Below are 288,358 nucleotides of genomic sequence, written 5' to 3' on the forward strand. Positions count from 1 at the left end.
GGGGTGCGCAGAGGAGGAGGGAAAGGAACAAGAGACTGTTTGTAAAGGTACCAGAGAGATAGACGGATACAGACTGTACACAGGCAGGCAGCTGCATCTAATCCCCAAAGAGAAAGTGAAAGAGCAGGGAAAAAAAAGGGAGCATCACAAGGAGGGAAAATGGAGTCGGGGAGGTTAAAGGAGAGCGACGGCCCACTTCACTGGCAACTCTTCTCTTATGATCTGCCATCCACTGGCTCATGTTCTGGGCATCGGTTCCCAGAATTTGAGTCCAGCCCGCCAACCTGCTTTTTGTTCTGCATTTGCCCCTTTCACACTCAGTCTTGCCTGCAGCTAATGGATTTGTTCTGTATAAGAGTTCAAACCTCTGCTTACAGATGCTGTAAGGTGTATAATTCAGCTTCAAAAGCACTTCAAAAGTTTATTTACTGGTCAGTGTAAACACGCGTTAATGTCCATTTTCAATCATTTTTCTGTTCTAATACAGGATTAGGAAAGCTGTAAACTAGGGCGGGTTCACACCAACCATGGTAGTCTGGTTGAACCCAACCCTGGAATGTTTAACCCCCTGGTGCGGTTTGTATTGGTTGTTGGAAACGCTGAACTCGCACTCTTGCACGGACCAAACAACCACTTTCTGGTACGTCTTGAAGGGTTGTCTCGGTGGGGCGGTTAATTTCTGGTGTGAACACTAGAGTTGGACAATGTCTTCCAAACTGGCCTATACCATTTGTGAAACGACAGGAAAAAATTGACTCCCATGATTTTTATAGATGTGTTTATCTTTTAATAAAAACCTAACAGGGCTACAACATGACAACGGACATAGAAAATGAGACCAGAAGACCAGAAGAAGACAATGAGTAAGCAAGGGGAGACAGGACTATGTAGTCACTGCAGCAATGTGCATGTATCAACTGACTGTCAAAGAGAAGAGAGGTACCAGAGTATCAATAATGAGTATCGAAAGCATTTTATAACACGAGTACATACATTATATGAGTTTGGACGGACATGAATGTAAAGTGTAACATGACTAATTGGCAAAGATGACTATCATCCGCAAACATTTAGGTTTCATTTTTAGGGCATACGAGCGGGAGATCGATAACATATAAATTATATATTGTCCAATAAACTATGACATCTTTTTTTTCAAAAATAAATGTTTTATGTTATGTCATTTGGATGAACATATCTGAAGTCTTTTCACACATCCTCTGGCAGAGTGAAATGGATCCCTGGGGGTCCCCAGACATCTATTTGAGAAGCACTGCTGAGAAAAGACCCTCCTCTCTATTTCTGTCTTGCCCCACCTTTCAGCCATTTGTGTCATCTGATAAATGCAGTGTGACAAAGATGGATTCTTTTCTTAGTTCTTAGTGAAAAACTGACCGTTTTGGATTTAAATGGTTTTCACAGGACAGTGGTGATATGAAAGATGTCTGGCAAACCAAGACCTTTTCACATTCTGAGTGGGACCATATTTATTTTCTACGTTACAAACACTGCAGCAGTGTTAACTTATCTTTTCTGTGTATGTCTGTGGTCACACAACCCAGAAAGTAGTGAGTTCTTAGAGTTTAGTATCAATAATCAGACATTATTCCTGAAATAAACTCATTTAAAATAAATCTCTTTCATCAACCTTTCCGCATTTAATGCTTATTAATTTATTTCAGGGTGACCTATGATCTACTATTCATCACAAACACAATAAATATACAATTTAAAGGTTTCTACTTTCAAAATGTAAACATTTGAGATATGACAGACAATGTTATGTAATGTCAATTAAAGATAAACAGTTATTTTTTTTCTGATCTTTTCAGTCAAGAAGGCGAGATGGTTTTAACACGGAGACAATCACAACATTGGTACCTTGCATTAAGAACTTAGTTTATTTTTTCACACAAACACACACACCTCTCATGCACGGCTTAGTAAGTTTCCAGTTTGTTTCTAGAAATTGTAACATAATTGTCTTAATTATCTTAGAGGGTCAATCAGGCACTGGATTAGATTGTTAGATTGCATGCACACTTTGAGAACCCCTGCAAAAGACAGTGAAAGCAGACATTTTAAATAAAGTTTCAAATGTAAGTGTGTGTGCTGAGTGGTTGTCATTGCTTTTAGAATCCATAGTAAGATTGTGTTACAAAGGCATATGCAACACAGAAACGCACTGAGATGTGGAGTTTAATGTCAAGTTTGTTTATTTGAAGGGGGGGGTTCACAGCCCGGCTCAGAAGCCATGACAAAACAAAAGAGACACAGACTGAAGGCAAGTAACAATTAATTTATTTAAACAAAGTAACTGATAAACACAAAAATAACCCGAGGAAAAGGTGTGGTGCGGGTGTCAGTACAGTCAGCAGTGAAAGTGAGTGAGTGCAGGAGTGTGAAATGTAGTGAGGTGAAGAGGTGAGCAAACAAAAGAACCATGAACGGGCAAGGAGGAAGAGAGAGGGGAAGAAATGTCAGCCAAGAAGCGGGGTTTATATAGTTCGAGTGCACCGGGCTCAGGTACAGTCGCTCTGCTCCTCAGGTACGTTCGGCATGAGGGAAGAAAACATAATGACCTTCTTTAAAGTGTGTGGATGTGCACTTGAGATCAACACGAACCTTAGAGTTCAGATAACTCACAAAAGTTCATAAATAAATACAGCAGCAGCAACATTTTATTATTCTGAAAAGGTAAATAAATGATGCTTGGTCAATTCTGGTGGTGTGGATGGTGCATGACAGACCACTTCTTAATTATTTTACAAACATTTTACCACCATTGTTCTTCGCTTAAGTAAATCCTCGGGCCTTTCTCCCTGCTTTCCATCTGTCCCTGCCAGTGGGTAAAACATCGATAATTGTCATATTCAGAGTTTTTCTTTTCCTTAACAAAATTAAAAGCTCACACAGTCATTGGCGTGTCATTGCCTGCAGGGTCTTGGAACCCATTTTCTAATTTTTAAAATATTTGGGTATAAATGAGAAATTAACTTTTCTTTTCCTCCTCCACTCCTGAGTAACATACTTCCCGCAGATATGACTTTGTCCACCATTATTACTGTGCGATGCGAGGACCAGCTGGTTATTGATATGAGCAGAGGAGCAGGTACGGTGGCCGGGTTAATGAGGGTCAGAGCCACTGCAGGCTGTCAGAAAGCTGAACGCTCAGAGGATCCAGTACATGTTAACACAGATAATTGTGGCTCTAATGCAGCATCGCCTCGGGCTGCCCTCTTCTTGTAAAAGACCTGAACCATACCAATGGCCTTGTCTCTTAGACCATCTCTTGAGGTCTGGACCGGCGTCTCTATTAACACAACACTTAACTCCTGATGGTCACTCAAGTATTCAGCGCTTGAAGTAATAGAAGATTACAAGGAAGTTTATGATCATTGTTTGGATTAAAATAAGCACTTAGGTAAGAGCTCCACAGGTATGAAGTCACGAGTTTGATCAATATTAATGCCATGAATTACCTCAATAACTTTGCCACAGGCACACAAAAAAACCTTCAGTATTTGTATGATACACACCAGGATTTCAGATAACGTCACACAGTATGGAGACTGAAAATGTCTGCATATGTTGGACTCCCGAGTCAGTCCTCCTGTGCTTACTGCTGAGGAGGAGAGCAGTGTTTTCAGTAAGGCATGTCCTTGAAAAAATATCAAGGGCATATATGTGTGTTCTCATCTGTGCTCTCTGCTGTTCAAGGAACTGCCCTGCGTTTAGATGGTCAGTTTGGTGGGGTGGATGGATGGATGAAACAAACTTCCCTGAGGAGACCACTGTATATGTCCCGTGTGACACCAAATTAACATTATGTAACTCGTCACGTGACCCAGTTCAATCCAATCCACAATCTCTTCCTTAATCAAGTAGTTGTGCTGCCTAATCTGAACCAAACTGTGACCATTTCACAGAGTGAAGCATGTGTTTAAAAGGCTTTCGGGCCAGGGCCTCGGCGGCAATCCCAGGGATGGACGCAACCCCCCCAGCCCCCAGTTAAAGTACTTGTCGTAATTGTAATTACTTACTTGATACTTGATTACATGCTTTTAAATTTCAAAAGATTGCAAATCCCCACCCTTTTCCTTAGTATGGTTTGATCTGCTGCCTCTCAATCCCCCGTCATTTGTGGCTGACAACCTCAGTGGTTCAGACAAAGGATGTTATACATTTATTTACTCTTACAGCTCAATAAAACACATTTATAAACATCAACTGTCTTTATTTTTTCGCAGGTCACTCTTTACGCTAGTTAGCCCTCAGTGACATCAACCAGTGTTTGCGGCTGTTTATATTTGAGCCGGTGAGAGAAGCTTGCGATGCGGTGCAGTGTTTGTTAGCCGGCAGATTGACAGAGTGTTTGTATGCAGAGTTCCAGCACTACTTTTAGCGTCCCCCCCTCAGGAATTGCTCTTGTACAAATTTCATGCAATTGGCCGCTCCACAGCTGAAATCAGATTTTCATCCCCGAAGGGCCGTGACAAACATGTTGTTATTTGACGACCTGGGATGAGAACGGCTTAGACTGCCTCACTCTTTTCTAGTTTTGCTGATGGAAACGCAGCTTTTTCAAACCAGTATAACATTTGACACCTGCTACAATATAATATGTGGTGAAATAAGACAAGAATGAACAAATTGGTGAATGAACTGCATTTATGTTGGGCTTGAACACAAAGTGCTTTCAAATTTTCCTCTCATGCATCCATTTACACACAGACACCGAAACTTTCTCGCTTGATCCATGTCTCTCACACCTTTTTTTTTTATAAATAGTTGAGCCAACAACTGTACAAGTAATAAGAATGTTATATATGTCTGCACAGTTTGAAACCTCACCATACTAACTAAATTAACTGAAACAACTTTAAATAACCACTTAATGAGCTTCACTGTATTAGTTGTACTCACTTTTCTTTTCAAAGAAATAAGTCAAAAGCTCTGTTACCTCAGTTTGTTGTTTTCAGTTCTTCTTTTTTAGTACCCCAGTCTTCCTTTCTTGGAGAAAGACGTGACTCACAGTGCACGTTGGTGCTCCAGCGTCAGCGGAAACCTAACCGAGATGAATCCTAGCGTGGGGGAGACTAAACTACTTTGCACCTGTTCTGTCTCTCAACCAATTTCTTCAGACAATTTTAACAACAAAAGCAAACTTTTCATTCCAGGCTTTTCGATGCCCTCCCCCCATTTGGGCCCTGAGTAGGTGATTCAACCCCCCCACCCCCAACTATGACGCCCCTGGCAAAACATTACCATGCAAGGCGCTGGACTAACTATTACAGGCAATTAGAGTTTGGTGTCCTGCTCAATAACATGTGGACAGGAGGAGGATCAATCCTGTGATAAATAGACAACACTGTTCACAGCTGAGTTCTGAGAGAGATTAAATTTTCCAAACTGTGTTCCCTTGACATTAAGCACAATGTCATTCAGGCCCCAGTATACTCAGGGTCGCAATTCTACCACTGAAAATGGAGCCATCACGCTCTTGGCTGTTGTTTTTGCAAACCATTGCTTCCAAGTAAATGATGTTGGTGCCTCTGGCAAGCAGATTAATGCCGGCACACTCTGTGAATCAGCCTGTAGTCAGAGTTCCCTAATCCTCGACCCGTGGATCTGGGATAACACCTTCCCCTTGAGATGAACCTGGTGAGGACATGCTCTCGATGTCAGCTTCAGACCCAGTGACCTCTATTACTAACTCTACAGAGCAGAGGTGGTCAAGAGCACTTTTTTTTTCTTTTAAATTTTGGCGTCTTAGTGGAGGATTTAACATGAGAAAGCCACATGTGTGCACCACAGCCACTACTGGAGGACTGCCCTGACGCCATCAAGCATGAGTTGGCCATGGCAGCTGGTAACAATGTCCACCGTCTTCAGAGCAGACATTTTAGGAAAGAGAGAAGCCGAGAGAAGCACAGATGTGTTTATTGGCTCCAGATAGGAATGAAAATGAGCAATAGGCTATAGGTAGTGTTTTAAGAGGAGCAACCTGCCGCATAATGTAGGTTAATAGACCTTTTTCACAGGAGCCATTTTGACATAAAATAGTAGGGTAAACACAGGTGTTACCAATGATGCTAATTAGGGTTCAATCCATTGGCTCACTAATGGAACACATTCCAAAAAAACACTTAGGCTAAGTAAGCTATCGTAATTAGCATCATTGGTAACACCTGTGTTTACACTGCTATTTCCTATCAATATGGCTACAGTGAGAAAAGTCTCTTAGTCAGTGTGATGTGAATCATTCTGAGGAGTTTGACAATGGCAAGGAGTGGGCATCTTAAATATATTTTTTTTGCAGAAAAGTAATGTACCACATGTCACGTCTACAGCATTAGTCATCATCCCAGGCCACAGCCCTGCAACACACTTACACCAAGTACAACAGGCTCCCCTGCAAAATTAACAGCAAGGCAGCATAAGAACAGCGAAACATGCAGCTTCCAAGGTTGAAGTCAGTATCGATCGATCCTCGAGCTTCAGTTCTGAAGCGAACGCTGCTTTGTACTGGCCCTCGTTAAACACACTACAGTACGTAAGTTCTGGTGCTCAAGGTTTGTCTCACAATAAATCGTTACAAAAGACAAAGTTGATACCATCTGAAGTGGCGTGGGATCATGGCAGCTGTTTTGTTCACTGTTAAACAGCCACCATAGCCGATGAATGTCACATGAAATCATGTTCATGGACGAGGTAATGTAGTAAGTTTCATTCATGTTACGTTTAATCACGTTTGTCACACATAGTAACAGAAATCAACAAAATAAATAACATGTCTGGAGTTTTTAGACATTTTACTGCAGAAATGTTATATATAATAGCTTTGAATAAATTGAATCCACTGGATCCAGTCCACATGTTGTACTAGAGTCAGTATGTAACCTTTTATCTGTATGTTATTGCAGCCACAGTAATGGACATTAACTTTAATATGCTAAAACATTTATAATGGTAATGACAATATTGCAAAGTGACACATCCACTACAGTTCAAAGACCAACACCGTAAAATCACAATTTCCCAGAGACATAATATTTTAATTTGTCTGGTTTATTTTAAGGGTGAAGATGCAGTCAGGTTTGTAGAAGAAAAACATTTATTAGGTTACATTAATCTCTTATCTTTCTCCCTGAGCCCTCGCTCCTCTGAGCTTACTGCTCTCCAGGTCTGACCGTATGAGTGTTCACAAAGCCATGAACCAATGAAGATGTTATTAGATACCAGGCCATAGCAGTTTTTTTTTTCCACTCACTATATCTCAAAGGTAACACACACTCATTCTTACCTATCATCCGCCATCATATGTCTATAATGTACACACCTTATCAAATCCCAACACACAGACATTGACCTGTTCCTGGACTGGAGGGGTCTGGCATGCTGTCAATACACCATAGAAGTCAGAATCTGCTAATAAACAGCTTTTACTTTCCTGCTTTTCTTCTTTTCATTCATTTAAATTGTTTTCTATCTTTTTTTATATATATTGCAATTAATATGACCGAGTTTCATATGTGCCTGTGAAAGGCAAGATGGTAAATGGACTCAATTAAAAATTAAACCTTGAAGAAACTTATGTTCAAATATATATATTTCTCTGGATAAAAAATAGTGAGCAACAGACACTAATTAATTCCATAAAACCACAGTCTCTCTGTGTGGCGCTGAAAAGGAACATTCATCCGAATCTTTCTGTTCACACTTACAGCCGTGCTGACAGATGAATTCTGCATCAGGAGAGGAAAACAAAAAGCAGAGTCAAAGATGAAGAGTTTCATGCACAATCCCCGGATTTACATTTTGTTAGTTAACTGTCAAAAGCTCTCTTATTCCCTATGGTAGTGTGGTGTCATAGATAATGGATGAATATTGTTTCAGCAGTATAAAATGTCTTCAAAAAGTTTAGTCTGTTTAAGTTACTTTAACAAGAACTCCAGAACTAAATTTCTTTCAAATATGAAACCACACAGATTTCGAGGCCACCATTGACCCAAACTTATTTAATATGCCTCAGTATGATAATAAAATGACTGAATTGGCAAGTCTTGTCACTTAAGGAGAATTTTGTCAAGAGCAGCATGAAAAAAAAAACTATTTTGTTACATAAAACCACATAGTCAAAACGCTAGATCTATTGAAAGCCAAAATTTATGGTCTTTTTCATGTCCTTGACTTTACCACCAGTAAAAAATTAATTTCACACTTATTGTAACTTGGAAAATTTTAAAGAGGTCATGAAACAGCGGTTCAGTGACACTTCCAAAACACTGCTTCTTTGTATGAAAGACCACAGACTTGCACCAATGCACAGGATTTAAATTTGCAAAATTTCATCAATTAATTCTGAGGGCATTTCTGCAACTCACTCAGGGGAGTGAAGTAATCCCATGCATATTTTCCGCATTGAATTCATGAGGTTAATGCCTCAGCACAGAGAAAATAGAGAGAAGCTCTGGGATCTGTTGTGATTAACAGGAGATAGTATGGTCCCAGCAACCAGCCCTGTAAGTACTTGCTATGTTACCAATCCTCGAAGACCAAATATTTCTCACCACCAACACGTCAAATACAGCACCTTGGTCAATGGCACTACCCTTCAAACTATGATGCTGTAGGTGCCCCTCTAGCGAAATGTTGTGATGTGCACCAAAGTCAGGTGATGTAGAATAAATACCAAGAAAAAATATGGAGGCAGTTGGATGGACGGATGGTCAAACACAGGACTACTGTTCATGTCCTGTATAGAAACAGTCGTCAGTGTCTTATTTAACTTGCATAACATACGCAACTTTGTGTGGGTCCATTATTTTTTGCTCTTTTTTATATAATTCTGTAGCTTCCCTGTAGTGTTTATGCATTAAAAAACAAGCACTCAAGCTTTGATTGAAGTACATATGTTGCTGTTTTCCCAAGCCCTCTTAAAAATGTTTTTGCACGTGTCCTGATGAAGGTTTTTGCATGATGACATTGCTGCATAATAACCTCCTGGGCTGAGGGAGAGCAAGGGAGGTCATCAGCGCTCTAAGCAACATCACTGCTTTTTGTTAACAGGGTGAGAGCGTTCATTTGAAAAACCCAGAAAATGCAAACATAATTCCCCTGTCAGCGATGTAACTAACATACTTATTTTTACCCAAACCATGACCTTTTCCTACACCCATAACCAAGTAGTTCTACTGCCTCAATCCAACCCAAACTGCAGCCTTTTTGCAATGTTAACCATGTGTCTCTCAGTTAGCTTTATTTTGAAATTCAAACGTTGCATATTTATTATTGGCCGTGGAGCCCTGCACGTGCAACGCTGATGCTAAAGGGGCGCATACAAGGTCATGGCTTGATCAAGCTGCCGTATTTGATGAGCTGGGAGTGGGAACGTGTTGAATATTTAAAGAAAACATGCAGCTTAATTTCACTGTCCCACTTTCTGGAGTGACAGGGTCTTTAGTGTGAGATGTAGTGAATAACTTCAAATGTGGCACAAAAAAAACTGAGAGGCAGACAGACAGAATATCAAAACATTTGTCAGCATTTGATATCTCATATAAATTTTATCTAAATGCATATGTTAAAATAAAACTGTCTTTCAAGACTTTAACTTGCAACTAATCTCTGTTATTAAGAAGCTAGTACATTTTCAGCTTCACCGTCTCTTCTTTTGTAGTGGGAGCCATTTAAAAACTGGCACGGGGCTTCTGGCAGACACCGCGTCTTCATAATTTGCCTCATCTTGCGCCTGTTTGGCATCGCTCTCCAAAGGAATTAAGCGGGGCAGCCAGGTTGGATCCATTGCACCTGATACGTGGATTCGCCTGGCTCCAAGAACACTCATCTGCAGTTGAACCACGGGGTATGCAGTGGACTGGGGCACCCGTAACAGAAGCAGTGGGCACAGGAGAGTGAATCATGGTGCAATGGCAGTGCAGAGAGGTATAGATGGTGACACAGAAGCTATGATGCTAAAGAGGGGCTCCGTGACTGTAATGACGGAGAGAGGAATAAGGGCTGCAGTGGGCAGCAGTGTCATTGGACCTCAAGCAGTGCAGAAAGGCAAAAGCTCTGTGGTGGTGGAGTCATGGGAGCTGGATCACTAAGAACAGGCATGGAGCTAAAAATGTTCCCAGCAGGTATGAACTCATTGATGGTGGCAGCAGGAGACAAGGCCATGACAGTGTTGGCAGGCAGGGAGGCCTCAGCAGCGAAAGGTAAATTACAGCTGGTGTCTCTTGAGGACAAAAAAAGGGTCCAAGAAAGACAGAATCTGCAGGAACTTCCAGGGCTGTCGTCTTGTCGCAGCTGCCTCGATCTCCTGAAGAAAAGGAGTCATTTTCTTCTTTTAATACCAGTCCCTGAGCCCACACCAGTTTGAAAGCAGTCAGTAGATTTTTCCCCTACTTATATTTGTGACTCATGAGGAGGGATTGTTATCTGCAGGGTGCTTCACATCCATGACACTGAGTCCCTGATCACTCTCAGACTGCCTGACAGGGCGTTTGAAGAGCTTTTGGATACACTAGAGGCCAGATGCATAAAATTCTGTGTAGATTCACGACTAAAACTCTGTGTAAGCACAAAGGCAGAAATATGCATAGGCATTCTTTTCATCAGAGTTACAAAGCTGTGCATTTGCCTGGTTCTTATAAATCTCATTCATTGTGGAAATGGGCCCACATGCACAAGCCTCATTTCCAGTCCCGCATTTAGCCATAAATGAATGTAAAAATGTCCTTAAACATTTACAAAGCAAACCCACTGCAGCTTAAAGGGAAAAAAAACACATGCAAATTGACAAAACACAAGCAAATGCAGAAAACATTTTCATCAATTTGATAACACATTCGCAGCATATAGAAAACATGCTGCAAATACCTGAACATGCTGCAAGTTCACACGATTCAACCAAATATACAAACAAGCTGCAAATCCTTACCTTAATCAGATGCAGTGGGGGGAGCAGCATACAAACCCTAATTCCAAAAAAGTTGTAAAAACAGAATGCAAGATGTGCACAACCTTTTTGACTTGTATTCAATATACATACAGCACAAAGACAAGATATTTAAGGTTCAAATGGATGAATTTTATTATTTTTTTGTAAATGTATACTAATTTGAATTTGATGCATTCAGCATGTTTTAAAATAAAGTTGGGACGGGGCAACAAAAGTCTGGGAAAGTTGTGGAATACGCAAAAAACACCTGTTTGGAATATTCATTGGTGGACAGGTGGTTGTATCACAATTGAGTATTAAAGGGGCATCCTCATAATGCTCAGTCATCACTTTGTGAAAAACCACGTGGGCAAATAGTTCAACAGTTAAAGAACAACATTTTCCAACCCAGAATTATAAGGAATTTATGGATTTGACCATCTACACAGGCTTGGGAACACTTTGCTGTCAGAAAACATAGTTTGTTGCTGCTCTACAAATGCAAGTTAAGACTCAACCATGCAAAGTGAGAGCTGTATATCAACAACATTCAGAAACGCTGTGGAATTCTCTGGGTGTGTTAGTGCCCACTGCATCATGGGTAACTGTCATATCTGTCAAGGCCCCATTCATGCTGAAAGGTACATACAGGTTTTGGAGCAACATATGCCGCCATACAGACGTCTTTTTCAGAGACGTCCCTGCTCATTTCTGCAAAACAATGCTAAGAAACATTCAGCACATGTTCCAACTTCGTAGCTGGCTTCGTAGTAAAAGAGTTCAGGTACTAGACTGACCCGCCTGCAGTCCAGACCGGACTCCCACCGAAAATGTGTGGAGCGTTATGAAGCACAAAATACGACAACAGAGACCCTGGACTGCTGAGTGCCTGAAGTCATATATCCAGCAAGAGTGGGAAAGAATTTCACTTTCAAAACTTCAACAATTAGTCTCCTCAGTTCCCAGACACCCTCTGAGCGTTGTGAAAAGAAAATGTGCTGTATCACAGTGGTAAACAAGCCCCTGTCAAAACTTTTGGGAACATGTTGCAGGCATCAAATTCAGAATGGGTGTATATTTACAAAAACAATAAATTAATCAGTTTGAACATTAAATATCTTGTCTTTGTACTACATTTAATCGAACATAGGTTAAAAAATGATTGCTAACATACATATATTTATGTTGTCAACTTTGCATTGTGGATTGTAAATAATGTAATGTTTAACTTTTTAAACATTGAAGCTGAGAATATCTCTTTATCAATGTAATGCTTGGGAATATATTGCCCATACCTGGTAATAATGTAGCCTGTATTCCTGGTAATGATGGTCTTAAAGTTATCACTTAGACTACAGGCTGTCTGTCAACGTTAAAATCTGTCATAAATACTAATTCTCTTCACATATTAAAAATACTGGTGTGTCCAAGCTGTGTTCAGCATATTTTAGTGTCCTCTGGAAGCACTTCTGTTGTCGTGTGTATTTACGTGTGTTTGTTTACTTGCAGCGTGCTCTTGTTCATGTGTTGTCAAATTAATGGAGATATTTTCGTAATTTACTCGTGTTTTTGCCTATTTGCATGTGTTTTCTTAAACTGCAGTGGATTTGACCTTGTTGGCCACCGTAAACATTACCTCTGCCCACTTCACCAGTCATTAGACCTGTTGATGAGACGAACAGAAAACAAGCAGTGCAATTCCTCAGACTGTGTTGCATCAGCGAGGTTTTCTAACAGCATCGGAACAGCTCATACTCTGCACGCTGTGGCTATTTATAGCGTCTTTAATAACTAATTCATCACATGTATCTGTAAACCATCATTGCATCAAAGTTATATCACAGTCATCATTATTAAATGTCAGATGATGATCCGTGATTAATTTATACAGCTTATATTGAAACAGACTTCACAAAGAGCTTCACAGTTCAGGATGGAATTAAAAGCTCATTAAAAGGGAAATAATGACTCAAATGTAAATAAAAATAATGATTATATTCATGACTCATAAATAATTAAAAATAAGTTTATAAATGCACTTTTGACAGGTATTTTACAGAACAATGTGTAGCATGCAAAATTGATAACACAATCAGTGAAAGCGACAACCTAAAAACAATATTTTACTCTAAGCTTAGATCTCTCAACTTATATCTTATCTCTTCTCATTCTCACCCACAGCTGTCTAGAAAACTGTGTGTCCTGTCAGATGCCCACATTCTCACCGCACATTCTTTTACAAAGATGTGTGGGAAATGTTGTGCACATGTGTTTTCCGTGTACGTGTCTTCTATAAATCGAGCCCCTGGTGTTTGGACTAACAGTACAGGTCAGTAGCCTTTACGGGGTGACGGACCTCTTACCAGTGGGGCGGCTGTGGCTCAGGAGGTAATAGCACAGGTCGTCCACTGATCACAGGATTGTGGGTTAGATCCAGAGCTCCCCCTGTCCACAGGTCAAAGTGCCCTTGTGAAATCCTCCAAGAATTGCAGATCAACTCTCTGCTAAGCCCCGCCTGCAAACAGCAACTGTCCATTCACAGGTTAGCGATCGTAACTGGTGCGCTGCAGGCTTATTTCCCTACACGTTGAAGTGTTGATACTCAGTGTTTCATGAGCCTGGACTGTGGCATCTTGTTTGTAGTCTTTCAAAAACATTTAAACATGTATGCTAGCTTTAGCCTCAGTCTTTTAGCATTAACATTATATCATGTACATAGTTGTTAAGTAACTTGACATGTTTAAAATACTTTTACAGGGTTCTTGTTTTAAAATCTGCAAGATGGAAACAAAAAAGTCAGTAGGAGACCGACTTCTCCGAATTAGTTTAAGCATTAGCATAAGTTTACATGAGCTAGCTACACTTATGAAATCTGCTAGCAAGAGTTACCATTTAACCGACAAAAGCCATGGTCATCAACTACAAATGAGAGGTCTGCTTTTGCTTACTTCTCTGGGGAGTCAAAGACTCGGTGCGGTTTAGTGGAAGGTCATTTGCTTCAGACGGTAGCACCTTGTCCAACACCATTAATATGTGAATGGCTGAATGAATGCACCATCCCCTTTGTAATTTTGCTTACAAATTAACCACTGCCACTATGTGTCGTGCAGCAAATGTCAATTTTACTGTGCAAACAAGCCACCTTTTACTGTATGAGATGTTTCCTGCTGACATTTGACTAGTGGAGTGGAGCAAAATGAACCAATAAAAAGAAAAATGTAAGATGGTGCTGATAAGCTGAGAAAGAAAAGGCTGGAGCTCCTTTAGGCCGAAGCAACCAAATGTTTTAAAATAACAAATTATTAATTTGGGGGTGTTACCAGTCAATCATCTGCGCCTAGTGAGCCTGAGGGCAACAGCAGCAGAAAGGAGAAAAAGCAGATAGAACAGGAAGGTTCAGTGCATCAGTCTGAGTCTGAGAGTCTGTCCCTTACTCATGCGCACTGCTTTAAACTGTCAAACAAGACAACCAAGGTTATTATAGTCATCTTAAACTAAACTGAAACTTGGTGCGAAAAAAAACATTTAAGTTAGCTGCATTTTAAAAAGCCAGACTTGAGGAAAAACAAAGTAACAAACAATATTTTTGTACATACAAAACTAGCTTAAACAAAACAAAATATGCAGGGAATGTCTTTACTTTTAGTCCGTCAATTCAGTCAAATATGTCAACACAACAAGCATGAGGAGCCAATGGTGCATTATGTTTATTGAGAGTAGAGTGTCAACATGACTTTTTCACAAAGTGAAAGTATATTGTCATACCTATTCAGCACCTCTTAAATATTGCTGCTGACAGATACACCATATTACGATGAAAAACAAACTAATACAGAATCTAATAAAAACTAAATCCAATCATTCCCAAACAATAAAAACTAAACTGAAATTAGACTGAGAATACAAACTGTAACAGTTTGTTTTTGTTTGAGACATCAGAACACAAATGCTGTTTTTTATCTTCAATGGTTATTTTTCGTCATTAGTCAATAGAATAGAGACAGAAAAGTTTCTGAGAGTTTTGCAAGTTTTATAGTTTTAGTTTCATTATTTCTGAGCCTTTTGTTTGTTTTGGAGTTGTTTTGCTTTTAGGTTGTTTTAAATTGTTCATTTTCCTTTGTTTATTGTTTTGATCAGGCCCACTTTGTAGATGTTTGCATGAAACTGCACTTCTTTTGCCATCTGCTTAATTTGCAATTGGGTTTGTTTGTCACTCTGGTGTGAATGGATTTACATCATACATGTGGATGTGATAACATTACATATGTTGCGTCTGTTCGGTGCCTCAAACAGTATTCAAACAGAGACTATCATGGGCGCAGATCTCACTGACTCAACTTTCAAAATAATTCACACGTAAATGTTTATATTCTGCTCGTCTATTCTGGTCAATGGTATGAACTTCACACATCCCTATCCTCTGGTGAAAACAAGGTGTAGTGCTGGGCCAGTCAATATGTATAATGTATGTCTGTGGCAAACACTTCATCACAAGTTAGTTAATGATGTTGCTGAGTAAATGACATGTGCTGATTGTGTCTGTAGATCAAAGTGAATCAGAAAACAAGTCTTAGTGATGGTGTAACTGAGGTTTTTACTGTGAAAAATATGACCCTATCATAATTAGAATGAAGCTTGGTTAACAGTCTGTCAATTCAAAAGTCTGCCAGGAGCAGAGGCTATTTTACGTTAATAATTCACATAAATTGAGCTGACCGGTGTTCTAATGATGAAGCCTTATCCAAGCAGATAAGGTCAGGGCTGAATTTCAACACTGCCACCCTGAGTTGTAATGAGATCTCCGGCCTTGGCCCCCAGTGGATAGATTTTAAGTCCATGATCAAAACTGTTTCAGTATGTTACAGACTTTTTTCTGAGTTGCAATGTTTTAGCGCCAGTGTCTTTTTTTCTTTGCCAGTGCAAATTTTGGCAGTACAAGTTTCTTAAAGCCAAAGTCTGTTTTTTTTTTCCCTTCAAGTTATGATTTCAGTGCCAGTGTCCTGTTATTTAATGCCAGCTTTTCAGTGCCAAAATACTAACGTTACTGTTTTGGCTTTATAAATTGCATAATTTAAAACATTTCCATGAAACACCAACATGATTTTTAAGATATCTAAATTGCTAATGCTGCATGGCTGCATAATGAATACATGAATGACAAATCTAAGTCTTCTTTCTTATAGAAATCTAGCTAAGACAACTTTGTTGCTTGTATTAACATGTGAGACACTGGGGTTACATACAGCTGGGACCAAGAGAGGCAAGTTAAGTGATTTAACTCTTGTTAATGCACATTGTCATGACAGTACAAGACAATTACACCTGACATTTTGACACTCGACATCCTCAAAGGTACACCTCCCATCGATCTGAATTACTGCCACTTTGCATGTGCTGTCCCTTGGTATATGTGTGATCTCTAATTAGTCGAGGCAATTTCCTTGTCTGGATAACATTTACATCCCTGCATCAATATTAAATGACTTGACAATCCATCTAGTTTCTTCTTGCATGGCAATTCCATAAACTTGTTTATCAAAAGCCATTTTCTGCCTTGAAAAGTGTTAAGACTCTCATCAATTCATAGACTCCAACAGCTTGTGTTTATGGTGTTTGATGCTAAAACACGCAGATAGTCCCCATAGGAGCTCCATCAATTACATACCTCTGCATCTACGTGAGGATTACGCTCTTAGAAATAAAGGTGTTAAGTAGAACCGTGAAGGTTTGAAGGCGGACCCCTTTTGGTTCCTGTCAAGGCATTTTATAAAAACTCCACTTGAAACCTTTTCACAGAATTCAACCTAGAACCCAACATAAAGGGTTATGCCCAAAACAATCTGTGAAAGGTTTCACCCACAACCCCCTGCGAGGTGCTACAGAAAATCCTTCCATGGTGTAATTGTTCCACCCAAAACCATCTCTGGGTATTCTTTACAGAACCTTTCCACCCTCTAAGGGTGCTAACAAGAACACACTTAGGCGATACTACTGAGAATGGTTTTATATTCCAAGGGTTTTCTCTAGAACCCACTCAGGAGGTTCTACTGAGATGCCTTTTATACAGTATTTCAATGGTTTTATCTAGAACGCATTCAGGGGTTCTACCGAGAACCTTTTTATATTTTAAGTGTATTATCTAAAACGCACGGATGGTTTTGCTGAGAGTGTTTTGTATATCCTGAGGATTTTGTCTAGAATCCAGTCAGGGGGTTCTATTGAGAACACTTTTATATTCAGAGAGTTTTATCTAGAACCCTCTCAGGCTGTTCTACTGAGAACCCTTTTATGTTATGGTACAAAAAGTCTATCTGGATGAAAGGTGTTCTTAATGGAACCCTTAGTCTTAGAAACCCTTAAACCTTAGGAAAAAAGAACTCTTGACAAAAAACTGTTCCATATAAGCTAATGGTTCTGTGTAGAACCTCAGCCCTACTGGTGGAACCCTTTTGGAACCCTTATTTTCTAAGTGTGTAGAACGAATGCAGCTCAGAACACAGGGGCACAGTCGCTAAAAGAGAAATCAAATGCAGCAGTTCTCACTTATCATATCAAATTACTTGTTTGTATTCCTTCAGAAAACTCGGGGTAAATAGAGACAAACAGCTGTTCATGTTCAGAGCAAATTAATTCACAAATGCTCTCTGAAGTTCTTTCCTCCAATGTCATCATTTTTAACTTCAACACTTTCTCACATCATTTTAACCCCGTGTGATAGCTGAAATGATGGCTACACACTGCCCCGAGTCTACTGGTACACAAACACACACACACATACACATTCACCCTTGACTCCACTCCAAAGTAATTTACAACTGGGATGGCCGCCATCTCTGAAATAGCCTCTCGGTTTGTTTGGAAGAGAAACGACACACATAGCTGCAGCCAGAGGCTACTTGTCTGTCAACAGTGAGCAAAACAAAGCAAATAATCTCAATTAATCATTTACAACTTATTCTCATCAATTATTTCCGCGTTCTATCAAATCACATGCACAGACATGAAGGTGCCGTGTCAACAATGGATTCACTACCGCTGCATGTTCCTGGGAGCCTTGACAGGCCGCTCCTCCTGTGAGTATCGGTGTTCGCTAATCCACCCAGAGGGTGCATTATGTACCTTTCTGAAAACACATTTCGACTGGCTACAATCCTGCTGAACCATTTCTTACATGTTCTCCATCCTGCCAGCCTTCAATCTTGCTTTCTTCCAAAGGAATCACAAACGCGAAGCCTGTTCTATCCACAGGGGGGGATTACAGAGGGTTTCGTGCAGGGGAGGAAATGTCTAATGCAGTAATGTACCTTACTCTGGCATTGTGACTAAAGCCTGTGTGTGTAAGTGTGTGATGTGAGCGTGACATCTCGGAAATCTCCTCATCGCTCTAAATAGCCCAGCAGAGCTGTACTGTACATTAACTGACAAATTGTCAGTTAATGTACCTTGCCTCTGTTGCAGGGATGCCTTCAGATGCATGGACTGTTTCACATCCTCTCATCTCGCCACTGGGGTTCTCCAAAGCCCTGTAGTCCCCATCACAATAACTGTAGCCCACCTTTGGAGCGTCTTTGGTGACAGAATCAGGACAGCTCCGGCGTCAGCAGCATCAAAGCCGCAGCGAGACGGAGATGGATTAATAAGTAAAGAAAAGGGTGACAGAACAAGAAAGGCGCCCAGATCACACAAAGGCGGCGGAGTCACCTGGGGCCCCTGAAGTGGAAGAAGTTTTCAAACCTGTTTGTTTTGTCGCGCTCGCTCAAAGAGTTGCTATGCATGAGCGTCTACCATTCCAGGAACAGCGGGAGCAGAGGAGGAGGGAGGACGGACTGCCGCTGCTGGAGCCGGCGTACAGAAGTTTGAAGAGCAGAAGACGGCGTGTGCTTACACCCGCATTCACCCAGCATGCCGCTGTTCATTATTCCACCAGTCTGTCAGCTCCCACTGCTGAATCATCGCGGCGACACAGAAGGAGGGCGCCCGAGCGTCCCGATGCCGTACAGTAATTTTTGATGTTTGAGGACATGAATGGCTCGTTGATTGTGAGAGGGAATTTGAACAACGCACATTGATATGCATGAGAAAGAGACTTGGAATGAGTTCAAGCTTTTAGCCTTGGAATAGTCATGAGACTTTGGATGTGAAGTTTTCTTAAGTTTCGGCCTTTGTCGTCTCCCACACTCACGGTCTCTTTACTAATCCTCGCCCTCTCTGCCCCCTGCGCTTTACTCACCAAAAATATAAATGCTGCACTTTTTTTGTTTTTGCTCCCATTTCTTCGATCCAAGCAAAATGTTCATTTCTCTCAAATTTTGTTCACAAATTTGTTCACTTCTGTGTTTGTGAGTTTTTGTCCTTTATCAGGATAATCCATCCACCTGACAAGTGCAGCATATAAATCTGCTGATTAAACAGCAGGATTATTGCACAGATGTGACTTGGATTGGTCACAATAAAAGACCACTCTAAAATGTGCAGTTTTATTTAGAAAAAAATCATTTTCAAAAAGTCATTCAGCTTTGGCTGTTTCACACAGGGCTACAGATACCATTTTTTTTCCCAGGAAGGCAAAGTCATGACCCACCTTGCTCTGCCTCTGACTGGCTTATGTTAAGAGTAACAGGGGAATTGAAGTTATTCTTTTTCTTTTCCCCAAACTTTAGATTGGTTTTCATTGAAAATAATTATTTGGTGTAGTGGTTAGGTGTGCACACATCCACTTGAGTAATCAATTATGTGACAAGGCTCAGGTGTGGGGAGCACAGTGGCTGAATGAGTGTTACACAGAGAGACATGCCAGATTTTGAAGAGCAGTGCTGAGGACACACTGCAGCTTCACCACCTTCCTTCCAGCTTAAGGACTTTTGTTTGAAAACCAGCTCTTTTTTTTTTTGGGATCCGTCCAACACCAACCTAAAATGAACTGAAGAAATAAGACGGAACTCGATGTTCACCAGATCAGGGACCAGTGCTGGTTAGGCCTGGACCAAGGGACCGAGCCTGCTACTCAATAAACTAACCCACCTCCCGGCTTTCTCTGTTCTTGAAAACCAGCCCAACATTTTTTTTTTTTTTTGCCATATTCTGTAAAATTCTAATTGTGAAAACCATTTTAAAAAATTAAGTTGCCACAGTTAGGCTTTCTGAAGCATTTTTAGTGGCTGGAGGAAGGGACTTGAAATCTTGAACTCATGGTGGAGAAAAATTAAAAAGTTATTAGACCAATTTCATTAAAGTACCACAACTTTAATTTACTCCTAAATCAGCTGATGCAGAAATTTGAGTTTAAATAACACACACAGTATTAAGTTGATGTAATTTAACGACATTATTATATCAACACAACTCATCAAATGTTTGCAACATAAAATATGTATCTAAATCACCAAATTAGAGTTGTTATATGGCAGCCATGCATTTAATTAAGTGGTGGCAATAATTACTTTTTAGAGCGTAGACAATCTGAGGCAGAGAAGGGCAGGTCAAGTCTTTTACTTCAACCCATGAAAAATGGGAGCAGAAACAAGTGTTGCGTTTATATTTTCCTTGAGTATATTTGCTCCTAAGAGTCCCGGTGCCTCAGAACAGCCTGTTGAGTTTAACGCTGTCTACAGCAGCACATCTGTCAAAACTGCAATAGAATTTCTTATCTCAGAATTTGAGGCAACATTTTGTGGCTGAGGCCCTACTCCGAGTATCAGAGTTGAATACAGCCGCAAGCTCCGACATCCTATTTCCCCTGCAGTCAATCATGCTGAAGTTCAACTCTATTAAAAAAAAAAGAAAAAAACAGCCTGGTGATAAGGGATAAGGTTTCTTTTTTCTTTTTTTGGTATCATATATGTCCTGTTTGCAGCAAGAGATTTTATCAGATGCTTCGAAGTTTATGAGGCATCACTGTTTATCAGCTGCTATCTGGTGTTTAAGTATAATCTTTATGACACCCGAAAAACAGCTGTGAAATTTACAGAGCGGCGGTAAGGTCACCCTGCTGATGGGCTGCGCCGGAGTTGATCGCCTCTCGCTGTGGCGCGACCAATCGAAGCCTCAACTCGTCCAGCCACTCGTGTCACAACAACCCAACACCTATCACGGGTTATTACCAAAGACACACAAACAGCACATAAACGTGACGCGTTGAAGTGCAGGCGTTCCTGTGCTGCTATGGGATGGGATCGCAGAACATTATTAAGCTTGTGCCAAAACACACAAACACCACACTCCCACACTTAGCTTTCCGTGATCTTGCTTGACCCAGGAGTGAGGCAGAGGCGTAATGAAGCTAGCTCTGCTCCCTCCCTAATCTGGTCTGACAGGTCCTGACTCGGAGAGTATGATTAATGTGAGCTGCAGCTGCAGCCGGACGCATTTAATGTCATCTGCAATATCACCCCGCTCCAACAAATGAGGCCCCCAAATGTCATAAATTCCTGTGGCACGTTGTCCATATCCATTAGCAAACAATTTACTGCAGAGGTGAGAATTTTGTTGTTATTTTCTGCTTCCATATCCATCAGTCAATCAGCCCCTGAGCCCTGGAGTGGCACAGAAAGTCAAAGAGCGATAGCCTGTATCCAGCTGCCATGAATCATTCCTCTAGTATTCACTCATTAACCAGGTGGTGGGTTGAATTAGGCTTTTCATGGGACCAGTCTGGTTTTCCCCCGAGGAAACGGCGGGGAAGCAACTGGAGCATATGGGCTCTGAGCGTTCATACCAGACTTGTGTGTGCCCATGAGTAAAGCAAGTGTTTATGGCTGTGATTGGTCAGGAGGAACTTGTAATGAGAAGTGAAATGTCATTGGTCAAAGCAGTGATTCATTCAAGGATGCAAAGCTCAGAACAGCTGCACTTTTCCCAGGATTCATGAAACTCATCTGGTATCAGTCAAAGGAGTTCACAAAGTTGGATCGGAGCTGTGAGAGAGCAGATGAATTTTAATTTGAGAGCAAAACTTTTTCAATCTTCCTCACCTGTGGCTGACCTTGCCGCTTAATCTTCAAGTGTTTTGTTTGCTTGTTCTTGTGTGAAATCCCACCCCCACGGTCCCATCTTGATACGCCCACCAACAAATAGCCCACCTTGATGCGTTTTGTGTGAGAGTGAGTGAAACGCAGTTTTTCAATTCTGGTTCTTGACATTTAGCGGTTGACTCAACAGAGCTCTGAAAGTCGGAGTAAACAAAGGGTTTCAGGTTCAAAATGGATAAAATAGCACAAATTACAGCCGAATCACTGTTGATGTTTCACAGTGTTGCCCTCAATCCGGCAGCCGCCGCACCTCACTAGCAAACCAACCCCCCCCACTCCCACCCTCCCATCCGCTGCCGCCGACTCAGCCTCACAATATTTTCTCATTCACTGCACGTTGCGCGCTAGCACGCATCTTAATCTGAAGAGACGGTTCCATTTCAGCTCGCTCCCGATAACCTTCCCATTCATCGCTCCCCCACGTACACCTTCACTGAAAAGAGGGAAGCGCCCAGAAATAGAAATGAAAGAAGATGATTTCAGTGGCTGAATCATAGATTTAGTGGGAACAACTTGAGAGAAGTAGAAAAAAGGGAGAGGGGAATAAAGAGAAGGGAGCAAGTTGGGATGAGAAGAAAGGAAATGAGGAGAAAAATAGCTACCTTGTGTGTTTGGGCTGTGTGGTGTATTAGCGTTCTCAGGGCTGGGAGTGTGAGAGCTGAATCTTATTGCTGCCTGCCTGGTTAAAAGCATGAGGAAGCGGTCTTTCAGTATTTGCGGCAGAATGTTGCGTCATGACAAATGGACTGTTTAAATACTCCACTCCCTCTATATCATCTTGTTTAAAAAGCAATCAGTCTGCTTCCCTGTTTTAAAAGACAAACCCTGAGGGAGCATCCGAAAAATTTGAGAGACAAATGAGGTTCAAATCGGAAATGAAATGAAGTCTAGAGGAAAGTAATGAGTGGATCCCGCTTTCCTGATGAGCTTTATGCTGCTGACAAATTACTGGTAGACTTAATATAGAGTGCTGATCGACTGTGTGCACCAGTGAGAAACCCTGTGGAGAGTGAAGACCTGTACACTCTTAGAAATACGGGTTCCAAACGACTTCTTCCTGAATCTCTGAGATTCTACCCAGAACCATTAGCTTCTGAGCAACCTTTTTGTGAAGATAGGCTTTATCAAGGATTCTCTGTCAGACTGAGGGTTGAGAATCATTTCCATCCAAAGAACCCTTTTTGGAAGAAATACTTCTTCAAAGATTGTTGAAATTGTACTACAACATAAAAGGGTTCCCGATAGAACCCCCCAGGTGAATTTTAGATAAAATCCTGGGAATAGAAAAAGGTTCTAGGTAGAAACCCCTGTGTATGTTCTAGATCAAACCCTCGGAAGATAAAAAGGTTCTCAGTGTTCTGGGTAAAACTCCCTGGAAAGTTCCCAGTAGAGCGTCCTTGGTCAGTTCTTGTTGGCACCCTTAGAAAGTGGAAAGTTTCTGGATGGAATCCAGAGAGAGTTCTTGAGGGAACCATTGCACCATAGGGTTTTCTGTAGAACCTCTCACTGGGGTTTCTGGGTGAAACCTTTCACAGATGGTTCTTGGTATAACCCCATCTGTTAGGGTTATAGATAAAAGCCTTGACATGTAAAAGGGTTCTTGGTAAAACCTGGATGTGATCTCGATAAAACTCCTGGAATATAAAAAGGATCTCTGCAGAACCCGGGGTTCTACAAGATGGGTTCTTGTTGGCACCCTTAGAAGATTAAAAGGTTCTGGATAGAAACCTCAGAGAGGCTTCTTGGTGGAACCACTGCAACATAGAAGGGTTCTCCTTAAGAGACTGTCAAAGGAGCTTCTAGGTGAAGCCTTTCACAGATGGCTCTCTAAAACAATTTATAGTCGAACCTTTGTAAAAAGTTCTGCCAGGAACCAAAAAGGGTTCTCTTATGGGGATATGCCAAAGAAAATTTTATGGTTCTAGTTAGCACCTTCATTTCTAAGAGTGAAGGTGCTTTTCATTTTCTCCATTGTCTCCTGGAATGAAAACATAAAGGAGGCTAATAAAGAGTGGCCTTGATTTAAATGTCATTGCACCATGTTTTTGTTGCCATGGAAACATTCCAGTCAGACTTTGTTGATGTCATGGCTGGTTGATTGTCTCGAGCAGACCTAAATAGGCCACGGAGGCTATATTTGAGCATTACTGTGGTGTTCGTCCCCTGCTAATAGGTGGCCTCAGCAGGATTTTCGGTCAAATGAAGCGACACTGTGTAGTGAAAAAGGGAAAAAATAAAAACAACAGCTCACCTTTTCCCTGCCAGTGGGGCGACAAAGCAAGTGAGATGTGTGGTTTTTGTCCTCAGGCTGCCAGAAATGTCAGCAACACACACCGGTGGTCACCAGCGGAGGTGGCAGGAGGGAGGAGGACAGAATGCTGATGAAAAAAGCTGGAAGACTTTTGCTTACTGCACATATATGCCCCTGGAGGCAGATGTGTAAACAGACGGCTGAAAGCACACACATGCCTGGACACAAGTAGTCACGATGCAGGCTCACAGGAGATAAAATACGCAGACACACATACAGTATGTTCATGCACAGATGCGTACTGTAGCCTCTGTCTGACCTCTCGAGGCTCCAGGAACTGAGAGCCGGCTGTCACTGTGCTGCTGTACAGAGCAGCAGGAGTGGACAGAGCTGAGGAGGGAGCTGACCTTTCTTGCTGCACCTCTGACCTTTTGCGGATCACCTGTTCAGCTCAGGTACATCTCCAGAGAACGTTTGCTCTCAAACGCTCATGGTACCTTGTTATCCTGCTCAAAAAACAGAACACACTCTATACTGACGCAGAAAGGCTAACTCAAGATCTAGACTAGAACCATGAAGGGCCCTTTTTGGCTTCTGGAAGAACCTTTTTTAAAGGTTCCACTTGAAACCCTTTCAGAGGGTAAATAAAGGGTTACACCTAGAACAATCTGTGAATGGTTTCATCAAGACCTCACTATGAGAGATTCTACAGAGAATGTAGTGGTGCCACCCAGAACCGTCTGTGGGGTTTCTAACCAGAACCTTTCCACTTTCTAAGCATGCTAACAGAAACCCAACTAGGGGGTTCTAACAAGAACCGTTTTATATTTCAAGGGTTTTATCAAAAACCCACCAAGGGGTTTAACCGAGAACCCTTTTATATTTCAAGGGTTTTATCAAAAACCCACGAAGGGGTTTATCGGAGAACCCTTTTATATTTCAAGGGTTTTATTTGGAACCCACCTAGGGGATTCTACTGAGAACCTTTTTATATTTCAAGGGTTTAATCTAGAACTTTTCCGAGGGGTTCTACTGAGAACCTTTTTATATTCAAAGTGCTTTATCTCAAACCCACCAAGGGGGTTCTACCAAGACCCTTTTATATTTCAAGGCTTTTATCTAGAACCTGCCCATAGGATTCTACCCCTGGCATGAGGAGCCCCTGATAAACCATTGCTGACAGCTTCATCTGAAAAAGGGTTGAACCCACCCAGAGGGTTCTACCAAGAACCCTTTTATACTCCAAGGGTATCATCTGTAACCCATCCAGGGTATCTACAGAAAACCTTGAAAACCTGAAGGCGCATGGAGAATAGAAACATCTAATAATGAAACTCCAAGACTTAAGACCAACTAGCACCGACTCCATCCACCCACAGGGACACTGCATACTTAATCATTTTAACCTGTTAAACCCTGCTGACCTGCCATTTGGACGGTCATTTTAACATACTGCGGGGTCAGATATTGTTTAAGCTTGCAAAACTTTTCCTTTAAAGTTTTAGTGTAGATCACAAAGTTTTCAAAAAATACCAAAGGGATATAAAGACGATATGAGTCAAAGATTCAGCTACATTCAGACATGAACCGCAGCTCTGAACCCAATTCTGCATTAAGTTCTGAAAGAAGTACAGTAAAAATCAATGCAGCTGTTAAAAACCATAGTTTTCAAGTAAGTTTGTCTCTCTGTGCTCCTGCCTCTAGTGTCGATGCATGACCCTCTACCATCCTGCTAATGTGCAACAAGCACATACCAGCACATGCCAGTGGCGCCAACATGGTTTATAATAGCATGCAGGTGCAGGGTACTTTTCAACACTTGTATTCCCTGGTGCACATTTTTGTTGTTTTAGTAGCCAGGCCTACCAAGGTGCCTGGTAATTATTCTTAATCTACCAGAAGACACTAACCCACCTAATTCTCCCCAGAAATGAAAGCACATATCGACACGGTACAGTTGAAAGTGAACAGAACAGCCTACTAAAGCTAACAACTGGACACTGCCATCACATGAAGATGAAAAGGGGGGATAGAGCTTAATTGTTTGTTCAGTGTGCCAGATGGGGACTGTGCTTTCAACGTAACATACCAAAGCACACACTAGACACACTGGAAATATAATTTTCTGTCTCATGGGGTGGAGGACAAACTGCATCTAACTGTAATGTTCCAACTTGAACGAGCTCTGTATGTTCTTGGGTACAAAGGAGGGGTTCGGATCAAAAAGCACTGCTGCAAATGCCATGAAAAACAGCATGTAGCTGGGGTGAGCTGGATACCAGTGGGTAATCTCAGCATCACTGAATAAAATAAGATGAAGAGGAATATGAGGCAGCGAGGATGCTCCCTTATATCGCATACTGAGTGACACACTTATTGTTCCATCCATAAACGGCACAATGATAAACCGTCTGACCATTTGATCATGGGTTTCATACGCCAGTATCCTCTTTACTCATTTAGTAGTGGTACACCACAACTCGAAAACTGCCTCCACCATATGCTTTATGTACACGTAAGAACTTAATTGTAATTTTCGCCTTACTGATATCCAAAACTATAACAGTGGATCCCAAACCTTTTCAGGCATGTCCCCCTTTAGAAGCCAAAAAAAGTTCACACCCCACATTTACCATAAATGATGCATAACTAACTTAAGAAAGGATTCAAGTTGAATTTTAGTGAAATAACAATTCACATGATAGCATCAGGAAACTCTTGTTTGTTTATTTTCCCTACATAAATAATCATTTAATTTTGTTTCACTCCATATTTCTCCTCAGGTCATCTGCACCTCCCTGCGGTGGCTCTATTAGATCATTTTACCACTGTGTTTTTTTCCTGTTTTGCATCAAGTAATACAAATGAAGGAAATAACTGATTTATGTCACACTTCTCTTCTTAAAAAAAGGCAACATAATTACATCTGAATCTAATCATATCAATCAATTATTTAAGTAGCACTGGTGGACTCAAGGGTGGGGCCCGCTGGGATGCCTTCCTAGTGGACAAAACATAGTAAATTGACCCCTGGGGTGCTGTTTCATGGCCAAGCATGGTAACATTCCCTCTGAAGTGCCCTTCCAGTGGACAAAACACTATACAGCCCCATATAGGCTGCCATACATACTAGAAAATTATTTGGCTTCTGCATGCTTTTAAATGGTTACATAGTTCGCTGTGTGGTTTTATTACAGAGTTGTAGTAACTGTTGTACATTAGAACAGTTCTCCTCCGAGGACTTGGAACTGTTTCACCTTAAATGCATAACGATTTTCACCTCATTGGTGCCCTGCAGTGTGCAGGTGGCAGGCCCCGCACTTCAGACACTGATAAACAGCAAATGAACATTCATTGTATTGTTTAAGACACACTATAGTGTAGTTAAGTAGTTGGTGATGTAGTTAGTTAGTTAAGCAGATACAGGAACATTATTGATGTCACAGTCAACATAATTGGAGGCTGTTGTATAAACAGGTATCAGTAACAATATTATATCACAGTTTTAAGAATATAAAATATGTCTTGAAAATACTGTAGATTAATAAATATTTAAAATGTTCTTAAATCTGCTTATAACTGCATTATCAAGTGTTATAAATAATTAAATATAATACTACTTCTTAAAAAATGAGGGGCCTAGAGGATTTATTTAGAGATACAGAGAGGTTAGAGTTATAAATCTAAAAAGTCCTTGGTTTGAATATTTCAGTGAATTAAAGTGTAAATGCTACTCTCACAGTATGGAATCAGATGATTTTTCCATCTTTTACTCAAGGGGACAATCAGGCATTGCATTTTAATCTCCCAAAAGTGGCTACTTTGTATGCCCATCAAGAAAGGTGATAAGTCAATTACTGTTATATCGTCTAATTAGTGACAGCGGGCTGTAATTTTGGCCTAAAACACACTTTATCTCCACTTTTACAACCCTCATTAAGGTAGACAGGCAAGAGCCAGTTTTCCAGTGGCAGAAAAACCAATAACAGTTATGGTTTAGTGTTTTGTCTTCACCTTTCTCTTTTCTTCTAGCCCCGTGTTCAGCCTGACTTCCCCTTCAGGGAAATCACAAACAGTCCACAACATTCACACTAACCAAACCTGTTAATTGCAGAATGCTAAATTCCCGTTTCAAGGGGCACAAATCCTCATATTCACACTCTTGCGACGTGAAAATGATTCTAATCATGATCTCGGCTCAAAGTTCTTACTACCGTACTTTGTGAAGCTATAAAAGAGCTTGTAAAATCAATAATGAGCTTCCTCTCTGCTCGAGGCCGCACAACTTTGAACTCGCGAGGTGAATAAATGGCGGCAGCATGAACACATCACAGTACATGTGTTCATTATGTGCTCCACCTGCCTGCCTCCCTCCTGTGTTCTCGTCTGCCTCATTGCCCGGCCCGTCACTGCCTTGTTGAGCTGTCTGTGTCGCTCTCGCCTGTCTGTCTCTCACCTCACTCCGTCTAATAGATGCTGAGACCTATTGATTTTTATCCCAGCAACTTCTCACTGGGCATCTGGCTGTCTCTCTCAGTTATGCTGTGAGCAGCACACAGAGGTTTTTCCAGGTCAGCGAAGGAGGATCAATTACTCTGCCTATTGGATTTTAATTTCCAAAATTTTAATTCACGAGGTGCGGCTGACATTGAAGCTCTTCCTCGGCATCAAACCAAGGGGATTTTCAAGGATTTGTTGTGAGGTCTGGTATTAGCGCCCCTGCTGAGGTACTTCAAGGACTAGCTCCCCACTAAATGATAGGACAGTTTGGAAATAACAGACCATTTGTCCCTTAAGCACCTCATAAAAGAAGCCTCTAATGTTGTTTTCTTCCCATTAATCCAAAAGTAGTTTTAAATCACCGCAAATTGACACCCTTGAGCAGAAAGGTCCTGGTTGCTCTTTAGAAAACGACGCCTCTCTTGCTTTCCTCGCCGCTTGTGGTAACGAGGGGAAATTGAGCAAAATGTGTTTTTAATTAAAAACAATAAAGCAGCCATATTTCATGCCTGAAATGCACTTGGAGATTAAGCGAAGATGCAATCGAGAGCGGGCGAGTCAACAAAGTCACAGTCAAAGCACGAGACAAAGGGAGCCGTATGCCCCGACATTAATCAGGCTGTCAAGGGGTGTCCAGATAATAATTAGAGACGACGCGCATCATGCCAGTGTGTAGTATCTAATTACTTGACAATCTCTGACTCTTGGACCCTGAGAGGCAAAGTGGATGAGAGCAGCACGAGCGCGGCCGCCCCGCTGCCTGCTGCCTCTGGGCGCTGCGTTTGAACAGTGTGATTTTTCTGTTGCGCTGCAGTTCAGTGATCATTACTCGGAATGGGAACAGATACTGCAGCCTGGCCCGGGACTATTGACAAGTGTTATTTTTACTGTGCAGTTTGGCTTGAGGGAAAGGATAATGATTATAACACATGTATTATTCTAAAAGGTTTTTCTTGTTGCCCCCTGCCCCGTGCACACAGTGGAGCACGGGCTGTTGTAAGGCTTTCCTCAATTCCCCAGTTACTCCCAGAAACATTTGCACTACTATAGCCAATTGCAGATCAACTGTAGACCCAAATATAACAAGTTAAAGTGGCTATAAGGAACTTTCACACTGTGTTGGTTATGGAGGCCCCTGTAGACAGACGCTGTTTTGTTTCCTTCGCCATAACTACAAAATATAACATCAAAAATAGTTAGTAAAATTTAGTGAGTAGTAAATAAAAACTCCTCCTGCTTCTTTTTGACTGTGGTGAGTGCCTGGGAAAATGTTAATAATTTCATCTGATTTCAAGCCAACCAGGTGGCAAGCATCAAGAATAAATATCCAACAGATAGCTGCTGATGGTCCTGTTTGCTTATGTATTTCATATAGAGGCATCAGTAATGAACTGAGACTCTCATAACCAGTTAAAAACTCCTTGTAGTACATTTAAATATTGGTTTTATTTCTTGTATTCTCTGCCTTTAGTAGGGGAGACTGCAAAAAATATTATTACTATTATTATTAAAGTAAAGGCAGTTGGACTCAACAGTGATCCTTACAATTTACCAAAGACAAAAAGTCCATGCACATTGACATTTGGCTCGTTTCCTGACATTTTTATATGCAGATTTCCTGATGGAGTAATACACAAAGCAAAAAAGGCATACAAAAGCCACTTGGTCACAGCGTTGTTTCAAGGCGGGATTTGTTTGACCAATTGACCAAGTGAACAGGTCTGTACAGATGTTTTTATTTCACTGAAGAGACATGTTTGCATGAACCAGCGATGTTTGCAGTTATGGCTGAAGTGAAGTTTGTCGATTGGAATGAAAGATGTTTTTCAGTACAATATATAATTTAAGGTATGATTTTACCCCTAAATCCACCATACCTGACACAAAATGGCAATCACAAATTCCAGTTGTTTCTGTTAAATGAAGCCACTTTTTTGCTTCTTTTTTTCTTGAATTTTTGGCAATATAACTTTGATTTTCTTTGTTGAATGTAGTTGTACAGTGACTCACTTAACAGCTCCACCATTTTAGATTTGTTTTCTGAGCCCTCTACTATTGTAACATCAGAAATTAAAAGCCTTCTAGAGTTTTGCTCTGTTTTTGACATGTGGGAGACAAAATAAAAAGAAGCTGTTGCTGCTGTTCATTGCACTATGTCTCTATGTCATGTTGATTATTTTCTTATTAAACGCAACTATTTTGTTTAAAGATATCATCATCCATCATGATATTTCATTGTGGACATCATCATATGCCAATTTGGTAGACATCATCCAATCATAATTCAAGCCAAACACTAATGTTGCCACATGGTCTTTTTGCTATTCAGTAGGTGTAACGGCAGTGACTTAGCATACTGTGAAGTCTGTCTGACTGACAGAAAGTTGGGACAGAGAGAAAAAGGTGCACAATAGTTCAAAGGACAGTTATTTCAGAGCCACGGTCGTGACTGTACGTTCTAACCTGCACAAACCTTAATCAGATAAAGGATCAATAAATCAGACAGGCAGGACTAACATTCAACCAAACAACCCCTGCACTCAATAGGGGATGAAGAAAGGGGATGGCAGATTAATAAGAGGGGTGGTTTTGGTCATTTTTCTCACAAGAGGGACGGTGTCTCTCCACAAATCACCTACTGCTTCTGACTGTCCTTGCACCTTTTCTAAAAGGAACATGTCATTAAACATAAAAAACTACAAGGGGAGAGGGTTCAGTATTTAAAATGAATTGTGATGTAAAATTAATCCACAGTCAACAAATGGTGCACTTTTTATTCCAATACAATGTTTTTTTTTAAGCTAAATAAAATTCTAACTCAGAGAAAGCCAACAGCAACAGCAATGAAATGAGTTTTTGTTATGTTCAGCTACAATACATGAAGAAGTGATATTCGTACAGCAAAGTATAGCCATACAATTGGTTCCATGTAAAATGTTTGCTTCTGGTCATTTTTCTCTCATATCAAGGAGGGAATCCCTATAACCTGGAAGAAAGTGGGTTGCAAAACAAAGAGAAATTCAATTTCAGGTTATATGAGGCAAGTGCAGTGATATACTCCCTTGTTCCCTCATTCCTCCTCCTTTCCAGCAACAATATAACCTAGTAGATTCCAGCATGAAATGTATCCTACAGTTCACTGCAGTTCAAGGTTGCACAAATGGTGTAAGGGTGCGGGTACTTTGGCAAGAAGCCTGCAAATGTAATGCGACTGTGTGTTTTAAATCTGTTCAAAGATAATGTTTGTGAGGAAAATTGTCTGTCAAGGGGTTTTCAAGACAATTTTCCTCATGAAGCTACTGGGAGGAATTAGCTTTTCATGAACTCAGTTAGTACACTGGAAATAAAGAGATCTTCAAAAAATATGAGTGAATGTCCCTGAATACCTGGAGCAGGACCAGCTGAAAAATTTGAATTGTGACTAATCTGGCATTAGAAGTGAGAGTGGTATCCGAATATATCTGATGGAAGAGTTAAAGCTCTGTGGAGTTTTCCTCTAAATAAACACTGCTATGTTTACCTGTGCTTCTCACCAAACTGCACAGTGTGAATCCTTAACGGCTAAAATGTGTTGGCTGAGTGAATACTCTCAGTTTTATAATATTTGCAATGCCAATATTTTGAGTATCCAACGTGAATTGGCTAGTAGTCTTTTTCTTCCTCAACTTTTGGTGTTGCATTGCTGCGTTTCTTGGCGTCTTACCTCCACCAACTGTCTTCAAACTGTCAGGCGTAATATGTATCTGATACCCACACGCTTGTGCACGTGTTTCCTTGTCTGTTTGATAGTAGAGCATGAGGCGCAAACAACACAGGAACCTACTTGTTAAAACATCGCTGCACAGTGGGCCAAAACTCCACACTGTACTGTACCCGTTAATTTTTAACAGGGGGGCGGCTCAATGGAACAACCTTGTGATGAGAAAACAGGATCTTTTAACTCGCTATAGAGTGTATGCACTTTCCTACCAGAACACGCACCCTCAGAGCGTCAAAACATCCTGCAACACGGCTGCCTTTAGGGAAACTGCGAGACTGTGAGTTAAACAAAAGATTACCTGCTTAAATTAAAGGCAGTTGGATTCAACAATGATCCTACCTGCAGTGCTTCTCACCAAACTGCACAGTGTGAATCCTTGAGGGCTAAAAAAATGTGTTGGATGAATGAATACTCTCAGTTTTATGGTATTTGCAGAGCCAATGTTTTGCGTATCCATGTTTACATGACTTGGCTTGTGGTCTTTGTTTTCTTTCTTGGCGTCTTACCGCCACCAACTGTTTTCAAACCATCAGGAGTAATATGCATCTGACACCCATGTGCTTGTATGTGTGCATGTGTTCCCTTGTCTGCATTATAGTAGAGCATGAGGCACAAACAACACAGGAACCCATTCATTAAAACAAGGCTGCACTGTGGGCCAAAACTACACAACGTCCCTTTACTCTGTTTTCTGAAGATAAAGAGAACAAAACTTTATTAAATATAATCATTTTTATTGCTATTATCAGTAAGCAATTTGTTAATTTTTGACAGGGGGATGACCAGTCACTATAGAGTGGATGTGCTTTCCCACCAGAACGCGCGCCCTCAGTCAGACAGAGTGTCAAAACATCCTGCAACACGTCTGCTTTTAGGGAAACTGCAAAAACCGGGTGTTAAACAAAAGATCATCTGCTTAAATGAAAGGCAGTTGGATTCAACAGTGATCCTACCTGCAGTGCTTCTCACCAAACTGCACAGTGTGAATCCTTTAGGGCTAAAAAATGCGTTGGATGAATGAATACTCTCAGCTTTATAGTGTTTGTAGAGCCAGTATTTTGAGTATCCATGTTAACATGAGGTTGTGGTTTTCTTTCTTGGCGTCTAACTGCCGCCAACTGTCTTCAAACTGTCAGGAGTAATGTGCATCTGACACCCATGTGCTTGTATGCGTACATGTGTTTCCTTGTCTGCATCGTAGTAGAGCTTGAGGCACAAACAGCGCAGGAACCGGTTCGTTAAAATATTGTTAGAAAGCGCCAATAGTAGGCCAAAACTCCACAAGATTCCTTCACTTTAATAACTCTATACAGCTAGTTTTCTTTGAGTTTAGGCTGTCAATATTCTTCTCAAAAAATCTTATGAAAAGACCCACAGCCAACAATGCATTGATCTCTCAACACATTCTGATTTTCCCTGTGATGCTCCCCGAGCACATTGACTGTGCTGTATGCCATGCTGTAAGGGTTCATACAGGGGTTCATATGACGTCTTTATAGCTGTTTCGAATGGCTACACTTGTGGGCAGGGTGAAAAGCCAGCTGTCCCTCATGGAGACAGGTGAGATGCAACTATCATTTAAATATTAATATAATGGCGCACATTTTCAGACAGTCTGTCATGAAAGACATTCATAGTGCTGCCCCCTTTTTTTTTACACAAATACTGACAGAAATAGCTGAGTTAAAAAAAAAAAAAAGGAGCTTGGCTGCGTTCTTACCACCATGCACCTGGTCAATCCCACCACAATTGCAAGATTGAAAGAAGTAGTTAGGGAGGATTTCAAATCTGTTTCAAAATAAGTCTTTAAAAATGGTCACAGATATTCACTTTGTTTTTTTAGTGCTAAAAAAGTTGGCCAACGCAAAAGCATATGTCATCATCTCACATAACTCTAACATAGTTAATACCAGAGGTGGACCAAGTCATTGTCTTGCAAGTCACAGGTAAGTCTCAAGTCTCTGCGCTCAAGTGCAAAGTCAAGACCAATGTCTTAAACTTTGAGTTCGAGTAAACAAGTCCTAATGTGGTCTTCACCATTTTAACAACAGAGTCTTGACTTATTATACTTTGTATAACTTTAAATGTCCAACAAAGCTGGAAGCTGTTTTATCTGTCATTTTTGACCTGCAGCTTGTGCATACTGTAATTTGTTTTTTTGTTGACCGGCACATGGTTTTTGGCATTTTTTTTTTCCCAATGGAGCTCAAGAAACGTCAGTTCTTAATGGTTTTGTCACACAGCTTGATTTAATGCTGTCAGATTGGTTCAAACAAAGCAGAGCTGGAGAATGATGTGTCGACTTGAAGAGACTGAACAGCGTTACTGTTAGTTGATTCAGGAAATGAATTGATTCCTTTACTTGTTAAACAACATAATCATTGTTTGTGTTGGACGTTTAAGTCAAAAGTCCAAGTCATGTGACTTGAGTCCACACCTCTGGTAAATTATATGTCTTTTGGGAGCTACTTTCCTCTGTGGATTTGGTGCCTAGCAAATATTTATCTCCACCAGCTATAAGCCTGGAGGGGATCATGCAATTGCTTGTGCTTGTGTGTGTGTGTGATCAAAGGACCTGGACCATTTTTGTGAAAGACATATCACAAGAACACCAGGAACTGATTAGATTTTGGTGAGTAAAGGTCAGTGTAACATCCATCCCAATCTCGTGAGCTAGATATCTTAGGAACAGTTGAAGAGAGTTTCTTCAGATTTGGTACAAACATCCACCTGGACTCCTTGTCTTTTGGGGGTCAAAGGTCAAGGTCACTGTGACCTCACAAACGCATTTTTTTGGCCACATTATTATAACAAACTTTCACAGGTCTAAGGTCTAATAGGACACCAGTAATGCTGGAGAGTAGCTACTTATATGTAAGTAGTTACATGTAATTAAATTACAAAATAATCGTAGTTGTAATCTTTTATTTTTGTTAATGACATAAATATGTAATTAGAGCAGTAATCAAAATGCTGGTTATTAAAAAGTTGTTACATCCAAATACTTTTTGAGGGGCTGCCTAGCAGACATCTGCAGTCAAAATAAATTAATTTGCCCGTGTTTAATCTAATGAAGGAACATGTCAACCAGTGCGACAGTGTGGCTCATTAGTGTTAATAATCTTTGGACAACAGTGGATTTTATTGCAGTTGTTGCTTTTGGTCTTTTCATGGTTTTGGTGACAATAAGAAAAATACAATACAATTACCAGACTGTTCCTTTAACAATATATCATAAATTCATAACCAACAAGCTTAATTCAACATGTGGTCTGAATTAAACTTGCCTGCTACATTGGTTCACACTTATTACGGCAGTGGAAAGTTCAATACGCCCCACTCTTAACTACCAATGTCATCAATAATTTCTGCTTGAACATTTTACATCAGTGGACTCACACAAGACCAAAGGCATAAAACATATCTCCTCCTCTCTGCTCGCTCTTTATATTTCATGAGGACACACAAGGACACAAGCACACACCCACACACACACCCACGCTCGCATGTGTACCCTTCTAGTTATCAGGATATACTACAGCTGCTGGGAGAGTGAGTGATCGGCGTGTTTGTGTGTATGTGTGCTTTTTAGCTCGATGTCTCTTGCTCAGGCAGTTGGCCACAGCAATTTTGCAGGAGTGAACAGTGACCTTTGACTCCATTACAGCTGATTGGATTGGTTCTCCCCCCGCGGCTGGCCGGCTGCCCAGCACTACACCCTGTAGCGACACAGCCAGGGCCACACGTTGCCTTCAGTCCCCTCCACTCACCCCCCTCCTCTTCTCCCTCTATCCATCCCTGTATCCATCTACCTCACTTGCTCTGTCGTAGCTCCTTCCTGCTCCCATTCATCCATCAGTGCCTCCCTCCCAGCTTCTCTTTCTTTCATCTATACAAATCACTATGAATGCCTCTTAGACTTCCTCTTTGCCTCTTTCTATGATACATCTCTTCCCTTCATCCATCCATCTGTATCTTTAACCCTCTCTTCCTTTATCACGCTGTCCCCTCTTGTCCTCCACCTTTTTCCGAACACATTAACATAACATCACAGCCACATGTGATTGCCAGACAAATTATTCTGAAACAACTGGCATTGATTTGATGTGTACCAGCCTTCTGTGGGGGATTTCCATGATATTTTAGCCTGGCTGCAGAGATTTTCTCCCAGTCAGCCACAAGAGCATTAGTAAGGCCGAACACTGATGTTGGCTGATAAGGCCTGGCTCACAGTAGCCATTCCAATTCATCCCAAAAGGTGTCAGATGGGGTTGAAATCATGGCTCTGTGCAGGACAGTGAAAGGGAGGCTGTAGCTCAGGCTGGCAGAGCAGGTGGGCCATTAATTGAAGGGTTTAGTGGTTTGATCTCTGCCCCCACATGTTGGGTGTGGAAAAAATATTGAAGCTGCTTTAAGCACGAGCAAATAAACATAATGTAACAGTTTGAGGGCTTTCCCCGAACAGTTGCCTAAAAGTTGGAACCACGCTACTATCTAAGATATTATTGGCATTAAAGTCTGAGTTTAAGAGGCATTAGACTGCCTCTTAATCCTGCAAACAGTAGAGTTCCATTGATTTTGTGTCTTTTCTCACCCTGCAGGAAAAAAACTTTATTTTAATGTACACTATTAATAAAGAGATGCATAACTGTTGGTAATGACATGCAAAATTAAAGTCTCCTGCTTTGCATTTAAACAGATGTATCAAAATTATTGCACCATTACATGCAATCACAAAACAAACTGCTTGCTTTGCAACGAAGTTTCAAATTCCACTGTTTATTTTTTGACCGTTCGCTCCCATCCGCAACAAGATTTAAACTGCCCACTCCTGATAGATTTGCACTGGGCTCTGTGGATCCCAATGAAGGCCTCTATTGGAGCATCTTTATCTTATTTAATGTGACATATTTCTGAGTAAAACAGTGGGCCTCGTGAATGAATGTTTTCTTCTTTTTCTCTTGTTCTTATACAAAGCACTATGAGGCAACAATTTAAATCAAATCTGTTCGTATGACTCCCTAAAAACTTGATATTTCACACGGATGGGTTTGGTTTTGCAGGATATAGCAGTGGATGTGACCATCTCTATTTAATGCATGTCCATTATGAGGGCATGCCAAATATACTGTCCCCCATGAGCTCATGGTCAATAATGGTTTTGTGATGGGTGGGTTTAGTTTCATGTCTGCGATATTCTACCAGTATTACACATTGGGTGTTTAATGGGAACTAAGTGGATGAACCCAAACCACGACAAAAGGCCCTAAACATAAAAGTACATTATGTTAACAGAGCTGTCCATATACTTTTGGCTACATAGTCCTTTACCCTCTTGCTTTTCTCCATGTCTCTTTCCTTCCTGTCCTCTCTCTTATCTCTTCCTTTGCTTCATTCCTTCCCTTTACTCTCTCATCCCTCTCTCTCTCCATATCTCTCCCCTTCCTATCTCTCTCTCTTTTTTTGTGTCTCTCTCCCTACTCTCTCTCCCTGTTCCAGCTCATGGCCCAGAGCTTTGTTTCCTGGTTAAGGTCACTGTCAGCTTACATTAACTGTGGCTCAGTAAATCCATCACCGAGCTCCGTCCATGTATTTTGGCACACGAAAACAAACAGACATGTTCCTCCTGTCAGGTGAGTTGTGTAACAGTCTGTGTCCAAAACGCCGACATCTCTGGTTAGCACACATCCATTTCAGAATTATACAATGGGTTTTGAAGAAACATAGAGTGGCAATGGATGTATTATTATACAAGTATTGCTTGTTCTGTCTTTAGCTCAACCTTGGATACTAAGGACATTTTAACATGTAAACAGATCAGTGGACGACCTGCTCTTCCTCCAGAGCCACAGCAGAACCTGAGCTGTTGTATTTTTTGCCCCAGTCACTCTTTGGCTGTCTGAAATCATTCACTCATTCACTCACTGTAGAGGACTACCTAGTACAACATAAAAAAAAAACACTTTCGGACACTATTCTCTACACTGTTTCTTTTCGCTGCCGTTGTTTTTCTTTCAGCACAATGCATGATTGATAGTATACAGTAGGGGCGACACGGTTCTCGAAATCCACAGTTGCTACCACTAGGAGGGGGCAGCTGAGACGTTTGCTGGCACGGAGGCGCTGTAGACAGCTGCATGGATTAAAATGGGAGTGTTTCTGCTGCATGAAACATGAACGTAAAAAATGCATCTGTGGTTGAGACGAGGTGAAGCGGAGATGAACAACGGTTTTCAGATGTGTGGTCACTTCTGTCTAACTCAACACCTCCTGTTGTCTTCAGCCACCTGACTCAAATGACATCACTTAAGGACAGGTATCAGACTCGGCACAGCTTGCTCTGGAGCATCGTAAGGCTTTATACACCTTACATGCACTACCACTCCCCAAGGCTTGTAAACCTTGATGACTAAAGTCAGGGAAATTCCTCTTTGAGTCCTTATCTTTTGCTGGTGAAAGGTGTTTTCATTTTGTTCAAAGTTAACACCTGCAGTATCGCATTATAATTGTACAGTCGTTGAGGTCTTTCAGTAAGCTTTTAAGCAGGAGATAACCTACTATACATCATAGCTAAGCCGATAATGGTGCTTTCAGTCGTCAGTAACCTTCAGTGAATCAGCATCTGTCATAGTGTTGTATCATCTTTGTTGACGCTGTGATTTTCAGCCCTGTAATGAGCCCCTGACGTTACTGACATTTTTATCATGATGGCCAAATTTGGAGTTTCGGTGATTGATGACTGTTTCCAACTGGAGAATACCTTATCCAATCAGAGATGGCTACCACTAGTAATTGGGGTAAGAACCAACCACAACAACAACATATTGCTGTTGTGTCATACTGTGAGCAGTGTTATGGTCAATAAGACCACTGGGACCAAGTCGTGACCAAGACCAGAGGGTATGAAGACCAAGAGAAGACTAAGAGGAAGAGGCAGGGTGAGACCGACTCGAGACCAAGTGCTGTCACATCTCTAGCTCTCTCACCCAAGTGAGGAAGCAGCACTGTGCTGTGTAGTGTTGATGTCGGAGCTGACAATAGCTAACTTTGATGTAACATAACTTTCTCAACTCATCACATACTGAGGCATCATCACTGCTCGTCAGTGTCCGATACTGAAGCACAAATTACCCTTCTGACGCTGCCAGAAAGCCGCCTGGTTAACACTGTGAAACGGTCGCGGTTTGGGTAGGTTTAGGCAACAAAACTACTTAAGTAGATTAAAGATTAGACCATGTTCAGAGTTACCATAAGTATGTTGCATTGCGTTGCTTTGCGATGCCTTGTGTTGCCTTGCCTTGCATTGTTTTACATTATATTTCATGCTGCACGTATCATTACATAACTTAACAACTCCACAACAACCCCTGTCCATCCTTCTACCCCACCTGCTCCAAAAATTAACACACTGTAAAGTGAAATGGGACAAGACAGACCGTTACAGCAGAGGCTTTACAGTGTTACTTGGTTAGTACCCACTTTTTTAGTTTTCATGGTCAAAATCCATGAAAACAGAATTGTCCTCACCTTTTTTCATAGATAATAATATTGGATATAGAAATCTGGTCACCTTAATTTAGTGACATCCCTGCAGTTGTGGTCTTGAAATTAAATCATGAATCCTTATTGTCTAAGGCCAAGACAAAACCAGGTAAAAATGCAGTCGACTCTGAAATGAGACCAAGACCTACAAAAAGTGGTCTTGAGCTCAGTTTGGACACCAAGACTCGTCTCGCGTACTAATAACTAAGCTAGGAGAGTAAAAAAGCTCTTGTTTCTCAAGGCTGCTCATTAATTATTAACACTGCTGGTGCTAGTTTCAGATGCTATTCAGGAAATGTAGAGTTCACCTGTTTTTGTCAAAAAAAGCGCTCCTACTTTTACAAATACCTCACCACCGCTGCTTAAAATACATTCATTGAATTACCGAGGCATTTGCTGGAAATGTTCATTTTTTTTTAGCTTGTGCATAAATGTAAAGGTTGAGTTCACTTCACCTTCAATGATGTCAGTGTGCAGATTTTCTCTAAAGTAAGCATGAAAGGAAAAATGGAAATCTTCTACCTTTAGAATAATGTGTGTGTGTGCAGCCTCAGTTTTACTGACCCTGACACTGCTTCATTACAGCAAACAAACACACACAAACACACTTTTGCATACAATCTGCCGAATTTATTCAACCTCGCATCAAACAGTTGCTGACTTTAAGTGGCATAATTGTGGCGGTTTAGTTTACTTACACAATTGTACACGTTATGTCTATACCATTGTCTTGTGCCCTGGGGCTGTACTTTTGCTTTCAGTGTGTTGAGTGTACACAACAGCACGGCTGTCTAGAAGTTAATTTATGTATGTGTTAATGTTGCAGTAACAGGTAACCAGGCATTGTGAAATCGCTTTGTGCTTCTTCATGTCCTTAAACCATGTTTTTGATGTATTATTCAACAGTGAATTCAAGTAAAGCATTTAAAATCCATGTGGGTGGATGAAGAATGCTTCTCTGTGTGTGTGTGTGTGTGTGTGTGTGTGTGTGTCGGGATCTATTATCCAACAGTGAGTTCAAATAAAGCTTTTTAAAACATGTGTGCACACGCATGTATGTAAAACAGAATAGAAAGCGTTTATTGTCATTGTGTGTGCGTGTTTGTGCATGTGTGTGTGCCTGTGTGAGTGTTGTGCCATTATATACTGCCCAAGAGTCAGCCTTGAGTTCATCAATTGTGGGCCGTGGCCACAAGGGCACCGTTAATGAACCAGGAACTTTGCTGCTATTACTGAAATTAAAAATGCGGCGTGATTTACATGGTAATGAAAGTGTTAGCTGGTCTTTGACACGGCTCCAGATGGACAGAAAACAAATATCAATTAGCTCATTTAATCCTTTGATGTGCTTCATATTCCAAAGCTGTTGGGACGAGGGGGGAAGAGGCCTTGTCCACTTCCGCCCGACAAACTGAGAGTAAATTGTAATAATAATGAAGCACTAATGGCCAAATGGAGTGTGTGTCCTGGTGGCTGTGTAGTGATGATACAGTGCTTTTGTTGTTGTTTTTTTAATTAATCATACTCAGTATGTTTATATGCACTTAAAAGGGTACTTGACCAATTTAGCATTTTAAAAAGAGGTCAACGCAGCAGTGAAATCTCCTTTTTTTTATTCAAAGCGTTCTTCTTCTTTTCCAAAATGTGGTGCCACTGCTTTCTACCTTCACACCCCCAGAAGTTTTGAAGCCTCTGGTCTTGAAATTGTAAAAATCCATATATAATACCTGAGTCAAGTGTCTCATTAAGCATACATAAAGATCTGATGGAAAATAAGCCTTCGTAACTATTAGAAAACCTGGTTCAGTCAGTTTTCAAGGCTGTGTAGTCAGAGGCTAAGCAAGAGGCAGCAGGAAAACATACTTTACCCACCTGAAAAAAGGACCACAGAATAAAATAAATATCAGTTTAAGTGTATTCTATGTTTATTATATTTTCACCACTTTACTTTGCCATCAGACAGCCTTTTCCAACAGGGAACTGAAGTTATCTGTGCCCTCTTCAAGACCACCAGGCTTCTTTGACAAAAACAGCAGTTTTACTTTGCAGACCTGAGGGGTTGTTGGTCTACCACTGCCTCAATCGCTTAGTTTGTTTGTGTTACTGTGTGACTTCAGTGTCTTAACACATCAGTTCAGATCCAAACTAAGGTTACTTATTTTGGATCGAGGCAGTGGTAAACCAGCAACTCCCATGTTCTGCAAAGTAAAATTACTGTTCTTGTTCTGTTGTTGCAAATATAAACTCCATGCATCAAACATTCATCGTATAAAAAGTTATAACTGAGCTTGTTTGTTTTACAGATGTCTCTCTTATAATGGTGGCTCATGGGTAAAATGCTTTTTGGGCCATTTGGTGAAATTGAAGGCAAGGCTGAGCAGCAATGTCAGTTGGAGAATATGTTGACACATACGTTATGACCTGGTTACTTCACATGTAAATCCACATACTCATGCAGCAGGCAAAGTATCTGTTTTCTCTCTACACCCAATCTTATTCTTACTCATTTGACAGAAGACACTGCGTCGGTCCTGACATCCCGACTGTTTGTTTCTCTATTTTTTTGCTGTGTGTTAGATGCCACAGTGACAAGAGAACAGACTGAGCTTTTCCTCTCAGCATGAATGTTTCTAAATATTATAACTAGGCAAACATTCAGCTGTAGAAACCGAGCTATTTAGACTTTTAGAGGCAACTTTGTGTTAGTTTCAATTTTAGTCTGATTTTAGATGGAATTGTTTTAAATGCCACAATTATGCCACAATTATCTCTGCTGCTCACTCAGTATTTACCTATATATGTAGACAAAACCTGAGAAATTTAGCTGGAGAAATCAAATTGCTTTAATTCCCTACCCCGATTACAGAAACCAGAATTACTGGTTAAATGATGTTTAAAGCTATAATATGTAATATGTATAAAAACAATGTAAACATCATCCCTCTCAATCATCGCTCCTGGTGACTAGAAGTCTGTGGTGGTGGCTGTATCTGCAGAGATCCTGTATTTCCTTATTTTTCTCAAGTTTTTGGCTGTGCTAAGGATGCTTTATCAGCCCAAATAATTGGTATTTGACATCCTGTTAACTTTTTGGTGCATTTACGAACAGTTTGACAAAACCTACTGATTCTACCTTTATGAAAACAGCCTACTGGAGGAAGGTGTAACCCCTTACTTAAATGCAAGTAAACACTCTGGCTGAATCAGAAACAGACTATCACAGTAAAAGCAAGTGATTTTCAGAATATGAGACTCTTAAAAGGGAGAGAATCAAAAGGAGAATCCCACTGGCCTTGAAAATGCCTGTGCAAAATGTGGGGGTGACCGAATGCTTTTAGTTGAACTTTTCCCAAACACCCTGAACCACCTTTAAAAGTGATGGTAAAAACAACTGCCCACACTTTTCTGTAAGAGCATTTGTTTATGTTTTGTGCTGTCTGTTGAGTGCGTGCGGAGGTTATCTCCAGCTTCTTCAGGTTTGACAAAACGCTGACTAGGCTTTGATCACTTTCCACTCTCTCCTCTCCTCACCCTGCCTCCTGCCATCCTCCTTTTATTCCATTTCTTTGCTCTATCAAGCTGCTGATCCCACATTCCTCTGTCTCCATCTAAACCCTGCCCCTTCTCTGTTTCTTCCTGCCCCTGTTTTATTTCAATGAGCCCTTCCTGAACCCTTTTTGCTTCCTCACTTTTCTCTGTCTCCTCTTTTTGAACTTATTCTCTGCGTTGGATGAGACAGAGAGAGAGACATCCGTCTAGAAATCAAAAGTGCAGGGCGGTGCGTCTCCACATGAATTCCTACACACCTTGTAATTGCTGTCAGCGAGCCCTCCGACAACTCACTTAATTGCCTGCCATCCAATTTGTGGCGAGATTGGGGAGGTGATGGGAGCCTGAGCAAAAAGGAAAAAAAGCAAAGAGAGATGACAAAGAAAAGACTAAAGAGGGCGGGGGGGGGGAGGTGGAGAACCAACCCCAAGAAGACGTGGTTGCTAAGAGCTGAAAAGAAGACCTATGGGTCCATTCTGTTCTGGTGCAGAAGAAATGAATAATATTTCATAAAAGTGATGAATTTCATGGCATGAATCATAGTTATTGGATTTCCCCCACATTCAGAAAGCAAAATCTCAGAATGGACCTGCAATTAGACCCATTAGTGACTTGAGGTAATGATTCTAGGTGGGAGGATTGAACAGAAGTTCCCATTGTTCACACAGACATTCAGCTACTGTGTAATTGGTATAAGTGCTGCCATTAATGCTCCATTGAGGTATATATACTGTTGTTTTATGCAAAAGTGTGTTCAGGGCAACACATACAGATAATCTTACAGAGGAGTGAAGTATCTCGCCTTCTGATGTGCCCCTAGGACTTTACTTTGGAAAAAAAGGAACGGTACACAATGGTGTGAGACAAATACTTATTTGTTCCCTCTTGAATTGTGCCATGAATTGCACATGTGATGTTTGTCAATTTGAAACATAATTTTACAAGACAAGAAAGTTGCAGTTTGTGGTAGGTTTGACGTTTAGTTTTGTGTGAAACAGCTAAGTGAACTACATCTCTCGTCTCGTTTAAATTGACAAACATACGTTTAATTCATGCCAGAAATCAAATAGGATCCAAAGATTATTTGCGCCTTGCCAGTGACTACTGTATATTTCCTCAGAAGTGAGGTCCCATGACAGTCATCAGCAAGCTGATTGTTGTTTTTCAGAGAAAGGAAGCAGAGATGCACCCCCTGTCAATGGAGCTGAGGTGGAGCAGATGAACAGTTTTAGGTTCCTGAGGTTCTTAACATCACAGAGAACATATAATGGTCATCACACATCTCCAGCCTGGTCAAGAAAGCTCAGAAACATCTGTATTTCATGATGAAACTCAAGAAGGCAAAATTATTGCGCCCGTTTGTTAATGCTTACAGAGGAGCAGCAGAAAGTATCTTGATGAAAAAAATCACAAACTGGCATTGTATGTGCACGGCCCAGGACATGAAAACTCTGAAGTGAGTGATTAAGGGCAGGTTCGCACCCACAGGTGTTTTTATTCCAAGAATCTAATTTTGAACCCTTCTCAGGATTTCCACCAAAAACAAACTGGCTCCAAAATCAACAAGTTGGTTCCCAAAAAATAGAATATTTTCCTTGGAACCAAAGTGGGCATAGTATCATATTCTGCAGGTTGTTGTGTGTTGTGCAACACCCTTCTTGGTTCTGCTCAAAAAATGGAAATAGATAGCACCAAGGTCTCCAAGAATCTTGACAGAAACCACCTGCCTGTCCACATTTTGGGTTCATACATACAACTAGTTCATCAGCAGTGTTGGGCAAGTTATTCAAATGGTGTAAAAAACTGTCTTAAAACTGTCCAGAACATCACTGATACCCCTCTACTGAGCACTGGTGATAGTGGTGAGGTGAGGTGTCTGCATAGAACTCAAAGGATACTATACTCGATAATTCCAATCCCAGCCACATCCCGTATATATAAATGTATATAAATACTGTATACTGTATATAAATTTAACAATTTCTTCTTTTTTTGTGAGGGAACTACCACTTCATCTCCCCATACAACCCTGTGTTGTATAATGATGAATAAACCTACCTTGTGCCTATCTGTAGTCTGCACCGGCGGCGTTTGACTGCCAGGTCTTGTATCACATCAGGTAATTCCAACAACAAGGCTTAAAATACCACAGGCCATAGAGAGAGGGGGACCTTTGCACTGCTGCTGTAGTGTGTCAGAGCTCTGCCAGAAAGGAAGAAGATAAATAAACACCAACAGTGATCAGCAGCCAGTGCTGAGCTCGTAGACCAATCCACTCAGAGGATCCAGCCCCACAGAAACACAAGAAAAGCCATGGCAGAGTGAGGGGGAAAGTAAAAAAAAAAAAGGGGGGGAAGAAAGCTTGTGTGAAGTCACTTACTCCTAGCTTTTTTTTTTTTTTTTACTGTAGGCTTCTACTGAACCCACGTTATTTTCCAGATAACTGGTGAAACATATCAAAACACATCCTTTGTTGTTTCGTCCTTTTATTCTCTGCTTGTCAAAGCCCAGTTGACTTTTACAGATTTTGCCTTCCTCTGATGTCAACAGTCTTGAGAAGTGATGTCTTTGCAATGCTAACAAGCTCAGAGACGGGCTGCTAGCAACAATAGTTAGAAAACAGCAAAAAACAAAAAAACAAATGCACCTGTGGGATTATTCCATCTGTAAAGAAAATGTAGTCAGTAATTATTCTTTTTTTTTCGTACATCGGTGCCCTTGAACATCTGACAGAAGGTTGCAGCTGTCAGTCAGCTCTGTCTTGTCTACTCTAAACTACAGTCACGTCTCATTTTAGGAAGATGACAGCTAACCAGGCTGGAAAAAATTATGTTCAGTGCAAAAACCTTTTCTGTAGTTCTTTTAGTTTTTAATCAATGGACATACGTGCACCATACCTAATCTGACATGAGCAGAATGCTTTTCCTTTTTTTTTACAAAACCTTGGTGTGGTATTCTGTGAGAAAAGCTAATATCACTGAAATGTGCACATAACACTAAGATGTTAATTGTGTTGTTTTGTTACTTCCTTTTCAGAGCTGCAGTGTTTGAGTCACAGGGAAATTCCTGAAATATTGGTGGAGCAAAACCCATTTTGAAAATACAGTGAAGCCTAGCAACCAGTAGAAAGAACCATTGTTTAGTCTCAATAAAAAAAAAAACACCTCAATGAAATGTCCTGTAATTAATGACAGAAAATTTCCAGAACTGTTAAACAGGGAGCAGCCTAGAAAAGTAGAGAAGTAAAAGCCCCACAACAGGAGGTGTCAGACTGGGTGTGTAAGAAGGATCCTGACTGATTCTGATCCAGTGTGCTCTTTATGGACCAGCCCTCAGTTTACTGTGTCTGCACTTCTACAGTAACTACAGTAAATCAATTATTGCATTGAACTCTGCTGGAGAAAGTGTCTTTTCTTTTATTCTTGTGAGGGAGTTTTTGGACTTTGAGAAAAATGTGTTTTGGAGGACATTGTTTTCCAACGGTACCAATGCCAACATTGATTGCTAATCGGTCTGATTCTTTATCAGTTCTCTTATTGAGTCCTGATCAACTTTGGTCAAGCTGGCTGCAGTCTGAGCTGTAGTTTGTGCAGCATTTGTTTTCATTTTGTTTTTTTTTCAGTCAAAGACAAGATCCTGCACAAGTGGTGCTAATGTTATTATAACAGGATATTTACACTTGGTAACAGTTGCTTATTTGAGAAGCAGTGGCAGAAAGATGTTTCAGCATGTTGCTGTTTCCACGTTTACTTGAAATGATGATTTTACAGACGTTACAACTAGCACTGGCCAAGCGTTCAATAGCCGCCACAAGCCAGTTATCCCTGTGGTAACTTTTCTGACACCTCCTGCTTAAAACCCAAAAAGTCAGAAGGATCGTGAGGCCCCGCTTTCACGGTCTGTATTCTTCGTGAAATGAAGGCATTCTTCCATTTCTTTCTCTCTACTGTGACTCCTTCTTGTTACAAGTTTCCAGTAGTGCAAAGACATGAGTTTGACTTAATTGTTTTACAATGGATCAGACAAATATAATGTCAAACATAAAATTATAGAAATAAAAATCTCCTCTTGCTTCATTTTAAGTGGCTGATGTACTACTCACTGTAACTTTTTCCAGGAAAATGTAAACACAGATTTGTTTCATCTGATTTGAAGGAGAATAACTATCAAGATTAACTGTATAGAAACAGGTCCTGGTACTTCATTTAAGCATCAGTGTTAAATTAGATTGTTTCATAACCAGGTTCAAACTCCTTGTAGTAGCTTTAACAAAGCAATAGACAAAACCAAAGGTGCTGCAAATACAGAAAACACAACTAAAACAGAAATGCTGCAAGTAGCACAGATGGCAATGCAGAGTGTTTCTGGGGGACTCTAAAAAGTGATGAACACACCCAAGCATTGCTTGGACAGATTGTTGTCCAACAATAATTTTGCTCATTTTCCAATGGATAGCTGACTTCAATAACCATGGCGCCATGACAACAACGAGCATGTCCCAGCCGTGTTCATCACTTTTAAGTGTCCCTTGTTGTCATCTGTGCTTTATCAGTTTGCAGCTTTCTTTTTTAAATGCTGCAAATATGTTGTCAAAATGTTTTCTTAATTTACTTGTGTTTTCTCTATTTGCATTTGTTTTCTTAAGCTGTAGTGTGTTGAGCTTTCAGGGCACCTTCATATAGTCACGCCCCATGTTTGTCATACTTGGAGGAGCGGATGTCAGTTTTTTGAAAATCAAACTAGAGTCTGCATCAGACAGCTCTGTCTGAGTCTGTCTTCATTACTTTTGCAGCCGCCTGGTTCTTTGAAGTACTTGTATGTGTGCGTGTGAAGCACTGCACAGCTGAATCTCTCTGACAGAATGACAGTCGTATAGGGTATGAGATACTCTGAACATATAGATGATTGCATAATGAGATGACTGTGTTGTACTGAGGGAGTTAGTGCTGTGAGCTGTTGGAGTACTGGCAATTTTACCCCCCTGCGATGGCTTTTTGAGATGCTGCCATTATGGTGGATATAAGCCATATTCAAGATATTTCAGTAAACACAACAAGCTATTGAGTTATAATTGATCTGAACCAAACAGAGGGTACAATACTGTAATCAGAACATGTTTTCAGAAAACAGTACAATGAATCAAGCACACTTCATTAACAAACTCTTCTATACCAAAAGCGGTCTCAGTTACTTTCTGGAATTTTCCTCTGCTTAGGTCTCTATTTAAAAATGTGTCACTATAAGTGTGGTCTTTTGGTTTTTTATTCCCTTTTATCCAGGGCTTCTCATGATTTATCAAAGATTTGACATGTAAGTTGTAAGTTTCAACATGGCTGTGGTTCCATATCTGGTTCTATGAAGGTATCTGGCTAAGGGTGTAGAATTGGGTAGGAACAGTAGGCACATGTCCCTACCAATATCCAGCAATTACTGAATTTTGATTAGAAAAGTAATACATAACCTGTGTTGTCTTGTCTTGTTGTCTTTTTATTGCCAAAATATTTAATATATGAATCAAGTGACCAGCAACAAATCAGACCATCAGGGGGAAAGAGAGAAACATAGAAAAAATCCCTTATTTTGTCACTGATTTCCTTACATGCTGTAATCTCAGTCAGCACTCCTCTGGCAGCAGCACAGCGTCTCTCTGCCTCCCTCACACCGTGCGCCTCAGACAGGAGACCAGTGTTGAAATCTAGGGATTAATTATAGTTACTAGTTACTGCTCTGAAAAGTAACTGAATAACTTAACCAATTACTGCAGATAAAAGTAATTAGTTAAAAGGGAAAGTAACTTTTGTTTTACTTAAAAATGTCTGCTGCAATTCTGTTATTAATGCACACATTATTGCAGCTTTACTAGCTATATTATTTTAGCATAGCCTCCAAATGGGACATGGTTATTTTCTCCACCGTGGCATGAAATATCCACCCTCGTATCGGGCGCATGTAACTACATTCAACCTGCAGGCATATGGGACAGATGATATACTGCATGTACAGTTTAGTCCCTATGCACAAATTAGAGACATATAAACAAATACACCATAAGTGACAACAAACATGCACACCCACACACAAAACACACTGCAGTAACCTTTCTGTAATGCAAGTTTGTCTTTACAGTCAGGCTGAGGTGGGGGGGTGGGGGACAACCACAGTTAGACCTAAATAAACTGTGAGCGTTGTTCCTGAAGATGAAGTGGCCAATCCCTGCAGTTCCCCGGAATGAGTCTCCCCTCTGGGGACCAGCCTCAGCTTTGATGAATATTCATGAGTACATCGCCAGTATGAGGGGGGTGATGTTAACTCCAGGGAGGAGTTGGACGGAGGGCACAACAGTATCAGATGGCAGCAGGACGTGGAGGTAGTCGGAGGAAAGGTTGTGCGAGTGCGTGTTTGTATTTCTGCCTCTGGGGAGCGTGACACGAGAGACTAAAGGCATATGAGGAGGTTGTTGCCGTGGGGACAGTTGACATATGGATCAGCCAGAGATTCAAAACCCATGGTCATGGGTCACAGATAGAAGATGTAAACATGTGGGTGTTGATGTCGTGGCTTGTAATACTCCTCAGGCTTACATCAATTCTTGTTCAGGAAAAAAAAAAGCAGATGAAGAAAGAAGTGCTAATATCATGCTCGTGTACGTTATAAGTGGTGGATGTTTGAAGCTGCATAGGGCAATTATTTTATCTTTATGGCATTCAGCCTTTGTTTGACATTTAACAGCAGCGAGGAAAAGGTAATGTAAGAATAAAGACGTGCGATAAAGGTTCCTGGAGGGATTTGAATATGAACCTTAGCAAGTTAAATGATATGTATCTTTAAGGTAACACGCAATAGTAGTGTTGTGTATATGTCATAGCACCCACACAGATTATCATCCATGTGACTGCACACACCAGCAGTGTCAAGAAACACAATTTTCCTGTTTGCCATTTTATTATATTCTCTCGCTCGATTTGGCCTCGACAACCTCATGCACTCCTTCTCTCTGTATGGTATATGCAGTGTGTGCTGCAGTCGTCACATGACACAGCACTACAGGATGTTTAACTGCAGGGACACCCACAGAAAACAAGCTTCTGAACACAACAACTTATGCAATCGCCATTATAACTCCAGTTTTGTATCAGGGCTACTCAAGGATTTGGTTGCACCAGCTGTCCATAGTTTGTGAGTAAAGACCTTTCTAAGTTCATAGTAACTAGAATGCAAGATTCAAGATATTTATTTGTTGTATGCATATTTTGCATACAAGGAGAAATATATATTTTTATATGTATATGTATGTAACGCTACATACAGGGCAAAGTTCAAGAATATCAATATAATAAAATCATAATAATAGAGCTATATACAGGGGAAAAAATAACAGAACCTCATAAAACTTTTATGTACATAATAAAATAAAATTAAAGTAATGTCACACTGGAGCCAGCAGACAAAGGTCTCAATAGTGAATTGAGTGAATACTGAAAAAGTCTTTATTGGTAACACAGTTCAGAACACGTAGTCCACAAAAGCAAAGGTACCCAAAGACACTAGGGCTGAACATTTTGAAGAAATGTTTAATTGCAGTTATTTTGACTGGTATTGCGATTTCAATATAATTTGTGATATTAGAGATAATGATCATTATTCTCATTTTCATTGAAAAACTCATTTAAATAATTATTTTCAGGGATATGTACCAAACGAAGATGTTTTCTGAAGTCTAGAAAATGATGTGTTGACCAGGACATTTCTGCAGCACCACAATATTTAATTTAAAATGGTTTAAAATGGTTTTTGACACACATGAGCAAGGCTACACGAGAGCAGCCTTCACAGAAGTCCTTTATCCGGCTGACAGGCCCCCTTATTGGACATCATTTACTGACTGGACGCTGCATCTAATCAGACTGACCTGATATTAACTCAACATGACTGGAGTTTCAAAGCAGAATTAAGACGAATAACAGATTAAACTAGTGTGTAAGTGTATCACTCCCAAGTTTCATATTGTGTTTGTTCCCTGATTGACCATCCAATTAGATATCAGTATTAGATGCATGTCTGTGATGCTCATATTTAAGTTAAATCTGCAGATCTTAAGGCCAGTTCATAAAAATTTACTTTATGATTCATAGTGGATGGACTGCAGACAAAAGCTGTGCACAGGACAACATCTGTGGCAGCCTCCCTAATCATTCAAGCAAACCATCAAAGAAAACACTTAAATATAACTTACAATAAAGATTTCACCTTGAGGCTCTACTCTAGTATCAGAGAAAATAATTTGTTCAGGCAGTGTTGGGATGATTTATGCGCACAGGAGGATTCAGAGCTTATCTGCTCATCACTAAAAATCACCACAATCAACCTTCTTCATTTATTAGAAATAATTTTCTTCTCATGAATTCCTCAATCACTTTTTATTATGATTAGAATTAAAGTAAGAGAGAAGTAGAAGAGTCAGTCTGTCAGTGAGAAACACTTTTCACTCCTGAGCGAACGTCAGGTTTAATAGGAGGTACATCATTTCAATTTTCCCTACAACACGTAGCTTAATAAATCATTTCTGATGTTCAGAAGTCACCAGAATCATGTTCAATAATGAATTCATGATTGGAATATCAATAAATACAGGTGGAAATCATGAATAAATACATTAAACTATTTCTGCATCTGATCTTCGTGTGCAGGTGTTTGTTGAGCAGGTAACGTGGCTGCTGCTCTGACACTGATGGTTTATTAGTATTAAGACAGCACAGTGTGCAAAACAAACACCATCAGAGGTCCATACAGCCGTTAAAGCCGACTGACAGCTGATCCAGCTGTGATCAGCTGCCTCCGTCATCACAAGCAGACATCGCTTCATGTGACACTTCAGAGGAAAGGACAGACAGATTTCCTCATGTCCTCTCTCCTCACGTGGTTTCCTCACGTCTCCCCATGAGACAAAGATCAGTATACTAAAATAAAACAGGAAATACTTACTGAAAAAAAGAAACAAGGAAAACCTTGACCTTAGTCAGGGGACTGGCATGTAACAAGAAACATAAGACAAAAAATACATCAGTTAAGAAAGGAATACAACAGTTAAAAAATAATTTAGCAAGTTAAATAAATTAAAAAAAAAAAAAGATATATGAAACAATCACAGTATGTACATTGCAGTATTAACAGTTGTACAGTTGTAAGGAATAGACAATTTAAGGTGCCAAAGATGCTGAGCAGCAAAACATGCAATTGGAGTGCAAAATATGTGCAGGACGTGTGTGCAGTTTATGGTCCAGGGGGGAAGAAGCTCCTTCTCAGCCTCTCAGTCTTGACCAGTCTTGACCATGATGGAGTGAGCTGCTTGCCAGAGGGCAGCCACTGAAACAGTTTCCAGAACACAACAGAATGACATTGATGATCTGGTTTGCCCTGGACCTGCACAGCCCGGTGTAAATGTCCTGGAGGCAGGGCAGCGCTGTCCTGATGATGTACTCAGCGCACCGGATCACTTTGTCGAGGGCTTTTTTGTCCTGAGATTTGCAGTTGCCAATCCAGGCAGTAATATTTCCAGAGAGCACAGACCCTACTGTGGCGGTGTGTTAGGATTTCTGCAGTACTGTTGAGATCTTGAACCTCCTCGGCCTCCTCTGATGCAGAGTGGTGATATGTGTGGCCTGTGTCAGGTCCTCAGAGATGTGACCTCCCAGGGACCTGTAGCTGCTTATTTTCTCCCCCAGCATCTCGTAGGCCCTCAGTGGTGTTCTTCTACTTCTTCTTCTATTCTTCTACACCCTTACTGAAGTCTCCCACTGTCTCCTTGGCCTTGGAGACATTCAGGTCCAAATAGTTGTCTTTACACCATGATGATCGACCCTTGTCCAAAGCGGTGGTCTCTTATCTACTGGAGACTCCTAAACTAGCAGTGGTGCACGAGAGGCAGGGGTGAGAAATAAGGGCACAAGCTGTGTGCAATCGGGCAGTTGTGATGCACTTAATTCCATTTTGTCCACTGGAAGGGTATTATAGAGGGCACTTTATCACGTTTTGCCTACTATAAGGGATCTCTGGAGTGCAGTTTATCATATTTTATCTACCTTAGGGGCAATCAAGAGGGCACATTTTTCAAACAGGGATTGCCCCCCGGCAGTGTAGTGATTTGCTAAATTAGGTTACACCATTAAGACGTAAGTAATGTTCTTGCTTAAGAGCACAATTAGTGGGAGCTAGGAAACATCAGTAGGAGGTCACTATAGCATCCAAAGCTGTAGCAAAAATGGAAGCTTCTTGTGGCGAACAATCTAATATTTACAGAGGTGAAAGAAGTACTCGGATCCTTCACACATAGCAGAGATGTTTGGCCCAGATTTGGTGTAAAGCTGGCACAGCTGGCATAAGGCATTTAAACCAAACATGGCAGAAGTGTAACGATCTTTAAGGCAGCAAATAAGATGCAGGCCGGTTGTTGAGCAAAGTATTTGACTCAGATGTCTGATTAGCACTGTGAGCCTCATATGTTTGGCCACTTTTACCCCACAGTTAAATTTAGGCTCATTTCAGATATTTTTGAGCGAGGTGCCAATATTTTCAGCTGTTTGCCTTTTCCTGTTTGCAACATGGTTTTAATACTTTCTAGCTGAACCATTCAACAATACATGTTGCATGAAATAAAAAAAAGGATCTACATCATATAAAACACAAAATAAATATTAAAGCTACTACATGGAACATGGAATGCAATTTTCTCCTGCTACTTTTTAACCGGCTTACGTTCTTCTCACTGTAACTTCAACTGGCAAAATGTAAACAAAGTTTGATCTGATTTCAAAGAGAATCTGAGCAGATTACAGACATAAAGAATAAATATATAGAAACAACCGATCTTCTTGCCAATGGTCTTGTAGTCTGATGTTGGTCATATAGAGTTATGAACAATAAATTGAGACTGTTTCATAGCCAGTTAAAATAAAACACCATCAACTTGCTTGATAGTCCTGTGGCCTATCTGTGCCTGTTTTTTGAAGCGTGACTTTTACTAACTTTTTTTGTTTTGCGTCACATAAACATATGATGCAAATTATAGAATAGTTCATGACATGAATTTACATCATTATATTTTTTCACTTCCGCTTACCCACTTACAGATTTATTAGCCTTTCCATACTGGTGTACTTTTGCTTACTCATAATGTCAAAACAACTCTTATTTCAGCAAGCTGCAAGTTTTATCAGTTAATTTAGATACCTGAGCCACAGTTCAGTTTATCTCTGCTATGAGTTTATGTGGCATAACCCATTTTAATTTGAATCTTCACTTAGTAAACACTTGTGTTAGCCCTATAACCAGATGAAGTTTGAGTTTATAAGGAGCTGGTGCAACAAACTCCCGCTATATTGACAAAAGCTGAAGTGCTGGCATGTTTTGGCAACATCATTAGTGTCTTTCAGCCGCTTTGTAGCCTCGAGGATGCATGACAATCCTCCTTCTTTAGCAGGTGTGATCATGGAGACTGATGTAGGCCAGGCTAGGCTGCAAGATACACCACAAGTATGTTAACAAGAAGCATGTCACAGTCAATGAGGTTCCTTTAGGGGATGTGGAGACACCTTGCTGCACTCTGGGATGGATTTAAAGGAGTCAGGGCGAACCAGATAACATCAAATTGTCTTGACAAATCTCCACCATCCAACCAAAGCACTTTTTGACAAACTATCCTTAGGAGGTGAGTGGTACTTTACTAAATTTACTGCAAGGAGAGCTTTAAGAAATGAGTGGTTTTTAGTTCTGTTGAATGTTTTATAAGAACTGACCCTTTGCTAAGCCCTGTCACATACTCGTCAACCCTCCTGATTTTCCCAGTTTTTCATTGCCCTCTCCGGGTTTCCTCCCATGAGTCACAATTCTTCAATATTTTTCCTGATTTATATTAAAGTTTATAAAATAAGTTTAAGTTTCAGCCTAACTAACTGGTTGGCAGTAACAGTGATGTCTACCACAGGTTTGGCTGCAATATTGCAGGTAGCAAGCTAGTTAGCCACATGCTAACCAGGGTGGGAAACTGGCTGATGCTAATTTGTTGTTGGAGCAGTTAAGAACAAGTTTCATCCATTCTTCACATGTACGCTTTGACCTCTTGACCTCATGGCCAAACTCATGAGACATTTAGTATCGCCATGCACACCGTAGAGAAAGGCACGCAATCACGTGCAAATCACGAATCAGTCATTTAAAACTTTTTTTTCAGTGAGTTGAGAGTGAAGAGTCCTCATCTGCATTAACTTGTTCACTGACTCGCCCATGAATGATCGTCACAACCCTTGACTATCAAGATTTAATCCATTTAGTCTGGTAACAGTTGCAAAGTGCAGAAGCACGTCACGATTATAATCATTTTTATCCCCATTCAAGTTAGCGAAGGGCTAAACTTCAAGTTAGCCGAAGACTCTGCTGCACATGCTCTGTGGGCCAGTGGAGGCTCTGGGTAACTGACTTGGTGACTCGAGTGACTTGATAACCTGTTTCTTTTTAATAACTCATACAAACTTGATTAAATACAAAGAGCCAAACTTCCCGTCTCTAATGCAAAGCTTGACAGGCCTGCAGAGCCTACTTATGGTTGCTAAGCTGTGATTGGACAGTTGCTGTTTGGAGGAAGGGTCAGTTCATTAAACTTGAGACTCGGTGTAAACACTGGGGTGCTAAAATTTAAATATATACTACTTTAGAGTATACTGTCAGTATAAGTATGTTTTCCTTCATATCTTGTTGAGTTTTGCCAAGTTTAGTTCAACGTTAACCCAGCTTTTTTTTTCTTATACAACAGTGGGAGGAAGGGAGCAGGAGAGAGGAGGCAGGCAATGAATGACGGCAGCTAGAGGGATAGAAAGACAACAAGGTGAATGGAGATGAGAAGAAGTACGGGGGGGGGGGGGGGATCAATGGAGGAGGTAGAGTTTGAGCTGCAAAAGACAGTAAGAATTACGGTGGATCAAAGAATAGTGTTCCAGGCAACACAAAGCATCAGACCAGTGGGACAAAGACACAGACTGAGAAAGACCTCCAAAATCTCAGCACTGGGGAAACAAGTTTCAATGATTTATTCAGCAGAGCATCTATTAAATCACAGCAGAGGGAGGGCATTGTAAAAAATACACTTTATTGCTATAGTAATAGTTAAAGTATGTGTCTGTGTATTTTGGCAGAGGAACAGGTGGGATGTAACCACAGAGGTTTGAATGCAGATGCTACCAGCTGCAGCGCAGGGATAGAGGCACGTATCCCCAGAAACCACAGAGGAGGGGAAGAGCTGTAACAGATAGAGGGTAAAAATAGCGATGGCACTGTAACAGAGACCAATCCACGCTGCCAATATCATCTTGTAGTTCTGTGGAGGGAAACTGAGAACCGAACCGGCATAGCTGCCAACACTGCCTCACGTCCCGCGAGTCTACAGCACCTTAGTTTCACAATCAACTTGGAGAGGTTTTTGGATTTCTTTTAATTAAGTGTTGTTTCACAAATGTTCTACTATGTAATTTTGGTACTGACATTCATATTTCTAGAATGAAACCTAAAAATTTTTTTGTGAACCCCTGACTTTTTGTTCAGCACCACCTCCATGTTGACATTGCGGTTCAGATCATGTCGTTTTCTGAACCCCCTGGGTCTTTCTGACCTCTGGTGATCACCTCACTTTTCATTTACCATCTTCAAATTAAAATCTTTATGTGCCCAATACTTTGATTTATGACCAACTACCTTCAAAATTAATGATATTCCCATCCAGGTATGTAAATATAGACAGTGCAGACAGAGCAGAGAGAGAGAGCATCTCCTCCATTTGATGTCCTGGGAGTGAGTCTCATTCCCAGGACATCAAATACTGCTTTGGGTCGGTAAAATGTCACAAGCGCAGCAAAATAATGAGAAAATAAAAAGGTACGGGCGGAGAGCGGGGTCTCGGTGGATGCAGACACCACCACGATTTCTGGTGGTTCATGGGTGATGATGAATTATTTTTGACATTGTTTTTGTGGGAAATCTTACGAAGATTGTCTTTAAATTGAAAAACGTCTGCCTTTATTTGGTTTATTTGGCCATATACTGGTATGCAATGATGATTGCTGGGTAATATGTATGTTGATGTTGATGAGACATGAAGATATATGGCTGCTAGTGGAGGCGCAAAATCTGTCAAGACTGACTGAGCTGCTGAATCATTATGTAATCAAACACACTGTTGTAAAAGTCTAAAAGTAACAAACGCCCTTCATGATGAGGCTCATCATAACTACCTTGTATCGCTGTTCCCATCCACCTCAGCTGTGTTTTAATTGGGGTTTGCACTAATTGGCATATTTTATCGTGCTAGCATGCTAAATAGATTGTAAAGGGCTTTTCACACTACACATAGCTCAGGGCTAATGGCATTTATAGAATCGTCTTAGCCCCAGGATATAATGCTTTCACACTGGAAAAATCCTGGCACTTTCCAAACTGGACTAAACCCAATTAGCTTAGCGCTTGCTGGACCCGGTCCAGAACAGATTAACCCAGAGTTTGTGGGGTTGCACGGGGCCAAACGATGCGAAACAGGGCTAAAGGCTGTTAAAGGGCAGTCATGTAAAATTCTGTTCACATGTTAACATTAGTCATGCATTCAAACAGACATTTTACCCAGGGATAGTAGGAGTGCAGAGTGAATCGTATCACCCCGGGCTAAGAATATGCAAAGTGAAAAGCCCTTAACAGTGGTAAACATTAATGACAAAACTGATCATCTTGAAACTATATGGAAATGCCAACCAGTACCAAACACATTATAAATTCTTAAATACTAAATGTTCAGAGAAAAATAAGACTGTATTTCTTATATCTCTGTAGCTTATTTTCACATCTTTCACACCAAACACAATGATATTAAAATCTGCCAAGTGACTTAACATGTTGACCTTACGCCATCGTCACACGCACTGTGATGCTGCCATGTGCATCTTAGTGTAATAGCTAGAGAAGTGCATAGCTACAGAAAAAAAACTACTATACAAATGTGTATAGTGGTGTAAAGATCTGCTGAAATGTGTGCACCTACAAATTGGAATTTGAATTTAAAATACACACTGCATTCAGCAAGGCAAAACCATTCAGCAAGCGGTCAGTGTTACCAAAAAAAAAAAGAAAAAGAGATTTGTAAATAGGAAACATTTCCTGGGTTAATTAATTCTGTGTATGTCTGTAATTAAACATGCTACAGAGTCTCACACCAGACCTTCACTGATAAGGAAAAACCTGACCTCCAGAGGACCCATCTGAATAAATAAAGGTTATTCCCACTCTCCCACTGGAAATTTCTCTTTGTTCTCTGTTCTAATCCGATGTCAGGCATGTAAAACATAAAAAGAGCCTGTCTCTTTTTTTTTTCTTTTCCGTGTAGAGACGGTCATAATGTCAAGGCTGTACACGGTGGTACACCTAACGAAGAAATATGATCTTGTGCCCGTGGCTGTACGAGACAGATCTGAGGTCAGAGTGGTACTGTCATAGCTTGGACTTCTTAGTTTGATTACCACCGGCCTGACGGACTGCAGAGTGTATTGACTGAGAATGTGAATGGGCTATCTTAGATATTTATGACCACCCTCCGCTCATGCATTCCTGATGCTGTGGGAAAGGCCAGAGACAGATTGAGACTGTTCAGTGAGTGGTCTGGACTTTATGTGAATACATCTCCGTGGGACTAAATATGTGTATTACATTTATGTGTGTCTAGGCGAGAGCAATGTGGGTGATTTATTTCTGTATGGACCAGGGACGGGTCAGGAATCATGTGGAGCTGGTCTGGAAACCTTATCTGCTACAAAATATATTTGTATACTACTAACCTGCCTTGCAAAATAAGTTCTGGAGGAAAAGTAATCCCTGCCCAGAATAAGTTCACTGGTAATCTTTTTTTTCCATTCCAGAAAGTGTGATATTTTAAAGTGGTATAGAGGAAAATCAAGCAAACTGAAGACCTCCTAACCTTCACCCTTGATCACCAAATTATATGGCATTCACAAGAATGGGACCACCTGAAAATATAATGCTTCTGGTCATTAAATGCGTAAAGGCGTAAAAGATTAGGTTGTCTTTCAAGGTTTTTCAAGAGTTCTGAATCACAGAAGTCTTTCAGCATAAAGTCATGAATGTGCACCAAAAAAAATTAGGCTGATCAGTCCAGTAGCATTTGAGATTAGCTGCAGACAAGCTGCAGGTACGGTGGTCATGAACGCACTCACTCGCACACTCACACTCTCACACACTCTCCCAGCTTACGCCAATAATTAATTAAACATACATCAAGTTATATAACAATTCAAGATTCAGGATATTTATTTGTCACATGCATATTTGTACAGCAGCAGTGAAATGAAATTGCAACAACACCAATAACTGTGCAGATATAAAACATAAAAAGGAAATAAACAGAATCTCACAGACTTTTTCATGTACATAAACTCTCTCTGCTCAGCAACCAAGCTGCTTTCTGCATCAAAAGACTCTGATTTGAAGCACCTTGCAGTAACTTTATGTTCGTTTTGTCTTGCTAGTGTGCTCTGTCACGCTAACAAGGGTCTAGTGTTAAGGAGAGGAGGTGTTTTGCACTGTACAGATTGTAATTGTGATTTCTCATTGTGGGCTATATATAAGTAAAATTTGTCTTGTCTTTCTTATTAGTTTCGCAACCTGTCTGGCTAATAAGCTCACCCGTACTGATGTGTGACGTTGCTATGGGAACGGCTGCACATGTAGATGCTGCAGCCTGTAGCTCCTTCAAATTTTGCTACTTTTCTCCTTTAATCTGTCAATTTTTCCAGCTTCATTGCTGAAACACTCATCATTTATGACAGAAATACACTCACAGGCATCGAAAAAGGGAGCGCGGGGTTTGGATTAGTGCAGCAGACCCCGAGAAAATCAACAATGTAGTCAGCATCTTTCAACACCCAGCGAGATCAGCTGGACAACACCACCGGTGGCCACCGCAGGGGGGAGAGGAGGTGAGTGGGGACAGGAGCCATGCAACAGGAAATCACAAACTGCCGTGCCACATCTTAGAGAGGCCTGCTCCGCATTATCAAGCTGTTGCACTTGACAGCCGGGCCGGTTGTAAACTGACAGGACACAACATGCAAAGCGTGCAAGATGTATAAATGTAAATAATTATATTGCTTCATTTTATTTTGTTTTACATTTTTATCCTATTCTGCTCTGAGTTTAATTAGTTACTTGTACTGTATGTGTGTGTAGCATGATGGAAGTCTCATTTCATTATGAAACCCTGCGCTGTATGGTGATACTACATTACCTTGATAATTAGACACAAATGCAATCAGTTTATTCAACACATTATTTTTTCCCATGTGTTTTTTGTTCCCAGTGTTGTGTGAAGTCTGTTTCCTTCTCGATATGGGTTTCCCCTTACCTTAACCTCACCCAAACCTTATCCCTGACCCAGAGGGGGTTGTTGCAGCTACTGGAAGTGACTTAATGTGAAACACTGAGTCATGTCTCCCCCTACAGCCCAGCTACCTGTCCTCACTGCAGGCAGCAGTACATAGTGCCGGTTAGCATTAACTTGGCAAACATTAGTGTTTAGCAAATGCCCTGAAGGGTATAGCCAGTCAGAGTCAATGTAAGGATGTTTTTTCCCGCAAGGCATACTGGGTATTCACGTCCAATGAGTCAGTTTAGTCTCTCCCAGCATTAATATGATCAATATTTCCTGGTTTGAGAGGGGTCTGATTTGACCATTATTGGTTGTGAAGACAGCGTCACCTGGCTGTCTGCCTTGTAACCACAATGCCGTTTTTGGTGTCCAGCTGGGACCATTTTTGGCGAGGGACACGACATCACCGTCCGACCGGTGATTGCCGCGATGTGATGCTCTGAAACAAACTGTCTCTGAGCTGACAAACCTCAATATCGATGCAACATGAACACACAAAGAGAAATCTCATCAAACCACACTTAATAAAAAATGCCGGAGGAGACTGAGGAGGTGGACGGAGTTAAATTGCAAGCAGCGGGAACATCGAGAAGCAGTGTGAAGAATTGGAAGCGTGAACAGTTTACAGATGCATCTAAGATAAGCATGGCCTCATTATACATACACTGTGTAAAAAAAAAAACATTGTGATTCCTACAAAAGATACTGCAAATAAATTGTAGACTGACATAATTTTCAGGAGTCAGAGATGTGTTTCAGTTTTGTGTCTATATTGATTAGTCATGTGTATCTAAAGGGGACAGAAGGGCATCACTGTTGTGTAAATGCACACGTGTGTTTGGCTGATATGTGATATGTGATATGTGGGTAATATGTGTATGTTTGAACGAGGGACCCCAGGTTGTGCTACATTCCCTTTTCCAGCTGCTGCCATTCATAACTCATTGTCATGTTGCAAATGGCTTTAGAAAACAGACGGGGGGGAAACACGCACCCCTGTTATTTTGTCAGTGTCACTTGTTCGGCGCAGTGACAAGGATAGGTTGGGTGGGTTGACGAGGAGGAGGCGGGCACGTGGTTGGACCTTGAATTCATGCAAGCAAGAGACCGGACCCAACCGAGCAACGGGGCTGGCGAGGCAGGCGAAAATAAACAGCGGGTCTAAAGAATCAATTCAGCGTGCCTGTCAGAGGACTGTCAAACTCCCCTCCATGATGGACAGTCTGGATGTTCACAGTCTATTTGCCGCCAGGCTGTGGAGCGGTGAGTAAGTGAACCGTGCCGGGCCGAGCACAGACAATATGAAGAGGGAGTGCAGAGCAATATCTGCTGTTGCCATGCTAGATCAGCATAAACGTCAAGGCCACTGTGGCGTGGCCTGAGGGGTCTTCTGGGGAGACTTATATGTGTATGTGTGTCCCTGAAGGTGTGATATGTGTGTGTGTTTGAAGCGTGGGGTTACATATTTATCAACGTGTAGTTATAAGTGTAAAGTGTTAACATAAATCAAGCTTGAAATCTTAATTAACTCAGTCCATTTACCTGTGGGTTGATTTGTTTTCTCTATGCATATATATAAATATATAATATATATACACCCACATGTGCAGCTGAGATTAATTCACTGAAAATTCAAGACATTTAAGTAAGTAATTAACAGCCGGTTTCTGTTCTCAGAATTATGCAGAACAACCAAAAAACAAACAGTATCGTCTGTAATTATTCGTAATTATCACCCATGTGGTAGCCATGCTGTGCCACCCACAATAACACTTTTTTTTTTTTTTCTTTCAACTGTCTGCAGTTTCATAATGGAGTTCATCCAAGAGCTGGTGCCAGACGGGCAATATCATCCCTCAAGTTCTGCATTCCAATTTTATCCCTTGAGCTTGACTTGTCATCATTGCTCAGAGGTGAGTGCATTTCAGTTTAAAAAGATTACTGGTTACCTGTGTGAAAGATGACAACTTCAACATCAGGCTCTTGCTGAAGGTTGGGAATTCACTTTCAAAAATTAAAGGCTTTATAACTGCCAATTTATGCCAGTTTCCTGCCAGTACGTCACTTACACCATTATTGATAATTACTGCATTATTTGTAAAATGACCTGCATTACCTGTTTATATCTATAATTACGCAGATTGCATATTCATTAAAGTAATTATTATTTTTGGTTAAAAACATCATGCATACGTGCAAGAACTTACAGATTGCAATTTCCTCACTACCCAGATCTTTGTCACTAAGACTGAATTTTCCAACATAATGATGAAATCTGGAGTCTTTGCTAACACATTATGTAAGGGATAATCAACGAGTGGGTGTTCGACCAAACAGTCTGAAGACGAAGGGCGAAGAAGTTGATTATCATGCTAATACTGTGGTCATTTGCTAACAATGTGAAATAAAAGCATTTGGTGTTTTTTTGGTGAGTGTTTTGCACTCAAAATTCAAGGTTATTAAGCAGGAGCTTACCATTGTCATGACAAGGAATAATTCTAGTCTCATTTGCAACAAAGCGGTTATTCACGGTATAAACTGCAACAGGGTGTGGGCTGATTTAAACATTTCTTTCAATCTATTTGGAGAATACAGCAATTTCGAAGAATGGGACACAACAGAGGAGAGACAAATGGAGGAGAAAAGAAAAAAAAATCTACTGAAAAACAGCACAAGGAACTGGCACACACTTTTCCTGCAGCGTTTTAACATGAGTTTAAAGAGAGCATTACTTGACTTGAACTTTGTATCACTTATTATATTAAAAAGTGATATGTTGTGGTTGATACCAGCTCTGATACCCATTAAACTTGCCACACTGTAGCCTTAGTGGACTGAACCAAGGCATAAAATTCACATAAGGTATTATTAAGCATGACCACAGAGTGTGTTTCCAAATGTTTGTTCTTTTGTTTTTGGTTTAAAACGTCTTTCTGCCCATTTTGTTGCCTTTTTTTTTGTATTCATTTTATCCTTCTCTTCTTCTTTTTTCATTTTAAGCTCTTCCTTTGTCATTTCCTCGTACCGTTTTTCAATTGTTCTCTGATTCTTGCTCCTCCGCTGTCTCCCAATCTTCGAAATTGTTGTATTCTCCAAATAGGTTGAAAGAAATGTCAAAATCTGCCACTGGTGTGTTTTCCTTCCCAGCTGTTCGTTCGGTTGCTAACTCAGCTGGCTCGCTGCAGGTGACAATGAGTAATCTTTGACAGCTGTGCTCTTTACTCTTCCTCTGGTTACAAATTGTGTAGCGGATGAATTTCAAACACATTGATTAAACTTGAGCTGGACTATGTGTGTGTTAAACGTTTTTTTAACGCAGACCTACCAGCTGAGCAGAAAAAAGTATTCTTGATATAAGAACCTGTAAATCACTCTCACCTGCACAGATCTTATCATATCTTATTAAAAAAAAAAAAACTACATTCTTGTAATTCTTCTAAGAGGCCCCTGAAAAGCAGACATCTTATTTTTGTATGAACCTGCTGTGGCCGCTTTTATCTTCCCATAGTTAGATAGATAGATTTGACATGCAGTTTCCCATCTAATTGGCATTTGTATATTATCACATGAATATAACGTAATTAAACAGACAGCGTCAACATTTTTCCCTCGCCGAGGGCCCACTAAAAGAGGCATGAGGTCACTATTCCGTCTCCATCACTACCAGACTGTTTGTTGTTGTTTGAGCGGACTACAAAAGGAAACCTGAGGAACACCAAGTTTTGCTGCTACATTTCTTTGCCTCATTTTGTTGTTATAATTGAAATTATTTAAGCAGAATTTGTATAGTGATGATTCTGTGCCAAAGGTTTTGATCCCTGAAGCAGTGGCACTCTTCTATCTATTTATGATGTGCCCTCAGTAAACGGGGGGCAGCACATGGGGCTCACCTCTTCCTGTTCTTGCGTGCCTGCTGTCAGCGGCTGGTCCAACTAACGTTACAGTGACCTTACAACAATTGGTCTGCCTCCCAGATGAAGACTTGATGCCATTATGTGTTGGAGTTTGTTTGTTTTAAGATCTAGCATGAGCGTGCCGTGACAGTAAAGACCTTGGAGTTTCATTATGATTTGAATGTAACAATAATGCCTCCTCGGGTGTGGAATCACCTTGTCTTCATTGCCCTCCAGCGGAGTCACCATTAGGTCTGATGACTGCATGGCACCACACACCAAAATTAGTGCAAGTAGCCTGAGGGACAAATGGACACAGGGCATGGTGATGCAGAGTCATTTCATTTGTGTGAGACACTAGAAGCCGAGAGAAGAGAGAGTATGTAGGAATTTCACAGGGAACGCAGGGAATTTAGAGCATCCCAGCCTGATGACTTCATTGCACCACAACCCAAAGCTAACTGTGAATTTTTTTTTACCCTGATGATTGAAATAGTCGTTCCCTCGGTTAAATGTTTTTATTTTGTGAACAATATCTCCTTGTATCTTTTATTCACTGTAGAAGTTTCAGTATCAGTAAGTATTACTATCCACAAATACACATGCCAACATGTGAATAAAAGGGGAACACCGAAACCTGCTTTTTTTTTCCACTTCAAGCATCGTTCACATCACCGAAAAACTCAGGGCTGCTGTGTGATACTGTTTATTGAAAATAAAGCTTCAAATCCGTTAAAGCTAGGTAAAAAAATAAAATTAAAACAAAAACAATATTCTCTTGAATGAAGACCCGACATGTGGCTTCTATTTTTGTTTTGTTTTTCCAGGCAGGCTCTGTATTGATATATCAGAGCTTTCAGTGAGATATTTTTTGCTAAGAACTGAATCTCAGATCACCTTTTCACAGCGTGTTGTGTCGTCCCTTTGCTCAGCTGTTCAAGGCTTTGCCTTCAGGCAGGAGGTGCCACACTCTCTGACAGCTGATTAATGCTGCCAGTATTTGGCAATTTCTGATCTGATCATACATAATCTATAGCCCTCCAGCCCTGATACAGAACTATATATTCAAACTGTCACATGTGATCTCCTGTCTTACCTTTTTTTTTTTTTTACATCATGTTTGTTACTGTTTTATCTTCTTTTAATTTATTGTTATGTTTTACTGTTGTATTTTATATTTTATTGCTTATTGTATTCAGTGTTTACTGCTAAGTGTTTTATGATAAACACCTCCATGAATCCTGATGTTTGCTGGTTTTATCTTGTAAAGCAGCTTGTAAACCCTGTTTTTGGAAGAGTGCTATATAAATAAAATGTATTATTATTTATTGTTTAACTGTTAATGTCCCACTCAGTAATTTATTTTGAGAGTAGAGCTGCCACTTTCAATGACACAAAATGTGTGTTTTATCAGGGTAAGCCGGACTATAAAAGTGTGTTTCAAGTAGAGACTTAAATCAAGATGTAGACTTAGCCCTTCTTATCTCTTCTGGAAGGTGGAAGGTTGTTACAGAATGACTGGGTATTAAAGAGGTATCCTTGAAAGGCTCAGTCTTTCACAAGCAAGGATGGGGAGAGGGGACCACTTTCTGGCCAAATAGTCCAACAGGAAAAGCGTGCTGTGATCTTATAAGTTCACATTTCAGATTGTTTTTTGGAAATCATGGATGTCGTGTCCTCCGGGCTAAAGAGGAAAAGGACAATCAAGGTTGTTACCAGCTCTAACTGGCATCATGGGTAACTGTCACATCTGTGAAGGTCCCATTAATGCTGAAAGGCAAATGCGGGTTTTGGAGCAACATATGCTGCCATCCAGACCGTCTTTTTCAGAGACGTCACTGCTTATTTCAGAAAGACAATGTCTGGATGTATTCTGCATGTGTTAACAACAGCGTGGTTTCATAGTAAAAGTTCAGGTACTAGACTGGCCTGCCTGCAGTCCACACCTGTCTCCCACTGAAATATGTGTTGCAATATGAAGCGCAAAAACAACAACAAAGACCCCAGGGTGCTGAGGAATTGGGAAGTATATCAAGCCAGAATGAGAAAGAATTTTACTTTCAAATCATCAACAATTAGTGTCCTCAGGTCCCAAATGCTGAGTGTGAAAAGGGAAGGTGATGCAACATGGTGGTAAACATACCCCTGTCCCCACTTGTTTGGAAGGTGTTACAGGCATCAAATTCAGAATGAGCGTAAATTTACAAAAAAACAATAAAGCTAACCGGTTTGAACATTAAATGTCTTGTCTTCGTACTGTATTCAACTGAATATAGGTCAACATTTTTTTTTGCAAATTAGTGCAATCTGTTTTTACTTATGTTTTACAAAACATACTAGCTTTTTTGGAATTGGGGTTGTACTGTTTTGCAGTGCGGTGGTGTGGTGAGGTTGTTGGTAGGCTGGCTGGGTGACAAGATGGTTTGTATTCAGAAGGGTTGATATTCAAAAAACTGAGGCAGACAGTGGTTGCAATCCAAAAAAGTACCGCTGTGTGCAACACGACACGACTTGTGCTGTTTGGGGGCAGAATTAGAGAGAGAGAAAAAGAAAAAAAACAAGGTCGATTGTCCTTTCACGTCCTCTGTGGACCCTCCTCCCTGTTTGTATCACAGCGGCTCTCTGTGCCGGAGCGTTCATGCTCCATTGCTCTGGTCTGAGCGCTTGGCTTGCCTTGGGGTGTCTGGGTCCTGCAGCACAAGACAGTAAATCCTCCCGAGTCCTGATGGCTATTGATTAGGTATTCACATCCTGCCTCCTGCCCAGAAGAAAACAGCTCTGGCCTCCGCTCTCCCTCTCCCTCCCTCATCATCCCCTTCTCCCTATTCACAGTTGCACTTCTACCAGCGGGCCCTCACACAGATAGAACAGCATACAGTACATTATGCAGGATACAGGCACAGCATCTCGCTTTTTTCTCAGCATCTCTTCAGCTCAACAAACATTTCGCCTCTGCCTTTGTTTATTTGGCAGTATGACTTTCCTCCCCTCTCCGTCTCTCTCTCTCTGACACTGCGTCCCTCTCACTTCCTCTCATCTGTCATTTCCTCTCTGTCACTCTGCCTCATTTCAAACCTTCTCTCCTTTTCTAACCTGTCACTCTCGTCCGGTCTCTCAGGGACGGAGCGAGCGCTGTGGCTGTAATTACCACCCGCTGTGGGAGTGTGGAAGCCTGCTCCGGCTGTGTGTCAGCCCTGATCATGATAATGTATGTAGATGAGGCTGCAAATACGAGTGAAGCATTTCCCCTCGGTGCAGAACCTAAACTTAGCTGGCCAGGCTTTCACCTTAACCGCTCTGTGACACTGGTTGCAAAGTGCTGAGTGAGCAATGCCTGTGAACCCAACGGTGTAAACAAAAAAACAAACAAGCAAACCTCAGTGGAGTCTGAGAGCAGCCACAGGGTTGAGTACTATTGACATTTGAACCGGTATGGAGTCTGCTCAGTAGTAACTTATAGAAACTTGTAGTTATTTGATGTGTACTTTGATGTTTTAGTTTCATAGTGTCCTATGTGCTAACATGCAGAGAGTGGGATTTATGACCAGTGCTGCAACCAGCCACCAGGGGGCGACTACAATTCTTTGGCTTCATTTTCGGGGACCTCTCATGTTGTCCATTTCTCTATATAGTCAATGATCTGCAACTATGTATAGCTTCACACAGAATCAATCTCAGCACGACATAACCACTCCTTCCTTTTTTACCCGTCAAAACAAAAGCCCCATGATCTACAAGTTATGTCACTAGTTTACCAGCTGCTTGATCAGTGTGATGCTGATACGATGGCACGGTCAGTGGTGCTGATGTGATTGCTTTGCACTCAAATCACAAACAAGGTTTTTGTTGCGGATTTATTGAAGTGACAAAACTATTGCCCATTTGGTCTTTTCTGGAATTACTGATCGTGTATCACACAGTTGTTAAAATTATGGTACAAATGCAATAATTATCATACATCTGACAACAATGGTACCTAACTCTTGTAATAACACGTAAAAACACATGAAACGGCACAGACTTCAAACGCAGACAACAAAAGATAAGCTCGACATGATTCGTGCATTATTCTCATTAATGAAAAAAACCCATTGACTCTGTGCTCACAAACTCACTTCCTCAACAGTAAAGCAGAGTCAAAGCGTGGCAGTAAAGGTAATTTAGGAGCAAGAAATTGCTGCTTAGCTATTTATAGCTGGGATGTGAGTAAACAGTACACAAGCGCAAGTTACAATCAAAACTTGAATACATCATCTTTATTTGCTCGGTATATCTCCTGCTGCAGTTTACTGTGTGTATTTACAACCCCTCCCTTGTGTCATATTTCAACACGCAGCTTTTACCTAAAAATATGAGCGTAATATAGTTTCCGGGTGAAACTAGATTTCCTTTTTTTACTGCATTGACTCAATCTCAGCACCGTTTTGTGTTTGTGTGCGAGCTGGAGTGGTGTTCGTGATTGTTTGTGTGTGTGAGGAGACAAGGTGTGCATTCATGATTTTGTGTGGGAGTGTGTGTGTGTGTGTGTGTGTGTGTGTGTGTGTGTGTTTGTGTGTGTGTGTGTGTGTGTGTGAAAGTGAGCGGAACTGTGCGTGTGATTGTGTGCATTCATGTCTGTATGTGTGTGTCTCTGGGTGCGTGACAGAGGGAAAGATAAAGAGAGAAAGGTTGTTTATTTATGATTTTCTGTGTGAAAGTGGGGTTGAGTGCATGTGGGAGTCAATGTGTGACTCGGTGTGTGTTTTTTTTTGTGTGTGTGTGTGCGTGGGAGAGACATGTTTTCAAATTTTTTGCTCAGGGATTGTGACTGAGGATGTCAGAGTGTGTGTGCATGTGTGACAGAAAGGGGGGATTACAGTATATGTGTGTGGGTGTACATTTTTCTGCCTGTGTGTGTGATTGTGAGAGAGAAAGAAAGGTATGCATTCTAGTTTTGCAAGTGGGTGTGTGTTTACTTGAGAGGCATATGAAGATATGTGTGTTTCCAGGATTTGCTGGGTGTGTGTGTGTGAGTGTGTGTGTGTGTGCATGAGACGGAGGATCCATAAACTGCCAGTCCCTGAGCTGGAGGGCTGCCCAAGAGCCTCTGCTAACCCTCTCTTAGGTGATTTAGGAAGCTATCGATTTCATAGTCCTGCTTTGTTTTTCCGCTTTCTCATAAATAGCAGATCAAACTCGCTATCGCCCCTGTTTGTTTTGTTCTCTTTCTCCTGCGGGCTATTTACACTGACATTTCCACCACTATCCTTGTTACATGGTGCAGGAAAATCATTTCATTTTTCTGCACCTCTGCAGACTATCAGAGGCAATACCACTGACGATGAAGGTAATGATGATGATGAAGAGCCGGAGGACAATGAAATACCGAGGTTGAAAAGCTTTTTACGAGCACACAGCCGTGATGATGATGAAACTAATAGAAATAGTAATAATGATGCTGACAGTATTAATGTAGGTGGGTATAATACTTTGTTATTTTAAATGTTAAAGGGTCACTTCAATTCAAATTACAAGAATAAACATATTTTCTCACTTACCTCTTGAGGTTTACAGCCATGCAGGTAGTTTTGGTTTCATTTGTTCAGGCATATCTGTGTCTGAGATTTCAACTGTTGGCTCAATACAATGGATGTGAATAGAAATTTGTTGTCTCACTACAAATGAAAAATGAGTTTTTTAGAATTCAATCTCAGATAAAAATCTCATGTAACTTAAAATCTGGACAAAAAACAAAGTTTTTGCATGGATACAAAGATAGCACAAGAGAGAAGTGTCAAAAATCTAAAACTCTTTATTTTCAAACTTAATAACTAAATTAACTTGGTAAGGATTAACATTCAGTCTAAATTTATTAGCTGCAGCTGCATTGTAATGTAAATGCTTTGGTAATATATGAAATAGCTTACACAAAATTAATTATAATGGGAACCTCTCCCATAATGCTAACACTGAAATATTATAATTATTCAAAAATAAATCATATATATAAACTGCTCCTACCATTAATTTAGTGTATGCAGACTAAAATGCAACTTTTCAAAGAACGGCCAGTGTGAATCAATTACTTTTCATTGTGAATTAGAACATTTTCAGCGGGCCATGCAGCACCCTGTCATGGACCAAATTTGGCCCCCTGGATTTAAGTTGAGAATCACTGGTCTAAGATTTATGGGGCTCTAGTGGCAGAATATAGCAGAAATGGGATATACACACCGGGAGTCCACCGTGTTGCCATGGCAGCCAAGAACAGACAAACCAAACAGTAGCTCTGGAAATAGCTTTGCGGTTTTGCAGCCACCATAGGTTCTCCTAGGCTCTTGGAAGGGGAGAGTGAGGCAAGTTGGTTGCAATCTGGAACTTCACTGCTAGATGCTACTAAATCCTACACATCATCATATCATAAAGGTTAATTTTGATTTACTGTGCTTGTGTGGTTTTCATTTGCATTACAATGAAATAATCAGACAAATGAATTAAATCTAAATCTATTTTGATGATGATGATGATGATGATGATGGGGATGATGAAGAGGTTAATGTAAAGGCTGCTTGTAATGTTAACCGTAATTGCAGCATGATGTTAGTTCAAGCAGAGCACTGAAGAACCTGATTGTTTCATTCATGCTTTACAATCATCGGCTCTTTCATAGCTCTTTGGCTACCAGCCGACTTGTCATGTCCAATCACATTCATGCAGGTGCAGCAGCCAATTTTAATCTGACACTTCTCACTCTGCAGATTTGCTTATGCCGACGCAGTCTGCATGCCTCAGGTGCCTCCATCACCCCAAACTCCTTTTTATTACTACCAGGCATGACAGCGTGGCTGGTATTGATTTCAACTTCTGAGTCAATGTGTGTGTTTTCATGGCAAAATAGAGACACCTATAGCGGGGACCGCCACAGGAGCTCTTCTGAGTATTTTGCCAGGTGTTCTGTATATGTGGAGAGATTTTGTCACAGCTGTACTGTCACAACTGTGCGGCATGCAGTCACAAAACTTCACAGGTGTGCAGTTGAGATCAAAATGAAGGCAGAGTCTGAAGGGTGCCAGAAGAAGGGAGACATGAATCATGAGTGAGTCACACCACCACCAACAGGAAATTACAAGCCCTATACAAATGGCTCCCAGCAAGTTGATTACATCACCCTCATATGTGGTCAGCAAAGTCTTCTGACCTTGATGATGCTAAATAGTGAAGCTTGTGAGTTTTCATCAAACTTGTTGCCAAACATATTGAAACAGGAAGTTGCTGTAACTTGAGTGTACAGCTGCCCCAACTAAAGATTTTTCTAGCCGACTTGTAGTCATTAGTTCAAACAGTATGACTGGTTGGCACACTGCGTCTGTGTCCCTGTCTATAAATGGGCTTTTAAGCTTACTAGCTAATGGCTGCTACAGCACAGTTAGCAGCGGTGCGCTGGGGGGAGGACGGCGTGTTGGAGAGCCAGCTGACAACCAGTGTTAATTCAAAGCATTTAAGATAAGGACTGTAAAATGAGATCAACATAATCTCGGTGTGACTGTGTAGTAAACTACTAAATGTCCACTCTTGCAGTAAATACCACACTGAATCCATGTTAACCGTGCACTCACAGTAATACAGGGCAAGCTAGCTAGGCTAGCCAGTTAGCTTAACTCTTAGGGAGGCTAATTAAACTTTACAGACATTACAATGGTACAGTGGACACACTTCACATCAACTGGACATTGCAACGTCATGAACAACTGATAGAGAGTGATACGTGAACCTTATAGCTGTAACTCAGTTCATATTACTGGTGACACATCATTGCCGCACCAACGATGTTTGTATGCAGTCTGTGTGACAGCTCACACCTTGTTATAGAGTGAATAAAAAAATACACTGAAACAAACCTGTAATTCTGAAATAAAATGTCATAATAAAGGTTTTTCAATATAAACACAGACTTCACATCATGACATGAATAAAATATTTTTGGTAGGGGAAGTACTGAATTTATCATTATATAAAAAACTAAAATTTTAGGGTTTGGGCTTTGTCAACTTTTCTCTGTGGTGTCAACAATGGTATTGAATATTGATATTTTCCAAAGTTAGAAATTCCAGTATCATAACAACACTAGCAGGAACTACCACAGAGGTAGTTTTGAGTACTTTGGCAGGTGTTTCTATGTCTGTCTGTCTGTTTGTCTGTCTGTCTTTGGACACATTTTGTGTCAATGTGAGAGAGTAACCATGAAACTTCACAGTTGTGTAGCTGAGATCAAAATAAAGGCTCTGTTTGAAGATGGTTGTGGTCCATCCCATTAATACTCAGGAGCACTCATAATGTAATAATGAATACTAAGTACTCATGGGTACTCCTGTAATATGTAATAATGACTATTAAGTATTAATGGGTCATGATGTCAACATGTTGACAGCCGTTGCAGCTGGTTTGATCCCATCCCAGGATGCTCTCTAATTGGGATTTGCTCTAAACCGAATCTTTGTTGCTACTTGGATTCTTTGAGAGCTCCTTTAGAGAGAAGAGCACTTTGATGAGGAGCAAGAACACGATGTCAAAGTAATAATACTAATGTTATGGCTGGAGTAATGGCATTTATGATGATGATGGTCATCATCATTACGAGCTTGATGAAGATGATGATATGCTGCCTGTAATAATGATGACAAATAAGCTGAGGAAGACGGATAGAAGGAGGTAATAAGGTTTTTAATAATAACGAGCCTATATGAGAGTTATTCTGAGGAGTCAAATGTTTGTCTGGCTTATCCAGATTTATTTTTCACCTTCGCCAGTTTGGTATTTTGGGGATTTGACACGAGCTTGACTGCAGAGAAGTGAGATGAGGGGGTGTGTTTTCTTCTGTGCTATTTTTAAGGCTTTTAGTCGGAGCTATAATGTCAGGTTGCCATATGAGACTGGGTAATGTCTGGGACGATTATAATATCCTGGCATAGCTGAAATGAAGGTGTTTTTTCTGCCTGTAAAGCATTTAACACATCATGATACAGTTTAACCTCATTAGCCTGTTATATCTAAGTCAATTAAACACTAAACATCACTGCCTGTTTGGCGATAGATTAACCAATTAACATTACAGCAGTGGCAGAGTCAAACTGAACATAACTTCTCTGACTGTGAACACACAGATGCTTGGATTGATCATGGATGGCAATCAGCAATCTGCCTCTGACAGATACAGGAAACTATGGGAATGTGGATGTTGTTCAGTCGTGAAAAATGTGAGTCTGAGGTTGTTTATTTGAGGCTTTAGCAGAACAAAATAACACAACATACCAGTCTTGTCTGACGGCCACAGGAGCGTTGTTTAAATTGCTGCGCAGTAATTGAGACCTAGCCGGTATTACATGGAACTTGTTCGCTTACGGTTGTAAATCGATAAACTTGCAATCAATGACTTCTGGCGATGCAATCAGATGAAACAGTAATAAACAAGCAATGTAATAGAAACCAGTACATGAAATTGAAATTGTGGAGTAGAATTCTCCTCCATGCAGACAGGAAACATGATATGTTTGCAGAGTGTGAGCTTACAGATGCAGCATAAAGATTTCATGGAGATAATTTAAAATGAAAACGACTGAAGTGGAGGAGTTTGTGGATTTTGCTTTCCTTTTTTTTTTTCAAAGTTGAAGTTTGTTGTTGAGCAGTAGGTAACAGCACAATGTAGTAAGCTGGGTTTGGTGATTTGCAGGTGAAAAGAGTTTTAAGTGTAGCTGCATCTCAACGACTGCATTTCAACACATATTTAGTTATACAGTTGTGAAGCACTTGAAAAGTTACTGTGCAGATTTACAGGTGACCTGCGACCGCAGTCAGTCTTATTTTACTCAGCCAATAACCCCGGATTACTCTGTAAGACCACATTACTTCGGATTGTCTCTCAAAATTTTCATCAGAGCCAGAATCAGATTTATCGCCAAGTTGGTTCACACATAAGAGAAATTTGTGTTGAGAAATAGAAAAATATAAAGAAAGATAAAAACCTGCAAGTCAAGAAGCATAAATAGAAAAAAAAAGAATTTGCAATAAAATATGAAAAAACATTACAAACATATGTACAATATGTTATTTAAACTTATTTAAAGTTCTGCCACTAGGAGGTTCTCTCACATTAAAATAGTAACAAAAAATGTAGTACTGGCTAGTAGGAAACGTACTGTTACCTTGAATAAATTATGTGTTTCTCTGAGTTTTAATATCATTTGAAACATCTGGGATAATGTAAGTATACAATTCAACAAAATATATAGGTCTAGCATTTTAGACATTGTAATGTGGAAATGTTACATATTATAGCTTTAAATGAAAGAGCTATACAAACTTATGTAGGAATGTGCAAAAGTTCACAGTATGTAGTATGAGGGTATTTGAAATGTGCAAAGTCGTAATCCAAAAAAGATGTAGTCTAAAATAGATATGCATTGAGTCAGATGGCATAGACCACTCTGTGTGGGAGGGGTCAGCCACATTTCCTCGCCTGGAGAAATGCCAGATTGTAGTCAGTTACCTTTTCGGTGGAGCAAATGATACGCTGCAGTCTGCCCTCTGCCCCTCCTCTGTAAACATCTGCTGAAAGGACCCCAAAACAACAATACATAATTAGTTGGGATATTTGGCCCAAAACATTGTGTAACGTGATTGTGTGATTTTTACCCATCCATACCTTTTCTATATAATGATAACAAATTGGTTGTTGCTGATGAAGCTGAGTGGATGTAAATAATGTAATAGGGCACACTGATAAACACTTTTGCCTCATAGCAAGAAGGTCATGGAGTTGAATCCCAGTTCGGACACAGCGTTTCTGTGTTGATTCTGTTTGCTGGGTTTCTTCTAGGTACTCTGGTCCCCCTGCCCCATCAAAAACATGTATGCTGAGTCAATTCTCCAGTCAGTACTCCTGACCAAGGTGCTGGCTTAAAACTGGAGTTGGTCCCCGGGTGCTGCACAGCGGCTTCCCACTGCAGTCTCTGCATTCTCTTCATACTAGGATGGATGAAACATAGAGACTGAATCTGACTGTGTAATTGTACTTTGTGTGGTTGTAAATGTCACAATAAAATTGCCCTCTACCTCTGATGGATAATATGATAATGGCTGTGAAAATGACATGATGTATGAAATAATGAAGAGTATATATCCCAACTCTAATGACATCTGAGTCAAAGGGAACAGAAACTAGTGGCAGGCTAAAACTGATGGAGGCCATTTTGTGTCAGAATAATCCCTGCAAGTCAGCAGTGGTTCATTTCTAAGTCAGGGCAACAGAACTAAAAGACCTAAGAAGTTCCCTCACGCTGAAACGAACAATAAGGAAAGCTGAAAAGCAACCATAGCAACCATTTATCTCAGTATAATATTACTGATGGCATAAGGGCCAAATTAGTTACAAAGCTTCGATTCATACTTGCATTTAGCTAATTTCCCGCTGAATTATCATCCCAATTTACCCTACAAATGGCATTCCAATTTGTCTCTCTTTTTAGGGGATTCATTGGGGTTTTGAAGCAGCCCTATTCGTTGCGGATATGCATCTCCAAGAACACAGATGCTGCGTTGTTTGCCTTGCCGAGAGCCTCTAACCCCCCACAGATGTGCTCATTTCCCCAGGCAAGGGGAAATGACATGCCTCTGCGCAGAATTTGGACATATTCCCCACTAATGATATAGAAATACACCACTAAGCAATTCTGCTGGGGACAGATCCTGTCTCATTTGGCAAGAATTTTGTTTATATGTATACAGCTGTATGGCTCAAACTGTGTCCTTATGTCACTTTCAAGTTGCTGTGGTAATTGGGTTGGAATCAGAGGGAAAAAAAACAAGCCATGTTGTTTTGTGATCCATAGAATAAAAGTCTCAAGGGCGTTAATGGATGTGCAAAAATGTGAGCACACGCATGCTCATAGAAGCACAGAACTGAGTCAAATTGAAAGAATAACCGTGTCTAATGCACCTCATCTGCCATTGATTGTGGTTGTCTCCAATTGTCCGTTGTAATTATTTTGTTGGAGCACCATAGAGAGACACTGACCACAACCTTGCCCTGGGACGAGCTGCCAACAGAATAATAATAAAGCACGGGAAGAAAATTGAGGCCAGTCTCTCCAGTCGCGGGTCTTTCATGCGACATGAGTCAGACGGCACAATGTGTTTGTATCATTTTGTGAAACCTAAATTAAATCTAAGTAGATGAGAGCAGGCCACTGATACTCTGAGGACTTTGTTTCAGCGCAAAAGAAGGAAGGAGGAGAATTTAATATGGCTGAAACTTGCATTTCTGTTGGCCGTGTTGATTGTCTGTATGAGGGGGGTTTTAGAAGAAGCTAGGCCAAACTGAACCACTGGAGTGAGCTCTGGGGATAAGATGGAGGATTAAGGGAAAAATGGAGAATGGGAAATAAGTTTCAAAAAGAGTGAGAGCGAGTGAGTCCGCAGCGCACGGAGAAGGAGGTGAGTGAGAAATGAAGATGAAGTGAGGCAGAGAGAAAAAGGGAAACTGTCTCCAACGTGTTGAGACAGAGGATGAATGTTTGAGGCTATAGCTTTTAAAAACTCCAATAAAGCCTGCTGGCTCTTGGCTGCATTGGAAAATGGAAAAAGGAGGCTCTGAGTGGCGAGTCCAGGGGCCAGTGGAGCGAGGCGGGGCCCGGTGAGGCCGAGCAGCCGGGGCAGCCTCCCCTTTGTGAGCGAGAACTCATTTACTATGGTTAAGGCAGGGTGAGCTGCACTTAGCCGGGCCAAAACAGAACCGCAGCTTTCATCTGCAGTCTTCAGTGGGACTCCAATCCATCATGTGTTTGTAATGAAACACTGTGTATTCACAATACACAATTATTCATCATATTCCTACAACATGAATAGGCACACTATCCCTTTCGGCTGCTCTGTGCATGACTTATATACAGCACGAGGCAGCATGGGGTGAAGTTATAGAGAAAATGAGCCTGCTGGGCACTGATATGACTAAGAAGATGCCGGACTCACAGTAAACACCAATCCTGTCTGGCCAGGCTGCAGTAATGAGTGAAGAATCCTGCTGTGGCCTCCCTGCCCGCACCTTCAATATTAGCATGTTTTCTCAAAGTCAGGCGGGGAGCGCATCTTAACATGTTGCATCAAAGCCAGTGGTTCCCAACCCTCTTGGCATGGGACTCCTTCAATGACCAGTTGTTGGACTTCTTGTGGGTAGATTGCAGATTGCAACCAACTGAAAACCCTCCCGTTCCAAAGGTGTAGGAGAATCAAATGTGGCCAGAAAACTCAAGTAAAACATGTAAGGCCATATCTCGAGTAGGCTTGGGTGGCATTTTTTCATATCTTCATACACTGGTGGACTTGAGGGGGGGCAACACTGGGGGTGTTCTGAAAAAACAATGCAAAAGTGCCTTCTTGGATGCCTCTATGATAGATAAAATGTGCCCTTCCAGAAAGTGCCCTATAGGCTTATTTAGCTTCTATGTGCCTCTGACTATTTAATAATATCTTGTGTGTTTTTATTGGGAAATTGTAGTAGTTGTACAATAAAACTATTCTAATCTAATGCAGGAATTGACACTTTTTCACCTTAAAATACATAACAGTTTTCACAGTGTTCGTGACCCACTATGTACAGCTGATGCTCTTTTTTTCAGCCTGCCGCTGCCTTCATGACTTGTAAAAACTTGACAACTTTACACTCCTCCACTGCAGATAGCAGGCTACTCAGGAACTTTGCTTTGGTCTGGAGAAGCTGCAGTCTTTATTCGCTGACAAACTGTAGAAACACTGTACATTTACTGCCAGACCAACAGCTTCGCTGCTCACCTTTTCATCCACTCACTGTGCATTTCTGTCTGTCACTCACTCTCCCTCACTAAACACACTATGCAACGTCAGTAATTGCAGTGTTTGTTGGCTGCAGGAATAAATCCAAAATACTCCCAGGGCAGAGGTATTTTGCTGCTTTCCTAGTTTGCGTTGTAACTTTAAATCCCAGACGCCATGTTTCTTGACTCAGCTTGGCTGCCCCATCCACCAGGAGAGAGGCTGACCTCTGGTGGCGAGTGCTGCACACTACTATACATCACCTCAATACAGCAGCTCCATATAAGTTTAAGAGAAAGAGCAGCATCTCTATTTTTGATGGTATTCAAAGTCATCAGGACTTCTAAAGACCATGGTGTACGGTAAGATCTTTATGCTGTCCAAGTCTAATCTAGAGTCAGTGTTTGGTTTATCCAATCTCCGTTTGTCTGTGCAACATGGCGCCCTATATGGAGTCGCCCCACAGCCTTTGTACAAATAAAGGGCTCACTCTAAGGTGATGTCATGCTTTTGGGTGTCACTTTAGTTATTTCCCATTTGATTTTTGTAAGAGTCTTTCCCTCGTGTGTTTTTGTTCAGTTTGCTTCCTGTCTTTGTCTTTTTCCCAGCTTTTTTGCTCACTGATTAGTTTCACCTGATATGTTCTCTCCATGTTTCCTTGCTTTGTCATTTCATCTTCATCTGTGACCTGAGACCTCCATTTCTTGGACTTCGCCAGTTATTTTGGATTTTAGATTACCTGCTTGCTGAGTTGGATTTGTTTGCCTTTGCATATTTCGATCTGCTGCCCGCCTGCCCTCTGTAAGTCTTTGTTTTTTGACTTTGTATTTTTAGCTTGAGCACATGAAGTCATTTAAACTGCACCAGCTCTGCCTCTGTCAGCATTTTGCATTTGTTCTCTTGTTTCTGCTGCCTTGCTTGACACATTAAACGATGAAACAATTCTTAATTTCAGGAGATTACATGTATGCAAATGAAAACATACTTATATTATAAATGTTACACACTTAAAGGAAATAGTTCAGCATTTTTGGAAAATATGCTTATTTGTTTCTTTTAGAGTTGATGTAGCTTAGCTTTGTGATAAAATGCACTTACAAACACCCCCAAAGCTCACTAATTAACATGCAATATGACAATTTGTGGTTAACATCGAGGTGCAGTGGCTGTGCACAGCATCCTAAAGTCTTGTCATCACAGTGACACTCCCTGGTTTGTTAACATCGTGCCTCTAGAGAGGCCACAGAAAATATGATCACTTCTTTTATTTACTTTGTAATACAGAGAGATGGTGACTAAAAAATATATACAGAACTTGAGCTACATTCAGATAAATTCACGTCGTGCCAATACTGAATAAAAGACTAATGTGCAGAACTTTACGTTTTATCAATCACAGTGATGGTGAGTGACAGTCACAGTGATGTGTGTTACCGAGAAGGATAACACTTCTGAGCCTGAGATCACCTCCCTTCATGTTATCTTCAATCTAACAGTCATGGTGTCGCTTCAGGGTCACACTGTAGCTCCAGGGCCAGTTCATGTAGTCATTATAGCTACGCTGTAACCACTTAGCCAAAAACCAGAATTCTAGGAAAATCTAGGGAAGAAAGTAGAGTTGTTGAACTCTTCTACTATTTCTTGGGGGAAAAAGCCATTAGTGAACACTTCTGTTTGCTATTACCATTAGCTTGTCAGTAAGTTGGCTACTACCACGGTTGAAAAAGTGAGAGTTAAGACAGCTTCACTGTTTTCTTATAGTCAGGGGAGATGGTTTATGATTATTGGTTGTGTCATACACTTTTCCTATCTTAAGTTAGAACAGGAACTTCGACTCAGGAACTGTTTATCCAATTTCCATGGTTACCAAACAGCTAAGCTAGGATCTGCAAATCAGGAACTTTCTGTAATAAGGCCCTTAAAAAATACTGTATTTTTGTGTAGCATGAATCTTGTTCCTGTCCCATTAATCTTCTTGCTACCTCTAAGATTTATCTTGCGATTCCTTGGGGGGTCCAGCAGTGTTTCCTAACGGACCACCTGGTTAGCAAACACTGCTTCATTCTACAAACGTGTCGGGTCTCTGCTCTTAAATTGTTTTGTCATGATGAGAAAACACTCCCAGGAGGAAAAACTGTTTATTTTTGGAGCATTAACACAGCGTTTTCCAGGCCGAAAGCATCCCCTAAGGGTACGATCAATGTTTGAATATATTTAGCAAATGCGTATTCCCATTTTTCTGATACCTGTGGAGTGTTGCAAAGTTAGGAAGTGAAAACAGAAGAGAGTTATTTCTCTGTCAGAGCCATCCAAATATTTCTTCTGTCTTCTTGGCAACAGGGCCTGCTCACTGTGATCTGAAAATACAGAGCAGGACAGGCTTGATCGGAGGAGCTGCCGTCGCTGGTGCCGAGCGGTGCAGACAGATTGAAACGGCGCTGCTGTATGTATGACTGCTAACATCCACAGAGAGGGCGTGAGTGAGTGGATTTGGCCAGAATTAAGAGCCAGTGCCCGTTGAGAGATGGGGCTCACCTCACCGTTGCCCATAAATCCCAAATGCACTCATTATTAAGTGAATTCGTCTTGTCAGAGGCCGGGACGTGGCTCAATTTAGGCCCCAGATTGCCATCCTGCTTTATTGAGTGGTCTCTCCTCCTCAGTCAGAGGGCGGAGACGCCCTTGCCAAACGAGGCTGGCGAGGATGACGGCCGCCATTGACATCTTTACAGCTTCATCCTCCACTGACTTTGCATACGCTTACACCACATACTCTCGCATTGTGCTGAGTCACTGTGATTTTCTACCAGGGATTTGTTTTGTTATGGGGGTGGAAGGAGGTGTTTGTGTAAATGTGTGTGTTTGCTCAAAAATATGTCCATTTATCTTGTGAAGTCATGCTTTGGTTCCTTTGTTTTTGGCACTGAAATAACAGTAAAATGACAGCGGGCCAAGTTGCTTTTATGATTTTAATACCGGCCGGCTGTTTTTTGTCCCTGCAAATGCATCAGAATCAAAGTCCTGACACAAAAACATACACCTCTATCTTTTTTTTTTCATTTTCTGTAGGTGGCTTGTCATTATATTCTGCTCTGCGTCCTCTTTAACATATCACTGCGAGAGGAGCCCCGTCTTCAATCCTGCTGGTTAGCAGACTGACGCCAGCATGGCCACTGTTGCATCCATGCCTGTCCCGCTGGGTGTGTTATCATTAACGGAAGGCAGATAGCAGGAGCAACGACACATGCGGCAACTCGGCCGTCGATTTAGCAGCTGTGTCTCTCTCCCTATCTGAAACTGTTAGGTGTGCTGTTCTGTAGTGTCGCACAGATCAGTCCGGTGTGTTTTAAGGTTGCTGAATGGTCTGTGTGATAAGCTGAGGGAGGATTTATTCGTGAGCGAGTTTATTCTTGGGTCTGTGTGCTCTGTTCGGCAAAAATCAAACACAGTTTTAGTTAATTTTCTCTTCATTCAGGCTCAGCTGGTCATTTGGTTGGCTCATAGAAATAAGATGAAAGGGTTTGGTACAATGAATTCTGGGGCCAGGTTTAAAAAGACGGTTTCTGCTCGTCTACTCAAGAGTGCATAATCGATGTTTAATAATGATGTTACCTGAGTAAAAACAAGGTGTTTTAATAGGAATTTCTTACTGTGGGAGCAGATGGTATCTAAATGTACCCTATTAAGTTTTCTTGTAAACAAACAGGTTATATGTATTCAGTGTCTCTCATCAAAATACATCATGTGAATCTTTGGTCTAACAAGGATCTTGGTGATTGTGTTTCTTTTTCATCATAGCACATTTGCAAAGCTGACTGTGTATATCAGTAGTTACATCAGGCTAGATGTCTACATTTCTTTATTTTAGAGGTGCATTGCTACCACCAACAACTGCTGAAAATAGTCTGAAACCATGGGAGGTGATTCTGACACCTCCATGTTTATTTCAGTTTTAACAGACTGCATAATTGTGACGTTGTTGGAGATACTTGCTATAACTTAGTGCTAGCCCTTCTCCAATAATTAGCTTGTTCATCCCTTTTCAGAGTTCTGTTGTAGCTCATTTCTCTTGTGTTCTCATCATGTATGAGTTGGCAAATTTGTGCGTGTTTGTGGTACTTTTACAGGGGCCTCAGGAACCACTTCAGGAATTAATCTTACCTTCAGTTTGAACAGGAACCAGGGTCTAAACTTCCTCAGCCACAGCTCCTGGTGTCACATATAGACAGTATAAATAGATGAGGTAGCTTCCGGGTCTGAATAATAATAAAATGCCTTAAATCTGAATTCTTTCTAATGGCCAGCAGGGGGAGACTCCACTAGTTTCAAGAATAATTCAAATTGTATGGAGGAAGTAACCCTACTTCTCATTCGATTTATTACCTCAGTAAAAATCTTCCTAACATGTTTTACAGTCTCCATCACTGGTTTCAGGTCTTCTTAAATACAGCGTGGTGTTAATTTTGTGAATTTAGAGTGAAACAGACAATAAAGCAGGGTATGCTTTCGGGTGTGGCTACCTTGTGATCGACAAGTCGCTACCACAGTGTACTTGGAGAAGTCAACCTTCGGCGCTTTAAAAACTAAGGCTCTCTGGCAAGATGATGTACTATAAAGAGCAACAGAATCCATGTGAGGACTAGGTTGTGGTGTACGAATGGATTCACCCAACGGAACAGGGTTAGTGACTCTGCTTCTTTTAATTTATGAGTTTTCAGTTGCAGTTTGTTTAGTTTTAGTCACCAAAACTTGGTTAAGTTTAGAAATATATAATCGTTTAGGTTAAAATGGACCTATTAACTACCTGTTAAAAAGCCTTTCTGGCAGAAAGCCCTGGAGACTAACTTCTCCCATGTGTGATAGAATCAAAGAGCAGTAGCAATGTGCATCCTCTCCAGCTCCCTCTCTTCCAAATATGGTCACTTCTGGCTCCAAAAAAAAATCAAGATGGCAACACCCATAATGTTAGACTCAGACGTCAAACTAAAGGGTGACGTCATGATGGATATGTCCACATTTATTATGCAGTGTCTGGTGCCACAGGAGTCCTTAGCTCCAGGAGTAGCAGTTTCCCAGGGTCACTGTATGGTCAAACACAAGACTCGCAGCTGCAACAATTTGTGCAGAGCTTGACTGATTCAGCAAACAAGCCCAATTACTTTTAGGATGCTGTCGCACCTGTAGTTCAATTAATGTGGTCTGGATTGTTGGCAAAAATGTAATTGTGGCATTTTAGTGCTGGTTCAGTATCAAGTTCACACTTACTTTTTAGAAAGCTATACAGACTGGCAGGTGACTTATTGATTGGACAGTTGTTTTGATCAGTGCATCACGTGGAAATCAAAATCCAGTGACTAACAGCTGGTCATGAAGCATTTTCATGTGGCAAATGTGTGTTTATGCTCTCTGGTGCCACGCATTGCTGACAAAGACAACTGATCATGAGCATTATATGTATATTAGACTGCAAATCGCCCACATGTCACTGAATAATTAATATCAGGTGGAGAAAAAGAAACATCTTGTACAGTAATGTTCTTGGGGTTACTGTGTGATCAGTATTGGAACTGCTGAAGTACACAGAGTAGGATACAATAACAGCACTCTGCGATTTGAAGTGCTTTTGGCTGTCTTATTGATCAGGGACACTCGGAACTCATACATCGCTTACACAGATCGATTGTAAGATTGCTCCTTCAACAGTTCATGACCAGTGGATGGATATATTAGTAGTTTAGCTAATAGTCATATAAAAATTCACATATGTACTGTCAGAAAATCCTGTGGTTGGTTGGACTGCTTTCGCATCACAAACAACCCACACCAGAGTCAGCTTGGAAACAGAGTGAGACGCTCCACTCCAAGCAGTCTTGGCCCAGTTTGGTTTAAAACTTTCATACCAGCCTGACTGAATCATCCTAACCTGGCAAACGCTCCATGGTTCGTTTTAAACCAAACAGAATTCTTGCTTAGTTTCTTAGTTTTAGTTCTTGTGACTCCGCAGTTCCTGGAACTACTTGGTCAAAAACTGCTACTGGCTTGTGTTTTACTTGCAGGGCTTTTTTTTCCAACACATTTGTGTTGTCAATGTGGTGAAGATGTTTTCTTCATTTGCTTGTATTTTATTTATTCATTAACTTAAATTTTTATTTATTGTACATAACGTTAGCATTAGCTTATGTTAGCCTCTCCTGCTTACAGCCGTTGGAAAATAACAGAAAAAACATATGCCAGTATGCTTCAGTGAAGTCCAATAAAACAGAATTGTTGAGGTAAACCACCATCCCATGAGAATATGTTGCTTTGTCACCACAGTAAGAAAAAATGCATAACACGACAGCCTTAGGTTGAACCAAGGTAGTCACGGAGACAACATCCATATTTTCTACATGTTAATGCTTGCAGCATGTTGAACTCAACCATATCAGGGGTGGAATGATTGCTTTTTTATTTTAGTGTTTGGTTCTTTCCACATTACTGCACAATGTTTCGAATACTGCAAAGACAGATAAAAGTCAAAGTTATTCCCCTGAATTCTTCCACACCTTCTTTACCAAATACAGAGAGTTCTGAACTTCTTGAAAATAAAAACACACTCACTAATTCCTGTGTGCTTTGGAATTTGCTCGTACAGTCTAGAACCTGCACAGGCATGCAGTAAACGCTGATACCTGCCACACACACAGTGCACACAATATAAATGATATCTCTCTAACCATTCACTGCCGCTGCACCTCCCATTTACAGCAAGAGATCTCCCAGATAACCCACTATCTCACAAATTAGAATAGTCACTCAGCCAGCTCCTCTTCAGCACATTCTTTAACGGCTGCAGATTTGTGACAGTCTCAACCACCAGGATTCAATTTAAATCTCCACTTGACATGCTGAGTATGAGATGGTGCTTTAGCACAATCTTTCTTGCGAAGGTGACAAGGATTTTTCGCCAAGTCTAGTCTCGGTGCTGAGTACAGTACCTGATCTGGAAATGCCCTCATGTGCGGTGCTTGACCTTGCGTACTTGTTTTACAATGCAAGTAAATTGGTGGCATTTTCAAAACTCAATGTCGCTGCTGATGAGTTTCATAGTTGCACGGCTTTACTTCCTCATTAAGTCTAAATGTCAGGCACTGCCACAGATGGAAGCGCTAGAGTCATTTAACCTACCTTGTAACAGTAAACACAGGTACTGCCATCAGCCATGAAGCGATACAGGTACAAAGACTTAGTAGCAGATGTCAGTTTCACTGCCAGTGGAGAGCTCCTGAAATCACCTATCATAAACCTTGAAATGTCTCAACTTAGCTCAAAAATGCTGAAAGTTGTTTGACCTCAAGGCATTGTGCAGCAGCACTTTACTACATTTACTCTGCAGTGCAAAGGCCATGTGATTCAGCAGTTTTTATGAGAAATAAAGGTGTGAATCACACGATAGAGATGAAATCGAAAATGCTGGGAAGTGTGCATTGAAAATGTACAAATGCTGGGAACTCGCCACCTGTCAGTAGAATTAATGAAGCCTTATGAATGAGTGGTGAAATGTCTGAGAGGCTACACCGCAAGTCTACACAGCTTTACTGTAATACAGATGGTGAGAGAATTTCAATCCCAATTAAGACTGTAGCCAACATCATCAATTAATATATTCTACTGATTAGTTTTTATTGTTTTGTCAGCAAAGTTTCAGAAAAACTTAAAAATGCCCACCACCCACCCTGAGCCAAAGCCATTCCTTCTAAAAGCTATTGATAAAATTATATAAAATAGAGCTCAGTAGCAAATCTTCATGATTAGGAGCTGTAAGCAGCAAATATTTAGCATTTCTGTTTAATAGAATGAAACGATTAAACAATTGTCAATGAATTTTTCTTCCATCAAATAATCAATTGGTCCTTGTTAAGTCCCGCCTCTTTTGGAACCTTGGTCAACTGTCTCCTTTCCTGTTTCCTATATTATGCTTAGAAGATGTTGCTAAGGGATTAACTACCTCATCTGTTGTTGGCTAGCTAGTTACACCTGATAGCTCATGTTAGCACAACGTGAGCTCACCTCCTAGCTAATCTCCATCAGTCCTTAGCTAGCTACATCTGATATTAGCTAACTTAAGATGTGACCATATATGTCATTTTTACAGGTCCCCCAGCAACATCTTCTGACAATGTTCAAAATTTGGTTTTCTTTTCAACATGGACGAGCCTGGCCCACAGCATATCTAAGTAAACAGGAAACAGGGAAACTGAGCTTGCTGCTATCAAAAACAAACACTTTTGGCACCTTTTACACGTAGCAGAGCCACTGACAATGTTATTCTCACAGTTTCTGAGCACACCAAGTTTCTCCCAAACATCTGATTATTGCTTCAACGATGTATTGTCTGCAATTTGGCCTCATCCACTGGCTATTTTTTCCTTTATGACACAGATTTTGACGTAGTAGCTAGCAGCTAGCTTACATCGCTATTGTATCATTGAAGTCCCATTATTTGACCGAATTGGGGTCCAAGGTCATGTTAAAGAAAAACATCTAAGCAGCTAGGTTGGCTTGATATTTAATTAGTGTTGCATACATACATTAAAAACACTGCATGTTATATTCATTTCTGATTTCTCCAGGAGTAAAATCAAAATATTTAAAACTAAAAAGTGAATATTCTTGCTATCACCGGCTGCCCGTCTGAGATTACTTCGTTTTTACCTATGAATATAAATATATATATATTTTTTATCTGTAACACAACTTTTTTTCCACAGTCCAACGGGTACATTGCAATCTGCAGGACTCTGAGTCATATCCAATGCAGTTTCATGTTTTCATTTAATTTTTTTTTTTATTTCCATTAGATTCTCAGTCCAGCACTCAAAAACTGACTAAATAAGTTTTGTGTGCATATTTGAAACTTTACCTCAGTAACAAACGGGACGGAAATAGTCCATTATTCAATAGGTTCATTGACAGAAAATTAATTTTCACTTATTTTGATCACCTATTTTAAGCCAAACAACATAAAATGCCAAACATTCCCTAACTCCAGCTTCTGAGAACTGATTTGCTGCTTTTCTTTATGTTTTTATATGAGAGTAAACTCAGTGTCTTTTAGATTTGGACTGTTGGGTGGACAAAACAAACAATATGAATATATCATCTTGGACTCTGGGAAAAAGTGAAGGCGATCGTTCAATATTTCTGACATTTTATGGACAAAAATTTACAGGTTAAAATTAATGGTCTGTAGCAGCCCTAAAAGCACTTGAGACAGCTTCAACACTACCCCGGCCTGCACTCTGCATAATGTTGTGTGACCATTCCAAGTGTTGAAAGTGTATTTATAGAAGTATTCTCTTCATAAACCACTCTACGACTTGTCTTTGTATCTCAGTAATGCTGCCATCTTTGTGCCATATGTATATGTTGTGAGCGTGTAACAAAGTCCTTCATGATTTGGAGACAGATGATGATAATGATGATGATTAAGATGATGATAGTGTTGATGGGGAGCTCTGAGATAAAGGTATGAGGTCACAGACGTGTGGCGGAGACTGCAGTGAGAGCTATGTTGAGGTTTTAGTGACACCTGCTGGAAGCGTGACAAGCTTGAGAGAGATCCTCTTGGAACTGCAACACTTATCTAAATCTGACCAACAGTCGGGCGTCACTTTTCGTCCTCGGTCGGTTCAACCAGCAGCCACATTTACATATCTCCAGTAGCAGCCCTGATGAGATGCTGTACTGTACATGACATGAGAACGCAAGGCAAACAGGGATTACAGAGTGTGCATAATAAAACCAGGGATTTCACAGAGAATAATCCATGCACACGGTCCAGCCCAGGGTAAATATAAGGATCAACATGCATAGATGTTACTGTGGCCTACTGGGTTTATAATGTTGAACAGGACTGTGTGTGGACTCTGAGCCGACATGACGCAACACCGCCATCTACTGTTTAAAAGCGATAATAAATTGAAATGTCACTGAATATTTACTTTCCCAAAGGCTGCTTTCACATCCAAAAGCAGTTTGTTGTTTAGTTTGTAAGTGCACTTGGTGCAGATCCTGATAGTTTATGTGGCAGCTGTTTTACAGCTGTAATAAGAATAAATGGGGACTGTGACCTAATGTAATTTGCTTGGAAATGCGAGGTAGCTGTGGCGTCGTTATGTGAGGGAAAACCCTGAATAATTCACAGGGCTCCGGACTTGACTGAGGCCCCTGAACATAAAGACTGTAGATATTTATTATGCCAGAGGTTCAGGTGTTTGTTTTATTGCACAAACCAGTATGAAAAGATGTAACTGTATCAAGACTGAGTAGACTGGTTTGCAGGTATACAGTGCTGTAAAAGGGTAACTTTTGTATTTTTAAACATGGACCCTGATGACCCATGTTTTTGTGCCTAAGTGACTACTTGGGACAAGATTTTTCTTTTACTGAAAAAAGAGAAACTAAGCAACAACGTTCTCATTATGGGCACAAAAAATGTGCTTTTTTGCCACAGATGGTCTCAGATTGTTATTCTGTGTCTGACAACATTATGTAAAGGGTCACTTTGGAGACTGACCTTTTTTTAAAGAGTAAGATATGTTTTGTTTAAGCAGAAACTGCAGCTTTATTGTTCTCTCCAATCCCAACAGACTCCATTAACAAACAGTAATTTTATCATCATAAAATACACGTCATTCAAATTTGACAGACACTAAATAAAACTCACCAAAAATCTATTAGTTTGTCTTTCCGTTGTTCCAACAATCTCATTCATAAGTGTTTTAGGTATTTAGGTTTTGCCCTACGTGTTGTTATAACGTCCTTAGTGACCATTTTCTTCAGAAAATTTTAAGGAACCCTAAACAGTCTCTCAAAAGTGAAAGAATCTGTGGAACTTGTGGAATGGCTGAATGAGGAGAAAATACCAAGGATGGAGAAAACCCACTGGACTGTATGACCAATGTGCAGCTCGTTAGAGAACATAGATTTGATGTTGGCATCACATCTGTAAACAGCCCTCGTATATATTATCTCATGTATCATCTCACTGAAACTCAGCAGCTTTTGTCGACTCCTGTCAGCGTCTGTCTGTCTCCTTTCTTGCTGTCAAATAATTATTTTCAGATTTCTTCATTACTTCATCAACAATTCATTTCACAGTAGACTTATCACATTGATTTGTCAATTAATTCCTGCCACATCTTTGGTTTGTGTGTATTTGTTATGGCTGCTTGGTTAAAGTTATTTTGGATTATGTGATTCTTTTTCCAACATTATCATCTTCTTTTTCTTCCTTTTGTTGTCCATGTTGGAGAAGTTAGCTAACATAGGCTAACTAAGTGTGGTAGCTAAGCTAACTGGAATGTGCATGTGCTTTATTATGACAATATCTGCCATGAAAACCTTCATGCAACACTCCTAAATAAACCCCTCAGCTTAGGGAAATATTTAGCTTAAGGGGCAAATGTAGGTTTAAAACTTAAGGTGGTTTATGAAGGTGGTTTATGCAACTGATATCAAGAGGACAGTGGTCTGAAAGAGAGGAGGACACAGGGAATCTGTGTCGATCTAACCGTCTCTTAACATAATGACAAGCTGTGGCACCAATAACTTACACTGCCATGGTGACGTGATCTTCATGGACCATTCACACCTTAATTCATGTGACTCCAATGACTCTTAAATGATTGTCACGTAACGACTCTCATGTGACATTAAGGTGAGGATCACCTACGGAATATAAAATCAGCGGAACGCCTATTTGACCAATCGCTCCCAAAAAGACCCTTTTCACCAAGATTTTAATTAAATTGTGTTGAGTATGTTTCATATTTAATGTATCTTTACCCTCTGCTTTATCCCGTATTTATCACTTTCTTGTTCATACTGATTTTCTTTAATGTATTCATATTTATTCATTTTTAATTGCTTTTTCCAAACTTGTGTTAACCCTAATTTCAAGTACTACAAACTGTACAAAAACTGACACTGGGTCAGTCATAATTGGCCTCTCTTTTATAATTAAATACAGAGTTTGGTTATATTGGCAACAACAGGCTCCCAATAAGATGTCCTCATTCAAACAGTCGGCAGGACATTATTTAAACATATATACCACGAGGAGTTGTTCACTGGCTGTAAAACAGTCTCAGTTTAATACTGATGCCTCTATATGGCCTACATAAACTGGAATAGCCTGCTATTCCCAGGCAACATTAAGTAAGTCGTGTATTAGCCAGTTGTGCAAATGTACAAGGTTCATAAAATGTGATAAAATAATGTAACATTAAAAAAACGTGTTTTCACAGCAGCTATTTGGTCATAAAATATTAGGGTAAACACAGCTGTTACCAATTACACTAATTAAAGTTTTGTTCTGTTCAGGTCAAACAGAGTCAGGCTGCTGCTGTTGTGCATGTTGGCTCATTGGAAAAGGCTTCGCTACACTAAACCGAACGGGAATTAGTATCGTGGGTAACACCCATGTTTACCCTACTATTTCATATCAATATGGCTGCCATGAAGAAGGTCTGTTGGTGTAATAATACTGGAATAATTGTACAATGCTTGGAAAACATGCACTTTTGAGACACTGGAGAGTCTAGTGGGTTTGTCCCTGCCAACACTGGGCTCTACAGGGAGTGAGTATTTGTCCCAAATTTTACAACAAAGTTTTGTGTTTTATTGTAAAAGACAAGACAAATTATGAATAACCTATGTTATTTAAAGTACAAGTTTGGAAAAAGCTATTAAAAACGAATTCATCCAAATACTTAAGGAATAATACATCAAGATATATTCATTCATGTTCAAAACTAATGTGGAATCTTAATAGATCCAATAACCTGACTAGGGTGTTTGGTTTGGTTCTACAGAAATACAGATTAAATATCTGAAAGTCAACATTGATGCTAAAATCATATAAAAATCCATAAAATCAGTATCCTCCTTGACATGTAATATTGCCTAACACACACAGTGTCAACAGTGTGGTTGTCAAATTTATATCAGCTCATGGTATGTATCATCATATTGTCCAAACCTCACACAAATTGTAGTTTATTAGCATGAAATGCTTTAGTGTCGTACAAAAAACTCTATCCATGATCAAAAACAATCGAAATGCATTTAAAAGTCATCAGTGTCACAGTTCTCAGACTTCTGCAAGAGTCGCCACGCAGGCTATCTGTGGTGTAACGAGTGCAGCTTGGCAGAGCATCAGTTATGGTGTTCTCTAGCTTATCTGATTTGCAGTTCACATACATAACATTTCTTATCACTGCCTGACATATGGGTATATTCATGTTGGCTAATATATGACTGTGCACAGAAAGATCCTCCTGGCATTACAGGAAACCACAGAGATGTCTGCATACTTCTGTTAGCTATGAGGTGCATACATAAATTAAAAAAAAAAAAAAAGAACCGTTTCTCTTTTTAAAACACAATTTACTTTGAATTTATCTAATGACATAATTTGTTAAATGCATATATATAATGAAAATATATAATCATATCATCATAACAAATTCCCACTAAAAGTTAATCTGCAGCAACATTGAGTGACAGCCTTTACCCTCGACACTTGATTGTATTGAGGCCAAGCTTTACTAATAAGCACGTGAACGTCAATACTGGATTTAATCAGGGAAACATTAAAGTAGAAACAGTCTCGCTCAGTGAATCAATCAAATCCTAACAAATCCTCTATTTTCCATCAGTTTCACACATATATAAAACCTAAATGACACTACCTGGCAGCTGCAGTGAAGCTTAATACTGACTGCTGCTGCTTGCTAACTGATTAGCAAAGCAGTGATGATCCTGAATCACAAACTGTTGCTTTGCTCATTAAACCAGCAATAAACTTTAAAGAGGCGATAACAGAGCGAGCTGTCTCACCCTGAAGCAGGTGTTTGTTCTTTGCCTTCCTGTTGAGAAGAAGAAATAAAATTCCGAGGCACTGAGCAGATTTATCTTGGTATTAGTTCGCTCTTAAGGCCAAATGTTCTAACAAATATTCTGCAATCTCAGAATATTATCTTAACAAATGGATCCATTTTCACATACTTAACATAAAATTACATGTGTGGCCATACTTTCCGGCATATATTTCCTCTGATCTGTAGAAATAAACTAATAGCTGCTGACTTCACATTGTTAACTCAGTCTGTTTCTCTAGCTTCAAAGATCCACGCTGACCAGCTAGAACAGCACTAAAAGTAGCAGTACTTGTAGAATCGCAATACTTAAGAATCACAATACATTTACACTGACAGTATCGAATCAGGAAATAACTGTTTCATCCCAGCCCTAGTAGGATTTAGTGGCATCTAGTGGTGAAGCTGTGGATTGCAGCCAAGTGAATACTGCTCACCTTCATATATGCAATCTGAACTTGAGGATTCCCCCTGAAAATCTAGAGGAAATGCAATGTGTATACATTTACATGAAAACTGCTATTCAGGATACCAGCAGGTGCAGCTTCATGTCACGACTAATTTACCCAGTGAATGATGGTGTTCTTGTCAATTCGAGTAAAATGTTACCTTCACTTGACCTGGTTCAATGTCACCACCACGGACACTCTGCCCTGCTGTCAGATCTCACCTCCCTCAACCCCTCCACCCCCCCAACCAGCTGCTCTCTCACTCTACAAGTGTTACCAGCAGGCAGCAGATCACAACAGCAGCAGAGGGAGGAGCACAGAGGACAGAAGGAACGACTGATACTGATACTGACTGATGTCTTTCTTCATTCTTTCTAGACTTCACCCAGTATTTTGATGTCAGTAATATTATTTATTTTACTTACATTTTTAGATTTGTTCCCAGTGAGACATTATAGAGTTCATATAGTGACTGCTCTGGCTTTACATGGGGAAATGTTGCAGGTTGTAAATTGCATGAAACATAGCTTCCGTCCCACTTAGATTATATCAAATGAAATGTGCCACTGCAATGACATTTGCATCTTATTTGGTTTTATTTTCTTCGGAGCTATCGGTGCATTAATGCTGATTGAAAAAACGCCACCTATGCAAAAGAGAGACCAAAGGATCCTTTCACAATCTATCCAGGAAGCCTGATCCCATGAGTCTCTGATGAGTGCATTTGCCCTTTGAATCAAGGAAAATTAATAAATAAAATTGTTGCCGGCTTCTAACATTAATATGGAATTGTACCTCGATTATATTTTATATAGCAGCTCTGATTCTCATGAAAACTTTGTATTAAGACATAGCTATCACTAAGCTAGCAGTAATAATAGTCACCTGCAATGTAAACAAACTTTTACCACATGAAGTGTATAAGGATTATCTCCTTCTGAAACGCCCAGAAGACCATCTTCTCTTTCATTTTTGTTCATTTTGTCACGTTGAAATCAGTCAGCCTGTTCCATTGCCACCGTTGTCACCTGTGCTTCAGCTGCCTCATCAGACCTCACTATGAAGTCAACATCATTAACAGCAGGTTTGACTTTTTGCTATTCTCACAGTGAAACAAATCATAATAATGCCTAACAATCCCATCTGTGCCACTCACTCCAGCAGCATGAGATGTTAAAGATGTTTTATTGGTGCCGACCTAATTCCAAAATTCTTTATAACTTTTAATTAGCAAATAAGTCTTTGTTATGTTCTTGTTCCTTCATATTTGCTATTATTATATATTATCTACTTATATTTTCATGTCCTCTAAATTTTACTCCAGCACATATAGTACAACACTTCTGAAATGTTTATTCCACTTACGTATTATGTTTTACAGCTCAAATACCAGCGTGCTATTCAAGAGTGGCTCGGTTTGCCTGGCATACCATTTAAAATCAAATTGTTCTTACTAAGGCCAGACCAGTTGAGCCTTCAACGGTTGCTATTGTTCAGTAAAAAAAAATGCAGGCAAGGTCTCACCATTTACTGTCATGGCAACAGTCATATGGTCTTTAGTAGCAATCTGAATACTGTAAATCTCTATGTTAAACAGGGCTGCAAGTTTCTTCTTTATGTGAACCTGTTTACAGGTAGCATCATTACACTGAAGAGACAGCAAATTATTGTCTGAGGTTTCTGCAAGTCCCCCATGACATAAACACAAGTTGAACAAGTTAAACAAATGATATTAAAATACTACATTTTCAAAAGTTACCGACTTTCTCAGTGCCAGTGCCTCATTCAACAATCAATATCAAACACTGACAGTTGAATCATACTTAATATTCTAATCTCTTGCCGTCGCTCTGGATATGAAACCCTGCACGAATTCCCCAACTGCATGAATTGTTTCATGTGAAGGACTCAAGCTTACAACATCTTGCTTTGTCAGCCGTGTCTCTTGAATGCTTATGTTTGTCACAATCCCCTAAAGGCTCTTCAATCACAAAGCTCCCCCGGCCAGAATTTAAGTAGGGATGTTGCAGTTACATGTTATAAACTAGCCCTTGTCTTTTTCCAGTTGTTTTAAATACTAGGGACCATCCTACTCATGTAGGTCCCTTGGAATAACTGACTTTTTTTCAATGTTTTTTTTTTGTACTTACTTAGTAATGTGAAAGAACAACACAAGAGAAATGTATTAGAAAGATATTGGACATTTATTAAAAATATTTGCACCATTTCAACACAGAACACCCATGTAGGGAGAGCCAGTTTTCACTATTACTGGGCAACACGAAGAAGATTTATTACAGAGAAGATTTATTAACAACACAAATGAGGCTTAAATCTATGAAAATAATATTCATGTTGTAGTAAACCAGATTTATTCAGGAGGGAAAGTGGTGTAAAACGAAACCTCTGGTGTGTTTTTTTTTCCATTGTTCATGCAGATTAATTGAGAGTCGAGCCTTCTGTGTTGAAGTTTGCACACTAGTTGCTTAGAAATAACAATCATGGAGGACAAACAAGTGGCGGCTGTTACTGGAAACCAGGAGCTATATAATTTTACCAACAGTAATCATCATGAATTGAACAGAAAATGGCAGACAAATTAGTGCGACACTTAAGATTTCAGGTAAGATGCTTTCATTTGCTTAAACTGCATGAATAGTTTACTGGTGGTAGAATACAGCTCATGGTTTAATTACCTGCTTCTCATAACCGGTTATTTCATATTGTTGTATATTAAAAAGAAGTAGTTAATTAGTAGTTTGGGTAAGACCAAATCTAACTGACATCACTATTACACCAAAAAAAAAAACAAAGGACATTTCAGACTCTTCAAATGTTCATTCATTTTTTTCTCGTAAGATACAATGGTTCAGAAATAAATGTTACGGTGCTTTTAATCCTGAAAAAACACAGCTTCCCTGTTTACATGGATTTGTTCACAGGTCTTGTTCTGTCCATTATGGCAGCAGTGTTGACGGGTTTTTGCTGTTGATGTTGATGTTGACATCCAAGGGTCAATGTGGCATTTATGCATATATGTTTCATCAGTTGATAATATTAGAAGTGGTTTCATCTTATTTGTGTGCTTTGTTAATGAGCTGCTGGCTTTAATTGAGTGTATCATTGCTGTAAATCCTGTGCTGTTGGGATGTTCCTGCATTGTAAATCCTTACAAGTGAATTTATGAACTCTCATTTCCTCTGCACTGTTCTTCACTGCATTAGCATCTTATTTTTGTTTCGGAGCTGGAACTGTCATAGGTAACTTTGGCAGTACACAATAAGTACTCTCCAAAATGGCATTATTTACCTGCAGATGTGATTCTGCTCATCATGGCAATGACTTTGCGTGTATATCCATGTAAAAAATTAGGGCCCACCTGTGAAAATTTTCTGTGAAAACCCTCTGAATCACTGCTCACAGCTCAGATTTTTTTGTGCACCAGTGCTATTAAGAGCTGTAACCTTTCAATCTAGGTAAAAAAATATATATATAACACTACAGATAAGAGGAAAAAATATGTATTTTTGATTTTGGTGCAAAATGTCCCTTTAACATTTGGATCATAGTTAATATTCCAATCTATTGCCATTCCCTTATACTAATTCCCTAACTCCAGGAATTGTTTTGTGTAAAGCATTCATGCTTACAAGATCTTGCTTTGCTAACCATGTCTCTCGAATGCCGATTCTACGATCCCCAAAAGGCTCTTCAACCATAAAGCTCCAGGGCCAGAATTTACAAAGCAGAGATGCTGCAACTGCACGCTATGAATCTAAGATCTTAGACTACATTTAATATATTTCTTCATTAAAATGTGTCACACATTTAATGAAACGTACTGTAGCACAGAATACATTTTAAAAAGTGTCACAATGATGCATTCCTCCCCAAGTGTTACAAATTAATATGGTAATTATATCCTAATGGCACTCTAATGATATTTTAATTATTCTGTTCCATTCTGTCTCTGTTTCATAGGATGACATGCATATTGTGGCATGAAAAGTGACACTTGCCCCAATATATATTGGTGCGAGCCTCCTTACAGAGCTCTGAATCACTGCTCAAAGCTCAGATTTTTTTTTAAAGACAAATAAAACAATTCAGTCTAATTATCAGGCTACATTTACATTCTGCAGCATCACACTTGGGTTGGGTCGCACCGACAAGGATTCATTTTTAAACCCGATGAAATCATGGTTTAACTTTAAATTATGTTGCATCAAATATTTAAAGTGACTTTAAATTAAGAAAGGTTAATATCAAACGTCTCTTTAAACCTCAGTTTGTGCTGCATTCAAATGTAACTTTTGAGTCTGTAATTATGACAGAGAAGTCATGAACAGGTCATAATGAACCCAGAGCTAACAGAAAACATCCAGTTCACAATGTCGTGAACACAACATGAGGGGGCGTTCAAATACGCTCAAACGTGATAAACACAACCCCATTTGAACATGACATTCATTTTTACTCTAAACTTAGTTTAAATTTATTTCTGTTGCACCAATACTTTAAACTCCAGTTTACTGTGATCCAGCAATACCTTCAAATTTTCTCTGTGGGAGATTTAACTTTTAAAATGGTTGCTTTTTCGAGATGGATTGAGCAACTGCTTGGTAGTCTCTTTTTCTTCACTGTGCTCTTGTTTCTTATTTTTTTGGCCACCAACAAGTTTTCTTAAAGGAAAAGAAATTACGACTTTTCTGCCAAGGAATCATGAGTAGGCTAACTGGGCTAACTCTTTAGCTTGCCAGCAAACAACATAATGTTTTGTAAACTTTTAAGCAAGCTTGCAACAACATTTGTGAATTGTAACATTTTGTGAATTTTTTTTAGCAGCCTAGATAACAATGCAATGCTTTCTTAACTTTTTAGCAAGCTAGCAAACAGTGCAACCTCTTGTTAACCTTTTAGTTAGCTAAAAAAAACAAAAAAAACAAACAAAACAACAATGCTGTGATTTGTTAGCTTTTTAGCTAGCTAGCAAACAATGTAGCCTAACATTTTGTAAGGACTACAGGGCTGCTGAAATAAAACAGTCCCCCCCCCCCCTCTTTTATACTTATAGGTCCTTAATTTGGGCAAGTGTGCATCTCCATTTTGATTTAGCGCTATTCAGTTGCAAAATAGATGAATCTTTGTTGGTGTAACCCAGTCTTGGTGCTCCATACTCTACATACTGGGTCTGTGTCATACCACTCCGGCTTTTCCTTCAGGTGAAAAGAGTTCACATGTTTTCCTTTAGAAACTCTTCCACAGCGTCTCAATCTGAAAAGGTCAGAAGAGACAAAAAGGTCAGGAGTAATCGACCTGCCTCCAACAACACTGATGATGATATCTCACTGACTGACTGACAAAATCCTGCTCTGTGTGTGTGTGTGTGTGTGGTTGGGAGGGAGGGTGTGTATGTGTGGGATGTGGGGGTTGTGTGTGGGCAGGTGTTACTCTGCATTACTGCATGTACAGTTGGTGTTTTGCATGCATGCATTCCAGCTGCAATTATAGGTGACCCTCTGAACCATGAGTCATTTTCCTGGGTATGAGATTAGCCTGGATGACGGCACAAAACTGAAAGGTCTTCTGAGTCATATTTTCTCTTCGAACTACCAAGAAAATGCCTCACGCTGGTTTATTATCCCCTCCCTGCTCAGAGGCGGCGCACTATGGCCTTTCTTCCACGTGATGGCGCTGCCGCACCAGCTTTAGGAGTGACATCGGCTACGTAAGACTGGAAAATATGTGTAGCAAATGTAGGTGGGGGTTGTTATTGTGATTCAGCTCCTTGCCACCGGAGTGAGACCTCTCAGAGGCACACTGGATTTTTTTTTTTTTTTTCAAAGATGGATAGAGAAGCAACAACAAATAAAAAGCCTTTGGGTGTTATGAATTTGATTTAGCAGCTTAATTCTCAAGTGAGACTGAAAAAGGGGGAGTAGGAAGCATTTATATACAGCAGTTCAAAGAGAATGGTACTGTAAATTACATGTTCAAGGGCAACCTGAGAGCCTGTTTACTGTTTAACAGCATTCACACACACACACACACACACAGCCCTTGGCTTCTCCTTTCTTTACTCTTGCTTGGAAACATACTTGACCCCAACTGAGGTCAATTTATGAGGATTAAATGGAAAGTTTATACGTACTAAATGGAAGCTAAAATGCACTAATATTCTTCTTAGGTTGTGGCTTCTTCTGTTGTTCTGACATGAAAAAGCCTATGAATGCAGTACGTCTTTGTTGAGTCAGTTTTAAATTAACAAACTTTTCCGCTGTATAAAGTTGACCGGCTCAAATTAAAATGAATGTCATGTAATCTGAACCACGACCGCGAGTTACTGAATAAGCAGGTCTCTCCACAGGACTGCTGAGCATGATTATGTCCGGCCTTAACGCCGGTGTTTTATAGCTGTGTAACTGATGAGTTGTCCAGAAGCCACTCAGGTGCGACATTTACAAACATAAACAGATGAGCTTTGCACCATAATTATGTCATTTTTTTTACAGTATATAAATAATCAACTTCCCAAAAAGCTGACATGTGCAGAGTCGTAAACTGCATTATGTAAAATAAGCGCACAGCTCTTGCTCATCCCTTACGCTTATATAACCACACTTGTTAATTTACTCCTGCAACTTGTCAGTGACAGCAAATGTAGCATGACCCTATCTAAGTCCCGCCCCTTTTGGAATCTCTGTCAGCTGTCGCCTTTCCTGTTTGCTGTATGTATGACCTGTATATATAGTCATATTATAAGTTAGCGTAAATTGGCGAAACATCTGTTAAAAATATCAAAAACAACCACCAATGTTAACAAAATGCTAGCTAACAAGCTAGCTAATATACATCAACTGTTAGCCAGGTGGTTACATCTGATAGCTAATGTTAGCAAAACACTAGCTAACTAGCTACATCAAGCATTAGCTAGCTAGCTAGTTGGCATTTTGCTAACATTAGCAATCATATATTTTGTTTTGATGTTTTTTTGCTAAAGTAGCTAACTTAAAATGTGGCTTTATATCAAAGAATCAAAACCAAAAACATATTGTCCTTCCTATACCCTATAGATGTTGCTTAAACAGGTCCACCATCGACAAGCCTAGCATTTAGCATGTCCTGGAAACAAAAAAGGGAGAAGGTTGACCAAGGTACCAGATTTGCTCAACTGTTATTGGAGCACAGGGCAAAAAAGGGTGGGACTTGAGCAGCTAACTTTATACAGAGTTTGGTTTCACTTTTGGAAATAGAAATAGTCATTATGAAAAGACTTTCTGTTTCAGTCATGTTCTGATGATGGGGATTTTCCTAACTTTAACATGACCACGTTCTGCCTGAACCTGAAACACTGTTGTTCCTAATGGCCCAGATGTTGATTTTGTATTTAAAGCTATTACAAGGAGTTTTTAACCGGTTATGAAACAGTCTCTGTCTAATACTGATGCCTTTATGTGACCTACATAAGTAAAAAGATCTGCATTAGTGAGAAGACTGGCTATTTCTATACAGTTATTCTTAATGCCTGCCACCAGGATGGAGTCTCTGTGAATCAGATGAAACTAGCTTGTGTTTACATTTTTCCAGAGAAGAGTTACAGTGAGTCATACACTACCCAGTTTAAAGAAGTTAGAGGGTATTTTCTTGAGGTAGTTTTAGTTTTGATGTTATATTTTGTGGTTATCATGATGAAAATGGTTATTAGTGCACAGATACCTTAATGTATTCCCTCTGTTTCTCCCATTAACCTTTCAAATAATGTTCAAATATATTTCTAATATGTTCATTCGAACTTTACTTGTGGGATATCATGTTTATTCCTTGAGGCCTCCTGGGGTGTTTTTTTTTGGGGGGGGGGATTTTCCTTAAAATAATATCTTTTTATGTCTTGATAAAGCTATATTCTAGACACTTGCCTTATTTATGAGGAAATTTTTGATATATGCAGTAACTCAACCTTATCAGCTATTATATGGAGATGCTGATTGGTTTCCTAAGATGTTTTATTGTGGTGATGATTTGCACCTTTTTTATTTTTGTCTCCAAGTCCAACATAATGTGACTGAGTGAGTACATTTTTGTCCAATGTGATTACTGCACAGTACACACCATGAATAAATAAACACTGTGAGTCTGCTAAGTTTTACTCAAACTGACTGAGTGGGTCCTTTTCTGTGTGCCATGAAAATAATGAAACCAGTCAATTCTGACAGACAGAAAATGTGAACAAAATAGTTTTGAAAATCTATCTGAGCTGAGCATCTGAGCTATGACATCTGAATGTCTTCTCTGACTAAAAAAAAAAAGTGTGGAAAAGTTTGCTTTGTCTGTCTAGACATATTCCCAACTGAGTTTGGCTAGCAAGATAAAAAACTTGATATAAAAGCTATTTGGTTTCTCTAATCTTTCAGATGAGAAGCAATTGAACCATCCTGATCCGGTTGAGGAAAGAGAATATGCTCGAGCAGCGGCCTGATCTCAGAGGTTGTAACTGATGAGTGATGGAGCAGAGTGCTGCTCTCAGGGAGCCATAGGTAACATGATCACGGTTAATATGGGCGAGGACTGGAGGCTGTAATACAGGAGTGTGTAGGATGGTGTCCGAGAGGCTCTGCTGTGCCAAGTCTGAAGGTCAGGCAGTGTCACCCCCTCAGTGGGGCAGTTGTATCCTCCATCGCCCCGGTGGCACCAGGTCCGTCAGTCTATGAGCCCGACTGCAGTACAACAACCCGACACTGGTGTGCGCACTGCAGCTTCCACTCCGTCCTGCTCCCATCAGGGTCTGCATCAGCCAGAGTCAAGTCAGCCAGCAGGAGGCAGACACAATCAGGAAATCACATCACTGTACCTTCAAAATAAAAGACCCAATGACTGTATGTCAAATAAATATCGATGAAAATGTAAAGAAATGTAAACACGGAGGCAATTTGACATAGATGTATTAAACATATTTAGATGTTTAAGAGGAAAAATAAACTAAAAATAAATAAATAATAATTTTAAGTATAAAGTCCGCAAAAATGATTGACCAAAAATAAAAGTTTAGATGCAATTTCAGTGGAGTAAAAACAGTCACAAATTTAACAAAGGAAATTAGAGACTTATGGGCTTATGTTGAGATAAGGTATTGGTTATTTTTTGTTAGTGAATATTAAAAGAGTAGCTTGTCAACAAATACAAAATGGGACACTCAAGTTGATGAACGGTTTAGCTGTTGATCTGAGTTATTAAAGTTTTGTGTATTTCAAGTTTTGGGTTTTATTTTGGGGGGGGGGGGGCGGGCGCAAATCTGTCAGGGGCAAGATTTTAAGAAGGTCAAAATAGGTATTACAATAAAGAAATACACATTGACTCACAGACAAATTTGACCAAACTGACAAAGACTATAACTAAAGACACTTTCCATATATCATTTTATTTTATTTTATTTTATTTTAGCTAGTTTTGTAAGTACACAATATAATGGAAGCCCATTTCTGCTACAAAAAACCTTTATGTCATAATTTTGACATAAAAAGTCAATATAACAAGATAAAGTCTTATTTTTTGTCTCATAATTATGAATTTTTAATCTCACGATTGCTTTTTATTTCATAACTATGACTTTTACCTTATAATTGTGACTTTTTACCTCAGAGTTATGACTTTTTTATTTCATATTTATCATCTAGTTATGAATTTTTCTCTTATTTTATCTTATCTTATTATGACTCACCATGAGGTTATTTTTTTTTCTTTTACTGGTGGAACTGGACTTTCATATAGGATAAAGTCCATTAGTCTTTGTTTTTTGTTTATCTAAAATATAGTTTTTATTTTTATTTCAGTTAACTAATTTTTCTCTAGTTTAAGCTTTTACTTAAGTTTCAGCTTTAAATAACCTTGGAGTTGATACCAGAATCACTACATTATATTGTAAGTTATGTGCACAGCGACCACACAGTCTTTTAATTTGAAAAGCTATGACCGGATGTTGAGTTTCCCCTCTCTCAGGTCTGCGTTGACACACCGGCCATCCAGCAGCACAGAGCAGCCTCGACTGCCGTATTCAAAGACCCCAGCTCTCCCAGTTCCTGTTTCCGCCGCAGCCAGTTTCTACTCATTTTTCTGGAGCAACAATTCCGTGCCGCCGCTGCGACAGACCCAGCCTCCGCAGCCCCGGTCGGATGCCGCTGGAAGCCGGTTTATCATGCCGAGGTAGGTGGCAATAACCCCGCTGCATGGCGGAAATGTATGAGGTACGGAGGCATCGCTGCTCAGCCCATAGATTCCCCCGCTACATCCCGGCCTGTTGACTGCGTCGCTGCCGCTGCTGAGATCACGGTGACCAAATAGCGGTCACGGTACGTAGGAATCTCTGGTCCCGTTACATCAACGGACATTTTTTTGCTCTGCTTCTCGGGGATGTTCCGCTGCCTCTGAGGTTGACGTTACATCCTCGTACACCGGCCGCGGTCTTCTTTGTTGCGTTTGGGCAAGAAGCAAGTGGGCATGTTCAAAACAATCCGCGGCGTATCCACGGCAGTTAGCCTGAAACCTCCTTTAATACCGCGGCATTACCTGGACTGAGCTGTGTGAATGGACGGCCGTTAAAGTGCTTTAATTTGGCAGCATCAACAGAGCTAGAAGCGTGTAGCCTATAAGCTAGCTGTCTGCCTGGTGTGCGTTTGTTTTCTGTTTGTCGTGTGGGCATATAGGGGAGACTGGGGACGGTTGCAACTCTTCTAGCAGTTCTCTCAGTTACTCGTAAACGGTTTGGACAAAACCAACCAAATCTTTACATATTAATTGTCCATCTGGCTGCTAATGACCTTTACAATGTAAAGGAACAATATGCAAAGTTTTACTGTAAAAAACATTATATAGAGTCAACCCATTCAGTCATTACTTATGACTCACTAGAGGTGTGTGGTAGTGTCTGAATCTCAGAGACTCTGCCCTTTGCCTGCATTTCCTTATTTTGCTTTGCATGGGATGCATTGCCAAACATCCTGAAAATGAAACTCAACATCTGTCTTTCTGGTGTCTTTATGAACAACTCAGATTCCTCAAATTCAACGGATTCTGCCTTTAAAGATTGATTAGATTTGACATACTGTCTGAAATATTTATTTGAAAGGAGGAAGTCAGATGTTGTGTCTGACCCCAGGGTGACCAGATTAGAATGGGTGAAATTCAGGACAGGGGAGTTGAGGTGAGCATCTCATGTTAGAAGGATCAAAATGAGTGATTTAGAGCATCATCAGACTTAAACTATGATAATTTGTTGATATCAGGGTTCAACGTTAATGTTTTTGTTTTTTTTAATTACTTGCCCTAAATCAATTTTTACTTGCCCCTTTACAAATTGTTTTATTTATTAGTGGTTATCAAATAACAACAACTTCCTCCTGCAGTGGCGGTTTCACTCTGTGTCATCTGGTTTAAAACAGGTTTAACAACATCAACAGTGCATTATTTTTTATCAGTGCAATAGTGAAAACATATCAATAACACTACATATTTTATGTTGTTTTTGTTTTTTAATGACTAGAAACAGGAATTATAGCTGTATAAGTAATTTGGTCAGAATATTTTCACAGATTTATATGTTGTTCGTATTATCTGTTTCTGTAACAGGTCATTGTCAGGACAGCTGTTTGTAATACAGAACTGCGCTGAATTTTTCAGGACATCTGGTGACCCTAGAACCCAAACCTGGGGACAGTTGGAAAATGATCAAGGGACAGTTGCAACATACGAAAATGTTACGAATTAACTTTTGCTTTTTGTTTCAGTAGACATCTTATATTGAAAATATGCAGTCTTACAATATTGTAGTAGTTTCTGTTCATGTATTTACAGAACATAGGGTTAACAATGTGCAGATGTTACAGATGCTATTTAGTTAGCATATTTCAGTGTGAGACAAAAAGAACAGAACAATTTGCAATGTAGTAAACTTTTATCAAATGTACATTTGCATTTGGGTTAACTGCAACAGCAGATGTTGAATGTGTCTTGTGTCTTCCTGGTGAGGAGAGCATCTAACTGAGCATGTGCAGTATTAGCATTCTAGCATTTCTATAATTGGGGGAATAAGACAAGTTGCAACTGTCCCTTGTCGCAGCTGTCCCCAGTCTACCCTATTGTATGAGTTGTCACTGTTAAATGCATTTGACCTCGCGCACAAAACGTGAAAATGACAACATATGACATAGGGGGGTGTTTGACACTTGTGTGCGTCCTTCCTTCAGTGTTGTTTCTGTCAGTGTGTGTGTTATGTGTGGCAAGCAGACAAAGCAGCAGCTGCCTGTGTTTCAGCCTCAGTGCACTGCTGCTAGTATCAGGAATTGCTTTGTAATAATCACCACAGCCAGGCGTGCGTTTGTTTTCGGTATCTGGAGGTGTGGTTAATGTGTAATAAGGCCTTTCTGATATGTGATTAGGAAATAAAATGGCTCAGCTCGGGCCATTCTTCCATCACACCAGGACAGTCAGAGGGAGCCAGCAGGGGGATTTCTGCTTCCCATCCCCTCCTCACACAAACACACACTTTACGCAGCTGACGATAATATAGATGGCAGCAGCCACATACACAGTGGTGTATGTGGTTATGTGTTCAGTGTAGCTCAACTGATAGAGTCTGGCATCAGTTGCTGGTAAGACTGGAGGTTCAATTCCCAGCAGAGGCTCCCATTAGAAGATGTATGCCTAGTATAGTGATGTACCAGCAAAGGGCTTGTGATGAATGTACAGCTCACTTTGCAGACTCTCAGCATATAAATGGGTCTAATATTGTCATGATCACATAGGGTTGGGCGATACAGCTGAAAATTTTTAGCATGGTAAAAGGTTTCATTTTGGTTGATAATTGGTGATCATTTTTAATGATCTATTTCTTATTAAAGACTAGAGATGTACTAATTCACTTTGGACTTGGATATCTGCCAACACTGAAACTGAACTTCGTTCTGGAAAGCTTTTGTAGTCTGTGTATTGTAATTTGGACTGTGGTAATAGCAAAACTATAAAATAAGAAAAAACAAAACTGCCATAGTAGCTTGCTGACCTGTCCTTTTTTATTAACAATTTCCTTTCCATCTGTGTTTATTTCTCCACTGTCTCTGTTGTGTCACATGTCAATGATGCAACAAAATGACACACCTGTTAAATGGTTGATTGTTTGTGTGTCACTTGTAGCATGCCCAATTATCAAAGATATGATAGGCTGTTTATGAGCCATGGTGTATTTAGTCATATTCATGGTGGTTTGTGTTTAATGCATTTAAGTAAAAGTATTGAACATTTTCATGCCAAATACGCAGAATCTGGGGAGATCTCTTAATTTCTTGCAAGACTCTGGATCATATCTGGAGCATATCTGGGGTTTTTTTGACATCAAGTCAAATACTTAATATAGTGTGTCCAGATAGATCTAATGTTGCACACACACGAAATTCAAATCTGAATATGCCCTTATGATATATAATAATATGCCCCACATATTATTGAAATATGTGGACTCATATCATCGCTATTTTCAATATACAACAAGTTATACTGGAAAAATATCTGCACTCCGTATTCTGATAGTGCCACAGTGGTCCCAATCCTGAAATATGATGTGCTTCAGATTTTACAACAGCAATCCAACATAGATTTCGTCATATATGGGCCATAGTTTGAAATTTCCAAGCAAAACCAATCGTTTCTGGGCTGTTTTGCCCAGTAAGTGTCCATTTATGATACATATCACTATTGTTTTATTTCCCAGGCTTATGATCACAGCACTGATGCTGAAGTCAAAGCATGTCAAAGAACATTATATTGCAAGGCTCTTTTTTTAATCTAATTTGATATGACAGATTCAATGGAGAAAATAAGTGCGATATCTTATTGCTTTCGCATGAAATCGATTTGTAATATGGATGACGTATGGCTTTTTTCCCTCCTAACTCTAGCATTTCATATCACTTAATGTCTGCAGCTGATATTACAAGACATATTTCATCTCTGTGAAGCACACCGTGATTTTTTCTCTCTTTGACAGCATACTGTGTGACAGTAAATGATTAGCTCACAGTTTTGTATAGTATAGTGCTGCAATTATCCCCAAGTTTTGATCCATTTGCAGCCAATATCCATTGTGTTCTCATTTGAATTGTAGTTGCTGACAAGGGAGAAACTCAACACCTATGGACAACTAATGCATCATTAATGTTATCTAATAAAGTCAGCCTTGGTAACTGGAAGCAGATTGATTGATTTAGTAGCCTTAACCCATTCATGAATAAGTAAACAGCCATATATATTGCGGTGACAGCAGTCTATGCCATGGCAGGGAGACTCTGTCTTGGATCCCAGCAGTGAGGAATGTGCTGTTTCAGATAGACGCCTGTTTGAATTTTAACTGTTTCAAACTGTCGGGGGCCAATTATTTTACATAAAGCAAAGTGACTCATACTTTGGCAACACATTGCTGCGATCTGGGCTTTACCATTTTTAGAATGAATAGGCCTAGCCATGGGTGGACCCATTTATATCAGGCAAGTGCAAATAATTGCATTAGAGGAGTTCATTCCAGGCTGTGTAATTTTTGATGAAGCACTTAAATTAAATAGTAGTGATGACACTCAAACTAACCCTTGAAATTTACTTGGCAGGTCTGAAGTTTTTTGCAGAATGCCTCCCAGGTTTTGTTGTTTCTGCTTGTTGAGTTGATTGCTTCAGACAAATGTTGCATTTGCCGCCATGTAGCTACTGTAACACATGATACTGCATCTATAATACAGGAGAGTGTGCTTTCTAGAGAAGTAGTTCCCCCTCCCTCATTTCAGTTGGTCTATTTTCTCTCATTCCCCTTGCTTCGCTCTCTCTCTGCCCTTTGTGCCTCCACCTTCCATGCCTCATGCCACTGTCTGTCTTCATTTTTGACTAATGAGTTCATTAAACATATTAGTGTTGCTCTGCCAAAGAGGTTAGATGCGGTGCAGTGAACAAAAATGGGCGGTGACTCATTTCATAGTTTTATCTGTATTTAACACTGTGCACATTTGTCACGTGGCAAGCTCCATTTCTCTGTTTGGTTTAGCGCAGCGAGCCACTGCCAAGTGGAGTTTTATTTAAAATAGCAGTTGGATTTGTTTTTCATTTCAATTCTGTCTGCAATACCAGCCTGTCACCTGCACAGCAAGTGCCTCTGTTTGCATGAAAAGCCATTCTAATTTCAAGCATCACAGTGTTTTGGCGAACTGTACAGTGTGTGTATAATGCTTGATATTGGCTTCAATGTGCTGTTTATACATCCCCTTTTTTGCACACGGTTGTCCCAGATATATCCTTTTTTCCCCTGAAAACGTCAGACGGATGAGAAGAGAAGGCTGAATTGAGCTATGGAGGAAACGAACAACACATTTTGAAGACATGTTCCCAGTTTGGGGGCCTCATGCTACGAACACAAAGAACATTGAAGTGACGAGGCTATGCAAGACGCGGCAGTAGCTCGTAGCAAGCTGCAGCAACAATACTACCAAAAGAGGAAGGCTCATCTGGAAGCATTGTTTTTTTTTTTTTGTATTGTTAATCCATGTGCAGGGTATTTCTGCTCCCCAATTCCAGACAATATACTGTAAATAGAGCAGAAGCCGTTGAAAAGAAGCTTTTGCCTTTGTAGCTGCTGCTTTGTGGAAGGGAAGGACTGGAATGATTACATATGGATACATGGACACACACTCATCCAAGTTCTGAGTCATATTACTGAAGACTTGGCACTTAATTTATAAAATGTATAAGTATAAAGTATAAATAGATGTTTATAAATTTTTACTTTGACATGAAAATGATCTCTATGCAAAGTTGGGATTGTCCTGCTCGTAGGGGTGTAGGGGTATTTCAGTCTAGGATGCATATGTGTCCAAGACTGTCCTGAACTTTGCATTGGCTTTGGAATAATCAACTAAAGATGTGAGGGATTAATAGTGACACACACACCAAGGACAGTGACGGTATGGATTGTTTCTTATCACGATGACTGCCTTAATAATTCTGTTTTATTGGATTTTATTGGAGCATACTGTCATAACAGTAGCATAGCTACTTTAGGGAATAGGGCAGTGCTTAAGTGTGTGCAGCGTGCAAGTGAGGAAGTGCAAGCAGCAGGCTGAGTGACGGTGCTGCTCAAAGCAGAGCAGAAACTTGAATTTAGCAGTAGGTTGTCAGTATTGCAGTACATGTCCAGTACAGGTGTGTCAGTTAATCAACATTTCAGCTTTTCAAGACCAAGAAAAGCCCTGTCTGTTATTTTCTATCTGCTAGAAAAGTGAAGGAGTTAGCCCTGAAGTAAGCTAAGCAGGAGACACTAATATGAAGCTAACATTATTGTTGTACCTTTACAGCATTGGCTCTGATGTGATTGTATACCTTTTGCAATCCAGCGATACACTGCTGTGTCTTTTCAGACACCTCGTAAAATAAATCCATAATGATGAATCCAACATCGAATGTCTTCTGTGGTCACAGGTGCTTAAGGTTCAAATTTTCTTGTCAGAGCCTGCGTAAGCAAGATTTTTTTATGCTTCATATCTTTTATGAGTTGAATGTAAGCACACTGCCAGAAATGATCTTAAGACTAAGTACAAATCTGTGAACATTGTATAAATTGGGATTTCGGTCTGGCAAGACAAGAAGGATAAAGAATAGCTGGTTAATACATACGGGTCAGTGAGCAATCACTGTGTGTTCCTTGTTGGCATTTCGCTGGCATTTTTCATGTGAGACTAAAACGTTCTCTGTCTCCTCCACCCTTTAGGCTTTTACAGACACCAATAAAGACTTACTTGCTACTTAGGCCTTTATATTCCCTAAGGAACATCAAAGAAAGCCCTCCATCCTGTCCATGACATAGTGGACGGTTGGGCTTGGGTTTAGCAACCCTAACCTGTAAAAAAAACATTCATGCTACAAAAACATGGATGAGAAAATAAAGACATGAATGACTGAAAATCTCGGGTAGTGCTTTAGAGTAGGAACTGTAGAGCTAACATGTTGCATGCCATGTGCAGGAACACACCTGTAGTGTCCAGTTTCATGTACACTTACAGAATGCAGAATGCCTTTCTAAAAGGGCAGGAAGAAGGCCTTTTCTGCCATCACACCTCTCCTGCTCTCATCCTACCAGAGGGTCATTATTATCTGTATTGTAAGACAGAGTGTCTGTCTAGTGATCGTACGAGCCAATCACAGGGCGAGTGTGGGGCAGGTTTCCATGGAGAAAAGCGGGCCGGGCTGTGAGGCTGCTGAAGCTCAGCTTGAGCAGCCTAGCCTGATCCAGGCTGATAGCGTTCTCCAGCAGCAGAAAAAGAAAAGGCCCCAGCAGGCCTGCCCTGCTGTCTGCCTGTCCAAATGTCTCGCTGCCTGTCTACCTGTCTTACTCAGCTGAATGTCTAAAGACAGGGTAGAAGAAAGGGAGTTCTGAATAGGAATGTAGTCAGACAGGCACAATAGGAGCCTGGCCCAATAGCCATGTGGCATCAGATTGGATTTGTGTAGGGACTGGCTCTAGATCGCATAATGCCTCAGCCACAGCTGTCCTGGGTGGGTTTGGAGGATGTGTGAATGTGTGTTGGGTTTGTGTTGAGGGGTAGACCAGCCAGAGATCCTGACCTGGACTCCCCCTCAAAGAGTGTGCTGCCCTAGCTCTGTTTGGCCCTGCAGGGACGCTGCCCAGCCTGCAGTGCACTCACATCAGAGAGGACGTGTATTTGTGTGTGTGTGTGTGTATGGGTGTGTGTGTGTGCGCACATGCATGCTCGTGTGTGTGCGCATTCACTTATGTGTGCTTGCTTTTGCTGTATCTCGGGGAGTTATTGCTGCTGCAGCCTGAACTGGGAAGTGGGTCTTACGACATTTCTTCTCGGCTCATTGGAGCCATCCAGAAATGGGCATGTACCCATCCACATGCGGCAGTTAAGTTTTCTCCCTCCCCCTTTTTCCTCCTTTTCAAAAGGCAGCACTTAAGTGCTACAGCCTCCTGTGTGCCTTTGCATTAATCTATAGGTATACATATATATGTATCTATATATTTATGTTGGTGTATTTATTTATTTTTTTTACTACATCTCTGTCAACACTTAGCACTAGAGCTGCAACAATATGGTGATTAGTCGATTGAAATATAATTAGTTTTTGACTATTTTGATAATTGGTTAATTGTTTCAGTCATTTTTCAAGCAAAAATGCGGATGATATGGAGAGCTGGTTTTAATAGGTACCAGTTTCTGATTGGTCAGCACCAAAATAATGATAAGCTCCTGGACAAATGGGGGTGCTATTGGTATTTTTGTAGGATTAAGTTGCTCTAATGTAATTGCTAGCGAGTGTGCAGTTGAGAGAGAAAACGAGAAAGAACATGTGATGTTAAAGGGGTGAACATAGCAGTTAGGGTTGCAAATTTTGTACATTTTCCTCAACTATTTTTTTTTTCTCTTCTTTTCTTATTTTAAGTTTAGGTTTTCCTTATTCAACAAATGGCTCTGCCAGACAAAACAATTCTTTAACATCTTTTCATGTCATGTCTTTATTGCATCAAATGATAGAAAGTAGTGTTGATGTGTATTGATTAGGTGTGTCACAATTTCAATATTAAATTGAAAATTGATTGAACTGACAGTTTCAATAATCAAAATCAAAGCCAGAATCGGCATTTCTGACTACTTTTTTTCTCTCCACCACTGCCTGCTATGGGCGTCTGTCTCATGTCCGAACAAAGAGGATACAGCGTAAATTACCAGTTGTTACATCACATGTGATACCTTATATATTTGTGTAGTTCTTTATAAAGAAGTATTTGAAAATGTAAATGACAATTGTCAGAGTATAAAACCAATGATCTGTTGAGCGTTACAAATTATGACTTGGCAGTCTAACATTGGCATAGCTGGCATCGCTATCGAGACTTTAAAAGTAAAACTGATTCATGGATTTGGAGAATTGCAACACCCCAAGAACTGATAAGCAAAATCAGTATCAGCATCAATAACATCCTAACAATACCATCTCTAAAAATGTCAATAGTTGCTAGCTCCAGCTTATTAAATTCTGGGCTCTTGGTTGGAAAAAAGAAGCATTTTGAAGATGTAATTTTGGCTCTGGGGAATTGTGATGAGCTTTTTTTCCCCCATAATCTTTATTTATTTGTTTATTTACTTTTTTTTTTTTTTTTTTTGCAATTTTTGACATTTTACAGAATGAACAATTAATCAATTAATTATGAAAATAACCATCACATTAATCAATGATGAAAGTAATGGTTTTAGAACTACTTACCACCAGGACAAGAGAAAAGCAGTGCAGTTTGTGGCATCTCCTCTGCATGAGGAATTGAATTCACAAGGGTATGACACACACTGAGAATTTTTAGCTCATCAGAAGTTGCTGAAGGACTCACTGTGGGACACAAACAGGTCTCCCCTCTCCTCTCCCCGCCACCCACCCACTCACCCACCTACCCACAGAATCCCCTGATGCTCAGTGCCCATGGCCCATCAAACAGCCTTGTCAGCCCCTCTGAGTCCACAGCTCAGGCCAGGATCAGAGCAGGCATGGAGGGCTGGAGGGATTCAGGTATGCTGCTAAAAATTCTTAGCCGCCAGACAAGATACTGCACTGTCTGGGTCTTATGCACCCTGCAGCGTCCAACTTAAAACAGGATCTGAACCTACTTCGGCAGCTAAAGGGCTCTTTCTAGCATGAGAGCGTCCTGAAAGCACAAACCCACACTAGTGGCATCCACGGATGGATGGGACAGAGATTTGGAGAGTGGAGGAGGCAGATGGGTATGGAGGGGAAATTAGGAGAGAAGAGAGAGGTAGTAATTGGGACAGCTGCGCAGCTTGAGGCGTAAGCAGTCAGATCACCCACCTCACTCCCACTCCTCCACCCTAACCCAAAAAAAAAAAAAAAAAAGAGAGCCAGAGAGCCAGATGCTGGCCATTAGGATCACAGTGACAATAGCCCAAATTCATTTTGCAGCCAGAACACAGAATGCACAAGTCCACAAAGACACACACACACACAGGAATAGATAGAGAAGAAAAAGACTATGAGCTCATCTGACAGAATGGGTGCATTTCCCACACTTGGTTAGAGAGGTTGTGTGACAGGCCTGCCTCTGCACAGGGGTTTGTGGATATTATTCTGTTTTCAACAGGAAGCCCAAATTCCCAGCAGCCACTCCACCTCTACCCACACACACACGAGGACTATTGAATGGCCTCCATTTAGCCTGTGGTATCTGATCCAGTGCTGGCTGGTATTGGGTGGCCTGTGTGTGACCTCCACGCAGGTCCAGAGAGGGTTCAACCCCAGGCCCCTGCAGAGTGGGACCTGGACCGCGATGAAAGGCCTGCATTATCTTTCTCGGAGGCGGGGGGCTATTTATGTCACTGGTGCCAGTCATGCCTCCTAGCAGGTTTATGTGCCGTGGTGGTGGGTGTTTGTGATTTTTTGTTGTTACACTATTGATCCCCAAGGGGTAAATTCATCTCTGTGATCTCCACTGAGAGGTCAGAATGTAAGGTCAGCTGCACTATGCTGTCCTCGTAGCTCGGAGGGGATACAGTGTTTCACTTAGCGTTAAGCTCCTGATTGGCTGTGCCGAGTTCATGGGAGGTGATGTGGTTAATGTGCATGTGTCCATCTCCATATCTATCAAAGAGTTCATTGTAAGTGTGTGGCATTTGCAGTGTGTGTTACAGACGGCTGGCGGTGTCGGACGGCGGCTGAGAGGATTGTGAGGGATCGTAGAGGATTGGCCTGATTGGATTTCCGTTGCAGGAGTCCCGTCACCTGGATCAGCATGGTGCTCATGAAGACAGCAGGGTAGCAATCAGGCAGCAGTCAAACTGTGAATATACAGCAAAATCTGCATTTACGCACTGCAGACACAAACAGCTGCTGTACAGAATATAGAGATATACTTCCTCATATAGTACAGGCCTTATTCAACATGACCATACACACATTGAAACAGAAAGTCTTTCAACTTTTCTAGTCTCATAAATATGTAATATATAATATATAAAAATTCTTCAGAAATCCGAGTAGTGGAATGTATTGAAAAATACCGAAATCTGCGATGCCAAAATTTCCCACTGCCACCCTTGTTAAAAAAAAACCTGATTTATGCTGTTTTGCGTGAGACATTGGTTTGATGCTGCAGTACAGTAAATGTGCAAAAGGAAAATCTTAACCCTGAGATTCATTAATGCCAACCTTTATGTTGATTAGTGTCAATTTGGCAGCCACAAATATTTTGAAGGTGATATAAAAGTATATTTCAAGTGAAGTGAAATAATTTTGTTTTAAATTTAAGTTGATGCCAGTGTTTATATGAATTAGTGCCAGTTTATATTACCATGTATAACAAGCATACTAATATGATGATGTTGATTAAATTAATTGTTTTAGGAAGGAGAAAAGTAGTATCAGGGCTAGTTAGGAAACATTTTTTGAACTACCACTTGGATATTTCAAACTTTGTATGTGTTAGAGAGGAGACTTTGATGAGTAGTAAATATTTGTTAGATTTACTGTTGCAGTTTGTGTGAGGTTCATCCCTTTTTTTCCTACAAAAAAAGGCGATTTTCAAAACTGTCCCCTCCTAAAATTCCTTAATGTGGCAATTTGTGTGAGGTTGACCCACACTTTTATAATAGAATGCCTGGACTAATAGTAAAGTCAATTTTACTTATCTAGACCAATATTACAAATCACAAATTTGCTACAAGTAGCTTTGCCTTCTGTTCTAGTCTTGATTCCTTTGTATAAGGAAAAAAATCCTCCAAAAACCTTTTGACAGGGAAAGAACAAACACACAACCGGGGAGATAGAGACAAGGACAACCTGCACACAAGGTGAGGAGCGAAAGACTAGTGGGGAGGTTGAGTCTCCTGGAGGGCAAAGATCCAGATACAAAACAACTGGACTGAGGCACCGACAGCCAGGATAGAAACAGAGGGAAGTCCCAGGATGGCCGATGATCCAGCACAGAGAAGCCTGTGTGAAAAGAGAGGACAAAGGAGGAGGAAATAGGGAGAGAGGGACACAGCTTGGATGCTCATTTGCTTATGGGACAACAACAAACAGGGTTAGAGATATAGGGGTTTTCACAAAGGTTTTAGCAGCAGGAAAAACATGGACTGTAAGTACAAGACTTAATAGATTAGTTGAGACTGAGAGCAGCACAAGGCATGATGTAATTAAATTAATTAATAAAGTTAAGGCAAAAAAGATGAGATTTAAATATAGATTCAAAGGTCTCCACAGAGTCAGACTGTCTGATGTCAGCAGGGAAGTTATTCCAGAGGAGGGGGGCAGGGTAGGAAGAGGCGCCTCAGCCTGCTGACTTCTTTTTAACTCAAAGACAGGAGCCCAGTATTCTCAGAGCAAAGGGGTGAACTGTAAGGTACATTTATCATTCTGTAAGTCCTCAGAAGCACCTTAAAGTGCCCCTTAAAATAGTTAAAACAGTTGGGATTTAATGGTAGTAATTAATTTCTGGAAGCATTTAATTGCTTACTACAACATAGATGGTGTCATGTTGTATTTTCCTTTTTTTGACACCCTCAACTGTAAATTTTTGGTTTTCATACCCACCCCTCACAATTAGGACTGTAACTAATCACTAAGTTCATTATTGATTAATCTGCGGCTTGTTTGCATGATTAATCAATAATCATTTAGTCTATGAAATGTCAATAATCTTGAAAAATATTCACAAATTTCCCAGAGCCTAAGTCTTCAAATTGTTTCTTATGTCCAACCAACAGTTCAAAACCTACCCAGCAAAGCCTTCCATTTAAGAAGCTGGAACCAGCAAATGTTTGACAGTTTTACTTAATAATTGATTATCAAAATAGTCTTCAAATAATTTTCTTCAGTTGATTCATCCATTAGTTGATTAAATTGACTAATCATTGCAGCACTACTCACAATCAAACAAATCGATTTTTATTTTGGACCCTTTAAATGATGATCAAAGATTACACTGGCAGAAATCTACTGTCAACCAAGTAGCATCAAAAGACCAGAATGCAATGCAGCAACAAGACATTTTGTGTTCTGATGAAAGTGCACAACACTCTTGACTTAAAAAAAAAGCTCTGATATGCTTACTGTCTTTTTTTCCACTACATGTAGCCCACAGCTGAATAAAACAACTTGTTCCATTGAGCTTGTCAGGCCATTTCTCTTGGGGTTGCTGAAAAGCACTCTGGGAAATATAGGAAATCACTAACTGAAGTCAAATTAGAAGAGGAAGGCTGAAAGAAAGTGGGTACAACAAAATAGTAATTATAACAATCACAGAATAACTCCTGGAATGCATTGTTCATCACATATTGATGATTTTCTGCAGTGGAAGAGTTTCTGAGGGTGGATTATTCTTTTCAATCCTTTTCTCACAACTCTGCTTCAGGGCTGAGGTGGATTTAATTGAGGACATTGGCAACGGATCAGGCTGGTATTTCACAAAGAACCAGATAACTGTGAATGGTGTGTTCATCGCAATCAATCCCTAATTTTAATGTTAGGTTTTTTTTGTTACAGATTCAGTTTCATCAGGATGTTGGACGCACCCATTTGTTAAATGTGTACAGCGTTACTTGGACGTGGACAATTACAGTGTTACTTGTCCATTTAGGACACATTCCTCAAATAGGCGGAAACATCTGCATGTTCATTGAGGGATCACAGGCACGTTAAGGAGGATTAGACACTTATCTTTGCAGTGATTTGACATTAATTCATACCTGTGCAGTTTGCTCACCCAAAGATGTAAGAGAGCCACAGAGCTAGATCTGCGGTGTGGACAAAGCATCAGCATTATTTTGACATATATTGCGGCTGCAGTGCATTTGAAGAATAGATTTAAGGTTAAATTAGCTTAATAGATGTGACTTGAAACAATTCCAGGAGCTTTCTCTTCGGATGATTGTGGGAATATCTCCCACCGGACCTCTCGGCGATGTCCAATCTCTTGTTGCTTAATGATATTTCTGGGTATTAAGGAGTTCTGCGTGCCAGAAAAGTCTCCTGCCCAATGTTTCAGTTATTGATCGAGTTATAAAATGAATTTATAATGCTCATGTTGCAGGCTTTGCATTATAGATACTGCATTCTTTTATACTGCAATATCAATATGAATTTTCCATCCTTGCACAGTCTAGATGGCAGGTGTTTGTGGGTTGCAGGGGCAGCTCATATATAAGTAAAGTACATGTCTTGTGGGAAGCAACATGTATTACTCTCATGATCTCATGGGCTACCAGGGGTTTTCCATCAGAAAGAGGCAAATTGATTTGTTTCAGTTCCACATCACTTCTAAAATAAAGACTTGCAGACAAACAAACAGGAGCCATAATGTTCAGGGTAAACTGAGCTGTACATTAGCTAGAGAGCTGTAACTCATTATCTTTATTTATCTACCTGTCACATGACATCTTCTAGTTTCTGCCATCTTTCCTGTAATGTCACACCATGCAGAACAATTGTTTTATAAATAATGTCTAAGACACAGACTTCTTCCTGTGTTATATTTGCTTTTGAGTGCAGTGTTAGGTAGGGCTGTGATAGTATGGATTTTTTTTCTACTGTGGTGACAAAGCAACGTATTCCCATGGTATGTAGTCTATTGTGACTGCGTTAATAATTACATTTTATTGGACGTTATTGAAGCATACTTTCAGAAGCGTAGCTCCTTTAATGAATAGAGCAGTGAGTCAGTGTGTGCAGCATGCAAGTGAAGAAGAGTAAAGGTCAGACTGCTTGTGCTGCTCATAGCAGAGCAGAAACTTAAACTTAACAGAAGATTGTCAGACTGGCAGTAAATGTACAGTTCAGAGTTAGCTCTGAAGTAAGATTACCAGGAAAGGCTAATGGTAACGCTAGCATTATACCTTTTTAATCCAGGCTTCAACTGCAGTGTCTTTTATTTTTTGGAGAAGCTGAAAAATAAATCCATCATGATAAATCCAACACTGAATTGCTTATGTGGTTATTTAACAGTTGCTGTTAGCTGCCAACTGGCAATTCCAAGACATCTTAGATTGAGTCTGTCAACCAGTCAGAGGCTGTGTTCCTGACCTGTGTGTGACAGCGCTGATCCTTAGGTGAGTTCATGGATCCATCCACTGATGTCAACTCAAAGTTGACCCTTTGAAATAAAACTTGCAGTGATGATGGTAATAAGCTCAACCCTGTGGAATGTATCACATGATGGCAGTAATGTGGTTATGGTTACAGGCCAAGTGCTGGAAGTCTGCAATGCCAGAGTGTGTAGTACCCTCTCTATTACAGTGGTAACATAAACCACTGGTCTACTATGGGATGTAATCTCTCCCAGCATAGAGCTTTAGTGACTGATGCAGGGTGTCTCTGATGCATCAGTCAGATGTAATGTATCTATAGTTTAGCTGGTTTCATGTCGGGATGAGTGTGATTTTACCAGCATGAGTCTGAGTCTCAAGAGTTTGAGGGGCAGGTGGTCTTTTATCAGTTTGGGATTTGTGAAGTACAGTTGCTGGTTTTCTTTGAAGTTTCCTGAGGCTCTCTAAACGCAGGAAAAGAACAAAAGACCCTCTAATACTTTTTCTTTTTTTCCTCTCCCTTACTGTTTGTCTTCATCCCTTTTCAGGTCCTAAGTATCTTTTTCAGCTTGTGTCGTGTAGATGGGTATTTCATTGGGTAAAAAAAAACATTGCAACTGTAACATCTTGTTCTGCGATTTTGGAAGGGCGATACTGTGAACTCTGCAGGGTATCTTGTCCAAACCCAAAACCTGTGCTTAGCTCCCAGTCAGATTCATAGGCCACCTTTGCTTTACTACAGCAGCACTAGGGTTTGGGTTTGACAACACTTGAATCCGAACCCTTTCAGATCTCTTAACTCTTTGAGTTTAACTTTCATCATTTGCAAGTAACGGAAGTTTAAAATAACTACAAATCAAAGACTCAGGATATATCTGTGATCACCTGTTGTTGGCTGAGAAGCCAGAAATTATTTTTAACTATACCAAATTTGGCAACATTACTGTTATTCCTATTAGGGCTGCACAATTAATGGAAATATTATTGAAATGTTTTTGATAAAGGATAGAGATGTGTAACAACAACGTGTTTAAAAACATTTTACTGGTGTACTGCAGAGATACAGAGATGTCCTGGCCTGCATAGCTTGTTCTCCAGATGTAAGAAAACATGTTTGTTTGGTGTAGACTCCAACAGATGTTATATCATCATGATTTCAATAGTTTTTTCAGGGGAAATGAAATGATAATGCAAAAAATATAATTCCCACTAACTGTGAATCATATCACAATCACAATATCTGTCAAAATAATCACAATATGATAAGTATGATTTACTTCTTTGTATACAGAGGGAGTTTCATACTGAATGCAGGATTTTAATTGTACTCTGTTTCTTTAATGTTATTTTGTGTGTTGCACAGGGTTCAAATCTAATTGCCCAAAATTATTTGCCCCTGTACAAATTGTTTTATTTATTAGCCCTTGTTAAATAACAACAAAGGCTGAAGTTAATTCTTGTGTTTAATCTAGGGCTGCAATGTCTATAAGATGTCAGAAAATAGTGAAAAATATCCATCTCAGTTTTCTGAAAGTCCAAAGTGATGTCTCTAAATTTTGTCAGACCAAAAGACATTTGATTTAATGCAATAATAGATTGAGCAAAACAGGAAATCTCCATAAATGAGAGGCTGAAAACAGCATTTTCTGCCATTTTTGCATGAAAAAATACTTTAACAATTAATTGATTTACAAAATAGTTTAATAGTTTAATTGTTTTTTACTACTTGCCTGGTCGATCAATCATTATTGAGCCCTGAGCCCTGCTCAGTATAGATTCTGTTATCACCTGTTGTTGGACGAGAGCCTATACATAGTTTTACCAACTTCATTGATGTTAACATTATTATTATTATTACTATTAATCTAGCTTAATCACTTTTCACGTCATGTAGCTACAACACTGAAAATGAGATAAGCATATATATATGAGATATTGATTGTTTTGACATGCTGAAATAACAGCTGTAACACACTGAGTGGTACACCTGATTTTTCACAAGCTACTTGATCGAAATAATGGAAGTTGTGATTAAGAACCATGAGATTGATGGGGGAAATATTGATTTGATATATATAAGTTGTGTAACTGGGGCCATCCTGTATTTAGCATGCCAAGTTGGAGAACAAGAAGAGTCTCTGCTCAGTTAAACTACAAAAACAAAGTTCACTCATAGTCGTAAAGCGAAGTTACAGAGTGATGTGTATTTTCACCCAGCCCTAATCAGCACTTTTCTATTATGCATCCTGCTGCCTCTGCAAGCTTTTTGATGCCCCCCAGCCCTCCTTCAGCGTTTGTCAGAGTGGCAGCGTTGGCATTCACCTATGGCAAAGCCCATAGCAAACCAGCGTGAGACCATTTGCATCTGACATGCCTGTCATGTAGCCCCGGGGGAGTTGCATCACATGGTGTCACCTCCTCCCTCCCCTTGCTCTCTTTTCATGTTGACGTGGTACCACCCACCACCACAACCCCATTGCTCCTTATTGCCAATGCCATCAATGCAGAGGGGACTTTAAAGGGCCTACTTGGCAGACCCATTCCTCAGTTTTAGCTGTGGTCTGGGAGAGCAATAACAACATGCCAGTCAGATGTAAGAGCCCCTAATAGGACTCAATGAGATGACACAGCAGTCCAAGGCCTATTATGCTGCTGGAGCTGTGGGACAGACGGTAAGAGGAGACGAGAGGAGGGAGAGAGCAGGAGCAAGTGACTGACCACACACCAAAGAATGATAAAACGCTCCTTGTAGAAACAGCAGGAAAGTGCGACAGAAGCCTGGATAGACAGGATGAAGGTAGTTTAAACCAGTGGGATGTACACTGTCTGCCTGATGGTGACCTGGAGCTACTTTTGACGAGGATCGAGGAGACACTCGTGCAATGCCAGCTACACTACCAGGATTTCAAATATGCATCTGCAAAATAGCTGTGTGACAAGCCGCTCCAGAAACAGAAAAACAGCCTCCTCTAGCCTGGTTTTTTACTTTTCTTTGATCTTGTGACAACAGCAAAGAATTGAAGTTGGCACATCAACTTAGAGAGGAGCTTTAAACACCCGGTAAGGGCTTTGCCTTTTCACTTTGATTTGTGGAGTAAATGAAGGATTATTATAGATGAATCCAGTGTTATGGTTGTCCTCCAACTCTTGATGTTTAAACAAAAACTTTAACAGTGCAACCACCTGAACCGCTGTGCTGTCACATTAGAGGATGAATGAGGCAAGCCGCAACCCTGTATACTCACTCTCATCATTATTCCACATGCGCAGCCTACAGAACATGTTATTGAGAGTCATAATGGTACCCTATAGCCGCAGCGAAAAAACGAACCCTGGCTGCATTTGAGAGCTAATTACATGTTCGCTATTAGTACTTGTGCCGGCAAGCAGGGAAGTCTTTACAGCATGGAGAGGGTCAAGCCTGGCCAAGGTCAAGCTGCAAGGGTCAAGCTTCATCTGTAAGTTTACCCTTCTATTTAAAAGCCGACCCATTCACTCGGTTGGAATAACAGAACACCTTTCTTCCGCATTCATTTTCCTTTTTTTTTTTCATTCATGGCAGCATCATCGGGCCTCACTCGGTCTTTGCTCTCCTCTGGCAATCGCCGCCCTAATTGAGGCACTCTTGAGCCATGTTTATCACCGTGGCAACGTTTCCCCGCAGATAATCATTGTCTTGTGGATTAGCATAACAACAGAGGAAAGGCTTTGCTTTAATTCCACTAACACTGGACCAAGCTCCTTTGTGTTGGCTCGCCTGCTGGGCTTGTCTTAACTGGGATTAGAAGCATGGGCTGCTTGCGCCCACCAGGCCCCCACATTTCGCTCATGCCCCTGCCCTCGTACTTGAGTGAACCCTCTTCGTGCCCTTGGATGTTTCCTGCGGGCAAAAGAAGAAAATCACAATTTTCACCTCATCATTGTATTATGAACCCCACCTTTATCACTGTGGTCTAAAACTTAACTTAAAGGAGTAGTTCACCATCAACTCTTTATGTCCAATGACTAGAAACTAACCCAATAAGCGTTTTCCCCGAGGTTCCATCGTGGCCTTCTGTCGAAGAGCTGAAGTTAACAAAGCTCTCCTTTTTGAGCTAAAATAAAGAAAAAAAACATCCGCCGACTTTGTCCAAACAGCTTGCACAGCATGTTCTGTACCAAATAGTTTTATTGTTCATTATCTACTTGATTGTTTCCTTTACTCAAAAATAAGGCTGTTGCAGTTACGGAAATTTTGAAATATCGCATTATTGAAAAGCTAACCGCAGGGTGTTGTAAGCAACCGCAATAAACACTATGTTCATGATTTTTTTTCATGAGGTGAAGCCCTTCTTGGTTTATGTTTTAGTGCATGTTACATTAATGAATCAATGCTTCAGAAAATTTGATAAGCAATACGAGGGCTGATAACAGGTCAAGTTCAAGGATCGATTGATACTGGCTGTCTGTGATCAATTTCAAACTTGAAACCTGTACTTTTACTATATTTTATGTTTGTTTAGTGTTTTTTTTTTTTTTTCCCCTAAGTTTATGTGTAAAGTTAACGCTGCCCAGGTAATGTGGCTACTTTCAGAGGTTGTGCCGATGTTGGACTAATGTTGTAATTTTGAGAAACTATGCACGTATTGGATACAAGCAACTGGTTTTTGTTTTGCTTGTTGTGGAAGTTTATACCGCAGTTCGAGCTGCTTTAGCTTTGTTGTTATGTGGAAGCTAAAAATAGTTTTACTGCAGGAATTCATTTGTAACATTGTGCAACTTTGACCAACACCCAGCAGCTGACTGGCACAGACCATAAAGTTGTCTGCTGGGCAGGGAAGTGAGATCCAGAGATAACATTACACTTGGTGTTACTGCACCAAATTACTTCATTTATCATCAAGGAAGTAAGTAAAGTTACTTTATCTATCATAAATGAAGCAGGCAAAAAGAAAACAAGCAAAAGAACTGCGGTAAAATCGCATATCGTGCTATTGAGCCCACCTGAATAACTGCAGGGAAAATTTTGTTTGTGTGACTGCTCTACCAGAAAGTTGCATGAACTCTGCACCTGTTCTAGAGTGAACTGCATGTGAAAGCACGCTTCAAAAAAACTAATTTATACGAATTGTCATCCTATCAAGTGTTTGTACCTGTGGTGAAGAGGGATGAATGAATAGTTGAAATGGTGGTAACTGTGCACACTTCCAGATGGACTCTCTTCAAAGGCATTCTGAACAACTTTTGTTTGAAGTGGGAATTTTATTCTTTTTGTTGATTGTCCGTTTTGGAAAATTACAAAAATTGTTGTATGCGATCCCTTTAATTCAGCCTTTTGAAAAGTATGGGGAAGGTGATTTCAGACTTCAGTTATCAGACATGCACTTTAAGATTTACTGATGCTTTAATCTTTCTTGGAAATCATAAACAATTAGATGCCCTACTGCAGTCCAATAAAGTTGAAAAACACTCCAGATTATTAATTAAAATCACGACGCATTGGACTGGCATGCAGGACTGCTTGGCCGGTTTTTATGAAAAGCGAGTCACAGTTGGTAGCAAGTGGGTTTGGTTGGCGGCGAGTGCTGGGAGGAGGAGGCAGGCGTGTAGCAGGAGTGTGCCATGCTGTCCTATCCTGATCTGTCGGTGCAGTGCAGCGGGGGCTTCATGGGAGACTGGGTGTAACCACTTGTCTGGAGAGCGTAGAGGCGGAGGAGTGAAGGGGAGAGGAAAGGCGGAGGGTGGAGTGGGGGCAGCTGCTGACCCCATAAACACACAAGATTAGGAAGAATAATAAAAAGGGGTCTTGGCAGTGCTTCACTAATATGCGTGGTAATCTAAAGACGCTCCGAAAAGAAATGTCAGTGGTGTGTGGGAGGGCACATTTAATGTGTGTGTGTGTCTGTGACAGAGAGAGAGAGAGAGCGAGAGTGAGAGAGACAGACAGAGAGAGTGCAAGAAAAAGAGAGATCCACACATCAACAATCTCTATGGAGGATTCCTGTGGTAAAGCTTCTCGAGCAAACAAGTGGTGAGGCGTGCAAAAGGAATTTCAGGCCCTTTCAAAAAGATGACCACACCAGTGTAAGGGAGCTCCTTTGAAAGATTAGCAGAGTCTATATGCTCTCGCCACAGAAAGACACACACACGCACAAACACTCACACACACCCCTTTGTCTCATAGTTGATTTATTTTGCGGGATGGCGGTTTCACACTTTTTCTTGTGGCTGACATTATCTTAGTATGTGTTCTTTGCCAGGCTTCTTTCAGGGCTAATTTGCTGTGTTTAAAGCTACTAACCCACCAGCCAGCAGTGTTTAATTCAGCTGAACTCGCAGTGTCAGTGCTTGGCAAGGCCACAGCGACCTCACATCGCCAGTAGCTCTGGATAACATTTCTCTTTGTAGCGACGGTTGCGGACACGTGATCATTCTGTGACCCATGCTTGAATCTGGTTTTTAAGACAGAACAATACTTTACAATCCAAATAAGCAACAACACTGTGGGCTTGTTGTATTCGCCTCCAGTGCCGTGCTGTTTACAAGTGGGCAAGTGGTTGGGGGAGGGAGAGTGGTGCGAGGCAGGCTGCTGGAGCAGGTGACATCTGTGACCCAGCACAACAGTGGTGGATGCCGGACACATGCTCCTTCCTCAAAGGCTACTGGCACCCTTTCTGCCTCATTGGGCTCCTGCCCACACACACAGCCTCAAACGCACACATACTGGAAATACTTCATTTGACTGAATCCACTGTACACGAGGTTATCTCGAAACGACCATGATTCAACATACCTCTAGGACATTAAGGCTAGAAAAATCATTTCCCCCTACATAATCTTTTTGTCTACTACAGTGACTAGAGAGTGTTTTTCTTTTTTTCTATCGTTTTAGGCTGTTGACCCACACTCTACAAGCTGCTAACAGCTACTTGGCGAACGTGACAGACTGCCAAACATCAGGATCATCGGCTTACAGCAAATGACCTCCCGATATGTACCACTAAGAGCTCATAGTAGGTCAGTTTTTCTATTTCACATAAAAATCTAATGGAAACAGGATGTGCTCTGCTCTGTGCTCTTCACTGATATAGCAGCACACATATACACACACACACACACACACACAAAATACATACTGTACGTACATGCGTGCATGTGCATTCCTAAATTGGAACTGTCTCCAGCTTGACAAAGGACAAATCAGATGATTGATCTTGCTTGCCGAGCTTTAACCCATTATATTCACCAAGCCGTTAGCTGCCTGATAATTGAACTGTTAATTAAAACAAAGGCCTTAGTTTCCTCCCATTGAGTCCCAAGATCCCCTTGCTGAGCAGAAGGCCATTTTTACAGTGAAGAGCAGAAATATACAGTAAAGAGACAAATGTTAACTCTCCATTTTATTTCCATTTCGTAGGATTATCCAATACACTGTATTTTTAGATATCCAAAAGAATATACACAAAGGGATGTGCATGATTAGTCGACTAAATTATTAAAAGTTGGTACCCTTGCTAGTCGATACCATAAATATTAGCCATTTGAACTAATCATCAATACACTGAACATATTTTGACAATATTTAGCCTCATCAATTAATAAATTGTGCTCAGTTTTGAATTGTTTGTGTTTTCTTAGTTTTTGGCTAGTGTACTTACCTAAATGAGAAATTCTGTTTAATCGAGAGGGAAATTATTTGCCAGGTACAGCCCTAGTCCGCACAATACTTGCACTTGGACAAAAGGTATTATTGTTTAATTTTACTTTAAAGCAGCGTACCATGATTCATAATGCAGTTTTACATCAGCTCTCCCCCTCCATGTTGCCCATCCCTTCTCCTTCCTGCTCCCTGGAGGGAGTGCGTTTCTCCTCCTGGTCTCTCGTTGCATTCTGATAAAGCAGACGCTCCCTCTGATGTCTCTTATCTCCTCTCATCTCCTGCAGTAAAGACAGTCTCTGTTTGTTTTATGCTTCCTGCCAATTTTTTCTCTTTCCATTCGTTTTTTTTTTTTTTTCCTCCTTACCCCTGTTAGGTGACGCCCAGTGCCTCGTCCCAGTATTGTGTGCAATGGATCAAAATTGTCAGAATAACTTAATGGTGTGCTGACCTGCCTCCTGACCCCTGCTGTTTATCAAATTCTATCATACACTGTAGCTGGATACACCCCCCCAACCCCCCACCCCTCCACACCCTCCTGTTCTGTGAGAGGTATAGATTTGTTGCTCCATATCTCTGGCAGTGCAGTTCGCTGGTTGCTTACTGCCGTTGACAGAGTGTGTGTCCAGTGCAGGCTACGCTTGGCTGCATCAGGGTAATGCTGCTGGCCAGCTCAGATCCAGCAAACAAACAACATATATTATACTAGAGCCGAGGAGAGGGGTTGTATGGCCAAGGGGCCTCACTCTCTATGTGTTTGTATGCATACTAGTGTGCGTTTGTACATGATTGTGTTAGTGTGTGCATTGACCTACAGAGTAGGGAACACTGTAAGATCCAGTAGACCCAAACTGTGTCAGACCTGCTCCAACCATGCTTAAGGCAGCAGTGTAATAACAGTAAAGTCGAACCGGCCAGACGTAGAAACAGTCAAACAGCAGCATACAGATTTTTGCACACTTACTGCAGCTTTGTATTGTTTGTTTTGTGCGCTCCATGGCAAGGGTTGGGTAGTGTTTGGGGGTTTTTTTAGCTCTAAAACCGTACTGGTGCCTATACTGGTGCAGATACTTAAAAAAAATACAGAAGCACAAACTTAGAACACATATTAATTATTGGTTTACACAGACTTGGGCAACAGTTTGAGTTCTTTAAATCTTTTGCAAGGAAAAAGGACAAAATTAACTGGTTCCAATTTCTTAAATTTCTTTTCTTTGATGTTTTATTCATGGAACGATTAATGATAACAACAATCATCTGAAAACGGTTATAAAAAAAATCCTTAGTTTTAACATGTTGGTAAAACAAAATAATCCATTTCAAGAGATTATCTTGGGCCTAGAAAATAAGCATTTTTCACAATCTTGTGTCATTTCATAGACATAGAAAATAATTTCTAATGATAATAATCGCTAGTTGCACCATTACCAGAAAAAGCTCAAGTTTCAGTCTCTTTTACAGCCACATAATTACACAAAAAAGACCTTAAGAAAAAACACAGCCCCGGTGAAATAGCATCATGTGCATTTGAGGGAATGCCGGCATGAGGAGCCGGTTGGCCACAAAGGTGGATATATCCTTTTAACAAGCTAAGCAAGTAATGCCTCAAAATGATTAATTTTGAAAAAGCTGACTACAGGATGCTGGCAAAGAGAATGAAAAAACCCACTGAACCTGGAAAAGGAAATGAAAAGTGTCTCTGTAAAGCAAAGCAACATGTCTTTAATATTTTATAGAGCTGCATATAAACCATACAAACAATCTGAGTATTTAATTTAATGGATCAACCAGATAAACAAAAGTGTGGATCAAAGAAATTAAGTCACAGAAGGTAACTCTACTTTACTGTGAACCACAACTCTTGTATTTTTGTTTTTATCATTATCTATATTGACTATAAAGAACTTTCATACCAGTCATTTTTCTTTATAATGGAAAAACTGGGAAAGGACATATCAATGGACATATCATAAATAGTATCAGTTCTGGTATCTGAAACGGGTTAATTAATTTTGGGATGCAGAATATGAGTAAGAAGGTGCCTTATCTGCTATAGTGCTGATGTTACAGATACTGTCAGTGCACCTCTGAGGTTTTAGTCCAGTTGCACTGGGGACCTGTTTGCAAAGGATTTGACTGGCCTCGCACGTCGGCCCGCCTGTCCACACTTTGGAGTCTAACCAATACAGGGCTTTGTTTTCCTTCACTAACCCTAACCCAAATGACTCCTTCTGTCTGCAAGAAACCGCTGAAATTAATTTTTACAGTACGTTTACCATTGGCTTTAGTATGGGTAACTCTGTCAAAGAAGCATTCCATACCCATGAGTTTAAAAATATAAAATCTGGGGTTTTGCTCTTATTTTTTCATGCTGGGATTTTCCCTTTCCTGCTACACTATTGCATCACATTTGTTAGTCATTATAGGGTTTGTGTGGCACAAATGGCTCAGGTCATGTGATTTAATATCAAAGGGAGAGTAGTTCTGTTAAGAGACACCGCTGTCAATATGATCTGACACACTTATGATGTCTTTCATCATTTCACATCGCTCTCTCCATCTGTCACTGTTCCTCATGCTGTCTTTATTTCTCAACCCATTTCCCTTTCACTTGGTCTGTTGTATAAACACAGGCAGCTGACAGCCATGTATAGAGTTGTATTAATTCCATTTCATTCAATTCAGTTTTATTTGTATAGCGCCAGATCATAACAAAGATATCACAGGGCGCTTTTCAAACAGAGCAGGTCTAGACTGTACTCTTTTGAAACTCAGTTGTTCCCACCAAGAGCAAGCACTCACGCCACTACATCGAGGAAAAATTTCCTTTTAACAGGCCGTGTTAAATTTAAATTTCCTTCAACAGGCCATTTTGTCTGGCCATGCAAACACATCCTCCCGATATTCGTCATATTCGTTGTACTTAATCCCTCTCTGTCTCTCTGTGCGCACACACACACTCACACACAGACACTGGCTTGTGATCAGGTGTGTGTATGGGGCGGCAGTCTGCTCTCTCTGTTAGGTCCTCAGCTCCCACCGGCCCTCCAGATGGCCATGGTGTCAGCACCACACCTTTTGCCCACATGAAAACTCCCTGCATCTTTCCAACCCCCACCCACTCTCGCTGCTCCCTGTTACAAAGTATGCAATTACATATTAAGTGAAAGATGTCATGATGTACAAAAGTCCTCATTAGCATCAGTCTGACAATGATTACAGTTTAGGGATTTCTGGCACCACCTCACCAACATAAGGTGCATGACGAATGGAAAAACAGTCTGAAGCGGTCAAAAGTCCAACAATACAAGTTACAAGGATAAATAATGTCTTTATTGTGAGACCAGCTTGCCACAAGCCAGAACACTCAGTCACGTTGTTCTGAAAATGATTTGTAGTGTTTACTGCTGCTTACAGATAACTGTCAGATGAATGGGAAAATTGTCTTGAATGAGACTAAATATGTTAGTGGTGTGACTTTGTATGTAGGCCTTTGCCAGAAGCGGTAAACTAATATACTAGTTTAAAAAAAAAAAACTTAAAATAAACTGAAATAAACAAATCAATTCTACATATTGCAAAAATGGAGAGTAAATGAACTGTTTCAACCACATGCTGATGTTAGCTTAATCATATGCCTTTGTGCTTTTAGAATATGTTTTAATATATGAGGAGTGTCAAAATTTCAATATGAAATAATCAAAGATAATAAAGTGTAGCTTACCAGCTGTTATATCACACTCAATACCATACGTTTCTCTCTTTCACACTGCTTACCGTCTACTTGCAGACATCCATCATGTGTCTGAAGAAAAAAACACATAAAACAACACTTCAAAGATGACACAGTGTAGGTTACTGGTAACCTGCAGCCACACCTTTCCATGATTTTAGAGAAGAATTTGAAAATGTGAATGACACTTGTCAGGACATAAAACAAATGATTTGACAGTGATAGGGATAGATACTGATAATCTAATAATAGCATATCCATCAGTGTTCAAAAAGAATGTTAAATCAAATTGAATCATGACCTAAAAATCTAAAAATCAAAACGAATTGTGGATTTTGAGAATCAAGACATCCGAAAATTCATACATTTTTCCAACAGCATTCATATTGCTTTTTTCTAGTGAATGCTGGAGGTATTCACATACGTTCTTCTGTGCCAAAAATGATTTGCTTTTATTATTCTTCTGCCACTTTTTCCCAGTTCAACTTTCACAATTTCCGACCTAGAAACTTCATTTAAACGTTATAATATTCAGCTCAATTAGGATGTTTGTGCACTATTGCTTCTCTTATTCATAGCTTTCATACTTTCCAAAATATTCCCGGTTCTCTGGGAAATTGTCCTCATTCAAATGAATAGCTGGAAAGTTCAAAACTGTCAAGTGAAAACATCGATTTCAAAAGGGAGGGAGAAACAAAAGCTTTTTAACCTGCTGTAACACGTTTTTTACATTGAACACACAAATCATACAAACCCCTTCTCTTCTCTCGTACCTTAGGCCCCAAGAGTTTTAGTCTTTGAGCTGTAGAGGCAGGAGTCTGAAAGCTCTCAACTAAAATTTGTGAAATGAACTCTCAGAGCCAAGAGTAACAAAGTAGTTACCATCACCATGACAACCTTTGATTACAGATGGGAACACACAGCTGATTGAGATGAGCTAATTAGTGCAGTTACACACACACACACACACACACACACACACACACACACACACACACACACACACACACACACACACTCACAGGACTTAAAGCTTTTCAAGTGTTATCTACCGATTCATACTTTCAGATAGAAATTCCAAACTCAGACTTTAAATGTTCCATATCGTTCACACATTATGAGTTTTATTCAATGTTTAAATCCAATTCATATCAATTACACCATTTGCCACTTTCCCAACTTTTTTGCCTTCAGGTGATTTTTCATACAAAATTAAACTAGCAGTGCACTTAAGCTCCTAGCCATGAGCGAAGCAGTGCAGTTTAGCTTGGAGCCATTAGTGAAGCTGTTGAGCTCCAAGCTTACACCATCACTGTGTCCAAAATCATGCACTATGCATTACATACCCAAAATGTGTACTATTGTTAAACAAATTTTTATGTAACATCTTCTGCATTACATTGGATATTGATGCCAATGTTTATCTTTCAGCCAGAAAGTCCATTCAGAATCCTATAATGTTCCAAATCTTTCATTCATTGGGTTTGATTCAATTTTTAGATCCCATTAATTATTGGACCCTTCCCCACTTTTCCAACGTGACTCCCTCAGCTGCCTCTCAATACAAGTTAAAGCCAGCAATTCAGTGTAGCACTAGCTTTTCAAAGAACTCAAACGTCAAAAATATTTCATATCTTTCATACATTATCATTACAGATTAGTGCAGTTTAGTGCCATATTTTCAACATGCAGCATTCACACTGCATTTTCTTCTGAAATTGCTTCTGTAGTTTAGAGTTGTTATGATGCCCGAATTTTAAACTTCAGTACAATACTACTATAAAATAACACTACTCAATTCCTCTTTTGATACCAAGACAAAAAGGAAAAAAAAGTTGTGGAAAGTAGGATGATTTCTTTCTTTTTTATTGCCAACTGGCACACAGTGCTGGTACAGAAAAAGTCACTGAACACTGTCTGGTTTGCTGCTGCATTGCTTTATTATTATTATTTTATTTATTTATTTAGTTTTTTAAGTCTGAACTCTGAAGTCTGAGGTCTTGAGTAATCACTGTGATCGTTTTTCTCCTAGTGTCAGTATTTTTCATACTAGTTAGTATTGTACTGCTTTTAAACGTGTAGTATTGGCAACCTTACTCAAGATTTCATTCTGATTTTTTTTAAAAGAGCCTAGCAAGCTTACAGGTTATTAGTGTTTTAAACAAACCTTATTTTTATATGAATCCTTAGCTACATTCAAAACTGTTTTCAGTGAACCAAAGAAAGGAAGAATCATGACTAGTTTCTGTGTGCAGGAAGATTTTCACTATGAAGGACCTACCAGACACTTGTTTTCTAATAGAAAATGAAAAAGCTTTCATAAAGTGCCTACAGATTGAATAGCTGTGGTGTTGGATCAGTCAGCAACAGAAAATAGAAAAACAGACTTTTATTTCTTAAAACACAGCTCATTAAATTATTCAGTGAAAGTTTGCAGAGGATGTGCGCTCTTGTTCTGCAATGCCCTGTTTCACATTCATACAGCAGCTCGAATTCGCTCTGGGAGTTCTGCAGGAGAACCGCACGTTTGTTTTCCTCTTCTTGTGCTACACAGCAGCTACACTGGAGCAGATTGGACAGTATCTGCTTTGCTTGTGGGTACATGTGAGGCATTTAGGGACAGAGGAGGGAGATAAAGACAGGCCACTTCTGGTCACAGTATCATCTCTGTGACTTGTTGCTGGGTTCTATTTCAACTTTGATTCAGTCCACTCGTTCGTCTTTTAATTCGGTTCTCATCGTCACGCCTTTCAGTATTTATTGCTGCAAGTTTCAGCCATTCAAAGCTATTTCCATTCTCTCTTGGTGCTGAGCAGCACCCGTTTTCATTAACGTGCTTCATTCACTCCGTGCTGTTCTCTATTAATTCATTCCTCCTTTCACCTTCCTGGTGAATTCCTCAGTACTGTATATATAAACTCCCCGTTTGTTGTCCCTATCATGATCATCTCTCCCACTGCTCTCTCCTCCTCTGCTTTCTATTCGTCTCTCTTTCAGTCTTTCTTCTCTTGTGCCATGTGCTCTCCGTATCCTTCCTCCCCCTCTCCTCGCGTCACTCCCCGCCTGCCTCCATCCTTACTGCAGGGTTGAATCATCCCCGTTTCTGCTTGCCTTGTCACGTTTGGCCCCCCTGCACGTCTGTCCAGGCCTCATCACACGGTGATGGCGCTAGCCGGGCTGACATCTCGCCACAGCGCTAAGGGCCTCTGATGTCCGTGACGCTTGTGCTGACCTGTCCCTCACTCCTCAAAGCACTGACATCATCAAAGTGGGACACATTTCTGCCCCGGGGGCTATTAATTGCCAAGTATGGTATGAGCCACATTTTCATCCATGGCATTTCTAGATTAGAAGGGGAAGGAGACAAGGGAGTGTTATGTCTTTGTCTCTTCTTTTTTTTAAATTTTTTTTTACTGATATCAAAGATATATTCTAGCTGGCTGCAGATTTTTAGGCCTTTTCATGAGTTTCGTATCCCGCCGTCTCCTCGCTTGGTATTATCTGGCTGTTGTCGGAGAGAGGGACCACATCAGCACTATTCTCTTCAGAGCTTTACCTCACAGGGGAGCCACCGCTTCCTCACATACTCCGCTTCAAACAACACACCTCTCAGATCAGACACCAACACATATGCTCACATGCGCACATACACTTCGAAACAGCAGAACCTCCATGCTCGATGCAAAAGTGCACACAAATGAAAGCCCCAGCGTCCTCCTTGGTGGAAAATTGAGTCATGGTCCTTCTGCCCGCATAAACTGACAGACAAGCCAAGCGAAAAATGGAATCAAAATGTCCCTATATTGGGGAGTGCGCAGGCATGAGCAGTGGCGCTGTGTGATTCTATAACAAGCACATGCAAATCAAGTCAAACCAACCCCAGGCTCATTAAATAAAACATGGGAGTAAGGACAAAAGCCTGCTTCCACTGTAACCTTGCATATTCATAATGAGCGCCTTTTTCCCAATGTGGAGTAGATGGATGTTAAACTGGTTGACATTATGTGGCTGGCCGGGCCCTTCGTGGGTGTGTGCTGTTGTTCTGCAGACTCTGAGCCGAGGTTTTGCTGAGTTTGAGAATCCCACATTCTTGACTCGTTCAGTAACTTTTTCTGTCTAGGCTCCAATTTGGTTGCACCCAAAAACCTGCTGTGTTGCAAAACAAAAAATGTATTTACAGTAAGTGCTCTTCAGTCAGAACACATGCACATCAGTGTAATGAAGAAATAAAATGCAACGCAGATTTTCAGTTACCACGAGTCAGTGTAGCTGACAACTGAATTTCATGAGTTGAGTTGCCAAGATTTCCCTGGTAATGCTGGGCGGGAATAATTTGTGTAATAAATTGTTTTTGAATGCTCTTCCTCCCCAGATACAAATAAATAACTTACTTAACTTTTAAATCTGTAACCTATAATGCTTGTAACATGAGGGAGTATCATCATATTACTTCTTAACTATAAGTGGAGATGTTCATATCCCATAAACATGTTTAGACTTGTGTATATTTAAAGTGTTTTCTTCTTGCAAAAATATCAGATTGCGGCCCTACAAACAAAGACACTAACAAAGAAACTTAAATTAACGTTGATCAGTCACAGTCAGCCTCATTTTCTCAATAAGGTCAGTATTGCTGATGATACCAGCCGTTCATTGTTTCGGTGCATTCCTCAATTGTTATCATTAATTTAACTACAGGAATTGTGTAACATTTTTATTTAATCAGACTTTAATCAGATTTCTGTCCCTGCACTGACATTTAGCAAATGGACAAAGCAATGCAAATTATATTACAAGGTTTCTGCAGATCCTTTAAAAAGTCTTAAAAAGTCTAAAATCCTATAATCTGAATTGCCGGCTTTAAATTATTTAAAAATCTGTCAAATATGGTTATGACTGGACTTAAAAATTTATTATTTTTGATTATGAAGTTGATGTTAATTTTATAAAGTGGCATTAAGTTCAGTTGCTTTTAAATGTGTAATTGGAAAAATTTATATTGATCACAGCAAGTGATAACACCACAGTATTTGGCGAACAGACAGCATTAATTTTAACATGAAACGGGCATACAAAAACAAAGGTCAGGGTCTGGGATGGAAATTTCAAAGGAGGACACCCCAGCTGTGGTGTCGCTGTCTGAGAAGCGACAACTTAACTCAACTTAACATGTTTCCTTATTCTCTGATGACATATCATGGTCATTTTTTGATTTATTACAGTAAATATATGAAAGTTTCTTTCTCCTTCTCCTCTATAAAGGTATGAAACCTGCAGAAACCCTGTATTAGATTACTAAAGTACATGTAGATGCATTTGGTCAGTGTCATTTTTAAAACCTTGACTTGAAACCCACACTGTATTGAAGTGTATCCCCCCAGAACCTTTGTCAAAATCTCACAGACCTATCTAAGCGTGAGACTCACTTCACTACCAAGGTAGCTGTAACAAACAGTTGAGGGAGGTGGGCAGAGAGGCCAGGATTAGATGCCTCCACTGATCTTGGTGATCCCCAGTCCAGCAGAGCGGGCTGCAGGGGGAGAAAAAAACAGTAAAAGAGAGCCCATTTAGATCAGGCCACACCGATCCATGGCCCGGAGTGACGGGTGAGAGATCTGCAAAGAGGACTGGGACTGTGACAGCCAGTGTTCATTAATGCTCCAGCCTTTGCTGTAGAGTCCAATCAAGGGGCTCCACACACAAGCACCCTCAAACTCTAAAGCTCTCTCCCTCACACACATACACACACACACACACACACAGCTATCCAAGCAATGAGACAGGCGGGCTAAGCGTGGGCACTGATGGCTTCACTGCCTCAATTGATGGGTGCTTAGAGGGGAGTGAAAAAGGAGAGCTGGAGATACGGGGCCAGCGAGACTGAGTGTGAGAGAGATGGAGCGGCGGGTCTGCTCTGTCGATGACTCTCTGATAGCCTGAGCTTAGCACCACTTCTGCTCAACATGCAAAGCCATTACATTAACCCACATGCTGCCCAGCTGTTTCCATTAAACGCTCCAGTTCTGAAAATCTCTTTTAGCTGTCACCACACAAACTACAACCCTAATAAAGCTCCCTCACTTCCAGGTGCTGGGTTACACTGGTAAAAAAGCTGTGTTATATTTTACAGATATTAGGCTTGTATCCAGAGTGAGTCACGGGGAGGGCAACGATAGAATTAGTTTATAGTCGTAAATTGCCAACATTCGAGGGAACCAATATTGCATAAATATCAGTCTCTACAAGGAGCTGGCGTAGCTGCGTTGTGGCAGAATGTGATCGTGGATCTACAGTTGCTGGCGTGTGACAGACTTGGCAAGGCACAAAGCAGTGTCTGTCACAGTACTGTGTCTGTTTGTACTGTCATTCAAATGTTTACCTCCCAAATACCCATCTGAAATGTAATCAGCAATGTGTGCATTGATTGTAAGCCTGTTTGGTGGTGTGATTGACTCAAACGCTGGACAAACAGGCAGAGTGCCTGTGAGCATTCTCCTTAGATAAAAAAAGGACAAATGCTGACTGGAGGCGTGACGCCCCTGATCTGTCCTTGACCCAGCTGGTAGGGAAGACAGTGAGAAAATGAGACTGCGCAAAGCAGAGAATGAGTGTGAAGGCTGCTTTGAGTGCGCTTCATTCAGGTGTTAAGAGCCAGGATATGTTCTTTGGGGGGATAGTTTGGATTATTTAATGTAGGGTTGTATGAAGTACTTTAGTCAGTGCAGGAGGTGGTGGTCCAGTTTGGAGAGGCAGAGAGGGGCGCCAGCAATGTACCGCTGTGGACATGGTCGGCAACAAAAGGTCTTTTAGCCACTTATATAGGTACACCTAAAAAAACAAAATCACTTTAAGTGTATGCTATATTTAGACTATTTTCACTGCTTAACTATGCCATTAGACAGCCTTCTCCAACCGGGAACCGCTGTTATATTAACCAAATATTGCTCTTTCCAAACCAACCAAACTCCATGGGTGAAATCACAAATTCTTGCTAACCACAGGGCTTACTTGTCTACTGCCTGGATTTATTAGTTAGTTTGCATTGTTGTATGACTTTAGAGATTCCAAACTATCATTTTAAAACACAGAATTCACACAATAAGACAAACAAATGAACAGATAGAGGCTGCGGTAGACCAGCAACTCCCATGCTACGCAAGTTAAAATGACTGAAATTACAGATTTCGCTTATGGAGTTTGGTTGGTTTAGATAAGGTGATATTCGGCTTATATAATGGCAGTTTCCTGCATGAAAGGCTGTGTGATGAGAAAGTAAAGCAGTGAAAGTATCATAAATGTAGTATACACTTAAATTGATCTAGATTTTGTTGTTGGAGCTTTTATAATGTTCTATATTTACAATAACAGAGGTGGTAACAATGCTACACCAACAACTCCGGTCTTTTGCAAGGTAAAATTACAGATTTTGCCTGTGAGTTTGGTTGGTTTGGACAGAGAGATATCTGGCTTATGTAAGGGAATTTTCCTAACAGAAAAGGCAGTCTGATGACAAAGCGAAGCAGTGAAAATATTCACTCTAACAGACATTGATTTTTTAAAAAATCTCTTTATTGGTTTTAAAACATAACAGCCCTTGGGCTAAATAATACAACAATGTACAGAAATATAATCACATAAATGCCAGATCGGCCCACCCCACTTTCCCTCCCACCAGCACCCTACGGCCACAGCCCACACAGAACCATCTCCCCCACCCATCCACCCCTTCAGGCCCGACCTCTAATTTCTTCAGAACATGTGCATAATATTAAAAAAAGAAAATAAATATGTATTGATTTATTTAGGTGTTTTAAAGTGGCTAAAACACCTTTTGTTGCTGACCCTGTCTACAGTGGCGCATTGCTTAGCTTCCATGCTGGTGCCCCTCTGTGTTTCCCCTAACTGGGGCTGTGCTGACCACAATCTACTTTAATGCACTGACTATGGATAAGTACATCATACAACCCCACTTGGAAGAATCCAAACTTTCCCTTTAAGGACAATTCCATTTCAATAGGTCTGGATTATTCTTTGCATTCTTGCACTGTTTTAAATGACTGCACGTCATTTCTTGCAGTTTGCATCAGGTAATGAGATGTTTGCCACACCGTCATGGTGTAATACTGAATTCTATGTAAATATCAGTGTTCTTTATATAGTGTTCCACTGTGGGAGGCTATTTTCAGCCTTAATTATATAAAATAAAGTGTTGCTTTCACAAATTGTAGTCTCTGAAAAACATTGTCTCTTTTGTTTGTCTGTTGGCCCGAACCACAAAAAGTTTTCTTTAAAAGAAAGAAACAGAAAGAGGAAGAAAGACACTTCCTCCTGTCTCTTTCCAGCTCTTGCATTGTTCTCAAATTTGTCGGAGCTTCTCTAAAAAATTTGCAAGTTTATAGCATAATGCAATTTTGCCAAATGGATTACTGACATCTCAAAGTACCTAGTGATGTTTTCTTTGACGTGTGAGATTAAATGGTAATGACAAGATCTGGTAAAACTGATTAGAAAATATCCTTTAGTTTGAACTTGAAAATGTAAAATATGAGCAAACACTCTGCAAATGCTGCAAATCTTTTCAGCCAAGTGTGATATTCCCCAGAGAGCACTTAACTGTTGCAAAAATAGTTCCCGTGGCAGTCAAATGGCTGCTTTCCCTCCATTTAATAAAAAAGAAATTATTTTCAGTTGTGTAATTCATGACATTGATATAACCAGCCTTCATCAGGTCCTGTCTGTTGGTTTGAAACTGTTGTGCGCTCACATTCTTTCAAAGGCCTGAGTGAAACGTACCAGTTCTGCTTCCCTCGCTCCGCTTTACTGTGATCTGCATGGATCATGCTTCTCTGTGACGAGTCTGTGTGCGATCACATGAGACAGTAGGAAGCAGGAACAAGACTGATCAGTCTCATTAGATGATCTGATATACGTGTCTCTACTGTATGTACGCGAGAGGTTTCGCGTGGCTGCTGGACATGTCACAACCGACATGTCTGTTTGATTCAGAGCTCCCCTCGCAGTGTGTCCCTTTGAGCAGTTGGGAATGAAAACAGATCAGGTTTTGCTCCATCAGGAGTGTGGCGTCGAGCGGGGGTAATGAATTCCAGGAGGCTGAGCATGCTAACAAGTTCATTACTCCAGCTTGGTTCAGGAATAATTACCATTTTGCATCCAAATCCATTCAAGACTGGGTTGCTCTTGTCAAATTAAGCCAAGTGTGAATTCTGATAAATATTTGCATAAGTGCGAAGGCACAAGGTGGGCCTCTGTGACAGCCGGAGATTGTTGTGACCGTATTGGATTTATATTTTTTTTCACTCCCTCTGTGGTGGTTGCTTGCTGATATACACAGGAGCTGAAGAGCAGGATGCATGTCTCTGATGGGGCCATAGCTTTCAGTAGGGATGTACCAATAACAATACCTCATGCACCTCATGTATTTGTACTCATAAAACTGCTCCAATACCACCACAGCTAGAAATACCTGCTTCAATACAAGCAATTTGATAAAACATCTAAAGAACCAACATGATGCAGAGTTCAAGGAGTTTGCTAATGCTTACCCTCTCTTGGTCGCGCCATAATTATCCTCAACGCCATCCACTGAGGACTACAGCCACATGCTTAAAGGTACTGTTCAATTTAAACTGCTGTGGAAAAAGGCTCCGGCCTGCAGCTCGCTTTGGCAGCTGTCCGTAAAACTGCTTAACAGTCCGTGTAAAACTCAACAAACTCACAGAGTGCACCTGAAGAGCGCAGCCGCTGTCCAATAAGTCTCGCTGGGCTTAAACTAGTTTAATACCTTGGCTAATTAACCCAAAGATGAAGAGCAAATTACCGCTGCCACAAGTCTTAAACCATCTTTTCATGATTATTGGCATTTTCCACTCCTTCTGGCTGTGGGTAATAAGTGGGCTACAACTGTTCTGTGTATCCTTTTTTATTCTTCTGTTAATCTTCACCAAAACAGTAAAGTATAGAAGCAACTTAAATAACTCACATGTAACCAAATGTACTTGTACCCGGGGGGGGGGAGGAGGAGGAGAAAGTGCTATTGGTGCATCCCAAGCTTTCAGGTTCAATATCTGATGCTGAGAACATCACTGAGCGTCCTGATGTGAACTTGTGACACCCTTCCTTTCATGCTCATCTGCTCTCTAGCCCCAAACCTGCTCCCTCGGAGGTCATTTTCATATTTTTGCATGAGATTGATAGGGCATGATCCTAATAAGCAGCCATGCATGGAGCCTACATCAGATAAGCAGACTCATTTAGGTTTCAGAAGAATGTCATTAATTATAAAAAGGAAAAAAAAAAAGAACAGGCCCCTCCAGTTGTCTGTGTTGGTACACTTATTCCCCGACTTCCCTCAGTGCATAGTCACAATGGTGGATGTGCAAATGTATCCACTGCAGGCGCCAGAACTCTCCTATGCATCATTAAATCCTTTTACAGAAGTTGTCCAATAAATTTTAACTGAAAAGATGGATTCAAGTACATCCCAACTGGCACGGAGAGAGAGATTGATTCTCTAAAATGGCAGTGATTTACCACGTTTCTCTAGCAAAATTTGTAGCATCGACAGCAAGTTTATGGCATGTTTTGGCTTCTTGCCCTCATCGGGATCTTCAGACAAGAGTTGTAAATTTTAATTCACCAACACATGGCTTCATTTTACAGAGCCCAGAAGGTTTTTGTTAAAATTACTGATAGTGTGTGCATCCAAATTACCAATTCTTATTCTCAAATTAATAATTTCTGTACGTTAAGTAGAAATTGATTAGAGCTATTTACTGTTAAAGTAATTAACAGCTATTTTGATAATGGATTAATTGTTTTGCATCACATTAAAGAGAAAATGTCCAAGTTCCCTGATTTCAGCTTGAAATGATATTTTTGTGGTTACTCCGGTCCTCTAAATTGAAAATGTTCAGGTAATGGCCAACACAAGACATTTCTGCACATCACTTTGGGCTCTGGGCAACAGCGACCACCATTTTTCACCATTTTATGACATTTTATGGAGAAAAACACTAATTGAGAAAATGATAAACAGATTAATTGTAATAAAAAATAATTTGTTAGCTGCAGCCCTAGTTGCTGAGTTGCTGATTTGCTGCTTTTCTTTGTCATTTATGATCATAAATAAAGAGTCTTTGGATTTTGGACTGTTGTTGGACAAGAGAAGCAATTTGAAGACGTAACTTGTGGCTCTGGGAAATTGTGATGAGCATTTTTCACAATCTTTTGACACTTTATAGACTATATAATTAATCTTGGAAATAATCAGAAGATTAATCTGTAATGTTAGTTGCAGCCCTATAATTATTTCCCCAAATGTATGATTCATGGCCTTAAGTTTGAGACTGAGTGTCCTTCTCCTTTACTTTAAACGTGTGTTAGTTGAAAGAAAATCTTTTATTACAGATGCATGAGTGACACATGAGTACTAACAGTACATTATGTGTACAATAGTTTGATTCTGCTTTACTGCTGTACCCATGAATGAAGCAAATAATGCCCCTGGAATTATTAACAGATAGCAGCAAAGAAACACACTGTTCTGAAGAGTAAAAAATGAGCCATCAAAGCGTTGCGGTGTGTTAACAATCAGCATAAAAACATATTTACTTCCACTAATAGATTGGTAGCATCCTGCAGTGGTCAGATACACATTCTGATTCCACTGCCACAGTGTTGACTGTGTGCATTGTTTGTCCCCACCCAATGGTATTTATCACAGAAGGTCTTTTGTTGTCTTGAATAAATAGACATATTACTGAGAGTCCAGAGTTCAGCCCGCACTGCCGGCTAGCCACAGGCACACGCTCAGCCTTCAAGGGAAAAATATTCGCACTGCTTGAGCACTTTGGAAAGGAACACCACAGGTCAGCTGAAATATTAAAGCATCATAAATGCAGTAGAAATGAAGATTTTTTTTTTCTAATAGATAGCATGTAATGCTGCTTTGACAAAAGGATAGCAAGAAGTTAAAACAAGTTAGTGCAGTTTTAAAAGGAGCAATTGTGTGTGTGCTGCAGTCCAAACAGCAAGTTTGAGACATAGACTTTATATTAACTAGAATGAATTCATATTGAATATTCAATCTATTGCTGAAGCAAGGTGTTTCCACCCCGCCCCTCCTCTCCAGACTTGAGGAGGCTCAAGCAGGCTGCAAGAACACTGCGGGAGTGGAAGAGGAGCACGACATTGTAATTTGACAGTAACAAGCGATGATACCTACACTGTAAGTTGATCAGCTGTTTATAACTGTCAGTTGTCTGTCAATATTAAGTTGAGCCTGTTATTCTGAAAATACACACTCTGGAGCTTGAGTTCAGTGCCTGCCAGATTCCATTAACATCTTGTTCAGTTTAACCATTGTAAACATCTGCTCCTTTTGAAAGATTGTTAATGATTTATTACAATTCATAAACAGACACTTGCTAATTCTGCATTAATTTAAACTGTAATTAAAATGAAACTGGCAAAATAAAACAGTTATTTAGGCCTGGAATAGAAGTTTCAAAGAAGGGCTGTAGCATTGTTGCTGGTGTAGTGAGTTCTTCAACTTGTTTCCTTAATTCACTGATAGGTGATTTATTACTATAATATATTACAGATTTCCATTTTTAACTATTGGAAGGAAAGGAAAAACTTTAGAGCCCCTGTAGAAATCCAAGCAGTATTTTAAAATGTTGAGGAAAACATGCCTGGATGCATTCTGGCTTGTGCGTCTTAAGGGTCAATAAAAAGACTCCTGTATGTTCACATCATGTTTCTAATTTGTATTCACTTAACATGATCATATGCAAACCAGATCATCTGTAATGTGGTGTTTGCAGGCAGTAAATTTGGTTGGTTTCAGTAGTTATTAACACTGTTATAATTCTTACATTTGCCCTGAAATACCCACGGCGGCTCTGCTACGGTTTCCCTCTGTAGATGTGTCGGAGGGTTGTGCATTTCATTTGAAGAGCGTACCACTGCTCGCGCACCACTGGGATTTGTAAACTTGAAATCACAAGGATATCTTTTTTTTTCCTCTCAGAAATGTGAAACTTGGAAAGAAATAATAATCTAGCGGATTTCTGCAGGGTGAATATTTAGTTGCTAGGCAACAGTTGTTGGCATTCGACAGGAACCCTTCAAGTAAAGGAAATGGTGAAAGAGGCGGGTGTGTTGCGGTTTGTGGCAAAACGGAAACATGAGTGGATCGAAATAGGTTGTATGGACAAAATGGCAATTTCCCCAGGCCTGAAGTGGCCGTGTTGTTGTGACAAATTGGCCCACATGCAGGACAGTTGTTTACCAAACCAAGGCCATTTGAACAGCGTGGCCCACCATTATTGCAGCCATTTTAGAGAGCACTTATTTGAAGCTTTAAACTTTCAAATCTTTTTTTTTTTCCCCAGATTTCTAACAGTGATAACAATAAGTTTTACAGGAAAAATCTTGTGTAATAAATCATAAAATTAACAGTTAGTGAGTTAAATACTTACTTCTCTGACAACAACTCTACAGCCGCGGTGTGTTCCTTCAAAAATTTATTTTCCAGCCCATAACTTGTGTTATTGTTTGTTTCATGTTAGAGTTTAAATTAATGCTCAAAGGTCATCAAATCAATAAGTGTCGGTTTGTGAGTCGTAACAAATCATTAATAATATTTTAAAAGGAGTAGATTTTTATGACAGTTAAATTGAGCAATATGTTAATAGTCTGGCTGGCAGGAGGCAGGCAGTCACTAAAGTCCAGTGTTTATTTTCAGAGCAGTGGGCTTTTGTTTTTGTGATAACGGGCTTAACAGCTGATCAGCTTCTAGTTTAGAACTCATCATTGCTTCTTTTTGTCAAATTACAATCTTGAGCTTGTCTTGCATGCCTGCAGCATTCCTGCAGCCTGCCTGAGCCTCCTCGAGTCTGGGGAAGAGGGGGTGGAGAGAAGCAACTTGCTTCAACTATAATCATATATCTAATACCATTTTAATCTATTTAAAATGCCATCTGGCATCATCTGGCTCCAACTCACTATTTGGACTGCTGTACTCGTTTTTGGACGCACACTCATTGTATATTAGTTCTTTAAAGTAATGTAAAGCTGCTGTGCTGATTGTTAAAATGTAGGGGGTCTCTGCTCAGCACAAAGCTGTAATTTCTTATCTTCACACCATGTGCCTTGAACGCAGCTTACTTGCAAAACTCCCCAGCAGCAACTGTATCTGTCCATGTAAACCGTCTCTCACCGCCGCTGTTTTTCTTTGTTCCTTCATCTTTGTTGTGGCCGTTACCCTCCTCTCTCTGCCCTCTGGCAACCAGTGAAGAAGTCTGTGACGTTGATGCAGGATTTTCGTAACACAGTTCCCCATCCGAGCCCATTTTCTTCGTCAGATTGGAAGTGCGGATATTTATAATCTTGGGGCACCAGCTAATGGTATTTGCAGAGCAAAATCAGTTTAGTGCGTGTTTTCCGTAATGGCCTTGACTGCGTGGCATTGCCAGCGGCCCTGTCTTGAATGGTGGAAGGATGGCTCTAATTTGGGCTAATGGGTGACTCAGCCGTCATCATCATGTGTCCCTCAGTGGGCTGCAGATGGCTGGTGAGGCATGGGTGCAGCGGAGCCTCCGTTACACACACAGAACAACACAGTGCATCAAGTCGGTGACACATGCAGCCAACACTGACATTTGTAGAACCACATCCAGCCAGGGAGAGCGGGCGGTATGAAATGAGAGTCGCTCAGCCATATGTATGTGCACAAAACACAGAGGAAGAGGTTAATCAGTGGCCAAGCTAATCGAATCATTTGTCATGAGATTAGATTAAAGCACTGAACCTTCCCTTGGGCAATCATCTGGGGAGATGGCTGCGGCTGTGCGAGGCGGCGCAGGTATCAAATAGCTGTGAAATGGTAATGCATGGTAAGTGACTGCTCGCTTTTGTTCAAACTCTACTTATCTGCACATGCTTGAAAATAGAGACAAGGCAAGCAAATCACCGTGGCAACTGGAATGCAAGGTGGGTGCTAGGCAGGCGGTTTGAAACTGGGATGGCGACCCTGCGTGCCGCATGCAGCGGGGGAAAGGTGTAGGGCTTCGAACAACGCGCTGGCTCCCCGGCGGGGCAGTGTCTGACTGAGGCCAGGCAGGAGTGCTGCAGTGGCTAGTTTACATTCCACAGAGTCGGCTAAGCTTCACCAACCTCTGCTCTGCTTAGACATGCACACACACACACACACACACACACACATACATGCTGATATATTTGCAATTTCTCAGAGACATATATATTTACTCTTCCCATATACCCTCCACCAATCCAAAATTCCTATACCTCCATCACTGCCTCTACCACCAGGACACAATCATATTTCGTCTCACATCACCCATGTAGGCAGATAACAAACTACCTCATCTGTACCTCCTAACCCCACCCCCTCCCATCCTCAGGTAACCTTGGCAACAGCGTCACTTTGCTTCATTGCAGTGGCGGGTGGGGGAGCGAGGGAAGGTGATGAGAGGTTGCAACGTGGGGAAGTCAGTCCCAGGGGAGGAGTGAGCCAGTTTACAACTGTACAGAGCAGAATAGGTTTGCCACCCTCCACCCCACCCCTCCCACACTACTACCACCACCTCCAGAGACCCATTACCAGGGGTCAGAGCTCTGGTCTTGGGGCGGCTCTGCGCAGACCTCTGTGCGCAACCTGTCAAAGATCAGCCGCGTGACCTGAGTACATATGGGGGGGCATGGCTGGATTGTGAGGAGGTAACTGTATGTGTTACGGGTGTGTGAGCTACTGAAGGAACAAGGAGGGTTAACAGCAGCTGTTTGGCATTTCTCAAGTAAAAATTTCAAGCTTTATTTGACAAATTTACAAATTGACGACAGAGAAAATGCTCAATGCTGTGTATATTTAATAAACACATGTAAAATGCTCCCTAAGGAACTGCCTTTGTCTTGATGGTTGGTGTAGGTAGAGGTGTTGAAGTGCTTTAAAGAGTTTTAACTCGCTGTTGGGGATTGTTTGAATTCTAATTATTCTGACTGAGATTAATATTCTTCTTATTAATTTTGGTTCATCATGTATGACCCACTAAAATGGTGTGGTGGTGGCTATATCCGCAGAGACCCTGCCCTCTGCTTGTATGTCTCATTATTTTGCCGTGCTTGCGACACTTAAACCAACCCAAAATGTCGCTATTTGTCTTCTGGGGAATAAGACTCAACAATAAACATTTTAATTTTTTTTGGTGTGTATATGAACAGCTTGGACGAATCATGCTGCTCCTACGTTTAACGGTTCTCAATTTCGATTCTTTGACTGTCTGCATTCTTCACAGAAGGGTTGTGTAAATGCTAATCACCATGGATAAGTGATACCAGTAGAAACAATGAGCTAAGCCAACATTAGCTAGTTAACCGTAACTATGGTAGTCTCTTTCTGCTTTCTTGAATATTCTAGGGTTTATTTTAGCTACTTTACTGTAACAACAGAGAGTGTCCCGTCCTTGTAAAGCTTTTTGTAGCATAGCATTTGCTAAATTGAGGTGCCTGTTAAAAGACTCACATAGTTTGTGCTAACATTGCAACATTTGTAACATAACATATTAAACAAATTACACAGTTCTGCGCCAGGCATGATGGGAAATGAGACTGTATTTAGGCTGGAGAATTGTTTATACAGTTGATCATCTGTACCAATGATATAATTTGCCGTAGAATATATTTTATAGAGTGTGTCTGTTAATGTTAGTGTTTTAGTTTCTCAGGCAGATGAAGGTGGGGGGTTTGCAGTCGCCTCCCTGATCATTCTGGCTTGAAAAAGTTGAGAATCACTGCTTGAGGAGACAGGAAGGCATGCATTCATTCAAGAGTCTGTCTGTCAGCATGTCTTTAGGCGCAGATAGATCGCTAGATCGATATACAGTAGGTGTTTGGAATACATAGTTCTTATGTGAAATCGGTTCTCGAGGCCCAACCCTATTTACAAATGTATAGTACTATGTTTTGTTTTGTTTGTAAGGAGTGTGCAAAATTAACTCTTTTGTCCACCGGCCAAATGGCAAGTAGATGTTCACATTTTATCAGCCATTCAGTAGATTACATTTGTTTTTTTTGTCTGGTGAGTGAAACAAATCCACAGTTGTACCAGCCACTTGCATATTTTACCCGCAGTTAGCTGGTGCTAATTTTGTTCCTTGCTTGTAAGTTCTAAATCATCACTACTTTTTCAGCACCAACAGGCAAATCTCAACATTAAATTTTATTTTGGCAAATAGGCAATTGAATCTCAAGTAGAGAGAATTGGATCTGCCTTTTTAATGCAGCTTTTGATTTAAAGCTGCAGTATTCACTGTATTTTTACATAAAAATCTGTGCAAATGCAAAACCAAGACGCAGTAAAAGTAAGTTATTGTGCTACAGTGATCATAATACATTGCATTTATGATGCAAGATGCAGGGGGTGGACACAGTTACATTAACACTTGTAAACTGCAATGCAATCCAATGCAATAGCCTTGCAATAAATTCTACTACTGTACCTTTGTCTGAGGCTTTTCGTGTTTGATTTTCTTTCTTTTTTTTTCCAGTCTGTGTCAGAGAGATGTTGATCCAGCTCTGCTGTCAGTTTCGAGGTCACCGTGTTATACTGTGTGGTGCCTCTGTTATTTTCTCCAATGGAAAAAAAATGATACCTAACAGCATATTGCAATACAGTAGTGAGGTGTTTCTGTTATATCAAAAAATAATGAAAACCTTGACAGCATAATGTAATCCTGTATAACACCAACACAAACTATAGCTTCAAAATTTACTATTGAGTTGAGTCAACACCTCTGTGACACACTGTCCACAATACATTTTATGTAACTTTAACAAAAGTAGATATATTGCAGGGCTATTGCATTAGGTTACATTAAGATATAATGGTGTTTTGTCCACCGCCTGTAAGGATAGAGCCGTCACTACTAGACCATATTTTCAGTACAGTGACAATGTTTAAACCATAGCCTGTACAGTATGCTATGAGGATATCCCTCTATGGTACAGTAATGCCTCCTTTTACACTCACAGTACATCTTCCAGTATGGCACAGTTCTTTTAAAAAAAAAAGAAGCAGGGCTCTCATGAAACTGTTAGCCACATGTCACGTGATTCTCTGTAGACCATGCTGGATCCCTTTTCTCTCAGCCTTCCAGACATGGTTCAGCTCCATCATCTCTCACCACAGAAATGGTCTGAAAATGTCTTTTTCTGCCATTTTACAAAATTGGATTCACATTAATAGATGACCGTTTAAAGATTAATAGTTGAAAGTAATTAAGCAAAACCCCACCATGACATTTTTTGGTATTGTGTAGTTAGATTTATACACTATTCAGCCAATCTAAGATGCATCGATCACCATTTTAGACACAGACCAGGAAACTGAAAACAATTTTAATTTAAATGTAACTCAAATGATCAAACACTGAAATGTGACTTGCTGTCTTTTTAAAGAAGGTTGTGATAGTTTGATAGATTGTTGATTGTTTGCTGAAACATGGTGCCACTCTTAAATGCATTAATTCTCATAGGCTGTTCTTCAGTGGTACAAAGTTGCCTGAGGGTAATGTCTAGACAAAAAAAGTCATGGAAAGAGTTAATTTTTCTTTTTCAGTTTCCAATGGCATACATTTCGAACAGATGAGGCAATTTTATATTTTCCATTAGTATTGTAATACATTTTATTCAAATTTTAAAACGACAACATGGAACTTTTATATTATGCCGACCCGCTGGCAGACATTAAGAACAACTTCACAGAAATAGCTAATCTCCTCAAAGATGATGTTGGTATTTATGCAGGTCATATTGAAGCATCAGCAAAAAAATGAAAAGGTTTCATAATCAGTTAACTACTGCATGTACTAGCTGTAAAAAATAACTCTCTTTATTCATTCTTTAACATTGGGTACAATGTTTCTTTAAGGTAATGCACCCTAAAGAGTACCCTAGATTAACTTTGTCTCAAAAAATTCTCTAAATTATGTTTTCTTAGTCTATTTTATGAAAAAAAACAAAAAAAATTTCACCCACTGGCATCATACTGTGTATCATAGAGAGATAACTGACTGTTTATTTGTTCCATAAAATTGGTGAATATTGGTTGGGAGCAGTAAATTAGCATCTTCAAGTTAGGTAACCCTAGTCTCAGTAGCTGATAACAGGCCGAGTGACTTTAGTGCTTGAGCATAGATGAGATATTGAGCTGACTAAATGAAATGTCAACAAAAATACTGCCAAAATACAGCCCACTTCAATATGGACACACCACTGAAAATTAATGAAAACAACTGTCAAATAAAGTAGTGGGCCGAGGATTTAAGAGTATTTTACAAGTCATTAATAAACATATCCCACGCCTCCGTCCCCCATCACTGATATCGACTGCCAACTATTGGGAAACGCTGCATATCCCACAAGTCTGTGGGCCTTTAAAGAAAACAGAATGTGCCTGTGTGTGTTTGTGTGTGTGTCTGTGTTTGAGATGATATATATTTTTGTGAGCCTGTGCTTTGGTTTGAGCCATGTATGCTTGAGTACACATGTTCTCTGCAAGTGAAACCCCCCCCCCCCCCCCCCTTGTGACGCCCCCGGGTCTGATGGAGCCACTGGAATCAAATCAAATCAAGTCAAACTCATTTCATGCCCCCCTCCCCCTCCGAGGAATTCCTCTGACGTCCCTGGCACCAACAAAAATAAAAGATGACATTAAGGAAGCGTGTAAACATCCAGCTGAGCGCACGTGAGGCCTGTGAGCACACACACACACACACACACACACACATCACTACGTAAAGATAATTCAAAGTAGTGGCATGTGACAGGTCGTGCACATAATGTTCCTTCCTTCCTACCCCTGTAGTCCCACAATGCCTAGTTGAAAGGACCTGTAGCCCAGCGTGTACATCTTTTTTCCCCCGGGAGACGGCATATAATGAGAAGGCACCATTATGGGTCCAGCAGGAGCCTGTGCCTCTGTGCTGCCGCTGCTACCACAGTTACCCGTGAGGTCTTTCTCTTTGTTAGTTAAGGGGAAGAGCAGCCGCAGACGTCCCTCGCTGTCTCCTTGTTAGCCAGCAGTAATGACTAGGCTGTGGGGAGCCAGGCGACCAGGCCAAGGCGCTGGAAGCCTGTTCCCCTCTGCTGGCCCTCAGCTCACCGACAGGAAGGGGAACAGAAGCAGACACCACAGAGGACACACTGGGAGGATCAGATCCGACAGACTGAGGAGGCAAGAAGGGAGAGTTATGGGGGGGAGGAAATTTCTACCTCCGGACAGCCCGAGACCAAACTAGACCATTACCGACTCACACACACAAGCACACGGGTTCCAGCGAGCGCACAGCCTGTTCACAGATCTGGCATTAGATCAATGCTAGTTGAGTAGCGCTAAGATCAATGCGCACTTTGTACAAAATGTGCCTCGTAGGTTTGTGCGGTTCTCTGGGATCATGTATTCACAGGGATGTGATTAGAATTTCTGAACCGAACGGCTGTTTGAATTGGAGAACTTTGTGATAGGCAGCGTCTTAGCTCAGGACCCTCCAACACAATCAAATAAGACTTGCTTTTATCTCAAGATACAAAGTAAAAAAAAAACAAACCCTGCCTGTGGTGTTTCAGTACATGAAAGAAATGCATTTCACAGTCGAGTTGTTTTTTATGATCTTGTGCATTTAGTAGATTCCAGATGGTCTATGTTTATCTGTGATTAGTGATCTATACACACATCCTGTGTGCTGTGACAGATATTATCATGTCCATTTATTGTGTTTACGTTACACATGAGCCGATCAATAATTCAGAGGGAGACACAACAGCCATCTGCATTACAAGGCAATATGGCAGCAATAACTCAGAATGGCCTGTTAGTCTCCATGTACACTGCATGCTCACCAGGAAAAACAATGGGAATAGCTCTTGTGCATGCCATGTAGTAATGAATGTGTGGAGAATTATTTTTTTATGGATAATAATATACATTTTAATCAGAGGTGACAAAACTACACACATTCTTTTCTCAAGTGTAAGTACAAATACTTGTTTAAAAAAGACTCTGGTAAAAGCAGAAGTAATAATTTTACTTATTTACTCAAGTAAAAGTGAAAACTGTGACAATATCCACACTAGTCAATGGGGTTGAGCTCATCACTGTCATTGCAAATTTTCTCATGTTGAGACCAGACATGATATGCACTGATGGATACATCAAGGATTCGTCTCGTCTTTGTTATTGTCCCGCCCATTCAGGTTGAAATCAGTCTTCATGTTGGGAAGATGCACTTAATAATGCAAAATAAAAATAATCAATAATTCTCCTCTAATGCATTAAAACTAAAGTAATGGCCCTGTTTTGAAAATGAAAGGAGTAGAAAGGAAAGACATTTGTTTTCAAATGTAGGGAGTAAAAGTACAGTACAGTAACGAAATATTTATACTTCCCTTCCCACCTTTGATTTTAAAGGTCCACGATGAGCCGAATCCCAAGGACACAAATTCAGTTGACTGCATATTTACCTGCCAGTGTTTTGCTTTTGAAGATGAAACCATTGCTGCTGCCTGAGGGGTGGATTAGCCCCTGAGGAAGCATCTCGTTGCTTGGCCTGGCGAGTATCGATAGATTCCAGCAGGGAACTTGCGTTAGCCATGGAAAGAGAGCTTTGAAACGAGTGCAAAGACAGGCAGAAGAAAGACAAATTTTAGTAGTTTACATCAAATTAAATGTATCAGATGATGATTGTATTACACTATGAGTGTACTAGAGAAGATGATAGTGTTTTATCTTTATTATCATCATTATTTTACTATCTAGTGCCTCAGCCCAGGGCCATAGTCTTCATCCCCTTTGGTAGATTGTGGATGGAGTGCAACGTTGTGTGAAAACTCACAAACAACATCTGCAGCAGTGGCAACCAGGCACTCCCTCTGTGCCTCATTCTCCTTCCAAGTACGCCCACGTTCCCTCTCATCTGCTCAGGCCATCATCCCTTCTTCCTCCTTCTCACTGTTCCTACTGCCGTAGCTTTCCAGAAGACCCATCTTTCATCTGGACTGTTGACTTCGCGCAGAGCTGGCTGGTCCAACGCCGAGGATTCACTTGAATGGAACTGAGCCGGACTGACTGCAGTGCCGAAACACAATAGGCAGTGCATTATTGATTATGTTTGTGATCTAACCTTGGTGCTCAGGAGTACCCCCTCCTCCACCCTCCCCTCTTCCCTGCGCCCATGCATAATTTCTGCACCAAAAGGGTGAGTTTTTTTCACCTCTTAATGGAAAGTTGGCGTAACTATGAGAGATTTCCAATAACTCTGGATTCGGCATTCAAGTTCTGCTCCCTATGTTTACCCAGTGGTGGATTCTAGTTCCTTGGCCTGTCAAAGGTCGGCACGGCAGACTGAGACAAATAGAGAGAAAGTGTGTACAAGAGTGAAAAAAGAGAGAGCTCTATTATAAATAGATGCCATCAATCAGGGGAATGTCCTTCATTTGGCATGCGTCAGTCCTGGAGGGAGAAATGCATATTCAATCTTGAACAATGAGTGTCAGTCACACCGCTTTCACCAGACACATGACAGCTGTGCGCAGTGGCTGGTTACACACTCGGAGAATAGGAGCTGCAAGCAAGTGAGGGGGAGAAAGCCCAATCATTGCACAAGGGAACTGAATAAGCAACAAACTGGTTCCCCGGAGGAAGATTGATGGACTTCCCTGTGCTGTCTAGACTCAAGCCAGGACCAGTGAGCAACCTGGAGGACCTGGAAGAAGACGACTGACAAGATGCACATGTAACATTATGTATGTAACATATACGTATGTATCATTGCCATCGTGTCTGATGTGCAAGGTGACAGACATGTAATGTCCTAGAGCAACAGATCCTTCCCCCGAGGGTTGCAAATGTGAAGAAAGCTGTTGTTGGTGCGTTATAAACAGTGGTGCAGCTGCTCCCAGTTGGATCACAATGTTCCGCCAGCAGTTGAAGTGTTTAGTCTCTTCCTTCACTTTCAGCTTTTACAAAGTCATGTTGTGTAAACTCCTGCTCCGGCTTTACCCAATATTAATAAGGCCTCAACGGTGCCTGCAATGGATTGAAGGAAAGACTAGAAAGAAATATTCTCTTTTGCGGCAACACACGATTTTATTTCTCCATCTTCCCTCTGTGAGAGATGGAGCAGTAAAAGGTGGGATTGTGTTTGTAGGTGTGATTGCATCAGCTCACCGTTAGCACAGCCTGGCATGCTGTGTGTATTGAGTTTTTTCATCTGCTGTTAGTTAATGTGATTTGAGCAACAGGTCCTGCTTAGTGGCAGGGTGTGCAGAGAGGAGAAATGTGGTAGCGGTTTTCTGCTTTCTCTTAATAGGGGTCAGGGAAGACAGTCTGCCAGTATTTCTCTTTAATCGCATTTAGGAAACTTCATCCCCTCGAGGTGAGGCAGGGTTTGTTTCTCTTTTTTTCAATGAGTCTTGTGTCTTTTTTATTGTCCTCCGGAGGAATGCAGAGTTGAACCATTTAGGGCCAAGCCCGAATGACTACACTAAAAAAGCCTCTGGTTATGAAAAGCCACAGAGGGAATGTTTGCACCGTAGCCTGTAATTGTCAGTTTCATTACACTAACAACCAATGGTATATCCGAGTCAAGCAAGTCGAGGCTGAATGTAGTGAATGTGATTAGTGTCTCCGGCAAAGCAGAAAGCCTTCAGCCCGATGACAGGATTGTTTTCCTGCAACACAAGAATAAACTCTTTTTGAACCGGTCAAATGAAATCATGCCAACCGTCACTGCTACATCTCAGACAAAAAAAGAAAACCCTCCTTCCACATGAGGGTCTGCACATGTTACACAATCTATACATTAACTACAAAAGACTTACAAACAGGTCACATCGAGTGGAAGGAGCAGCCAAGTGGAAGCTGATGGGCTGAGCAGACACACACACAGTGCCAGACGTAGAGCTGGAGTGGAAGAGACGGAGGAGAAGTCAGGCAAACGAAGGAGTGCGGACCCGAAGCAGAAAACACAACCTGACGGGGACGAGGAGTTCTGTCAATATGGCTTGTGTTGTGACGCATGCAGGCTGCTGTGGTGGAGCGACGGGGGAAGAGGCAAGGCTCTTTAAAGAAAGATGGAAGAAAAATGACAAGAAAGGGTCTGTAAGCAGAGGTTATAAGGAGCCAAAATTGGATCTTAACTTGGAAATTGCGTCCAAGCTGTCCCAAACTATATCCAAGCACATTGAGTCCCAGCATTGCTAAGTAGTTTCTCATCATTAAATGAGTGTAAGAGTATTTTAACACTTTCAAACAATCCTGACCCAAAGCGAAGCAATTAAATGGAAAATCCAGTGCAAGCCTATCCAAGTCTGTTCTAGGCAGGTCCCAGTGGGGTTGGGTTATAATGTCAAGCTCTAACAAAAATCTGTAAAAATGAGGAAGTGGGAATGGAATTAAGAGGAAGCCAGCCACTAGAATAAAGCAATGGGGAGTGGAGGAGAGAGTTGAGAGGAGGACAGCAGTGAGGCAGGAGCAAGGCACAAAAACACCCATCTCTACTCGTCAATTATTAATTTTGTGGTCCGCTTTAACATTTATTCATGCCTGTCGCAGGTCCATCTCAGGGCCAATACAGACAGACCAATGCATGCAGCTGCGGGCAATTTCCAGTTTTCATTTCATCTCGCATGCACGTTTTTGGAGTGTGGGAGCAAACTGGAGCACCTGGAAGAAACTCGAAGGGAAGAGCAAACCCGGAGGGTGGAGTCGATGCAGAAAAGACCAGAGCAGAGAGAGGGACAGTCTTGGCTACCACTGAACCTCCAGGCCACTATCAGTACCCGCAGAACTGTCTTAAAAAGTATTAATGGGATATTTTGGATCATTTGAAGTGGGGTTGTGTGAGGTACTTATTGATAATCAGTGCTTTACCTACAGTAGATGCCTGTCAGCATACCCCAAAGTTGAAGCAGCAGAGACCTGTTTTTGGGGGGCTAAAATACCTTTTGTTGCTGACCCTGTCCAAAGTAGTACATTGCTTAACTTCCAGGCATCTAATGTTGGTAACACAGTGACTATGAATACGTACCTCATACAGCCCCACAAAAAAATAATCCAAACTATCCCTTTAATGCAAGGACAAAAAGTAATTTTCAACAACATTAATGTGTCTTATTCAAGAATTTCTTTAAAACTGGTGACATTTCAAAGTACATGGAATGGCACTTCATTTCAAGAGGAAGGCGTTTATTTGAACAAATGTCAAAGGACCTTACCTCTTAATCAGCTGTCTCCGGCAGTTTCCAGATATTTTTTCTCTCTTGTCTTGGAAAAAGCGAGATTTTAAGGCTGAACAGAAGATGAATAAATATGTCACTTGTTACTGCTGGCGTGTTTTTGCAGTGCAGGGATTTTAAGGTCACAGAGCAAAGGAGCTAAGGGTTGAAGACAAGAGAATGGAGGTAATGTAGCAGAGAGCGATGAATCGGTGGGAGATGTGTGTTACTGCTGTTTATAGAACTCCTTCTCTGTATTAGTCAGGACTCGGGTCCCTCGGGGAACACTCTTCATCTCCTCCTCTGTCTATGTCTACAGCCGCCATCTTTCTTCCGATTACCACCTTCCCCGGCTCCCACTTTTCCTACCACATTGCTTTTTTTATTTCCTCCCCTCTGTCTCTGTCTTTGTCTGTGACTGCTTTTTTCTTGGTGTTCTTGCTGTCTGGGCATTCTTGTGCTGTTTACTTTTCCCTCTTCCTTGTTCTCAGTCTTCCTCCTCCACTGCTGCTGCTGCTGCCTAGCTCTCTTCTGCCACAGCTCTCCTCTCCATCTTTTCTTTTCCCCAGTCGTTGCTTTCATCATTGAAGCCTCGGCCTCAGAGAGGGCACTTTGACTTGTGGCGGTGGGGGGGCTGCTTTTGCCCTGAGCCAGGGTATAATGGGAGTTAACCGCTGACCGTAAATTCTGTCGCAGGAGATGAGTGAGGGAGGGAGTGTTCAGAGGTGGGTGTGCTACTTATTGTGTTGGAAAACGTAACTTATTGCACAAGAGACCGCCGAGCCCCCTGTTCTCGTCAATCTTGGCTTTTATTGGGAGATTGCGATAGGAGATCGGGACAATTTTTCTCACTGTCTACCTCTGTTGCTTGTGTCCCCTAACCACTGGCTTCAGCCTGAGACACATTCCCTCTCTGTCTGTTCTCACTGCGGTGCCATTTCTGATTTTCTCCCTTACTTTCCTGCTAGGTCTGTCACACATTTCAGTGTGACTTATTTTTTGATACATGATCACAAAGAGTGTTTAATTGGTTCACACAGCTGTGCATCAACACTTAGACATGCCAATAATATCTCCTAGAGATGGGACCGATCCAATCCAGTACTGGGCACATCATTGACGTAAAGCATTAATCGGTTAGCAGACTTGTAATGCTGATCTGTATTTTGATCCAAATTCCACAAAGCCACATGTTCACTACATGTTTTCTACTTGTAAACACCACCATCAGCAATTCAAAGGGTGAGCTGAATAGTGCTTTTCACTTCTACTTTGCATTAAGGGAAATGCAAAACTTTTAACAACATAAACCGCCGTAAACCACCATGTTCTGAACAAACACATTTCAAACTGTAACATTTGCATTTTGGAAACACCGACTAGCAAATTTAAACTCCGAGCAATGCATCATGGGAAATTATGCAAATGAGGGTCATCTCTTAGCTGCACATGTAAATGTCACACACCATAATCCTACAGCACCCCGTAGCGCTTGAAGGATGCCATTACACAAGTTACATTATACAAACTACACAAGCTTTACAGACTGAAGTTTAGTTTCAGCCTTGCGTAATCTTGCTGCTACTTCTACTTCTGCTACTACAACTACTACTACTACCAATAATAACAATAATAATCAGGATCATATTAATCAAGGAAAAAAGAGAAGGTCAGTTCATCGTTAATATCTCCTATGGGGTGTAAAAAATAGATTCTTATTTCCACCGTGATTGTCTCTTGAAAGATTATGCTTGGATGCAGAAAAGTCAGTAATTAGAAAACGAATGCCTAATTTTCTTCAATTGCCTGTAAAAAAAATTGTAAGATGGTGCTGTACGTTCCTTACGGCTGAATCAGTTCGTTTGAATCCTGAGGTGCCTAGAGATTCCCACCTCCACTGTATTAACTGGAATGGAGCTGCCACAATTGATTAGTCAATGATAATCAGTTAATCGTTCCAGGCATTTTTCAAACAAAAATTTCACACATTTTCTTAAATGTGAGGATTTGCTGCTTTTCGATGGATGGATGGATGGATGGATGGATAGATGGATAGATGGATAGATAGATAGATAGATAGATAGATAGATAGATAGATAGATAGATAGATAGATTTTTATTTTGAACATGTAAAAAGAAAGTAAACAATAAAAACATTTTTTGGGAAGAATAACACAATGAAAACAGAAAGAACAGAGAGAAATCTTCACTGAAAAAATACAAGAAACAGAAAGCGTGCTTGAAAAAGAGTAGGAATAAATGCATACATGTTTAATTCTATGCCTTCTTGTTTATCTCATTATTCTCACACACACACACACACACACACACACACACACACACACACACACACACACACACACACACACTGTATACATGTACTTTGCTTGAGTTCCACATCCAAACTGTTCTGTACTTTAACCCAACAGATACAAATATGTACAAACACTTCATATTTTCAAATTAAACTATTCCCTCAAATTATAGCTCCCTTCTCTTTCGAAAAACATATTTTGTATGGTAGCAGATTGTGTTTTGCTTCATTGTGTGAAAATCCATAAGATCCACGAACTTCAGGACTTGTGACTTTAAAAACATTTTTTCACAATTTGTTGACATTACATAGACTAGTTGATATCATGAAAATAACTGGCAGATTAATCAATGATGAGAATAATCATTAGGTGCAACAGTAAACTGAAATACTTAATGTTTAAGACTCTTTTTTTCATCTTTGCTCTCATTGTGGATTGCTGCCAAATTACATAGAATTGTAATCACAGTGTGAGCCTGACCACTTCCAAGACTAGTTTCAAAGGTCTGATTGTAATCTGAGCATAATCCATATTCAGTGGATCCAGGCGTATCACAGTATGCGTCACCGCATATTCAAATGATAAAAATCACACAATTTAGCACAGTGTTACAGTAGCTGTTCTCCCCCCCCCCCATCCTCTTTATTCACTCTCATCTCCCTCCCTCTCTGGCCACTGATTTTCTTCTATTATCTTCTTTTTGCTCTCTCTTGTCTCTTGTGTATTCAGTCAGTCATTAGGCCTCTTTACAGTGACTGAATGAAGGTTGGCACCCTCTGTATGGGGTCACCACAGGCCCCTCCACCCGCCCGTATTGGCCCCACCTCTCTGGCTTGTCCCTGGCACCCCAGGCCGCGAAAGGTCAGCCGTCATTTGGACTCATTACGAGGAACAGAAACTGGAACAGACAGGAAGTGTGTGTGTCTGTGTGTCGATCCAAGCAGCAGTACAGCTCAAGGTAGACGGATAACACAGACCTCGAGCTTCCCCGTTTCTGTTTCTTGCAAATAATAACGGTCAAGGTTCTTTGCAGCACGTTCTCAGGCTTTCACAGACGATCGTATTTCTCAGCACCGCTGTGCATGAAGTAAATGATCAATTTGAAATGATGCTTAGTCCCACAATTTCCCTGCAACCCCTCCCATCCCCAAATAAACACTCAGTCAAACTCTCGCACACACACTCTGACACTTAATGTCCTCTCTGCTCTAGGCATGATACATGCATCTGCTTGAGTGGCATTGACTCTTGCTCTTTTCCCTTCTCTCAAAGACACACACATACACATACACACACACACCATTGCAGGGCCAGTTCATCACCCTCACTGACACGGTGAATTTACAATGCTGTCCTTGACCACGACTGAGCCCTGAGATCCACCTTCACTCATCAGGGAACAGATTGGGTTGGCAGGTGGGGCCCCCGCCCCGGACCACGTTTTTATTTGGACATAAAAAGTCATAAAACAGAGGAATGATTGGTGCTTTTTACTGCTAATCATATGTCCCACCGTCCCAATTAAAAACTTGTTTGCATAAACCGCCGGCGCAAACATGCCGGGCCGGTGAGGTGTGTGTGTGCACCGCTGTGTTTGTGTGCGCGGGTACCTATCTTTGTGTCACTGTGTGAGTGCGCGTGCGTGTGTGAATGCGCGTGCGTGTGTATCCTGCTGTCAGCGAATTCTCCACAGAGATAACCTTGAAGGAGAGGCTGTGTGCTTAGCTCTGATACTGAATGCCAAGCTGCAGCGGGCTCAGCGGTTGCATGGCTAGAACTTCTGTGAGACCTTTAGCCACTTCTGCGAGACTTAATCCCAAAGTTGCGATGAGGTGGGCTGCCGTCACTGCTCAAGTCCCTGCTCAGATAGTTGGTGAAAATGATGATGAAAGTGTGTCGCTCTGTGAATACACACAACCTTCTCTGGTAACCATGTCCAAATTATACCATGGCACCATTAGAGTACATTTCATGCTATAACCTGTTAAGAGGCTCTGGCTCAAAAATTTGCTATGGACCTTTTCTTACCGTGTCGACAAAGAAACATGTTCCTGCAGGATGGCAGTTTGCTGCAACTGCCTTAATAATTATGTGTTATGGGACTTAACTGAAGGAGCTGTTGTTATTAGCATGTTGTTAGCCGCCCACTGGTAATCCCAAATTGCCTAAGGTTGAGTCTGTCGACCAATCAGAGACTGTGTTCCTGACGCGTGGGACAACACTAATCCTTACATGTTTTAATAGGCCCATGCACTGATATAACCTTGACCCTTCAAAATAAAATTTGCCTGGGTGACAGTAATGAGCTAAATCCCATGGTGTGCATCACGTGACCGCTGCCCTATCTCTGCCTGCCATCCTTAGGATAGAGTCACAAGTCAGACTCTAAACGCTTCGCTCAACAGGCTGGCGACAGTCTCCCAGCTTTTGTTGCTGAAGCTGGGTTTGAGACGAAAAAGAAAAAATAATCTCTGTTGCTGAATCAATTCAAGGTAGAGCTGCAACGATTAGTCAAGTAATAGATTAGTCAATTGAAAGAAAAGTAGGTCCCAGCTACTTTGATAATTGATTAATCGTTTCGGTCACTTTTTAAGCAAAATGTGAAACATTTCCTGGGTCCAGAATCTTAATTGTAAGGATTTTCTACTTGTCTGGATTTTCACTTTTTTCTAGTAAATTTTATAGATTAAATGATCAATTGTGAAAATAATTAGCAAATAAAATGAGGAATGAAAACAGTCATTAGTTAAAGCCAAATCCAAAGTTTCCCCTATTTCTTCTTCTGTTCAGTGTAAATATTATCTTCCTAAGTGGTGCATGTTGTGTAGTATAGTGTAAAATAATTATTGTGGGAAAAACATTAGGTCTCTCCATTTTATTTCTATTTTACTTGATTGTTTTGCAGCCACTTTTAAATATACTGGATCCAAAAATATCAGAATCAGCCTTCGAAAACCTACCATTTGTATTTGTCTCTAATTGTAAAACCTGACCTCCTTCAGTGGGCATTTAAACCTCCAAATTCCCACAAACCATTCTGAGGACACGACCTCGTGTACTCTGTGTTAGCTGCAGGCCTTTTCATGTGTATGTATTAAAACCCAGAGCAGTTACTTTGGGCGGCCTGCCCTTTACTCTCCCAGGTCGCCGTCTATCTGTTTTCTTCTCTTTCCCCACACTTGTCCCTGTGCCAAGCTTTCTCTCTGCCATTTAGCCTAAGTTAATGGACTTCCACATTCAGCTAGAAATGTTGTGAAGTAAACAGCAGCTCATGAAATATTTACCACTCTGCTGTATATGTGTGACGATGGGTTTATGTGTGTGCAGTCAGGCATACCCAGCCGAGCCCGGTGACTCCCGCACACCCACTCATGGGCACACACATGCATATAAAATGCCAATTGCACCCCCAAAAAGTATGGGTGTCTCCGCATGTCGGCTCTGAGCCAACCAAGATGCGAAAAGGAGCTCTGGGAGTGGGAGCACTCTGCCGAATGAATCACACTTTTGCTGATATTCATATTGATGAAAAAAAAAAAGTCACAGTCACACTCAAAATTTAATCGTAATGTTTTTGTTGAACGTGGCAGGAAACAAGGGAGCAAACATTTCAGGTTGCAATCCCTCCTGAAATATTTGCGCGGTTTTCCCCTGCTGCTTTTTGGAATGAATGCATTATGATCCCATGATTCTTTTTTTCCCCCCGTCTTTGTTCAGTCTTGGGATCTGGTACTTAGACTTGAAATGTGTCAACCCTGTGTTGCCGACACTACTGTGATCCATCCCTTGGGAACTGGAGTAGAGGCTGGAAGGTCACCGGATTGAACCTCCAGACCAGCTGAGAAAATAGTCAGAAAAGCTGCTCAGTGGCCATTCAAAAGTGTGGCCACACCAGGCAGCTATCAGGTAGAAATGAGTGCAACTTTATGGCTATAAAGAAGGCTGTTTCTCAAGAACAGCTTGCTCAGCAAACCATCTCTGGATAAATAATGGTTAAAAAATTGCTGCCAGAGTTGGAGTTGATGTTCCTTATGCTGCACTTCTGTAGTCCAAACACCTGCAAGCTTCCCCCTCCCCTGTGCTCGTAAACTGATATTGAGAATCAGGCATCTCAAATCAATGTTCACATGCTGGGAAGGAAAATCCAAAATACCAACAAAACAAAAGGTATCAAATGAGGAACTCATAGTAGCTGATATCTGTGTCACTTTAAAGGACCAGTGTGTAGAATTAGTGGCATGTTCTGGTGAGGTTTCAGGTAACCAACTCATCTCACCTGCCCCTTCCAAGTGTATTGACGAACATATGGTGGTCACAAAACTCAAAACACTCGAAAGACTCTCTCTAGGGCCAATGTTTGGTTTGTCCATCCTGGGCAAATAACATTTCAGTGCAACATGGTTGAGGACCTGTGCCCTCTGTAGATATAAACGGTTCATTCTTAAACACTGGACCTTTAAGGCTACTGGTATTGGACTGTTATCATAAATTTTTATATGACACCCAGTAGGGCTGCAACTAACTATTATTTTCATTATCTATTAATCTGTTAATCAATGTCGATCAGTGTTTCTCAAAGCCCAAGATAATGTCCTACAATGTCTTTTTGTCCCCAAACCAAAGACATTCAGTTTACTTAGAATATTCACATTTAAGAAGCTGAAACCAGATCAATGACTCATAATGACTCAAACTGATTAATCAGTTATCACAATAATTTCCAATTAATTAAATAATAGACAACTGATTGATTAATAGTTGCTGCTCTAATACCCAGCCCTACTTTTGACAGTATCAACACAAAAATACAGTTCCTTTCCAGTCGTAGATAACATTCAGCTTCCTCTGTGAAATAGATTTTTTTGCATCAGAGCTGTAGATGTGTAAACAGCTTTCTCATTTTATTTTTTTTTATCGCATTGGCATCATTTCAGAGCTGTTCCTGTTTGCATTTCCTCCTGATCTCCTCCTACCTGTCCCTTTCCAAATACACAGATTTTATCTCTGCCACCCCACTACATGCCATAACATATACCACATCTTGGTAGGTGCACACACCCTTCGGGTTGCCCCCAGCAACAGGCACAAATACACTCTCGTGCATCAACATAGATGAGAAGCGACGTGTTTATATATTGGGAATATGGTATAGATGATGGTCCCTTCCAGTCGTCCCCGAGCTGGAGTGGCCGTGTTGGTGTAATAGGAGCCGTCCTCAGCAGAGCTTCCATGCATAATTCAGTGGTGGACCTCATCGCGGTGCTTATTGCCTGGAGACCAGAGTGCGCGCTGATAGATGACCTCTGCTGCAGCCTGAGTCACGTTGAAGATTAACCAGCAGGACTGAAAACAGGTCATCTCTGCTGACCCCTCAGGCTTCTGCATGTTGCTGCAGCACAGGGGCGTTTTGTGACGGGTGACAGTACCTCGCGTACCGCGCCAGCCTTTACCGGGCCGAGCAGTCCCTGCGGTTGCTGGCACAGCAAGGTGAAGGACATTGTAGGGGAATGGTGACGTTTGAACAGAGGTGGCAAAAGTACACGCATTCTTTACTCCAGCAGAAGTACAGATATTTGTGTAAAAAAGACTCTGGTAAAAGTAGAAATACTGATTCAACTTCTTTACTCAAGTAAAAGTGAAAAAGTAAAGTCTTTGTCTCTTTCATCTTGTTTCGCTTCATGTGTGGTTTTTTTTTCTTGTTGCATATTTTGCCATGTTTCTATATCATCACATCTTAAACTTAATTTCTCTCTTGTTTCATCTTTGATGTAATTTTCATCATACGGTTTTTATATTGTTTTTGTTGTATGTCTTTTATGACATTCTCGTATTTTAGTGACTTTTACACGTTTTTGTCTGCATACAACTTATATGTTTTTGTCTTAGTTTGTTTTTAGGTTGTTTTTGTCTTGTGTCTTAAATGTCATCTTCATCTTGTTACATCTTTCACATCATTTTCATCTTAAGGAGTAAAAACAACAGATATTTGTGCTCAAATGTAGGGAGCAAAAGTAAAAAGTTGTCAGAAAAGTGTATACTCAAGTAAAGTATATATACCTGAAAACTCTACTTAATTACAGTAGTTCATATTAGTTACTTGCCACCTCTGCACTTGAAATGCAAGGTTGAAAGGAAGCTTTGGGAACCGACTGTGCAGGTGGAGCAGCCGAAGTCTCATTTATGAGCAGCACTTATTCCTAAAGTAGGAGGACTTTACATTCAGAAAGAAGCAGTGACATATCTAATTTTGTCCTGAGTAGCTAAAACCTCGCAATCATGTTTCCACTTTACTTGGAGGACGAGCGGGGAGGGGCTTGGTGGAGGAAAGCAGAATAAAAAAAAAAGAGGCACTATATGGCCAACTTCTCTAAAACCCCTCTGTCAGCATATCTGTCACACAGTCCAACTTAGAAATGATTGTGCCACAGTGGGGGACTTTTATTTATTTATTTAACTCACATTATTATAATTTCCATTATTTATGTAGCCCCCCTGTTCATGGCGACTTCAGGGCAGATGTGAGAGGTTTGAGAAAATGCAAAAATCTTCAGGGCTCGGCTTGCGCTCGGCTGTATCTCCGCCAGAATATTACACCGCCAGATCTTCATCAGTGGAATAAATTGTAGTAGAGTATCATTTTCCCTTTAATCGGGCCACATTCTGCTGACACAGGACTCAATAGATGTCCCCTCATTCTTTGAGTTATAAAACACAGCCATCTGAAATAATTCAAAGAGCGACCGTGAATGTGTTTTTTTGCCCCTTCATCACAACCAAGGCCAAGCTGAAAAGCACGTTGAAAAGAAACTGTAAAACCTTCTTAACTCACGTTTTCCAAAGGCTTTATGATTTTGAAACAGAATTAACCAGTAATCCAAGCAGGTTTTGTAGAGTACATCTCTTTAATTACGATTATTAGGTGCTTCCAGTATTTAATTCCAAATGGTTCATTGCAGGTGCTCTTAACTAACCTCTGTACACTGTGTGCTGCAAGTAATATGCCCAGATTAACTTGCAGTGTCCTACAACCTAGACTCAACATTACACTGAATTTGTTCTTCCTATTAGTGGCGCTAGACTGTGTAACTGCTTCACCAAAACTGTCAGATCAGCAGACTAATGTAAGACCTTTAGTGTGATGGATGTGTTTTTCAATGTGTTTGGTCTTTTATATTTGATTATGCTGATCATTTTTCTTTTGACCTTGTAAGACGATGTCAGCTTTGTATTTTAAAGCAATTAAACAGGGGCTCCAGCTATTTAGTATTGCATTATGAAGTCAGGGGACTTGCATAAGACAAAATCAACAAGACAATAGTCAGAATCAAAGGAGGAGTGGGATATCTTGACTTTGACACCCTAGTATGAGAGAAGCTTCAGAAACCTGGATCCCACACTTCCCATAATGCAACACAGTAGTTTTTCATCACACTTTGCCTGCCTCCAGATTGTAAACCAGGCTTTATGTCAAATATTTGAAGGCTCACACTGACACCACTGACATCATCAACATCATTATTTTGACAGACTTTTGAAAAATTTTCTCTAAAGCCACAAAAGAAATCATAGAATTGGTGGAGTGTTTCTTTAATAAAACTTCTTACTACAATTGTTCTAGTTGAGTGCATAGAAAATTTTTAGCATTTTGTCAAATTTGTACCACTCTGTTATCTGGACTGAAATCAGAAACTAGAATATTGGCCTGTATATTTCAACAATGTGAAATAAGAAAGAAAAAAACTTTGCCATTTGAAACAACCTTACTGGCTGTTCGAGTACAGTTTACACAGTGCACCTGAATGCAACACCATGAAGATCTGTGTGTGTGTGTGTGTGTGTGTGTGTGTGTGTGTGTGTGTGTGTGTGTGTGTGTGTGTGTGTGTGTGTGTGTGTTTGTGTGTGTGTGCACACAAGTGTCTGTGTGTGTTTGTGTCAAACTCAGACACTGACAGCAGAGGACTGAAGCTGTGCCTGAAAGTGACACCCAAACGCAGTCAAAACTTTCAGCGTAGTTTTTTTTTTATGACATGACTATTTTAGTGCAAGCATTCAGGATTTCCCCCAGCATAGCTGTTAGGCCTGTTGGCAAGTATCTTTAATCCAGGGACTGCAGCACAGGGTCTTTTTTTATGGAGATCCACATAGTCTAGCAACAGACTTATGGAAGCTTTAAGGTAGGATTCTATAGTTTACAAGCCATAATACAGATTTTATTGATCCCTATTAAGTCAGTGCTAAATCCTGACTGGAAATTTGAAAATTATACTACATAAAGTGTTGTTATAAATAAGTCTGACTTTTAAATTGACAAACATTTGTGTATTATGTGCTTTCCAGCCATCATATCCATATTTCCAACCAAGCTGTCCCACTTTTACTGTTTTCAACAACATAAAAATATAAATACCCTGATAATAAAATTCCCTGCTTAGGCCGGGAAGATACCCAGCCCTAGGCTCGAGTCATTGGTGCTAAAGTCCAGATCAAGTTGCAAGTCTTCTTTATTTAGTGAAGTTGAGTCTAAAGTTGTCAAATTCGTGATTTGAGTCTGACTTGATTGCAAGTCCTATCACTCGAGTCCCCACCTCTGCTAGGCAGTGTCCCTGGTTGGCCATTATCTGGAAGGAGTCCATGTTAATTTCCCCAGAGTTCTATTAATATACCAGTAATTTATTACTAGCTTAGCTTGACTTTCAAGTAGAAGCAGAACAACTAGCTCCAAGCGTTATCTCAAAAAAATTCCCATATCCTATTTGGCAGCAGTTGCCTGCCTCGTCCAACAGTTTTATATTTATCAGTTTTAGTCTACTGAACACAAACCTCATTATGGCTCCTCAAACACAGTGACAAGGGTTTTTGCAGCCTGCCTTTTAGTAAAGTCCCAGTTGTGCATTAGCTGGTGGAGTGCTACCCCCTCGCAGCTCTTATTTTCCATAATAAAACACAGCTCAGCACATCCTCGTGCTGCATACATAAAGAGAAGGCACCCTTGTGTCAGCCCAGGTTAGTCACAACAGGAGCACCGGCAGGGAAGGAACGTCTGCACAGATTTCAATAATCCCATATCATTCAATAAGAAATGAAGGAGAATAGTTTGCCTCTCATTGTTCCAGTGATCTCAGCTGTTCTGTTCTGGGCAGTGTGCACCAGTGAAGCATGAACAGTCTCTATGGTATTACAGCATGGCACCATTTATGTCCTACATATCAACTTTGCTGCCATGGTAAACATGATGAGCTACTGTTAACCTACTTCTGTGCTGCCAGGCGAACCCCAGCAGGAACGCTTTCCTCTGTCTCACAGGCAGGAGCACCAGAGACACTGCGACACGTCAATCAAGCCGCCACCACTCACATAAAGTCTAAGATGTTTGGCATTATTCCAGCATGCTGTGATACACACTCAGAAATGATAGCACATGTACACACACACTTAGATGTCGTGCACACTCACTCACACCTGCCAGTCTTCATCCCATCACAGGACTAGTCTCAGTTGCGTGGCAGGGCTTTGTTGGGGAGTTGACAGCGAAGGTTGCTTCATAAACCCGGCACGCGTCCGTCTCCCATCTCCCCCGCTGCTTTGGGATGAAGGGAAGTGATGATCCAGGGATTTTTCGTTCCCTCTGCTCCATTGAGCTTGCCGTATCACCTTGACAATGTTGCATTCTGTCATGGAGGCTACGGGGATGGCAGCGGGCACTCAGGAAGGGGCAAAGCGCTCTGGGAGAACTTTGTGGGATTTAGCCGCCTCCAAACAAATCCATTAACGGTCGGGTTAAGTTGTGCTTTAACTAAGAGCGAGGGGTAAAGTGTCGGAAGTGGGTTGTGGTAGGCTGTTGTTGAGGATGTGGTATGGGGTGTTGAGGAAATAAAAGATGTATTCTGTGTGCGTGAGAGCTTTTGAGAGGCTAGAGTGTGCATGAGTACAAGTGTGTGATGTACAAGCAGGCAGGACGTGGAAAGTGGAACATCCCTGTCCTGCCTCGACAGCAATGCAGCATAGCTCAGGGACTGCACATCACTATGTAAATGCAAATTGCAGTGTCATGCTGATCAATCCTGTAGGCTGCTGAGACAGGGTTATGTCAGGACCAGTCTGCAGCATCTCAGCTGTATCTGTCTGTGCTCTCTGTTTTTATATGGCACTATATGAGGCATGTCTCATGCTTTGCTCTTCTCTTCAGGAGCTTTTGCTTGTCAAGCTGGCTTGCTGGCCTCGCTCTTTAATGATTTGAATTTGCGTCTGGTTGAATAACAAGCACATTAAAGTATTTGCAAGACAAAATGTTCAAGTGCAAGCAGCTCCACTAACGACTAGGATGGGCTTGATCTGATCCAATTTCAGTATCAAGGCCTGGTATTGGTGTTAAGTATTTATCAGGTTTCAGACTTCTGATACTGATCTGCATTACGACCAAGATTCCACAATTCCAAGCCTTATGTGTGTGTTTCTATATTAAACCCTACGCTAAGCAATGAAAATTGAGAGCTGAATAGTTCTTTTCACTTTCACTATACATTTGCGTGTAATATAAGGGGAGCACATCCCAAATTGCTGTGCAGTGATACAGCTGGACTGAGGAAACGTACTAGCCACCTCACTCATGGTGTAACAATAAACCAGCACAAAAATATCCACACAAACCAAAATTAACCACCATGTTCTGTATAAACACATTACAAATATTAACTAAGAGTAATATTTGCATGTTTGAGATGTAAAATAGCAAACTTGAAATCTCATCAATGCATCATGGGAAATTATGCTCATGGGAGCCATCTCTCAGCCTATCAGCTGTACATATGAATGTCACAAGCCAGAATCCCACAGCGCCCTACAATGTTTGAAGACACAATTACACAAGCTACATTACATGAACTACACAAGCTTTTCAGACTCAGGCTCGATATTAGCCTCATGTATTCTGACTACTGCTACCACTGCTGCTACTAGCACTGCTGCTACAACTGCTACTACTACTAATAATAATAATGATAATGATAGGAAAGGAAAAAGAGCACTGGTATTGATATAGACTCAGACTTCAGATATCAAAGTCCACATATCAGAATATGATCGGAACTGAAAAAAGTTAATTGTTACGTCTCCACTAATGACAGTGTCTTTCTTTGTTTCTACAGGACACAACTTAAATAAAAGAATCTTGTGGGACAAGAAGGAAACGGCAAGACGGTGTGGGACAAGCTGGTGAACACGGAGCTGGGTGGAGGGGTGAAGACATCAACCAGGCCGTCAAAACACAGACTTCTGAGCATGCTAGCCATGCTTTAGCACACCCAGGAAACGCTGCTAGATAGCTGGAGAAACACCCGCTGCCTTTTCTCACACACTCCTGAGCCACAAACGCACTCATTTCCCTCCAGTCCATCATTTACCGAACGCCATCGCTGCAAAGATGCCGATGCCAAGGTTGGCACTGTGGCACTTGTGGTGACGGGGCACAGAGTGTGTGTGTGTGCGCACATCCGGCAGGCAGGCCGGCAGGTCGGTGGGTGTACAGGCACACCAAGAGGCATTTTTGGGTGGGTGAGGTTGAACCATGCGGCCCTGGGCGGGTTCATGGCGTTGGATTACCCTGGTGCTGTTGGCCTGGGGCACGCTCCTCTTCTACATCGGCGGACACTTGGTGAGAGACAGCGAGCACCCGGAGCGGTCCAGCCGGGAGCTCTCCAAAATCCTGGCCAAACTAGAGAGGCTCAAGCAGCAGAATGAAGACCTGCGGCGCATGGCCGAATCGCTCAGGTAACAATAAGCTGATGACTTGACTTTGTAGCTGCTGTGTCTCTTTTCTGCTAGCCTGTATATTGTTTCCCAGTCTTTCATTGATTGTTTAATTTTTATATAGTTCTGTTAGCCTGGTTTTGATGTTTCAGACGCATCAGTAGGCGAGATTTACTTGTCAGTCTGTGAACAGTAGTGTGCTGCTGGCCAAAAGCTGGAAAGTTTACCATTGTTTGGCAACACCATCAGCTCCTCCGTCTCCTTGTGGACTGTCTTCTCTTTAGCCTGTTCTTGGAATCGATTCCTTACGCCGACTTCATGCAAGCATGAGTCTGAGTGTGTGTGGCTGTGACCAGTGCTGTTGTGGATGTTGTGTTCTCTCTGTGTCACTGCACACATGACGTGACCATCATTCGGAGCAACTTCTGGTTCCAGTCTCTGGCTGCTCTCAGTATTGCTTTTGTACCAGTATCAGAAAAAACCCAGACAGTACTCTATCACTCTTTTCTGCATCCATCACATTTAGTTAATTTTGAAACTTGGTTTTTGATATAGATACAAAAGTAGTCATCATTATAGATGAGTCCTCCTCTTCCTGCATGCCCTGCAGGCGCCACCCCTCACCTAAACCACACAGAGTATTTCCAACAACTGAGAACTGATCTGATGTGGACAATCTCCTGTTGTGTCCTCTATCTGTGAAGGGGCAAATTCTGACAATGTCTTGACCTGATTCTCATGACATTGTTCAGAGTGCATATGTGAAAAGGGCTCCAGTTTCAGGAACCTGGAAAAAGTCCTTACCTGGCTTTGATAAACCTGAATACACTAGCTGCAGTGCTGTGAAAACCAGTTTACAGCATGTCAGCACCTTATCCAGGTCTCTGATCTTTGCTTGCCATGTGTGTCATAGTGAGTTACATAGTAGTGAGTCAGTGAAACAAAAAAATGATGATAAACAATATAATAATGAAAGTCTGACACATCACTGGTAATGCAGAGGATAAACTGTGTTAGTGCTCTTGGTTTCCATTACTGGTGATTAAACAGACAAGCCAGATCCAGCAGAGTGGTAAATGCAACAGAGGCCAGGCAGTCAGGAACAAGAGTGGGTTCATCATCAACCACTGAGGTGATTCAGTCTGCACAGAAATAATTGAGTTTCGTCTAGTTGTGGAGGAGTGAAAAAGCATAGAGTACCTGAATGTGAAACAATCAGAAAGCTGGATACTGTTCAAATCACAACTGCAAGAGATAAATGACCAAGTTTCTCCTTTCTGTGTTAACATCATATCTCAAACATGATCAACACTGAGACAAGTGTTGAACTGCTGTAGACAGGGTCAGCAGCAGAAGGCATTTTAGCCACTTAAAAAAGGTCCACTTACAAAAAATCAATATCAGTTTAAGTGTGTGATATATTTATTTTCACCACTTCACTTTGCAAGCAGGCAGCCTGTTCTGACAGGAAACAACCATTACATAAATCCAAATATCACTCTCCCCAAACCAACCAAACTCCATGAGCAAAATCAGTTACTTTAATTTGCAAAATACAGGAGTTGGTGGTCGACTACAGCCTTAATCCTTAAGTTTGTTTGTGTTATTGTGGGACTATCCTTTTAAAACACCAAAGTCACACAATAGCACAAATAAACTAACAGATCGAGGCAGCGGTACACCTGCAACTCCTGTGTTCTGTGAGGTGAAGTGACTTATTTCGCCTATGGAGTTTGGTTGGTTTGGAAAGAGCAATATTTGATTTATAAAACAGCTGTTTCCTGTCATGAACTGCTGGTTGCTAAGTGGTGAAAACATTTTAAATATAGAATATGATAAATAACTTATAACTAAATAACCCAATACAGCAACGCATCAAGTAATCAAAACTTTCCCTTTAATGAAGGGTTAGCGTGGTACTCCAGAGACAAACCTCACCAACAGTAACAGCTGACTCATCACCATCTTCCTTTTCCATTACAGTCTAAAGCTCAGCATATTTTTAGCCCAGATTTTCTAAACATCAGCATGAGTGACAAAATAGCATAGTTTTGAGGTTTTGCTTCATCTTTGCAAATCAGGGACATTTGATGTTAAATCAAATTTGGAGTGGTTAAATGGTTAAATCAGAATTTTGTCATTACTGGGTCTGAGATTTTCCACACAGTTGAGCAAACAAACATCATGCACCCTGTTTTGCTTGCCTTTTTGGAATACTTTACTTTTATGAAGTAAAAAGAAAAACTGTGGTGCAATGCATCATTCCCTTAAGTTTCTGCAAGGTCCAGCAATTAAGTAGAGCCTCTAGCCCGCTGGTAGTCCAATCAGAGTAATTTTACAAACAGCGGAATGTGGCAATGAGATTGTTTTTCTTTTTTTTTCTCTTTCTTTTTTTTTTTTTTTTTTAGTTTTTTGTGAAAATTTAATCAGCATCTGATTAAATCGACATGTTGTGCTGCTTACAGTTGGACAAATGTTGCTGCAAAGTTTCATCAAAAGCTGATCAGCGGAGTCGGAGATGCTGTGCGTGACAGACAGATGGATGGACTGTCACACACCTCACCAGATTTCACTGTGCTGTTTTGGCAGACAATAGCACATTGTATGAGCCCATTAACCACACAGCATCATTCACACATTCACGCTATGTTTAATAGAGAGACAGATGGTTCGGCTCTTATCTCCGCGCGCTGACAGTGTTTCCCTTTACACATAAACACCGAGTTTGTACGTCTGCGAGTGTACATGCATGTGCAGGGAATGCAGGAGTGTGTCCTGGTGAGCCATATTAACAGGGAACCCGAGCTTCAGATGTTGCCATTGCTGCTCCTCTGTGATATTCCAATTCACTTTGATGCAAGGCCCTCATCAGCGCACGCTAACATAAAAAAACAGACGCGCGCACACGTCGCTTCAGACAGCTGGTCCCTGATTAAATCCCTTGCTTTTGTAATTATTCAAAATTGGCTCAAAAACAAAGGTGGAATTCATGGCATAAAAAAAACAAGTGCAGCTTTCAGTCGACCAGTGTCCAGATGGGTCCCCGACACACTGCACGCTTGTTGCTTGTTATTGAGTTGGGTTGTTGATCTGGGACCGAGGCCTCCACAGTTGTTTACTGGGGCAGCGCTACAGTGCCTTCTCAAGTCCCTCTAAGCTTCAGCTAAGTATCCAGCACAGCAAGCCAAAAGCAGGCAACTGGCTTGCTGAGGTTAAGCTTTATGAGCTATCGACAGAGACAGGGGTTGCTTTGTCCTCTGTTCAATTTTGTGTCTTTCTGCATGTGTGTGTGTGCCAGAGTCATTACAGTTTTGTATTCTTAAATTAGTTTTTATTTTTATTTCCATTTTTAATGTTTATTTTCAGCTCAGTTTGGTTTCATGGAGTTTCCAGGGTGGGTTTGCTTGTGTCAGTTCATTTTTTATTGCGTAAAATGTTTAGTTTTTATTAGTTCCAGTGTAATTTAAATTTTTTTTAAATTGCAATATGGCAGTATTCGTCAGGGGCAAGATTTAAGAAGCTCAAAACAGGCAATACAATACAATACAAACTAATCACTTTGTGAAAGCTCAAAGTCATGAAGACATCCCAGTCTTAATAATCATATGCACCACTGCCTTCTAATGCCTGTGTTGAAACATTTGACCTAAGATTTCCTGTAATATTTTATTCTTGTTAGTTCTGTAAGTACACAACAGATTAAAAATGACTCTTCTTTCACAACAATGCTACGGACGCAGTGTCCTCCTTTGAAATTTCTGTTCAGGATCGTGTTACTCTTGGCACATTTCGTGATAATTACAACTCATATTATTGCTGAATGTGATGTGTGAATCATCAACAGTCTTTTTGAAGGAGAAGAGGTTTATAAGAGTTAAATTTAACAACATGTTAATGGAGTCTGGCAGGCAGTCACTGAACTCAAACTCCAGAGTGTATATTTTCTGAGCAGAGGGCTTTAGTTTTTAGGATGTCTTCCCATTGACAGACAACTGGCAGTTATAAACAGCTCATTAACTTACAGTGTAGGACATGATGTTGCTTGTTTTTGGCATATTATAATGATGTCTCTCCTCGCTCTCCTGCAGTGTTCCTGCTGCCTGAGAAATTCACTAAAACTATACATCGTATATTAAAAAGTATTTCAACCCATTTAATACACCATCTATAGCTCTAACTCACTATTTGAACTGCTTCACTCATTTTTGAACATGTCATTGCTACATATTGCTCCTGTAAGTCTAGTTTTTGTAATTTCAGTCAACTAAAATGTAACCTCGGTGTGTGCAGTGGTCAGATACGGGCCTGGGAAAGAACTCCACCACCGCCTCCATCCTGTAGTGTCTCTTATCCTTATATTAGAGCCCTAATAGAAGCAAAGAGGCTGTTAGCGAGCTGCCCATCATTCCTGCCACAACCCCTCCCTCGTCTGTCCGTCGCCTCCCTCTGTTCCTCCTTTCACTCCTTCCTCACCTCCCTCCTCCTCTGCCTCATTCCACTACCAAAGTGCTGACAGAGGCATGGCACTGAGCCAGACTCCAGCCGGCAGGTTGTCACAGACTGACTGACTATGTAACAACTCACTAGCTCACTGATAGACTAGCTCAGTGCATGCCTAACCCAATCCGCCAACTTACATGTTCTGCAGATTCGGACTGAGGACATGAATCTCTGGATGCTGTATAAGAAGCAGTTATTTGCAGGTGTCCCGCTGACATTAGGTAATAAAGAAGGCTTCATCCGAAGCACCTAACCTTCCCATTAGTGCATTCATTTTTTATGAGCGGCCTCAGAGAGATTTAAACCCATAAAACTGACATTATTACACCTTTGTGTTGAGTTGTTGCGCAGAAGAAACCCACTGCATTGCGATTGATTTATAGTTCAGAGTGGGATTTAACTTGGTTAGTGCCATCACACCACAGCAGCACTAGATGGATGTGCAGTGGATTATCGGGCAGTGTTGTGCATTCATTATATACCCAAAGGGATCTTGTTTACATTGTTCATTTGCTTTATGATCGAGAGTGATAGTCATGCTGAAGCACTTTGCATGGAATATTGATTTTCTTGATCGGAAATTGCAAGTTTGTGCAGCATCACTGAGAAGATGAAGATGCATATTCAGCCTGCTTGATGGATTCTGTGCACGGGGTTGTTGTGGGTGCCGGAAATTCTTGAAAACCCTTCATTTTTAACGTAAAGTTTAGAGCTGCAGGGATTTATTGATTGATCAGTTGTGAATCGATTATTTAACAAATGGTCAACTATTTTGATAATTGATTTATCTGTTTGAGCATTTTTTTTAAAAAAAGAAAACAGTCAAAATTCAGTTCAGCTTTTTTTTTTTAGATTGAGTACAAAACAAAATATTGAGAATGTCATCTTGGTCTTTTGGAAACACTGATCGACATTGTTCACCACGTTTTATAGACCAAACAACTAATCAATCAGTCGAGAAACTCATCAACAGATTGATTAACGATGAAAGTAATTGTTATTTGCAGCCTTGGTAATGTTTGAAAAGTGCTTGAAACTGCTTGGAATTGTCGTAGCATTACTATCGTAATAAATCAGTCTGACTGAAGAGTTTTTGGTTGTTTGTAGCATAATAACATTTGTTTTAATGTGTTGAAAAAATGAAGAAGGGCCCTATCATTTTGAGCATGTTTACTGTATATGTAAGGTGATTTACCACAGCTGTATGGTGCAAGATATGCTATGATATGATGCACCTGAACATCTCTTGAAAAGTGCATGAATTTGACTTTGGAAAAGGAAATCTGTGTACACAATAGTGATTGTCCTCTGCTTATTATTTCTGAACTCTCCATTAGTTTTAGAACGGATTAGTCATGTGAAAATAATTAATCCAGCGGTTCCTAACTTTTTTCCTTGTGGGACCTCTCTTCTATTGTTGAGTAAACTTACGACCCCGGACTAAGTGACACATTTTACGCGTATTTCATTTATATTCAATGCATAACAATAACAGTAAAGAACAACTTGATAAACTGTACCATAAACCCAAACAAAATAACTGCAGTAAGGTTGTGTAAAACAAGCTATTTGGATGATTTTTGAGCAGATTATTTCCTGTGAATATTAGAGCAGTTTTTCTTTCTGGTGCTTGGCCATATTCTATGAGCTCGTTTTACTGTTTATTTTTCTAGGGGTACAACTAATGATTATTTTAATTATTGATGAATCTGCTGATTATTTTTGATGATTAATCAGTTAGTCTATAAAATGTTAAAAAATTGTGAAAAGTATTCTTACACCCCTTCAAAAATTTCCATACTCCCTGTTATGTTGGGAGCTCCAGGTTGGACTGAACTAATCTAGGCGTGCTGAAGCAGTTTGTGTGGGATTGATTTTCTTGATCATTAATGGCAAGTTTGTGCAGCATCACTGAGAAGATGAAGATACTTAGTTAGATTCTGTACACACTACTGATCGTGTTCTATCTATTATTTCTGGGCTCTTCATTATTTTTAGAACGGAACAGTCATGTGAAATTAATTAATCTATCAATCAACACTCAGATTCAAATTAGTATCACCTGGCTGGCCTACAGATCCAGTCCACTGATTCGGTTTTTCGGGCCGTCCCTGAATGATTTGAGTGACAGGCGGCGTGCCAGTCCACCAATCACCCAGCAGCATTAATGAGAGGTGAGCACGAGGTCGAGTCGCTCAGTCTGTCTGGCTCCGCCCTCTCCGCAGCTGTCAGTCACCTCGGGCACGAAGCCACGGCCCCTGCGGAGACAATGACACGCGCCAGCCTGATGGTGTGACATCGGAGGGAGCGAGGGAGCGAGGGGTGAGAGTGACAGCTGGGCTGAGCGATGAGGACCTGATCGATCCCCTAGGCATGCCAACAGAGGGATGGAGGCAGGGAGGGGGGCGATGCAGAGGAGGCGTAGAGGAGGGCAGCATGATGGATGGCACAAGAACTGCACTAAGTAAAGAGCAGCAAGGAGGAAATGGAAAATGAGGATTGAGGGGATGAGAAGAGTTGCGGAGACCACAGTCATTGCACTAATACTCATCCACACGTGGTCCTCTTTGCATGTCTGCCTCATTTGGGTCCCTTCTTTCAAGTGAACTAAAATGTAAAATACAGACATGTACTTTGGTGTGGAGAGGGCTCTGCCCACACATGATTCATTTATCCCGCAATGGTTTTTAACCTGGTGCGGCCCCCACCAAACAGATGTTGCTGCCACTTCCAGACCTGAACTCCCATCGACCCAGCCGTCGCTCAGGCCCGGCTAGGGACGGTCCACTACCACACACACTAGCCCCATTGTGGGAGCTGTCTGTGGTCAGGACATCTCTGTCAAGCAGGGCGCAGAGCGGGCGCTGGCTCATACTGGATGTGCTGAGGCGTTGAAGCATGCGAGGCAGGAATGCACTGTTCAGAATCAGTTTACGTGGAATTATACTGTTGGAGTCAGAGGACCAAACATGGGTACAGCAAAGGAAGGAGCAACAAGTAATAAACTGGTGTGTTAATTGTTAAACGAATGCATTGCTCTGATGAAAAAAATACAACTTGACGAGGCACTAGAAGTCAAATCAAGGCTGGTTTTCTGCCAGTTTTCCCGAGGGCACAGAGGAATATATCTATTAACATTATACAGTAAGAGTTATTTTTATCCATTAATTGATAAAGTTCCCAGTGTGGCCCATGAACCCCCAGTGACTTTCCTATTTGGTCTACTTGCTATTGAAGTTGAAGAACCCTGTCTGTCCAGCAGTTAATGTTGCCATGACAATGATGTCAACGATAGGCAAATACAGTAAGCCATATTAAAACCACATTGAGCTGGAGGCAGGATCGCAGTAGCTGGAGATAATTTACAGCGTAGCAGCTACGCTCGAGACATATCGTAATGCTGATCTATGGATAATGAAGTTTTTATGCCTTTTTATTTGTATTGAAAATTAAGTCTTTTTTGCTGGAGTAATTTGATTTGCCAAGTGTAAATGTTGATCATACAAAATGCATTTTATTTGTATTAAAAAAAAAAAAAAAGATTTTTAAAGGGACATTTCACCCCCAAATCTAAAATACATATTATTTCTTGCAGAAACTATTTTCGTTCTAGTATAAAATAAGTATTTCTGGTATATTCTAAAGAGGTTCCAGTAGATTCTGCAGCAGAAAGAAAGTAGTTTGTACGTGAAACTGTTCACAACAAGGTCTCTGGGTTATTTTAAGCAATTAGGTCACGATTTTTGGAAAAATATACTGGTTTTAAAATTTTTAAATGTATTTCTTTGGTGCTTCGAGCACCACAAGCTGAGTGGCATTTTTTCCCCATTATAATGGAGAGAAGGCAAGCACCTCTATGGCCGATATCACCAAAACTCTGCAATTCGATTGCCTTGTGGGTCAGTGTTTGCCTCATGTACTGAGGTTGTGAGTCCTCTGCAGTGGTCGTGGGTTCAACACCCACAAGCAGCTCTTTGCTGCAGGTCATGACCTTATTCTGTCCTGCTTTCCTGTCTTCACTTCAGCTGTCCTATCTAAAAATAACTAAATAAAATTTTTAAAAAACTCTGCAACTCTCACTAAAAAGATCAATTTGTTTAAGTCAAATTTTTGCAGCTGCATCCATTCTATAATTCAAGGTGCAAGACTTTCAATGTTTGATTTTGAAGTAATCCAAAAATGATACAGACATATTCAGATTAGATTGGGGTTTTTTTTGTTTTTTGTTTTTGTAATTCAGTGGATTCCAGTCCAGTTACAAAACTCACCATGTTATTTGTATTCAGTAGCTACTTTTCAAAGTAATCTGCCCCAAGTTTTTACAAGGATAGCATTGTTCCTATGATTTCCTATCTCTTCAAGCAGGCCTTTCACACAGATTATGTTTGTGGGTTTTCATGGTCATATCAGACTTTTCCACCCATTTGTAGTGTTTACTTGCTACACATTCCTGTGCTTTATTAGCTTGACTTATTGGAGTCAAGTGGTTTGGTTTAACACATAATGAGCTCCCATGAAAGGCTGGAACATGTCAGTCCAATGTTTTGTCACATCACAGTGCAGTGATGCACACATACGTGTATGTATACACACACACACGCAGGGCATAGGAATCAAAGTTCATTCTTAATGTAAAGGCAAATTGCCTTCATGTAGCCTGCTTTCATCTCCACCTCCCAGAATACTTTACATCTCCATCCATATGTATGGCTTCTCAGGTCAGCACATGGGTTTTCTTTTGAAGTCAACCACAGTATATTAAATCTTACCATGGAAATATGTATGCACCGCAGTGCCACCCCGTTGCCCCCACCGTTCAAACTGCTCCACCCGCCTCTGATCACCCTGTGAACTCCATGGTTACCGTGCGCAGGGGCAGGAGCACAGCGGAGCGACAGCTGGGGCAGCATCTCGGAGGAAACCGGGAGACATGCTGAACCTCACCTGCTTTCCGGCTCAGCGCTTAGCGCCGGTGGGGCTCATCTCCCCCCCTGCTTTCATAGCTTGTCTTTCACTCCGCAGTTTTCACCCCCACCTTTCTGCCCCGCCTCCCCACGACTCAGAGCTTTTCTCATCTGTTACCTCTCCTGTATCGTTTGATTAAGACGCTGTTGAATCCAGCTGCTGCGTCTAGTCTCCGCTTCAGGTCCTCTAGAGATACCGTCAGGGATCATTTGTGTATTTGTGTACGGTGTTTGCCTCCTTCCTCTTCCTGCATGCGTGTGTGGGTTTTGATACCGCTCAGTGTTTGGATATATTTTATATCTACATATCTTAGTCGGGGATGCTTGTGTTTTGCCTGTGCCAGCAGTGTGTCTCAGCAGTTTATGTCTCTTTGGAGCATGTTAGCTAACCTCTGTATCGCGTCTGTATTCATTAGCCTGTGCTGGTCTGGCCTATTTCTTCTGCCTTGTTCAAGTAGATATCGTGTTGCTTTATGGTACCATTTTAGCTGCTCTTTAAACCCTTGGGAAATTATGTCACTTAAGAAACAGTCTTACTTCTTGCACAATGGTGGCGTAACTAGCAGGTTAGGGTGTGGCCTTTGGGAAATCCTGTTGAATATTGTTTGAACAGACTTAGCTGTGAAAATAGATAGTAGAGTTGATACTTGGAAAGGAAATACACCTGGGTCTTATTTCAAAATATCTGTGTCAGGCAGCTGAAATTGCTGCACCCCAGATTTCACATAGAAAGGAGGCATGAATGCATATAAATACCCGTGATGCAACAAAGGTATGGAAAGGTTTCTCCTGGTCCATCACCCAGTTACGTAATATAGGAGTGAACATATCCTCCCTTTTCTTCTCAGTTATTTCCATGGCTTTGAAGCACAATGCTCCGTTAGTGCTCAGTGAAGTGGGAGGCCAGGGCTTTCTCAGGGGCCTTGGCTTGAACAGTTGTGCGGCAAAGAAGGGCTGTTGCAACTTTAAAAGTCTCATCTTTATGCCTGCCAGCGACTGATGTTCCTCACTCAGCGAGCAAATTGAGTTTGCATGCCTTGATGACTCATTAACATGGCCTTTGCAGTACTTCACCAATGCCCCTGTGCATTCGAACATATTCCATTTTTAATAGTTTTATGTAGAGGAATTGATTTGGTGTAATGTCAGTGGCAGGTCTTTCTTTTTTCCTCCTCAGCTGGTTTGTACTGCATGTCAGAATGCTCGTTTTGTGTTTTTATTACATGCATGCAGTGGTTATTCATAGTTCATTGACACAGAGCTGTGAGCATGCTTATTTATATCTTTTTCATATCTCAGCATACAATTTTAACACAGATTAGTTTACACGTATGCACTTGAAAATAGTACATTAAATGGACTGAAAGGCTGGCCAAACTCAGGGCAAACTCAAAATCAGTTCTACTATAATGAGCAATAAGGCTTTGCATGATTATCAGCTGTAAATGTTCCGAGCCTTTTAAGTTTGAAGCTTCTGAGCACAGATCTCAGTCATGCATGCTCACATTTGATTAAGAAAAAGCCACTTACTGTTGTTTGCGAGCTATGTGCTTGTTCTGTTTTACAATAGATCTTTTTAGTTCTACTTCACACATCTGAGAATGTACATGCCACCATGACCACTGCAGCACCAATCAGTTTACAGTAATAATGAAAAGGGATTTCCAGTGCGGATATAGATAAATGGTCAAAGTACAGTAGCAAATTACATTTAATCTATTTACTGCACTTGATTGGCTTTGATGTCATTGTTTTTTATCCCGCAAGTTAATTTTATCAGAGTATGTTGAGACTTATGTATTTCGCTCACAAAATTAGATTTGCACCCACTATAGAGTTAAATGTTGGCTCATTACATTATAATAGGCAGCCATTCTTACAACCATCAACCAGTCGATAGAGAATAGCAATTTCTTCCTTTTTTGTGTGGTTTTTAAATGAAAGTCACATAGAAATGGCACTTAACTGCCACTTTTCTCCGTAATTTGACATTCAGTACATAAACCAGTCATTGGATATAATGTTTGGATGTATTGTTCAGAGGCAGATAGGCTGGACTCAACAAACATGGGAAATTATGCAGTACTTTGAGTCCTTTTTGAGCTTAAAATAAATAAACCGGGACACGGCTCCAGGAGGCTCCACTGTGTTGTCTCAGTGAATTAAATAGAATTTTCACTGGTGAACGCTAAAAGATGCCAGCCATCACAGCTTCAGCTTCTTCAGTGCAACTTTTAAGTCTAGAAACATCCAAATGAGAATCGAGTCGCCCCTGCAAGACGCAGTACATGTCAGACTAAGCAAACAGCTGATGTTGGGATGATAAACATTCTCGCCGCTTCTCTAAATTCCTGCACCTCGTTAAAGACGAGCAGCGTTAACTATTAAAAGTGTTGTTGACAGATTTATTCATAGACTGATTTTGGTTGATGGTGTGAGAGGAATTTCACAGTATTTGCTGAACAGCCAGTATGTTTTTTTTCCAGAATGAAAGTCACTAGCAAAGATTAACTAGAGACCATCTTGAGATGGGACCACACAGGCTGCAGCACCCGTCAACATGTTGATGTTCCGATGAGCACTCAGTAGTCGTTACCCAGAACTCAGTGGGTCAGACCACACCCATCTTCAATCTCAGCCTTCATTTTTGATCTCATCTTCACACCTGTAAACATTTGTGACTATATCTTGCACAGTTGTGACCTGTCACTAAGATGAGAACACCTGGTTCACCTTAAAGTTACTGTTCCTACGGTGGAAAGTTTGCATACATTAGTTAGCTACAACTGATGGCGCGATCAAATGTTAGACTGACTTTATGAATAGCAGCCACATGCATCTTGTATTTGGATCTATCTGTCCCGTCCATCTGTTCATCCCATTCTTGGTAATATCTCAAGAACGCCTTGATGTAATCTCCTCAAATTTGGCACAAAAATCCACTTGGACCCAAAGACAAAATGATTACAAAATGAGCATTTCACACAAATGTCTAACTGGATTCAAATGATGCAATGATAACATTTTATATCCAAAAGGTCAAAGGTCAACTTCACTGTGAGTTCAGTATTTTCAGCTCTCTAGCAGTCCTCTGTACTCCTCTGTAAAAATAATTTCTTTGTGAAAACATGTTTCTCCCAGAAATTATTCACACATATCACATATGTCAATGTAGTGAAAATAAACTTAACACCTTTTATTGAATTCCATTTAAGTCTTCACTACATACATTTCATGAGTCTGGACAGACATGGATGTAAACTGTAACTGGTTGGTGGTTAATTCTAGTTTAAAACTGTATGTAAGCAACACATTCTTACAGCTGAAGAATGTTCGCTTTAGACCTACAACTATGATAAATGGAAATAAAAACATTAAAAAGAACTGTTATTTCTTTTCATATAATTTTTTGTCAGACCCACAGGGAGCCACTGAAGAGTGAAAAAAGAGCCACATGCGGCTTCAGAGCTGCAGGTTGCCGACCCCCGCACTAACTTATTGCACACAACCAGTGCATTAAGTTATAAAGGCGTTTGCTACTTGTATAATGCGTAAATCCGTGATGTTTAGGCCTGGCGGGAGGTCGACTGCAGTTTCAGCTGGGCTTGCAGTACACCGGCAGAAACTGTACACACACGCAAACTCACAAGGTGAAAACAAAACTGGTCACACACTGTCAGGGCTCGTAATTACAGCCGAGTGAGTGGTGTTTATATCCTTTCAGTGTAGGAGTGGAAGTCTAAGTGAAGGAGAAAACTGTCAGTCATCTATTGTATAGCCTACTTAAAATGTCTCAGACTAATTGATCCATGGCGTTGCCTGACTAAAATTAGTCTTGATCAGTCTGAACTCTGTCCTCCTGTTTAGTTGTGGCTGCACTGGAAAGATCATGTGTAAAGTTGTAATCATGTTTTTACAAGTGATCCGATAATTTTACACTGAACTAGTACTGAACCAGTTTCTTAGTCAGAGATTGACTGCAGTTTTAATGGTTGTTTTATCATTTACAAGGATTTTGGCAAGCGAGAATGCCAAACAGCTGCTTGAATTGCAGGATTTTCTGTTTTATGTCATTGTAAATTTAATATTAATGTTTTTTGTAGTTCAGACTCGATAAGCATAATGAAGATGTCAACTTGGGTTTTGAAACGTGATTTTTCTATTCTGTTTTTATTTTACCTAATTGAGTAATCAAACAAATGATTATTTGACAATGAAAGTAATTATTATTTGCACCACTACACTGAGTGCAGCCTACTGAGTTATCTGTCATAGATTGGATTTTTTTTCGCAGTTCTAAGAGTTTTTCTGCACTGTTGTCATCCTATCAATGTGCACATGCCTGTACGCTCACCCATCATATCCTCTCCTCGTGTCTTTCTCCCTCAGGATACCAGAGGGTCAGGCAGAAGCCGGGTCCCTGGCTGCAGGGAGACTGCGCTCCCTGGAGGACCAGTTAACCAGAGCCAAACAGAAGATCCACAGCTTCCAGAAACTCACTGGAGATGGTAAGCAGGGCAGGGCCTTCTGAAAGGTTGCAGGGAAGGATTTGGCACAGAGCTTGGAAATATGAAGGGATTGATTCTGAAGGTGCGGGGGGTTGACTATATATGGTATAAAAACCAGTCAAAGGCTCTTGTGAGCTTTCGCCTGCAGCGAGAATCTCAGCCTAAGTCCAGTGTTAAACCTGCTGCAGCTCAGCAGCGATGATGGCAGAGCTGCGCTCTCGGATGGCCAGGGTTATGTGTGTATTTGCCACTCTAAGCAGTGGTCAGAGGGGGCAGGAAAGCTGTCAGGTGAACGGGGAAATGTGTGAATGAAGTGGAAGCGGTGAGAATGCCCCAGTGGCTGAATCGGAGAGAGGGAGAGGAGAGAAAAGAGACAGACAGAGAGAAAATAAAGAAGGACATGTGAGCGTGGAGGGCAGCGTGGGGTCAGCCTTTCCATCTTGCCGCAGGGGAAGAAAAAGCTAAAAATACCCTCCAGCTTTTTTCCACCGAGGGAGGGAGTGAGAAGAGACGAGAGAGTGGAAGATAGGAAGGTAAAAAAGCTTTTCCCTCCTCTTCACCACCACCTCCTCCTTCTCCTCCTGCTTCAGGCTGTCCTTCCCTTTCCCTTTTTTTTTTTTTGCTCTTTCTCTCCGCAGAAACCAGAGCAGGCAGCTGTGTTATCCATGTGGGTTACTCCATATTGTTTAGCTCGGGCGGGGTGTAGAGTTCCTTCCTGTTGTTGGAGCTGTGTGAGAAAAAACATGAGAGGGAGCTACGAGGCACAAAACAGTGATCAAGTCCTCCTTAATGAGGTCAAAGCAACACCCAGGGACAAAGTATGAAAGAAGAACATTTTAATGGTTATATTCCGAAACCTCACTTTGTGCCATTAGCCTACAGTGTTTAGGCTCACATAATCAAATGCTCAAACATTCCTAAAGACCTCTTGGCATTCGTTTCCTACCACGTTCCTCCTAGCTGTATTCCCATGGAGGTGCTTTGAAGTTAACGTCATCGATTCATTGTTTAAGATCATGCCTGCGCCTCAAATGTCATGCCAGCTGAGCATCTTTGTTATGTTTTGTTGTGAGCTGTTCTCTTTTACCCCCCCCTGCAGGCCCCGGGCCCACTCAGGAGGAGCTGCGGAGGAGGGTGGAGAACGGTGTTAAGGAGTTCTGGTATTTTGTTCGCAGCGAGGTGAAGAAATTGGCCAATGTCGAGCCCAGCGAGAGGCAGAAGTATGCTGACACGCTCTTGCAGGACCTGGGACACCAGGAGAGGTGGGTACAAAGTCGCTTGAGCACGTGGGAAATAATCACTAGGACTGTCCCCAGAAAGATTAGACCCCTCAGCCAACTGAGATTCTTCTAGTCGAGCAGTTTTGTTTTTTTTTGTTGTTGTTTGTTTGTTTTTTTCTTCAGTTATCATCAGCATGCATTATAGTAAAATGATAAGACAAACAGAAGCATATGAAAATGCTCAGGGAAAACATTTCAGTGATGAATTATAGATAAGAGAATCATAAATATATTTTTATATTAGTTGTTGCATTTATTTAAAAAAAAATCTTTCTGGCAACATGCACTTGCGGTTCACTGATGAGAGAAGGTGAAATGAGTGGTTGGTAAACAAGTTTCAGCTCCCAGTTTTTAGCTGCATCATTGGACACAAAGCAGTGAAAAAGCATGGCAGGCTGTAAATGGCTCTAAATAATCATACACAATAAAAAATCGTTTATATATAGTAGTACAGTAGTGATCATAACTGAAGGGTTTATATGGCAGGAAATGGCATTTTCAGGTATTAATTAAAGTAAAAACCAGACCAACTATTGCTATTTTTCACACATAATTCCCAGTAAATTACTAAGAGGGAATTCCATGATTCACACATGCGGCATCGTTCATGAAAATTACAGTTATGCACCTTTTCATAAATGCTGTGGCAATGCTGGAGTAGCCTGGGCAAAGCTCAGTCCAGTAGATGGGCTGTAATCATGGACGCCAAGGTATAGTTAAAATTGGGGGTGCAAGGGAGGTATAACAGGAACATTTTCATTTAATTAACACATGAATTTACCATTTACTACAATATAGAGCCTTCAGTCATGACCAGCAAATCTGCTATTTCACTACAAAGCTCAGATGATATTGTACTATTATATACATGTACAAAATATATTAGGCTTTTATTCTGTTCAGTGCTTTCAGCAGTGAGTGACAGATAAATTGTTGTCTCAGAGAGTACATAATGCATGTATTTCTCTGGTCTTTCTTTTTTTTGTCCTTACTGTCTGCACTGCCAGACAGACGTAACCCTTCATGCGCTTGTCCCTGCAATGTTCCTGCTTTCATTCACAACACAGCCATTCAGACATTTCCCTGAAATGTTACCAGGTCTCGAGGTGGGAAATTGGAGGTACAGATTTCCCTGAATATTGATCGCTGTTCCCATTCACACATGACCCCATGCAGACAATAATCCTGAACATTTAAAGGGAAGACAGCATGTGTGAAAGGGGTTAAATAAAACTGTCACCTCCAAAAAAAAGAACATTGAAGTGGACCTAACTGGCCAGGCTTTTCTGTGTTGACTTTGCTTCTTCTTATGTATATATACTGTATATATATATATATATATGATTTTGTATTTGTCTCTATGTGTTAACTTTACAACTCCTGAAGTGAGGATGAGTTTTGGAAGCATCACTGACATGATACATCTCATCAAGTATTAGGACTCTGATTCTGTATGGATCGATATTCCTATTGGTAAATAAAACTATTAGCATCAGCAGTAATATTGAAAGATTTTAAACAGCACCCAATTGATTTATATATTAGGCATTGTTCCTAACATGTCTGCCTCCTTCTGATGATAAGTTTAAAGCAAACAAGAAAGCTTTTCACAGCAAATTTGCCTGTGTCATGAGTGTGTTAGAGCCTAAACAGAATACAAAGATAGAACTGGGAATAAATCAACAATTTTCATAATTGATTAATAATTAAAGTAACTTTTAAAACATTGTCTGTTTCCAACTTCTCAAATCCTGATTTTTGCCATCTTAAAGAATAAACAATTAATCAGTCATTTAAACAAAATTAACAACAGATTAAGTGTTTAATAAAAACATCAGTAGCAGGATGTATAAGAAATAGTTCAAAATTCTGGTAGTATCTCCACATTTCTGCTTCACAGATGTTAAATAAAGACTCACAAGCTACTGTTTACCAGCTACTGGCGATGTCAAAAGTTGGAACCAGGATACTGGAGACCTTGAAAGCAGCATTCACAGTGGTTGCCAGGAAACAAAGGTCAAAGGTCGCTCCCTTGCTGTCATCTGAATGGCAGGCATCCACGCAGCTGAATGAAGAAAGGCCTGGTGTCACTTTCTGTAGCCAAGTGTTTCATTGTAATCCTGCTGAAGTGGCTTACAGGGCCCATTGTCTTAGTCATTGCTGCCTAAGCAGCTTTCCAAAGACTGATTCCTCACCCCGTACAAACAGACACACATGTTCTCACACACACATACACATACACATAAACATACGTGCAGTCCCAGACTTCCACACACATTCGCTCTCCGTCTGAGCCCCCCAGCTTTCTTTGTGTGTGCTGCAGGCAAAGGCTGGGAGAGGCAGCACAGACAGGGCCAGAGGTGGAGAGAGCAATGAAATGTATGACTCTGAATAAATGCACTGCTCCTTCATTTAAATTCTGCTCAGGAAGAGGGTAAGGTCCTTTCCTCAAAAATTTCCCAAGTTTAAAAAAAAAAAAAAAGTAGCACATTAAAAAATGTGCAATTACTTACTTGCACTGCCAATGAAAATGATCACTGCATAATGCAGAGCTTTCAGTTTCATAAAGTTTTATACACGTAAATTGAAGAGAAAGTTCATGGAGATCTGCCAGGCAGCACTACGGTTCAGAGTTCAAATGTCTGCAGCAGGAAATTAAGGACATTAACTCACCTGAATCTACAGATCATTGTGTCATAATACTGGTGCCAGTGTATCCAGAACATGTACTGTAGTAAAACACAATATCACAGTGTAGAAAAACTAATAAATAGGTGAATCTAATTACTTAATCTACTGATATACTTAAGACATGCAACTATGACTACTTTCCTTATTGATTATTATGATTATTATTATTAGTAGTAACATTTTATTAATTATTTAGTCTACAAAATGTCAGCAAAGTTCCCAGAGCTCATGATGTTTTAAAATTGTCCTGTGGACTAGTCCTATAACTATAATAAACTATATTCAGGTATTCAGTTTACTGTCACAGATGTGTATGGGCAGAGATACACTTGCTCTTAACTAGACGTTTGCATAAACATCCATGTGCACCACTGCCTTGAATATCCTGCATCCTGTTGGAGCGTTGGTTGTGCAAAAATCAGTGCTACACATACGTGAACGTAAGCACATTATTGAAAAGCAAGTATATTTCCAGCCTAAGAACAGAAAATATTCATGTTCGAGAAGCTGGAAACAAGGAATCTTTTGCCATTTTTCTTTAAACAACTAATCAGTAATCAAAATTGATACAGATTTATTTTCTGTTTATCAGTGAATGAATTCATTAATTCATTGCTGTAGCTCATTCCGCTTCAAGTGGTTATAGACACCTTTGTTGCTTAACTTATTCTTTATGAAGCAAATGTTGATAGCACCACTACACAAACAACTCATACAACCACATAATCACAATGAACATAACAGCTCATCTTGTTAAATTGATGAAGTACAAATTTTCATCCTTTCCAAGGGATATTAACTGAAGTGAAGTGAAATCATAGCAAACTTAATAATTTCAACATCCATGCACAAACGTCAATAATCCTTCTTAAAAAATATAAATCATTTTCAGAATGACCTTTTTAAATTATATATTTATCCATCTTGCACTTTCACACATGATGCTCCAAGAAAATAGGGTATTGAAAAACATTTTGACATTCTCTACAAGGGGGATTTCTACTTTCACCCTGGTTTACATTTTATTTCTCCCACTTTCCCAGTTAAGACACATTCAATTGTGGCTCTGTAAAAAGCTGAAGATACCATTTTGACAGATTTTGAACTGGTCTTTATCATTCTCCTGAACTTTTTCTTCTCATCTATTCTTCTGACTTTACTCCACACCGACCCCTGTTGTAGTTGCATGTTTGTACAAAGGGATGGGTAAACATTATCTCAAACCATGTCATTACTATGCAGTGCACATTATTACAATAGCTAATGCGTGTTCCCAAAAGTCAGTAGTTTTCAGTCGGTGAACATGTTTCTTTGTTTTCTCTTATTTTCAAAGCGGTGTTGATCATTTCTCCATGGAGCATGGAGAGTAAGGTAAGGGGAACACATCAACAGGGAAACAAATTCTGATACAACACCTGCTGCCTCACAGCAGCATTGATACAGCTTGGAAACACTAGGGGACTGAAAAGTTGTCATTTTCCACTTTGAAAAACAAAATAAAGAAGTAATTATTGAATTTCTGCCAGAGAACAGTGATGACTGTTAAGATAATTACTACATATTCAAGTTATTTAGGTATTAGCACATAATACTTGTGGCACACACATACAGCACATGTGTCTATTGAACAGAAAAGAAGTACTTTCTGTCTTTTCTTTCTATATTCCCTCCTCTCTCTTACCTGGCCTGGTATATTCATGCTGTAATGTATATCTGAAACCTTGTAATTGCTCTCCCGTTGGTGCAGCTTCAGTACTCAGGAAAGCTGTGCTCTGCTGCCAAGCCCAGCGGCTGCAGCCTCAGCATCTACAGTTTGAGCCAATCAGAAGCACTGGGGAAGCCCACAAGCTCCGCATATGCACAAGAAGACCACACACGCCTATTGTATATACACATAAGCGCATACACACCCCCAATATGTAGAGACTTGTGGACTGCAGGACTTCTTGATTGTGTGGTGTTCCCCTGTCTTGCTGCCAAATCCCTCAGGATTCGTCGGTTGATTCCTTCTTGTTAAGTTTTGCGGCCGGCCAGGTTTGCTTTTCCTTCCCGCAGAGGGTCGGACTCGGTGACGGCTCCCCCGCGCTCTTCAGGAGGGGAGTTTGACATCCGTTCACAGATTGCGGTTGCAGCTTCAGAATGGGACAATGAGTAATGATACTGTTTTAGTCGTGGAGAAAGGCACTATTCACCCTGCCACGCTGTTGAAATGGGACATGGTACGTTTATCTGCTTTGTGTGTGTGTGTCTCTGTGCATGCACTGCTGAATATGTGCATAAGAACTCTCAGTCACACAGGATGTGACTGATTTGGGTCAAAGAAGTGAGTAATAAATTAAGCTTGCATAAGTATGTGTGTGTGATGTGTTTGCATCTGCCCGTAGCTGCATATATCAGAGCTCTTGGTCATGTTTTAAGTGGATGGTCACGATATTTGGCAGTGTGTGACATAGACACAAAATTTGTGTCAGAGGCTTGCAGATGGCAGACGTAATCCAAAAAACCAGAGCTAAAAAAACAGAAAGACGCTGTTGTTTTTAGTCAGTGTGACAGAAATGACACTTTTTCTATAAATATCCTGAAAGCATGTTGAGTCTTGGTAATGTTAAACACAGTTGAATGCTAACATATGCTGTCTGGTGGATGGTCTTACCCAAATATCCACTCTTTTGTAGACGAGGGGACAAGCTTCAAAAGCTACCTGCTGTACACCAATCACATGATTCATATGTTTACTATAATGCAGCCACAAGTTTTGTAGAGGAAAATGTCTGTGCATCAAATCACTCGGTCTTAAAATTCATTCATCGTATGTGAGGGCATAAAGATGAGGAAGATAGGCATTGTATCTGGACAAAAAAATAAGGTCACGAACAAGATATGCAAGTATGTAATATGAGATGTATGCACGTTCACTTAGTCATGTTGACATTCCTCATCTGCATATTCTAATAGGAGTGAGCAGTATAGATATGGATTGTATATGTAATTCTATATTTCAATATCAATATTGTAAAATGTCTTAAAGCAGCTTCTTTTAGCAGTTGAACTGTTTCAAAACCGTGTAAAAATAAAATAACACAGTGGGAATGTGTGTTTTTGGCTGATTCAGTGAATTAGATAACTGAAAAGTAAAGTTACTGTACTTTCTCATGTTGACTATAAAAATCCTGCAAATTCAATATTGCCATGAAGCAGTCCTGCTCAATGATTTGCAGTGTTCTCAATTGTCTAGTGTGCCAATTTAGTAAGGCATGCACATGATTGCCAAGATATTCAAGAGGTGCCTCTAGTTGCCATGACACCAGTAGCTTTCTACAAGTTTTCATTCCTAACCTGTCAAAGTCATGTTAGGCAGCAGCAGCACCAGCAGAGTCTCTCTCCGTCCAAATCAGCCCAGCAGGTCACTTCAGCTCACTTCAGTTCCAACACCCCAACACAGAAGAAAAAAAAATACCAACCTGTCACCGTCCTCTGGCTCTGGTGGCTCAAACATGTCTAGACTCGCCCAATAAAGCTGCCAGACAGAGCATCCATGTCTCAGGTTGTTTTCAGGTTATAGTGGTGTCTGAGCCAACACCGACACACAGAGCCAGCGGAGCTAACATGCCCCCAGCATTTCAGAGCAGAGAGAGAGGGGAGTGACAGTCAGTAAAGGACCCCATCCAGAATTGAACCATCAACACTACAATTATATGGTCCGTATATCTAAGAAAACAGGCAATTTTTCTCTTCCACACAGTTTTAATTATTTTAATTTACTTTATGAATCCAAACTCAGCTTTTTAAATGTGTTTGTATACATTTCTGTGTGTTTTTGTTTTTAATCTGTGTATAAAGTGTTTTTTTTTTCTGATCTAGCATACACACACGCACATTGTGGATGCCAGGGTCATTGTAATAAATACAAACTGTGTTTAGAAGTGTCTGTCTCTCTGTTTCCCTAAAAGTTTCCCTAGAGGGGAACTAGAAATTGCAACATGACCACAAGGTTTTAACTGAATCCTTGCCAAACATTGCAAATGGATACGATAGAAATAAAGAGCTTTACAAAGCAATCACATTGTTTATGTGTTAGTTAAGGTCATGTAGTTTAACATCTAGTTGAGTAGTCCTTAACATGTTTATACTGTGCATAGTACAATTTGTACAATTGTTTAATGTGATTTAAAACTTTACAGCTGAATGACTGACCCTGATAGTGTTATTGTTAAGAAGAGAGAGAAAGAAAACTTTGAATTAAAGTGCATCAGAGAGGTTCTTTGAAAGGTTATTAAGTACCAACCTGTCGAGATTTAGTTTGCTGTTTGAATACGGACCAAGGCCACACTGTGCATGTACTGTATATTGTATGTCAAAGAAGTGCCCAACAGAGTTTGTGACAGTCAGTGTCTCTGTTCAGCTTCTTACTTGAATAATTAATGTTTTGTGGGGTGTTATAAGTTCTTTTTTTTTTTTTTTTCAATTGCTCAGTATATACAACATACACTTTCTACAACACTCTGGAGTCTCTCTTATCATATTTTGTGTATAATGCACCACACATTTTCAATGGGAGACAGGCCTGGACTACAGGCGGGCCAGTCTAGTACCAAAACGCTTTCACTATGAAGCCACACTGTTGTGCAGAATGTGTTCCTGGCATTGTCTTGCTGAAATAAACAGGGACGTCTCTGAAAAAGACGTTATCTGAATGGCAGCATATGTTGCTCCAAAATCTGTATGTACCTTTCAGCAATAATGCGGTCTTCACAGATGCGACAGTTACACATGATGCCATGGGCACTAACACACCCCCAAAACATCACAGAAGCTGGCTTTTGAAGTTCGTCTGAGATGAGTTCGTGCCTCAGAGAAGTAGGCAGAGTATCTGGATGATATTGATATGAGGCTTTCACTTAACAGAGTCTTAACTTGCATTTGGAGATGCAACAACAAACTGCGTTTACAGAGAACATTCCTTTTTATGTATTTCCACACCCATGTAGTGTCCTGTACACCTACATTATTATAGTCTATGGGTTTTTGAAGCAGTTTTTAATGAAGTGCTACCTCAAAGGTCAAAGGTCACAGGCATTCCATGTTGGTTTCAGCATTGCTTACATCTCTTTTAATGATATTATGGATTGTTGATGGTGAAATCCCTGAATTGCTTTCAGTTCTGTGTTGAGAAACATTGTTCTTAAACTGTTGGACTGTTTGCACGGGCAGTTTTTCACAAAGTGGTGAACCTTACCCCATCCAGGCCTGTTAACAAGTGAGCCTTTCGAGGACGCCCCTTTAATACCCAATCATGATACTGTCATGTTGCATGCATCAAATTTAGAATTCACGTATATTTACAAAAAACAATAAAGACAAAAAGTCAAAAGACAAAAAGTATTTGCAAATCATTGCATTCTGTTTTTACTTAAGTTTTGCACAGCATTCCAGCTTTTAGAATTGGGGTTGTACATTGCAATAACAGCAAAACACAGGAAAACACACCCCTCAAACCAAAACTACAATACTTCTGTCCATGTGTTTTCAAATTGAGTTAATTTGCTCTTTTCAATGGCTGTTGTTTTTTTCTGTATTAACATAATAACACATCTTTTTTCCAGTGTAGTGGTGTAGGAGGGTATGTTTATTTCCAGTGTTTGAGTATCAGTTTCTTGAATACAATTGAAGAAAAAAGAAATAATAATAATACTAATTAATGTTTTGTGTTTGCAGGTCCATCATGACAGACTTGTACTACCTCAGCCAGGCAGACGGAGTGGGCGAGTGGAGAATGAAGGAAGCTAAAGACCTCTCGGATCTGGTCCAGAACAGAATCACCTACCTACAGGTATCTACAGACACACCTGCTGCTCAGCCAACTGGCCTTGTGCTGTCTCTCTTATTCACACACACATACACACAGTCATATACACACCCACATGTAGACACAAAGATGTTGTGCATTTTAATGCGAATGTGTCCTTCACATATGCAAACACACATATGCATCTTTCAGGACATCTCGCTCGTCTCATTTACACCATCCATAACTGTCGGCATCAGTTTCCACAAGGAGCAGGTGAGGGCTGTGATAGCAGACTGTCTCAGCAGTCGCATCTGACAAGCAGGATTCTTGTTGCTTGTCAGCGGTTTAGTGACACACACACACACACACACGCATGCGGCAAAACACATGCAGACTTGCGAAATGACAGATCGGCATATGCAGCAATGCAGAAACGTCAGCGCGGACAAAGACGGGCACAAACACACATATTTACTCAGGCTCAGATAGTTGCACATATGCTTACAGCTCCGCTCACACAACCTGAGATCCATGACACATCCGCTCACCCCCAGCCGCCCCGCTCCCCTTCGCCCCAGCTCTGGCGCTGCCGGGTTCTCGGGTGGGGCGGTGCACCACGGCACCGGGCCCTGCAGCATTAATGAGCCGGTGTGTTTGATGAAGAGGACCCAGTCAGTCTGGCTGGGCGGAGACAGCACCACTAACAGCTGCTGTCACCACTGCTGAGGGATCACACCGCTCCACCAGCTGCCATCACTAATTCATCACACACACACACACGCGGAGTCGTGCACAGATGGATTCACCCACACCTACGCAAGCAATTGGCGCACACACGTGTACACACACGCTCAAGCACAAGATGGATGCAAAGAGATGCCCTGCGTGTGTGTGTGTGTGTGTGTGTGTGTGTGTGTGTGTGTGTGTGTGCGTGTGTCTTGATATCTATCACACACACTCTCACACATCTATATGTACCCACACAGACAGACTCCACCCTCCTATCCTGCTGTCTCTGCCACCCGCACCAGCCTCTCCCTTCATTCCCAGTTTAACTAACTCCATCTCTGCGTCTGCTCCATCTGTCCACTCACAACAGTCAGCGAACATGGCTGGCTCCATCAGATGGATTTCTGTTGGACATGCTTTTCATCTATTTTTGCACCATGAGCCTTTTATATAGTGGTGTTGGTGATTGGCAATGAGCAAGATGACGTTTTTGACGTTTCTGCATCTCCAGAGATCTCTTGTTACTCATCTGGTGTGTCAGAGTAGGAGGCAGCTATAATCTTACTTCTATAATGACAGTTAGAACTGAAGGGATCAATCATTTTTCAAGAAAAAATGTAGAGGTACAATGATTAATCGACTGTTAGTTGACCATTCAATTTATCACCATTATTTAGATTTTGTTTCGATGAATCATTTAGAGTCATGTCTTAATTGAAAAATGTCCAAATTCTATGATCTCAGCCTCTCAAATATGAATAATTTCTGGTTTTGTTACTCCTTAATGGCAGTAAACTGAATATATTTGGGTTGTGAAAAAAAAAGTGTCAGGATGTCATTTAGAGATTTTGCTATATGATGTTGACACTATATAGACCAAACAACTAATTGACTAATTAATGAAAACTTATTATAAAAGTAATCATTAGTCGCAGCCCTAAAAATGTAAAACATTGGCTGATTCCAGGTTCTTCTTAAATGTAAGGATTTTCTGCTTTTCTTTATCATTAATGATAGTAAATGAGAAGTCTGTGGATTTTAACTGTTGAAACATGTCAATTTGGGCTCTGGGAAATTGTGATGACCATTTTTCATAATTTATGGACATTTCGCCTTCCAAATCATAAAAATAATCATGAAATCAATCCGTCATGAAAATAATTGTTACTTACAGCACTAACAACAATCGAGCACATGTCAACATGTTGTTAAAGAGGACGAAGAGTCGTGAAGCCACAGAAAACTAGAAAGGCACTCAGAGAGCACAGACCTCTGCCAAGGCCACCTGCTCTGTCTCTCACTGTTAACGAAAGTGAAAAATAATTTGTGTATCCAGTCTGGTCCAAAATATATTAGATTCTTCCTTGGCCCGTGCGTCAACCACACAAACAGCAGACAGCACCAAAAAGGTAACCTCCTTGGCAGAGCTAATTAATTACCGCCCGATTCTGCAGCTCCCTTCAGCTCATTCTTTTGGTTTTCCATCCACAGCTTTACTGTTTTGGTTCAGTCTCACCACTCTCATTAGCATCATTTTCAGTTGCAGAAGGTAGTTATTTTCAGTAGAAGAGCTCAAAAAAAACAGCTGTACAGTGCACACGAAGCATCCAGCCGCAGACTGTCAATGTTGGTGACTTTAGAGAAGCGTTTAGCGAGCAATGAGCCAGGTATTTCTATTAAAAGTCGTTGGAGACCAAAACAGAGGTAAAAGGAGAGACAGATAAAGATGTAGGTAGATGTTTGATTGTCAAATAATCTGTCCATCCTTCTCTCAAATAACCAATTAGCTGTTACACTGTAAAATGTCAGAAAATGGTTCGGAAAATGTCTGTCACTGTTTCCCACATCCCTAGATGACGTTGTTAAATGTCTTGACTTGTCCACAACCCAAACATATTCAGTTAACTGTCATAGAGGAGAAAGAACAGCAATAACACATTAAAGAAACTGAAATCAGATTATTTTGACCTTTTTTTTTTCTTGAAAACATTACTCAAACCGATTATTCAGTTATCAAAGCAGTTGATTAATCAATTGCGGCTCAAGAAACACAACTCTAATGTTGCCCCATATCTGCTAGATTTATAAAAAGGCAACCGACTGCAACAAAAGAAGATGTATCTTTTTACAGCTAAGTCAAAGCAATGTGGACTGAGAGCATCCATCACGTCACTTTATTGTAATAAAAAAAAGACAAAAAAAAGACAGGCAATCTTGTATCCTGACACATTTATTGTGAATCTATGATAAGTATATGTGCATACCTGTCTGTGCATGTGGGTATTCAATTTGAATCCAGCAGCAGGAAAGGCAAACTCAGCAAGTAACAAATACAGACAATTACAGAATGCAAAACATTAAATGGAATATTGCTTAGATTTATTGCCAGCAGTAAATGGTATAAAAATGGGATTTGATATAATAAAAATCTTGATATGAAATGATAAAACCTGCAATTTTTGCTTGGGTTTTCTGATTATGATATTTGAGTTTTCTCTTGGTGATGCTCATTGACAGTTCAGTCATTGTGGATGTAAATGCTCTTGCTAACTCTCAGTCCCTCTAGTACTGTTTTTATACAGGTTTTTTTTAAACGTGGCTGAACCTGCAAAAAATAGGCTGTTGACTCGTTTCCCGTTGCCAGTTGACAAGTTTACCTTCACATGTGTTTCTGATGTGCACAGCAAAGCCAAGACTCAAGAGACAAGAGACAAAGAGATAATACAAGCTTTTGGTAACAGAATTACTGGAGACTTTTATTGTGAAGAATGTTTGTGTTCATCAGTCATTTCACAGCCACTTGGCTCAAGATGAGTTAGTCAGTCACAGTCAGGAGATGCAAATTTCAAATGTCCACAGTGAACATTGCTGATGGATGATGACATCTCGATTTTTTGGAGGGGAGGGGTTAACTGTCCCAAAACAGCTTCCAACTATTGCTGTGACCACAATTTTCAGCTGTTTCATTCAGTCGAGGAAACTCTTCAGTGAACGACGCGGGCAGAGTAACTCTAACATTGCTGTGAGTTTAAAAAGGCCTTCATGTCTGCATCACATGTCCGTAATTTAGTTCAGCTTTAAACAAAGTTAGCAGGCTAGCTATACTGAGGAAGCTGAACTGTGAAAACAACAGTGGCACAATTGAAAAGCGCACACTAGCAGTCTGCTGAAAAGAAACACTGCTGCCGCTGGCGTAACAGAGCATTTGCCTAACTGGGCAGCTTTAATAAGAAAATAATAAACAGGACATGGAGAAGTGATGTCTGAGCAATGATCAGCAGCAACTTCTTTTTTCCTCTCTCCCACAAGTCAAAAATGCAAGGAAACACATGCCTTATGGCAGCTTATTACCCCAAATACAGAAGGTGTTTAAATCACCATGTTGCGATGGTAGAGGTCTCAATTGCTGATGACTGCCAGCTATCTGCGATGGATGATGATGTCACCAGCCCGACCCTCATGTGCAAAAGAGCTGCAGAAGTTACCAGTAGAGGCGACAAGCCGTCATTGCCTTCACTGGAAAACTAGGGAAGTTCAGCGCGTGTCCATCAAAGTGTCATGCCTCCATCACTGCTGATCAGAGCTGGAGCCAGTAATTACCCAGAAATACCCCTGCAGAGGCATTTGACCTGGGAATGAACACTGATAGTATTCTTTCCCATTGATGACAAAAAACAGATATTAGTGGGTGTTGGTGGGTTTTTTTGTCGTCTAGTATAAAAGGGGCTCAAAGGGACAGTTCGCCAAAATCAAATCATTTTTTTCCTCTCTGCTGTAGTGCTGTTTATTCATCTAGATAGTTCTGGTGTGAGTTGCAGAGTTTTGGAGACATCGGCTCTAGAGATCTCTGCCTTCTCTCTAATGTAATGGGACTAAAATGGCACTCGGCTTGTGGTGCTCAAAGCACCAAAAAGTATATTTGAACATTTCATTTCAAATGTATTTTTTGGCTCTTTGAGCACCACAAGCAGAGTACCATCTAGCTCCATTATATTTTGGACAAGGCAGACATCTCTATGGCCGATATCTCCAAAACTAGATGGATAAGCAGCACTCCAGGTGAGAGGAAAATATATTTTGGGGATTTTTTGGGTGAACTGTTCCTTTAAGTGACACACAAGCATACAAGTGTCACAACCTGTGCACTACAGGTGCTTTTCCTCTAAAGGTGTCCATGAGGGAAATGTAACAACTTCTGGCAACAATCTGCTGGCAACAGTGGGGAGCAAAACAGACATTTACCTACACAGAAATGTAGTAGAGTCTTACTTAAGACTTCTTCAGGTGTGCGCAGCTTCCTTTCATCTTCTACCGCCGTTTTTGAATGTGGGCATCACAGTCGGTAATTACCTGAGCTTTACATACTGTTTCTCTATCTTTCATATCCAGTTGTTCTCGGCCATATTTCAGACATCAACAATATCACAGTGGTCTCTCTGAACTGAATCGCTCTGCAACTGCCTCTATGTTTCACACTCAGAGAGCACACCATTTAAACAGGCACTTAACCTACAGTACAGAGCGGTACTCAGAGGCTGCCTTTGTGCACGCATCTGCCGTCATTATCCTTGAACCGAGTCTCTCGGCGCTTCGGAGTCATTCCAGCCTCATCATTATCAACTCCGGCGTCCAGTGGTGGCGTCCACGCCACATGGCTCGTGCCACACACTGATCTCGTGCAGACGTTGTGCGCTCAGATGGCAAGTTATATCGAAAGAAAAGTTTCACGCGTGTTCTTCGGTCAAAACGTCATTGTAGATTATTAGTACTGTAAGTTATCCGACGCCTGTGGGGTTAGTAGCAAAACCGACAGCCTGTAACTCAGAGGAAATACCTGTGTGGCTTGTTCTGTCAACTCATGGCTGCTGTACTCTGTTCATGTTATTGAACAGCAGTGGTGGTAATCAGTTTTCAGCACCCTCCTCTTCTCCCTCCTTTCTGTCTTTTTTCCTCTCCTTGCCCCTCTTTTCTATCGCCTCCTGTTCTCTTTCTCATTTCATCTTCACTCTTTTTTTATCCTCTCATCTCTTTTTCCCCTTCACTTCCCTCTCCTCTCCTCCTCCTCTCTCTCTCTCTCTTCCTCTTCCTCTCCTGCTAGTGTGTGATAGGCAGCGTTAGCCGGTGGGTGCCGCGCGGCCTGATTACTGTGAACCATCCACAGCTGCAGCAGCCTAATGAGGAAAACACTCCCATCAGCCGGTAATTGCTGTTTAGGAAGCTGGTTGGCACGAGCGTTGCAGAGTCGCTCAGACCGGCTGCCGAGCGAATCAGAAACCGCCCGGCGACTCATCGACAACACAGCATGTGTCACTCTGTTGGTTTCCTTTTTTTTTTTCTTTTTTTTTTTTTTTACGCTGAAAGAGAAATCCTTGTTTCTTCCCTTGGTGCCTCTTATTTGGCATTCTTCCCCTCAGACTTTGTCTGATATTGAAGCTAATTTATGAGAAGAGGGTGGGGGATCAGAGAGAGAGGCCTTTGAGGAAAGAAAGAGTGGTAGAAAACAGGAGAGACAGGAGAAATGCTAAAATAATGAAAAATAAAGGGAAAAGGACAAGAGCAGTAGTGGAAACGAATAAAAGAATGCAAGAGCAACAAAAAAGAGATTAAGGTGGAAAAGATATTAAATGATAAAGCTGGTGATAGTCTGTATTTTTCTTAGTGTCAACAAATCCCAAGAAAATACCAAACTCGACAAGTTAGTTCATTTTTCTCTACTTTATATTGCATTATATTTTAATCATTCCGTTTCAACACTTTCAATAACCTACATTTAACACAACACTTGGGTGCTGCATCTAACCTACACTGCACAAACAGCTAAATATTCTTAAATATAATCACATTGTCTTGTTTTAAGCCGAAGAATCTGCCAATGAGATAAGCCAATTTTGCTTGGCTAGAATCCTTAAAACTAACTTAAAAAAGTAGCCACCTAAAGACTATAATGGTCCTTAAAACTATAAAAGGAAAGAACTAGAACAAAATTTAAGAAATACTTGCTTAAAATTAGTAATTTGGTCTTCTGACTTTAAGAATCAATATCTTCAACTGAGAATAATAAACAAAAAAAAAAATGCTGACAATAAGACACCATTTCTTCAAAAAGCATGATTAAAAACAAGTGACTTTGTCTGAAATTAAGGCACTAGAAGCATTTTTATTTTTAGCATTGTTTTTATTAACACTGTTAAGGAAGTCCTAGCTGCTTCAATGAATAACATCATTTAGGGAGGGAGTGAATGTATGAGCAACTGAGCTAAACTCTGACTCCAACTGAAACTTGGTGCCATATAATTGCTGGATGTATAGTCTTCTAGAACTAATAGCAGTCTTTGATATTTTCATATCTGATAATGATGATGCTCGCTCGATCTGGCTGCATCACTTAACAAAATGCATCACTGCACGGTGACTCATCTGAAGATGATCTGAAAATGAAACTACTTTGAGCTCTGCTGTCTGTCATGCGTTTTTCAAATGGGTCAGCTTAAACTATGGTGTGGCGATGAGCCATGCAGCACGACCATTTGTATTTTGTTGATTGTGTGTTGTGTAGACCAGAGCATGGTTCCCTTAAAAAGCAGCAAGTTCTGTTCTCCATAGAGCCTGATGAAGTCCCATTTGTCGACAGTGACTAAAAGTAGATGAAGTCAAACTTTAATTGGTCTCATTTTATAAGATTCTTAAACTAAGAAGACATGGAAATGGTCTTACTCTTAAAATAAGGAAACCAATCTTGTGCCTCTTCTGGGATATTATTCAAACCATTGTTGTATCTTGTTATTGGTTAAATCTAAATCAATATTATCTGTAATGTCTTATTAAGACAAAGTTAGATATATTTTCGTTCTAATGCAAAATTTGCCTGAAGAGATTATTTTTCTTGTTAGACAGAAAATAAGGCTTTCCCAGAAGCACAGTTCTTTTTACACAGTTTCTTTTTTTGCAGTTTACCAAGCATCTTTCAGGTGACAAATGTGTTCTAGATAGGGCATATTGCACTTTTCAATAGTGTCACTGCCACTGTAGGTTCTCCTGTATGCTTGGAAGGGGAGGGTGAGGCAAGGTGTTTGCAGTCTTCAGTAAATCCTACACACTGGTCCTTTAGATGATAAATGGCAATTTTGTGTTGTGAATGATGAATGTAAGACAGTGAAAATCATGAAAAATGGCTCTGTTTTCATCATTCCACGACAGCTGTAATCAAATCATCCCCAAATTAATCAAATCACTTGATAATTTTCGCTCCATTTTTCATTTCACATCCACTTTTACTCCTGTTTTTCATTTCACATGCATTTTTCATCACCTCCATTTTTATCAATTAACTTTCGTTAGTTCCACCCCTCATAATTTACAGCATCAGCACTGTGTGTGTGGGTTGCACTCAAAATGAACTACAGTGCCCATGTTCATATTGAAGAGACGTGTATATCAGTGTGACTCATTTATGTGTTTTCAATAGTGTCTGGACAACAATGGCGAAAATAAATTCTATCGGGCTTCCATAAAACATGTTACATAAAATGTTAAAATATAGAGTATCACCAGTGTTATCCTTTAACAATAAGAAGCTAAGAGATAGGGAAAAAAGGTGAGAAAAATAACAAAAGAGGAATTTGTAGGTTATCTTACACCTATGGGGAAGAGAAGAGGAGAAAAATAAACTGGCTGCTAAAGAGAGGAAGGCAAACTGAGAAATAAAGTGAACAGGTGTAAAATTAGAGCGAAGTGGAGTGTGAGACAGACAGGCAAAGGGGACAAAGAAAACAATATCAGCCATGTGTTATTACAAGTCAGAGAGCGGGGCATTGAGAGATATAAGACGAAGGTCAAGCAATAAAAAATGTTGAAACACTCTTTCCTCTCCTCCTCCTAGAACCCCCCAGACTGCAGTAAGGCGAGAAAGCTGGTGTGTAACATCAATAAGGGCTGTGGTTATGGCTGCCAGCTCCACCACGTCGTCTACTGCTTCATGATCGCTTATGGCACCCAGCGCACGCTCATCCTCGAGTCTCACAACTGGCGCTACGCGCCCGGCGGCTGGGAGACGGTCTTCCTGCCTGTCAGTAACACCTGCACTGACCGCTCTGGGGCCACCACTGGACACTGGTCAGGTAGGTACACACTTACACCAGCATCATCAGCTACACATCAGAGGTTAGCTCAAGTCACATGACTTGGACTGAGGTGACCAAGTGTCTTTTACGACAGGGGTGCAGCGTAGGCTAGCAACAGACAGATGGCAGCGTTAAGGCAGGCCTTAATGTGTCTGTTATAACACAGATTAAATTAGACCGTGTGAAACTATAGTAGAGTTTTACAAAGAATTTGTCAGTGTATCCTCTGTAAATGCTGTGATTTCAACAGCAACAAAACATGTAAAATTAGCTTTTAAATTTTTACGAAAACCATGTGTCAAATGTGCTTTCCAACCATTATATCTTAGTTTCCAACCAAACTGCTGATTAAAAAACATCTTAAAAATGCATCCCCTGAAAACAAAATTCCTTGATGCTTAGGCCAAGTGGTGGGTCAGTGGGTCAGCCTGATGGGCCCCTAGGTTTGCAATACACTGGAGAAAATCCTGCACAATGTCTGGTTTAGGACATAACACTCAAAGTTTAGGACTTGGGACTTGACTTGGTTTGGGCTGGGTATCATACTTTGATGCTTTTATGGAACCGACTGAGTTGCCTCAATAAAGTGTCAATAAGTATCAATCAATAAATGCCTTGTCATTCAATATCAAATTTCAATACCTAAGGAGGTAAGGTAAATCTCATCTGCATCAGTGAGCCATTAAACATGGAGCAGGCTTGTACCAATACCTAATAATGCTGGTGATTGGCTGTCTAATGTTACATGTTGTAGAGGCATGCAGGAAAAGACCTGTTAGACCCAGAAACAGAGATCATTGTTTCATTTTTTCCAACAGTTATACTTTGAATAGCTTCTGTAATGTGTAATGTAATTTTCTGCTTTGTTAAAATGGATTCAGTATCAAAGAAAATATTATTTGGAAACCAGTACTGAACCCAAGGTGTTGATATAAAAACTTTTTGAACAATACCCAGCCCCAGACTTGGAACGTATCAGTCTTGACTTGGAACCTGAGCGCAAAGACTTGAGAATTACTTGTGACCTGCTACGCAGTGACTTGACCACACTTCTGTGACTCACACTCGTAGCTACAGTGCTGCGTTTGATGATTGTGATTGGTGGCTTAATAATGAAATTACACTAGCTTTTTTGTTCTGACCATCCCAGCTAAAAGACAGGGTCTGCCAGACCCCTCTTTTGTGCTGCTACAGCGAAAACAAAGTGTGAATTCCCTGGCTAAGCAGGACTATGCAATTCCTGTTAAAGCACTTTGGCAGCCAATGTAGCAGCAGCAGGTTATTGTTCAAAGGTTTCATTGCCAAGAAATCCTGTGAGTTGATTTCAGTAAACAATCAGCTCCTCTGACCTACAGCAAGTTTCTACTTGTTGTGTCTGATAGAGACAGAGATTGTAAGGAGTCATTTTGGAGAAGTGTTACGTGTTATTTGTTTACTCAGGCTCCTTGCATATTCATTCATCAGTTCCTGTACACTGGGAACATCTTACATCTTTTATCATCAGCTTACCCAGACCATAGAAACGACTATTGTAAATGCTTGCAGTCTTAACTGAGAAAGACTTCATGAGTTTCTCTGTTGCAGCCCCAGGTTATAGACTGACCAAAATGTCTTATATTTGTACATTGAAAGCTTGTCTCATGAAATTTAAACATTTTCCTGATGAAAATCCACTTTGACATCAATATTTGAACGTGTTGAATGTGGAGATTGTACTTTTCTGAACATGTGTAAGTGAAAATCTCCTAAAATTGACACCCTGAGCGTATGTCCAATACTCTACTCTTGAAGCAAGTGCTGTGTCTGAATCAATCAAATATATTATAGATATATAATTTTTATTTTATATCTGCCAGTGAATGCCTCAAAGGAGGCAGGATTGTAGCATGTAAATTAGCTTTCAAAGTACACATTTCATGTTCTCACCAGTATCTGCAGCACCAATTACACTGATGATTTGTTGTGATGAAGCTTGAATAGAGGGGGGCTCTTCAAGTTCAAAGAAGTAACTTAGGGTTGCTGTCATGTGTGCCCATCACTGGGAATGTTAGGCACAGGATCTCACCGACCACTGGAAAAACGGGTTAGGAGGTGTGATTTTACCTTCCAAGTAGGAAAGGAGCCATAGCTACTGTAGCGAAACAGAAGGAGTGGGAATAATTAAAAATAGTTGGGTCTCTGGAGCCAAGATAGGGTCCAAGAAGTTCCCCATGTGATGGTGAGGAAGGTTCTGACCACTGTCATCTGTGTTTTCTGTGCTTACTGACCAACCAGCAGTTCAGAGCCCAACTGGAGTGTCAAAAAAAAAATAAAAAATTCAGTCATAGATATATATATACATAGATGTCACATCGGCCTTTTGATCGTATGTCAGTGTTGCTACCATATTGAACAAGGCAAGACTAGCCTGTAAATGAGAGAAGCTGCCATGTTTTCTGTGAAAATAGCACTGTAACTGTTATATTTCTCAACCAGTTTCAGTTAGTCATTTTTATTTATATGGCTTAATGATCTGCTCGGATTAAGTTAGAAGAAAAACACAAAAAAGCCAGAAAAATGCTGCTCCGCCATTTACATGTATTTGTTCAAAGGCCAATCTTGCTCAGTCCAATATGGCAGTGACGTTGACGCATCGCAGCAATGGGCCCAAGCAGTTAATGTGGAGGATGGAGGAACCTGGAGGGAGATGACTGTCAGGAATTTCCTGCCTCATCTAAACCAGAATTTTATTTTTAGGCCTAATCGTCAGTCAGTCCGCCACTTAAGTCCAGGCTGAAATATCTTTACAACTGCTATGACTGCCATGAAATTCTGTGCAGACATTCAGGATGTTTCCGACTTTTTATGCTGATTCTCTGTCTTTTTATATCGTGACACCAGCAGGTCAAAATTTCCACCTATCCTATGAAATATTTCAACATCTGCTGGATGAATTGGCACAAAAATTTGGTTCATACATTCATAGCTTCCAGATAGTGTATTTTTATGACTTTGATGGTCCCCTGAATTTACCGCTAGTGCAACCCTGAGGTTCACATTTGTGGTTTTAAGTAAAATGTATCAACAGCTATTGGATGGATTGCTATAAAATTTTGTAGAAACATTCATGCCCCCCTCAGGATTAATTGTTCTAACTTAAATGATCCTCAAAAATTTTCTGCACTTATGAAGTTTATGACCAAATACCTGTAAAACTAATGACCATCTGTGCTTTATGTGAAATGCTAATTAGCAAATGTTTTCATGATAAGACACAAAACTAAAGGACTTTTCACCTTGTATATCTTTAGCTCTTTGATAGCTGAGGCCCTTTTCACATGCTCATTGTCAACCTTAGCCCAGGGCTGTACAACGCACACTGCACTCCCACTAACCCTGGGTTAAATGTCTGTTGGCACAGCAACTAATGTTTACAGTGTAGAATGAAACGTGACTGCTCTTTAACAGTGTTTAGCCTTGTTTCACACTGCCACCTTTTAGCCTTGTGTTTAGTCGATTTTCAGGGGACAAACTTGCAAACTCTGGGCTAGTTCTGCTCCAGAGAAGGACCAACAAGCCCTAGGCTAAAGTCGGGGTTAACCCACTTTGGAACGTACCAGTGTGAAAACTTTCTTAGCCTGGGGCTAACAGCTCCCTTAGCTTGGGGCTAAGTGCTGTGTGAACAGCCTTTAAGATCTGGTGAACATGTAAACATTGTACTTGTGAAACACCAGCATGTTAGCATTTTCAGTACAAGCGTTTTTGCATAATGATGCTATGATTTAACTCAAAGTACCGCTGTGCATGGCCGTAGACTCTTTTTGTTGTTATTTATGGGTGTTTTTAGAATTCTGCACCAGTCATGGACTGTCCATCTTGAACACGCTGTTGAAGCATAGGGTACTTCATATGTATACCTGGTACCAGAATACCTTAGACTGAAGATCAATGTGCTTGTTTGTGGGAAATGGATCTCACTACTAAGGGAAGGGGAGCAGCTTCATTATGAATGAGACTGCGTAGAGGCATGAGTGGAAATTGAGATTTGTAATATGATTAATGGATAGTCCTACAGTGTTTAAGTGTGTTTGCCTGTGCTAAGCTGACAAAACCAAAGCATTTATAAATGAAGATCAGTGTTGATTTGGAGGTTTTACTACGAGACTGTGCCTGCCTCTCTCTTCCTCGCTATCAATTTCTTTCTCATTGCTTTCTTGTTCTCATTGCTGCATCCTTTCAACTCTTCATTTTTCTCCTATCGCTTCATTTGACTTGTGCTCTCCTGGGCTCTCCCTTCTTATCTCCTGCTCTCCCAGCGCCTTCCTTCTCTTATTCTCCTGCCTTTCATGTGTCCTTTTCCACTATCTAATGTCTGTCTCTGGTGTCTGTCTGAGAAGCAGCCTCCTATAGATCCATACATGCCATCTGGCTGCCTGCAGCTGAACAGCCACCTCACTACAAACACCACTCCACTCCTCAGGCCTTTCAGCATTCTAAATTCCTGTCCTTATAAAGTTTTGCAAATTGCAGAGGCAATATTTTCTGTTGACCAAGCCAGCCAACTAGCTTGGCATAGCTAATGTAAGCCTGTTGGGTACTTGGCTACGCCTGTGGTCATGCCTGTTTTGTTAACAGTGCAGGCAAGAATGTTCCTTGGGGCACTGGACCACAAAGGGATGCTCAAGCCTTGGATTAATAACTAGATATACATTGAATATCTCATTAATTAGGTGGACTGTTTGCCCAAGCCAGAGTAATTAAAGCATTTGAATGTGATGAATACTGATTTCTTGAAAACTCGCAATGCCAGTACAAGCTTCTAAATTTGCCAGTGTTATGTTATAACATGACGAGGGCTTTTATTCAAGGTTAGCCGGTGTCCTTACCATGCAAATTTATTGGAATGATAAAAGGTTTTGCATAGTGCCTGGATGGCAGGGAGCTTTGCACCTTCAGGACACTCATTTTGTCAGTGCTGAACACTCATCATCCTGTCTCTACTGTATCATTTGCTGGTAAATGCCACCAATCGTTTGTGGTCATATAGGAATGCTTCAGGTGTTCTATATTCTTAGTATTTTCTTTGCCTAGCCTTTTGTTTATGCATGAAATTGACTTTGATGGTATTTTGTGGAACATCCCTACCAGATTGCACCTTTCCTCATTTATCTTTACATGGTTAGCCCACTTTCTCTTAAGAGTTTCCCCTAGGATGTGAGACATTTATAGACAGAGAGAGGATGCACGGTGTCTGTGACAGGGTATTTCTGTCAGGAAAACATATAGCTTGGGGGAAGAAAAATCAAAGATAGCAATAAAGTCATTATGGGACCTGCTGATTTTCCTCCCACAAATGGGAAAAGGGAAGAACAAAACATTATGAGAAAATCCACACAACATATGGAGTACCCCTGCATGATTTGCTTTGTGTTAGAAAAAGAAAAAAGAGAAAACAATTGAGAGTAGAAAACAAGTTATACTTTGATGTAACAGGAATAAAAAAAAGAATTAATGTATTTTAATAAATTGTCACCCAGTGGCTGGTCCCTCTCATAGAGCTTGATAGTATTCGAGTTGTTTGATACTAGTCGTGATACAATGCCCAAAATTGGCTTCGGACACCAAAATAATACTTTTTTTTGATACTTCACAGGAATAGATGCTGATATTTTTAAGCACTGGCCCTCAAGCCCCTAAATTTGGTAAATTTGGTCCCAAAGGTAAACCTAACAAAAGTAATGCAGAAAAAACATTTTAACAAAACTTAGCACAGCCTTCCTTAACTGTGACACTTCTGTTGTCCACTTTTCCCATGGATTGTGATGTGGTTCCTGAAGGCACCGTTTCTGAAAAACAAGCTCGAATTCTTAGCTAGTTGAGTAAACTGGCGGCACATACCGCAGTTCATCACATTCTTAGATGACATCATATTCTAGCTACTTAAACTCCTGCTTCCATTCACTTCAACATTTTCGTTGTTTTGTTTTTTCATTGTCCGCCTTTTGTGTTTCTGGTTCGTCTGTACGGATAGCATAAGCAATTTCAGTAGCCTTAGTAAGCCCAAACTTCGGTAGTCCAGACATATTGGTAGCTAGCCGGTGATAAGTACCATTGGCTGTTTTTGTAGAATGCTGAACTAAAAGGAATCTGGATGTGTATGGAACTATAATGTTGTGTTGGCAAAGACTTGCAGTATGCAGTACAGTAAATAAAATACAAGATGGCAAAATATTGGTTTTTAATTAGGAACTACAAATGCCAATCTGAATCTGTTTTATTAGATTGATTTTCTTTTATTATCTTGACATGCACACAAAGTGTCTGACCCTCATGGGTTTACACGACGTGAAAAATACAGTTGTAGTGTTTAAACAATTCTCCTTTAGTACAAAATTACAGTCCATTTGACAGTTTGCTTTTAAACAGAATATTTTTCCTTATCTCCAAAGCTTGAGATATAAAATCTGCTACAAAAACGGTTCCCTTTCTAATGCACAACTCTCATTTCCTCATACTTATCCAGCCAAAAGAAATCAACATATATAATGTGTATTTTAATAAAAAGTACATCCCTTACTTTCAGTTAGCTCACACAACAAACAAAGTCTGTCTTCCTCTGGAGTGGCATTAAATCTGCCGTTGTCTAGGGCTAATGGTAATTTGTTAGATTGTGTGTGTTAGATAATGATGATGTAATGGGAACACTGATAAAGTTTGACCAATCTTATATTTGTCCTGACATTGGATACTAGTGCTGATACACACATAAAATTTGGTGAACACAAACCCCTTTTTCAGCTGAATAAGCCCAAGTTCTTAAATGTTATTTATTCTCAAAACACAAACAGCTGCACAAAAAAACTTGCCTGAATTAAAGTTAAAAATTACAACTACAGATACGAACTGATATCCATGCTAGTTTTTAGTGCTTCTTTTAGATTGCAGTTGCTACGTAAACATTTCTGGCAGTATTAAAAGAAAATGATGAGTTCTCACTGCGCAGACCTCCTGTCTGTTTAGCCCAATAGTGCATGTTGCTGTTTTACCACAACTTTTATGTCGAGTAGACAGCTTGAGAGAGCTGAGCACCATCTCACGAGCTGGGTGTAACAGACTTAGATTCTGAACACACAAAGGGGGACACCAGTCTTCTTGTGGAACAATGGTTCGTTGATCAAAGAGCTAATTTGCCAAAGAGAGTGTATTCCTTTGAGGTTCTCTGTAGAGATATTACTGCCTTATGAGTGAGTCTGAGGGCAGCAGGAGAAACATAATGTTCCCTGCCATGTAAAGGCTGGAACAAGGGTTCTCCAAGTTCATAAACTCATAGTCTCAAATGTATAATGAATGGAGAGGCTCCATATTTTGTGTCTGGATGGTGTGTCACTCTTGGTTCTCCAGTTTCATAGCTGTGTTAATCTTATAAAACATTTATTAAGCTCAGTATACATCATAGGCTTAAAATACAGTGTAGAAATTCTGTGTCAATGCGGGGCCATATGCTTTAAGTCATGATGCATATGGGAAAATATATGCAGAGGCTTTGGAGTTGTGATGAAATTTAGAAGAGCTTTGTGATCTAATTAAGTAGCAGTGGGAGGAAGACATACTGCCTGTCTGTACATTTGTGCCAAGAAGTGCAGGCCTCAAAATATGCCCATTCCCCCTTATGTGAATCATGCCAATGCTGTTATATAAGCAAAGACAGGCCTGGGAATATTTTTTCTGTTCAATATTTAATGCTTCTTCCAATTTATATTCAGTTCATGCTCAGGCAAACACACACAAATTGAAGCCTCTGTTTCTGTCCTTGTTTTTAACATGTTTTTTATGTACCCTTTCTGTAAAAGGCCATTTTTAATGAGTCATTATGCCGTTTATTTGGAAGTGTGTTGTGGATGTGTTTGCAGCCGTATTAGGGGCCTGTCTGTGGCAGTTAGAGAAGCCACTTTAGTCTGACAGAACATGGGCCTCAAACTTGTTTTTACCTAAATCAGGGGTTTACACACGCACACACACAAACAAAAAAAAAATTCTCCTCGGGTTTTAAGACTGAAAGAGAGTGAAGGTTTTGTCTGCCAGGCATATCCCTTCTGGTGAGATGAGATTAGCTGGGGCTCTCAGTGTGTGTGTGTGTGCATGTGTGTGTGAATGTGAATGCACCTTTCTGTTTATTGTTGTTTCATTTGAATCCCCATTAGTTTTCACTGTCAGATCAGATCACCTTTTTGTTCACAAGACCATGTACATGTGCGTGTCCCTTTGTGTATTTCCTTGCGCATTTATGTTGGAGGATACATGTGTGTTTGCAGGCTTTTGTGTGTGTGTATGTGTTTGTTTTCCACCTTTGTTCACACATTCAGGTGCACACATGCTTCATGCACATGTATGTGGAGGTCTGGCAGTGCACAGAGGGCTTTCTGCTGCCCAGAGAGGTGACCTTCGTAATCAGCCGTCCTCAACCTTCTGCCCAGGGCTTCTGCCAAGCAGGACTCAGCCTGAGGGGGTCCATGCCAGACCACCAGCAACCCCCCACCTGGCACACACACACACACACACACACACACCTTTCCAGTCCAGCTTGTTGCATCAGCCCCTGGCCCTACACAGCCTTGATAGAAAGAGGCTTACCTTGGCCTTTAAGCAAGGACAGGCAAAGAGCAGCTGTCAGTCACAAAAGCTGGACTCACTGAGGTTGGGGGATTTGGATTCATGCTGGATACAGAACAGGAATTAATATAATAGGGCTGAGGAATGATGCTGAAATATCTCACTGCATCACAACATAATATTTGTATTTTTCACAGTCACAATCAATGTGTAGTACTGATGCGCCTCAGTAAGCCTACAGATATTTGTCAGTTTTGTCAGCTGTTTGGCAGATCTGACAGATTTCACACACAGACATGCTGACAACTTGCTGATGGCCTCAAAATCCATGCACTTAAAAAAAGTAAAGAATAAAGGTTCATATTGTCTTACCTGAACAGGTAACTTTGTAAACTCTTCTATGACAAGGCCTCCCAGAGTGCATTATAGCTGGGTTCCCACTTTTTGTAAGGTATCCTTAAAAACCCAAACTGTTTCTTCTGTTTCAAGTGACGCTGAAGTTTAGACAGTTTTAAACACTCATTTGAGTCTCCAAGCACTTAACATATTTGGGGCACTTTGTGGCCCCTCCTATGTGCAGCAGTAAATCCATACTTTATGTATGCTGCATCATACTTGTAAGTTTACTTAGCAGAAGTAAATTCAAGGAACTCCTGGCTGAGCTTTTTGTCAGCTGGGCTGTTGGTCTGCTTGTCAGGTCTTTTCTTTTTCAAAAACATGTCCATTTTCTGAGTTAAAACTAAGTTTCAGGAGCAGAGCAGCTTCCAGGTTATGACATGATGAGTGATGTTTTTACTGCAAGGCACTTAAAAAGTTGGGCACAACAAATAAGATTTGGATATGTTAAATTATATTTTATAATAACACACACAGTGGTAATTCAATTTTACTTAGGCCCCCCTGGAACCCCCTGGAGGCAGTCGAAATCAAGGATATATTACTCAAACTGGCCTTCCTGGATCATATTTCATGTCTCACCACTATTTGAGCAGGAATAGCTAGTGAATGGAAATTTGAGCCATCCTTTTCTCTGTATTGTACAACTCTAAGTGGAATATCTTTGGGTTTTTGACTGTTGGTCAGACAAAACAAGTAATTTGAATTCCGCTGTCTATCTTGAAGTCTTTACTTTGGGCTCTGGGAAACTATGATGAGCATTTTTACTAGTTTCATTTGGAGAATAGATAAAAATGAAATGTTTTTTCTTTAATAATAGTAAACATTAACATTCGTTTCGTTCCTAAACCAAACTGTGCTGGCAGAAATGTATTGAGTGTCTTACTCTCAATGTTCTTCTCTTTACACCCTCCAGGAGAGGCCCACGATAAGGACGTCCAGGTTGTGGAGTTGCCTATAGTGGACAGTCTCCATCCTCGGCCCCCCTACCTGCCCCTGGCGATCCCAGAGGACCTCGCCCCACGCCTGCATCGTCTGCATGGCGACCCCTCTGTCTGGTGGGTGTCCCAGTTCGTCAAGTACCTGGTGCGCCCGCAGGCGTGGCTGGAGAAGGAGATCCAGCAGAGCACGGCCAAGCTGGGCTTCAAACACCCCATCATCGGGTAAGGACGCTCAGCTATCACTTCTCTCCGTGTGTGGCTTTGTCTCCTCCTTTCTCTGTGGTCATAAACACTTAAATAATAATTACTTTGTTTCTATAGCATATCTCTATAATTATGCTTACAAAGTGCTTCACAATCAAAGCAAACAGAAGGCATAGGAAGAAGAAAACAAAGACGTAGCCGTAAGGGCTTTTCAGTGGAAATACAAACACTGCTTTGGGTGAGGTTAATACAAGGTTAATACAATAGTATTAAAAGAAATTTAATTTGATAGTTGTGTTTTGTTTGGTTAATTTTCTACCTCTATCCTTGGAAAGCTTTTGCTTGTTACTTCACTGCCCAAAACTGATACAGCTCATATTCATGCAAATCAACTTGTTAAAAGAAATTTCATCATTCTGTACTCATCACTCTGTTTTTCCTAATAGCGGTGGTATGATATGTCTGATTTTGTCTCCTTTCATGTTTTAATGTCCCCATGAGGGTTTTTAGTTTCTAGTCCAATCCAAGTCACTTAAAACAGAGGATCTTAATACCAAATCCTCATCTGATATTGTTGTTAACGCACTTAAATAGCTGAACACAGCCTGATTTTCAAACCGAAACCGAACAAGACAAGGAAAGAGCAGCTTATAACACAGTTAATGGATGCATTAAACATGAACAGCCTGGCAGCTTTTCTTTTATCTTCTATAACCTGTGTTAATTAAAGGATAATTCTAGCTATATTCTATATTTTCTTTGTCTGTTGTCAACAAATCCCACAAAAAGACCAAAAACAAAAATAATTGCATTCTTTTAACAATTACTGTCTGTGTGACCAAAAGCCTGATTTGTGGGAGCTTATTCCTCTGTGCCACAGAGCTTCATTGTTGTCCAAAAACTATTAAAAACACATGAATGAGCCAAACTGTTGCATTGGATGAAATGAATAGTTTAAAGTGTAGTAGTTTATTTTGAGTTAACCCCTCATACACAATGCTGGTGCCATAAATACTCACTAGTGTTAATTCTCTGCTGAAAATAGTCCCAACTGATGAACTCTTTTCTCCTGACGTTTAAAAACTATAATGCCCAGCTGTTGAGATTTTTACGTCGCCTTTCTTATAAAACACAAACTCAATATTTGAGACCTGTATTTAAAGATTTAGATTTGCAGTAGGAAAGAACAGGCTTCAGGCTGCCTGCCACAGACGGAGGAGAGAAGTCGATAAGTATTGAGAGACAGAACAACACATTGTTGGTTTTTTGTCTTTGTTGACAGTAAAAACAAGGCTACAGCTGTGCTTGCAGCTCAGTGAGGCTGCATTTAGACAAAGAAGTTCTTTGAGCTAAATGCTAATGTTAGCATGCTAATGTGCTCACAGTGACAGTGCTTATGTGCAGATGTTGAATGTTTACCATGTTCAACATCTTAGTTTAACATTTTAGCAGGCTAGAAATAGATAATGAGCTGTAAACAAAAAGTAAAGCTGAAGATGACGGGAATGCCATTTGTAGGTTAAGTTATCTTAAAAAAATCTGCACCTACAGAAAAGGTTGAACACCCACAAAGCATGTGGCCAGTGTGAATGTAAATACTGCATGAATACCAAGTTGCGGCATTATGTGTATGTAATTTTTCTTTGCTTAGGTATTGCTAATGCTTTAGCCTACAAATATATAGGGCATGGGGCCTTATTCAATACTATAACAATACTTGGGTGTCGATTCGATAAGTATTGTGATTTGATATTACAACTTTTTTTTGCGATTTTTGTTTGCTGTTTTACACAAGAGAAATACAGTCATACACTTAAAGAGACTATACATCATGTCTAATACAAACATAATGCACATCAGAGCACATCACGTCAGGTCTCTGAGTTTTATTTCAGCAGGATCATCTTTCTACTGCATGTAAAAGTGGTAAATAAAACAAGAAGTAATATATAATAAGAAATAAAATAATGTAATAAATAAAATAAGAATGTTACACTCTGAAATAGAAAAAAACTGTTACACGTAGTGGGAAGTTTGAGTTTGAGTTTTGACCCTGTGAGGTTGCTGTAGTTGGTCAGTGTGAAGTGTTGAAGATAAAGTTAACAATGTGAAGTCGGCAGCTGTTAGTTTGTTCCCACAGAGCAGAGGAAATATATGCCTGAAAGTATGAGTACACATATCATTTTATGTTAAGCACGTGAAGTAAAATGGATCTGTTTGTTAAGATAATATTACCACAGTAACGATGCTATTTCTGTTAATGCAGAAAAGGTAAGTCCTAATATGTGTTAGCATCGAGCTAACGGACCAAACACAAATTGTTTATATATATATATAACGTTTATTCAGCAATTAATCGTACCAAAAAGATTCACAATTTGAAAGAGAATCAATTTTTGTCTCCCACTTCTACTATTATACACACAAGCATTATAGAATATACACACAAACAATATAGTGTTAGTTTATAGCCAGTTTGTATGTAAATACTGCCCCCTCAAATCTGTGTTTTGGTATGTCGTAGCCTGTTTTCATTTGCAGCAGAGAAGTGTTGCATTTCATTGCATTTCTTTCCTAGTAGGTCCAACAGAAACAGTAGCCTAGTTCTCAATCATTACTACATCAAGTGCAATAAAAGTGATTTTATGACCTTGGAAGTGTTCATTTAATTTGTGCGCCCACAGGCAAAAACATAAATAGGTGCCTTTGTCCTGAGGAGAATGTGAATGTCTGCAGCTGTTCATACAATAATTGTTGAGACATTTCATTCCAAGTCAGGGGAAAGACTTGGAGTGAAACGGCATCATCATCTGGGGAACATGGATGTACAAAATACAAGTAAATGAAATATTAATCATGGAGTTGTGTCAGTCCAAACCAAAGTAGTGGACTTACTGACCAACCAGCGTTGCCATCTCTAGAGCCATGCTGCTAGCTCGTCTAAAAACACAGAATAATGCAGTCCTTATCTTTTAACAATCCTCACGGACTGCACTTCCACATAGCAGACAGGATGTTCTCCACATTCTGTACAGTGCACTCCAGTGTCCTAATATCTGAGTACACCACCTAGATATTATTTTTCATGAAACTTGGCATAATTGGTGCAGATCAGATGATGCTAAACCGTTCCAAATATGCCATTATTAGGTCTGATTTCAGTCCTTGATACCGCCTCGGCTTTGATTGTGACAACTCAGCATTGTGCCGTCTCCGGAGATTCTGCTCTCACAGCTTGAAACTGACTCGAGACTTCTTATGGTCCAGTACAGCATAATTGGAAAAGTATTCATCAGTGTGAGACGCTCAGTTCCCATGTGGGCTCACCCCTCGTGGGAATGTATGCAGCACTGCTACTGTAAGCCACTTTAGATAGCAGCTTCTAAGAAAGGAGGGGAAGGGAGGGCACGTTTAGCTGTTTATTTACCCGTTCATTTTTCTCTGTATCGCTGTCAGGCGCTCAGTCAACGTACATTCATGTGCTGTCTGCCAGCCGCTCTTGACTCATAAATAATTCCACCTGTCTTTGAGCAGCATTTCAAACCTGAATCAAATACTTTGCAATTTCCCTCAGTTGTTTTACGTACTTGCTCTAGAAGATTCGCCATTTTAAGACTTGAGTCTGACAAAAGCACACAGAGTCTTTACTCAAGTAGAAGTACAGATACTTGTGTAAAAAAAACAGTAGTGTAGAAATACTAATTCAACTTATTTGCTCAAGTAAAGGTGAAAAAGTTCAGGCTTAGAAATGCGCGCAAAGCATAAAAGTAAAAAGTCGTCCTCTGAAGGACATTTCTACCAGCTGTTTCTGTGCAAAGATAATTGAACCTCAACTCTTCTCTACAGTTGAGTCTCCCTCTCTGTCTATTTCATCTTATGTCTTTTATGTCTTTTTTTTTTACATCTTGTTACATCTTTTGCTTCTTGTTATGTCTTTTTCTATCTTTTTAAGGCTTGTGATATCTTTCATGTCTTGTTATGTCTTTCTTGGCTTTTTTGCCTTGTTACATCTTTTTTTGTTTCGTTTTGTTACTGTTTTTTTTAGGGGGGTTGCTTTTTTGTGTTGTTATATCTGTTTTGTCTTGTTTCATCGTCTTTGTCTTGTTATATCTTTTTTAGTCTTGTTACTTGTCAGTCAATACATGATATGTACTGCTCGATACACCAAGGAATTGTTTTATCTATTTGTTATTGTCCCAGCCATTTAAATCTAGATGTTGGGAAAGCAGCGCGCAATTATACGAAATAAAATTCAGCAATAATTCCCCTTAAATGCATTAAAACTAAAGTAACATGCCTGTAAGTACTTTCTGCAAGGAATAGAAAGTACAGTTAAAAGTTAATTAGAAAAATAAAAATCAAGTAAAGTACATATATGTGAAAACTGTACTTAAGTAACGAAGTATTTCTGCTTCCTTGCTTCCAACCTCTGGTGACTGGTGAGCTGTCAGTCATGGGAAAGTGTATTAAGTGACTTTCAGGTACTTTGCTGAGATTGTCTAAAGTTTCTGCACTGTCCCAGGAGGCTAACTCCACCCGGCTGGTAAAGGAAGGAGTTTAAAACAAATGCTAAGAGTTATATTCTAATAGTTTGTGAATCAGCCTGGTTTCGTTCTGTCATCCCCCTCATATCTCTCACATCCATATGTTCATAGTCTCTGTGCCAGCTTCTCGCCCTTCATAACTCCTCTTTTTCTCACCTTCTTCTTAACATTTTGCCGCAAGCGACCGTTGGCTGCTCTTCCTCCCTTTTCCTGTCCTGCTCTGCTTTCGTTCTCGCTCCCTCTTGTTACGTTCTCCCTCTGCCTTTTCTCAGACGCTCTTCTCTTTGGTTTTTACCTTCTCTGCCTTTTCATCACCCCAGCTGCTGCCATCTCTCTCTCTCCAAACCCTCTTTGACTCTCTCCCCATTCTGTTCCCTAATTTCTTTTTTTTTATTATTTTCTGTGACTCATCCCAACTTTTTCACTCTCTTTCCCCTTCTTCTCACATCCTCTCATTTGTGATCACCGCTGTCTTCATTTGTTCAAGATTTTTCAAAATTTTTATATTTCACACTCACCTCTCCCTCATGTTCCCCGGGCGCATATCCCTACCCACAGTTCTTTTGCTCTCACACACATCTCTGTCGCTGTTCTTTGTGTTTCCCCCCTCTCCATACGCTCGTATATCCCACATTCCTCCCTCCGTATCACTGGGGAAAGGGTTATTGAAATGTAGTGCTGGGTAGAACAAAGTTTTTATCCCTTTTTCCCCCCCTTCCCTCTGCAGCTCCTGATACATCCACTCCACTCCGCACTGATGTTGCAACAAAGTGCCTGTGTGCTTCTATCAGCACTGTGGGGGAAGGCGATATATATATGTGTGTGTGTGTGTGTGAGGAGTGGGGGCTGATTGGTGGGGGTGGGATGGGGGGTGTATGAGATGAGAGATGGAGTTGAAAGAGACCCATAGTGCTGGTGCACGAGAAAGGCAAGAGGGCAGCAGCAGTGGGGGATGCAGGGGCTGATGGAGAGAGTACCGAGAAGGATAGGGAGGCAGCTTGTCCCCAGAGCGCCCGACAACCGCCAGCCGACCCCCGCAAGCCTCAGTCACCGCCACCGCCACCACTCTCTCCCTGCCGCTCCCTCAGGACACAAGCTGCAGGAAGGCTGGAAGCCAGCGACTAAAAGCAGCTATCAGCACAGCTCCATCCTGCCACCATTTAATGCTTCTTAATGGCAGCAAGGATAGTCAGTGAGAGAACGTACGGCTAGTGCTTCTATTGCAGATACCAGAGCAGCATTATCACCATGGCAATGTGCTTACCAAGAGGTCAATTTACTGAATATATCTTTTATAATATCTTATGTCCATTCTAAGGCTTACAACAAATTGTATCTTTTCAGTCACTGAATCTTGCCCATTATACATTAATAATAACACAGAAATGTGATAATACAGTTTTTAAAATGCAATTTGCAGCCAGAATTGGCAGTTTTTTCCCTCTTAGAGCACCTCTGATGCATAATCAGCAACTAATTTGCATTTTCACATTTTTTTTAACTTACTTTCTGTTGTTATTATTAAGATTTCCTGAGCTGTTGCTTGTTGTAAGAGAGCCTAATTTACAGTAAACCACAGTACTTGACATCTTCTTGCAGCAGGAAACAGAACAAATCACTACATGAAATAATTTGGTCTCCACCAACTCCTGAGGGAAATATCTGGCTGTTAACTGCTAAGTGCTCCACTATGATCACCAGCTAGTTGCTAACTTTGTTTGGCAGCAACCTGGTGCTGTGCAGGTAAAATAGAGTGAGAATTTAGAGCTTTTTTATGACAGCAGTTGCCTGCTGTGCGTGGAAATGATGTGAATGAAAGTGGTGAGAAGCAGGGAGGTTTGGGCCTTCAAATCAAAACAATGAACTGAAAGATGCTGAGGGGAGCTTAATGACAGTTCGACTTACTGAGTTTTCTTTTTAAACCTCTGCACCAGCGACAGCCGTGGCGGGAGGCAGTATGTTTTCGGGTTGTTTGTCCTTCTGTCCGTCCATTCATCCATCCATCTGTCCCATTCTTGTCAACATGATATCTCAAAAACTTCTTAATAGAATTTCTTAAAATTTGGAAGAATGGTCCACTTAGATTCAAGAATCAACTGATTAGATTTTGGTTGTCAAAGGTCAAGGTCACTATGACCTCACACAACGTTTTAGGCTATAACTCAAGAATTCATACGCTAATTATGACAAGATTTAGGGCGCCCCTATAGCTCAGTTGGTAGGGCGGGCGCACCATGTGTTGAGGCTGTTGGTCCTCTGCAGCAGCCGCCAGTTCAAATCCCGCCTGCGGCTCATTTGCTGCGTGTCATCCCCTGTCTCTTCACCCCCCTTTCCTGTCATACCCTCAGCTGTCACTATCATTAAAGGCAAAAAAGCCCCCCAAAATAACCTAAATTATGACAAGATTTCACACAGTAGGTTAAAATGATAAGGTGAAGAATTTATATCCAAAGGGTGAAAGATTAACTTCACTTTGACATCATAATCATAAACAAAATATTCCTACATTTAAAGACTTTCACAAAAACACCAATAAATAGCAACCAACAAACAAAAATCCTTCAAGTAAAAATAGTTTTTTTGCACTTATGGAGTCAGTTAGTCATTCTTGTCCAGACAGTCTGAGAGTCCAGTCATAGTTTTTGCCACTGGGTTGTGGATGAATAACCGACTTCTGTGCACAACTGAGTACAGTGGATATGGAGCGATCAGGGAGAATGTAGAGTAGTTGACTGGAGGACGGATGCTTGTGACGGACGAATAAGCGGTTCGCAAGGGATTAAACAACCTTACAAAATGTTTACGGCGCAGCTGAGCGTGTTGCTCCGGCTGATACTTCAGCTCTCCCGCTGTCCTCAAAACACTGAATGACAGATAAAATGGAAGAGAGTTGAATTGTAGTGTGAAACAGGAATGAATCAGTGAGCAGATTGTGAAAATGTTTTTTTCCGGGGATGAAATCAAGTGTTGAAATCCAGGATATCACAAACTGCAGAGTCAATGGTAATTCTTCATCACTATGAGCCACTTGATCCATTCTCAATATAAAATATTGACTAGTGGAGCTTTAACTGAATAAATTAATTATAGATCTCTGCTTCTCATATATGATATATGAGTATCATATATGAGTGGAGAAACGCGTCCATAAAAGGCGCTTTTTGAGCCACATGTTAGACTGTGTTCTCCATCACCACGATCTAAACACCAGACGAGGGAACATGATGCTCATCCCTCCAGTTTCACATACAAACTATGATAAGAGCCCTGCAGCTGCTCTGGATGCTCTCACCTTACTGAGACACTTTGTTGGCCTTTCCTTTCACCTCTTCAACTCCAGCCCTCCCTTTAATAAAAATGTTTGTCATTTTTAGTGGGGAACAGGAGGTCTTAAGGAGCACATCCTCTGAGAGCTGGGAACCGTAAGATTGTCTATCAAGTTTTCTAATCATAAATCTAATAAGCCTTCAAATTTTGAAAGTTTAGAGTGTACATTATGATGGACATTCCCGTGTTCATTTACTGCATCTGTCATTACTTGTTGCAGCAGTAACTTTATTACGTGGATTTTCTGCAAAATGTATTTATTTTTGACCTCCTGAGAATTAATAAAAGCAGTCAAAAATACCACATTAAGACACCAAGATCTTGAGGAACAGCATAGAAAAAAATCATGCTGCAATTTATTAAAGAAACTTTGAATATTTCTGCAAGAATTGGATTTTTCGGCACTTTGATGGTGAGCCACTCTCTCTTGGGAAATTACTCAGAGATCTCTTTATTGTTAATATACCTTGGATAAGTCATCCATCCTCTGAATGCCCCAGGTATCTCGTTTGTGGTCATGAAGTTTCATGAGGCTGTGATGGTTACCATGGTTGGACTCGTTGAATCCACATGAGTCTTAGCTTTCTAGTCATACCCAATTTATGATATTTCAATACTATTCCCATACTGTCCAGTAAATAGCACATTTATAGTGCAGAATGCTGCATGGTGTTTGCCCAGCTGCATGGGGTTAGCATAAAGTGGCCACGTGATACCCATAGATCCTAATTTCATTCATCTATCTTGACTCGATTCTTTAATTCATTTAGTTTCGTATGAAATCTGAATTCACTACAGCCTCTGAAGGACAGTAATGTTGGCTGTGGACGTGTGGAGTTGTCACCCATCATGAGCCGTAAAGGTAAATCTTTGACATGTTTTGATGTCAAACTACATGTTGCATAAGCAGTGATTGTACAGCAAGTATAGATGTAATTCAATATGAGCCGTTTTCTAAAGATTCAGGTGCTAATGGCAGGTACAGTTTGAAAGCCAAGTAGCCCAGAGCAGCTGTATTCTTCATCAGAGGCAGCCGAGGTCATCGTCAGACAAAAAAATTGAATCCGTCCATATGTTATTGTCGCAATCTGCCAGAATCAGCGTTTGCTCTGTCTAGTGTGGGTGTGTTTGATGCCTTTAATGTATGCTTTTACACCCACCATGAGGATTGCCCTGCCTCGCCAGTACTGTATGAATAGAGAGAAATGAATTGAATTATTGTGGCACTAGTGTGGGAGAGTGCTGGGGGGGGGGGGGGGGGGGGTGAGGGAGGGAGGAGCAGGCTAAGAGCTCAGCAATGTCTCGGCGCGGCCTCTGCTGCTGCTCTGACGGAGAGAGAAAAGGGCAAGGGGGAAAAAAAAAGAGGGTTCACAGGAACAAAAAACAGTCGACATGAAAGAAGCGAGGGAGCAGGAGAGAGGGACCCCTACAAAGGATGGAAAAGCCTGGTGTCGAGACCTCTGTCTGATCAGAGAGACGGAGCCAAATGAAAGACTCCGACGCCCCTGCCACCCACTTGTTCTCACTCCATTCTTTGGGTTTTATTTGCCGTGTAAATAAAGGGTCTATTTCTCCGGCGAACATCCCCTATAGTCTTGGATTGATCACTGGCAAGTAGTAGAAATTAGGTACAGCCTGTTTATTCTCCCTCTTTGAACCCCTGACTCTTTTTTTTTCCACTTTTCCTGCCTCTACCTCATTCTCACAAAAGAGTTAGAGGCAGCCTCGAGGTTAGAGAAACTGTTTGAAGCTTTAAAGCAACTGGGAAATCCTGAATGGGGGAAGTAAAAGACTGATACTCCTCTCCAAAATGTCCTTAAAAAGGCTCCTGACCCCAGATATTCCAGTGGAGCTGCCCCTTTGTGGTACTGGGGCAGCTCCCAGATGGATCTGTTAATGTGGAAAGATGTGGGAAAAAGTATACACGTTCACTCAGTTTTTCCACTCAATAAATGAAGGTTGAAAAAAAGTGTATTTTTTCCCTCACAGATTTTGAAATTTAATTCGCTCCTCGAGGCCAGAAGTCACAATGCAGATGTGGCTGGGTAGTTTTGTAATTGAATAGTTCTGGGTGGAATAAAATTGTGTTTCGCCATCCATCAGTTTGAGGGATCTCTGTGTCAGGAGAGGAAATATTTCCGTTCTCGTCCATCCTTTGTTCTGTTTATGAGCCATGCTCTTTTTCTCATATATACAGCGGGTGACAACACTCTCTTTGTCCTTTGCTTACTGGAAGCAATGACAAGGACACTGAAAAAACGTACAGTGGTGTTGGTTATTTCTCCGTCTGTCTTTCTTAAATGTCCTCTCTCTGTCACTGTTTCCCTTTTCTTTTTCCTTTATCACTTTGTCTTTTGTCCCATCACTTTTTTTTTTTCTGGCTGGCATTTATACCAACAATGGAACGATTCCCCAAATATGCCATTCAAGTTGGAGTGCCGTTTCTTCGGCTGATTTTACTTTGACGGAAAAAGAGTCACAGCTGTGAGCAAGTATTTTAAGATGTTACAACGCTTGGATACACGTCAATGAAAAGACAGACTGTAGAGTTAAATCTAGGTTCTCTCAGCAAGAATAAAAAAACTTTCTAAATGAAATACATAGATGTACACCACCATTCAAAAGTTTGGAATCACCAACCTACCGCAAAGGCTCGATTCAGTACAGTCAGTTGGCTGACAGGGCTACTCGATATTCATGAATGGTGTTTTTTGGCTGTAGAAATTCCTCTTCACAAAAAGATTTTATTTTTTTTATTGAAGCAAAGAAGTAATGATTTGTGCATGGAAAGCAAAACACAACACAATGGTTGAACCAGACTGAAAACTGACAGGGTAGAAAGACACAAAGACAGACACAAGAGATCAGAGCAACAGTTAAAGTTAACTACTGAATCATAAAATGACCGTGACGTGTCATCAGAGATTAGGGACACGTGCCAAGTTGAAATCCTGGCTTCTTTGTATGTCCTCCTTTTAAAATTTCTGTCTTTGTTTCGGCCACACTGCCCGTTTTACATTTATTCAATTAACATAGAGCTAAAATTCAAGCTGAATATCCACCATGTCTGTTTACGAGTCGTAAGAAAATCATCAATAATCTGTTAGAAGAAGCAGATGTTCAAATTTAACAGTTAAATTAAGCATTAAGTTACGGAGTCTGGCAGGATGTAAGGCAGCCACGAGACTCCACCTCCAGAGAGTGTATTTCCAGGATTATGGGCTTAGCTTTACATCATCATTTGCAGTCACCTTGTCCTCATGTAGCTTCAGTGTCCATGAAGCCTGTAGGCAACCTGCCTAAGCTTTGAGTGTGGGGATGAGGGGGAAACAACTCTTTTCAAGCATAGATTGTATATCAAATAGGGCTTCAACCTATTTATACACCATCTGTGGCTCAAACACTCTGTTTGAACTGCAAAACAGGACTGAATTTTTGAACGCCAGGGTCTTACATTATGCTCCTTTACATAATATATAAGGAATCATCAGTCCTTAGTAAAAGAAATTAGAAGATAAGCATCAAGCTAAGCCTTACATTGCCGACTCCCTGGTTCAATATTTGCCTTGAAAAAGACTGCGATCATTTGCTGCTGGTTTATTGGAGATTCCCAGAAATGGTCGAAAGAAAGCCAGGGATGCAGCCTTAGTCAATTACACCCCAAAGCTATAGAACACACTACCTACAGATATCAGGGAAGCCAACAGGCTCAATACTTTTAAAAGAAAGCTGAAAGTTTATTTCTTCACTGTAGCCTTTAACTAGATATGACTTTCCTGATACAAGCCTTTTTTTGCACTTTGCTTCACACCTATGCACCGCTGCACCTTTTATTATAATTGTTCATCGGGTTTTATTTTCCATCTTATTTTCCATTAATTATGGCATTCTGTCCCTGTTCTCATGTTCCTTCTGTGTCTTTTCATGTGTGGCACTTTGTGCATGTAATTTCTTTGTTGTAAAGCACATGGAGTGACTTTTCTTATATGAGAGGTGCAATACAAATAAAACCTTTATAATATCAGAATTCGTACAGGTTCCTGTTTCAGTGTCAAGTGAGCAATAATGCCTGTGTTGCTTTAGCAAAGCTGTTCTTAAAACTTCAAAATAATGTTAATGACAGAAATGTCAGAAATGCTTTTGGAGTCTGAATTAAACAGTTTTCATCTATATTAAAACAGCCGTGAAGAAAAGAAGAAAAATGTCAATATGATGTGGTGGTGTTGATTCCAAACCCTTGAACGGAGGTGCACATCAACAGTTCTCAGTGTTATTGATTTATCTATTCCGCAGTCAGTGATTTTCCTTCACTTTGTTTTCCTGGGTTCTGATTTATTTGTTGATTTAATACAGTGCTTTAGAACAGCCTGCAAAACTTACCCTCTTACGCACATGATAGACCAATGTGAGCTTTTGCAAATCCTGTGTGTCAGAGAAAAAGTTTTCTGTTTTTCCAAGCGCTCTCTCCTGACAGTGTCTAAGCACAGAAGCAAACAAGATGCCATTTTTTTTTACGTGATATCTCACTTTGTAATTCAGGCTTAGAATGGGTGTGTTTCTGCAAAGAAAATGCATGGCTCAGCAATAAAGCAGCTTATTCTTAGTACACTGGTGACTCTAAAGCTGTTTTGGTTTACTGCACAAACAAACATTGTTTTGTGGTGTAAAAAAAAAAAAGGAAGGTCTTGCAGCCCAAATGGAAGACATTTGGTGGAACAAGTGTAAGGTCTCTGCCAGTCATCATAATGAAAAAAGTTAAAGGTTAACTTTACCTTTGTATCAGTATGAGGAAGATGCTCTTTGGTGCCCACTTGGCATCAAATTGTTGAGAAAGGTTTGGCAGCTCAGTTTGCCACCTGCCTCCGACTTCTTGAAATTGAAGCAGCACTTGATGAATTTTCATTACCTCAAGATTGTTTTTATCTTTGTAAGAAGCATTCTTTTTTCCCGCCATCCAAACACACCAACTAAGTGCACAGGTGCATTATATTACTGATGTAATTGTGAAGGCATGAGGGCCACCACCATAACTGTGTTAATACTGCCTACTAGTTTAAGCTGTGTTTCCACCCGAAGTACCCAGAACATTTAGTCCCGGGAATAACTTTTCAAGGAAATAAAAGGTTCCTTTCCACCACAGTAAAAAGACCTGCGAAGATTAGGGAAATTAGTCCACTAACATATGCAAAATCGGCGGCTCTTTTTACACATAATATTTATAGAACAATCAGGCACGGCAGGCATCATTAATCATCACCATCAAACTTCATGTTGATGTCACAAGGCAAAATGAACCAAAGACAAACTGGTTTGCAGCTGCAGATTTTTGATGGCTGAAATGAAATGCTACATGGACTGCATCAATCAGAAATGTTCAGCACTGAAAGCCCCACCCCCCCCCCCCCTAAGTTACTGAGCTTCTGGTCCCTGAGCAGGGACTTTTTGCAGACTAAAATAGTGTTCCTGGGACTTAATTTAGACCTTGATCCCTGTGGTGGAAATGTCCTGAAATCCTCTGAAGGTTCCCATGTCCTAGGGAAATTTCCTGCGGTGGAAATGTGGCTTTAGAGTGCAAATGTGCTAGCTGAATGCCAGCTTAATCAAAAATTAAATGAAACCAAACCAGAACATGGTCTGTAACCATGTCTGCGTCCTTTTTTGTCTGTCTGTAGAGTCCATGTGAGGAGGACAGATAAAGTGGGGACGGAGGCGGCCTTCCATCCCATCGAGGAGTACATGCTGCATGTGGAGGAGCAGTTCCAACATCTGGCCAGACGTGTCCACGTGGACAAGAAGCGTGTTTACCTGGCAACTGACGATCCGTCCCTGCTGCAGGAAGCCAAGACCAAGTCAGTGTCCAGGAGTGTGTGTGTGGTTTGCGCGTGTGTTTAAAGGAATAGTTCAGATATTTTGAAGTGGGGTTGTATGAGGTACATATCTATAGTCAGTGTTTTATCTACAGTAGATGGCTGTCAGCATGACCCTTGTTTGTAGAGACAACAGGAGTACCAGTGTAGGAAGCTAAGCAATGTACTGCTGTGAACAGGGTCAGCAGCAAAATTCATTTGAAACACCTCATGAAATCGGTATCAGTTTAAGTGTATGTTCATGTTTAGAATATTTTCACCCCTTAACCTTGTTTTTAGACAACCTTTTTCAACAGGAAACCATCCAAACCAGCCAAATATCGCTCTTTCCAAAACCATCAAGCTCCTTTTGCCAGAGTATACAGTACATTTCTTAGCTTCCTACACCAGAACTGCAACTGTAACTCAAACAATCTCCCTTCAAAAAATCAGAACTGTCCCTTTAATGTGCATTGTGAGTGTGTCCAGGGAGTATGCGAGAGTATAGTTTTATCCACAAGTATCTAATTATATTAATTTTTACCTTCTCTTGTCTTGTAACTTTATCCGACTCCGGCCTTTCCCAGGTATCCAGACTACGAGTTCATCAGTGATAATTCCATCTCGTGGTCGGCAGGCCTTCACAACCGCTACACCGAGAACTCGCTGAGAGGAGTCATACTGGACATCCACTTCCTGTCTCAGACTGACTTCCTGGTCTGCACCTTCTCCTCACAGGTCAGTCTTCTCTCGTCCGTCCGCATTTAGAGACAAGCATGAAACGGTGTTTTGATGTGTTCTCGCATGAAACTGAAGGTTGGGATGGATTTGATGTTGGGATGAAAGCAGTTCAAACTGACACGGAGAGCTGACTGGAATTTTAATGTGCACTTGGTAGAAGTCAAGGGAGCAGGGAGCTGGAATAAGATTAATAGAGAGAAGATATATTGTAAAACAATGCTGTTGTTGTTGTTTTTGTTGTTTGTTAAATAGGTATTGTGTGATTTCCATTAGACCTCTTCAACATGATTCTGAATGCTGCAGTATTAAGACCTTTTTTTTTTTTTCATTTTGAGAACAAAGTCAAAATGTTGAGAATAAAGTTGAGGACATTTCGGAACATTTCACCTTTATTCTTGATATTTTGACGACATTCTTGACATTTTTTCAACTTTATTTTTGACATTCTTTTTGACTCTTTTTGACTCTTTTTACTTTAATCTCCTTATTTCAACAATCTTCACAATTTTATTCTCATTTGGACTTTATTCAGGGAAACTCGATTTCATCCTCGACGTTTCAACTTTATTCTCGACATCTTGACTTAAATAGAGGAATTTTGACTTTATTCTTATCATTTTGACTTTTTTTTCTCGATATTTCTACCTTATTTTCAGAATTCTTTTATGCCACTTTCATCTCATGGCCTTCATCAGTATTTGCTCAGTTGTCATGGAGACGGTTCAGTTCTTATCACAAACTCTAATTGTGACCATTACTGATTTTTTTTTTTTTTTTTTTTTTTTTTTTTTGGTCAATGTACTGTTTCAGAGATAAATATTGGATTCTCAAGCTCAAAGTATTTTGTTGTTGTTGACCTAATAATGAAGATAAGTCAAAGAGCTAAAATACAAGGTAATGAAGAAGAAGAAGAATAACCACTTAACAGAGATCCTCACCTTAATTTAGAAAAAAAAGTGCAAATAAAAGTTTAACAGATAAAAACAAAAATATCTTGAATATATTGTGAATTAATGACAGGGCCTTTTAAATCAAAATTAGTGTGTAAGAAAGATAATTATCACTTGATATTTCCAGTTTTCACAAGGCAAAGCAGAATCAGTCTGGTAATCACAGTCATGTGATCGTCAAACAAACTCATTGTCCCATTTTCACCCAAAGCATAGAAACAATTAGTCTTTTTATAATGGTTTTTACATTCCAGTGGCATTTGTCGTCTATTATTCTGATCGGATCTGTAACGTGGAGTGAACAGGCTTCCCGCCAGCCCTAAAAATAATGTTTGAGCCACATAAATCCTGTTCACACTCCAGGCTTATTAGTCCACTTCAAGGATCTGACTGGAATGAGTCGCTGAATGAGCACATTTTATCCCTCTTATACCAGCACTGAAATTAAATGTATGTGTTTTATAGTGAGAGGTCCTTTTGTCCCCTGGCTTTGGCTCAATCTACGTGTCCACTGCACATCCACGACCAGGATGAGTAACTAGTATAAACTAGTATATATTGATCTAAGTATGAAAATAACTGTTTGTGTTTCCGTCTCAGGTCTGCCGTGTGGCCTACGAGATCATGCAGATGCTGCATCCAGACGCCTCCTCTTTCTTCTACTCCCTGGATGACATCTACTACTTCGGAGGTCAAAATGCCCACAACCAGATCGCCATCTACCCGCACCAGCCGCGCAACAGTGAGGACATTCCCCTGGAACCCGGCGACGTGATCGGCGTGGCCGGCAACCACTGGGACGGATACTCCAAAGGCATCAACCGCAAACTTGGCCGCACCGGCCTCTACCCTTCCTACAAAGTCAAAGAGAAAATCGAGACGGTGAAGTACCCGACGTACCCCGAGGCGGACAAACTGCTCAACTCTCAAAAGAAGTAAAAAAAAAAGAAGAAGAAGAAGAAGAAATGAAAAAAAATAAGAGAAGAGAAGGAGTGAGGAGAAACACGCAGACTCCGATTTCAGGGAAGGAGGCTGCTTTTGTACAGAAGAGAGAGGCGTAGTCAGTACGCTAAGCTGAGAAGAAAAGAAGAAGCCTGTACCCAGGGGTGATAGGAATGAGAATGCACTGTGTGTGTTAATGTGAGAGCGTATGTATGTGTGTGTGTGTGTGTGTGTGTGCGCGAGTGTGTGTGTGTGCGTGTGTGTGTCTGCACTTGTGTAAATGCCTGTGCATATGTCAGGTCATGGAAGACTTGCACCCTACCACTACTACTCCCCCGCCCGGTGTTCCTCTGACGTCGGGGCCTGTAGAGATGTAGACGCTGAACATTGATTTTAAATAAAAAGCAAGAAAACAATTAAAATCCACACAACTGACTGACCGAGCTCGCTCTCCAGAGACAACACTGGGACTACTGTAAGACTGGCACACCCCCGGAGAGTTCGCTTCAAATCAATGACTGAGAAAAAAAATGACAAACTGGAAAAAAGTGATTTTTATTTAATTCTTTTCAGTGGTTTTGATTCTAATCTTGCCTTTTTTTCTCTCTGTTTTCTCCTGTTTTGTTTTGTTTTGTTTTGTTTACTGAATGTACTGTATCTCTCTTGCCATGCTCACCGCTGCTCCTCCTCCTCCTCCTCCTCCTCCTCCTCCTCCTCCTCTTCCTCCTGCTGCTCCACTCCTCACTGTGCTTCCTCCATTTCGTCTCTACATGTGCAATTAATTTTTAAAAACCATATTGTGCTTTTATCGAGTGTTTTTAAACGGTCTTAATTTTTGTGCGTATGGGGCTTGTGCATTGTATACTGTACAGTGAGAGTGTGTGTGAATGTGTGTGCGTGATCAAGGGTGCCTGTGTGTAAGTCTAAAAGGGGCCATGTCACGACCTGGTGCCTGGTTTATTGGTGAGCAGTGTGTGTTTTTATTTCCGCTTTTCCTCCCGACTGAATCGTGTTTGTGTGGCCAGCGGGAGACTGGCGGCGACAGTCAGACCCCGCCCCCTTCCCACCCCCCCCCCATCGTCCAGCACTTGGAACAATGGTGAACTCCAGTCACTCCGCTGGTGACCTCTAGTGAACAATGGTAAGACTATGTGGAGTATGGTGAACTCACAGACACACAGACACAGGAGCCGTCCTGAGGCTCACCAAAAAGAAGCACTCCACTTGAGATAATGTCCTTTTTCTCGGCTGTCTCTTCTGTCCATCTGTTTGTTTGTTTGTTTGTTTTTTTACTTTTTAACATTGCTGTTTTAAAATAAATGAGGAAAAATATGCCTATGTTTAAAAATGATAATGCTATGTCATATCAAAAACTCAGAGTCCCCCCCGATCATGAAGGCTTTTTATTTCATAACTTATGTTCTTGGGCATTGTCTTTGATAACCACAGATCGAATAAACTTGAGAAACCAACACGGCATTTTTTTCCGCCTTTTCGGTCTGACTCTGTTCACCATCTGCTCCTCCATCGCTCTGAACGGGCGACACCTGCTCGTTCAATCAGGCTGCACATGCTTCAGCTACATTACACACGTTCCAAACTGAGAAAATCAAGGCTTTTTCATATCTGAAGTGCTCATTTCCTGAAGGGTATCCATCTATTTTTGAAGAGTAAAAAGTCATTACCTTAAGTTCATCTTTTGATATCTCCATAAAAAGGAGGACCCTGCTTCTAAAATTGATACCGTTTCGGCATCCCAGGATTAGAGCTACCTTCCTACCTTCAGACAGCACACTTAGTTTGTTTTATAAATCATTCAGCGAGAGTGATTTTGAAGCAAAAAAAAACTCTTAAATCCATCTTTGATTTACATTTCAAACTGAAGAGCGAGATCAGTACCTTCAACAGAGACATTACCGTCCTTCATTTGAATATTCCTTGTGACAGCTACATGACATTTCTGCCCCAAATACCAAACATGTCTCCCTGTGGAGCCACAGCACAGGTACGTCATTAAAGCGCCGAAAGACTTCCTGCCTCTCGTCTAGTGTCCTACTTCCTACTTCCTGCATGTCTGAATCGTTTATAATCTCGTTCTCTGTATCTTATTTATGGGCTGTCTTGTTACTTTCTTACTGAGGGGGCTCTGGGAGTTTCATTACAGATCCCTCTTTAATTTCAACGCTGATCTGCATGCTTCATTGGGCGCCCATAAGGAAAAAGCGGAGATGAGCTTTTTGGTGTGTGTGCAACGGGAGAGTAATAGTTTTATAGCTTTTTTTTTTTCTCCCCCTGCCTGACAACAATCCGCAACCAATTTAGCCCACGTTGACAAAGCGTTCACAATGCACATGCAGCGTACAGCAGTTCATTGAACATCTCTTTTCAGTGGGAAAGAGTCCCTCGTGGGCTTTATAAATGCACGCGCTAACTGGAGGGCACTTTAATTAAAATACACTCGTTGCTGTCACAGTGGCCTGTAACAGTCGTTTAAGAGAGACGTTAGTTCAGTTAATTATTCTGTTAATTGGACTCCGCTCCTGATAGAGAGCAGTCAGGGTTTTTAGCAGCAGAGTTTCTTTCTTTCGCGTTTGAGGTCTAATTGCCGCGGAGCACGCTGGGAGCACAGCGAGGCCATTTGCGGGCCTCCCACGTGAAGTTGCGTCTTGAAAGCCGAACGGTCCAATCCGAGTGCCTTATCCGTTTCCAAACGCGTGTGTCAACAGGTTAGATTCCCCTGCAGCCCTGCTTTGAAGAACAGGTTCACGTTTGTTCAGGTCTGTCTCAGAGCAGTACTCACACAGTCATGAGTCGGCCCACACTGAAACAGTCATGGGTCGCGTCCCTTAAGACGGGGGAAAGTTGGGGAACCAAAGCCACAGTTTCTTGCAAAGTGTTTCCAGTCATGTCTAGACTGGAACCCTTGATTTTCAAAACTCACAAGCTTTGTACCAATTGTTTCTTCTTTGTGCATGTTGTACAAGCTAATTATATTTTGTGATGTGACAACGCTCTGGTTAAAATCTGGGTTGGTTTAGGGACAAAAACATCTGGTTAGGGAGAGATCATGGTTTGGGTTAAAATGATAATACTCATGAGATGTTACACTGGTCTGGGGATCCCTTCTAGACATGAGCAGTTTTTTCTGTGGCGGGATAAAAAACCACAGAGCAACTTTCGTACTCAAGTGTTTTCACGCTGTCTTGTTTGGTTGGTTAAAACAGACATACATCCTTCTGTCTAGATCATTTTTGCTGGTGTGAAAACTGCCAATCACACCAAACCAAGACTGTCTGAAAGGCAGACTCTGGTGCAGATCATTTGTGGCGTGACATCAAACGATGATAGCAAGTATATGATTTGAGCATGATTTCAAAACTAAACTACAAGTAAATCCATCTCCTGCTTTTGAAAACTGTCCAAGAAAAAACTACAAATATTTTTAATAACTCTGTTAATGCAAATAATTTGATATCCATGTTAACATGTATGCTTGTCAGCACAGGTAGTCCCTGATTAATGGGTCAAAAACTGCCATGCTTGTGTCTTTGTGCACTATGTCAGTTCATCAAGTCCATTAAAGAGAGTGTGACAGTGATCTGTAGTAAGACCACCACAGAACATAAATGTACACATCAGAAGTGTTGCATACATTTGCGTCAGTCACCAAAAGTTGATTTCCCTGATTTCCCGATGATGCAAACTGACAATCACTGATCAATTAACAAGTTACCTGTCAGTCTGCATAACTTCACGTCTACTCATCTTTGTTCATTGTGAAACGTAGCAGTGTATACACGTCTGCCTAAACACAAAGTACAGCAGAGGCTGATGGGAATGTCATTAATTTTGCAGACATTTGGTCATGAACCAAAATATCTGGCAAAGTGAAATTTCAACTTGTTGGCAGCATGAGGTGAAAAGTCGGGAATCACCAAAGTCACTACCAACACAGTCTAGGACAGTTTATCAACTTTTTCAAGTCACAGCCCTCCAGAATAATCAGGTTGGTGTTTGCATCCTCCCTCCTCAGTGTGTTTTTTGTTGTCAATAACTGGCATTGGTTTATAGTTTAACTCATTAGTGAGGGAGCTGTTAAATTGAGGCCAGCTGTATTTTGAATATTTCTGAGTTCTTGTCTGATATGTTGAATATCTTTAAAGGGCTGATGTTGCTGAGAGCTGCTTCCTGGCTCTCATTCCAACATTTTATTTTATTTTATTCTCCACAGTCATCTGGCAACCTCAATAAATTATCACGCAGCTACCAGGTTGAGAACCACTGCTCCAGGGACCTTGAATATCTGTTGCAAATTTTATTGTAATCCGTTCAATGTCAATGGCTGAACCCACACACACACCCGCTAGAAAACGTTAATGTATTTACCTCTGCCTGACCTACACCTGTGATTAAACACACATACAGCCACTTACTTTTCTGACACTTGTCTCTCACTTGTGAATTGGCGCGGCAACTGTGCTCCTGTAGCTGTTGATGTGTTTCCATAGTGACCAAGCTGATGCTTTTTGAAACTTTTTACAATCAGCAAAGCCTCTGACAACATTATTCTCATAATCTCTGATCACATCGACTTCCTCCCAAACATCCGACTTGGACGTTCAACAATGTTCTGTTCACAGTTTGCTGCTCTCTCACATCAAGCTGTCAACTTGCCTACAATGCTGTCAGTTCAGTTAGTGATGGGGATCCCACTGTTCTGCAGGATGTGGGGTCAAAGGTCGTGTCGTAGGCTTTCACAATAAACTCCTGCTGGCTGATTAAGCTCGATTTTAATGCATCAGCGGATATAAATGTTGTGCAATCATTCTGTCTTTCAATCATTCGTTCTTCTTGGCAACCCATGTCATAGTTGTCTGTACCAAAGTGGCTGATGGACTGACAATGTCATCTATAAAGCCCTGCAGATAACGTGGCTAAAAAGACTAACTTTGGAAGATGCCCGTTTAATCTGACAAACTCAGACTGCTGCAGCCTTGTTCTAAACTTGATTCAGCTGAACTTCACAGCTTGTACTGTATGATGAGATAGAACAATTACAGTGACAAATAAGTCCTTCGGTCTACGGGCATGTGAGTGTTGTTTTAAGAGGACAAACTTGAGAAACAGCGAGCCTCTCCTTTAATGCTCCAAGAACATGGACGGAGATTTCAATGTGGCCGTGTAACTCTGATGGAATTCATATTATATAGAGATAAGTGGGTACGCCATCGCCTTGTGGAATTCTAATCTTGTAAAGGGCAGCTGAATTAATTCTGACTGACTCATGAAAAAGGGAGAGGAAATGGAAATGATTATTGTAGTCCTGGCCGGCTCCAATCAGCGCTCTGTTGTAACAAGTGAAGTCTGCCCTACGGTACCTGGCCCACATCAAAGCTGAGGGGAGGAACTCCAACAAGAAACTGTCAGGTTTTCATAAGGCAAAGAAGATTGTAGGGTGTCAATCTCCCTGCTCTTCACCTTAAATCAACTCAGCGATCAGCCGCAGTTTGGCTTCTATTAGCTCCGTATTTTTAATCCCACCTGTTATCTTGACTCGCCGTAAACCTGATTCTATAAACCTGATTCCTGGCACTGAGCGGGGCCAACTTAAGCCAGCGAGGAGTACATCATCACTCAGAGGAACAAAGGCGTTTTGTTTGGCACACACACTGTACTTAACTGTGATCCCTGCTGTGAATCCAGTAAATCATTGTCTCTAATGCAGTGCTGACACACCGGAGGACTATATTGTTATTTGAAAAACAGACGCCTCTTCAACTCGACAAAAGCTTTTCCCTGCCACATCACCTGTCTTTATGAATGAAACTAAGAATCTGTTTTCTGTTTCTCCTTCATACAGTGAGTCTAAAACAGCCACTCCGCTCTCTCTTTGGAAGTGTTCTGCCCAAAGTAAAACCAATTTTGTTATTATTAATTGTTAGACACTCGTAATGGATTTTAGAAAGGATTTATTGTATTATCTGACTGTCAGACTTTTTGGCTGTAGAGAGACACTACATTTTAAAGTTTTGATCCATACACTGTCATGCATTGTCCCAAGACTATTGATCCTAAAAGACCAAAAAGATGGAAAGCTAATCTATCAATACATATATCATGTGCCAAAGGAGTATCATGGCTTTGAAGAGTGTGGTATTTGGCCTATTTCTCATCGGAAAAGCCTGTCTGATGGCAAGGTAAAGCAGTGAAAATATTCTAGATATAGCGAACACTTGAACTTATATAGATTTTTGTCAAGTGGTCATTTTTTAGGTGGCTAAATGCCTTTTGTTACAGACCAGGGCCCCGTTTCCCAGAGCCTTCGTAGCGCTACGCGTGTCGTAAGTTGTATTTTAAGGTCTCCCGGGCTGTTTCCCAACTCTAAGCTTAAGGGAGACCTTAAGATACAACTTATGACGCACATAGCGCTACGAAGGCTCTGGGAAACGGGGCCCTGATCCACAGCAGTATATTGCGTAACTTCCACGCTGCTGCCTCTCTCTGCTCTCACTATCAATCAAATAGTCTGAACTATCCCTTTAAGTTAAACTTTTCTTTGTATAGCAAATATTGTGTCAGTTTGTCCCGGTGTGTTGTCTGTGAACATTCTCAGTCATCCAGGTCATGGTCTTCTCTGACAGCTGTACGTAGGCAACTGGACTTGCTTGATGTAAAAGATGCAATCTTTAATTTTCCATCTGTATTCTTTCCTCTTTTCACACAGTTCTGTTGAATAACACATCTTTGGCGTTTTTTTGTGACACAGAAGAGACATATATAATCACTCATTTGGAGGCACATCTCTTTCTCGCTTGTTCACTCTCTAAATTTGAACGTTAACCTACAGTTTATTTCATGTTAGCTAAAACTAAGTACTTGTATAGATTGCTATGTTTTGTATGGATGCCAGCATGTCGTACAGATTGTAATTACACCTACTTAAGATCAAAACATAATGCAAGCGAGACTAAGTCCAGATGTGGACAGGCGCATCTGATCACATCATGATCACACTTTGCATTAACATTTCCTTATCTGGACAACATATTTTCATATTTGATCATATTTTAACACCAGGTATAAGTGGGGTCTGGATTATAAACAGTTTTCACTAGTTAAGCATCACTGAGAACATTTCGGGTGTCGCATGCTGATTTTTGTCTGAAAATATCAGCAGAGCACGTTTGAAAACAGTTTCATGAGTTGCATGTAGCGACGGTGGAGTTGCTGACAGTTTCATAAAGAGCCCAGCTGGTCTCAGAGCTCTGTGATGTCACACAGATAATGGAGCTGCATTCACTCGACTCTCTGCAGCTTCCTTTGTTGTAAAACAGACAAAGAGCTTTGTGTTAGCAGCCAGATGAAGACCAAAGTGTATTATTAGCACTGTGACAATGATGTCATAATGGTGCATATTAATACACGGTAATGATGGCGGCGAATGTAACGTTGTGATAGCATATGATGATGCTTTAAGAGGATAGTTTAGGAGTAATTTAGGATAATTGTAGTACAATTAGAAAACGTGGGTCTTATTTACAGTTTTCTTCATCATTACTATCAGTAATTGTTGAGTTCTGGGAAAACATCTGACCGGGCAAGAAACATGAGCAGTCAGACTGTTATCCAGGTTTTAAAGCTCCTGAAATCTTCTTATTTCTCTATAAGATTAAATATTCATGAGTATACAGTCAACCCACCAGCTGTCATCACATTCTGATTCAGATGTTGCTCAACTCTGATTGGTGCACAGAAACCAGCCAGAGGTGCACACGGAAAAAAAGACAAATCTAGAAATCTCTACTGCAAAAAAAAAAAAAAAAAATGTTGGTAGAAAATAATCTATTCATGGCAGAGCTCACTGCTGATAGTAAGTAACAAGCTGACTGAAAAAAATACTGTAAGTTGTAAACAAACCTCCGGTTCAAACTTGTTTTTGGAGGAGAAATTTTAAAGCAAACTGCGAAATGTTTCCCCAAACTGTACGTAGTAAACACCCATCACTTTATCGACCAGCTATCCTTACAGCGTGTGCACGTGTAGTTTTCCTCTGCCACGAGGGATTATTACCTCTGATGTTTAGTTTTACAGTTTCATAAAGTGGTTTAGATAAGAGGTTATCAGTCCCCAGGCCACAGGGAAGTACCAGACCATGGATCATATGCCACTGGGCCGCTATGAAACAATGTGATCGGGCAGGGAAAAAAAAACCCAACAGAATACTAATTATATAACTGCATGCACTATTATGGGCAATTAATTTTTTTGTGGTAATTAACTTGAACTCAGGGCAGTCTGTCTGTGCTCATCACTCCCTGTTACGCCTCTGAAAACAATATACAGATTTTTAACTACAGTAGGTCATCAGCATGCACAGGAGCCAGTCTGTCATCACTAGCGTCTAACTTGATTTTAAAGGAGCAGTGTGTAGAATTTAATGGCATCTAGCAGCAAACGTGTAGATAACAACTTCTCTCTCTGTCTTTTTACGAGTGTGTAAGAGAACCTGCAGTGGCTGTGAAGCTACTGCAAAACATAAAAGGTTGTATTTAAAGCCAATATTTAGTTGGTTGGAGCTCTGTAGATATGAATGTTAAATTTTAAGGAAACAAAATTACAACATTTCTTATTTTCAGGTGATTGTACACTAATAAAAACATACCTATGAGTATTACAATCTAGGGCTGCCAGGATCTCAGATGTCATTACATGATTATTGTGGCCACAAGAGTTCACGCCAATGATATTATCATGATATCTATGCAAAATTTGGAAAAAGAAAATGCTATGAGTTCATTTCATCATTACTTTGTTTATTGTGTGTTTTGTCTCTCTTTTGGTAAAGGAATTACACTCAAGATACAAGTGTAGTCGGACAACATTATGAAAAGGATCGCAGCTACAAGAGTAAGATACATTTTGTCTCGTCAAACTCATGGGACTGCTTTTGCAATACATCACCATCGTCAGCTTTCTTCAGACTTGACAAAAGCAAAACACGACTCATCAAAAATATCCTGGTTTGTGTTTCCACTGCTCATACAATCACCAACTCTGGTTTGGCTGAAATAAATGAACAAATAAACATGATATTAATATTTTAGCACATTGTGGTTATTGTCACACATTCTGCCACAGTCTGCAGAAACACCCCGTGAATCTTACACACTGGACCTTTAAGGAGTGTGTGCTGGGTGGATAAATAAAAAGAGATTACTCCCAAACGAAAACTTTCAGGATTCATGAGCGTGTACTGCTCTTGAACCCAGGAACAAACTAATGAGACCCCCTGTCTAACTTTATCTTCTTTTGTGAACAATTACTCTCCGTAATTAGCCACCGCCGCCTGTTGCACCTTCACAATTTGTCAGAATGTCCCGTGTTTCTTGCCCCATTGGATTTTGCTGTCCTGAGGCTGCTGTTTTTCCACATCTCAACTGTTACTTCAGAGCATACAATGTCATCAAAATGAAGGGGAAAATAAAGAAAAATAAGACCCAACTTGTAAGAAACCAGACTATTCCTTTAAAAATGCCATCTTTGACACTATATTTCTGCCTGGAAAGTGATGTCACACTTTACAGTAGCCTAATGGGCTTGGTGTCGATGGGACGTACGGCACAAAGACTAATGTTGCTGCTGAAACATCCACTATCCCTCTGTGTGTCCACGTGAAGCCTGCTGCAGGCAGCAGCCGCGAAGAGGAGGCTCCACAGCTCCAGCCCCCCTGCCCCGCCTCCCCCCCCTGCTGCTGCTGCCTGCAGGGTTCGGCCCGCTGTGATGACCATTAGCGTCTGGCTGAGGCTGCAGGAGATAACAGGTGATTTAAGGCCCTGTACCTCAACACAGCCAGAGAGAAATGGCCGGCTGCTGCTTATCTCCCACTCCGCCATACTCCACACACTTTTACATTAGGCTCCCCTATTCAAAGCCATCTGTCTTCCCAGTCAGGGTTTGATAAAACCGCCTGCGTGCCTCACGAAAGGGGAGGAGCGGGAGACTGAGGAGACACACACCGCCACTCCGCCTGCATACTTATACACACAGCGATTCAGAGGATCACGCTGGAAGTCGACAACACCACACTTGCTGAATACTTTATCCACGCTGACTTACAGCCCGGGGCGACACAGTGGGACTCAACAACAATAGCTGAGCGCAGCACACAAAAGATACTGTACCTGGTTGTAAAAGAGAGACCTGAGTGTGTAACATCACCCCTGGACTAATTGCAAATCAATGGTCTCGGTGAGATGAATGTGCTGGGGATAATAATCGCCTGGGGCTGCCGTACATCAACCATTCATGCACAGTGCCAAACACTAATCATAGTAGGTGCACCAATAAAAGCTCTGGAGATGTTATCATTCCTCTGCAGAAAAAAAGGCATTATATGTCGTTGAGAGCTTTCTACCTCTAAGCGGCGTGGCGACAATGACAGAAATATTATTCCTACTGATTGCTCAGAAGGCTTTGGCATGTCTATAGACCTGTGATTAAATCTTAATGCCGTAACATATTTGGCAGCCTGCAGCAGGAGAAGGGATTACTTCATCCCTCTCGGATGTGCATATGTGAGGAAATATCAGCTATCTTCAGGGCATGAGAGAAAAATGCCTGTTATCTTAAAGAAAACACGCTGAAGATCCAGAGGAGATTGGATGTAAAGACAGAGAAATTCAGACGTGGTGGTGCAGGAGTTGTATAATTGCCCCTGCTTGCTGATTTTTTCCACTGTGGAGGCTAAGTGGGCAGTGGCTGTCTTCCTTTGGTCGCCACTCTGTAATTACAGTGTCATTGTGTGACAGCAGAATAGCCTCGGCAGCGGCTAAAGGACAGAAAGTTCTCTTGTGTCTGGACATACGCTGAGAGAAGAGTGGGCTCTCGTTCTCTCCGTCAATCTCGCATTCTTCTCCACATCCATCTTTTTCTTTCCTTTCTCCATCTTCTACCTCTCAGTCCTCCATCTCCCCTTCTCACTCCCTTTAGCCTTTTGGCCCATCAGAGCCTGATGACCAAGCACAAGTGATGAACGCCCGTGCAATTAGCTGGATTGCACATTTCTGGTGATGGCAGTCAGATTATGGACCAAGTCTTGAGTGCATGTTGCAATTGGCCGAGCTGGAGGTGAGGAATATGCTGTCATCTTTGTGAGGAGTAAATCATTCGAATTGAAAGGCCTTGTTGGAGTCTGTATGACCCCTGCACTCGGATGATCAGACTGGATTGGAGCCAGGGTGGCTTAGTGGTTAGAAAACCCATCTAGTCACAAGACTAAGGGCTCTATCATTCAAGCGGCGCAAAGCGGTGCGCTATTTTCTGACCAACGCAGTTGTCATTTTCTTGCCCAGTGCCCAGGTTGTACAAATGTACTTATGCCCATATGTGCCCATGGGTTAATATGAGGTGTGGTCAGGTGCATTATTGGCGCATTGCTATCTATTATTCAGATATTATGATGCACCCACATAGGCAGGTTCACAAACCATGTCGCTCCACGTCTAGGGCACTGTGGTTGATCCACAGGCCTTAAAAATTAAGATTCCGATTAATAATTTATGATTGCAGGTGGGTGAAATAGGATGACACTGTGTGCGCATTTACGCACAGCAGTTGTAATTTCATTGGCTGTCTAAATCTGTTAGCATCTAATGTTAACTCATGCCACATTCAAGAAAACGTTCATGCAGTGAAATTGTTCGGAGTAAAGCAGCCATATAAATCCTGCCGTCCGAGTTTCCTTTGTCCTGTCTGTTTTCAGTCTTGATGCTTAAATATTAACATTGATATTGTGCACACGTGTAAAGAAACTGAAAGCTCTGATCATTAAATCATCTTTTAAATGATGTTGAGCAACTCGAGTTTTCCAGATGATTGTGTTGCACTGATGTATGAGTGTTTTCATGATTTACTTTAACGATTAGAGAGACTCATTAAGTAATGTAGTAATGGTTGCATGTGCACTGTAATGTCATCGCTGTCATGCTTCAAGCATTGCGCATAAAAGCACATCATCCCATTTCACTGCACTAGACTTCCCGTGAGGCATCGCACTTCTCTGAGCTGTCAGAATGCTAACAATGACAATGCCAACATGCTGATGTTGCTGCAGGGATGCTGTCTACCATGTTCACCATCTTAGTTTAGTGTGGTAGTTTGTTAACATTTGATACTTAGCACTAAACAAAGTAGGCTGATGGTTTTGCATGTATTTGGTCACAAACCAACCTTATGATGAAACTGCCTGCAGTCTTTCAAATGGCAAGCAAAGGTCAACTCCACTGGTTGAAAAAAAGTCCAATTGTATGTAAGTTTAGGACATAATAATAATTCTACTTCTTATGGCGTGACAGATCCAAAGTCAGTAGGATTCAGTCCATGGATGTCCTAAATATCAGGTACATAAAGAGGTCAAGAGTCATTGACAGCTGGACTTGCTTTAGGTTCTTACAGATATTTTGCCCCTCATCTAAAAAGCTTCCTGTGAGAAACATTTTAGATACAAAAAGTTTGACCTGAACGTGGTACTAGATGAAAAGTCGGAGGATCGCCAGAGTCACAGGGATTCATCCTGCGGGGACCACGGATTTTGCATCCAGCCTCACGTCGATCTTTCCAATAGCTGCTGAGATATTTCAAACCAAAAATACTAACAGTACTACTAATTAACCTCATGGGAAGCTCAGGGGATCATCAAAGCCAGTCATCCTCTGAATCTCTCCAATTTCATTACTAATAGTTGTTATAATATTTCAGTATGGACCAACGGTGGGGGGCCAACTGGCTCACAGACCAGCCGACTTTGCCATCTCCAAAGCCACACCACTTGCATGACTAAAAAGATCACAGCTCCAGTCCCTGCAGCAGCCTGGCTAGCATGTCCGTCCCGGCCTGGGTTTATTTTGGCTGCCTCTCTTTACATCTACAGTACATTTGTCTCTGTCTCAGGCGAATAATGCAGAAAAGCAAAATTCTAATTGCACAGCATGGAGTATGATAATTGAAGTGCTCTAAAAAAAAATGTCTTTCATTAACACCAGGGAAGTGATGGACTGTGCTTGTGGCATTTCAATGGAAAAGTGGCCACTTTTGCCAGTTGGCACCCAACCAACTGAAGACTTATTCATAAATTTCTCCGGCTATAATAAATTCACTGTCAGGCTTTTTTAATAGACCCCCTCCAAAAAAAATCTTAACTGGCCTGAATTCTCCCCCAAAAAAGGTTTCAATGTCAGTTTGATTATGCATAGTTTAATCATATGTTAATTCAGGTGCATGTATCTGACATGACCCCACAATTATCCAGTTAATATTAAAGGAAGCAGGTGTTTAAAGGAGCCTTAGATGAAAGGTATTACCTATAAGCCTTATTATGAATAAGCCCTAATGCTCCCATCCGTGTTAGTCATCAGAGTAATTCTACAGAGGATATTTTCACCATCATTTAGTTTTGTTTCTCTTTTTGGGGGGATTAAAGGAGAGTGGTTTTAGTTTTTTACAGGGTATCACTGTTTGATTTTGGCAGATAACTAAACACCTGATATCTGAGCAGGTTTTGTTTATCTTTTAAAGCACAATATTCTGTCTTGTCTCTGGCCTCTCCATCCCTCTAAAGTCAGCCTTTGAGGAATGTTATCCTGTAAGACATGAGCGTGGAGTTCTGGCTTTTGAAGCCTGGCCCGGTGAAGGTTTTATAATTCCTAGTGGACTTTTTTTTTTTTTTTCTAACACCATGCAGATGGGTGAAGTCATGGAGTCTGAAGCTTCGATTAGACATGCTGTTAGATTACTGCCTCCAGCTCCAGTCTCCCTGCGATGATGGACTCGCCCTTGACCCGACACTTACCTGCTTCTCTGCGATCCCAGCTACTGTCATCTCATGTATACTGTAGTTAAAGGGATACTTCAGATTATTTGAAGTGGGGTTCTTCTTGATAGACAGTGTACTAACCACAGTAAATGGAGGTTGACACCCCCCCCCAGTTTAGAGAAGCAGAGAGGAGTACCAAGCAATGTAATGCTGTGGAATTCAGTAAAATGTACGCTAGTCACGTAAAAAAGCCCCACCTAATAAATATCAGTTTAAGTGTGCTCTACATTTACAATACTTTCACCACTTTACTTTGCCATCAAACAGCCTTTTCTAACAGAAAAAAACACTGTTATATAAGCCAAATATTGCTCTCTCTAAAGCAACTAGACTTCTGGAGAAAAACAGTAAATTTACCCCAGAACAAAGGAGCTGCTGGTCTACTGCTGCCTCAATCAGTTTGTTAATGTGTGATTCGGCGTTTGATAAGGTAAAATAAGTTCAGATTCACCAAAGTCACACAATAACACCAACTAACTAATAGCTGGAGGCAGTGGTAGACCACCAATTCCTTTGTCCTGTGAGGTAAAATTATTGTTTTTCTTTAAGGAGGCTGGTGGCTTTGAAGATAGTGATATTTGTCTTACGTAACTTTTGTTTTCTGGTGAGAAAAGCTATTTGCTCACTTTTGGTCATGAGGAACTCCAGGCCCCGTCCTGTGAGAGTCACCATTTTAACCCAAACCACTGTTCCCGAACCATCACCAAGCATTTTTCATCCCTAAACCTAAGCAGTGTCAAATTTGTTTTTGTGTTTCTTCTGTTCTCATTAGGAGTCACCACAGGGGATCGTCTGCTTGCTGGCAGACCAGGTTCCTCCTGACCCAGTACGAATATGCAAATGTGATTTGGCATAGGCTTTTTAAAGCTGGAAGCCCTTTTTGACGCAACCCTCCCCAATTTATCCGTGCTTGGGAACGCATAAAGCAATTAGTTTGTACAACATGCAAACTGAAGAAACAACATGTACAAAAATTTCACAAATCAAAAGTTCCCTTCTAGACAATCTGGTTTGTCCCTTGCCAGTCCACATTTTGGTAGCAAACACGCTACTAGCTCAACAGTCACCAAAACAAAAAAGAAAAAGTTTTTTAACCAATGAAATGAAACATACAACGACACCCTTGACAGTGGCCTGAAACCACACATTCGAGACCTTATTTGGTCAGCGCCACAGTTTGAGTCCAAACATTCAAACCAAGCAAAACGAATCACACCAAGTGGGTTCAATTCAACCAGACTAAACAAGGCAGGTGTGAACTGATATTTTTAAGTTGCTAAAGTACCTGTCCACAGCACTGTTAAGCTTTTGTGCAGGATCTCCTCTCTGCCTCTCCAAACTAGGGATGTGCCGGCCACCATCTCATGTAATTAATACACTGACTACTGATGAATACCTCATACAACCCTTCGTCAAATAATCCAGACTGTCCCTCTAAGGCTGCTGGCTGCAGGCTATGTGTGTGTTCGTGTATACACGTGTAGGCATGAACACGTCTGCCGGGCACAATGCGTCTGCAAATGCTAACACATGGCTGAGCTCCCATACAATTTCGTGCGGATTTTCTCTTTTTTTATGACCTGGAAAAATGTCATATTGCTTTATTTCATCTCCGCCTTTCATCCCACCAGCCTGATCCCTCCAAGTTGTCTATTGTTAGCCCAGCAGATTGTGCATCGGCTCGTATTTCCCTGTGGCCTTGGTGACAGTGTTCTCAAGATCGATGGACTCTTTTTCTCCCTTTGTGGACTCTGTTGAAAGGACATACAGCAAATAACTTTTCCTTTTATTCTCACTGATGTGTAATTTCACTCCTTGCGCACATTACAGTCGGGGTCAAATCACATTTCAGCCAGTGTGTTTCCTGGCAAATCTAAACGTTCAAAAAGAAAAGTTCTATCAATTAATTAAACATTAAGCAATATTACTTTATTAACTGCAGCTTACGTTTGCGTACTGAATTGAGAGCACAGCCAGTAAATTAACCCAACACTCACATGTGGCGTTCGTGGTGTTTTTGTTCTCATGCCCCCATTCAAAGCGGTGAGACCTCGCCAGCCGCCCCTGTCGCCCTCTCTCAGCGTGACAGCGAGTTGAAATTATGAGCAAGTATTTATTAGGATGTCTGAGCACGCTGTTCATCAGCCACACAGTGGGGGTTATTTCATTTCCCAAGTTTAGTGGAAAATTCAGGTTATTCATATCATCCCAGATGTTTGCCAATTTACTTAACATCCATAACATATGCAATACCCCACAGCAAACAAGCTCCCCAGCTAATCACAGGTTACTCACTGAGAGGCTGATTCTAACGCTGTTGGTTTCCGTGCAATATGACATAATTCTAATGTCACCCAGCCAAAGGGGCACGCAGCGGAGGTTCAGTGATGAGTGTAACAAACTGCATGCTGCAAACACCTTTCTACTCAAAGCTCTTCAAAGGGACGGTTCACCGAAAATACAAAAAGCATATTTTCACACTTTGCTCTGGTGGTATCTCGCCATACAGGTAGTTTTGGTTTTCTTTGTCCTGTTTTTTTTTTCCACCCTGACACAATGGGGGGTGAATGCAGTTATGATTGTGGTGCTCACAGCAGTGAAAAACTCTGTATCTGCGTGGTTTTGGGCCTCATACAATAACCACTCACAGGAACAGATTTGTTCTTTTTTTTTGTGCTTTTATGCATTCAATCGATAGGACAGCTGAAGTGAGGACAGGAAAGGGGGCGAGAGAGTCGGGGAAGAGCAAAGGCCTAAAGCCGCAGCCACTGCAGGGGACTCAGCCTGGGCTACGGGGCACACACTCTGCCAACTGAGCTACCAGGGCACCCGAAACAGATTTGTTCTTCACAGGAGTGTCCGACCTGGGAGGAAAAGTGGGACTGAGTACACAGTTAGGGCCCTAATGTGAGGAGGAACCACAAACACACTAGAATGAATGGCTGTGAATATGCTGCAGGAGAATGCCTACATACAGGGTCTGGAATTTTGTGGTACCCCTTTAGGACCATATTACAGAACCATAGTAATTTGTAGATCTTATCTTAACTGGTAATAGTAATAAGGAATGGGACCTGGAAAAAAAAAAGCCATTACAGAAGTAATTTTACAAGTTAATTTTCCTTTGCTTTAAAGCTGTATTGGCGTGAATATTTTGACATTATAGCTACAACAATCCAACACCAGTGAGGAAACTTCTCACACTCCAGTAACTGCCTCAGGGTCTTCATGCAAATCTGACTGTCAGCTCACATCTAAGTTATGGACCACTCACTTTAGTAAGACATTTTTGGCATCTGAATTAATTTCAAACAATTCTTCCTTTATGTCTGTCGTCGTACAGCTCGGCGATGACACACGCTTGACAGTTTTCATACTGTAATATTTTCTTCTCTTTTGGTCCCCAAACATCACAACTGACAGACGGTGCTAAATTTTGTTAACTTTTTTCTATCTACTTATTTCAGATAACAGCACTTCAAACTCCACTGTGTGAAGTTCTTCCTTTTTTACTCTGGAGAGACATTTTCGTGAATGAAACCTGCTCACAGATGGAGCAGAACAGGGAGCTTCATAAAGGAGGTTGGGGGTGTTGCTTAGCGCCAACAACCAAACCCCACCTTCTCATGAACAGGTGGCATTCATCAAGTTGAAACGGGCAGGTTTGTGCTGAGAGGGTTTTGTGAATTCAATTTGGAACACGTACAAGCAAATCTCACAGAAAAAAAAAGTAAGTATTCTTGCAGGAGGCCCGACATCCCTGGATAATCCATACACACCTCACTGAGAACACTGTTCACAGAAACTTTCTACTGAGGATACAACCTAATAAAACAGTTGACAGCGAGCTCTGTGGCTGCCTGGATACCACTAGTGGTAAAGTAAGGAGTTTTTTTTCTCTTTTTTTATTTAAAAGCAAAATATGCAACATTTTCCTGCAAAAATGTATAGACTCATATAAATATAATCCCTTCAATCCATACTTATGATCCACTAGAAGTGTGTGGTGGTGCCAGTATCTGCAAAGACCCTGCCTTCTGCAGTTATTTCCTTAGTTTCTCATTATATTTGCGATGTCTGGGACGCCTTACCAACTGAAAATGTCGGGATTTGACGTCCTAGGAATGAAACTCAAACTATCTTTTTGGCGCGTTTACGAACAGCTCGGACAAATCCTGCTACATTAAGCGAAGTTACATTTAAGCTCCTTAACATACATTTTTCACTCTTTTTCCCCTTTAAGTAGCTTTAATGTTGGAAAAACCATATTATTCCACTCTGACTGACAGAATTATATAATGTGTATTGGCTTCTTCATTTTAGCTTCTGTGTGAAATGTTTACTGAGGGAAATATTCAAAGTCAAATATTATAGATATTCCATCTTGTGAAGGGCTCATTGCATGGGTAAAATATAGGCTCAATAAAATATATAAAATGCAAGTCTACTTTAAAGAATCCAAGACACACTGAAGAGTTTGTGCGAAAGTAAAATGCCTTTATTTTACATCGCAATACAACCAACTTGTTACAGTCGATATCAGCAGTAACACGACAAAAACAAGGTGATACATCATCAAAATAAAGGAGAAGGAAGGAGAAGGGTGGAAAAGAGGAGGGAAGCGGGGTGGAAGAAGGTGAAGGAGAGAGATAGAGGAGATAAGAGCAGAGGTAAACCTCATCCGCTCACAGTCCTGTTTGGACTCATTTTCATACTGTTGATTAATCTGTCGACCATTTTCTCCATAATCACTTTGTCATTTTCAACTTTTTTTCATTACAAAATGACTCAAAACAATGATCAAAATAGATGCAGATTAATTTAATAGTTGACTAATACTAGATAATCATTGCAGCTCTAAGTGTTTTATGTTCATTGTTGGGTTTACTAGTTCATCCAGCTGTTCCTCACTGTGAACAATTTATTGATTGACTGATTGATTTAAAGATGAAAAAAAAATGATGAAATTTCCATCCAGTGAAGCATTTTTTTAACTCGAGGCCATGATAAAAGGAGACTTGCATTTTATCATTCTTTATTTTAAAATTATAATCCTAATAACCCCCATTTTTCCTAAATGCATCTGTAATCTGATTACTTCTTTTTTCTGTAGTCGTAATGGAATAGCTACCTTTTTAAAATCCAGATTACATAATCCCATTACTTGTAATCTGTTTCTCACAAAACCTTTTCATAACCAGTTAAAAAAAAAAAAACTCCCTGCATTAAAATACAGTTTTAAAGGAGAAAAGTGTATGTCATCACTGAGGTCAAGGTGTTTCAATGCTTTCAGTGACACATTCCAAAAGGTCTTGCGTTGGAGCAGGTTTTTCAGACGTTCGCCGCCTCTAATGTCCTTTTCAACACCACAACCTTCAGTTTATTTTGGTCTCCATGTCCCGCTTGTACATAATGTAGTGCCATGGCGTAATCAGCATTACTTGTGCAGATGGCATTTTCATGTTCCGCAGCTCAACTCTTTATTTGTCTTTATATATATAAACTACCACAGGGACACTCCGGTCTGTAAACAACACGTGTGGCGCTGCAGTTAGCAAAGTGTCTCATCTGATATGTGCGAGATGTGCTCCCATCTCGAACGTGATTGATTTTCACATTATCGCAATCATCGCAACAACCACGTTTAAAAGTTCCACAGGGCTTTTTGTGGCCAGGTTGTTTGTGGGGGAGGAAGGGGGGGAGGATCGCTCCTCTTTCAGGGTCGGTGCACGTCTGAATGAGGACACGGGTTGTTCTCTGAATGGCGATTGAGAGATGCGTCCCTCTGAAGGATGTTTCAATTGCATTTAATTATGATTTGTATTTGAGAGGCTTGTTTGCAGCATTGGGTCATTTTATACACGTGTCTTAAATATTCAGCCTGAGATATTTAGAAACTTTGCAGCATACTCTGTTTCTGTAACTTTTCTGTAAGTGACTCACCTGCAAATGGGTGTCTGTGCTGGCCAAAATTCTGGGGGGGGGGCAGATGAATTAGAACAGGGGGCACAGGGGTCCTTCCTCAGAAAAAAAAAGAATTTGACTGACTGGTTATTTATTGGAAGGCTAAATAATTAATTCTCATCATTATTTTTAGAACACATCTTTTAATTAAATCCACATACATTTCCATGAAGTGAAAATGACCTAAATCTCACCTTACCTCATGTGCTACCAGCCTCCAGGGTCTGTCAGTTGTTGTTGTTGTTGTTGTTGTTTTTAAGAATGACAAGATTTTCCCCTGCATCTCGAGCTGGATATAGCAAATGGAATGGAAACTATGATCTGTGAACGTGGTGGTGGTTCATTTTCACACGTTTGAAAAAAGGGAATCGATGCTCTACCAGCCACCTCAGCCACACACCTTCAAGGTGCTACATCTCCTCCTTTCATGTGCAACAGAGTGCTGTGTGCCTCCAACTTTTGGAAAATACCAGGGGCAAGGAAAGGTGATGTGTGACTTTTTGAGGTATGACTTCATTACAATTTGTTTGACTCATAATATAAAAGAATCACAATTACGCATGGAAATAATATTCAAATAAAAAGTAAAATCCAGATATCAAAAAACTGGAATGGGCATGATGCCTCTGCACCTACAGGTGAGGTTTAAGGAGTTAAAATTAACTGTGTACAGTTTTTTTTTTTTTTTGCTTGTGTCATGTGTCTTCAAAATCAGGATAATGTCTCATGGCTCCACTTTGGCTTCTGCAGATCAACCTAAATATACTGTAACCCCGCTGCAGATTATGATGGGTACACACTGAGTGTGAAAGTTCACCGTGAATAATGAGATGCAAAGCAGTAATGTGCAAAGCTGCGTCTCCAGATTGTCACAGGATGAACTTAGTTGAGCCTTTATTCATCCAGGGATTTTTTTTTTTTGCTGAGCAGGCATGTTCTTCTGCAAACTGGCTCTTTTTTAGCTCCGCTCTACTTCACAGTCCGACTGTATATACACCAGATTCCCACCTGGGAGATGCCCATTGCCGCCACGGTGCTCCGCTGTCGGATGCTGAGACGCATCGCTTGGGCAATTGAGTGTCAAATTTGTTGCTCAAAAGCACCTCAGCAGCAGTTAGTGCAGACAGGTAGAGTCTCATTCGCTCTCTGACAGGTTTCTCCCAGCTGGTCTGAGCGAGCCAAGAATGGTTTGTCTAGCCTGTGGGGAAGGACAAGACAGAAAGCAAGCCTCAGCCTCCTTCTAGATTAATAATGCAGTGACACTATTCAGAGTCTCCACGACTAATCCAAGCCCCTGAGAGCCCTACAGTATGTTGGTTCCTCTATGTAAAGGCTTTTCCTGCTGTGCCTCGTGGGCCACCGGGCACGCTCAGACCTCATAACATGCGGCTAAAATCCCCGTCTAGCCGTCCCAGAAGAGTTCCCGCTCTATCTGCTGTGTGCCACAGCTGCAGAGAAGGCCTGCCACACAAGGGTGTCATGATCAATATTCCTGAGAGCGGCTGCCAAGGCCCCTCCGAGATGAGGTAAAGACAGATCTTATCTGCTGTGTGTGTGTTTGTGTGTATGTGTGTGCTCTTGAAAGGAGTGGGGGGTTGTGAGACGGAGCGAGTGAGCAACAGAAAGACAGATGGAGTAAGAGTTAGATGGAGAGAGTTCGACACCGACTGAACAGCCAGGCTCCATCGGAGATAAATGTAGGGGGATGCACTCTGAATAATTTATACACGCCAAAAATAAAATCAAAAACCTTGTTCTCGCTCCTTACAGATAGATGAGTTCTCTGGGATCCCGGGAGACTCGCAGACAAAGTAGCGAGGGTGGGAGACTGAGCTGGGACACGGCGGCGTGCAGGTCTGATCGTTTCATCCAGCCACCATTAGTGCATGATTCATAACTGGTTAATGAGCATTTATATTTCATCATGGCATTCATTTGGCCTTACTGGTATGGATCTGGAATACAGAGAGCAGAGGCGACCATGCATGAAGGTAATTTACACACAAACGCCCTGTTTCACCTGTGAAGAATGACACCACAGTGTGTTTTTAGTCTGTCAACATTGAGACAGGGATATATTAATTTACCAGACTGTCAAAAACAGTACTTTGCATACAATTAGTGGGGCTGCACCTGACTAAAGATTTTCCTAGACGACTAGTTGTCACCAATTCAAGCCATTCATTGACTAGTCTGGATGTTTATGATATTAATTAAATTATTTAAATGTATATTTTTGGAGCATGAAACGAGCCGTCTGCTCGACAAAAGCAGTAATGACTTAGTGTGTCTGAACATTTAATTAATTTATTTCAACACAGTGTGCAGAACTACTTACTACTACTTACTATTATAAATGGTGTTATATATGATAATTATTTTATTATCATTTACAGCATTTTAACTAGTATTTTAATTTCACATTTAAATGTGCAGTATTTACGTTTCTTCTTCATGTCTCTTGTCTAAGAGCTCATTAGTTCCTACCTGTCATTGTTTAGGGGGGACAGGTATGAGTGTGGTGCCATGTGTGCATCAGTTTTATTGACCCCGCTGTGAACCTCAAAGAGTGAAGTTGTGTGTTCTGTGCTGTCAGGTAGTTTAGGTGAAGAATAAGTTCACAAAGAAAAGTTGTAGCAGCTTATTACGAAGAAAACGGGGTTACAGACTGGTGGCGGCGGTGTTTTTTTTTTTTCTTTAATTCGTTTTCGGATTAATTTGCAGAGACATTCAACCAGTTTAAACCCGCCAGGACTGACCGGACAGCGGCTGGCTGCGGTCTACAGGTGGACTCTGTGCTTTTATTTCAGTTTTAAATGGACTTACATGGGATTTTACGGACAGTTTACAAAGTCTCTGCGGTCATTAGATGCTGATGACGAGGACAGCGAGTCTCTCGTTGATGATGACGTCGCGTCCAGAGGAAGAAGGTGAGCCTCAGCAGACATCTTGAATCATGGCGGTTCTTTACATGTTCACTTGTATCCAGCGGCTACTTTTCGTGACGTGGTATCGCGTGTGGGGTATCAAGTAGTTTTATGAGTATTAGTACGTGTATGTGAGGACAGTATGGGCCGATACCCGATGCTGGTATCGGTATCGGTGCATCCCTACTCGAAACCATTATGCAGAAAACAAACAGTAAATACTATTAACAGAATGAACCAATCTAACTGTAAATTAATGAAGTTAAGGATGAAAAATCATTAAGTTTGTAGGTGAATGTAACATTACTATAACACTGACAAGAAGTAAACAGACATGCAGCTTGTAAAACGGGTATACATCACACTACATAGTGCAAGTAGAGAATACAGTGGTATGACAGGGACACAGTAATAAATACATACAAGAATATAAGACAAATATTGTACATGCATTCATATTTGTATTTTACATTATTCATTGCAAATGTAGAATAAATACAACACAAACAGCACATAGCGGGGAAGGGTGCTCAAATTTGAAAATATTTTATTATCAAAGTTTTATTCCTTTTTGTGAAAATGACAATTGGTAGAGAATATACAAACATCTGTGTGATATACAAGACAGAAAATATAAAATCAAATAAAACAAAATTAAAGGTTTATGTGGTATGGAGCCATACTAAATTGCATTTTCAAATCATTATAAATTCATGTTGTGTGTGTACTTGCAAAGTAGATTAATACATCGTTTTAAACTTTGCATGAACTTTACTTTAGCTGTGGCTCATTCCACACATTTAGTCTTTGTGGGGGAAAAAAAGCTTTTTAGCCCATGTAATATAGATATTCAGTGCACTCAAGGCACAAGTAGGCCCTTAGGCAACTGCAGGTCGGCCGACACATATCGACTGGGTGTAAATGGGATGTCTTGACCAACAACAAGCTTGATAGTCTCATGAATTTCTAACCGCGAGTTCTGACCTTATGTGCATTCCTACAAGAAATGGATCAGAGTGCTATGATTGTCCCCAAACATCCAGTGAGATATTAGTCTGACCTTGTAGAGGCATAAAAAAAAGGTAAAAAGGAAATTCTGTTCAACATCTCAGACTGAATCATTTTGGTTCTCAGTGTGCAACAATCTGTTTAGTGTCCTTGAAATATCTCAACATCTCATCACAGGTACATCGTAATTTAGGGAACGATGTTGAATGAATTATACATTTAGACATCAATTATTGACATACAGTAATTTAGAGTTAAGTCTGCATAATCCTTATTTATCCTCACATATTTGTTGGACTGTTCATTTCCATCCATTTTTGCAGTAAGTGTAGACTTAAATGGTTTTACAATATGAAGCTTAAGTCAGCAGGTGGTTAGTTTAGCTTAGTATAAATACTGTCCCACAGCAGGGGGAAACAGGTAGTCTGGATCAGTCTGGATAATTAATTCGCCAGAACCTCTGAGCTCACTGCAATAGGGTTGCCGCTCTTTTGTAATGATACGTTTCAAGGACTTTTCAAGGATGAATTATTTCAAAATTAAGGGCCAGTAATTTACATAGCTGTTCACATACCCGAGTCTGACCCGGCACAGTGCAAAGGCTTGAATGAACATTAATTAGACGACAGTAGAAATTTAAGCATGCCAGTGTGGGGGGGTCATTTTATTCCATCCAGATAAAAGTTAGTCAGATTAAGTAAGAGCCAAATACAAGATTTTTTTGTACTATTACTTCTTATTTGTTTATCATTAAATCTAGCATGAGCTGTAACCTGTAGACTATGCAGTGTTGTCCAGCGTCTATCCAAATTATACCTTAAGTAAACTGAAAACTGCTGTTGAACCGTGTGGGGTACATGCATGGTCTTGGTCTCTCGATAACTTTTTGTATATAAAGGCATCAAAACAAAATTATTTTTATTTTATATATAAAGCCTGCAAATTGTCATTTTGGGGATTTCATTGGCCATACAAAGCACCAGTCATCTGCACATTTCTGTTGTTTACTACCTATATTTTATGCCTATGGGTAGTTACAGATCTGAGTGGACAAAAATGACCTGTGGACTCATCTGTTCAATACCTTCATGCTCCCACTAGCTCAGATTATGGAAAACAACAAAATATGTGACCATAATTGTGCAGACGACACACAGATTTATATAGCCGTGTCAAAGGGGAACTATAATCCAGTACAATAAATGCTCAGTAGTTTCATCAAACAAATCAACAAATGGGCGTCTCAGCATTTTCTCCGAGTGGAATTTGGAAAAACTATATGTATTTATCTTCAGTCGTTTCGACTGCTGTAACGGTGTCGTTACAGGTCTCAATCAATCAATCAATCAATCAATCAATCAATCAATCAATCAATCAATCAATCAGTCAATCAATCAGACAGCTGCGGCTGATTCAGAACACTGCTGCTCATGTGCTCACTAAGACCACAGAAATGGATTCAGTTTTTTACAGAGGTCTTTGCACTGTCTGCCAAAGAACTGATTTCAAAATTCAGCTGTTGGTTTATAAAAAACAAAATGCACGTCTGATCTGCTGCAACATTAAGAACCATCCAGATCTCTGCTCCGGGTCGTCTGGGACAGGTCTGCTTTCTGTCCACGGAGTCAAAACATGGAACATGGAGAGGCAGCATTCAGTTTTTATGCACCACATATTTGGAACAAACTCTCTGAAATCAGCAGGTCTGCTGCATCTCTCGGCTGGTTTAAAATCAAAGCTGAAGACTTTTCTGTTTGGCACAGCCTTCACTAAACAGAATTTGAGGCTTTTGAGTAATATCTGCAAATAATTAAATTAAACTGCAGTATAACTTACTTCCCTGTTTTATCGTCTTTTTAATTTTCTATTTAACACTTTTAATTGTGTTGAAATGTCTTTTTATATAGCTTTTATGTTCCTTTTACACTTCGTCTTGATGCTTTTTGTTTTATGTAAAGCACTTTGAATTGCCTCGTTGTTGAAACGTGCTATAAAAATAAACTTGCCATGTCTTGCAGTTGGCTCTGTCTTTACATGGGAGAAGAGATGCTGGTTCTTTGTTTCAATTCAGACTCTCATTGGCTACTGTGGGCTCTGGACAAGGCATGCAGGCTCCTGCCGGCTCAAATGAGTTGTCAATGAAAATGTTCGGCTGCAGTGGAGAGAGTGAGGCGCTGCTTTTGAGTCTATGCAGCTGTAAAAGATGATAGTAGTGGATTACAACTTCAGCAAGATTTGTGGATTTATTGATGGTAATAACGTGTTTTGGAGTGAATATTCATATCAGCTGGACCTTTGGCATTAGAATAAGACCATTTTTGCCCATTTTGATCAACATTTGGCTGATTAGGCAAACCTTCAGAGTAACTGCCTCACTGTTGAAATTGGTTGCCTGCTGGCTTGTCACACTGACTGTCACTGCTGCTCTGACTGTATCTGAATATGTCTGGCATCAACTGAATCAAAAGAATCAGTGTTTGTGTTGAATATTATTGATCTGTGGGATTATTATTGAGTTTTAAAATATAGCAATGTTTTTTGCATTTTTTAATCATGCGCTTGTATGTTTCTTTTGATTTGTTTGTTTTGTTTGTTTCTATATCTGGAAATGGTTGGAATCAATGGAGGCACAAGAATCTAAGCTTTCTCACGGTGTATTGCACGAGTCTATATGTTTACAATAGTAATTTCACAGTTTCATAGTGCAAGGTACAGGAATACCACTGAACGGACAGCCTGCCGGTGGGCCATTGACCTAATAGGAGGATAAATGCTATAATTTTGTAGAGTGAACATGAATACATTGCATAATTAATAATTCCACAGTGAGCAAACACATTCATTATTTTCTCCCAATAGCTGGTTATGGTAGGCATACTTAATGATAGCTTGCGCCACCACAGGCTGTGTGTGTCACCTGTCCTGAATCAGAGAGGGAGGGGGTGTGCGGCTCTGCAGGCTACACTGACGACCAGTTGCATATTTGGTGCATATTTGTTGCGCTGCTGAGATCACGTCACTCCTTGTCATAACAAATTATAGTGTTTAAATATCTGTTTGTATTTGTTAAGCATTCAATCGGTGAGCTTGATCATTATTGTAAGGTGGATTGTAGTACCTTTGATCAGAGGCAGGCTAGCTGTTTCCCCTGTTCCCAGTCTTTATGCTAAGCTAAGCTAACCAGCTACTTCTCATCTAACTCTGTCAAATTCTCCTTTTAACAAACATTTTTTTGTTGGCTTATTTGGCTCTAAAGGCAGATGCAGAACCCTAGTTTTCTCTGGTTAAGCAGGCTAAAGGAAAACCGGAGACAAAAGAGAGTAAGACAGAAGGGAGCCCTGTTTCTGCATGAAAAACTGCCAGACTTCCCCTTCTGTGACAGAAACTTACAGAGATCACCAGCCGAGGAAGCAACAAATCCAAGGGATTGTCCCCTAACAACAAAGAAGTCCTGCCATCCAGCCTCTGGATTTCTCATTGTGCCTTTTAGTCGCTCTGTCCAAATTCTCAGGTCACAAAAGGCTTGGACAACACAGAGCTACTGCTAAGTGACATGGCCAGCACTGCAGTCAGTTTGTTGTAAGACTGCTGATGATATCTCTCAAACCAACACTTTCACCAGTGGAATCTTCCTGACAATCTGACTGATCATCTTTCATTGTAAGCTTTACCCGCAGAGTTGGACATTAAGTGGCGTCCATCCCCATTTCTTACACGTAATCGAAAGTGAGTGGGCTTCCCTTTCTCCCTGCTTCTCTGTGCCTCTCTGACATTAGTAGGTAACAAAACCATATTTCTTCTGAGGTTTATAAGATTTATGTGGGAAAAACTTCCTCATTCGCATTTAAAGTTTTACTTTCCATTTTTCTTCTGTCCACATTCCCACGTTCACAAGAACCTGCTGTTTTCTGATAAATCCAGCATCAAACATACTGATTTGACATTAATCTGGCCTTGGTTAAAGTGCATTTTCCATCAAAACATGCTTAGTTCAGTTCAGTTTTTCATTAACTTATAACATGCAATTGTTTCCATATGGCAGCATTGAAGTGTTTCCTCTGAAATGCATAATGTCTTCATTCGCTTTAATAGTTTATGATACCATTTTCAAAGCTTTGGAGAAATTGAAGTTTTCTGTCACTTGTAATTTTAATGTTTTAAATATAATATGAATGTTCCAGTAATTTGTGTTCCAATTTCTTCAGTGTTATTTATTTCAAGTCTAGCATAAGGAGTATGGATAAGATTTCTATGGAAAGGCAGCATATTTTAGAGAACTACTCTTTCATAATAAATGATAACTCTGCACAAAAATATATCAAGTACAATATTTATGAGCAAAAGCAATATTAGAGTAAAAGAGAATTTGGTTACATAGTCAATATTCATGCAATGTTGCCATAAGGCAACAATTTAGCTCCAAACAACGTGCCTCCTCTAATCCCCATCACCATATTTCAATGTTTTCTTTCCATGCACATGAAAAATGATCATTCACATATAATGCTAATCACACAGAGTAGTGTTTGAACCCTGCAGCAGCTGCTCTAATCTTGCTAGGATGATTCAAGTATGTAGAGAACATGCATGGTTTGGTTTATTTGCACATCTAAAATAGACTAGAAAAAGATGCGCAGGAGAGAAATGATGAGAAAAGTTAGCAAGAGGTTCAAATACCAGGCTCCTAATTGTGCCGAAACTTATCACATCAATACCCTTACCCACCACTCCACTCAGCCACACATTTCACACATTTCACACACACACACACACACACACACACACACACACACACACACACACACACACACACACACACACACACACACACACACACACACACAGATAAAGGTTTAACAAAAGTAGGCAGACCATAAAATATAGCAATCAAAGTAAAAGTAGTGGGAAAACACATCAAGACCAATAGTCTCTTGCCTTGTTAGTGGTCCCATGAGGCTCCAATGCTCATTACACACCATGGAAATGAAACTGTTATGTGAATGAAGACTTGGATTTTTATTGTTGCCACTACTGGGGCAAAAAATATTGGCTTGAAAGTGCCACAAGAGGAAAGGGCATATTCAAGGTGTACAGTTTAATGGCATCTAGCAGTGTATTACCTTCAGTAGACTGTATGGAGAGCATTGTACTGTTTAAATTTATTTTAGCCATATAGATAAAGGCCTACCTAAAACATCAGGATGTATGCTATATTTAGATTTTTTTCACCACTTCACTTTGCTGCCAGACAGCCTTTTATTTTGGCGCTACATTTCTTTTCGACCACAGTCCTTCCATTTATTTATTACGCAGGAGTGCCTGCTTCTGCTGTGCTCCGTGTCACTCCATAGATCACCTTTTGGGTGAGCAATTTGTGAGATCACACTGAAATCAAACTTTACTGTCTTAAAGATCGCAAAGATGGTGTTTCTCTGTGCGTTTTCTCCAGATGTTCAAACAAACGTGTCGTGGTCACAGTATAATGACAACCAAAAACTTGAAAACAAATCATCAGGCCCTTCTGGTCTGGAATTCTTTGTCAACTTTATCTTTAGAAAACTGAAGAAGGTCCGCAGTACAGCAGCGTTCAGAGCAGCAGGGAGCTCTGGATGGCTGGTGCTGCAGACTGTGAGACACTGGCAACCTCTGATTCACAAAGATCCTCAGGTTCTTTTGTAACTATTCCCGCTCATAGCAGCAGTTGCTCTCTGGCTTCCTTGGCATGAGTGTACAGTTTACACATCTGCAGGAGCAGGTAGCTTGTGCTCTTTGATGGCCTCCAGCTTGGTCTGTAGTTTTCACAGAAGTTTTCCTCCACTCTCTCTGTCGGCCTGTTCAGTCTCCCTCTGTGGACGTTCTTCTTCTATATCCTCTGGCTCATAAAGATATCCACTTCTGTCCACAGTGAACAGCATGTCATTGTTGCAGTCATCACCCCTTTTTATTTGCTTGTCTTAGTCATTTCTTGAATAAACTGCTGATGCAGCTGATCTGCAGAGTGATATGGAGGGCAGCAGAAGCTGGCACCCCTATGCATAGGAATATACAGAAGGACTATGGATAAGAAAATGTAGTGCCAAAATTAAAGTTTGTCTGACAGCAAAGTGATGAAAAAAAAAAAAAATTAGTGCACACATGAATGAACATAGATTTTTTAGGTAGGCATCCTTTATGAGGCTAAAATATATTAATGCAGACCTCAGGGCCATGCCCCCAGCAGACCGACTCCTGAGTGTCCCCAGGCCTGGGGATCCAGCAGACACACAGCTTCCCTGTCTCTCTGTGAGGTCAGCACTTTGATGTCAGATCAGATATTCAATTTCTGCCATATTCTGCTAATAACTCCCTGCAAATCACTGGACCTGTAAAGGTTTGTCTATACAACTCCACACTGTCAAGTTTCTGTCAACTTTCATCAGACTGAACTGCATGTTGTTAGTCTCAGCTCTACTTAGGCTCAGGTGGGTTGACTGTGCACAAGACATGTTAACATGTCTGTAGCACATTTTATGGTATTCCATCCAATACAGTTACTGAGATGTTTCACTCTACACTGCAATGTAGGAGTGACTGGTTGATTTCACCAAGCATGGCACGTCTGCACCACGGTTCTGATCTGTCCTCTGTGTGGCTGCAGCGCCCACCAGCAGCGTTTCAGAAGCATTTCAGGAGCGGACTGTTTTGCCCGCCTGATTATGTTTACTTGCTTAGATTTTGTTGATTAGGTCCTCTTTCCTTGCTCTTTGTGCTTCTACGATGAGTAAGCAGGCTACGTGTTTAAATAGTTTCTTTTCTGTCTGTCTTTATGATCGTGAGTCTGCATGGGGTCTTTTATTTTGAAAATTAACCAGATTCTCCCTGCCTTTTCTGGGTCTGCCCGTTCAGTCTGCTCTGTGCCGATTGATGTGGCATCTGTGAAAAATAGACTCCTTTTGGTGGGATCACAAGCATCACAAGCATTGTCTAGAATGGCCATAGGTCGCTCCTGCTGCCACAGTGCGGCCATAACGCGACACAGCCATGCCTGGTGGATATTGTGAGTAAGAAACTGATTAAAATTGGTTCGCGAAAAACCCAGGTCAAGCTGGTCTTTTTCCACAACACGGTTCGCTCTATTCAATTCGACTCACTTTCTGTTCCTCTACTTCATTTTCCCTTGCAGCTAGCACTCCTTCAACATATAGGTGGAGCTGATTCCAGCAGCTGGGAAACAACATACAGAAGCTTCTCTTTGTCTTGAGAAGCTGCAGTCTTTATTCACTGACAAACTGTAACGTACACTGTACATTTACTGCCAGTTTCACAGCTTCACTGCTAAACTTTTCCTTGGCTCCACTACCTTCACTCTCTGCTGCTCACTCATTCAAAGAGATGGTGTTCTTAATACATCTGTACTTCATCAATTGACCACAGTGGTTCTACAGCCTGTCATTACTGGGTCGCTGTTGGGTCATTATTGGGTCGCTATTGATGCTATTGATGCTAATAGCAAATTGAAACAAGTCTAAACGTAAGCTGTCTGCATGTTGTCAAACTGTTCAGCTTAGCTTGTCACGTATGTTACAATTTGTCAAAGTGTTGTAAACTTACTGCTGGATGAGACAAAGAGCCCCTCGTCTCTGCAGGCAGTGAATCACCTCGGCATCAGAAGACAGGATGAGTGATCATGACTGATGTCCGTGTTCTTTATTCTTTATAAACTTCACTCAGTATTTTGCTGGCAGGAATATGATTTTTTTTAATGCAGGAAAGTAGTGTGGTGCCTCCAACTTTCTTTAATTTTCAAATTTGATTCCAGTAAGGTATTGAGTTTATATATTGACTGTGCTGTTGTAAACAGCAGTTTGTGGTTGCTGCTGTAGTTATGGATAATTATAAAAAATATTTAATTCACACAGACTGCACACACAGATTAAAATCTGCTCAAAAAGGTACTTTGGCTGAAATGGTGTTTTTTTTATAGGGCAATATTAAGCAAACTAGGCAGAATAATTTGTCTGTTCAGTAACTTGCAAAATAATCTTAAAATCATGAAAAAGTTCATGACTCTGCCATTAAAAAAAACTGTGACATGATCTTGTCACCCACCCCTACATAAGGAATACATATGTAGCTAATGACAAACAGAGATTTAAAGGTTTTCCCTTAGAGCTTCTTAAAGAAATCCTTATGGTGATTTAATGCAACTCATTTTTTCCTATAGCATCATTAGATGAAAATTTAAGTGACATCTTAGCCTAAGTGGTTTTATGCAACCGTGCGCAGGTACTCTCCATAATGGAACAGCAAAAAAGAGCGAGTCGAGGTGAGCCATACATGCAGTGGAAAAGTCCTAAAAATGTCCATATCTTTGAGCTTCAGTGCTGAACTTGACAGTAGTTGTAAATTTGAGGAAATCTGAGTTGAAAACCATATCTGAGAGTATATGTAAGAGCAAGATTATCAGTGGTAAAAAGAAGAAAGTTTTTATTGAGTGAGCCACAGACAAATTGAGCTACTTGCATCTGACTGACTTGGTAAACATTTAATAAACCATTTTTATGGAACAGAGGTAATGTCCGTATCTTGGTTTTGCAGATTTATTACATTTTACTGCGCGTTTCTGCTGCCTGAAGATAAGTCGTAATTTAGATGACTGCTAGTCCAGGCAGAATTACAATAACTAATGAGAGGATAAGATGATAGAATATAGAAAAAATGTAACTCTTGTTAATAGGATGGTAAAACTTCCAAATTATTTAGCCTAAGATGAATCCACAAACCTGACAGCCCCATAAGAATATCATTACCATCACTTTTTATCACTTGTGGTTTATTTTTGTTACAAGATCCAGGTAAATTTATGAGTTGCAGAAACTCAGACAGGCATAAAGCCTTTATTTTCTACCATATACATATATATTTAAGTCTGTATTTCTTCACATCTGTCTCCCACTCGCATCACTCCCTCTGAGGTGTTGGTGACACTTTGACACACAAGTGTTTCACCCACTGCTGCCTGCTGAGCGCTGAACTGATGGAGAAATGCCTTAAGGTGCTTCTTTTAATGGCCACTATAGGCTGACTTCAAGTGTGTCGCCAGAGAGGGAGTGGGAGGAAGCAGAGAGCAATAGACAGCCAGTGGTCAGGTTTATCTCAGTGACCGGGATAATTCAGTTATAACCAGCAAACAAACAAGTTACATTGCTTTTGCAATTACCATAAAATTTCCACATTAGGTCTGTTGTGTTATTTTGATTTGGCACATTCACCAGAGAGGTCACAGAGCAAACTGACCCTTGGCGAACCCCCTGCCATCCTTAGTTGCTGTTGCTGCGCCTGTTGAGCTTTCCATTGCAGTTTGATAAAAATTTGCAGTAATTTTTGAAATACACGTCTGGCCTCTTGCAAAGAAGTAAATAATAGCAGTCTTCTCATTTCTAGCTGATTGTGGATTTTGTTAGCTTAAATGATGACTCTCGCCAGCAGAATTCATATGTGTAGGTAGCGAACGTAAGCTTATGCTAATGTTGAAACTCCTTGAAAGTTAGCTGAGAAGTCCAGCAGTGGGTGCCGTTCAGAGTCAAAGGTTTCTGACATCAACAAACAGGTTGTAATAACGTACCTCTCAGAAAGACGCAAAAGCAGAGGCAGCGCTGCAGACAGCGCTGATCTGTGTGGCCATTAAATACACTGTGAAATATGGACACAGAATTCTTTGCATGAATTGATTGACGACAAATGTCATTTCCACTACTTATGGGTTTTTAAAAGTTTGTTGTTTCCTATGTCCTTTAACTATTCACTACACTGCTACACTGTCCCTACACCTTCCAGCGGCACTGCTCAGTTTTGTTCGTATGCTTTAAGAAAATGAGCAGAAATACAAATGAAATGAATTCAGCTTATGGACTGAAGGCTCTGTTTGTATCAGTATGCACAACTAACATTTAGCATAAATGAGCCTTTAAATCAGGGATGTCAAACTAAATTTCATCTTGGGTCACATTAGCATTATGGTTACTTTCAAAAGGCTGGCTGTAAATATAAGACTGTATAAATGTATCTGTTATATTACCCAATTGCCTCTGCATTGGATTATTATTGGCTTTATTTATAACTTAGAAACAACTGGCTCTGAAAGCAGAAGTCTATAAAAATGATGGCAAGAGGACATTTAAGTGTACAACAATTATACAGTTTCTTTAAAAGATATGTAAAAAGTAGTCCAAGTAATAAAGTTAAAACAACAAAAAGGATTGTTTCTGTGATGCCTACAAGCAAGGTTTCAAATCCAAGATGTGTATTTGTTTAAAAATGAAATGACAGCATTTTGCCTGGCTGCTACCAATAAAATTAAGCTACTAGCTGCTACCACTTGGCTAGAGTGACTCTGCTGGAGATGGGCCACATTAAATTAGAAGCTGGACCAGATTTAGAGACCCGAGCACAATCCTTCAATATACAGAGAACTGCAAAGATTGACATTTTCCATTTAACATTTCTGTCTCAGACAGATGGAAGAACCTCACCGACCCTGACCCCAAAATCCAAGATGGCTGCTCTGTGTGTGACTAATCGTGAAAACTGTTTATTAGCACTTCTGTCTGTTACGTCTCAACTTTTATCTGTTGATAGGTTGCTGTGGTGTTTGTATGTGCAAAATGCCTCACAATGCAGTGTTATGAGGCACATAAAATGTTTTTTTGACTTGTTGTACTGGAACACAGTCGACTCGACTGTAGTGTCTTTCTGGGCTCTGACTTCCGATCTCCGAGGTGAATCGAATGCACCATTAGATGCAAGAAAAAAGAACTGTTGCATGGTTGGTGTTGGAAAATTATAAAAAAACAATAGTATGAAAAGCAATAAGCAACAGCAAAGTACTTCTTCTTTGCTTCTGTTATTTTGAGGTATGAAAATATTCCCTGCAGGCCGTGAGACAGTTACCAAACAAATCATGTAAACCTGTGTTATTGGTGATATCAGCTTACTGTGAACATTGTGAGTGCTTTTAATCGAGCTATTACCTTTAGTGTGGTCACGCACAGTAATCAGGTGCAGTTTTCCCACTTGTCATGTACTGGCTTTGTCCTCTTGACAGTATCTATTACATTAGACTACATTCTCCCCTTTAGCCTTAAGGGATCACTGAGTCATTTAAATTTTCGGATTTTCAATATTGGATTTTCTTTCTCTCCCTAGGGGGAAAGCAAAGTAATGATTTATTGCATTGAGGGTTTAAACTGCTGCCTCTACCAGCAGCATCCACCGAAACTAGACCAGGGTCTCGGTGAAGACCTGTGACAGCACTGCAGGGGTCCACTTTAAAAATGTTAAAGTGTTTCAGTACCCTTTCTTTTAAAACTCTGCCTGAGAAGTGTGTTCTTTAGCTGTGAGTGAGGTATTAGAATGAAAAAAAAATTGTAGCGATAATATCTCCCTGTTTGGCAAATCACACAAAAGAATTAATAACGCCCCCTCCATCCCCTCACCCCCTCCTCACTTACTCTTGCTGGGATCTGCTGAGTGAGGGCGTACACATGTATTCTGCTGACAAATGAGAATCCAATTATTTGATCTGACACCAAAGTGCTGACTTCACAGAGACACAGAGGAGCTGGCCGTCTGCTGGATCCCCGGGCCCGGGGACACACTGGAGTCCGTCTGCTGGGGGCATGGCCCTGAGGTCTGTGTGTGACTGTGTGAGTACACATATATTAATTATTATTATATCAATTATGTTGCCGGGACAAGAAACTGTAACCACAGTCGTGTTCATACAGCCACACAATAACCACACAAGCTGCTGCCTCCTGGCAAGAGCGTTCCCCCGAAAAGCAAAGTGTCTGTAAAAGCGGCTGCGGCTGCTGCAGTCCAAGGCTGCAATGACGGTCAGTGAGGTTTCAGTGAATATCATGGCGTTGTACAACCCAGCCAAAAGTCCACAGCATGTGTAAGCTCACATATTTCTGTATATCAACTTGTGTACAAAGTAGGCTTCAGTTATTGATTAGAAAATTAGAAATGTTCAAGTGGAATGTTTTGTTTTTCGCATGGCTAGCATTGTGTTGCACAGCGCCTCCATATTTGCTGCTTTCTGACCTATGATCCTGCTAATGCTAGCGCTAGTCAGGGTACCCGCATGCTCTTAAACTTGTTTAAAAAGTATTATATTTAAAACTCTCAAATAAAGGCCTTAAAATTTACAAAGTCTTGAATTTCATCAACAAAGGTCTCAATTTTTCTTGTCCTTTTGTGCGATTATATACACACCGTAATGCCATAAGCAATTGTCTAATGCATATGTTTTGGTGTAATTTATTTTCACGCTGCAGCCTCACAATTGCTGTGCGGCAGGGCAGCTCCTCACATACACACACATACACACACATACACACACGGAGCGAAGTCAGTGAACAGCAGGGCAGAGACGCTTAAGTGGAAATAAGTCTAAGGTTAACCTGCTTGAATTTACAACAGCTACACTTGTTACTGTAAGTAAGCATCATAAAACTATAGTGAAGAGCCAATCCTTTATCAATACACCTGTTGAACGAGTGTAAACATGGCGATGTGTCAATCTGTTCTGTCCGCCATCTCTCATCCATCTGCTGTACTCTACACAAGCACAGCACTTTAGCACAGCTAATAGCCAGCTGTTACAAACAAGCTAAAACAAAAGCTGTTTGAATGTCATCGGACTGTTTTGCTCAGTTTGCCACAAATCTTAAAATTTGTCTAACTGCCATAAACTTTGAGACGGAGAAGCCCCTCCTCGCTCTGCCAGCCGGACCTGCAGGCGATGAATCACATCAGGAGGACGGAGGACAAGATGAAGATACTGACTGATGTCTGTGCTCTTCGTTCTTTACAAACTTCACTCAGAATTTTGGTGTTAAGGATATGATTTATTTTAGTGACATTTTTTGTTTCCAGTGAGATATTATTGAATGTATATAGAGACTTTGCCGTTATACTACTGGAAATATTACCAATGCTGTTCTGGAAACAACATTTAGTTATATTTAATATATTCAATTCTAATCCTGCTCTAGACTTATTCTTTTTGAAAATACTATATATTATTAAAAAGCAATTATTTAATAATGAAAAAGAACCCAAAAGTGTTGTTTTAAAGTTGCAGCAGAGTCCAAAATACAAGTGGGTTAAGCCTATTCCAGGCAATATGAATGTTAGAATTTTAATGATCTGCTGAATTCAAGTACTTGGTTAATAATTGTATTCTAGGGCTTAAAATCCATACAGACTTTTCATCATATCTTTGCTGGTATGGTTGTGAAGTTGGCATTAAATTTCATTCCATGTGTTATTAAAAGGTCTTAAAAAGTCTTAAATTCACCTGGAGGTACAGGGTTAGTAGATAACTTGCCCTTGCTCCTCCCTACCTTTACTTTCATGTCCAAATATGGTCATTTGACTCAAAAAAAGAAAAGATGCCAACAGCTAAAATAAAAACTCAAAGGTTGTCCACAAACTGACTATGTCCATTTCCTTGACATAGCCTGTGGTATGTAGTAGTATGTAGGGAGCATCCTCACATTAATGTATGTGCATGTGTTTCTGTGTAAAGGTGACCATCTGTTTCAGGGTGTGGGACTGCTGCAGTACATTAAACCCAACCTGAAAAAGTCAAAGTGAAACTGGTTAAAATCGTACTTCTCTGAGCAATTACAGCACCCATATGTGAACAGGTGTGATAACACACTGAATCATGGATCATCTGAAAGGTTACTGCATAGGTCATGGAATTACCAGCTATCAGCCCGTTAATAGCTTCCCACACAAGTGTTCACATATTACATTTGGGCTGAAGTGAAATTCTTGTCATTATGAAGGATTTTAATGAAAAGTTATTTTCCAGAACAGTGTATTATCAATACTAATCTGCTGAGGCTGATATGAAGCACATCATCTCCTCACTGGGCTGCTTTTATCTACCTGTCTTTCCACTTCGTGTGTTTTTAACTCGTCTGAAATCATCAGTGTTTCCCCGCTCAGGCTTTTAAATTATTATTTTCTCTCTGATTTCTGTCATTTTTCTTTTGTGTAGTGAAAGTATTTGACTTTGTCCGACCATATCTCGTGGAAAGATAAGCAGAGTACAAGCCAGAGAGCAACTTTAAATCCACAGACTGGCCCTTCCTGGCAATTCTGTGAATGCCTAAGATGATAAAGTCTTTTTCTGGTCAGGTCTTGAAACTTCAGAACTGCCTGAGGAAAATAGGCTGCCACAATGTTATGACATCCCACACCATGGGGCACCATCGCAGGTGTTTTCACTTCATTGTGCCCGATTAGATCTTGTTTTCCTGACTGTGCAGGCGTGTCAAGACAGAGTTTGAAGGGCCTTTTTCTGACACTCTTTCAACTTTGTCAGTCCTGTTAGGGTGGGTCAACTTACACCTTTATCCTCGTGGGGAAGTGTGATGGATTCCACGTCCCATTCGTATCTATGTGAAACGGGTGACACGTTTGCTTCCATTTGACCCCATTGTCTGTAGCTTTGTGCAGAGTTCTGCCTGTTTGAACTTTGACACACAAAAAAAGTGAGGCTCTCGAATATCCAGCCAGCTTTAGAGACGAAGAGGGTTTGACCACTCATTCGGGAAATATTGTGTAATACAAAGCCTGGAGGGGATGATGCAATGGCTTGTGTGTGTGTGCTGTCAATGGACCAGCAGCTAATCTAAAATACTACTGCACATTCATGACTGCTGAAGGAGCTCTGTGATCCAGAATTCTTGAAAATCCTTGAAATACCTTTTTTTTTTATTGCACCTTGTCAGAGACAGCTGTGGCCACAGGCATTATGTTTTTAGTTCATCCCATTCTTGTGAAGGTGATATCTCAGGAACGCCTTGAGGGAATTTCTTCAAACGTGCTACAAACGACCACTTGGACTCAAGAAAGAACTGTTTAAACATTGGTGGTCAAAGGTCAAAGGTCAAAGATCGAGGTCACTGTGACCTCATGTCTGTCTTGTTCTTGTGAAGCCAACATCTAAGGAACGTTTGAAGGGAACTCTTGTCCACCAAACACATTTTTGACCATAACTAAAGAATCCATATGCTAAATACGACAAAATTTCACACAAATATCTGACAGGAAAAAATGATGCGGTGGTGACATGATATATGCAACAGGTTAAAGGTCAACTTCACTGTGACATCATAATGTTCAACTCTTGATCGGTGGATCTGTACTCTTCTAGGTTAAGACAGCATGTCATAACTTCCATTTTGTAAGAAAAATATACTCAGTACATTTTGTGGGATGTGGGTTAGGATATTTGTGCAACGCCTGGACATTGTGTAATAATTTAGGTGTATGGATCTGAGGATCATAGTGTATGTTAATTGTAGTTTGACTGTACGTGTGTGTGTTCGTGTTGCCCGTGTTCTCTCGAATGTCCAAGACAAATTTCTCCTAAGGGAGACAATAAAGGCTTATCTTATCCCGCGTTTTATTAAATTCCTTTAGAGTTACAGGTCAAATTCCATATTAAATTCATTCAAAGTCTGCACTGCAGACGTTATATGAGCCTGGACAGACATGGATGTAAACTGTAACTTATGGTTGGTGGAGACATACAACTGCGAGGCAGTAATTCTGTTTTTTTACGGCTCTGTTTTATACGACCACTGCCTGCTGTCTTCTCACTCTGTTTCAGCTCAGAACATTGTGTGTGAAGGCCATGTCAATACTGGCAGAAGAAGAAATGATGGTGCTTAGTTGCAGTGAGAGCAAGGACGGTGACAGACAATAAATTACGTGATAAAAAGCTGTAATTTACAACTTTGACTGCTGTTGTTAGCCTGCTACGCTAGTCCCCATAATTTTCATAAAACCCTCCCCATGCTATTTTCTGTCCTCTCGTGTTTTTGACTACACAACGAGAGTAAATTTCACCACAGCAAAACTAATTGACTTCACATGAGTCGTAGCATATCTCTAACCAAATCTGTAAACCTTGGAACTTGGCAACTGCTGATGTTTTAGGGCTTCTAGTGTAGCAAGCAGATATCCAGATAGTTGATATATGAGCCAAAACTTCCTCTTCAGTGCAGTCATCACTATTTACAATCTGGTTGACCCTTTCTAAGCCCCACCCCTGTTTGCTCTGTAATTCAATAACAGTTGAGCAAACCTGGCACCTCGATCAAATTTCTCCTTTTCCTACAGAAGTGGCATACAGGGTCACACTTTAAGTTAGCAAGTGTTAGCTAAACACTAGCTGACTGGCTAGCTAATGATTGATGCTTTTCTTTTCAACATATACAAGCCTAGCTCATAACATATCTAAGTACAGGAAAGGAGAAAGTTGACCAAGGTACTAAGTTTGCTCAGCAGTCATTGGAGCACAGGGCGGAAAGGGGCGGGACTTAGGAAGGATCAATTAGCAACTCACAGCATGAGGATGGAGTTGGAAGCTAATCTCCACAAATGGATATCTGCATATAAATTAAGATAGATGTTGTTTTTTTAAAGTTAATAAAAAGCTAAATGTCATCATGTCAGATGACAGTTGATGCATTTCAAGGTTGCATTTTGGCCAATGAGTTCTACCTCTTTTGCTCGTCACCTGGATTGTTTGACCTGCATGCATGCAACCGTAGCCCACTCAAATGTGATTGGTCAATACCACTCTGACTACAAATTAACTACAAATGGAAGCCAGAACACCTCTGATGCCAAAATCTTGTCCCTTCAACCGAAACAGAGCAAGAATCAGTAAGAATAAGTGAAAACACCTGTTAGACCAGCTGTTAAGGGCTACAAATGGCAGTTTAAAATTACTTACCAAGTACCGCAATTAAAATTAATTATTGTGTAGAAGTATTGTAGTACAGACTTATTAATCTAGAATAATTGATACCACACTGCGTGTTCCAACAACTGCATCACTGTCCAGTGCAGAACAAGGAGAGGGCGACAAAGCGTAATAGTGACAGAAATGTCAGTCACTTTTTAATGCAAAAATCTATTTCAACACAGAGAGGAAAAAAACATGATAAAGGCTGCAAAAGGCAGTATTAACATCCCTTTTAAAGGCTTCTACCTTGGGGGTTTGTTTACAAGAAGATTAAATAAAAGTAGATTAAAAAAAGAAAATTACTCTGTCTCTGGTTTGTCATTAAAAAGTAATTGTGAACTCTCATTAAATATTTAGTCCTGTTAGTTTTGTTTGGTGAGGCTTTACTGTTCTTACTTCGTGGGACACACAAAAAAAAGAGAAATGGTTATATTTTGGATGTGTTGGTATTTTGTGAACATTACTGTTGCATTGTATTTTGTTGTTTTTCCCTGCACCGTCTTGTTTTCTTGATGATTTTACTTTCATTTCTGGCTGTAACTCCTGTGTGGTCTCACCTTGATGTCAAACCGGGTTGAGAAAAATCACAAGGTGGTTAAATTTTGATGAGTAGCTCATTATACCAAAGGTTCATTGCTAATGATGATATATTGATGCGCGAAAATGCTCCACGTGTCGCCTTAAAAAACATTGCTAAAAAGACACTTTAACAAATTGAATTAATTTAGTCTTGTGCCTCATTTATTTGCCTTTTTATTATTTAATTATTACGATCTAATTCACACTTCTGAAAGTATTAAAATTCTGTTTTTTATTGGAATGTTTCCCTCCATTTTATCCTCACTTTAGTCACTGCTCTCCTGTTATGCTGCTGAGAGTATTTTGGGAGGCATTTTTGTGCCTTTATTTGATGATAGACGGTTGAGAGGTGACAGGAGGTACGGGGGAAGAGAGCTAAAGAATCAAACTATTATATGTTATGTGTCTTAACCCAAAAGCTACTGGGATTGACAAGTGGACTACAATTTCCCTATGTCAATATACAATGTAAAAAAAGTTTACAAAGTTAGTTTCAGGGCTACCCTGACATTTTAAGTTTGAGGTGAGTTTGTAATGATTCAAAACAGATAAACTTTCCTTCAGTCCCTCATATATATTTTCTTCGAAATATAAAAATGATGGGTCTTAGGAGAGTTTTAACTTTCAAACAATGTATACTGGGAATTTGATGATCATGTTTCTTTAATGAGTTTATTGAACTCTGTGCTGCACCTTCATTCAGCTCATCATATCATGTTCAAGTCGGTGTTTTGAACATTAATCCTGTACCACACTATAAAAAAAATCTTAAAATTTCAAGGCACCTTACTGCAATAGATTTTTTACTTTTGAGCCCTACTCAAACTCTTGAGTTTTGAAGTAAACTTTAAAAAGTCTTGCTGGCCTATAATCTTTAGTTTGTAATCATTTATGTTTCTTCTTTAGATAAACTTGTATCTTTGAGTTTTAGAGACTCAGAAATATCTCAAAAATTGGTCACAGCTGTGAAGCTGTGATGGAAGCAGCTGTGTGTGTGTGTGTGTGTGTGTGTGTGTGTGTGTGTGTGTGTGTGTGTGTGTGTGTGTGTGTGTGTGTGTGTGTTTGTTATCTAGAGAAGAAAAATAAATGATCTCAACAAGATTATAGATTAGTTCACAAAATTAGAAAGAGATGCAGTAAGTTGCCTTGAAATTTTGAGTTTTCTCAACTTTCATTTTAAGTGTAGAAATATTAAGTTTAAATAGCTTGAATGAATAAAACTTGTATATTTACATTAAGTTAATGAGAAAAGATTAGTTGATTCCACTACATTCTTGTATGATTTTAACAGTGTACAATATGTACATTGGGACAGCATGAGGATGTAGCTTGTCTCTTCCCTGACAGTTTGTGCAGCTGTTGTGTATAGATGATGGCAGAGAACAATGGTAAAAGCTGGAGTCATCAGCCAGCATGATACAAGATTTTTCAGAGCCTCCAGTGGCTGCTCTGTCTCTCTGTTAATGATGGCTGACGACAGTTGATGAGTGGGATCTGTCAGATATGGTGGAGGAGCCTGATGAAAAGTTCACTTGTCTCAGAGCAATTAAGCTCTTGGGAAGTTGGTGTCACACCAAAAGGTGAAGTAAGAAATGGACTAGCCGCCGGTAGGCTGTCAGAGAGTTTTTGTCACGGAGGACTGCAGAGATGGCAGTATTGTCAGTGCCGGGGGTAGATGGTGAGCGGAGTAACCAGTGAAGAGTGGTTAGAGGAAGATGCTCAGGACAGAGCTTTGCTTGGGGGGGGTGGAGGTCCCTCGGGTTTACACTGATGATGATAAATGAAAGTCTGTTGTAACAGAGCCTGAACACCAGCGAGAGGGAACAGAAGGGAGGAGATCCTTGTTCATTTCACTGTGACAATTTTACAAAAGTATCCTCAGAAAAAGTGAAGAATTCAAGTGTAGTGGCCAGGTGTCTTAGGTTTGTCCCGGAGAACTGGAGCGGGATCCACGGATCCAACCTTTTGGCCCATTGAGGCACTGGTTCCTGACCTGCAGTTTGAGGATATTCTCATAAAGCATGTTACACAAATTAAGTTTGTTTTTCCTATTTTTCCTCTGAAATTTCGTATGAGATCTTTCCCTGTTGCAGCCTCCATATCATTAATTTGAACAGAAAATCTTCACCTTAAGGTCATTGGTTGAAGGTGCTGTAAGCAGCATTAACTGCTGGTAGAGGTTGCACTAGACCACCACCATCTCAGACCAAAACAAATGTGCGCTTCATTTACTCAAAGTTGAAAAAAAGAAAGTGGCATCTGCTCACAAAAGTCTGATCAAACTGTCAAACTAGACAGTGTCGGGTAGGCTAACTCTTAAACTAGCAGCTTTGTAACATGTAATCTATTTTTCCCCAAGCCTGCAAACTAGTTGATCAAATACAGATTAAAACTTTGTTACTAGATTGGCTATTTCTTGCCTGAAATGTTTCCAGAAACACATTTTAGTGTGCTGTTTAGCTGGAATGTGAGAAAACTACTCATGAGGCTGCCATGTTGAAAACGGACGCAGGGAGGACGGAGAAGAAACTACTCTGCGCAGGACGCCATTACTCCAGTGTATCTTTACATAGCTAACAGTTGTTTGATGACATCTAGTGAGGCTTAATGTTGTTTAATGCACATTTAAGACATTAACAGCTCAGCACCATATGCCACCCGTGACAAGGAATCACAACTATTGCTTCATTTTATAGAGTAAAAGCTTATGAACCACTGCTATATATATGTTCTTTCTAATGTTTTCTTTTATATTCAAAAACTAGCAAGTCACTTTAAGGGGAGCCTCTGGTGTGAGCAAAGCAATGAAGCAATTTTGTGTGGTAAATGGTCTTTTAGATATTTTTATGAGTGCAAGGCACGGTAATAAACACAATAATGATGCAAAGGTTAAAGGTTAAGTTAGAGTTAATGCTAACACTTTGGCTTGAAGCTGCCTCTTTGTGGCTGGAATGTGCCAGATATGTACTTTAGTCCAGTCACCCATGGAGCACTGAGCTCGCTCTAAACTCACACGTTCCAATCATATATAACTATGACCCGACTCAAACAGCCAGGCGATCCATATAAATAGATTTCATTCTTTTTTCTTCTTGCATACTCCACAGCTCAGCGCTGCATCCTTTCTGCTTCCACCACTGCCTGCTCCCCAGCAGTTTAAGTCCCTCAACCTCCCCCTGTATTAGGATTTAGATTTATGTGAATTCAGCATGTTTGTCTATTCAACATGAGTTTATATCCATTTAACTGTTGTGGATCTCTGCCAGGGGGATTGTGAGCTCAGAGGAAACTGTGCAGACTTTTGCCGGAGTAACACATGAGTAGAGCCATACGGCCAAACAAATGTTGTATTGTTACAAAAAATTTGATGGTGTCTTGACTAAATTGTGAAGTTTTTTTTTTTTTAACACCATATGGTTCTGCTGTGTGTTCTCCTTTTAATCTAGCCCTTCTCTGCCAAAGAGCTTAAGTTTTATTGTTGGTACCATTTGTCTCCTCTCCCTGCATTATTTCATCAAAGGTCACTTTTATTCATTGTTTGTGGGTTTTATGAAGTCCTTAGAGACTGCATCTATGATTAAAGGCTCCACAAATAAACTTAAATGGCATTATCTGCTGCGTTTGCACGCAGTCAAGTGTAGTTAAATATAACAGGGTTTTCCCTCAGAAGGACTTAAGTGTTTCCACACATTTTTCTACAGTATAATGAAAGGTAGAATCAGTAGGATTTGTTCGAGCTGTTCGTATGTGCACCCGAAAGATAGTTGATTGTTGAGTCTCATTTCCAGGATGTTAAGTACTAATGTTTTTGGTTTGTAAAGCATCCTGAGCACAGCAACATAATGAGGAATACAGGCAGAGGGCAGGGTCTCTGCAGATACAGACAGCACCACACACTTCTAGTGTGTTATAAGTGATGGTTAAAAGGGATTAAAAGGTACAATATCCATATTTTCCCCAAAAAAACTGAGTGCCTTCAATAGAGTGCAGATCTCAACCAGGAAACAGATGGTGAAGCACCAACTGCAATGCCACCACAACTGCCAGATGCAGCCAGCGGAGATTTGCAAAGTTTTGAAGAAGGTTTTTGATATACAATAGTCACAATTTTTTTAAGGATGCATATAATAGTGCAAAGGTTTTGTAACTGAGCAACCTGGGTTCACGTTACTGTATAAACTGTATAAGAAACAATGAACAGGACGATAAGTCCGAGCTTCTCAATTTAAGCATTGTTTTTTATTTATAACATCTTATCTATTTAGAACATTATGAGAAGCCAAGCAGCTTTCCAACAGATGTAACACATATAGAAATCTACATATTTGGAGAAACTCACAAAAGCTGAAATTCTAAATAATTTAGACTTGATGTTGCATGTCTCAGTCGAAGTTGTGGTTATTCAGAAGGTTAATGTTTTGGCACAGAGCTGTTTAGATCACCCCAGTACCTAAATTTAATACCAACAAGTAACCAGTATCATGTTCAGTTTCTCACGTTTATAACAAAAATATTTCCATGAAAACTGGCCTAGAATTAAGCAAGTTTCAGTCGATTTTGTAGTAAGGCCTGTTGTATCTCATTTATGTACTGGCAGACCTTGAACGCTCCAATATGGCGACTGTGCAAACACATAGATTAGCCAAGAGATGGCAGTGAATAAAACAGGGATTTGTTCACGTGCCTGTGTGTGATTAATCTGCAGATCTTCTAGTTCAAACTTTTCAACAGATGTCAGTTTTTAAGTACAACATAGGCCTAAACGTGGCACACAACAGACTGGTAGGTAAGTCTTGTTTTTAGCCTAGCAGTTGCTGATGACTTGTGGCCCCTACTGGCTGGTTAAGAGGAGCGAGGAGTCAGCAGTCGGTGTAAAACAGAGTGGTCAGTAACATAGGTTTTCAAAAACTGTGACTCAATGCCTTAGGCATATAATCATAAATGTGTTCAAAAATAACTACACTGATGGGTCCAGTTTTATGCACGATTAGCTGCAGACACATACAGTAGCTCACATCCTAGAGAAGATAATTCATTGCTTTGTCGGTGTTTCTGTGTGTCCATGGAGACTGTGTTTATATCAGTATACACATCATCTTGTTCTCCTTATTCTGTCACTCACCTGAAACTCACAGGAAGAGATGAAGTCTCCACCAGGAAATAATCCCTCAACAACATGTTGCCACAAACTTGTCACATTTATATTTTTATATTTGGGGCATCTTTGTAGCTGAGACGGCAGTTAACTTGACAGTGTGAAGTCTGTTGAAAAGCACAGAAAATAGAAATGCAATAAAGTGTAATGCAAAATGGCTCATGACGTAAACAGACTTATAAATTGCATTTAATCAAAGTAACAGGTTGGTATGAGAAACAGTTTAGACTGTGATTTACTCTGGGTTGATTGTTATATTAAAATTTCCATCATCTTCGAACAGGTTTTTTTTTTTAGTTTCTCTCCTGCAGTCAGAAATGTAAAATCTGTTCTGTGAAAGTTGGAGGAGTTTTCAGGGCTAATCTTTTAAAAAAATCTCATGTCTTTCCACAACAGATCCCCAAAAAATGTTTTCTGTTCTGGTTCAACCAGACATCCAACCAGGAGCTCTACACTCAGACCCCCCAAAGCCATAATATCCTCCATGAGATCACGCTGATCGTTGAACACTGTACCCGGACACAGTCTGAAAAAGATGTTGTCTGACTGACACGTGTTGTCATTAGAAAAACTTGATATCTACCATTTAGAGAATGTCTGTGTTAATTTTTGAGGCATTTGAACGATGGGTGCGCAGGTGATTTATTTAAATTTTTTTGAGTTTGGATTGTGAAATGTCTAGAAATCTAGACTTGTTGTAATAAGTCACACCCACCTTAATCAATCATTACTAAACTTCATGCCCTGACTGAGTCATGATCCAAGATTGTGCAAACAGATTTTTGTGTGAACCCATGTATTTCACATTTGTAGCATTCCCTAATGGCAGAATATCCCAAGGCTGCTCAGTAAAGTTAGGATGTAGCATCCAAACATGTGCACCAAGTTTGGTTAGAATAGCTTAAAGAGTAAGCATATTTTAATTGATAAGCATTTATGTAAAATTAAACTTAAAGGCAGAGGTTAGGGAGGGAATATCAAACATCTAAAACTGTTTCCATGTTGGTCCAGGTATGCTGTATAACCAATCTGATGCCTGTTGCTCAAAATTTGTAGAAGGAGTAAGCAAGATTAGCCTCACACAATATGCAAGTCTGTTGATCAGTTACACACACACACACACACACACACACACACACACACACACACACACACACACAGACGCGATCGCAGGATCATTTGAAATCACTGGTATGGTTTAACTTTTGCCAAAAGTTGTTTTCACGTGGGTCCCCATCACTTATAAAGCTGATTAAGAAAATGGGTTTTCAGGGCCTTTAAGCTTCTCTCCACCTGGACCAGCTGCAAAATTAGGCTGTTGTTTACATGTTAAAGCAATCAATTATTTAATACTCTGATGGGAGCCATTCTTAATGAGGAGCGCTTTAAATACAATGCATTTTGTTGCAGAAAACTAAGACTTTTTCTTGTAATGAAATATTTCTGCTTTTACTCAAGCTAGAGATCTAAATACTTCCTCACCATACAGGTATGGATGTGAACTCACTTCTTGTCCTCCTGTGGAGGTGGCTGGGAAGGGAAGAGGCTCCAGCTGCAGTGGCAAAAGCCCGGAGTGAGCTGTTAACTCCCACACTTATCAGGAGCTGAAAGGACTGCAATGTTCACTTCTCAGGTATACACACAGGTATTTCCACTCGGCTGCCTTCCATCTATCCTGTGTGACAGGTGCTCAGGCTCTGGCTTATGATGACATCGTTGTGGGGCCTGAGCAGGTGACAGAGCACAACGCCCAATCTATCGCTCATCTGTAACCCCTACATACACACAAACACATGCGCACACGTCCTCTTCATTGTCTTCCTCACCCAATCATCTGAAGTACACCATGCGCTCACATTTCCCCCCCCCCCAAATGGTGCCTCCTCCTCCTCCTCCTCCTTCTTATCCTGTCACAGCCAACCAGGCTCCCAGGTGGCTGCTGGATTAGGCTCATGATGCTGCTTTATGGCACATGAATCAGGAGGAATAATGCAATGAAATCTGTAGATTCTTGTAAGTAATTTCACATCAGAGTGATTTATAACACAGTGGTGGATTGAGACAGATACCTGGAGGTTTGCCGCAGAGGCTGTCCTGGCGTGCTGTACATGTAAATATAGAGTAGCAAAGTGGAAAGAAGCACTTGTCCCAGAAGTATTTTTCCTCGCTATAAATTAGCATTTGAAAGATTTCTTTCAATGATAATTTTAATGTTCCCTAACACAGCTGTGGAGGATAATGTAACCACAAAATAAATCAAGACCAAGTCATGACCAAGACCAGAGTATATCATGACTGGGACAAGACTAAGGGCTGTTTCTTCTACCCAGCACAAAGCATTGCACAGCACAGCTGTCATTGCTATTTTCAGACAAATGTAGTTGTCATTTTCTCAGTTAGCACCACTGTTGTGCAAATAGCAAATGTACTCGTGTGCATGGGTGTGTTGGTCTTAAAATGAGGCGGGGTCGGGTGCACTAATTATCAGCCTCAGCAGCCTTTGCGATGACGCTTCAGAGATGTGAATCAGAGCTGTAACAAATTCAGAAAGCGCCATTATCACAATTGGAAACAAAACTGTGTCATAGTTGTGAAATTGATCCCACAATGCTGCATTCACATGCTCTACGGATGGTCCCATGATGGTCCCAGATGGTCCCATTTCCCATGTTGGGTGGGGGCGTTCTTCTTACTTCTGTGTATTCATGAGCTTTTGAATCGCAATGTGGAACAACAACATAGGTGCTACAAAGGGTAGGTTTGTTTTTGTTGGAACGTCTGGGTGATGGTTTGGCTGAGACTAGCGTCCCAGTGAAGATTCATGTTGCTGTCCAAGTCTGCTGAAACAGTATGAAGATTTATTACTAAGTGATTTTGTCTCAGACCTGTTGGTGCACCAGCACATTCCCTAAATCCACTAAAATATTGCTTTTCCTGACTTGAAATTAATGCTAATAAATAGCTTTTTTAATTAATCAAGGTCACTCCAAGTGAACAGCAACTACTACTACATTTCATACCATGTGAGGAATGTGAATTGCTATGCAATACATGAATTAATAAATGGTTATCGACCAAATATTTACTTTTGTCTGGCATCATGTTTCTGTGAATATGACATCACTCAGCAAGTCCTGTAACTTTGAACACATCACATGAATTTCTAGAAGTTCTAATGTGGTAACTATTCTGACACCACATTGATGCAGGATATGATCAGACACATTTGGATCGCTGAAAAAAATCATAAATGTGGGCGGTGATTCAGAGGTCTGGAACCAGGATGTTGACTGCCAGCCACTTAATGTGGTCTGTGCGGGAAATGACTTTTACCTCCAGAGCCCCGGACAATCAAAATAACTCCTGCAGTTTTGTTACTCGTAGATGTCTTTCTTATCAACACACCTTTTTCCTTTTTCTCATTTACTAAAGATGAAATTCTAAGAAGCAGAATCTGATATTTTAATGTTTTTCTGATATCCGGTGTTTGTGTGCATGCTTGTGTGTTTGTGTGTGTGTGTGTGTGTTCTCATCAGTCAACAGAAGCAGCCCAACGCTTCAGAGGAACTCCGCGTGCTGATAATCCCTCATGGCCTGAGAACAAATCCTGGATGAAGACAGCTGTAACCCCAGCCCACATTAACCAAAGGTACAGAGAAAGACAAACTGCTCGGTCAGACTTTGATCCTCCCATACGATGTCGATGTGTTAAACGCTTTCCTATCAGATTGTGAACAAGGGGGCCGACACTACATATTGCGTTTTATATTCCAGACACAGACATCCCGGATGCCAGCATGAAGAACATTGTTTACTGTCAGACCTCGCTAAGTTATGGCTAAAGGGGGAGAATAAAATGCCCTCATAAATTCCAAAATGAAAAGGTAGGGCGCCATCAGAGATGACCGATGCTTGGGCGAATGGAGGTTTTCTGTGCTTTGGTGCGTTTCATCCCAAGTAATGAAAATTAGGTCCCTCAACACAGAAATGACCCCAAAGATGAGACAACCCTTTATCTCCCCCTTTCATCCGACAAGGATTATTGATTCATGAATGTAAATGATCGTTCAGGGTTTGATGTGCCCTTGAAGGTAGTCTCTCTCCCTCTCCTTTGAATCTTTTATCAAGCCCATGTTAGCTGCAGTTGGCTAAAAGTAATGCGTGATGCTGAGGGTGGGGGGGGGGGGGGGGTATTCTTCATATCCTGCAATATTCATACCCTGCTGTATTATTTTAGCTTTTTTTTTGTTCATCCCAGCACCTCAATAGGAATTCCACATTTGCTTTAAATGGCTGTGCGAGCCGGCGCCTTCCTCGCAGCTCTGCAGTGTTGATAGACATCAATGAATCGGATTATTTTTTGTGCAGCCGTGGACTAATCTCCTAATAATGAGGTCCATCTGCGGCAGTGACAATAAGTACGGCACCTTCACTTTAATACTCAATCTTGGTTGACACAGACGGCATCATATTGCCAGACTAATCCACTGTCCGATGTCACGGCATCCTAAATCTAATTTACCATTCCATTTGGGGCCCAGATATTGCTGTTGCCAGCACACCTGTTGATTGCTAACACTGCTCTCTCATGCACCTGCCTGACAGCACACACACGCACACACACACACACACACACACACACACACACACACCCATGCCGCCTGCTCTCCCTAAAATGGTTTCTCCCACATAGTTTCCATAGCAACAGTCCAGTTTTAGTGTTCTGTTGTTTTTCCACAGACGGAGAGTGGCTAATTTTTCAGAATGAGGGTCTTTGATGATAAAGAAGGCTAGGTTGTGAGATTTACATAATGAATGGATGCCACACTAGATCAGTCACCACCTAGCACTGATGATTGCTTTTTGATGAATTTCTTTCCTCCATGTCCTCAGGTGCTTCGGCTGTGGCGGCCCATTGTGTCCAAAAAAGAGCAATCCACACATCCATCTATTTAGGTCAGTCTTTGTCTCTTTTGTACCACTGAAGCCTTAAAATTGTGGTCAAATTGCACGTAGCCCCGAGGGCAAATGTCTGCGTGTCACTTGAAGCCTTACACCGGGGTGTTTTTTAAAAGAGAAAATGGCCTATGAGTTTCTGTTTAGATGTGAAGTTGCGCCTTTGACTTTGAGGTCAGAGCGAAATGTACCCATTCATGCCGACCTTTTCACGTATGGAGGACCACAGGTGTCGCAGAAATAAAAGTTAAAAAAAAATTAATTAATAAATAAATAATTGTATAATAAAAATAGGCATTAATAAACTTGTTTACATTAATTTACATTCATTTAGCAATTGACTAAATTAGAAAGTAATTCATTATCTGATATTTTAATGGCCAAAAATTGATTGATTGATTATTTTAATTTGCAATGATACTACATTTATGTTAATTTTTATGTGTTAAACTTGCTGCGGTTTACAGTACTAGAATATTATACATATGTACTAATTCCATAGTATTAAATTCTTGTTTAAAAAGATACATAGATAAAAAGTAGTACTCTGAACATTACTGCATTGCATTTTGGATTTTTTCCCCCCAAATAATAACTAATTCTGATAGAAGAAGTATTTGTTTCCATTGAATTATTTGTGCTTTTCCAAATAACACATTCAGATGCAAGCTCATGCCTAATTAATCAATCAATAAAAAGTTAAAATTAAAAGTGGATTTACAAAAACAACATAAAGCATCCCTTCTGTAACACTTGGCAGAGTTTTTGGTTTTTAGCCTAAAGGGTCTTCTTGGCACCTCGACAAGGATAGGTTGGAAAGGATGGCTAGGGAATGTGGCAAGTGTGGCTCTCTCTAATCAGTCAGAGAGTTTGTTACATCCCACGTTTAAGTTGCATTGTTTTACCTTGTTTTACCAACGCGAGGCCCAAAATGTCACTGAAAGGCTTAATAATAGAGAGGCTAAAGGGAGAAGCTGAATGAGTGAACAAATAGAATAGCTAATAGGTAAAGGAAACAGCTGGGAAATGGAAATGCAAATAGGAAAGGAATTTTTTTTCTTAATGCTTTTCATTAATGTATTTTTAAATGGTGTAGTTATTAAATGTTTTATGTTGTTTCTGTAAATCCCTTTTTAATTTGAACTACTTGATTTCATTTATATATTCTTTTTAGACTTCCTTTTTTATTGCCCATTGAAATGTCAAATGATGGCTTACTTTTTAATTTAATCTACTTATTTATAGATTAATCAATTGATTTGTTAATGAATTTATTAACTTCTGTTTTTATTGTACTGTCTCTTATTCATTCATGAAATGCTTTATCACTATTTCCCTGACACTTCCTCCATATTCTCAGGCCTTGAACTCCTTCTCACATTTCTTTTTTTCTCATCTGCCCCCTCAGAAGTGCTCAGAGTGTGTTGTGTGTGTGTGTGAGTGTGTGTGAACGTGTACATTCATATATGTCTGTGTGTATGGGGTGGGTGATGTCATGGGAACGGGTGAATTTAATCATACCCTGACAGATGTGCGCAGTATTGATTTGTGGCTGTTTTGTGAGCACTGCTTCAGGTCCTTTGGGACGGACATAAACCCCTCTATCAAAGCGACCTCCCCACAGGGTTTCAACCGTGCTAACACACTGCATCCCATTTGTGTGTGTAAGCGCGTGTGTGTGTGTGTGTGTTTTTTTTGGGAAGTACAAAGGTGAACCCGAGGTACTTGTTAAACCACTTCAGCACTCACCGGGGAAATGCATAGTTAGCTACAGATGGAAATGGTCGATTCCTCCCCCTGGAGAAAGTAAACCTTATAAATAAACAAAAATTGGGATGAGGTTCACGTTTCAGGGTGCAAAATATTGCAGTGGTAGTTGGGGTATATGTAAGAATGTCAAATGCCTAGGGAGTGGGTTTCCTCGCGGGCAAGTATCCCGAGTATGAGCGCTGGCTTTGATAAAAGGTTTCTGCTCTCCCCCAGTCAGATGGCTGAAATTACATGACCTCTATTGTGAACTGGTGCCAGTGTGATCCAACCCCTCCTACAGCAGTGGCACTGTCTTCTCCGCCTTTTGTATTTTCCACTCCCCAACACATAAACACTGTGGATGTTCCTGGTACCTAACGTTTCTATCGATTAAACCTAGGTTTTAATTTAGACTAGCTGACTAGTCTAAAGGTAAGAAAACACTCAGTGCTGAATGTGACATTGCTCTGGTCTGGTAATATGACAGTTTATTCTTACACAGCCGACACAACCTGATTTTTAGATTAAATACTACCAAACCATGCTGGTTGCAAAAACTTATCTGTCCTAATGGCAGCATCTGGGCTACATGGACATTAGCACATGCATAAAATCTTAGAAGCAACAGGTGTAGTACATTAATAAAATATTAATTAAGATAGTAACCAACTAATACATCTTGTGTCGACTAGCTAGGGTGGCGACATTTAATCGACTAGATGACTGATTGCACACATCCCTAATGCACACTTTGGATTGCTCGTCTCAGCTGCCAGGAGGTCTAGAAAAGAGAGCAGAAAGTGAGACCCATCCTCCGTTCACCTCTTCGCTGCCAAATGGATCGGAGAAAGGGACTGTGTTTACTGCCATGGCTAATATCCTCGTTAACACTAATCTGTGGGGAGTGCAGAAGACAGAGGAGAGGAGGGAGGCTGCTCAGGAGAAGGGGAGGTATGGCTGGAGAGTGGAAAAGGAGTTTGGGGGAAAGAGTGAAAGGAAGAACCAGACAGAGCGAATGACCAGTGGACTCGTCTGGGCACTTGATAGCTTCCCTGATGGACTGTGATTGGCTCATTAACCCCTCCTCTTCAGGCTGGCTATACTGCGAGCTCCCCCTGCTATATATTCAGCACACACGCCGTCTCCCACATACATGCAAACAAATATGCTCATTAACAAGCCAATGAAGTGGGCAAGCATCCACATATAATCTATTTCTTCATTAGACACACACAGCCAATGGATCATTACACTAAGTATGTTCTCTGTCAAGCCTGAACCTTGAACAACAAAGCCCGAGTGCTGCAGTGCCACGCAAAGTTCAGTCGATGCCAGACTCCAAGAGAACGGCCTCGTGGTAAGGTCTCTGTTCAGAAATGAAAACAGGAGCTGTACTTTGTGGCGCAGAAACAGAAGGTTTTTAACTTTTAGAGTGTAAAGACGCGGCTGACAGTTAGAATTTAATAGCAGATAGTAAAACGGGCCTTTTAATTTGGCTGACGTTTGTTTTGTTTTTGTCATTTTTGTAAAATGCCTCTATTAATCTAATAGTTTAAGCCCTCAATTTTCATTGGATGAGTTAAATTCAGAGACGTAAAATAGCATTTAAAGGCACAACTTTTGATGGCTACAACTGTTCATTTTGACAAATAACACAAGGGCTGGAAATCACCAAATTATAGTGCGAGTGTTTTGTCGCAACTGTGTTATTGAGTTGCTGCTCAAAGGGTTTTTTTTTTCACTTTATGTGATACCTAATTCCACCTCAGCTGTTCTTAAACTGCAGTAAAACAGACTCTCATGGCTCATTGCTCTGTTAAAATGATAAACAGCATAAAGCGAATTGCTCGATACTTAAAATCTACTCCAAACACAGATGGAACTGTACAGGCCCAGGCTTTATAATTTCATGACAGTCTGCAGTGCTCAAACTTGTGCTAAAAGTCAAAAACTGTGAATCAGCATGGAGACAAAAAGTCAGCGAGGATGGGAACACTTTGGCTGTCAACTTGACTGGTCCTCCGTTGTCAGCCATTTCTCAAACACGGCCAAACATTTTGTTTTCGTTGTCTCCCCTTCCTGATCGCATCTCTCCTGTCAAAACAGAAAGCTATTTTTCTTTCAGCCATGAATCATCTCTGCAGATCTGTGTCACAATTTCAAATAATAAATTGAAGTCTAGGACAGAAAATGTCCCCATGCAGCCGTGTACAATCATAACGTCAACACGACGGCGCCCATTTAGTGCATTATCCACTGTGAAATTCCCAAGCAGTGCCCACACACTGGATAAGCCACTAACAGCTCCAACTTGAACTTCGACTGTATGTTCAGTGGTAAAATAACAGAGTGCAAACATTTGCCACACATCACTGCCAAGGACCGTCCTCGTTTGGTTTGTCAAGTTGTTATTGTTGTTATTATTTCTGAGTGGCAGAGGTGTAATGGCCAGGAGGTTGTTAACACTGAAATCTGGTTGTATTTTATGGTCCCATAGCTGTCAGATTTATTTCACCCTGCACTTCAGCTTATATGTGATCAATTCCAAGGACAAGGGTGGAAATGTGACCAGCAGGTTGTAAAACACGCGACATAGTGCTGTATCAGTTGCTGATGGGTCACATAGAGGGCAAGAGGTGCAAATGGCACACAATGCTTACTAATTAGTTGAGTGCTGTGACATTTAGAATTTTAGCTATTTCTTTTTTTTCCAGGGCAAAATAAAAAAAAAACATTTAATACCTATAATGCATGAAGCACAACTAGCCACTGCAGGCTGCTAATAAAAACTTGAGTCATTGCCTTAATTGCTTGATAACAGCTTAATGAAGCCTGGAAAACATGAAATTTGGTTAATAACTGAGACATCAGAAATGGCTGTGGCTTGAGGAGTCTAATTTACTGTTCGCTATAGAGTACTGCAGGAATGAGTCCTGAAACCTGGACATTAGTTGGCATCAGTGGTGGACAAAGTACTCAACCCCAGTACTTGAGTCAAAGTATAGATACTCCTGGTCAAACATTACTCAACTACAAGTAAAAGTTGCTCAGTCAAAATTTTACTTGAGTTGAAGTACTAGAGTACTTGGTTTTAAAAATACTTAAGTATTCAAAAGTACAAAGTACATTTTCTAATATCAATACATGCTGTATTATTTTCATGATGCATTTACAGAAGCGTGTAACTCTCTGAAACCATCTAATGATGCACTGATGCTTGTAGAACCACTCTGCTACACAAAACCTATAGAAACAACTATAAAAACTTCAGCATAGAAATACAATCAAAAACACAAAGGACAGTTATTGTCATTTTCTGATGTAACTGTATTGAAATCACTGCATAAAATCAGATTGAAGCCGACTGTAAGGAGTTCTCCAAGTCTGTTAAATAACTGAGATTTCTTTCTGTCTTCAGAGGCAGTATGTACATGAATTATGCTGTATTTCACCCCGATTAAAAACAATCCAACTTTAAAAGCTACCTGGAATAATTAATAATTATAATAACATCTTGAGATTTAATTTTGTCTTTCTCCTGCCGTCACCATTACTGCTTTTTGTTTGAATGAAAGAGGGAGAGCTTGCTTGTGCTTGTTAGTGCGCCTGGACGTATTTCTGCTTTTACATCAATCCCATTTGAGAGGAGCTACTGTGCTTGGTTCCTTCTGTGAGGAACACAGCATGTGACCAGTTGCATTTTTGAAAAGAAAAAACAGCAACAGCTGACTTCAAAGTTCAGTCGAAAAGTAACAACAACCTTCCTAGAAATGTAGTGGAGTCAAAAGTACAATATTTGTCTTTGAAATGTAGTGGAGTGAAAGTCAGAAGTTTCCAAAAAAAACAAATACTCAAGTAAAGTACAGATACTCAAAAAATGTACATAAGTACAGTACTCAAGTAAATGTACTCGTTACTGTCCATCACTGGTTGGCATATTAACACTTTTGGTTCTGTTGTCTCAAAGTTCTGCGTAGGAGATTTTCACATTTGTTCTATGACATAAATGCTTCAGTAAATACCCCACTCGTTAACTTTGAAGCTTTTACATGTCTTATAAAAGGCGACTGCTTAACAAGCAACTAAATGACACTACAGAGGCTGCTGGGGACCTTCACAACTCATAAATGTGGTGCTTATTTGTGCAGATTGTCTCTCTGCCACTAACATCCAAGTGTGATAAACATTTGTACACCACAGAGCTTATTTTCTGCAATAAACCATAATCCATGGAAAAATCTCATTGGCTATTGTGGAGGGAACCAGAGTGAGGCACTAAATACCTCCTGTACTGTAAGTGTCCAATCATAGCTCAGCTAACATAAATAGTCACAACAGGTGTTTCAGGTGTGGAGTTTTTATGGGGCACTAATAAGCAAAACTTCGTATCCAAAAAGGATGCTGCGATTTCTTGGCCGTTCCAAAACCAAAACTATAAAAGTTTGTTTATGTGTTTGTCTGTTCAAAGGTTAGCTGCTAATGTTAGCATGCCTGGTTACCAGCTACTACCAAAAGTGGTAACCTACACTGTATCCAAAATCATATACTATGCACTACATACACAAAATGTGTACTATTGTTCAGTATGCTTTTGTGTAAATAGCGTATAACGTCACTCCTTGAGTGTCTCCTCACCAGTTGGTGACACCTAACTATGGTAACTCGTGCCAACTCTTTCCCCAACCAGTGTGAAACTTGATGTACATTTGTTGAAGTGTTGTGTTATTGGCATTACACAACCTGCCTTGATTACCGTCTGCCTTTGTGTTATGGTTGTTTTCATCACCACTGCATTTGCATTATGGGATGCATTTGTAGTATGCAGTGCTTGTGTTACTTGCAAGGCCAAAGGTCATAGCATAACATTAGCTACACACACGTCCGCTGTTCAGTATTTTCAGATTTATTTGTCAATTTTTTCTCATGTAAAAATTTTAGGCGTCTAAAAGCATTCATTGACATTATTCCTTGTAATACTGTACAAGAGTTAACTAGCTCCAATTTGCAAAACAGCTTTTTAATTTCTTTTGTCTTCATCATGATTCATCATCAACTGGTGAAGATGCAGATTTTTTACAGGACATGTAACCTCTGATAGTCTTTTTGCATCTGCAGTAGTGGGTTAGCATAATATCCTGTGCCCATCAAAGGTGCACTAAAGCCAAAAAAACACTGGAGGAATAAATGAACAGTAAATTTTTCTGTTAACTAACTTACTACCAGCACTAGGCAAGTGTTACTTTGATGGACACGTGGGAGCATTTCATAAGCTGCATAATATAGAAATTTCAGACTCTTCAGGCATTTCAGGACTAAACCGCTGTTTAATTTAGCTCTTCTTTGACTTTGGGTTGGAACCTTGTGCGAAAAATGACATCTGCCACCATTGTCACTGTAAACTGCATATATTCTAGAATGTAAACATGGCAACAGTTACCAAGGAAGATTAGCCAACAGTCGGTTCTTTCTTACTGACTGAAGAGTTTGTGGTCTGTTAGAAAAAACAGTGGGTTATTGTCTACCTGTGAGTCACGTTGAACAATTAAAAGCCTTTGTCATGAGCTTACCCTTTCGAAAGATTCACCAGTGGCTAATCTTGACACGCCATTGTTTCTTTTTCTTATCAGCACATTTACCTTAGTGAGTTTGTCAATAAATCTATGGCCATGGATTCAAATGTCACCCTGCCATGGACTCCATTTACTCTTCATATTCACATGTTATTTTTATCTCATGTTGGGGAGCATTCGATTTCATGTCCCTCACTGATTTCTATTTAATGAATGTCATTGATTTGCCCTCATCAAATCTTCATTAATCACCATGAAACTGTCTCAGTGTGTGTTCATCATGGTTACTCCACTGGAAAAGCAGACGCAGCCGCCTGCACGCATTCTGGTCGAGTGAGCAAATGGATAAAGAATATTTAAATAAACCTTGTGGCATATCCTTTGTTAGTCATTCATGGTATGTTTTTTTTTCTGGGCTCATACTGCCTAGGGGTTTAAAACATAAGTATGTCCAGCTGTGTGCACATGCATGCATATCGGCATGCATGTTTGCCAGAGACTATGTCTTATTTTAAGACGCGTGGCTTCATGCATACAGTGTAGCTGAAAAGCTGGGAAACCACAATCACTTCCTCACTCTTAACAATGTTGCTCATGCAGCTCTTCTGGGCTGAGAGTCACTAGCAGAATGTATATTAAGCTCCATCTCTCATACTCTGCATGCTCCAGCACCTGGAGGATGGGCCGAGCATCAGCTCCAGGGCTCTGAGTCAATATTAATCTGCCAATATGAAAGACTGGATTATCACTGGGGTCGATTGCCCAGGCCTCGTGTAAGAGAAGTGTATAATGGGAGGGGGAGTCGGAAGGAGGGAGAGCGAAATGGACGGGGCTGGAGGAAGACAGAGGGACAGATAGAAAACTTCCAGTGCTTCTGCATGGTGAACCTTGTCGCATGTCTTGCAAGTGAAGCGCCCTGAAATTGATTTGAATCAAGAGGAAAGAGTTACAGCACAGGGCAGAATTACAGGAGGGGGGGAGGGGGGATGTGAGGAGGGAGCCAAGGACACTGGAAAGGTGGCTGTCATAGCATGAGCCCATCTGCTGGGTATGTGTGTGTGTATACATTAAGCATGTACTGTATGTGTGTGTGTGTGTGTGTGTGTGTGTGCGTGTGTGTTCAATGAAAGGTTGCATGGAGAAGGTTGCGGGGGACAAAACATAATGTTTGCCTCGAGGCTTGAAGAAAACAGGCAGGCATTTAGTTTTTAGAAAAAACTTGGAGGTTAAAGCAAAGTTTCAGTATGATTTTTAAAAACTTTTAATGGACTAGTGTGTAGGATTTAGTGATGGCATCTTGCAGTGAATTTAGAAATTGTAAACATATCGCCTCACCCTCCCCTTCTTAGTGAGCAGGAGAACCTACAGAGGCAGCAAAACTGTTTGGTTTCTCTGTTCTGCGCTACTGTAGAGACATCCTCTGAAGAAATAATACACTCATGAAAACATACTTATGAATATTACATTCAATTTCTACCTTGGTCTGCCAGTAGATCCCTGTAAATTTCAAAAACTGGTGAGCTATAGCTATGGGACACTAGCTAGCTACACAGTTGCTTGTGCTAATGCATAATGTATTCTCCCCTACAAGTTGCCCATCTCTCAGAGTGTCCAGTGGGTTTTCCCTGTCCTGAGAATCAGAATCAGAAACAGTTTTATTGCCAAGTGGTTACAAGGAATTTACTGTGACATGCAGTATAAACAA

General features: G+C 40.6%; 1 protein-coding gene and 1 long non-coding RNA gene across 4 annotated transcripts; both read left to right on the forward strand.

Annotated features, from left to right (window-relative positions):
- Window positions 1-103,123: 103,123 nt before the first annotated feature.
- On the forward strand, window positions 103,124-229,538 carry fut8b (fucosyltransferase 8b (alpha (1,6) fucosyltransferase)). 3 transcript variants are annotated; one of them, XM_084737280.1, is made up of 11 exons: window positions 103,124-103,329; window positions 125,128-125,252; window positions 168,399-169,020; window positions 182,853-182,971; window positions 184,071-184,233; window positions 192,658-192,772; window positions 201,339-201,576; window positions 211,481-211,727; window positions 225,253-225,429; window positions 226,014-226,164; window positions 227,718-229,538. In XM_084737280.1, the coding sequence occupies exons 3-11, from the start codon at window positions 168,818-168,820 to the stop codon at window positions 228,054-228,056; spliced, it is 1,752 nt and encodes a 583-aa protein (XP_084593406.1). In that variant the 5' UTR covers window positions 103,124-103,329; window positions 125,128-125,252; window positions 168,399-168,817; the 3' UTR covers window positions 228,057-229,538. The 3 variants fall into 3 exon arrangements, with proteins under 3 accessions (XP_084593406.1, XP_084593407.1, XP_084593408.1); XM_084737281.1 differs by having other exon boundaries at window positions 125,128-125,248; XM_084737282.1 differs by lacking the exon at window positions 125,128-125,252.
- Window positions 229,539-275,813: 46,275 nt separating this feature from the next.
- On the forward strand, window positions 275,814-279,415 carry LOC146314400 (uncharacterized). Its single transcript, XR_014771922.1, has 3 exons — window positions 275,814-276,011; window positions 277,915-278,027; window positions 279,272-279,415. It is a non-coding gene; the product is annotated as an uncharacterized LOC146314400 (long non-coding RNA).
- The last annotated feature ends 8,943 nt before the right edge of the window (window positions 279,416-288,358 follow it).

Source organism: Lutjanus erythropterus, chromosome 15 (assembly GCF_056507025.1).
Source record: "Lutjanus erythropterus isolate fLutEry1 chromosome 15, fLutEry1.hap2, whole genome shotgun sequence".
Lineage (NCBI taxonomy): Eukaryota > Metazoa > Chordata > Actinopteri > Lutjaniformes > Lutjanidae > Lutjanus > Lutjanus erythropterus.

Excerpts from the sequence above, each read along its gene's own strand:
- fut8b (XM_084737280.1), top strand. The coding sequence starts at position 168,818 with ATGCGGCCCTGGGCGGGTTCATGGCGTTGGATTACCCTGGTGCTGTTG. Across the intron at positions 211,728-225,252 it reads TTCAAACACCCCATCATCGG|AGTCCATGTGAGGAGGACAG; the intron begins GTAAGGACGCTC and ends GTCTGTCTGTAG. Across the intron at positions 225,430-226,013 it reads CTGCAGGAAGCCAAGACCAA|GTATCCAGACTACGAGTTCA; the intron begins GTCAGTGTCCAG and ends GGCCTTTCCCAG.